The following is a 264,363-nucleotide window of genomic DNA, read 5'->3' as shown; positions in this document are numbered from 1 at the left end:
AGACCCCTGTCTCTGCAAATCCCCCTCCCCACGTCTCTACATAGCTCTGGCCCCTCTACGCACCAGTGTGTAGTGGTGCAAAGAGATCAAGGACGTGACATTTTCCGGAACATACAACCATTTTCAGCAAGGCGCAATATGAAAGAGAGTAAACAGACAACCTGTTCCGTCTCGCCTGTGTTTGCATCAATCTGCTTGTGCGTCATTTCCCAAGCAGACATTGAAAGGGAGTGACAAGTATATCTGGCTTAATATGATCTTTTCCAGGAGGCAGACAGAGTGAATATAAGTGAAGATGCTGTTTCATCTCTTCCTATTTATATTGTTATGCAGAGTTTCACTTCTCCCCTTCTTCCTCACTCCCCTCCTCCTGCATCATCTTTTCTCCCTCAAACCTTCTTCCTGGGGTATTGCTTCCCGTACACTGAAGGCCCAGCTGTGGCCACAGCTCCACCGCAGTCTCTCATCTCTCTTTCCCTCCCATTTTGCTTCAGTTATGAGAAATGACAGAAACAGCTCGGCCCCAATTCCAGCGAGAGGGAGAGAGATGGGGGGAGAGAGAGACAGATAGAAACACATAGAGGGGCCACTGGGATACAGAGGAAGCTGTGGTGACCTTTCCCTGCGGCTAAAGAACCAGTTGATGAGCTTTTCATAGGGAGTTAGGCCAATAAGGTCTGACAATCCACATCTATACTGTACACACCCACAAAACAAAGATGCCTGTGGCCAGCTGCATGATACTAATAGTCAAATAGATGAGCAACATATTGCACAGAGTCACATTCAGCTTGAGATAATGTACCTTTGGTGATATTCTAGTAACCCATGCTATAGTGGCAGAAATCTAAATAATCTTTATCCCATGATAGTATGACTTTAAATATGCTGATGATGCTGGTTCCTATATAGGACATTGACACAGCATGTCAGCAACTCCTGCCAACTAGCACAAGCCAAACAAACACTTTTTGCATGACAACTTTTTGCATGACAACATTTCTCCTCAGAGACTGTTTTCCTTTATTTGAACTGAAGGGAGGAACCAGATTTTTTGACACTTGTACAGGCGGACGGGCCCCACAGGCAGGCTAAAGGGCATAAAAACACAGGGAACAGTGTGTATGACGGACGTACAGCTATAGTAACAGCCCTGTCATCTAGCATTTACTGTTGGCTTGTTGTCCCCCTCTGAACTACAGGCTGGTCAAAACAGCGTTCGCTACGCTGTCATAAATAAAACACAAAGTGTCTGGGCCGCTGGAATGAGGAGAAAGGGAAGGGGATGAGGAAAGTAAGAATGCATGGAGGGGAGGAGAGGAGAGAAAATTAAAAGAAAAAGGCAAGCAAGTATAAATAATGGATGATATATTGGCATCCCCTGTAAGTCATCCCAGCAGTTAAGACATGCAGGTTTTATCCTGTCAGTCCGTTCTCAAGGCAGTTTTACTATTTGTGTTTGGGATTGTGTTCCTCTTATGTTTTATGTTTATTTAATGTCACAGCCTGAGTAGGCGTGAGCTACGTGTATATGCGTGTCTATGTCTGTGTGTGGGTTTCTGGGCTTGGCAAGTGTGCATTTGCCTCTGCACACACTGACATTTTAATCGCTGCAGGATCTCTGTTGTCCTTTACCCTCCCACCTCTCTCAGATCCCTGTATCTTTCTCTCTCCATCTTCCCACATTACCCTCCCATCTTAACCTCCACCCTCTCACACATCCAGCCTGTCGCCCCAAGCAGGATCCCACTTTAATGGTACAATCAACAATTATTAAAAGGTTACTTCTCTCCTGCTTTCCCAGCCCCACCCAACCTTACAAGGCCCAGAGGATGAGCTCTTTACCTATGTGTATAATTGCGCCCTAGTATGACCACAAAAACACAATTGTTCAATTCTTCCTGCTGTGCCACAGAGCATGATGGCTGATGTAAACAGACAGTTTTCGAGCTAAATATAGACTCTCATTATTGCAGCTTGGGCCCTGTGCGAGGCTCTCTGTAGCGCCATGCCCAATTACCCCTGATCAATTCAGAGAGCAAACTTCAACAACTCCAACACCGACTTTATTTAAAAACATATTCACAAGAGGCTAACAAGAAGAGATTCACAGACAGCATCAACCTCAGGTGTGCAGGCTTGCATGGCCTAATTTGCTATGAGCAGATAAGGATGGATGAAGAAAAGGATGTAGGTCACAAATGGTGAGGAAAACAACAGTATAGGTTGTATGAAACTTTACTTCACTGTGTAAGGTCTCCCTGACATTCAAATAATTTGCAACTCGGATGTACTAAAATGTAATGAGATGAAGGGCGTGGTCATTTTTCCAATCCAATTATGATTAACAAGTATGGAGACCGTGGAACTAAATGTGACATCACAGATAAAATAATACCAATTGCAGTGCCAATAATGGTGATTGGGATTATGTTAATGAGAAATCTGTGGGGCCATAATAACGTTTGAGCATGTGGTATTTCATCACTGTTGGCTATTAAAATGTTACAGCATCAATTAATGGATTCTACACGTCTGTGTAATTATATACATTATAATGTATAATCATTTACATTTCAAAAGAGGACGCTGGCCATTCGGAAAGGAATGAAGAAAGTGAACATAACTGTTGTTACTCATGAAAACAAACTTAAAGAGCATCTGTCTCCACTGTTGTCTCTGACATTTCTTTACTCCTTGACATTTTCTGTCTCTCTATCTGTACTTGAATCTCTCTCCTGCTGCTCATAATCAATGTTCCTTCTCTGTAGTTCTTTTCTTACGACCCCCGCTCTTTGTCTCCAGGCCTCTTGTCTGACATTACCGTGTTTTAACCTTGTGTGCCCCTCATCTGCTCTCCCCCAACCGGCGCCTGCTCAGATGTTGTGGGCGTAGTGTGTAATAGGATGGCACAGTAGGTGCGATTAAATTAGGCCAGTGTATGGGGATTATAACCCACTCAAAACCTGATCCCCTCCCACTCTGTGTAATCCAACCCTAATGAATATATCATGGCTTACACAGCAGATAAAGCACCTGCAAAGAACTACAGTCACAACACAACTGATATATCAAGAGTAGACAAAAACACACAGCCTTACTAACACCTGCCGTACTTTAGGATGCAGAGTCCGTTCAAATGTGTATGGATGCTTGTGTTTCATTACCCATCTATTTCAGTTATGGTTCATTCAATTGAAGTGTAGGTATGGGGCAGGGAAGAGCCAACTGAAACACAATCAATAAACTTGAATGTAAACACTCCAAATAAATGTGTGTCAAACCACACTGGGTTGACACATGTGGGAAAATCATGCCTGCCTCTAAGTCAGTGTAAAGCAGTCACCTTCAATTCAGCATACTTACTCTAATGAGCCTAACACTCATCTTATTTCTCATTTTCTAACTAGCCTATTTGTACTTCTATGTATTTTCTTTCTTCTTTTCTTGCAACACAACACACACAAGACATACAGGCATCACTATCTAATACTTCTAATACTAGTTGTGGCTGTAAAACAATCTTCTGACCAAGCACTGCAACTCTATTGACTATGAGAGTCAAAAAAAGAGTCAAAATACAGAAGTTCAGTTGTCGAAAACTGAGCTGAAGGATGAAAGTCATACCAAGGAGGTATCTTCAGAGGAAACACAGAAAAACACAGATGAAGAAGACATTTCAACACTAGGCCTATTGGAACAGTCCTGTCAGAAGTTTTGGCAGAACAGTATGATGCAACGTAAAGCAAAGCATCAGTGCTGACATAGGCCAAAGCAGTGCGATGCCTCCCAGTCTCATTAAAAATGCAACCGGCCTCTCAGCAACAAATCAATAAATTAGTAAACCAATGCTGTCATGTCCCCTTAATAAACAGCCTGTGCAATCAAAGCCAGAGAGGGACAATGAAACAAAGTATCACATTATTGTCATTGGTGTCAGAGATGTAGTGCTTCACAAATAACAATATTAGTTTAGAGTAGATTGAAACAAATGGATTTATGGATTGTCCAAAAACACCCGAAAGCATCATAATGACAGAGATAAGATGGCATCATTTTACCATTGACTAATTATGTAATTCTGCCATCGTTGGTTGTTTTTTCCAGAACTAAAAGTGGCAGCTCAATAGTTTGATTTTGGGATAAAACAATCCACCAAATATATATTTTCATTGGGAAGAGTTGCCTGCTGTAAGACTGAAGAGCTGAAAGTTCAGAACTTTCTAGTTAATTAAGCTAGTTAAGGAGTAGCTAGCTTTATCTCCTCACAAAGGGATAACATGTAATCTTTACTGTTAGTGTTATATTATAACTTGTATGTAGCGTTATAGTGCATAAAATACACTGTAATACACTCTGTGTAACTAATTATTTCGAGTTTATCACACTAGCACAATATCTTATGCAAGATAGCTACACATTTTATTTCCTTTGGTTAAATTTGTGTCTTATTAAGATTTGCTAAAATATTTAAAGCACTTCATGTTACACAGACAGAAAAAATGATCAAAACCCTTTTTGTCATAAGCAAAGTTTCTGTATTTTGAATTCAAATTACGATGAGCTACATACAAAAACACATGTTGCATATAGGATTTTTCTAGCCAAGGCTGATTTGCAACCCCTGTCCCTGGTAAGGCTTTTCTGCTTTAAAATGGTCATGACATATCATCATCACCAAAATAAGAGGCAAATTAAAAGCAATAACTTTCTATGAAGCAGAAAAGGTAGACATAACGTAATTTTGAAAGAATTTTTACCCAGAAGCCATTCAACGTACAGACTCTTGTCATTAGAAATAAAGAATAATGTAGTTAATTCATTCATGAGGGCATCTCACTGGCCATTGTTAGAAAAGTGACTCATACACACACACAAATGCACATAGAAACTTCATTGACAATCAGAATACTTCATAGAGACAGATACATGCAATTGGGGAAAACACTGAACAGAGGGTCAATTTAGTATAATTATAGTAACTGATGTGGACAATAGAGCTTCTTTCACAGAGCTGACATGGATCCAGCATTCGTGATGCTAAGGGGAATTCTTTGTTGCAGAGACAAAGACATAATTTTGTCAGAGAGACAGAAAAAAAACATGAGAGCATCAAGGTCAGGCATGGAGTTTCATATCTCCCCTTATTTGCATTCAGTCTTTGCTTCTGCTTTCCATGTTTTAAAATATGGGCACTAAAGAAATTTCATTTACAGAATTAGAAAACTTTTGTACAATAATACTGAATGAGATAGATTTTTTAAGTATGAAAGAATATGTCTTTTTAAGGATTTCCCTCATTTAAAGATATTTTTCTACAATATCTAGGGCCTTTCGATTTTGTTATTGGTTAGGCAGTAATTAATTTCTCTCCTGGTTTCAAGTAATATCCACTATGGGGTTCCACTTTTGTAATTTTAACTGCCAATATCATATGTGTTACCCAAGGGAATTCGACAATTTCTCCTCTTTCATACCATCACTCCTGAAAGCTGTAATAAGGTAATTCACTCTGCCAAATTAAATTTATTTCCATATATGACGCCTCTATTTGTGCCCTAGTCGCCATCACAGCTTCAATTGTATAATTGGGTTGGATTTATGAGTCTTTGTTTGAGAGGCTCTTTCCGGGAAGTCCAATAGGAGCCTCAGTCATTATTTTGATTAAGATCCCGGTGCGTGCTTCTCTGTCTACCACTGTATGAATACTGATATAACAAGTGAAACCAAAGTACTGCACAGCGGGAAGAGTAGGGAAAAGAAAGAGATACATGAACATGGGGCAGCAAATGAAGTATGGATCACTTAGGTTGGCAGGTTTGCTCCTAAGTCTAAAAAGAGAGAACAGGACTCTTCGGTGATGAATGGAACAACATTGTGCGGAGAAATTGCTGTGACAATCCTCTTCCGCTTTGTCTCATCTTCCAACAGCTTTTATCTCTCCATCTCCATACCACCTTGGCTGGCTTTTAAATCAATCCTTTCCATCTTTAGGTTTTCCTCCCTGCCTGCCTCAACTCACCTCTGCAAATATCATTCTACCCCTTTTGCTGGCCTCCTTCCCTCCTCCTCAATTTTCTATAATCATTTACCCGTGGCTGGCCTGTCAATCAATCTGACCCTTAGCTCCCTAAATCACCACAATGTATTCTACACCAAACTCTGACAGCGTGTCTACACGATCCCCCACTTGACACCCAGTGGGCTGACTCCCATCTGCACAGTCTAAATCAAACAGCCTCCAAGCTGCAGCTGGGGAGGGGGAGGGGGGGGGGGGGGGGCTGACTCTCCATTTTGACAGCATCCTGGAGGTGCACATGTAATTGCACGCACACACATGCACAGCATCGAAAAGACGTGCACACAGTGGAAGATAACTCAAGGGAGTTCACTCATAAGCCTTTGAATCTGCGCTTGTGAGTTTGTAACTTTACAACCATTATTCTCAAAGGGGGAAACAATCATTGTTGACAATTCAGTCGAAGCAATAGCGCTCACTCTTAACCCTTGTTTTACCTCATCTTTTCTTTCATGGCTGGATCCCCAGAAAGTGGCGGTTGCAGTCTTTGATCAGTAGCAGACGCTTAAGTAATCAGGCCAGCTAGGCAACATTAGAGAATCTTTAATTTGGTGCACTGCAACAGGAGCTCTGCAGTGTATTTGCAGAGTGTTTTTGTGCGTTGCAGAAGCTGTGGACAAAATTACAAATGTGTTTATGCTCACATATCCATGTTTGTTGAGCAGGATGACTGTGGCAAAGGTGCCCTGAGGCTATAGAAGGTGGCTGAGGAGCAAAAGGCTACTGCAGTGATGCTCTTCTCCTGGAGTGGCTCCTAACTGGCAGATTGAGAGCAGATCCGTCCTCTCCTCCTACACAACACCAGCTCTCCACTTTATCTGTAGAACTAAAAGGCATTTGGAAACAGGCCAGTATCTGCCTAACATTATCATCCCATAAAAATTAACGCAGTAAACACATCTGATGATACATTTCCTCTCACTTTCACTCATAATCTGATTCAATCATAATCAGAGTAATTATATGTGAATAATCTTCCCTTTAATCTTTCTGCCTTTCATTTTATGGTTCCTTCTTTTTTTCTAAGGCCCATCCTCCCTTATGACCTTGCCCTTTTCTATATCCTAGTTGATCCCTCCTTCTCTCTATGTCTATTCCCTTCAGTATCTATAGCAGTGAACATGCAACAAAGGACGCAAAGTGCTTTGCCTTTGAAAAGGAAGTCCACCTTCTTATACTTCTCCTTTATCTTTTTTTATGTTGCTTACACCATCCTCCCCTGTCTTCCTGTCCTTCTCTCTCCTCACATAAATCCCTCTTTCCATCCATCTCTCTGATGGAACAGCTCAATTAACCAGCCAGCATCAGAGGGGAGATTACATTCTGCACCATACTGTAGCGAGGGTAATCATACACTCGGAGTCTAGCCAGCTACTTCGACAACATCCCTGCTACACTAGCAGCTGCCAGCGCCGTCTAGAGATCCGGCTGCCACTGCCGTACAAACCTTACTGCATTAAGTAGTATGATAATATGACCAGCAGTGTGTCTCTGGAGCATTGCTACCACACAGCGCGCACACACACACACACTCATTCATGCATTCACGCCCTCTTCAGCAGCAGCTGTATCTTAATCTATTGTGTGAATGTGTGCAGTGCAGTATGTTTATGGATGTTGTACAGATGGTAACAAGTCATTGTCAAGCGCAGAGCCTTCCCTCCCCTCCAGTCCCTCGAATGGGTTCATCTGGGACAAGCTGCGGGCTACTGAGGCATGGAGGGAGGCAGAGCAGGTTCACTACACTACTAGCACACACATGCACTTGCACAGTATGAGCAGATGAAGATATAGACATACCCACACACGTAGATACCATTGTGAATTTCTTTATGTTTGTGCAAGATATGAGCACATGATGTGAAAGGACAAGGCATACATAAACATCCCACAGAAACGCTCACTGCCTTTAGCAGCTGCTTCTGGCAATTCAGTTTCAGTTCAGTTTTCTACATCATTACCACAACCGGTGGAACATTGTCTATTTCCTGCCATTGGGTAGAACAGATGTGTAACAGGCCGCAGAGGGTGACAGTAGGCATCTGGATGGCGTGCAGCCAGGTGAGTGCCTCCTTTTCACAGGCACACCTCCACAGTCTGCTGCGAGCGCTGCCCCACCCTTATTTTCACTTCCCCTGATATCTCCTTCTGTGTAAATATCCCTCTCACACTCTAGCTCCTGTTGATATCTGAATCTCAATATCTTTCTTTCTTTGCTTTCTTTTCAGCCACCTCCTTCTCTTTCTCTCCCCCACCCCCAAAGATCTGTAGTTTAAGGTTATTCAGCTCAGTCATTGCCCCGGCAAAACAGACCTACTGCAGCTGCAGGCGATAAGATTGGTAGCCTAGAAAATTGTTATAGTCTGCTACAGCTCCGCTGTGTTGTTCACCATAAAGCTGAGCTTCATCCTCCACATCAATGAAAAACTATAGCAGTACATTACAATCATGGGCTGTACTTAACATTAAGCTACTCAGCTATTAGCTGGGGGAGGGGAATGTGAGGCGAAAACGAATATTCATATTAAAGCAGGATGGCAGAGGGATATCTGAAGCAAAGCCGGAAATTTGCCTGAGAAATCACCCTCTGCTTGCAAAAAAAATGAATGATGAAATCATGTTAGCAAAGCAGCAGATTTAAAGAAAATTTGCATTATGTATTTTTCATTGTCAATACAATTTTGCTAACATATTTAAAGTGTAGTTCGGTACAATTTTTTTGCAATAAAAAGACATTGCATTTAGTTTTCAAAAATACCACAAATACCAACTTTAGACATATTAGATATCAAAACATTGTAAAATCTCAAAGAATTAAATCTTGACCAATAAACTACTCAGTGAGGCTGTACAATGGCACACAATACTGCTGTATATTCAATATTAATGTAAGAGGAGACCCTGTTGCATGCAATGCACTCAGTGTTCATTCAGCAAAAAAAAAAACAATAGATAATAAGCATTTTCTCTAAAAGCCATGTGCACCAACAGGTTATCCAAGACACTTTTGCCTTCAATACTCCAAATGTCTTTACACAACTAAAAGTAATACAGCACTATGGTGGAGTATAATCAACCACAGCCCCGACAACTGCTCAAATAAAGCAGTGTTTTGACAATTGTCTCATTCTTTTTTCTTTTTTTTTAACTAAGTGTTGAAATAGCTGTAATTTTATAGTTTTCCTAAATACTAACATGCATGATGAGATTAGAATAAATTTCCATAGAAAGGTCAATGAATAAAAAGCCATTAAAGTGATTCACATGAACCAGGCTGTCATCTTTTACTGCCAGTGAAAGATGAGGCAAAGGTGCGATTCCATAACAAGCCACCTCCACCTAGCAGCCTAATTAATCCTCTCATCCGCTCTCTTTCTGTTTAATGACACTCTGTTCGTCTCATCACAAAAAGCTTCTCTTACCTCCGAAGGGATGCTCCGTTCCCCTGTCAACTCCTTGCGTCCTTTTTTCCCCCACGTCTCTCTTCCTTATCTACTTGTGCCTTTTTCCTCCTCTTCTCTATGAAATTGATTGTGCCCCTCTCTTCTCTGCTGATGCTGCAGTGATAGAAAAACACACCCTCCTTTGGCCGCTCTCTCTCTCTCCCTCCCTGACTCTCATTGGCTGCCTGTTAGAGGTGACATCACCCATCTTCTCAGTCTGCCTTTCTCCCTCCCTCCTCCTCTCTTCCCTTCCTCCCTCGTTCTCTCTTCACCTCACTCTCTGTGGATTCTGACCATTCCTTTATTGTACCCCCCTCCCCCTCCTCCTCCTCCTCCTCCTTCCTGTCCTCTATCCATCTCTCTGTCCTCTCTGTCTCTTCTCCCTCCCTGTGTACAGTCCGGACTATAGGTCCAGCTGTTGTTATTACTGCTTTTACATTCATCCATGCAGTGCCGAGTATAATAATGCACGCTGAATATTAGCATAGAGCACATAGCCTATGGCCCTTCATCACTTCTTCTCCCCTCTCCTCTTGCACCAATCTAAGAGCTAATACACCACAGAGGTGAAATAATGGCCTTATGAGGGTTTTTGTTATTAATCTCTACGCTCCACCGGGCCACTTTCATAAACTCTTTTAATTTATTCTGCCAGTAAACCGTTGACCGAGCTTCAGTTCATTATAATCCAAGACATGACTGGGATGAACATTACGTAATGCATGGTGAATAAAAATGTGTCTGAGATGTGGCAAAGATGCACTGATATCAGGGTAATAAGGGTTGGGTAATTCAGGGGTTGTCTGACTGCTTTTACTGTTTGCTGACAAGATAACAAATGTATTAAATGTCATCAGGTGACTGTGATCCAGCACACATAATGATATCTAGAGATCTTTGATTTTACATTTACATTTTACATTTATTTATTTTTTTATCTCTTGGCAACCTGATCACTGTGAAGTTAGATTACGCCTTAAGTCCAGCAATACTAAACTGATTTATTTTTGTTTTTAAAGTGCTGCAGGAATTGGCACCACTTTAGATTTTAAACCTCCTCTGTTCCTATTACACCTCCAAATCCCCCTGAGATATTCTAAACAATTACTTCTCTCAATTACTTTCGTGGTTTGTCCACTGTTTCCTGCAGACTGGAACGGTTTACCCATCTCTGTTTTGATTTTCAAATAATGTCTCAAGATGACTCTTTTTCACTCATTTAAAAAATGGTTCTTCTATTAAATGTATTTGAGTAAAATATGTTTTTTAAAAAATCATCTAATGCAAAGAAAAGAGATGTTTTGAACCAAATTTAGTTACTACTTTCATCCTGCAGTCTATGTTTTCTTTTGATGTTTTCATTAGCCATGCTAGCAGCATGACTCTGTGAACATCAATGTCAGTCTGTTGGTTATTTGGTCTACATCAACTCTTAACAAGATGGATTGAGAGGAAATTTCATACAGACATTCGTGGTTGCCAGAGGATGAATCCTAATGGCTGGTGATCTTTTGATTTATCCTCTAGCGCCACCACGAGGTTGACATTTGTAGTCTTGAGTGAAATGTCTTGCCTACTATTGGACAGGTTGACATCAAATTTGATTTGTTACCCTCAAGATGAATGCTAATAATTTTGGTTAGCTTTTCATGTAGAACAATCATTTGGTCAAAAGTATGCCAACACACTGAACTAAAACAAGCAGCATGGTAAACATTTTACCATCTTTACATCAGCATGTTCAAATCTGAATCTATCATCTATTCTGACTTCTTGCATGTGTTTAATACTGACTTCTGCCCTTTGACAGGCAATTTAGAGTCCCTTAATATTAAATGCAACAGGCTGAAGAATGGATCAAATGTGTCATGTATGATTGTTATGTAATCTGACAATAAAGTCATATCGTATTTACATTGTCACTGTAACTTATTGACATTAACATTTAGAACAAAGCACCACTTTATATCTAAGTATAGCCTCACAGAGTCTGCTTTTGCAGCTGAAAAGTAAGCCTGTCTCATTAGGTAATAAAGGTAATTAAACACCAGAGACACAGTATTCTTCTGCCTTTAATAAATCACTAAAGTGTATGCATTCAGGCTCCCTGAGCTCTGCAGCAAGCGAAGGGCACAATGAACAGCTCACACAAACATTTTATGAATTCAGCCTCCGCTCAACACAACTATCAACACAAGCACCTTGTGTGCAGTCACACTTCCCTCTCTGCAGACATTTGTTTTCTGCAAGATTATCAATAACAATTCCATATACTGTATGGTGTCAGGCACATCTTGCACGGCGTCCAGTTCTTGCATTTAGTTCCAGTTTTCCAACAACCACTTTGAATCAGGGTCACCATGTATCATGAACTTCAGATAATCTTTTCTGTTTCTTCTTTCCTAACACACAAACAAGGTGCAAGAAATCTTGGCGAGACATTTTGCTTAACACAGAACAATTTGTTTACAGCATAAAAAAAAGTTATAGATAAGGTTGAGTGCATCATGTTCTTTTAAAGGCAAAATTGATCAGTTAAATATGCCTCTACAATAGATTAATGATCATCAGTACATGCAGTAATTTCTCCAACAGTAGGCTACACTGTCAGTTTTTCCTCCATAAGTTGCTACATAGCCACTAGCTAGAATAACGATTATTTGTTTTAATTTTAATCATCTAATAGTTTTTAGCTTCATTAAAGCACTTTGGAAAAAATATTTTGGCTGGTGCAAATATCATTCATCTGGTCAAAAGCAAATGTTGGCATGCTAACACGCTAAACTAAAATAATGAACATGGTAAAATACCACTGTCAAAATACCACATTGTCATGAGCATGTGGCAATGTTGACGTTAGTGCTTAGCATAAAGCACCAATGAACAGCCTCACAGAGTCACTAGATAGCAACTAGTTTGAATATTATTTGCTTTCATTTTAAGTATCTAATTCACTTTATTGTAAAGCACTTTTGACAAAATGTGTGTGTGCCTTATAGATAAATAGACACATAGCACTCGATCTGTTGCAGACAGATTGGTGCTCCTAAAAAAAGGAGGAGAAAGAAAAGCAAAGAAAGGCTAGGGTTAGAAACACATTGACACTCATTCCACATTTGTTCCTAAAACTAACACACTCAGTCCAGCTCAGGTAATTGGGGCAGCACCATCAAGTCCAGTCAGAAAACCCCTTTTCCCAGTGAGCTGCTGCAGTTTGTCTTTGTGTCTCTCCAACCTGAGGGTGCCAGCGTGCCCATCTGCCATTGCGTGCCCAAGGACCTGCCAGGCATGCAGACAAAAGCTGCTGTGAGAGTGGACACCATGGGAATAATGATTGATGATGCCAGTTTAAATAGGTGAAAACCTCTGCCATTATCCTCAGGAGAGGCTGGACGGCTGAAGAAAGGCTGAGAGTTCAGCGTCATAACTGTGGCTGGATGGACGCCATGAATGGAGACAAAAAACTGGGTGACACATCAGAGCAGAGCACCCCATGGACATGACCATGCTTAATTTATCTAGAATCACAGACAGCCTTTTCTTTTTACACAAGAAATAAAATCACTTCTGTTTTTGTAACATTTATGAGGCAGAAGAGTCACAAATAATATAAAGAGAAAGGTGGTGGTGGGTTTTAATTTTAGGAAGTAGAAGTGGATCTACAAATTGAAATGTAAGATACTACTAAACTACAAAATAGTAATAATAATACGTTTTCATGTTCCTTAGACACATGATTTGCCAGACTTATGTACATCTTTCTCCTTTTGATGTATGTTTTGAACCAGTTTAACACACAGTCAGAGAGACTGAGCCAATTTTCAAGACGATTGATTAGGATATCGTGGTCAATCGTATCAAAATCTGTGCTTTGGTCTAACAGGATAAGAATTGAGACTTTATTTACATCATGAACAACAATCAAATATGCAACACAAAGGAGATCTTTCTCATGAGAAAACTAGACCCTACTTTGTCAACAGGAAATTATTAAGATTTCTCTGTCTGGTTCATTTCATCTTCACAGCCAAGCTATTAAAACAAAAGCCAATGCTATTTAAAGGCAAGTGGAGGATGGAGGAAAATTAGCATCCAGCTTGTAGGAAGTCTCACTCAGGCCGATCAATAGAGATAGCGTCTTTCCTGTCTCCTTGTGATTAAAGGGACCCTAGCAGGAGAGCAAATCCACCTCAATCCCTGACCTCTGTACTTTAAACCTATCTGTGAGGAGACACCTACCTCAGCTGTCACACCCTCGTACTACTGGCAAAACTCTCACTTAAAGCCATTCATCTGTGAGAGACTTCTTACTTGCCCTTGCAAAAGCTCTCTGCTCATTTTCCGGTCACCCCGACTCGACTGTAAGTGAGTCAGCTGGCAGAGTGGCGGGAGAGATGGAATGATATATGAGGAGGAAGACGGGAGCAGGGGGAGGGGGGGCTATGAATGAACAACTTAAGGTCCGGACTTGCAGGAAAAACAGATGCAGTCAGCAAAAGGCATAGAGACAGTTCCATCAGCTTAAAAGCGAGGGGAGAGAGGCAATATAGTAAATGGCTGCAGTGTGGGTGTGGAGGCTGAGAAAAAGAGGAAAGAGAGATGGAGAACACAACACACACAAAGGGAGAATAGAGGATAATGTGTCACAGAGGATGGTGCTGTGGTCACACAGATATATACAGACAGGTGTCAAAAAAGCTAGAAAATGAATGTTGTCATGCCCTCAAAGGTTTATTGGATCTGCGGGGAAATAAAATAAAAGTCTTGTAAAATCAGGCTGTAGGTATAGAGGAAAGATGAAAAGATGAAAAGAGACAACAGAGACTGATGCAACATCTGCAGCATTGGTGGAATCTGGCTGCAACGGAGGATTTACAGTTAAGAGTGATGTAAAGACTGTAATGAAATGTTTCATCTTAAGATATGTTTATGATTCAAAAGAGAAAGTGTCTGCACTATGTGTACTGTGACAGTTTAGAGATTTAAGTTAAATCTTTGTAGAGAAAAGGAAGCTGAGAAGTCTGTGATCAGTATTGATCACTTGACCAACAATGATTGGCAAACACAAACTGTTACAATGCAACAACACCTGCTGCTCCACTTGACTTGTTATTCTGCAACAAGTCCTGCTCATACGGAGGAACTCAAAGATATCTCATTGATTGCACAGCTTTCTTCTGGAGGAGAATGGTGACTACTAAGACACAGAGAAGAGAACCAGAGTCAAACGTGAACACTCTTTTTTTTTCTTTTGGCTGTATTTAAACCAACAAAACAGACAAGAACAGAAAAACACAACATGAACACAGGAACAAACACAAGCATCTAATTGTCCCCCAAAAACATACACAATGCCAGAGCAAGAATAGATACACAACCAAACAAAACACACAAAGCACAAAAAAGCACAAAAATGCAGACCTAAATCAATAAACCAATTTAAGAAGAAAGGAAAAGGGAAAATAGAAAGACAGAAAACGTTTCCAGGTGCCACACACGCTATCAGTTTACTACACGGTACATCAGATAATCAGTTATCATTATTAATCAAATTGTTGTTCATAATTTGAACTCTCATTACTAACAGATCAAGAGAGTCGAGACTTTACTTCATAACACCAAACACTTTATCAAAGCAAACATTGGACTATCATCAATTTTTGACTTGTTCCAAGTCCAGCTTTATTCTTCAGTGTCAGGACGTTGTAAAACAACTTTAAGGTTAAGAGAGCAGCATTTATAAAAAAATATATATATATTTGTTATTTGTTCTTCTTTTATGATATTTTTGATATGCATCATGTTCTTATCGGGAGGAAATCAACAATCTTGCAGAATGGTGCACAGAGAACGACCTACTGCTCAACATCACGAAACCAAGCAGGTGATTGTTGATTTTAGAAAAAAGGAGGCAAAGACACACATCCCTGTCAACATCAGTGGAGCTGAGGTGGAGCAGGTGAACAGTTTTAGGCTCCTGGGAATTAGCATCAGAGAGAATCTGTCATAGACATCACACATCTCCACCCTGTAAAGAAAGCTCAGAAACAACTGTATTTTTTAAGAAGATGTATGAAGGCAAAATCCCATCTCAAGTTCTTGTTAACTCTTACAGAGAAGCAATAGACAGCATCCTGACTGGAAACACAAATTGGCATGAAATGTGCATTGCTCTAGACACAAAGGCTTTTCAGCAGATGATTAAAACCTACCAGAACATCATTGGTACCCATCTAACGAGCATCAGTGATATTGATGAGGAGAGGTGCCTGCACAGAGCACAAAGGATGCAAAGGATACAAATACCCACCCCAGCCACAGCCTGTTGATCCTGCTGCTGTCTGGCAGGAGATACAGAAATATCTGCTGTCGTACCACCAGACTACAGAGCAGCTTCTTTCCTCAGGCTGTGAGACTCCTCAATTCATCCCCTGCACAATATAAGACATTTTTTTCATTGTTATGACTTATTATTTATTAATCCATTTATATAATCTCTGTTTTTGTGATGAGCATAAAGAAATCAAATCAAAGAAAATGTCCAGACAGTGTGTGTCTAAGACAAAGGCTCTGTTTGGTTGCTCCAAAAATCCATATTCTTCTGGCAGCAAAATAGGCAGGTTAGCCATAGCTGCTTTAAAATGGGCGCTGGTCTGGACTAGTGCTGAAAAGTCACGGTTAGTGGTTTGTTTATTCGGTCATTTATGAAGAAAGAATGTAAAACATTTGCAGGTTCCTGCTTGAGAAATGTGAGGATTTCCTGTTTGTCTTTTGGGTTTTTTTTTGTTATTTTTTAAATCATAGACCTTTTCCACAGCAGAAGTTTTGACTTGTTACTGTAGCTACAGCACTGCTGTTACTAATAACATTAACAATGCTTTATTCAAGTGCCCTAGTAAGCCATGACTGTGTGACAGTGAGCCAGCATGCTGAACAGGCTAAATGGAATTAAGCCATCATTCATTTCATTATTCACATCTGTGATTTTATACTGTGACGTGTCAAAATAGGCCTATTGTAAGTTGAAAATATTTTGCTTTCAGCTGACACAGCAAGCTCACAATAAGCCTTTAGTCACAGGAGCCTTTTTTTTTTTTTACTGGGACACTTGTTATTGGTAACCCTTTGCTTTTCAGGATGTGACAAGTCAATATGTCTCCTGTGGGGAAAGGCCTATTGGCTCAGAAAACTTACAACTAACATTTTTCAATATTTATTGAATGATTAAACACAACAAAAAGTGAGAACGTGTCACGAGTTTTGAAGAGATGCTTGCAGCCACAGAGAGGGAAAGGGGAAGATAAAAAGATAGCAGTGGGCCAACAGTCAGGGGAAAACAATGAAAAAAGAGCATTGACAGAGAGAGAGAGAGAGAGAGAGAGGGAGGGGGAGAGAGAGAGAGAGAGAAAGAGAGAGAGAGAGAAAGAGAGAGAGAGAGAGAGAGAGAGAGAGAGAGAGAGAGAGAGAGAGAGAGAGAGAGAGAGAGAGAGAGAGAGAGAGAGAGAGAGAGAGAGAGAGAGAGAGAGAGAGATGACAGGCAACAGAGCCAGAGATAGAACAGGAGTGAGAAGTGGACAGTCAGAGGTAGATTTGACAGCGCCTGTCCACTGACTGCATGGTTCACAGCCTGTTGATGTGGTAGGCATTTGGAGATTCATTGATCCGGTTAAAGTCATTAGGCCAGAGGGTCAGCCAGCCGTCTCTGACCCGCCGTTAATCACTCACTAATTGAAGGGAAATTACTCTGATTTAGTTTCCTGCCATGCTTAGAGTGGCCCGGCCGCCAGACATGACCAGCACTTCACTCACCGGGACACATCTCATTAAGTGTGTTAACTGCATGCAAATAGCTATGAGTCAGCCTCGTACAAATCTGTAGTGGTACACCAAAGGTTAGAGCACCAACAAAGACAAGTTGCTGTTACCAGAAAATTAAAATGAGGGCCGTCAGTCACAGAGGAAATGGGAATTTGCAGTTCATGTACACTCAAATTTCAATCATTGATATTCAAATAAAGGTTTTGCATAGATTTGTTTCTATGCAAACAGTGCACCATGTTGTTAAAGCAAGGGAATGACTGTGACTAGTTTACTGCGTTTCCTCCAAAAATAGAAATTACCCTTTACTGTCCCTTATTTGTTATTACAAAGCACCATGTCTAGATTACATCATTCCATGATTTGCATTTTTTAATGCAGTGTCATGTGATAGCCATTAAAATGTCACAGAGAGGAGATGGAAATCTTTTGCACATTTGCTTTTTTTAAATTTACTTACAGATAAATAAGCTGTTTTTTCCTCTAATGCTACCATCAGTCACTCCCTCCTGATATATAACCTCTCTGAATGCTTCAACAGTATTACTTCCCTCAGCAGTTAAAGGCTTTACATGATTTATAATATGACAGGGCTGAATTTCATGCATTGGATTGTCTCCTCTAAAATGCCACAAGGTGCCCACCGCTGTGCCACTGAGGGGAGGTGAGGGAGAAACCTGAAGGGGAGGGGGTCGCTGCAGATGTAGTGTGGTAAATAGATAGCGACCACAGATACTTGGAAGCTCAGAGGTAATAAAGACTTTGACATTTACAGTAGACAGACTGTCACTTCAGGTTTGGGTCTGGACTCTGATCAAAGGCCAGCCAACATGCACCCACCTGCGCCCAACTTTTTTCCCCCCAGATGATTCTCCACCTCTCCCTGAAAGACAAAATGTACACAAATACATCAGTATATGAATGATAATATGAATGTGGAGCTCAAAAATTTGTCGCAATGATGGAAGGGATCAGCTCATCTGTTGTGAATGAGCAGGCAGTGATTTCTGCATCTGTCCTTCTCGTCCTCACAGGCATGGGGCAGAGACAGCAGCCTAATCAGAAGGTGATGACAAAACCCGACAGCATGTAACACCCTCCCTAACCCGTCTCGCTGCTGTCAAAACTGAGGGCTGCTCCTGTCCACCTTGATATGTCAAGCTTCCCCTTTGTCTATACATTTGTAACACATGCTTCACTACATCCACTGCACAGAAACCTCAGTGTAAAGCGAGGTGTGAAAAAGCACAGAATCACAAGTTTGAGCCTGATTAGCAAGTTTCCACTGGCATGCTTTTATATCTGGAACATCTATCATGAATAAACCACACTGAATTAATAGGGTAAAACCATGACAAGCTGTCAGCGTGATGCTTGAACACAGTAAATAGAAATACTGCTCACTGGTTTCTGTTGCAAATGAATCCAGTGTTTTCTGAAGTTTACACAGCCTCGCCCTTTTTCTTCCAGTGCTTTGGAGGATCAACAAACTCTCAATTGGGAAGAAGCACAAGTGGATGAGGAATTGTGCAAAGAAAGGGTTAAGCACTGTCATCAATTTTCTTCAGTATAAATATCTCTCTAGCTAATTAGAAACATTAAACCAATTACTTTAATGAACTGATTTTGTCCCTTTGCCCGTTTGGGCTCTGCGCAAAAACAACCTTTTATCATTTTACTCTGTGAGTGCTGTAATATTGTGATTTATTCCAGAGACACTGAAGACAGCTGCAGTAAAATGTATTAGGCTGAGAGCTTTCTGGCTCATACACAAAGCAGTCGATATTAATGAACTCCATTCCAGCGGCCTTCATTTCCTCCTCACCTCAGCTCCTCTATCACTATTGTCCGTGCACTTTGTTTACGATCACAAAAAGTTTAGTCGAAGGTTAGTCGACACACAAAGTGAATCCTTTGTGGCCCTTTTATGGAGTTCACTGTCCTTTAATGCCTCATGTTGTTATAGGCTGAAGTCAGAGAATATGGGACATCAGGTAAAACAGGATAAGGTTTTTCATCTCTGGCTCTAAATATTAGCAGCCAATCACCAGTTTTTATAGTTATTGCATTGTTGCTAAATATGTCCTTTACATGAAATAATCATTTTGATTGGTGTGTGATAACTAGGCTGGGCGGAGCAAAGCTGAAAAGAAATCACTGGTCGTACACATAGTACATGTGGCATGTTGACTTTCTCTTTTTGGTAATAAGAGAACTAAAACAATGGGAGTGTAACACCAAAAACCCTGAACACATTAGATAAAATAAGACAAAAATTAAGCTGAAATGGGACATTGTTCAGATATGAAACTGGTATGTTTCTAGGCTACCAGATGTCATAAAATCATGAGTCATAATGCTACTGTGTGCCATCCTGTCACAATACAGGTAACAAAACAATTGTATTTCATGTTTGTTTTTTTAAATAGTTAAATCCATTTATCAGTTCAGTGATTAATTCATTGAATCCGTCGTGTAACCTAACCATTCATTAAAAAAAGATTGAAAATTGTAGGCTAATTAGGCCTGTGGGGAATTTACAGGCCTAATTAGTCTACAATTTTCACATCACCCTATTTGAAAAGAACCATCAGTGATTGTCCCATTTTACTGGGACATGTTATTGGAGTGAGGTGGGGGTTCTTGATGTGTTTCAAGATCCAAAGTTTCAAAAGTATTTCCTTGGGAACATGTTTTCTTTATAGAAATATAGCAGAGATTCATAGCTAGTTCTAAAAGTAAAACTGGAGGGTTTTCTTGGTTATCTACCAAAAAGTGTTTTAAATTACATGAATGCACACAATGAAAGGGTCACCAGTGGCTCCAAACACAACAAATGGTTTCAGTTCTTGCAACAGTCACCCATAAATTGTTCCATCAGCATGAAATGGAAAATGTGACAGGGTGAGTTTGCTGGAAACCAAAATGCACTGCCACGGTGAACGTCTGACAGGAAACATCTTCTTCAATCACTGTAATGATCCCCACCCAGTGGAGGGGCTGGTGCAGTGCATCCAAACAGCTCCTTTGGCAGCGCCACTGGTATCTCCATTTCAAACAGTTGCAGGAAAGAAATTCAAAGTGTCTACGCCATTTCTTCAACGGGAAATCTAAAATCCCGAGTTTATCACAAAAATGTGAGCCCATTTGTGAGGAAATGTACGTATAGTGTAATCTTTTTTTCAGGAAAAGTCCCTGCATGGATTAATTATTTTTCTCCTTTAATTGCAAATCAAGGCCTACACACACCAACAGATGCTTACAGAATACGCAAATCAAGCGTGTTCAATAGAAAATTGCATGTTCTTCATACATGTGTGTGTGTGTGTGTTTAGTGTAGCGTCTGAAATCCGGCATGACAGCACTGTAATTTCATTTATCACGCCTCAGCACACCCTAAACCAGACATGGATGCTTTCCTTTAAAAAATAAATAAATCTGACTATCAATATGGTCTACTGTGAGGACAACGTGGATGCCAGTTCCTCATAATCTAGGTGATCCACCTTTTTTTCCAGATTTCAAATAAAACTTCATCTGATCACAATTATGAATTTCCATGTTTTTAATGAATATTTAGCCTTTGCCACTGCTGTGTCATCTTCAGCTCGTCAGCAATCAAACAGTGGCCAGTGAGGGACACTGAGACAAAATCAAGGGTACAGACAATCATCTGCGACTGGAGAGGACACTGGGTCAGTGTCAGCATGAGAAATGACAGCGCTGCTGCAATGAGCTCCTATAATGCTCCCAACTGGTCTAATCCAAATGTTTGTCAGGTCATGAAAAAAAGTGCTTTATGGATGGTGTCAGTCATTCATTACACACTGTCATCTGGGACAGTTTGATTCACTGGTGGGTTTAATGACAACTACGGGATTGATTCACTTGCAACAGAATCATTTGGGGTTTCAATTATTAAATCTAAATGTTGCCAATAGAAAATATTTTCTATTGAGATTTGTCTGATTAAGATGTTTTTTGGTGTGATTACACACAATAACTGACACATTTGATCTTGATGAAATGAGATCACTGCATGATTGAAACACTGTTAAAAGAGACAATGGACGCAATTTTATGCATTTATTCATGTATTATTCCACTCTGATTCAAAGGCTCAAGGCTGGGTCAGCGATTTAATAGCCAAAAATACTCTAGAATTTATGGTTAATGTCTTTTTTTTTTTTTTATCTCCTTCAGGTTTTCTCTTCATTTTTTGTACCATCCTTCCTTAAAAATGCCACAAATTTTTTTGAAAAGTGCATTTTTGTGAATATCTCCAAAACTTCTCAAGTTGTTCATATACCCCCCATAAAAATGTTCCCCATCAACAAGGCTTGTGAGGTCACAAATTTGCAACAAGAAACCACCAACATTTTTCCCCCAAAGGTTTTATAACCATCCTGTTCAAACAACATTCTCTTTTTTCTTTTTACACAGCCAGAGAACAAAAAAGATTAAACATAATAAACTCCCAAACCTTTTGTACAGAGAAATCAAACTAAATGAAGAAAACGTCTCTTATATTAGTCCATGTTTTATCCTCTGAATCTGCTCTTGCATTTGCCATTAAATTGGGAAGGGAGACACAATCGTGTCAACATGAGGCTCTCTGTGTGGTACGCAATATTAATCAGTCCATTTCACTTGCTGGTTTTATCTGTTTTATATGGAATAGAAACCAGTAAGTCTAGGCCATTCAACAAGTAATCCAGTAATGTCTATGATAGTGTGTATGTGTATGTGTGTATGTGTGTGTGTGTGTGTGTGTGTGTGCGCGTGCGTGCGTTCAAAGGTTATCTGTATGAGTGGGCAAATCTAAATCAAGTGTTTGTATGCATGTTTGTGTGTTTAAGCCAGTCCGAATCCCTCTGAGCATTCCTGAATGGCCAACAGCAGCATATGTCTCAGCTTCTCATAGCTCTCATAGGCTGGGAGGTCCAGCTGGTTAAAGCTGAGGGTAGAGAAGAAGAGAGCATTAGAATTTAAGTTTCATCTTCACAATTATGACCCTTTCAAGACATAATTATTCAAGCCTTGTAATCGTGCTGTGTATTTACCAGGTATGAGCAGATGGCAGGCGGTCAGTGGAGCGATCATCACGGTGGATCTGGAACTTCTGGATGCCGTTCATGCCCTCCAGAGCAGCGAAACCCTGAAGGGGAACCTTGGACGTGCCAGTGACAAACTGTAGGAACTTGGCCCGGTCGGCCTGGTCAAAGGACCGCAAGGCCCTCCAGAACCATTGGATCTAGTTAAAAAGAAAACAAAAGAATGTGTCACAAGAATAGTTAAGCTATAGATGAGTTTGTTTTGCTGTTTTTTGTTGTTGTGAGGGGCAGATATCGATAGTTAAATGGCTGGAAGCTGCAAGATATGGGAAATAATTTCAAATAGCAACCGAATAGAATTTTGGTTTTGACTTGCTTCAATTCATAAAGTGTGAAAGAGGCACTTCTTTTTCTGTGAGATGTAGTGTAAATATTACGGTCTGTGCTGCAGAAGTAGCAACTTGATAGATCACATGAAATTGTTTCACAAATAAATGTGGCTGCAGTTAAATGGAAAACAATCTGTACTAAAATTAAATCTGACGATGGAAGTCGATCTCAAAGGTGCTAATTTGACACCGTCTCTTCTGGGTTTGGTGTTGTCAGCTCTTAACATAACCATATGAGTCCTCTCACATGTGTAGAAGTGGGTAGACATTTTAATTATAATCTTGTACGCGTGTTTCCTGATCCATACCTGGATGGAGCTGGACTGGTATTTGTGATATTCAGTGTTGGCCTTTAGGTCGTCAATGTCAATAGTGGGCAGGCCAGAGATGAGCAGCTCCAGCTCCTGCTCAGTGAAGATGGAGATCAGCCTCTTGGGGATGATCTCGTAGAATCCCTCAAGGAAAGCTGCCAGCTGCTTGCGGATTGCACCTAGAAAACAAGTTATGAGTATTTACTCTGGAACCTTTATGTAGCTGTGATGATATTTTTTTATTTGGCCTGCAGCTGACGTTTTAATTTGATGATGTTTTTTTTGTATATATCAAGCAGCAGAAAATTCAAAGCTTTACTGAATAATGTATTTGAGCAGCAGCTGGAGGATGTTACTTGAGATAAATCAACCATCTTCCAGATACACATCTGGCTCTCTGCTGCATATTGATCAGTTCCAGTATTTTCGAGGGCTGCTACCTAGTCCTTTCTCAATGCACTGTATCATTTAGAAGCAGCTTTTCATTCATACAGCATGAACATTTAAAATGAAATGTACATCGGTCCATCTGCATTGACTGATTTTTTTTGTCAGTGAAACTGACTTGCTGTAGCCCTCCCCCCCGCTTATGGAAATGAAATGTTTGGTGGAATAACGACAATCTTACCTGTCATCTTCATCTGGCAAACCAGATGCACATACTCTTTTTTGTTTTCCTCTGTGACCAGGATATTGGCTCCATTTGGCTTGAGGTCTCTCACTTCACACACCCCAAACTCCTGGACCTGCACACACACACTTTCAGTGCTGCTTATCTTGTTATATTTCAGCCTAATGTTTTACTGTGTGTCACAGATGGCTTCCATTAGCGGTATATTAAGGCCATCACTCATTTCATGATAACAAAGAGCATGTGGTATTTGAGCCCTTTAGGCCCAAAAGAGTTAAGGAGACGATACTGCATGAAAATCAATTTTCAACTTGAAGCTAATTGAAACATTTAGAGAGCAGACACGAACCTCTGTGCTGAATGTCAGCTCGTAGCCCAGTGTGGACACGTCGTTCTCCAACAAGTACACCAAGCCCTGGAAGAATGGGTAGTCCTCGCTCTCCATGTCTGTGTACCTGGGAATACCACAGAAATGCATATTAATTATCCAAAAATTTTGACTTAGAAATATTTCTTTTTTTGTACAATTTAGCAATCAATGAGCATTGTATGAATAATGTATAGTTGGAACACTTCGTAGATATGTAGGCCACCAGTGGCTTCATTACCTGACACTCTTGCCCAGGATGTGCTTGTAGAAGCTGCGGGTGAAGTAGCACTCCAATAACCGGTTATCATAGACTGCCTTAGCCACCACACGACCCACAAACTTGAAGTAGCTGAGGTGGTTGGGGTTGCAGTGGGATGAGGGGTTGATGGTGTAAGTCACACGATCGCCGGGCGACGTGCGGAACAGCGCATACATTGGGTTGAACATCTCTCGGGAGATGATCATGTACCATTCCCTCAGCAGGCCACCAGCATCCTGGCCCTCTTCTCCTTCAAACACGATGTACCTGTAATGGAAAAGGAGCAGAGTATGACTCAGGCTGAGTGGTTCTGAATTGAGAGGACATGCAGTTGGATGGAGAGGAAATGGAGCCTTACAGCCTGTTCTTCATGTCCTCTGGGCTCTTGCGATGCAGCTCTCTGTAGGAGTCCTCAAACACGTGATCTCTCCTCACATGCACAGCCATGTCCTCCTTCCTCAGGCCTTCATCCAGACGCTCTAGCTCCTGGCGGAAATACCTGCAAAGATGGCCAAGAACCCCAGCCGGTCAGTGATTCGAAAAGCCAATAACTACACTGGACAAAATGTAAGAATCTCACTTACTTCCTCTTAACATCAAAGTCCAGGATGCGTATGTAGTCAACCAGCACTGCAAAAGGCCCATCAGCCAAGTGAGTGGTGGACTGGCGCAGGATCTGGTTAAGCACTGTGCGGTGAGTTTCTACAAGGAAAGAGGATGAGACCCGTTACGTACTAAACGACACACTGGGACAAAGCTTTATTATTCTCCTGACTTTTTATCTTTCACACTCACCGGCAAAGCGGAGGAACTTCTGGGTGTCTGGTGGCAAGTTTGAAGAGATGTGCATCGAGGATGGTTCCCTGGAGAAGAATGGGTCTAGGGATGAAGGTGTAGCAGGTGTAAGGGGTGCCGGGGACAGTGGTGGAGGCTCATCTTTGATGTGAGACAGTTGGCTCTCCCGGGTGTCCCTCACAGGAGGTTTGCTCTCTCGCTCTGTGGCATGGACCAGGAAGAACGCCTCCACAGCAGGCTGGAGAACTGGGGAAAGAAAGAGATCATCATTCCGGGAACCATGCTCCTTGAACAGACATAAATATTGTATGAACAAATAGCATAAAGAAATGCATTTGTTAAGATGGATTTCACCTACCCAGTACAGCATGCTGGTCATGGGACTCCTCCAGCTCTTTCAGGCACTCCCCGAGCATGTCCCATAATTCATCCAACAACAGCTGCTCGCTGAGCAGAGGGAGGTCTGGAAGTCTCTCCTCATTCTCTGACTGGCCGTTTCCTTCTTCATCTAGGAAACAAAATTCCAAAGTAATTAAACTGTAAGAGAAAAAGCTCCATATTCAGTTTTTCTATTTGCATTACATTTAGATCGCTTGAGTTATTGCTTCTACTCCCTGTTTTAGATGCCAGCTCAAACCCTGTTTATGATATAGCGCAATATTTGACTGATGACATCAAATCGATGGAGATGTATAGAGACTTGAGCCATACAAATGCAAAAATCTTCCCTCTAAAATTATGTAGGGGATCCAGTATCCAAACTAAGTTTGAGAACCACTGCTCTATAGATTAGTGTCACCATCATGATCAAAGTTACAAGTAGCAAGGTGTAGTCACAGAAGAGTGAAAGGATCATAGAGACTCACTGCTGCCTGTAGTATTCCTATGATGACCATCACAGACCAAGCTAACTCTGTAACTAAATATTTTAGGAGATACATGACTACAGACATAGTTTTTACTGCACCTGTTTGATGTAACGTGAGAGTGAAGCAAGTAATGTAAATTAACAAGGACTGACCACACCATGCTCGGCTGCTATAGGTACATAGTTTGAGGTAAAATGTATTAGTTTCATCAGTATATTAAAGTTTAGTTTGAAAGACAAGCATTATTTAAATGCTTAATGTCCACATTTAATTAAAGAATAAGCCTATAAACAAATATGTATTTAGCCTCATTGCAGTTATATTAAATTGAAATTATAATAATAATTAAAGCCGCAAGCGGCGATGGCGGGCCCTCGCTCACCCATGCCACCGCGGGGCCTGAGGCATGGCGGGGCTGTGGCGTGAAGCAGAAAGTGAGAAAAAACCTGGAAGGAGGCCAAAAATGCAATGTTTCGTTCATCCAGTAGGGGGCAGTCACAGGTAGTTACACATATGGTCTGGTGTGTTCAGGGCGGCCACTCATCAGTCATGTGAAGTTTGGAGTGAATTGGACAAAGCATGAAGGAGTTATGAGAGGTTGATGGTTCATCCACCAGGGGGCAGTAGAGTGTAACAAAACAAGCGGTTGCGTTCAGGGTGGGACAGTGATTACACATGTGAAGTTTTGTGGAAATCGCACAATGATGATGTAAAATATGGCACTTCCTATTTCCACTAGGGGGCGACACGAGTGAGACGTTGAGGTCGGCACCCTGGACCTGTGTACCAATTTTCATGATGATACGAGTTCAATAAAGCCATCAAAAAGCCAAACGTATTTTCATGGCGAGGAATTGATGGTCGCCGCGTCGCCACACGGACGCCATTACTCGTAGCTTCACAGTCTTCATAATGTAGCTTCACCAACTGGTTCTGAATGAAGTTGATGGGGCAAAGTATGTAATTTTAATGAATCTTAGTTAACTTCCTGTTACCACCGGGGGGCGCTATGAGTTACGTGGGAAGTTAATATATCGGGACGTTCAGGGCGGAGCCATCATCATGTCCAGCAAGTTTGAAGCTGATTGGATGAAGTATGTGGGCGTGAGAGTCACTCGTATGTACATGGCGAGCACGCCAAAGTTAGTTGAGCCCTGGCAGACACGCCCTTTGACCTACGGATGCGCAGAGCACAACTTAAGCTCAGCTAGGTCTGGAGATGTTGCGTACCTAATTTGAACTTGATCGGGCGAACGCTGTGGGAGGAGTTAATTTTAGGTGGGAAAAATCAAAACCAAAATGGCCGACTTCCTGTTGGGTTGAAGTCATGAGGTCAAGAGGCTTTTTTGCATATGTGGGTATAATACATATGTGTACCGAATTTTGTGAGCATAGGACAAAGTTAGCAAAATTCCCTATGGGCATTTTTGGACTTTGTAGGGGGCGCTATTCCGCCATTCTGCGTCGACCATGTGCGACCACCCAAAAATATCGAATTTCGGATGAGGCCGGACGTCCGTGCAAAAGTATAAGCATTTTCGCATTTGGGAAAGGGGCGAAATTGGGGCACGAAATGTCGGAAGAATAATAATAATAATAATAATAATAAACATTACAATTTCAATAGGGCTTTCGCCAGGCGACTTGCAGTCGCCGCTCGGGCCCTAATAAACATTACAATTTCAATAGGGCTTTCGCCAGGCGACTTGCAGTCGCCGCTCGGGCCCTAATAATAAACATTACAATTTCTATAGGGCTTTCGCCAGGCGACTTGCAGTCGCCGCTCGGTCCCTAATAATAATAATAATAATAATAATAAACATTACAATTTCAATAGGGCTCTCGTCAGGCGACTTGCAGTCGCTGCTCGGGCCCTAATTATAATTTCAAGAATAAGGCTAGGTTGATATGATAATCCTACAGTCCTAGGTTTATGGTTAACCCTAATTCTCCCATTGGGCCATCACACCTGTTAAAAATGAACAAATCACCTACTGACTGTAACATTAGCATTAGTGACGCTACTGCAGCTTAAAAGCAGTTCCAGTATGAATATGAATTCTGTCAACTGCCCTCTGTCTTTCCTGTTATAGTCATATAATCTCGCATTGTATCATGACAACTAGTTTACAACACGTTCCAGAGTGGGACGTGGGGAGTAGTAGCTCATTTGCATAGACACGAACAGCCCATCGATAACCTAGCAGAGTTTGTTAACTGGTTGAAAAGGAGGATATGTTATCTTTAAAATTTGAGAAAAGGAGGTTCAAGTGCATCATAAGTGTGAGTGACTCATACCCAGTGGTGCAGGATCCTGTTCTAGAGGAGATGGCTGGTCCACATCCATTGGCGAGTCATCTCTCTGCGCTGCCTGGGCTTCTGACATTGACTGCACTTCAGACTGCAGAAAACAAGCCAGGTAGGACCAGAGAGACAGAGGACGAACAACAGGGAACAGATAAGGGAAAAAGGATAGAAGAAATAATGATTAATGTGACATTTATGGCAGTTTTTTTATTCTAATACTTGACTAATATTGCCATGCATCATGACATTCCCATGATCAATTAAGAGAGGACAGGAACTGGGACTGAGTTCGGGAGGGGGGCCAAAAGCATGAAGCCATGTCAGCCAGCAAACAGATGACATCAGTGGAACAAGTCAAACAGTTTGGAGCAGGCAGCACATTCACACTTCACATTTCAACAGTAGAACACGTCAATGCAAAGACATTAATAGAGAATGCAGTGGGTCACTAATACATCTGTCTTTCGGTTGGAGCTGTCAATGTTCATCATGGCCACAGTGAGGACATTGTCACTATGCATAAACCAACACTTCAGGTAGCAGGCTGTAAGCTGCCTGCATACTTCATTATATTGTTGCTATACCAATGCAATCCTATATCAAAGGTTTTGTTTATTTCTCAAAATAAGACAGATGTGCATTTCTAGTAATGGGTTAGATTAATGGACTAAACGCACAAAATCAGTATAAGCAAAGCTAATTAAGACATGAAGCATGTCAGTAGCTAATGGCCATTTCATAGCATTTATCTAGAAGACCACCACAGTAACTCAGAAACAAATATACTGTGATGGGCGTAATATGTAATCAATAGGTTTCCCCACAGATGACTCCTACAGTGTGTATGTTCAATGTGTGAGTAGGAGTATGCCTGCTGTCAGTGCGGCCCATGCTAACCGTGGCAGCAGCAGCTGTGCCAGCAGGGGGAGCAGCACCAGTGGGGGCATGAGGGGCCACCACTGAGGATCCGGCAGTGGCTGTGACGGCGGCAGAGGCAGAAGAGGCGGTGGGTGGGGGGGCCTGTGTGAGCCGGCGTGCCCGCTGACCCTCTCTCACCATCTGGATGATGGCGTCAGCTTCAGCCTCTAGCTGACGCACCGCGGCCTGGATGCTGCTGGCTGAGCCCAAACTTGATGAGCCTGGCCGTTAAGAGATGGAGGGGAGTGGTTTTATCATTTGCTAGATCATCAGGATTTTATATGGACACTAGAATATTGTGTACATTTTCTTACCTAATCGCCCTGTCTGTTTGGCTTTTTTGTTGGCCCGTCGTGTGTCCTCACGAAGCTGGATAATGACCTGCAGCACTCGCAGGAAAAACTTCTGCGTTGACGTCTTGGAGGTTAGCGAGCTCATACAGGGAAGTTGTAGTTCACGTCCCCCGAGGGTGCGCTTCTGGGCAGCCACAATCACCACACTTTCCGACCCATCGAACCTGTGCCCCATCCAACAAATTCAAACAAGGTAAAGGACATTGTACTTGTAAAAAATGTACCTTCATGCAAATAAGGTACTATCATTACATACTGAAATGTTGCTTAGGAAAACAGAACTAGAGTTTATATTTGACAAAAAACAGTCTGCCACAGTTTCGATTGCATGTGTTTTAACAACCTAATATTATTGGGTAGCCCAGAGCCATCACTGGCTAACCTGCTAGTCATCTTGCCCTTCAGTCTGCCTGAGAGCGAGGAATCTTCAGGTGCATCAGGGGAATGTGAATCTGCTTGTGCCCGTCTCTGCTGCTCCAAGTTGTACTCTCTTAGTTCAGCCAGTAATGTACCTGAGAGAGAGAGAAAAGGTTTGGAAACGTGCGTAAGGAGAGAACTGTAGTTGCTTGAGTAAGAGCACAAGAATTGGCATATGTGAAGTTGCACAGCACTCACCGATCTGTTTGCAAAGAGTGTATCCGAGGTGTCTTGCTCCACTGAGCAGCAGTCTGAGCACAGTGTCCCTGGTTGCGCCGTCTCCTCTAGAGAGCTGCAGTAAAATATTTGCTGCATCCTCCAGACCCTCTTCTGAACATGAATGAGACGTCAACACCTAATAAAAGACAAGGAAAGGAGTTATAGGTGGAATAAGCAGAAAAAAAACTGTTCTTAAGCAGTAATTAATATTCTTGTATAAAGGCTCATAAGAACAAATGTAAAGTCTCAGAAGCCACATGAGTGCACATCTTTAAGTGTATGGCTTCCTCTTAATCTTTTAAACTTATTTCTCCTTGTGCTATATGAATAAAGCTTGCTTGCTTAACTAATACTGACAAGACTCATGATACGTAGCCAGCCAGAAAAAGATGTTTGATGTTGACAATCCAAATATCTCTTAACACTCAAGCCACCCATCCAACTCAGCCATTCAACAGTGACATTAACTTTGATGTGAGAGCATGCACACATGACATAGCCTGATGGACTGGTCAGTGTATCAAGGTTAAAAAAAATAGATCAAGGTAAAAACATGTGGTGGTGTGACAGATTACTTTAAAATGATATGAAGCAGTTGTGCCACACGTCTTTTGTTACTACTATAAAAGAGCATGGAATCAAATACAGATTTTCACTGAAAAATCCACAGATCAAAAAGGTTAACTGGTTTCAAGACAGATTTACCTGGTGTGTGTCACCACACAACACAACTGCTCACTGCAGTTTAAAGTAAACAAGGTCCTCTTGAGGTAACACAGCTAAGAAAATCCTTCCAGTAATGGAATTGGGGTTGTATACTTTAGAAGTTATGTTGCCGATCAGCCAGAGCTGATACGTACAAACTTAAAACATTGTTTAGTGTTTGAGCTGCAAATGGTATTTTTATCATCACATTTTCACCTGAAGTTACATTTTATACAACTCAAGTACTTAAATATTGAAAAATACAAAGTTTGTTTATAATAAAAAACAGAATATGTGCAAGCCCAGAGCCACAAAACAAATATGCCACTTGACTCAAATTTCAAAATTTAAACTTTTATCATAAACTTCTTTCCTTGGTTTTGTCAGTGGGATTGTATCAATTTATCCTCAGTGTAAGTTAGAGACAAATTTCATGAAGCAAAAAGATAAGCAAAGTTTGATGCAAAGCTACACTTCTCCATGAGCAGTAAACAAGTTTTACAAGTCACAAAGACAGCATGACTGACACCCTTTCGAACAATGTTTTCCGCATACCTCCACAGACAGCTGAAGCTGTTTCTCTGTGAGTCCAGTTGAAGCCATCTTGTTGTCACTCTCTGTACTGCTCGTAGTGCCCCTCTGTTTCCCTGTTTTGGCAAAACACCCAAATTCATTGTAAACTGCATCATGATTTTCACCGTAAAACTTAACACATCAAGCCCAGATGAAACATTTGTGTGTATATCCAGGTGCAAGATTTTCAGGCTTCTTCTTTCACAGCAAGATGCAATGTGTATGTTTTAGATGATGTCATTGTTTTCAAAACATCAAATCAAACACAAATGAAATGCATCATAATTCGCTGAAATACATGTGGTGAAGGTGAAATGTGTTATGGGATGCTCATTTCTGTTTGTTTTTATTGGTATCAGGTTTTAGGAGGTTGTTTTTAAACAATACCTTTGGTTTTAGAATGTTTTTTTTAGAAGGTGCCTTTAATCATAATGGGTTAAATTAACTGATGGCATTTTACTTGGAATAAATCAACAATACCTGTGGAGATTGTTCCAGTGGACGTGGGTATACAGATTGCTGTAGAGGATGTCTGGGAGACTGCTAGACTTGTCCCTGAGGATGTACCCTGGGCTCCGGCTACCACAGAGGCTCCCGGGCCTACGACAGTGGGCTGGATGGAGCCCCCTGATGCCATGCCCTGTGTTGTGACTGGGGCTGTGGCTCCTGAGCTGGTTGCTGTGCTAGGGTTGGCTGCCTGTGGAGTAGGGTGTCCCGCAGGCACCTCTGTGGCCTTGTTGTCAGGCAGGGCAATGGATATGAGGGAGAGCAGGCGCAGCAGCTTTTCAGTGAGCAAGGAGCTCCGTCTGATTACAGGGTGGGACAGCATGTTCATCAGCTGGCCAAGAGGGGAGGTTTCCAGGCTGAATTGGGCCCCCTCAGCCTCTGCACTGCCCCCCAGAGGCACCGTCTTCATAGAGGCCTTTCCCTTGCGGCTAACATTCATGTTGTCCAGCTTGACCAGCAGGTCCCAAAAATCGGTGGAGATTCCCAGAGACTGGGGAGTAACGACAGAGGAGCCTAAGGAGTTTTGGGTGTTGGAGGCATTGGAGCTGGCGTTGCTTTGAGACTGTGACCCTGACCTGGAGCCCCCACCTCCACCAGAGGAGCCTGAACAAAGACGAGAGTCCAGATCTGAAGATGATGCTGAAAGATCCTTACAGCGCTGCTGGGTGAAGTGGCTGGGGAATACCTGTTGGAAACAAAAAGGACTTCCATTATCATAACTTCATTGAAATTTTCTTTACAACATAGCATAGAACGTAAATGACACAGCAGATGTACTAGAAGACAGGTGGATTCTTACCTTGGCTAGCTGGATGAGTGTGTCCAACACATGTCGACAGACCACTGGAGCAGCTTGTGGGTGGATGTGGACAGTGGAACCTCCACCTCCAGCACATGTAACACCTGCAGTAGCCCCTGACATTCCTCCTACCAGTGTTCCAGATCCTGCAGAACCCCCAGCTGAATGCCGGTCAGCATGCTTTCTACCTGATGCTCGTTGGATCTGGAAAATGTTTGTCCGGCAGCCCAATGCTGCGTCCATAGAAACAGAGAGCCAGGAAAGCTGGCTGGAGCTGCGAGACTCCACCCTGTTCAGTAGCTCTAGGGAGGAAGATGAGGAAGAGGAAGAGGAAGAAGATGAAGAGGAGAGAGAGGAAGTGGCAGAGCCTTTTCCTCCACAGCTTCCCTGGATGCTCCTCTTGCCACGAGAGTCTTCTAGACGTGAGGTCTCCACACACACCTCACTCTCGCTGCTGCGTTGGAGGATGGATAATAGGCTGCGAATGACCCACCCACGAGTCTGAGAATGGTAGCAAAGGTTCCTGAGCACACGGTGCAGACGACTGGTGTTGAGCTTCGGTTCATCCACAAACAGCAACACCAGCAAGCAGGACAAGGCCTCGTGGTCCAGCAGCAATCGACCGCGCAGACGCAACAAGGAATCCACACTGGAACTGGATGGTCTGCGGAAGGAAAAGGATTACATATATTCAATCAGTAATTTGTCAAAAAGGTAATATGATTTGATGACGACATTTTCAATGACACAAAAATTAAACATCTCTAAATTCCAGCTCCTCTCACCTGTGATTTGTTCCTCCACCCATCTGAAATGTGCCTCCTCTCTGCACAGCCAGGCGGGTATACTGGACGCCACGATTGCTCCCTAACCGACTGGTGAAGGCTGGTGAGCGCAAGATGGCTGATAGGGCTGAAGATGAGCTATGACCAAACAGCCTCTCATGCATCAGTTGCCTCTGGCGTGCCTCTTGCTCTCTACGCAATGCTGCTGCTTCAGCAGCAATGTCTGGGGGCATCACAGCCAATACACTGTCTTCCATGTCCTCCAGGACACTACGGCGGAGCTCTGAGGGCAGTGTCTGAATGAAGGTGACTGGATCCAGAGGGGTGTCTCCTTGTGGGGGCTGTTGGGCTAGCTCCCTGCGTTGCTGTTCCGCCCGTTGCTGGGCAAGAACCTAAGATGACCAATGACATGTTTAGTTAAACAAACAGATTTTATTGATTTCCTAACTCGGAAATCACACACTTCCTTTTTTCCTTAGAGTAAGCATTCCATCTAGCAATCATCTTTAGTAGTTTCACTCCCTCACCTCCTCCTGGATGGCAGGTGGCAAGGCTGCCAGGAACTCAGGGCTGACCTCTGTAACCCCTGGTCCTCCCAGTACCGGTGCAGTAGAGGTAGGCAAGCTGGTGGCAGCAGGAGAACGGGAGGGTGGTCTGATTCCCAACTGATTTTGCAGCACCTCTCGACGGATGTCCTCAGGAAGCGCTGCCAGGAAAGAGGGATCCACACCCTCTGGCAGACTGATGCCTGCAAGGACAAAACCCCACAAAAATGTAATTATGTCATATCTTAAAAAACAAAACAGAAATTAAAAGCTTAGAAACAGGCAGTAATTAATTTGACCTGCAAGTGGGTCCTCCTCCTCATTGCTGGTTGATGGAAGGGGCTCTTCCTGGATGGCCTGAGACTGGCTGTCTGCACTGTCACTTCTGGGCATCGTTTCTCCAGGGGATGAGACCGAGTTGGAGCTATAACCATAACAAAAGGTCAGTAAGCAAAGATGTAGGGTGATATACTGAAACAAGAGGAATGTACTTAGACTCTTATGTGGGGATTTAACTGAAATATGCAATGTTGTTGTTTTGTCAAACCACTTCTATGAAAGGCCAGATGTACCATCTCCCCTGAAAGTGCCAAATGAGAGGGCTTACAAAAACACTGCATGTCAAAGAAAGCAGGTGCACAGACTATTAACTGAAATGCTGCAAAAAAGGGCTGGAAATGCTGGCCTATAATTTTAATAGTATCTGATTTGCATTGGACTGAAACAAAAGCTTAATGCACTGTTAAAAGTGGTTAGACATTTTCAATAACCTGTAACTCTTAAAAACAAAAATTTGCGTTATCTGCCTAGAGACATACAGGGTTCATAAAACTGCCTTTGAACATAGATCTGGTCAAAGATGAAGGTACTAACCCAGTCTCTGCATCAGTCTGCCTGTCAGTCAGCCCACTCTCCCCACTGCCAGACAGCTCCTGAGACAGGGTGGCAATCTGGACAGGGTTTTGAGCAGCTTCTTCTTGAGTGGCAGAGGCAGGGCTGCTGGTATCCATGGGTGACCCCTCAAGCTGTGACACACCCACTACTGCAGGCTCTGAGGTCTCCACGATGTCTGGACTTAGGGAGGCTGAGAAAAAACAGTGAGGTTAAGTATTAGAATTAGAAATTATTAAATCAATGAACTGTAGCAATGTTTCTTAAGGAACTGATTTGTATTTATCATGGTTCAGAAAATAGTGACAAAGCAAAATCGCAATTTTAATCACAGATGTGCATCCTTACTGTTGGCCAGTCTGTATAAAGACATTTTTCAAAGTTAGTCTACCTTCCCTGCCTTCATCCAACGCTCCTCCTCCATCCCCTCCTCCGACTCTCTCACCGATTGTGGGCGCCGGGGACATTTCCATCTGAGATGCCTCCGCTTCACTGTTTGGCCTGTCAGTTGTCGACAAGGGTGGAAGGCCTGCCCCTGCCAGAGCAGCCAGTGAGCTGGCATGCGACTCGGCCAGTAGCAAGTCAGCAATTGGTTGGTGGACCTGCTGACTGATCGCAGTCTCCAGGGAGACTAGGGCTTGTTCATGAGGGGCAGGGGTGGTGGGAGTGACCTCTCCAGATGGTGGAGCAGTGAGAAAGCCCTCTGAGACCCTGGGTGGGTCCAGACATGACACGGTGCCACCCTGAGCCTGCTCACCCTCTGCAACATCCAGACAGAAAATGTATGTGAAGACTAGGACAGTTTTTTCTCTCTCCATACAATCTTGACTGGAAAAAAATATTACTCATCTTAATTTTACAGTGACTCAACACAGATTACAAGGTTTAGAAACAGTAAATACTTATTCTGACAATACTACTACACAATTGGTGTTACGTATCAAGTTGTTTTCTTCCATGCTTGCTAACATCTACCATTGCTAACTTGTTTAAGATACCCTTACAATAGATATTATTAATTATAGAAAGCATTTTCCATATATACAACTGCAGCTAAAACTCTTGTTTCCAAACACTATTGTTTGAAAGGTGAATGACTGTTTTAGACAAGATAGCACGAAGCTAGCACACATAAACAGAACTGGAATATCAATATGCTGATTCGTTTTCTACATTTTTGATGTCGACGGCAAAGGCCTCTGCTGAGGAAGGCAGTAAGTTGTATAGTTATCTCCTGAACGGGGTGCACAATCCTGATCCCCAACAACAACACAACTTACTACCTCACCACAGCACAGCCAGCTGCAGAAAAGTACACTGAATACAAGAAACATATGAAATAACATTATGAACCACAGATGTGATGTCAATAAGTGGAATTCAGGGTTCAAGATGTACAGCAGATATTCACAGTTTGCAGCCGATGAAGATGCCAAGCTGCTTTGGCGTTGCCATAAGAAAGACAGTAGACTGTATAGTTATCTCCCAGATCTGGTGTGATCCTAAAACTATACAAACTACTACCTCATCCCACAGCACGCTCTGCTGACTGCTTGCGTCCAGGTACCCATCTCTGGGATGTGTCAATTCCCATCAAGAAATGTGAAACATTTACAGTATCAAAAACATAATCTTTACAAAATGTCAGTACCTGCAGTGTTTTCTGCACCGTTTACTGTCCCCAGTCCAGAACCCTATTGACGACAATAGTTGACAATCAGAAAATTGTGGATAAAAACGCCAAATGTTGAATGTACCTTTGTGGTAACAAACATGTCTTATTAACATACCTGCAGGGTCTGTTCCCTGGCCTGTTCTGCTCCAGAGGCCCTCCTCTCATTCTGTTTAGACTCCTCCTCCTCAGCCAACTGCCTTCTTCGCTTCTCCCTACGCTCTTCCAGCTCCTCATCTCGCAGACTCTCCAAATGCTGCAGGATAGGCACCTTCACCACTGAGAGCAGACATAAAACATCAGAATTCATCAATGGTCCTGTGGTGTATGTGTGTTGGAGGACTTTGGCCAGGTGGAGCTGAGGTGCCAACACTGTGAGTGGTATCACCTTGCCAGTGTTCTAGAAGTTATTTAAGCCCACCTGAACAAATGCCAGTATCCCAATACCTTAAACATTCATCAAGCTCATCTGACTTTTGTGTTATTCTTTTGGTTTTGTTTTACACCAACACATACGTCACTTCAGTCACTTCATTTACACTTGCAAATGTTGCTGATACTGACTTCCACACCTCATTGCTTTTACAATTATTGCTTAGCTTTATACATTTTGATTTATTGTTGTTAAGTTAAGTAACAGACTCCAAATAAGATGTAATCATGGTTAATATGTGTTTAGAGAACAGTGGAATGAACTGTTCTAACGACTTGGCCATCATATCCAGATTAATTGTGATCAAATTCTCAAAAGTATAAATATTTTCTTAAAGCCCCAGTGGCCATACCCAAAATATTGTCACATTACCGATATAGAGATACTCATGAAAATTGTTCATCCATTGAAGACATGCACCACACCCAACCAAGACTTTGGAAAAACTTACCTGCTACACAGTCGTGCATACTCTCAGCATCCAGCACTTTACACTCATCTGTCCATCTAGTTAAGGCAGTGGGAATACTAGAGAGAGTGCCTAGAGAGACAGAAAAAAAAAAAAACATGTTAGGAATTCAAGCCAATACTAAACCAATAAACATTCCATTAACAACGATACATGGTAATTCTCACCTGCTTGTCCCCCTGTGCTGCTCTGCTCATGGAAAAAGTCATCCAACAACTCATCATCAGAACGGGCAATGATGTGCACATCCTCATTTCCGACCAAAAGGCGAGCTCGACCACGGGATTGCAAAGGCAGAGAGCTGGACAGTTGTAAAATGTCTGCTGCTGCACTGGGACCCAACAATCTTAAGCGGTGAGTAGAGGAGAAACAGACATTTTAAAATCAGTATTGTTCCTCACATCCAAACCCATCTTGTGACACAGATGCTTTGTTAAATACACCAAGAGACATGCTTTCACCTCTGCAGGATGAGTGGAGGGTTGGGCTGGCGATTTCCAGGGTAGTGGACATGGATGGTGTGTCCACTGTTGGCAGTGAGCTGGCGCAGTGTTCGCTGGCTGCGACCCATGCCCTGCGCCAGGCGGCTGCTAGTGCCTGCCACACCTAGGGTGAGGGAACCGTGGTCAGCATGGCGCACCATCAGTGGGTGGGAACTGGGAATGTTGCCTGGGGAGGGAGGGATGTCAGCTGACGGAAGAACAACAGAAAACAGTAGGCAGACATTAGGGGACAGCTCTGGCACAACCCCAAGTCCTGTATGTTTATGACAAAACAAAGCTAATGAAAATGTATTTTCTACATCATCAGTTTTTGTTTGTGATTCCACTAATTTGAACTGTCCAAAGCTTTAATTAGTGATGTGAGCAGAGCCGCTTTGGAGAAGGGTTACCCTCTGATTGTCACATGCAGCTTGAAACAGTCTTTCACAAATCAGGCTAACTATGTTGTTTTTGCAAGGAACAAAGATCCTGATTTTTTTCTCAAATTTCTAATAGTGGGCTCACGAATTGACCCAACAAATACATTTGACCTTTGTTAATGTTTGTAACAAATGACCCTTAAAAACAGCATGCTTACCGTTGTTGGAGAACATGTTGTCAAACTCTATGATGAGGTCATCATCCCTGTCAAACCTTTCGAAGCGGATGTGAGGTGCAGCATTGATGTCAGGGAAATCTTCATCCAACTCCATCTCTGAACCTTCATCGTCATCATCCTCATCTCCTTCTTCATCATCCTTGAGAAAAAGTAGCAGCCACAATTTTAAAGACAAACAACACACTCAACACAGACTTGTTTACTGAACTTCACTGCATTAACCCATACCTGATCTTCCTCCTCCTCTTCTTCCTCCTCCTCCTCTTCATCCTGGCTATCTTCATCATCATTGCTACCACTAGAATCTTCCTCTTGCGTGTGTTCCTCATCCTCTGGTTCCAGAATATTCATGGAATCTGATGGAAGAGAGAAAACAAAATGTCCCTTTTAAAAGATCTAAAAAAATCAAAAGCAGTCAGTCAGGCCAGTGGCAACAACTTTGATGTTCTTTACCCTGATAAACACACAAAGCCCTGAGGTTTAGCTGTCTTACCTTCCCGGTTGGCCTGAAGAGTGGATGCCTGGCTAATATTGGAGGGAGCCTCATCCATCAACACATCCTCTTGTGATTCATCCTCACCGCTGCGCCCCACTGATGGTTAAAATGACAACAAATAAGACATTTGCACTGGGCTCTCTTCACTGTCCTCTGCCAAATTAATCCAGGATCTAGACACTGACATACCTATAATTGTGCTGTTGACAGTACCAGCGTCTCTTTCCAGAAGCTCATCAATCAGATCCACCAACTCATTCTCTACCTTCAAGCACAATAAAATATATATAGATTCAATTTTAGAATTTTATAGATATTAGTTAGAGGTGAGACATTGAGAAATACTATTTGAGTATTATGTGTAATACGCCATCAATCACCTGCATAGCCTGAGTGCTGAGAACCTCTGGCTGACCAGCAATGACCACTGTGTCTCCTTCCGTCTCGCCATCCATCAGGTCGCTGTCTGTTCCCTGCACCCTGTGGTTGCCCTCTACTGGCTCTGCCTCACCCGACTCTCCTGGAATAGATACTACACATCAGCAACAGACATATTTGGAATCATTCAATCGACAGTGTTGAAATATCTCATGTGACGCTTGTGGATACCTTGTTCCTGAGTGTTGCTGTTGCTGTCCCTGGCAGTGCCCACAGTGTCATGCTCAGCCTTGGTCTTGCTGGAGCCTCCTTTGCCCCCGAACAGACTGCTGGGCTGGTTAACAATTCGAGACAGAGTCTCCAGAGGCTTCAGGGCAGCATTCACTGTGTTGGCCATGTTGGGACTAAACCAATGATACAAAGAAGGAATATGGAGTCATTTTACCATTTTACTTATCCAAGAATAACACTGTAATACAGACCTTGGTCTACTACCATCTAAATTGCCAAATTAAATTATATTGTGTAATCATATACCTGGACAAATCCAAGCTGTGAGGCACACGCGCCAAGTCATTGACCAGTCCTTTCTTGAGAAAGAGCCTTATGATATTATTCATGCCATTGTGCTGGGTCTTGGCTGCTGCAGTGCTATAGAAACTAGACGTGGAGGGACATGATTCCATGATGGTGCTGATGATGCACATCACTGCCTGAAGTCTGTGAGATAGATATGGCAGGAAAGAGAGAGCAAATGAGAGTTTGTACACATATATAAATGACAGTGTTAATCAGTGGCTGTAGTATCAATCTCTATTCAATCAAGTTGGAATACTTATCTCTAATGCTGCTTACCTGGCATGTTTTTCTGCACCTTCCGTCATCGCGAGTGCTCGACTAAGGGCAGCCTTCACCTCATTGACTAGGGCCACCTGGGCATCAGTGCCTGTGCCGGCAGCTGCCAGGCTGGCCAGGAAGAGACGTGCCAAGGCTGGGGTGTCCTTGTCCTCTGAGTTCTGGGTGTGGGGCAGCAAGTGGTCGAGCACAAAGGCCAGGACACTGCAATCCTGTTACGATACAGGGTGGTAAAGTGGAACAATTATAGTAAGGCATGGTAATATAAAGGTGTGATAAGCTGATAAGATTTTGTTGAACTACTCGCCTCCTTAATGAGCTCAGACTGTCCAGCAGTGTAGCAGTAAGAGGCGATTAGTGTGGCGATGCCCACGTAAGAGCGCACCAGCTCAGCCAGCAGTCTCAGGATGGTGGAGGTAGGCATTAGAGGCTTGCTTCCCTTTACTTTAGCTGCTTTACCTTCCTCTGACGTGGTACTCTTCTCTCCCTCTTGCTCTTTCTTTTCCTCCCGCATGTCTTCTGGTGTAGAGGCTGAGGTAGTTCAGATCAACATACATTTTACACACACACACACACACACACACACACACACACACACACACACACACACACACACACACACACACACACACACACACACACACACACACACACACACACACTACTTAACCCTCACATACTGTTCATATTCTGACTCATAATTACTGTCTATATCAATTCAAATTCATAAATTCCCCATCAGTCATTAATAAATGTTTGATTAATCTTATGGAAAAAATGACATTCACAATCACTATTTTATGGTCCAGGTGAACATTTTATAGAATATGAGGAATACAATAACATATTTGATTTTTTTTTTTTAAATTAGCAGAGGTCAATTTTAGACATTTGCATGTATAAAATGTGTATCAGCTGCACAAAAAAACCAACCCAAAAACGGTGCATTTTATTTCCATTTTTGAATAGTGTGGGTCTCATTATGAAAAGTCTGGCTAACATAAGTGTATTGGATGTTTTTACAGCTCTCAAATGTAAAAAAAAAAAAAAGAAAAAAAAAAAAGGGTCAAATTTGACCCTGAACAGTATGTAAGGGTTAAAAGAATAAAATTATAGCATTCAAATAGTCAAAGCTACACAATTTAAGATTTTTGTGCTTTATATGGCACTGAAATAACCCTCTCAAATGAATAAGGTCATACATTACAATCAAACCAAGCACAATGTGTGTTCTGCAGCATGCTTTAAGTGGATATTTTCATCTTTATCCATTTAATTCAACTATTGGTAGACTAAATCCTTTAATTTGGGATAAATATTATAGACTCTACACATACAGACTTACCATGACATACACTACTACAGCAACACTGATGTGAGATGACAATACCTGATCTGTCTGATTAACATTCTCACCTTCTCCTTGCGGTGTGCCAGACTGGGAAGACTCGGCCACACCTCCATCAGCAGCAAACACTTGAGTCTGAGAGGAAGAGACACACCTCTATTATTAGCCGAGGAGATGAGACATTTCATACCATATCAGTATACAAGCTAAACAAGACTACTTGTCAACGATACTCACATTGATATGGAATGCAGACTGGGAGTCAAAGTCGCTACCCTGCCGGGTGAGTCGGTACTGTTGGTAAACATCGTCACCAACATCCTGAAGTATCTGGCACAGGTCTTGACCACCAGGAACAGTTGCCGCACGTTCTTCTGGACGCTCAGCTGCATCACACACATAAACACAAAAAAACTTCACTAAAATGTTCAATATTTAATTTAATCATACAATACAATCTTCAAAGAGATCATTTCAGGGTCTTATTAACATGTCTTACGTTCTTCAGGAGCATGGTAGGCAGCCAGAGCATTAAGCATGTCATAGATGACCTCCTTGATAGTATCAGGGATAGAGGGTAAGGGGGACAGTTTCAGAGGGGTCGTCTTCACCAGCTGCACAGCATTGGGTCCCTTAATTCGAAGGTTTTCAAACTCATCATCAGAGGCTATGGAGAAACAATTGCGTGAGGTTTGGGTTAAAAATTCAATCAAAATGCAAAAGTTACTACACTTACTTAAAAAAGCTTACACACTCACCTGTGCCAGCTCCACGGGGTGCAGGCAGGGCAATGCGGACACAATTGCTGGCAGTTTCAGCAAAGCACTCAGGGTTACGGCAGGCAGCAGGGCCCAGGACACGCAGGATATAGTTGATTTCCCTGGAGCCAAGGCTGCCAGACACCACTCCTGAGGTAGTACTACCTGCTCCGCTAGTCACAGCTGACCTCACCACCTGTGGCAACAGATTGTTAAGGAATTTGTTTATTGTATCCACAGTACACAGAAACATCAGTCAGAGAATATCCTATTTATAAAACAAATTTGTGATGAAACAGCTACTTGACAGTATTGTCACAGTTTTATCTTTTCTTCTATCAGTATGAGAACAGACTCTTGCCTTCTCCATGGTGTGCCGGAGTGTGGCTGGATCTTCTATGATGTGTCTGAACAACAGAGTAACAAGCGGGGTGAAGCCATTGAAGCCGGAGCTCTGCGTCAGGCCAAGAATCATCCGTGTGCTCTTCAGCTCAGCAAACATCATAGCATAGTGGTGATTGCGTGTTAGGCGCAAACAGAGACGTAGTGTGGCGTGGAGGGTGTCTGGGTCCACAGGCACACTAATCATACTGACACAGGCACGGATGAGAACAGTGGTCATGTCCTCAGTCAGGCCTTGTACAACAATATCGGAGCCCTGAGAGTGGTCGGACTCCAGGGAAGATGAGGGGGCAGAAGTTGTCTCCTTCAGCTGGCTGGAATCATCCTTAGGCGCACTCATCTCCACTGCTGCCCCAGAGTCTAGGTCAGTCTGCGTTTCCTCTGCTTTGCTCCTGTCTCCCTCTTCTCTCTCGGAGTCTGTAATGCTGCCAGTCTTGGCAGTCTTGGGCATGCGAGGCACTCTCTGGACCGTCAACATCACTGGCCTCCTGTTACCAGTCTCTTCATTTACCTGCCAAATTACAATGGTTTTAATCAGACAAATAACCTCTTTGAACTCAAACAACCAAAAAAGGTCCTAAAGATGTTTGGGTATACCTGCACCATGGTGTTAAACTGAACAGTGTATCTTCGGCGTCCAGCTGTGAAGCGGACACTGCTCTCCCCGGCCCTCCATGCTGTATCAATGGTACTGTTGTTTGATGCACTGTAACTACACCAACGGCCTGAGCGGTCATCAAACCATCGCCAGTTATTCCCATTGGGCTGAAGATACTAAAGGCAGATAGAGAGATAATTTACCAATTGTGCATCAGTGGTAACAAATGAGGTGCACAAAACATCACCAATAACCTTACAATTTAATACACACTTTTTATTCAACAACCCTAAGTATATTTTTACTATAACTGTTTGGATTTACCTTGTTCATTTGGGCTCTGCGCTTTGAAGAGACTGCCATCTTCTCATAGAAGTCAATGATCAACAGTACTGGTGTGATCCATCTGCAGAAAGAGGAAGTTGTTTTGTATAATATACATTCACACATACAGTATATTCATAATACAAACATAACATTAAGGCTCTCATGATGAAAAACTGATGTTAACATTTGCAGTTGTTCTAATCTGTCTTCTCTGTAGAAGAGTACCATATAGGGCTGTGCAGTCACTCACTTTGGTGTCTGGATGTCTTTCTGTTCTTTTGCTGCCTGCAGACAGGGCTGCACAACTTCAAGCAGCTTAATCAGCAAATCAAGAATCCCACTGTTCTCGACCACTCTGGCACAGACAAGCTTCAGCTCCTTCCAAGGCAGAAAAGAACAAATGATTATTTGAGATCTGTAGATAACCCCTGACAAAAAAAATGACTTCACCCTCTGTGAGTGAAAAAATCTAAGGCTAGAACTTTCAATGCGCGTGTTGTTACCTCAAAGAGCAACGTGAGAAGCAAAATTCGAGTTGCCAGCTTAGAGGCCTGGGGCAGTGTGGCCATCTGTCTGGTCCACTCAGACACTGTCTTTGTGTCACTGGTAGTCAGGGGCACAGCCGCCTTGATCAGCACGTCAGCTGCCTCCCACACCTACACACAACATGCACACAATCAGGCTGTTACAAGCATGTTGTAAGATTTGAAACAATGTTTTCACTCTTACACGTAATAACTTACAAAACACATAGCTTAAAAAGTCGCATCTGCATTCAAGATGAAATTCAATAATGAAACATCATATGATCATATATTACAAAGAAAGAAACATTCAACTGTATGCAAATCAGTTTAAAGGCCATCTGCTAACTCTCACTTTGATATTAAGGCTTTGAAATAAACATGAGAGAAAATACAGGATTGGCCTTACACGGTAATAAGGCCAATGCTGTAAAATCTGATCTCAGCCATACATGACGTTGAAAATCTAACATAAGAATAAACATGAACATCCTCCATGCCCCCATAAATCACTGGATCTTAAGTCTGAACACATATGTTGTTAACGTGTACTTATGCACTGACCTGGTGGACGACCTGGCCCAGGATGAGGTCTCTGTACTCTGGGCCACTCCTCTTGATGGCAGTCATCAGCAAGTCACAGAGACGGTAGACTGTGTCAGGCAGCTCATCTAGAAGATGGAAGCAGCCAGGAAGCATGGAGTCTGTGAAGGTATGCAACTCCTGGGGGTCCAGTGGCTCAGCCTCCATGAAGCGCTCCAAGCAGCGGGCCTCCTCCTCCTCTGCCCGCTCCCTGGCTCTTCTGTCGTCCTCCTCACGTCGACGTGCTGCTTCCTGAGACACACACACAGATAATCTTAACAGCTGTTCAGCTAAATGGCCAGTTACTCATTCATGATGTTTCATTTAGCAACAGATGGTTTGGACTATTTAACTGTTTCTCCATGTAATTTGAATAGTGAGGATGAAGCACCTCAGGAGAGTCAGAGCGCTGCTCCATGCTGACCTCTTGCCCAAGTGACATAGCAATGGCCCTCATCATCTGGTCCTCTTCAGACATAGTCAGGTCCTAGAAGGAGCAAGAGTAACAATGTCAGCTGCCTGGGTTTGACTTCTAAAGAAGTTCCAAAGAATTAAAGTTCATGTGTGTTTCTGTTTACCCGTACTGCTCCACCAAGAAGTGGCGGAGGGTGTGTAAGCAGGTACTCTGTGGCCTGCTCCATGGTGCTGGTATTCAGTAGTGCCTCCATGGCATGCTCTCTTGAGAAACCCATATCCATGAGCTAGAACAGCACACAACAGAGGAAATAGCATTAGTTACAAGAGTAGACATTATATTATACGATTGTACAACAAATGAAGAGCAAATTAAAAACAATGATAAGGGCTGAAAATGTCATGTCATTGTCATGGCAGGTAAGGGAAAGTCAAAGACAACTGAATGGACTGTGCACACAGCTTCTCTGATACAACCAAACAAACATTTTTCTTTTCCACAACACTTTCCTGATATTTTTCCTCAAAAGGTTTGAATCAATAATATTTCCTCAAAAATGTTCTCCCTTTTCATGTTAAATCTGTCTCTCTTCTCCAACTTCTTTCTATTCTTAACAACCTCTCCCTCTCCCTGATGGCTCTTATACCTGCTGGAGTTGCTGCTGGTGGACCTGTTCGTGCGTTCCTCTCGATCTTCCCTGTTATAAAACAAACGGTGGCCCAGGATTCAGTTCATGCAAAATATGTGGGACGACGTTTGGTAAACACAGCAGCTCTGTTAGTGCTGGGCGGTATACCGGTTCACACCGAATACCTGTGTATATTTTCGTTATGATATGAATTTTTAATGTACCGCCATACCGGTGTATTTCATTGCACAACGATCGGGACGCTGTGCCGCGCGACACTGTTTCAGACTGGACCCTTTTCAGTGTTGCGCTTCCTGCAGCTCAACAAACAGCAGAAGATGTGTGCCTGCCCAGCGGGTTAAGATGATGATAGTTCACGCAACACATCCTGGTTTTTAATAATTAGTCAGTAAACTCAGAATTGTCTGACGCAGGCTGGAAAATGTGCACTTGTATTTACAGTTAAAAACATTTCGCTGTGTTTCAGCTTCTGTCAAACTAACGGAGCTGCGGTGCTCTTCTTATTATCATTAACAAACAAAGTTGGGGCTGTAAATTAAAGGAGATTCCCGGGAGAAAAGACAAAACTGGAGGGCCGCGGGAGATGAGTCTAAAATACGGGAGAAACCCAGGAAAAACTGTGTTGGCAGCTATGATATTACTACTAGTGTGGAATTCTACAATATTCACTCATCATGACAGTAAAATAGTCCACTCTAAGTCAATCTACTGCAGTAGATTAGTAGTTCCTCTCTCAACCAGTAGAAGATGCTGTGAACACCTGATTATGCATGAAAAAAAAATACTGTCATATACCGTGAAACCGTTAGAATTTTGAAAAATACCGTAATATACATTTTTGGTCATACCGCCCAGCACTAAGCTCTGTTTTTGTTTGTTGCTTACATGGCCACCTAGATATGGAATTATGCTGTTAACCTATGCTGTCAAAAAAACACCCCTGCAGTAGTAGCACAGCAAGCTGAAAATACTGACACAGCTGCACGTACAAATTAAAGCCGATAAGCAGAAGAAGCAGCCAAACTTAAAACAATGCGAAACAATTGAAGAAAAAAATATTAACACATACACAATTTGTCCACAGTTGTCTCTGGGAAATTATTTCCAAAGATGACAGCCCAGCAATATGACAAAGTGTGTACACAGAGTAAAGTATCCACACAGTGATAAAAATAAATATCACCATGGTGTCAGACAGCTTTTCCCGCATACCTGTGTAAGCTGAGCCTGGTTAACCTGGGGCTCACGGCGGGGAGTAGAATTGGTTGAATCATCAGCTGATCCTCCTGCTGGCGCTGCAGTGGTTGTTCCAGTGGCTGTTGGTGCCTCTCCAGCTGTTGTGGATGCTCCAGGGGGCCCAGTTGGTGCCAAAGAACCAGTGGAAGCTGCTTCATCATCGGGGCGCACTGTCCCCTCTCTCTCTTTAGCCAAGCGCTCCTGGATAACAGGCTCCCCTCGCAGGATGTGGCAGAGGATTGCCAGCATGGATTCAGCCATCCTGCCTCCATACACCTTCAGCGGCTTTCTATTCCACAGACTGCGGATGCAGGTGAATGCAGCCTTGATAAAGAAGAGACAGTGTTTCAATAATAGGATACCAACATACATTCATGCCAAATCCTCCACCTCTAAACCCTCGGTAGGAAAATACTAAACTTAAAGGATTATACAAGAATGAGTTTCAGAGATAAAATATGATTTCCAATAGGATCATGTTAACTATGATCACAAGGAGAGTCCAAGTGAACTAACTACTGTGTCCTAGCAACTGTATTCTCTTGATTATCATTTAAATGCCATGCATAATGTGTAATCAACATGTTGGTTACACAAACTTATAAATTCTATCTGAAGGCAGCAATACAAACTCAATAGTTAGTGGATTCTGACCTTTTGGGTGACTATGAGGAACCGAAGGGCACTGAACTGGGGCATGGTGGGTGTGACCCCAGGCATTTTAGCTGGCAGGGAGTGAGGGGAGTCCAGCACAGTGCTTGGGTTCACCATCTTCTCCACCAGCATTAACCAGGCATCCAGGAACTCTCCTGTCCCATCTGGTAGATCAGTATGCTCTAAACCCTCAGACACAGGCACCTTACCACCCATTGACAAGGCCCAGTTGAATGTCCTGCACAAAAGATACACAACCAATGAAACTGCTGTTAAATACAGAAATTAGATTACATATATTAACAAGAATATGATAAAACACTGTTCCTTACAGGGCTCCGCATTTTGCGACCATTTTGTGTGTTTTTGCACCTAGTTTAAAATTTTTTTTTTTATTTCATGTTGGAAAAACAAGGAGGGAGTCCGCCAGGATGTGTGTGAGGGGAGAGCTCAGGAGTGATTAGTCAATTTCTCGAGTCACGTCATCTCCACTTGGCACTAGTAAAAAAAGTTGGAGCCCTGCCTTATCTTTATGCGTCACTGCATGGAGTGGCACTTACTCAAATAAGGCATCGTGTCCACCGGAGCAGAAGAACTTTTGCAGCATGAGGTGGTAGGGATACTTCCTCTCATCAAAGAGCATAGGAGATGTGAAGCCCACAGAGCAGATGAAGAAAGTCAGCCTGCAAGATGTGGGGGAAAAAATACAATCCATGAAACAAACTAGAAATACCACTTCACAACTGTATGCCTCCACAAACCAGTCAAGTTGCAATTTACATCAATCCATGTCCAGACTCAATATTTGTAGACTTGACAGACTTTTAGATTTGTAGCCATGACAGTAGACAATACTTCAGATATCGATGTTGCTGCAAAGAAGCTACAAATACTAAAACATGCATGCTTCACAAATATTTTCAACCCAGCAGCACAGAAGATCCAAAGGCTTGCTGCACACTTTTTGACATCAAATTTAATTCAATTCTTTTTAGGACCTTTTCCATTGTCGACAGAGAAAATGTAATACTCTTTCAACAGCAAAATGAATGCACATTAGAGCTGAGCTTTTGAAATCAATCAGCTGTAAAATCATATAAAGTAATCACGATAATGACAAATATAATGAACCGTGTTCCACTGTTATGCTTTACATTAAATTAAAAAAATAATAATTTAAAATTGTAATTACAATTTGCTTGGAGCTGTTAATTTTGACAACATTGTGTGAAACAATAAGGCTGTTGTTGTCATTCTTGCAGTCACAGAGTAGGCTATAGTTTATTCTCCACATCATGACACATTCACGTTACAGCCCATCTACCTGGCATCCATTTTAACAGTCCATTAAATCTGTAAACATGAGCTAAGTGATCACCAAATTAAAAGTCTGCTCCTCTCCTTCAAGTTGGCCTTTGCAGATCTGCACTAACATTATTATCCAAACTCTGGCAACTATCATAAATAATGTAGGACTTTGTGTCCTCTCTGAAACCCCCTGTCTGAACTGCCTGTAGCTTTGCATCATTTCTACTGTTTTGTGTACTTCTTTAATCCTGTTACCTTTGTGAGAGCAGGTGGCCTGCAGAGAACCAATCAAAACATTACAAGAAAAAGAAAGAGCTGGACTGAGTCACAAACGAAGTCCAAACCATATTTAAACAAATGAATCGTGTGGGGAGATATTTGTCATGCAACTAGGCAGGACCTCAAAATTTAAGACGCACCATAATTAAAAATAAAACATTTTATGACCTTAAACAAGCAGAGTGGAACATTTACATATAAATGAATGTCTGTTACATCCAAGCCTTTGCCAAATGAGTTCACAAAATGCTGATTAAGACTATAACCACCAGATAAATGTCTGTACCTCACAGTATACCAGAGTTTTAAAAATGGTGTGAGGTCTGACTTTCCTGCGCTGGCTGGATAAATGAATACTGCACATACTCTACAGGCAAATCGTGAGCACAAGAGACTTCTTTAAGACTTCCTGCAGAACATTATGATCTCAAAGTGAAGTTGACCTTTGACATTTTCTATGTTAAATGTCAGCAATTCATTTCACATGTGTCTTTGTCATAATTTGCCACAATTAGCTTTGTCATAATCGTATGCATTCTTGAGTTATGGCCAAAAATATGTTTTGTGGGGTCACAGTGACCTTGCCCTTTGACCACCAAATTCTCATCAGTTCATCCTTTAGTGAACTGATGAGAATGGGACAAACATATGTACGTATGACCTGAAAACATAATGCCTAGGGCCATGGCTGTCGCCAGTGCGGAGGCATAAAAACAACATTTGAAACTGCTCTTACCTAAATCGAGGGGTGGGTGTGTAAGGTGGGGGCTGCCAACTCAGGCCCTTGGTGAGGAGCTTGGTGAGGGCAGAGGCAGTGGCCCGGGCAGCAGGCGTAGGAGTAGTGCCTGTGCTTGTGGCATGGTGGGAGCGGCGTTGTCGTACAGGGGAGCCCACACACAGCTTCACAAGCAGGCCAAAGAGCTCAGCCAGAGCCCTGCCTAGTCGAGATGAAGCTAGAGATAGACAAGGAAGTGAGAGGTCACAAACTGACTAGGAAAGACATTTCAATTTCAAAAAATGCATTGTTACAATATTAACAGATAGAAAAACTTCATCTGTGTCATGGAAATTATCTTACCCGATAGTAGCGGTTTAATCTGTTTTATGCGGGTGGCCATAGCTGGGGTAAGTTTGGACTTGGTCTTAGGGTCTGTTGCAGTGGGTTCATCCGTCTCCATGGGAGCCAAGGTGTCCCCATCTAGACCCATGCCTTCCAACAATCCACCAGCAGATGAATCCACAGACACTGCCTCAGACTCTGCTAGATAAAAGGTACAGATAGTCTAAGTTGTTGGAGGGTGTTCCACAGACATGTCAGTTCTGTTTTCAGGGAAAGCAGATTTAACAATTATATTACCAGTTCTCCTGGAGCCAGAGGCTGTCGTTGTTGTAGTGCTGCCAGAAGGCTTCTCCTCTTTGGGCACCAGTTTCTGCATGTCAGCCTGGCCAAACTCACAGCCTGGAGGCAGACTGTCGGGCAAAGGCAAAGTGTTACAAGGTTACAGCTGACCACACTTAAAACAAATGGGGTACAGGAAAAGAGATTCACCTGTTCGGAGTGCAGAGGGACAGGAGAACGGTGCTCTCCCAAACCAGGGAGCAGTAGAGCTGACTGAGCTTGTTGAGAACACTCAAACCCAGCTGAGAGCCCCATTGGTTGACTGAGATAGCCCTGATCTCACTCTGCACAGAAAAAGAACAGACACAGTCAAAGCCGCTGTATCATTATAAGATACAAGTGAGTTTGAAGAATATCATCTACAACAGCATGTGCAATTCTTGATAATCATCAGCCCTCAACTGGTTATCTCATCTTATTTGCAAATGGAGCTCAACCGTCTACACATTAGAACCAAGGGATATGAATAATAGATTAAATCCTTGAGTCAAAACAAGTTGTGAAGGCAATTCTGTAGTGTTTGTAGTGTCTGTGCATTATTTATTGTTTACAACACTGGCATACAGTGGCTGTAATAAGCCCGTTTGAACACTAAACAACATTTCTTTTTAAATCTAAAAAAATCTCAATATCAAAAAAATATCTAAATGAAGAACATAACAAAACAAAATAATTGGCTGCACAGGTATTCACTCCCTTTACTTACACACTTAAATCATCGATGAAGTGAAATTATTTCATTTCAGATATCAACTGAATATAATCAAAAGATTTTATGTTTTTAAAATAGTGTAAGGGGACGTCAATTCTTTTTTTCAGCTCTATATTAAACAGTTTTTGTAACCATCACCAAGAACAAATAGGATCAAATACAAATATGGTTAAAAAAATAACATCCGTATTTACCTGTCCTACTCTGCAAGTATGGACAAACATGAGGATGTAGGCGTGCGCTGCAGTAAGTGCATGTAGCAGTGGTGTGGCACGGGCTGACAAGGTGGCGTCGGTTACATGGCCCGCATTAGCCAGCTCTCTGAGAAGGACAGATCCTCCAGGCACCTCAATTGGTCGATGTAGTGGCTCCAGAGACGTCAGTATACTGTCCAGTTGGCACAAGCCCTCCTGGAGTACCTTAGGCTCATGTGAGAGAGTCTAAGGGGGAGAATTGAGCAGAAAATAAGCTTACATCTAGATTCAGTAAGTGGGACAGTAAGTCTTTTGGCCAAATCTGGCAACTCAACATCATATTCATATGAATTAATGAATGCTGTTACTGATAAATAAATACATATACACAGGAAAATAAAATAAAAAGATTAAAAGTCATGTTTCTTTGTGCTTACCAATATAGACTTGCATACACCAGCCACAGCTTGGCAGGCAGCAGAAGTGGGAAAGTCTATGGGCAAGTTGGGCAGGCCCAGTATAGAAACCAGAGGTAGCAATCCCTTTTGGTTGACAAACTCCTGACAATGGTCGTCTGTGGTATTGTTGCTTAGTATGGATTCAACAAACTTCATCTGGAAAGCATGTGCATCACAAGTCAATGAGTGAACATAGATATGAGTCATACATTGCTTTATAACATGGAACATTTCAATATATATTCAATTCTGAAACAGCAAAGACTCAACAATTACCACGTTCAGAATATAATCCATTAGAGGAATAGGTATCCGCTCTTCAGTGCCCACCACCCTGCAAGAAATCACACATAATCAAAATGACAGCTACAACCTAAAAACTTTTAAAGTTAATCAAACGACTTGAAAAAAATCAAAGTCTGTAAAGAGTTGTTGCTCTATTCTATTGTGTTGTGTTATGAACTCAGCGTCATACAGTTCAAGTGGCACTGACTGTCTGTTGCTCTCTGGTTCCCCCTGCTGTTGGCTGAATGTGTGAAGGGCCTCCTCTTCCTCTTCATCCTCACTTGATGCTTCCTCGGCAGCATGGCTGGAGCGTGCTGGTGGCACAGCCACAGTGCCATCAGCTTTCTGGATAGAAGGTTTCTGGCAGATGTACTCAGGGGCTCGACCTAGGTTGCAGATCTCCTCCAGTAACTGCAACACAAAAATAGCTTTTAATATCCTGTCAAATTATTGATTACACAAATTATTGGTAACACATAAAAGAGAACTTGGAAATAAAAAAAGATACATACCTTAATAATGGCAGTAGTAGCATCAGTCTTCAAAGTTGGTTGGTGCCTCATGAGCTCGTCTACAGCACTGCCCAAGTTGGATGCAGTGTCACCTGAAGCCATACACAGAACATGTCATCCACTAAGGTAGGGTCTACATAGGAGGAGCTAAATGACACAGCACATACAGTCCAACTCACCCAATGGATCAGAGCTGCGTCGCCGTCGCATGGCAGGCAGGTAGTCAGGGGACAAAAGCACTTTGAAGAGGCGCTCAAAGGGCTGGCACTGAACAAAGGAGTGCAGTCCTCTTGCATTCAGGCACAGGGCACTGAACACATTGGGGAGAGATCCCAATACCTCACGAGTAGCAGGAACCTGGAAAAGACAGAGGTAAAAAAATGACAACACACCCAAAGCAAATGAAGAACTCAGCACAAAGGTAATCAAAAGACAAAAGATAATGAACAATTTAATATATGAAATTCGTACATATTCGGAGACCATGAGAGAAAATAAGACAACACTGAACACTGTTAGAGACACACACACGAAAAAAAACAACCAACAAAAAACTCAACACAAAAAGTGGATTGTTGGAAACTCACGTCTTTGATGAGAAGGGCATGCAGCATGACATCAGTGAGACCATTATCCTGCAGGGAGGAAAGCAGTGATGGCTCCTGGAACACAAACACCGTCACAACCTCTGTGGCTACAAACCCAAAAGAGAGAGACAAGAGCAGGGGGCGAGAAAAAAAAGGAAATCATAATCCAGAACAATGGTCACAAATTTCACATAACATTGATAAAGCAGACGGTGAAATGTAAACACATTCAATTCCTCTTTACAGTTGATCCACCAGTTGACTAAAATATAAACTTAGCATATCTTAAGTAGAGATCACTTCTCAGACAGGAGAGTGCTTTTCTGAAATGCATGAACTCACCTAAGAGGAACAGTGAAGGGCCATAATATTCTGCATTACTGATGATGTGCTTGAGTGAGGTAGGCAAGGAACCGTCCATTACTTGTAAGAAAAATAGGACACACATACACAGAGACAGTCAACACTTGCATTATGAAATGTATAGATCTTAAAAGGGAAACTTGGCTATATTCAGATGATTTCGACAACAACTCAACTTTTGCATGAGTTCAGGAAGAGATTTCTCTATCAGCGAAACTTTGGTTAGACACAATAAAAAATGACCGGATCAAGTGGAATGTAAAGAAAAACATTTCATTTCTCTGTATGATTCTTTCAATAATGTTGTCAGACACTTATTGCCCCAATGGATTAAATTGTTGCGCCCTTTCACTCAATACTGGACCAATTTCACACACAAAAAAGATGGAAAAATAGGGTCCAGGTTCAAAAATACTATTAAGCCAACATGAACATGTATGAAAAAGATAAAAGATCTTTGATCTCAGGTTCATCTATAGATTAAGTAAGAGGATGCCAATGACTCACCATGGCGGATACCATCAGAAAAGGCAGGATCCTGGATGGCTTTCTTCAAGAAATTCAGCATCGACTTTAACAGAGCTGCCCTCTGGGGGATACACTGCATACCTAGACAGACAAAGTGTAATATTGATGATATGATCATACAATATGAGTACGGTAGTGACAAAAGTGGTGTGTGTGTGTGTGTGTGTGTGTGTGTGTGTGTGTGTGTGTGTGTGTGTGTACCTGCACGAGGCGTGTTAGCAGTGCCGCTCTGCACTCGGTGGTCCACTTCTGGTCTGGAACCAGAGGATGTTGATGGTCCAGGGCTGCTTTCCATGGCAACTTCTGACACTGTTACGATTAGTGCATAATGTTTGCAAATCAACTCAGTAATGGACAATACCTTTGAAGTTAAACTATAATGTTGACTTATAGCTATTAATTTCTGATTGTGAGAACATTCCACAGGTCTGAGAAGTGACTTACTCTCCATGTCTGTATCCATGTCCTCAGATTCCACAGCTGCGCTAGGCCTCTGAATCTTTGGCTTGATGACAAAAGGGCACTCTTTCCTAGACAGGTCCACCTCATGCTACATGAAAAAGGTAATGTGGAGAAGAGTTAGGAGTCCAGAGGTTTCAGTGACTGTAGTTGATTGCCAGAAATAAAAAATACAGTAAGTGCATAACCAACCTCTAGCCTGCAGATGAAAATGGAAAGGCCGCTGTGGGACTGAAAGGCAGCCATATCAAGGTTGGTGATGAGGTCCACAACACGCACTGCTCGTGTCACAAAGGTGATCTGGTCCTGCTCATCACCCAGAAATTTTATTACCTACAAAGTAAAAAACAATAATGAAGGGAAGACTTAGATGTTTTGAAAAGAAAACTATGTTTGATAATGTATTGGTATCAGAATATACCTTCAGGAGGGCTTCCATCATCCCACAGGAGACAAGGGCTTCCCCTCCAGCATCATAGCTAGCCAAATGGTAGAGGAAGGAGAAGAGTGCAGTTGCAAACTGGTGTGGGTAGGGTTCCATTAGAGGATCTAGGAAATAGAAATCATAAGTCAAAAAACAAGTTTCTATTTTAATGGTCCTGTTTTCTTGTGTGTCACACACTACTGTATACTGTTAGGTTTTGGCTGCATTCTCACCAATCATTGCTTGTATACAGTTGCGCACCAACACAGGCAGGAAGCCATGGTATGAGGCAGTGCCCGTGCAGTCGATGATGTTGGAAAGCTTGGGTGTCCTCTCCAGATGGACAATCGAAGTTAAAGTGCGCAGAGATGCTGCCTTGATATCCTGAAGAGCAAAGGGAACAGAAAATGAAAAAAGGACAACGCAAGCAAATATATATATGTCATTTTACACATTCAACACAGACAGTCTGTGTAAAGACATAATGCTTAAACAAAATACTACTTTCTTACCACAAGCTGTTTGTCTGTAATCTGTAATACATCCACCAGCTCCTCTATCAAGCCATTATACAGAATACTGTTGGCTGACTCTTGGAGTGCATTTGAATACACTGCAAAGAAATAGAAAAAGTCAGCAATTAAAACTTGCAGCAAAACCCTTTGTCCCTTTATTTTAAGAAGACAGCTTCTACTCACCCAATATAGAGATAGCGTGAAGTCGGGCCTGCACTGCCTGCAGCCTCTTCTTGTGATTAGAGAAACCATGGGCCAGTCGAATGTGTGTGAAGAGCAGGGTCTGCTTGTCCTTAGGGATGTTGTACATGACTGTCAGCGACTCCATGATCTCAGATGGGCTTTCTGAAATCTGAGAGATACAGAGCATCCTGCGTAAGTTAAACAACTCCAGGTATTATTACTCCCTTGTTAATGACAACTCCAATAATGTGACCGTACCTTGTCAAGCTGCTCGATGTGAATATAGTGTAGTGTATTACTGCTTGTCTGCAGAGGAAATAAGCGTCAAGTATTAGAAATATTTGAGCCCTTAATACCATATAGCAAAAATATTTTTAATATATAACAAATGCACAAATAAATGTTGTGGTCTTTACCTTCCTCTCTACTTTGACCTCTGGGCCTGGTTCAGCGTAAAACTCGAAATGCAGGGTGGTGGCACTGGGAGGGTACTTCTGCTCATGTACCAATAGGGGGAAGCATAGTAAGGGGAAAAAAAAGTTTAAATAGTGCTTAGTTTCATTTGACAGTTTAATTTATAAACATAAAACTAACTGTACCATAGCTGTAGACAGTTTACAGTTATTGAACATAATCCAAGACAAATTCTTACCGTCATAAGCAGATCCCTGCAGCACTCAGCCAGACCAAAGCCATTCTCCTTTCCTCCCCAGCTCTACAGAAAGGAACAAAAAGACTAAACAATACAGCTCTTTCTCTTGAGGGACAGCTGGAATCATGGCAATAAAAACAATAGCATTCACCATACCTCAGCCAGGTGTTGCAAACGGGCCAGTAGAGGCGTCCTTTTGTCAGATCCCAGTCTTGTGATGTAGTTGGAGCGCTTACTGAACACATAGAGCAGGTTCAGCACAGACAGGACCACCTGCATGTCACATGACGCTAACAAGGTGGTTAAGTGCTGCAAAGAGGGTGGGAATGGAAGATAAAAAGAGGTTAAAGTTAGTGTGCGATTAGTTTACTTTTTTTTCCTCTGACAGGTGCATGATCCAGAAAACAGAGACTTGGTAATGGTCGAGACGATACTCGGTTCAAGCCTACCTCTATGGAGCTGTACAGGTGCCTGGAGAAGCTATACTCAATGAGCAGAGCTGTGAAGTTGAGCACTGCCAGAAGCAGGGCTTTGAGCTGTCCATTGTCGGGACGGTCACACACCAGGAGCCATGACATATTCTCCACTGTCTGGCCTGCATCACACAGAATGCCATCAAAGCGGTCTAGCAGATCCACCCAGTGGTACAGCTCACACTGTTAAAGACAGACAAAAACAAATTTCAGTGATCTAGTAAAGGTATATCATTCCAAACCGTTTTGTTTTCTTTAAAAATAGGGGTAATGCCTTCAGAGTATGAGAGGGATTTTGGGATGGATGACAGCAAGTATATAAGTATATAAACCAAATATATAACAGATTTCCCCACAGTAAACCTAACATAAATTGCCGTGACTTTTCACAATATAAATATTGATAGCTCAGGGCATCCCAATGGGCAAGCAATGTTACAGTTCATCAACATTGAGCTGGTTAAATAAAAACAACAAAGCAAACATTTTTCTCTCAATTTCAGCTCTCCATCCACAGTTTAGATGGATTATTCCTCACCCAAAACTTAAGCCTCTCCACAGTCTCCAGCATGGGTACATCTTAAAACACCAGTTTGGCCATTTTAGTGCGTACAGGGAAAACTGAGCATTTGGTAAAGGCTGGCATAAGGCTGCTCAGTCAGGGGCAGGGCTGTGTGGCAGTAAAATTAAGAACTTCATGTAACTTCTGTCTATTAATTGACATTGGGAGATGACAATAAATGGAAAGTTCGCAAATTAAACAACATAGCTATTATCATTAATCTGTATTTATGCTTGTTTGGTCAGAGGACATTACTTTAAAATAGTGATTTTATCAGCACCAGCTGCAGCAGCTTGAGAATGACAGCTGGTTAATATGTAGAATATGTGAGCCACTACTTCAGCACCATTTCATACTCATTCTGTTGTGTGACAACAGAGAGAGAAAGACATTCAATGAGAACTAAATTGTGAATTCTGCTATACTGAGCAGTAGGGGACTGAACGGAAGGGGGCAGACATTGAGCAAAATAATGACTAACGTGCTCTGTGTGACAATTAAGTTAAAAATTCTTGACCCCATGAAGTTTTTTTTCTTCTTTTCTTTAATAAACTATGCCGTAATGCAATTTGCAGTGATGGAATGTTGTAGTTCAAGTACACTTTCACTTGCAATTCCTTTCTAATTTCAAAATTGCACTTTTGAGACTTGAGACAGTTTTGTTTACAGCTCAAGTTTAAACTGTCCAATTTACAAGTTTGCACCTGTTGTTTAATGTGAAGAGAAAAAATAAAGTACATTTGTATTTTGTAACACAGTTGAGCCATTTTCATTATTTAAGAGCAGATTGAATTGAATCGAATCGTGATTAAATCGATTCAGAACCTTATGAATCGAATTAGGAAATTGGCCACGATACCCAGCCCTATCATTGACCTTCATTTATATTTCTATTCAGGCAGGGGTCAGTGAAAACAGTGTTTTAAAAATCTGACAGCTTAGTGTAGATGTAGTTGAGACGCACTGAGAGCCTGTCAAATTCCTGGGATACACCTCTTATTTCCATTATATTCCACACAAACCTTGACCAACAGGGACCCTTGTCAGTTCCTAAAGAACAGACCGAGGGAAGAGCCTCGCCCTCTGTCTTTTCTTAAGGGCTTACCTTGCCAATATTCCAGGTCTTGATGTGGTGCAGTTCAACCAGTAGTTGCTCATCACTGCATGCCTTGAGCTTCTCTATTAGTATCCTGCAGTCAGCAGGCTGTGGGTTCAGAAGAAGAGCAACAGGATTAAAGACAGTCAAGCAGAGCCACTGAATCACCTATGCATCTTTTCTACCAGCTGAGTATAACATGCTTTGGCAACTTGACATGCCAGGTCGTTAGAATTAGAATAGAATTGGCCATGCTGACCCGCAATATTTTCATCCTGCTTGGGACAAAGGCCAAACCATGACAGTCTCCACCCCCAACAAAGATGTGTTACAACACTAGCAATGGCATGTTTATTGAGTGGCTCAACATTTGCTGCGATACAGGTGACCAGACAGAAATATCTTTCAGTTTAAGTCCTTTAATAAGTAATCCTTCTGTGGATTGGAAATTCATTGAACTTTAAAGATCCTTTTCTTACTCTTTTAACAGATAGAAGTCCAACCGTTTTATCCTTAAACATAATCTCAGAGATGTTACTGCTATGCAAGCTCAAAATGCCCTGCAGCTCGTTAAAAACATACCACTACATAAACTTTTTTGAAGCAACATGGATGTCACCAAGGTTAGAAACAGACTTCCTACTTCTGTTTGTCATTGATCTCTTGGTCAGCACATTTTGCAAAGGAGAAATGGTAAATGTAAAGATGCACTGATTGATCACCAACCAATCAAAAATGGCTGGCTGTCAGCTGATTAGCCATGACCGGTGACCGGCCAAATCAGTCTCATATATGTGATTTTTTTGCCAGTCAAATTTTCATGCGTGTCGCACATAGCCTCACGAAGTTCACATCAAAAACACAACAGCACTAACAGTCACAGTCTCACACAAAAATTAAATGATATGAACTGCAGTAGAGACTCGCTGTTGACTGTTAACATTACAGCACGTCTGCTGCAGTTTCTTTTTACGTGTTTAAACATTAAGTTACCCATTTTATTTTCCTGCAACATTTCACACCAGTTTACATGCAGTTTACCTGATACCAGGTGATTTTACCTTTTACGGAAAGGTTTGACATTAATGTTTTAATGAAAATCATCTGAGGTGTGGCTGTTATTAATACTTGGGCAGTCTTTGTTTATATGATATTTAATTTAACCTCTTTCTCTATATCTTTATTTTATCAATATTTTACTTTGAGTTGACTTCTATGAACTTAAAAGTTCATCATGTATTATTAGAGAACTTGACACCGTGTTCATGTTTCATATGAACAGTGTTTTGTTATGAATTTTCCATTAAAGAAAAATTACAAAATGTTTGTGAATGCTATCAATAGTAGTACTAAAAAAAGAAAATGGGAATCGGCAGGTCAGATTTGAAAAAACCCCCAAATGGAATCGGCCAAGAAAATTGCAATCAGTGCATCTCTATATAACAGGCATATATATTGCCATTTGTGCAAACCTTAAGCCTCCAACACATCAAAGTAAGCAACAAGGTTTTTACCAAACATTCCCGTTGTGTAGAAAATCCCTTGGGCTTTGCCCTCATTTTAGTAACATTTTATCATGGTAAAGCTCAGCCCAGGTATCCCAGTTGTATGGAAATGTAGCACTAGTGAGGCAAGAAATGATCACAAAACAATTATTAAGCATACTCACAGCTTCCGTAGGGGTTTTCTTTAACTTGCTTCTGTCGACCTTCATTGTCGATAATCTCTATTTGTTGCTCCTATTGAGAAATTTACATACATAATCGGAAAACAACACCTGATATAGAATTTCAGTGCATTAGGATACAGAATTTGCAAGACTTATCATTTGTAAAGAAGTCAACTGTTGCATTTTAACTCTAATCTTAATGAGACATTCAGTTACACAATTAACTCAAACATAGCTTGAAATGTGAAATGTACTTACAGAAAATTACTTGGCAATACCCACTTAACAGCATGTTCCAGTCACGTTATCTGCAAAATAATGGTGAAAAAAAAAGAAAAAGGGAAAAAAAGAAGGTCAAACTAGCAACAGTGTCTCAAATGCTTTATAACAAACTCAAGTCTAGTACATTTTATTTGTGTGGATCATTATCCATAATTTGCCTTAAGGGGCTTTACAAACGTTACACCAATACAACATCCTCTGTCCTTGGACCCTCAAATTCGAAAAAACCTTGATTAGGGAAAAAAATTGAAGCCATAGTAACAGAGGAGGGGTTCCTCTTCCAGGACTAATATACATGAGTCTGAATTTCTAAAAACTGTACAATAAGTTATTACATGCATCAATCTCTGGAAAGGATGGTTTACTAACATCAAGAGAAAGCTGCAAATGAATTCAATTTATAACACTGCATCCTGATATATGTACATGGTGTACTATAAATCCACATACACAAATAGACCATCAGTTACCAATCTTGAATCTTGACAAAACACTCAAATATTAAGCAAACGCAGCGGATATTAGTATTTTTCCTGAAAATTCTATTGTAGATAACGAGCACCACATAATAACGACATTTGTTTAGGTTATTCAGCGATGTCTGCTCATCACAAAGCAGACCGAGGCAGAACATAGCTAATGGCTAGCTAGACAGATACGACAACGAGTTAACTAATTAAACACGGTTGTGCTCTGTTTCATGGCCTAAAAATGTGGTCAACGTATCTTGTAGTTGGAAATTAAGTGATATCTCGATAAAAATAAATCGCAACCTCACTATGCTTTACCATAATCAGCATAAGTACTTGACGCTGACAGGTTAAAGTTATAGCTACCTAGCTAGCATGCTAACGTCACCCATGCTAACAGCATAACGTTATTTACCTAATGTTAACAAGTGACTATAAACATGTTAGACTGCCGTTACTGGTCACAAACGAGACCGGTTTGCTTGATGACTGGCTAGGAACATATCTGAGAAAACAAGAAACACCGGGAAGCTCAATCGACCGAAAAATCGATCGGTATCGTTTGCTGCGGAGTTGATGTTAGCATCTGACAAGCTAACAGTGAGCTACCGGTAACGTTAGCAAGCGATCCTCCGTTGAAACACTTCAAAGCATTAAAATACCACCAGACCTCATAAAAGTCAGCCAAGTCAGAAGTAAGTCGTGTGTGTAGTCAACGGCAAACAACTTAAATATGGCTAACCTAAGAAATCAAACAGTCTTAGCCATTTGTGTCACAGCTGTCAATCCACATCTCACAGGTCCACCATGCTTGTCCTGACCTGACTCCTGACTAATTTAGGTCGGGGCTGCGCAGGCCGCAAAAGAAGCCCTACTACTGCCCCATCCCCGCTCCAAGCAAAAACAAAACTGCAAACACCACTCGGCGACTGTCGACAACAAAGCGGATGTGTGTCAAATACCTGGAAGCAGGTAGCGTTACTTTACCGAGGCTCTGATTCTTACCCGGATCCTCAGCTACACGGTCGTAGCACGCGTTAGCTAGCAGGCTAGCTGCCGTTAGTTGGGTAGCAGGCAGAAACGCATAATAACTCGCTGAATCATTGTCGGACGGGTCTAGCGTGACTCTGCGACTTGTGTTTTCAGTTTTCGTTCAGGCAAATTGACTACCGGTTACCAGGTCGGTAAATAAGTGTGTTCATCCGTCCGTTGTGTTATTTTTCAGTGTATCCGCGCGTGCATCCATAGCACTGAGGCACTAGCTACTGGCACAGTCATCATGACTCTGGGTAGTGTGCAAAAAGTGAATAACGTTAAGGCTGGAGTGAGTGGCCACTGTTTATCGATGCAGTGCAGATTCATAGAGGGACATTTTCCTCCGTGTATCGCATCACTTTAACATTTTATGCGGTCCTTAACATTTAACACAACACAAGTCTTCATCTGACAACATCCACAGCACTACAATAACTATGCATATTACACAAGCTTTCATTTTATTTTCACAAATTATCAGCATTAACATGGGGGAATGCATTTTAAAATATACATCACAAGTAATAAACCGGCAGCTGGCTATAAACACTGAACCAAAAAAACACAACGCATCAACACTTAAATTGTGATCCCAGCTACAGTATTTAATACAGACATTAAAACTGAAGCCCATATTACAAGAACACATTTACCAAATCTGGAGTACATAGTTATGACAAAACCATCTATTAATAATACCTAGTTATTAAAGCTCACTAGTAATAGCAATGATGAACTTTACTGTTGATTATTCTTCAGATAGTTCAGTAGATTGTTTTGTAATTTTTGGTTAGCCACACATTGTGTTACCGACCAATAATGCCAATCCCAAGACAGTAATCAAGTGAATCGCTCATTCTCCTACAGCCACCCTAATAAACCACCAAAAACACAAACACAATGTTCAATACGGAGCATTCCAGTTGTTTTGGGGTTTTTAAATTTTAAGAAGCGGTTTTAACGGTTAGACCCAATCACTCATATTGCCTCTAAACTCAAAATTTATAATAAATAAGTTGTGTGATTTTTTGTCTTGTAAGAACTAATGTTAGCATTAGTTACCATTGTACAACAAGTATACTGGCAGATGTGCAAATCTCAATTGCAGCACATAAATGTTTCATAGGCATTTTGACCCATAAATACTTTAGTTATAATGATTTGATTTCCTCTCATGTTAATTGTTCAACTATAAAATATAATTCTTCATTCTATATATTTTATTTGGTCATAACTCTTTAATAAATCTTTATTATTATTTTAGGGACAACTGCCAAAAACATGTAAAAGTGTAAAAAAAGAATTTCACTATGAGATCATATTTTGTTTCTAACAGATATCACATACAGCCTTGAAACATATCATACTGGTCAGGACCTGAGAGTTGGTGCCCTTTCCAATGTAATTAATGGTGCCAAGAGAAGCACAATCTATGCCGCTGAGCTCTACTGTGCTGAGATGAACAATTGTTGATAAATGCAAATTACCGTACATCATGCCAAAACCATCTGGATGGATAGATAAGTCTACAGGGAAGAGGAAAATAACTGTACATTGTTTAGGGTGAAATGCCCACTTAGGGAAGCAGTTCAGTCTTTCATTTTAACGTGGAGTACTTCAGCCAGTTTAGATTAGTGAACAAAATAATTTAGCTTATTTCACTGTCAAAAATATCTGACACCTTTTGAGTGAAATTTTCCCAGTTTTTGTTGTTATCCTCCTACTAACATCAACTTTAAGTACAGGTGAACTTATTTTGTACATATTTTAACTTATTTTTTGAATAATATGGGCTTGGAAGCAAATAATGATAGCAAATTACTGTATTCATGTGTTTCACCAGAACATTTTTAGTGAATGTAGCAAACGGTTGCAGTACCTACCAGAAACTGCTTTGGTTCAATAGTCCCACCATCCTTATCTGTGGCTTGCTTTGCAGTTTCCTCAAACTATCTGAAAACATTAAAAAAACAACACCCAATCAGATGTGACCAAATAAGAAAAGCAGCATGATACTTTGTAAGGCACTTAATAACTGAGAGTTTGACACTTAAAATACAACACATAGCTGGTAAAAAGTGCAGGTACACCCAACTATATTAGGAAATACTGTGATATACTGTGCTCATCAGTGGGATGAGCATTGGGAGAGCAGACGTCTATTAAAAAGTGCACCATTTTGATTCTTGTGGTCAGTCACATACTGTTTAAGGTTTCCCTTTATCTGATTTTTAAACCTGAAACAATAATGTACACTTTCAAATCTCATCACTATCTCTCTGGCTTTTGGGTCTGCATTATTTATTTTTTTGTCACACTGTTAGTATGTGTACTTGTCTCTGTGTTAGCTCCATGCTAACACTTATTAATGAATTACCCTTTAAACAATTGACTTGTTTGATATGTAGTTTGGACACATGGAGGTGTGCATCTTTGAGGTGTGGTCCATCCTTAATAGAGGTATAGGCTGGAAATGCAATCTTAGCGACCCCAATCAACATCGGGAAGTCCAATCAATTTTTCGGCCAATCAGCTAATATCCTCATGTCAGACTTGCTTTTGGCTATGCCCACACATGCCATTGTTCAGTCAATCAGATTGATTGTAAATGTCTGCATGTTTTATGAATACTTTAAAAATGTCATAAGTGCTTCATTTAATGCAACATGCATCCTTAACACATCATTCAATTGTCAAGCTTTATAACTAAAATCACAACATGTATATAATTAAATACAACTAACTGCAGTGCAAAAAGACAAATATTATTAGTGGTCCAATTTTGGAGTACATGTTCATATATTTTCAGCATAAATTAATAAATCTAGCCAGTATACAGCAGTCTTATCCACAAGTCCACTCATATTATTGTCATGTCATCACAATGCCCTTTGATTGAGAGGATGACAAGTACCACAGACAAACACATGCCCTAACACACTTCACTACCAAAAAGGGGATGCTAACAGGTACCACAGATTCACTTTACATTAAAATAGTTGGGGCTGTTTTTAACTGAAAAGCGTCACTACTTGTTGTCAGAGATCTGTGAATGTAATATGGATTAGTTAGTGGGCTTTAAGCTTATTTGACACATCTGCAATTACCATGAAAGAATATCGCAGCATTAACATTAACACTAGCTAACTTACTGGCGTTATCATCAAAAAGCACAGTAAAGGCCGTGAATAGGTGGTTCGGCCGTGCAAATGTTAAAAAAGTTAAAAGCTTGTTAGGTGACGTCAGCTACATCCACTAACGCTACCGGTGAAGGCTAACAGTGTTTCGGTTGAACTGGTGACAGTGTTAACTGGTGTCTTTCTCACATAACAAGATACGCTACGAGAGACAAATGAGTATGAGCACAATTTAACTTACGTAAATGGTTAGCGTAACTTGGATATTAAACACAGATGAGCATGTATTTAAAAGGATCAAAACTACAATTAAAGGCTTTTAAGAGGACACCTACGTGAAAGTCACCAGTTAACACGGTCACCGGTTAAACCGAAACAACGGCAGTTACTTTAACGGCTACAGCAGTTACTTTAACGGCTAATGCAGTTTGATTCACATTTTAACGTCCACTCTCATCGGCTATTTGTGGGGCAAATGAGTGACCACTGTCCCAAGATACTGGTTTGAGTTGTAGCTGGGCAGAGGTGCGCGCACACACACACACACAAATACACATACACATACACATACACGTACACATACACCAACTCATGACCACCGTGTGTGTATGTGTATGTTTGCGGGTTTCGCGCGAGCTAACTAGCTAGCAGTGAGCTCCCCGCACAATGCTCCATCAGCTACATTAAAAATGGCGGTTTACACTGCAGAAGAGCCCATACTTTACCCTTAAAAAGACACTAGTTGTGTGGTCTCGGAGCCCGGTTACTCATGTGAATCGCCAACGGCGGTTATTAAGGAAGACAAATGTATGCAGCAGTTAGGCAAAACCCATGTCGATACTCTGGAATAAATCTTTTTGCTTACCTCAGATGCGTGTTACATTACTTCTCCATCTTGCACTAGCGAGTGGTAGGGCAGCTCAGATCTCGCGAGAATACCTGCTGCTGCGTTTACCCGGGGCACTCCCTTGTAATTGTTAGAAATAACATAACAATGCTAGAAAAGGGCACACCGCCCAATTACTGGTATTTCCATACCTAACCTTGTGATAAAATGTGCACACGAAAGCACACGGCAGAATTCTCCAAGCTTTATGAAAAATATATTTTTAATTCAGTTTAATATGAAACTGTATTCAAACTCACTGACAAATCAGAAATAAAAGGTGGACATTTTAATAACAAAATGCATTTAAACCCCTATATGCTGTATGGAAATAATGTTTAGATGTGAAAACAACAATACAATAATTCGTACAAAAAAAACAAAAAAACACTGTAGTAACCACTTTTTTAAAAGTAACATCTAATGTGGCTTAGTAACGTCTAAATTGTAACGACTACAAAGTGTAAAATTGTATTTTCAATGGAAGAAATCATTAAATGTAAATGTGTTTATTACAACACAATTTCTTTGTTGTATCTCATTGACTTCCCAGTTCTCCAGTAGACTGAAGCATAGTGAACACAAAACCTTTCATTTGGCCCACAAAAAAACAAACAAAAAAAACATCATCCTTTTGGTGATTCGGTGGTCCTCAAATAAATTCAATGAAAAAAGAAATTTGCCCAAGGTATATTTTATCTCTTCCAGGTCGTATTTAAACATATCATGTTTTAAAACACACAGTACACACCAACACAAGAGTGAATATCAACAATAATTAATATATAACTAAATGGAGGAAATTAAACGAGGGCATTTTTCCCCAGCAGACTTCCAATATTACACTGACAAGACAACATGAAAAACAAAGCATGACAATTACTGCGTACAAATATAAAAAAAGAACTATTTCAGATATTTTCCAAATACAGCAATGTATCATGTACAAGTTATGTTAAGAAAGATTTCAAAGTTTTTGAACTATAAAAAGAACTTAAATTACAACATATATTTACATATCAATTTATATCCTGCAACTTCACAATGTTTTCACACAGTAAAATCTACACTTCTGCCAACATTTTGTCACTAGTACATTCTGTGGAAAGAAAGCTTGTGTCTACATCTGGCCCAGAATGCTGCCAAAAATTATATAGGGCACAAATTATTGCAACCTGCAGGAAACTTGTCTCTTCATCTCACAATGTTTTTCCATTCTTCCAATGTAGCTATATAAATTACAAATATTACAAATATTTACAATGAAAACCGAAATTATATTTAAAAAAAATAATATAACAAGCAATTAATACACTTTTTGTTTTACCCTTTTGATCTTGAGTGGTTGAAATTTAAAGTAGGGACCAAGAAGTATGAACTTCCAAAAAAACGTGGTGGTGAGAATATACTCAGTTAAAAACAGGCTAAAATATGACAAAATGCTGCCTTGTAAAATAAATATAACCAGAATAAATATAAGCGCACAATGTTACTCGTGGCATCAGTTTAGCACTTTTTGTGTGTAGAGCTACAGTATATTGGAGCAGATATACAAACACCAGTAACAAATTCCTCAAAAAGAATGAATACAGCATGGCATAGTGGGTGCTGACACTGAGCATAATCTGGATTTTTGCAAAACTGTTTACTATGTAAAGATTTATCTTTTGTAATCATCAAACCACACAAGAATGTTTTATGAGGTAAAAATTAGGTTTTAAAAAAAACAACTAAATACAACACTACTACTGCATGACTGTGCGTCTGTGTGCCTGTGTTTGGGATCACATTTTAACTGGTAAAAAATGTGTTGTTCTTTCCCTTTTAAAATTCACAATGGACAGAACAATATCTTTTCATAAATACAACCACCAAAAATAACCTAAACAAAAGAGCCATTAGACTTTGATGATTTTTTCTATGCTAGTGAATCTAGCTAGTTAAATCAATGTCCACCTCTCATTTCTTAATGCTTACCACCATATCCCATTGCCAATGTCATATAGTAGTATATCATTAAGAGTTTTAAGTGTTAGCACATTACAGTGATTTGTTCAAGTCATAGATGTGCTTCTGCAAATACCTGTAGGCTGATATGGGTGGAGTGGAGTGCCAAAACAGGCTGCAAATTAGCTTGGTGTAGGGCAAGATATAGTGAGATTCAATAATAAGTGAAAAAAGTAAACAACTTTATCTAGAGTATAAAATATAGATTACTATCTCTACATCCGTTAGACCTACTTTCACAAAAAGTAATTTTCTTCATTCCAATTTAAATCTTCAGCCACCTTCCAACATCTCTCACAAGAGAAGTTTGCCGTTGCGGTGAATTTTCAGAATTTTTCCAAGTCTCTGTTTTGCTGTTGCAAGTCCTTTCTTTGGACGTTTACCTAAATCAAAGTGACAGGGGAAAACATATTAGAAAATGTGCTGTCACAGCGATATTAAATTATGCTGTCATTGTTTTAAGTTTATGCTTACCTTGACCAACTCCTGTTGTACCTTGGCTGACTTGCCCTGCAGGAGATGCACCAGAGTGAGAGCTGCTGTTTTGCGGAGACAAGGAAGGTCGGCGTGAAGTGAGGAATACACCGGGGGCCATGGCTCCGCTGCCTCTAGGGCCTCCGGGGCCAAAAGGTCCTGGTCCCGCTGTGTATTCATGGTCCAGCAGACTGGCAGAGTAGTAATCCATCCTCCTGTCTGGGCTGAAGTCTGCTGTTGACTCTGGAGCAGGTGGTGGGGAGGGTGGGGCTGGCTCAGTCTGAACAGGGGGAGGAGTGGCTACAGGAGCAGGAGGACGCTGCTTTTTGGTGTACTTCCTTTTCACAGGTTTCTGCTGCTCCTTGATAACGACCAAAACAATAAACAATAGTCACTGTCTTTTATTGAGAGTAAAATATGCTACTTCTTCACGGTATTCACCAGACATATATTCCAAGACCAAATAATTCAATCTGTGCTTTGTGTCCCAACTCACTTGTTGTGCCAGTTTGGCAGCAGCTGCTGCAAGGCCAGTTTCCACAGATGCAACTCTAGCCCCTTCTCTGGCTGGTCGCTCCTGTTTTGGAAGGGTGGGCATCACCCTAGCTATAAATGAAAATAAATTATTAAGAGATCAGTCATCAGAAAACTAAAAAGCTAATTTGATATGTCTTGCTGTCATGATCAAGACAATTACCTTTCGGGCTCCAAGGTGTGTCATCCCAGTTTTTCTTCCGCTTCATCTTAGCCTTGTTAGCCTTGTCCTCCTCATCAGACTCCAAGGACGGGTAAACTTAAACAAAAATTTGATAACCATCATCAAACAGTGGGCTGAACAATAAAACGAAAAAAATTGTAGTCTGACTAGCATTGATTTGTACAGCAGCAGGTGGAAATCATTAAATGTATTGCTCACCATAGTCTGAATCTTTAAAACAGGTTCCCAGAGTTTCTTGTTCATCTGGACTGTCCTCATCGCTAAGGTGACGAGCTGGCCGCTTAATTGGCCGTTTTCCAGGCCGCTGGACTACAGGTTTCTTCTCAGGATTTCCAGTCTTTTTGACCCCTCCAGTCACCCATACAGCCCTGCCACCCTTCTCCTTGACAGCCCGAATTCCCTCTGTCAGGCCTCCAGAGATAGATAAGGGAGATGAGGAGGAGGAAGATGAGGACGAGGAAGGGGGGTTAGCCATGGAGAGCATACCCTGGATGGCATCACGAGTACTGGGAGAGGCTGGGGCTTCCTCACTGAGAACAGGACAGAGTTGAGCAATCACTCATCATTTTAAAAATAACCTCTTAATCATTGTGTAGAGCCTGAGCCATTGCAAATATTTAGACTGTGCAAGTTTCAAAGGGTACTGGATTCTCACAGCAACACAGTGATGTATTCTTTCCACTTTGGTTTTAAACAAATACATACATTTGAACAACATGGATTTAAAATACCATCACAGACTATTCTCAATTTTGAGTGTTGAATAAAATAATAAAAGAATCACTGGAGAATAAAGAAATCTAACCTGAGTGCTGCAGAATCCAAGCCTGCCACTTGCTTGCTGGCCTTCAATAAGTCCAGAATGCCCCCCGCACCACCCTTCACTCCATGAGCGGCCAGAGCTTCTTCATCTGTGGTGTAATCTTCCTGAAGCCACATGCACAAACATGATACTGTTACTATGTGCTGTAACAAAGTGTATAATGCATGACATGTAACAAATTGATGGGAAAAACATTTTGTGTTACATTTCACTTTGTTTATTATTTATTTATAAATGTCAGGACTACAATGAGAATCATATTATACTGTGTACCTGTTGCAATGAGTAAGCAGTTATCACAAAATAATATGAAGAACTATGTTAGATACGTTTGCTGATCCATAATACGACATTTAAACTGGAGATCTCATCAGTGCAACAAGCCTGTGCATTATGATAAGTCTGGCTTGATATAACTGTGAGGAAATAAAGTTTATAGAAATTTGTTTGACAAAGCAGCCACGGTTATCTGGTTGAACAGGGGAAAAGAAAGTGAATGTAAGCAAACGACGACGTCAGAAAAACAATGCTTGTGAGGAGCTGTGACCAGTTTGATACAAAACTTTGAAGTAGAACCTGTTTGGTTTTGTGTGGCAAACATAATAACGCTGAACGCAAAGTCAACATGTAGTTAATATAGTGAAATCTTGTCAGCTCCTGCAAAGGCATGTGTGAAGTAAGTTCCTTATAAGTCATATCAAGACTTATTGACTAATACTGCTTAAAGATGGCATTCAGTATTGGCTCGAGATAACTTCATTAGTATATCCATAATAATCTCACCTCAATGTCAAAGTCAACCTCTCCGGGTTCCCTGATGCGATTGGGGTCAGAGCAGGGTTTAGCTCTGGGCAGCTTCCTAGGAAGACCTGAAGGCAAATTTATTACACAATGCAAAGTGGTTTAGAAACCTACTATTAACCACAGCATATTACGTGCTACATTTAGTCAACAAGCATTCAATCAGCTTTACTGATGTCTCATAAACTTAGCTAACTAGGTAAATGAATTAAACAAACACAAGTCCATACAGTGCCTGCTACATTCATAATACTCTTGTTTGAGGTCAAAATCTCACCGCTTAGTTTCTTTTTCTTGCTAGATCCTGTAAGCTTGCGTCGCGGAGGAGGGGTCTCGTCAATTTGCAGCTCATCCTCGGACTCCAAGTCAGAGAGACTGGATCCCTCCATGGCTAGATGTTTGAACTTTCCAGCACTTCCTGCACCATTATTGTTGCCTTCCTTCTTACTGAAGACAGAGAAACAGCATGTAAAAACGCCAGCATTCGGCAGGACCATTACATCATAAAAGTAACAGGAAGTCAAAACTTACCCTTGGATTTTTCCGTTGGTCAGCACAAGTTTGAGTTTGCTTTTATTTAACTTCCCTTCAAACTCTTCCAATGGCAGCTCCAACTGGGAAAACAAAGGAGATAAGTGTTTCAAAAAATGGTGAAGTTGAAAAATCTAGACACAAAAACTGCTGGATAAGCATTCTTATTGTCACCGCTGTCTCTTTACCTTGTTCTTGTTTTTGGACTTGCCAGGTTGAAATTTCTTGAGTGTATGTTTGGTGTGGATCTCGAGGAGGTCAAGTTCTCCTGCTTCTGCCTTGAGTAGACCCTTCTGACTCTTCTTCTTGGTTCCTGGTGGCCCAAGACCCCCCAACACCTCCTTGGGTTTGGGACCTTTCTTTTTTCCAGGGGGACGTCCTGAATTTTGAGAGGTGGTCAGGGGAGCTTTAGAGAGTGGTGAACCAGGAAACTGAGGTCCAGGGCGGCCGATGTTTTGCTGAAAGATGTCCTATGAAGAGAGAGGGAATGTAGCCAGTCAACAATGACAAAAGCACATTCAAAAATAAAACATATTCTCAAGTGATGCAACAAACCTTCCATTCAACAGTAGAAACATGTGCAAACTTTGAGTGATCCTTTATTTACCTCAACAAGACGAATCTCCTTGGCCAGGTCCTTCACTAGCATTGGGGTATTGATGGTTTCTGGAATCTCAATTTCATGATCTGCTAAAGCCTGAGTGTGATGAGATAACAATATTATAATTTTGCAAAATTATATACTATATTCTGTTATAGTATTATAGTGTATAATGCATTTTTGTGTCTTGTTTATGGTAATAATGTATGTTTACTTTCAAGGTGAAAAATGTCTTTTTTCAATAATAATCTTAAAATTATTATTCCACCCCGTGTTCATTTGAACTTTTATTGTATTGCACAGAAACAAATTCCAGTATAGCAATGTCACAATTAGTAATGGAGGAAAATGGACAAAGTAATGAAAAAAAAGGTGAGGATACGAAATTGCAAAAGAATAAAGCATTCATATTCTGGTTACCTCTTTACGGGTCCAGCTGCGGAAGGCGTTGTTCAGGGCCTTTGCTCCATGAACCAGGTAAGTGGCAGGGTGCCTACGGTTTTCTCTCAAACCTGTGAGACAGAATTACATAAGGTACAAATACATAAATTTAACACAGACCACTGAAGTAGCTCACATAAAGACGTTATGAAATTGATATTATGTTATTTAAAATTCCTTACCTCTGAAGGTATCAAGAAGGTGCTTTCCAACATACCAGCACACAGTCTCAAAGTTGGGAAATCTGAACAAGTCTGCAGTGCTTAATCTCTTCTCTATTTCATACGCCCTAAAAAGGTCAACACAGAACATGAAAAGTCAGACATAAAATGATAATTAAAGTTGGAAAAGAGTATTTCAATAGTAGTTTTGACTTTAAGTTCCATGAGAGTATTTATGTTTGAGTTTCCACCATGTCTGAAGAGTCATGGAGACTAAACAAAATACAGAGCTAGTATAATGTGGGAGAGACTGTGGGTGAAAACACCAGTGGGACAAATGTATGTCTGTACTATAATAAGGATTTACCAAGTGTTTTTCTTTTAACTGGTTGTTTTTCTGCTTTTAGTAAGCATTTAGAAAGTAAAGTTATGTTTCAGTTTCATTTCTCTCCCTCATTGTCTTGCTTTTTTGGACTAGTGGAGATGTCATGTACCTACATATATTCAAACATTAAAAACATCAGAGAATACTTCATTGTAAAAGGTCTATAGGGAGTGCATGTATTTAATTTGGAAAGAAGCCTGAGTCAACTAACCGAAGCTGCATGTCAATGTTAAGACTATGCAAAAAGTTTCCTCCAAAGGCCAGGCAGTCCACAGGGGTCAGCACTGCATGAATCCAACCTGGAAGACATCCATGTCAAAAATGCAAACATAGCTAGATTACAACTATGTGTGCAACAATTGCTTGTTCAACTTGAACAACTACTTATATTACAGCTTACCGGTTGGTATGAACAAGGTGTTTCCTTGTTTGACAGAGCACCTGTAACACATATCAACCTGGTCTCCAAAGAACATCTCATTCTGGTTGGATGAGGAACTCCAACGCTCAAAAAGTGCCAGGTTGGCTGGGGTGGGGGAAACTAGGTAGAAGATTTTTTCGCCCTGATATGAGACATAAAAGAGAGAAGCTCTTTAAATGATAGCAGTTTATTTTTTTAAGATAAAAAGTGAGTCAAATTCAGAATTAGCATTTACACAAAAATACTTGTTTGTTCCGCTCACCCTCAGAACATGGTACCACACTGATGTGCCTCCGAAGTCAATATGGAAGTCTGTGTAGCTATCCTTAACTCCCATTAGGCAGTACTTTTGCACATTGGGCCGTTCAAACACAGATTCTTCAGGCCAGAGGTTTTCCACCCATGACAGTTTCCTCACAATCTTTGGAGTCTCCACCAAGTTTGAAAGCCTAAAACAAGTCCAACACTTCAAAACATCTGTAATAACACAACTTCCCCATATCATGTTTGTATTTACTAACACTAATTCATTAGATCAACTGAATTTGATAGAGAATAAACATGAAACTCAAGTAACAAGACACTGCATTGTAATGATTACGGCTGGGTGGGGAGATTTCAGTTACAATATCAATTTTGCTTTTATATGAAAGAGATTCTCAGAGAAATAATGCTGTAAAATGTACAAAGGACCATCTACCTGCTGCATTATTAAAATATTAATGTTTACATTAGGAATTGACCCCAAAGCTACATTAATGTATGTTTTATTTAACAATATAGTGCAACTCGACAGTGAATGAGTATTGAGTGATCAGATAAGTGCTTTCATTAGTGTAGTGTATAATAACTTTAGATTTTAAATTGAATAACCAGGCAGTAAGTGTAAATGTGGTGCCTATAAACTCACCTACTGTAATGTAAACATCACCAAAACCTCAGGAAACATACACTTTGCTATGCTGTTGTCTCACAAAGCATTTGTGCAACAGGCTTGGTGATGCCTTCAGTGGAGCTGCTTCCGCCAAGTTCAACAAGATCTTGCACAACAAAATCTCCTGCAAGATCTCAAGCACAGCGAGCTCTGCCCACAAGATCTCCTGCAATGAGATCCAGTGGATAGATCTTGTTGAACATGGTGGGAACTGCTCCACTGAAGGCACTGAAGGCAAGGGAAGAGCCATAAATTAATAAATCAATCCCAGATTTTATAAACCAATATTGGAAAATTTAAATGAAGATCAATTTGAATTTGACCTTTTTAACCCAGCCCTGATAAGTACGAACTGCTAAGTCAATGAGGTAAATATCTTTATGCACCTGGTCTCAGAGAACTCCAAGCTGATGACATTCAGTACTCTGTCTCTGTTGGGGCTGTTATAGTATTCAACAAAGTCTCCCAACCGCATCTTCAGATCACATTGGCGAGACACGTCAATCACATCAATCTCTTTGTCTGCACCTACAGGTAGAACAAAATGCACTTGTTTGAGAAACACGTACATTCATTAGTCATGCCCGACACAACAGAGAGAATAAATCTGCATTTCATAAATGCACATTAACCCAAAACTCTTAAAGAACAGTGAAGATCTATGCATCTAAATATATCCCAACAGGTGTATGAAATTTACCGATATAGTGCTCTACATCACTGACGCAGAATGATGATGGGGGAAGGGTCATGCCTAGACCATCCCGCCTCAACACCATGACAGGAACACTGAATGAATGCTCCTCAAGAAACTCCACTGTCAGATGGGCCCCAGACGGTTTTAGCAAGACTTCATCCGCACTGTCATAGAAACACAAACAGAGAGAAGTTTTGATTTTGATTACCCGAGGAAAATATTAAAAACTGAATTCTTTACAAATTTGTTACACCAAAGCATAAGCTCTCCAACCAGCCAAATAATGCAGTTGCCTGAAGATGGAAAGCAAAAATTAAAAAATCCTTAATCAGTAGACACCATACATGAAGTAAGCACAGTAACATAAATGCTAGATCGACACTTCCATTATATGATGCAATCAATTGCAATAACAATGCATAAACAGTGTTTCCCCTAGAAATTTTTGTAGCAGCGGTGCTGTGTGTCGGTAACCTAGCAACACTAAGGGGGTCCAGGGGTATGCTCCCCCGGAAGAACATTTTGAAAAATAAAGGGCTGCAACTAACAATTATTTTGATAATTGATTAATCAGTCGATTATTTTTTCGAATAATCAATGAATCAGATAAAAAAAAATGTTTTTTTAATTTCCACCCCTTCATTCAAAAACAAAACATTATTTCAAATTGACATTGCAAAAAAGTGCTCAAACAACATGTTGCTGCTTGGACGTCCCTGAGTTGTTAATTTAATATTAAATTATAAATAATAATTTAAACAAAATGTTCATGTCTGATAGCTTTAACAAAATAACTACACAAAAAGAGGTATTTTCTGTTGTTCAATCGACCTGAGCTGTTGGAACAATAAATAAAAGATAAATAATAATAATGGTTTATTTTTGTAGTAACCAGTTTCACGTTTTCCATCATTAGGCTACCATACAAACTATGTGCGCTAGCTTCCCCTGCTGCTCTCCTCATCTCCTACTGCTGACTGTGTGATCTCAGCAGGTAGAAGCTGATAGTTCACTAACTATAACCAGGGAGCACACTGCAACAAGATTAATGATCCACACAGTAACATTATATCATTGATATGACGCGCAAAAGCGATAGAAAACCGATCGTTTTTTGTACGCGTGCATACGTGCGCACACGCACCTCGTGCCGACCGGCAGGATGCAGCATACACTTTCTAGTTGTATGTAGTGTGAACTGCTCCTACACTTTAGAAGATTTCGGTGCGATTGGTCTAATAAGCAGCAACACAGATCTATCAGGACGCTGTGCTCTCACACGCGCTGCATTAATAGTCACGCACACCCACGCGATCGCAGTCACTCTATAGTGTGTGCTCTTGCTCGCTCGCTCCAGATTCTGATGATTTGCGGGCATCAAGGAGCCGCTATCAATATGCGGGAGACTGCCAAGAACGTCCGGGAGAGTTGGGTTGTCTGCTTTTATCCTCCCCCTACTTCAGTAGCTTATGAAGGGAGGGGGCAGGTTGTGTTATGAAGCCTAGCCTACACCAAAGCCAAAAGCAAAGTTATATGGTTAACTAGCTGTAGCAACTTCTAATGAAATCAAGCAAGTTATCAACATAGTTAACGTCACGTTACTTCAAGCACAGTCATTTTTGCAGTGGCGCTGAGAATTCAACAGCGGCGGTGCGCCGCTGCTGAATGAACATAGGGGAACACTGCATTAAAAAAGTTTATGTACATGTTCATACCTATTATGTATACTATACTTAGTTGTTGAGACAATATATTACATACATGTAATACCAGTACATAATTTCAAGGAAAATTCAGGTATACTTTAACTTGGCATATTTCCCATTTATGATTCCATTGAAACTCGGTTTGTGCTGATTTTGCCATCTCTGTTGCAGAAATTCATGAAAATAAGGATTCATGCAAAACAGCATTAATCAGGGCAAGCTGTGAAAGTCTCCCCCAGCTTTCCAATTAAACATCATTTTTAAATGAATAATTAACACCGGCTAACCTAAGCATGTTACATATTCATCGGTGCTCGCCCTTTAGTTTACATGTGTGACGCTTAGGAGAACTTGAAAAATTTAGACATGTCTAAGGATGAGAGTGATTCTAACTGTGCAAATACAGCATATGAATTTGCAATTTTGATCAACCCTGCTATCAGGGAGACTTTGTTTCACCTCTCAAAAATCAACTGTAATAAAAGACCACTCAACAAAGCAGTCACCAATCCATACAACAGAAAAAAGAATTTATGAAAAGGATCGCAATATGTTTGACCTAATAATACATTTTCCTACTCTAACTATAATCTGAAATTACAATTGTAGTTGAGATAAAAAGTCAGAATTATGTTGAATAATGAGACCCGAATACTAGTATTTGGGTTAATATGCAGAGTTATATTACCTGGAGTGTCACTTTATAAGCAGTAGTCAATGAAAACTGCACAATGCATATTTTGTCCTTGTATTTATTTTATGTATACTTACAATGCAACTACTTCTCCAGCGGGAACACATTCTAAATGCTCACAGCAATCCACAGCCTCAGTTGTGTACACAGTGTGCAAGTTTCCCTGAATATACATCCCTATGCAGTTAGAAATAATAGCTGCTCCATTTGGCTACTTCATGTGTTTATTTCCAATAGAACTGAAAGACAAGCATTTGAAATGATTCATGTATCAAATTATGTTGATTAGGAAAGTTGAGGGATGCTTGCAGAGTTTGCCCCAATGGACACTACTTTGTGTCTTCATTTCCCCAAATCTCTACAATGGAAGTGGCAAATGCCAAGTTAGCAGCACCTATTGAGTTCCAATGGTCACATGTATAGGAAATATGCCATGTTGAAATACAACAGAATTTTCCTTTAATGTTTTCCAGTTTTATATCTAAATTTTTGAATAATAAACCATTATCTCTTCCATAACAGGACAGCAGAGAAAAACTTACTTTGGAAAGGTGCGACTCCGTAGCTCCCTAACAAACTGTGGGCTTCCGGTCTTGACAGGCTGACTTGGATCTCTTCCTGCACTAGCACCTCCATCTGTCTGCTTATTGCCTCCACGGCGTTTGCGCACTGAGAATAAATGGTGTCAGAATACAAAGATCAAACGTTGCACAATTGTGTGCATGTAAACCAATAAAAACACTACAGTTTCAGAGAGGTATACTTGAAAAATGTCAACTTACTGACAGATGGCCCATGGGTGACCTGGCAGTTGGGGCAGTGATACAGGTCAATTTCAGCTGCTTTGTCCTCCTCGACTCCAACACAGCTACACAAAACACATTATTATATCAAACGAAGAATTCACTTAACAGATAGCTGAATCGACTGTGATGAGTCCAACACAAACAATAGCCACAAAGAGGAAAACTCAGATACAGTATAACCACATCATATTTCATATAGAATCAGACAGAATAGTAAGTATATGGCATGTTAACAACAATATGAGCAAGAGTGTTTATTGTGAAAAATAACCTACCTTCCATGGAACCAGTCTTGACAAATGTCACACTCGATCATGAAGCGTGTCACATCATATGGCAAGCGACACAAGCAGTACACTGGCACCGATGCCATACTGAGAGAAAGACTGTGTGTATGTGTGCGGGTGTGTGAACAGGCTATCAACAGTTACTGGTGTGAAGATGTCAAAATATAATTCAGATGGGACGGACAATTAAAAAAAACTGAAGGCTTTAATGATAATGTACTGAGGGCAATATGACTGTCCTGTATGAACTGTAAGTCTGTCGCTTTTTTGAGGGATCCCTGTCACAGATACACACATGCCCACCAGGATTCACCAGGAAACCTGTTGAGATAAATGAGGACGACAAAACGTGTTAATAGCTGACAATGAGACACAACAATAACGCAAACTAAGAAACCCTTCACACACTAAATGTTAAAAACTTAACTGCCTTCAAGGGACGTTTCAACAGTTACCCCAGCAACCTGAGATGATAGCTCAGAGTAACGGACAACTAATGCTTCGTTTCGGTAGGGTTTCTCATTATAATTCAAATACTATGTTAGAGAGTTAATAACTATCGTAGCGTAATGTCCATCCCGGGTTAAAAAATTGGATTTTACTTCTGTTAACCAGTTCATGTTAACAGTAGGTCGTAAGGTTAGCTCGTAATTTGTAAACATGCTGGATGTTGTTTTGCTATCAAAGCGCTAACGTTTTTAGCCAGAGAGCTAACGTTAGCCACCGATGTAGCTAACCTAAACATTTGTCAATATGTTAATTTTAAATATACAAAAACACACTGGCTGCAGTAAAAAAGAACATGTGACATAGCTGACGAATTTCAGTCAAAACAAAAAATGCGTTGTTTGAACGAGAAACCTCCCTAAAGTGATATTGAGCAACTCACCGAAATGTAGCTGCAGCAGGGCCGAGCATTCAAAAGCCGCTATAATCCCTACGCAAGCTCGGGGGCAGCTGTGGCCTTATTATGCAACGTAAATTATTAACAATTTGCTTCACCACATTTTTGTTTAACAACTCTGAATCGCCCAAAATGTAAAGGCAAGGCTCAGAATTCACCACTGGATCTAAAAATGAGTACCCGAAGCGACCTAAACGAGCACAATAACTACAAATGACGGCGTACTTAAATGCACCAACGCCATTTCAAAGGCAGCAGCGTCAGACTGTTGTTCGTCGCTGTCCGCCGCTCACTGAACAATAAAGTTGTAGAGAGTCAAATGTGGAGTTGCAGTCAAGCGAAAACGTTGCAGAAAGTTTATGCGACAACAAAGCTGCAGAAACAGGATAAATCATAGGATAAATCCCACAACTTGAAAGTAGTCTGTCAAATATGATGTATTTTTAAATATATACATATACGAATAAATGACAAATGCATTCATTAATAAACATGTAATTATATTGAAACATACCATGTAATCAAGAATCTTGGAATGTGTAAATATATTAATATAAGTACTTAATTTATGATAATATAATTACTTACTATTACTTACTATTATTATAATTCATTTTATTTTTTTCCTGTTCAACAACTTGTATGTTGAATTGGATTGACAATGTTACATTTAACTACTAAAAGTAAAATAAATTACACCACATGTCAGAGGAAATTAAATAAATGTTATTAATCCCTCTGAGAGAAAAGATATACAAAAGGGGAGGAAAAAAAATTAAATAATGTGAGCTGTAATATAATCATTCAGATTGCACATTTATTAATTTCACTGAATATTTTACGTTCAATTTCAGTCAGTTTTGGTCTTCCTGTGTTTTTGTATATTTAATTCCTTTTTACTGCATTGGCCTTACCATCATTTTAAAATAATTATAAATTGTTTCCATTGATTTAATTTCAATATATACTTATCATCTTAAGATACATTGTTTGGTATTAGTGATGGATAAAATTGAAATTCTCACCCATTTCTTTTGATAATCAAATTATTACAGTTTTATCATGATTTCATATAGTTGTGTGCTGATGCAGTGCAGACTTTAAAATGAGTCCTGCTTTTAACTGCATTGATAGACAATGATAACAAAAAACTTCAACAAAAAACAAAAGTAGACATGATGTTCATTGTGATGGATCCCTATCAAATATTTGCAAAGTGATTTTCACTCTGTGAAGTAGAGATCATGTGTTTTGTGGAAGGAAAGAAAATGTATCACAATGTAAAAAGTGTGCTATGTTACAGAACATGTTTGGCAGCAGTGTTTAAAGTACATAGAAGTACAGAAATGTGACAACCAAATGCCTCATGTGATCTCTTGTAAAAGTCTGTTATGGCAGGTAAAAAAAAAACACAATATCATAATATGATGTTTAACATCATTTATTTTGATTAGTTACAAAACATAAATAAAATCAACAGTTGAATTAGTTACAATTTACAGAGGCTAAATCACCAGCAACATACTTTATATTACTAGCTTTCTCTGTCCAAATGTCCTTTTATCATTGGTTCTCAGTCATGCCATGTTGGGACTCCCCAGATTTGAGTTGCATCAATTATAAGCTTATTGAAAATCTGACCTGTAGCCCAGCAGAAAGGCTTGTGTCATTCTGTTATGTAGTTTTCACGTTATCATGGTTAAAAACTGAAATAAGATGTCAAAAATGACCAAAAGCTGTCTGAATATAATCTAAAAAGACCCTGGCCTGTCAGGACTCAGAGAGGTATATAAAGGCAGGGGAGTCCCATGTAAACAGGGATGAAAACCAGTGTTTTATAGTTTCAAATAACCTCTGATTTATAATGATGAGAACACAATTTTACAATTTGTACAACCCCATCTCAAAATACAAAAATAATCTTTATCTTTTAGATAACATTTTGGTAACACTTCAAGGACAAAGCCAGCTCCATATCATGAAACATGATCATCAAGCTGCAGCTTTCGGTCAACATGTTAGTATCAGACATGACAGCACAGTATCTCACCTTCACTAATAATGAACTACATCTCTGTGAAAATGTGGGTTGTCTTGAAAAGCAACAAATACAGAAAACCATTGTTATATCCTAGATTATGCAATTGTAGTTTGTGAACAACCGTAACCTTTAGCACAAACTATTGCTCCTTAACACTTCATGTTTTAAAAGTCTTTGACTCACATATAGCAATCTTTAACAATCTGTACACTCTGATGTTTTCTGTGGCACACAACCTCTCTATCATTAATATAACAGAAACACTGCTTTGACTGCAGGCTACTTATTACGTCAAAAATGTTTCAAAAATGTATCAACGCCTGATCATTGATGGTCAAGTGTGTGTATGGCTAAATGCACTGTTAACCCAATAACATGTAATATATCTTCTGATATAGTACTGCATCTCTCTTCATCAAGTGAAGTGAATTTAGCAATAGAGGAATGGAGCAGTTTTGTCTTAAGTAAACCTTTTGCAGTGTGCAAAACCACGTGTATGGCCCACAGTTCATCTTATGACAGATGTATTCACATTCACATCATTCACAATTGAAACAAGAATTTGTACAACGGAGAAAAAAAAAAGAAAAAAAAAAGAAGACAAATAGCACAACAGTGTGGGACATCAAACCTATGACCAGTATATGGTCTAAGCTCTCACTTGTTTTGTTTCTTGAAGAAACAAGCCCATGACAGGCAGAGTAAACATTTTCAGCTGAGTACAGTGACATTTGAGAGGCCGCTTTGAATGAAAGAAACAGGGATGCAATTTATAATGCAATATACTGTGGGACTATCACAAAGCTTTGTCACACAGAAAAAATATACACTCACACACTCGAAAATGCAGTAATTTTAAAAGGCAATATGGGAATCACCCATATGGTCTCCCCAGTCTATAATAACTTGGCAGTTGTTTTTTTTTTCATTTTTCATCTTCCTCCTCAGCATGACACCATGATATACTGTGATATGCGGTGCTCAAACTGAAAGCAAAAATGTCTACTGTGAAAGCATGTCATACTGAAAGCCAATTTACTCATGACTGATGAATTATCTCAATAGGCTGCAAATAGTAAAGTGAGATTCATAAATATACAGCAAGTGCAAGCAGTTTGCACTCTGGCAAGTCAAGTTAGTCATAAGGTCATGCAGTCTTGGGCTGACTGTACTCAGTTATCCACTGAACATAGATGGCATGTTTCAATTCACCATCATGTAATCAATTTATCTGAATTTATATCATGTCACTTGTGGTAATTCAGACTGTTTCTAACATACAACTGCTGAACATAGAATAATACAAACTAAGCACATGCTTTACCGGTGCACTACACTGCAACAGTTTAGTTGCATTGTGGTTTTGATATTAGCCAGATAAAATAACCGTGCTCTACTGTGTAACATGCTGTTGTTTTAATTATATTTTCATTGCCCATTAAAACGCCTTGTGCTGTAGGCTCACGGTTGAAAAGATCATGAAAATTTAATCTATGCGTGTGGTTCTTGTCAATGTGCTGCTACAAAAATATTTTATGACTTACAGACAAATCAATACAATACATGCTGATCAATTTAGATGACCATTACTAATTGCACTTTTAAAATTGATAGTCCTTTCACTGTAAGCATTGACAAATCAAAACAAAAAATGTCAACATATTGTCAAATATTTTGTCCTTCTTGTCTCTGCTTAGGGAGAGTTCAGGTCCAACTGAGTTGGTTAGAAAACAAAAACATGAACGTTAATTTGTCAAAACATACGACATAAGGGATATGTACTAGGATAACCCACAAACACTCACCCACACTCATAAATGCGCACATGCATGCACGCACACACACACGCACACACACACACACACACACACACACACACACACGCACGCACGCACGCACGCACGCACGCACACGCACACACACACACACACACACACACACACACACACACACACACACACACACATTAAAGAATTTATACATCTTAACACCCAAACATACTATTCTTCATAAACCTTAGGTGCTGTGCTCCATATTACCCTCTGTCTGTACATACTAGAATCTATCATATCTCACATTCACTCCCCATCTCATCCAGAATGCACTGGAATCCATATACTCATAGCAGTCACAACTTTCTCTTACACACACATAACTAACACTCCAAATGGATCTGCTTTACATCTCGCTCCAACTGGTATTTCCAACTCTTGCATCTTCATATTGACATCACACTTTGCCATGGTTTCATTTCTGTCCCAGAGGAAGAGTAGAGGTGGGGGGAGTTGGGTGAATTTTGGCACTGGAAGGTAGAGCAGCAGTAGAGCAGGAGGAAGAGGAACAGGTGGAAGAGGATGAGGAGCAGGAGCAAAATGTCCCCCCAGTAGCAGCACTGCTATCTGCAGGTGCAGTGGTACCACTGCCAGGCAGCAGAGACGCGGCCGTGGACACTGGGGATGTGGGCATTTGGGAAGGCAGCAGCGGTTGGCTTTGAGGTGGTGAGTTGGGCAGCTGGGCAATGGGTTGTGTCTGTGGTACTGACTGGGACTGTACGGGAGTTTGCATCCGGGGCTGTGGTATTGGCTGGCGGAGTGGTGACTGTGGATAGGTCATCTGCTGGAGAGGGAGAGACTGATGGAGGTGTAAACTTTGCTGCATCTGTGGCACTTGAGCCATGTGTGTTTGCGGTGGTGGTCCCGGAGAGTGTAGGGTGGACAGGCTCCCTCCACCTGTGTAATGGGAAGGGGATGCCAGAGGCAAGCTGGTAGGGGGTGCCTGGGGGTTCAGTGGTGCCACGGGAAACCAACCTGGTGGAGCCACCTGTTTGGAATATAGTGATGACTACTGAGGGAAGACAACAAAAACAATCCTTTGGTACTGTTTGATCTTGAAACATTGAGTAACCAAAACATTCATTATATTAGAGCCATTTTAGCCTTAGACACTTTTTATTACTCTTCATCAAAATTAACTGAACACTGTCTGCTTCTCTTGATCAACTTTAATGAGTAAGAACAGGTAATTTGTCTTGTTACAGGAGAACCAAAATGTATTCACAGCGTTCATGTAATAGCTCATTGTGTGGTATTAAAAAGGGATGCATATTATGGTGTGAAGCCCTACCTCAGTCGGCTGGCTCCAGCCTCCCAACTCCTGCACCTGCTGAATCTGCTTAATTTGATTGAGTGAAGGCTTGGGTGGGGCAGGGCCCACCGTCTCCTTTGTCCAATTATCAACAAGTTTGTGCAGTTCATCTGTGAATGTGCTTTTTCTTAGAGGACTGTGATCTGTGGAAAAAATAGAGCATGCATCATACACTGATTGAAAATCATGTGTTGTCTTGAGTTATCACTGATATGACAAACTGTACCTCTTTTAGCAGGCAGTGAGGTGCGGTGCTCTGGGTTGCAGTGCACAGGGAGTCTACTCTGTTCACCACCTAAGAAACTACTGGACTGCTGAATCCCTAGATGAGACATACAAGAAATAGTTACACAGAGAGCAAACACCAGAAAAAAAGACACATTTGGAGCAAAATGTTTGTTTAAGAAAAGCCTTACCAGAGTGTGTAACTCCGTTGTTATCCATGTGAGAGTGAGGCCGGGCCCGGAGCTTAATTTTTGCTGGCCTCGGTCTGCGTGGAGAGAGAACAGGGGGTGCCGTGGGAAGAGGAGGGGTTCGTGACAGGGAAACAGGCAGACTCTGCTTTTGGTCTTTGAGGGAACGAAGCTGTCTGTACAGCTCCTGTAACTCTCTGTTCTGCTTGGCCTGAAGGGTTACCACCTCTTTGATGTGCCTGTTGAGGAGAATATATAATAGAGATTAGAAAGTGGTGAGAATTGTGAGTAAATGAAAATGGAAAAAAAATAAAAATAAGTAATTATCTAAAACTCTTCCGAGTAAAAAAAAGTTTTTAATTTTTCCCCTCCCTGACTTACTTCTCTCTGAGTTTGTGCAGTTCTTTTCTCAGGTCTTCATCCTCCAGCTCACTCTCATTATCATCATCATCACTGCTACCCAGGGGTGAGTGGCTGTGCCCATGACCTCGAGGCAGGTGGGCCATTGCTGGGGTCCTCTTGCTTTCTTCTTTGTCTCCCTCCTTCGCCCGAGATCTTCTCCTCTCCCTAACCAAATCAGGAGACACTGGGGAGCTGCCTGTCTGCCTATCCTCTTTCTTGGTCTCAGCCTGGGTTACAGAGAAGCGGCCAACTTTCCGGTGAGCGCTGCCATGGCCTGATGCTGCATCCTTTGGGGGCGAGGACTGGGGCACTGGAGTGACCTGATGGCAGAGGAAGTGGGAGCCATAAGCTGCCTGTAGCCTGTCTAGACTGCAATGAAGATTCAGACTAATGAGTGGCAAAATAAAATTGCTACTATAGCTCCACCTACTTGAAATCGTCCTTTGCGTGACTGAGGTGGATTTACGGGGGGCGCCTCCTTCTCGTCTCTAAGTGCTTGAACGCTGGAATGCCCATCTGATAAAGAGATACGGATGAAAAACAGAAAGGGGAAACAAGGACCCAGAGACAAGCACACAGAGACACATATATAAAGACCACATATATGACGAGTAAGACACACACAAAAGCACCAAACACAGAAAAGTAAACATGACAGAGACATATAGATGCACACGGACAGACGTGGGGCACAAACACAAATTCACAGAGTTAAAAATCACCCACCAATGTCACACAAGATCAACTTTGTGACTTACATGGCTTGCATGCAGGTCAATGTGTAAACATAGTGTTGAGATCTGTGGTAGACATTTTATTAAATTATAAATAATAAACTGAAGAATAAATGTAAGTTGTTTGGCAGTAAAATACATGCTTAACAGAAACATATTATGAGCGTGTGGGGAGGGGTGGTAAATGCTGGTTTAATTAAAAGCAAAATTAGAGTGAGACATTAAATAAATAAAACATATTGTGAGATGGCAGTTGAATGTTTACAACAGTGTACCCCCACCCACCCACACATCCACTCTCTCATTCTCACTGACTCACTATTGTCCCACTCATATACCAAACAGCCAAGCCCAATATCACATTTTAAATCTGTGGTCAGAATCCACAATGATATTGTACAGTGTGTTTGATATTTGGGAACACTAAATTAGCAAAGTGTGTACATGTTTATTCAGTACATAATTTCAGCCCAACATGAAAATATGCACCCTGATAAAGGTGCTACTTACAGATAATGCTATTAGACACGCGTGTAAAATATTATATACATGTATATGCATGTGCATTATAGTGAAGGATCTAAACTAGTGCTACTCATACAAACACAAACACATGCAAGATGGCGGGAATACTTAAACAGTGTGATGCAAATAGAAAAGTAATCTACATAAATGCAGTAGTGTAGCATCTACAGCATAATAGTAGAGTCTCATGGAGCAGTGCTATACTGTATGAGCTGACACAGAAAGTGTATATATATTCTGAATGACAACTCATTACATAACACCGGTTTAGCAACTTAGCATCTATCTTATCTGTGTTATGATGTGAGTTGCTTTGCTTCATGCTGTCTACTCTGAGCCAGCAGGTGGAGGTGAGGTGAGATGGTTGCTGCTGGCAGTGCCTGCGGACTTGGGGCGGGGAAAAGGTGTGTCATATGACGGGATATGTCCTGGGCACAGCTGGGCTTTACTCCAGAGCTCATCTGCACTGGGATGGGCATCAGTTTTCTGATGCCAACCTCTTCCTACACTGTGCCAATCTCCCACCCTCCTCTATTCTCGCCACTGGGTGAGTAACCCATGTAAAAAGAAAGATTGCCAAGAAAATGAAATTTAGTAAAAGGAATTCAGAAAAAAATTAAAATAAAAAACAATAATGTATGTAAGGATGTCAACACTAACATTACATGGAGGCTATACTGCAGTCACATAACAATGTACAAAAACAGGATTATTTAGCTGTAAACATTAACATCCATTATCATTAACATTTATTAATTCCTGATAGTTAAGAAAGTTATTTTACTATGTTAAAACTAGGACTAGATATTAGATTAAAGTCCATGCCCAACATCCCATTCTCTCTCTCTCTCGCTCTCGCTTTCTCTCTTACTCGCTCCCTAAAAGGACGCTACCTTGCTGGACTCTGGGCTTCTTGAACAAGCTGGCGGAGTGGCGCAGTTTGCACGCCCAGTTTTTGAATTTGCGAGTCCAGGATTTCTTGCTAACAGGATTTCTGATACTAGGACATGTCAGGTTTAGGCCAAAATATCCACCTCCTGCATTGTGCTGCTGCTGTCCATGCCGGAGGGGGATCGGGCGCTGATTGGGGGGCCATGATGCTTCTCCAGTGGTACTGGTGTCAGACTGTGGGGGTACAGCCTAGAACGGTTTGGACAATTAAGAGTGGCTATATTGAGTTGAGACGTTCAAACCAAAGAGACACTCAAACATTTAAACACAACAAATATCACAGACAGCTGAAAAAAGAACAGAGTGGAGTCACATTTACACAATTATGGAAATCCACTGAAAAAATTACTAGTAAAATCATGTGAATTGAGTACAGAGAAAGATTAAATTAATAGAGATTTTACTAAAATTACTAAAATTCCAATCTGTGGTAGCCACTCACAAGAATGGTTGGTTCTCCTGGTACAGGTGGGCGCTGAGGCCCAGCAGAGTCATCCTGATTGGGAAGCAGGAGAGAGGCAGGTGGAGTGGAGGAGGTGGAGGGCAGAGATGGGCCAGGCTGCTGCTCCACCGGGCCCAGCTCAGCAAAGTTGGATGCTTCCTCTCCTCCATCCCTCTCAGGGTCAGGAGATGTGGAGGAGGAACGAGAGGTGGTGGAGGAGGTAGTGGAGGATGAGGAGTGAGGGGAAGTATCTGAGGAGGAGACAGGTGGGGGAAAAGACAAGGGGTGGAGTGACTGTGGCTCAGATGACTCATCTCCTCCTGCTGATGTGGAGGCAGCTGATGCTGATGTAGGGGCAGAGGCAGCTCCTCCAGCCAGCGCTGCCCCACTGCTGTATTCCTGATACAACAAGTTCCTCAGCTTTTCATCCAGTGTCTTTATGCGGTTGTCTACAAATTCAATTTTGGGAGGGCCTTCACTGTCTGACTCGGCCACAGAGGAAGGCTGAGCAGGGGATGGTGTCATTGTGAGGGAGAGGGGAGGCAAGGAGGTTTCAGCAGTGCTCAGATGAAGAGGTGGCAGAGAAGAGTCAAAGGAAGGATGAAAAGGGGCAGAATAGCTACCTGTGTCCTCTGTGACACTTGTTTCCCCGGTGGACATCTCTGACTCTGACTGCTGTAAAGAGGACTGTTTCTGTAATGAAAACAGCTGCTGTTTCTGAGGTGTGTCCATGGCTTTAACCACCTCCTGTTGCTGCTCAGTGTTTTGCAGCGGTTTCTGTGGCTGTATATGTTGTTGTGCCAGCTCAGCAGGGATTTGGGTTTGTGGTGGAATCTGCTGTTGCGGTACAGGACTAACATTTAGTTGTGCCTGTTGCTGTTGTTGAAGAAACTGTTGACTAATTGATAGGGGAAGCATTTGGCTTTGATCTGGCTTTAAAGCCATAGTACCCATAAACAGCTGCTGCTGCTGCTGTTGCTGCTGTAGTTGATGTTGCACCATTTGCTGTTGCTGTAAATGTATTGTTTGCTGTAGGTTTAACTGTTGCTGCTGCTGATCTGTGAGGGGTACTATAACCTGCTGTTGTAGCTGGTGTAACTGAGGCTGCTGCAACAGTTGTGGGGTGTACTGTGGTGTTTGTTGTTGAACGAGGGGTTGTTGGGTCTGCTGTAGGGGCACTGGTGGCAGAAACTGCTGCAGAGGTACAGACTGTTGCAACAGCTCTGGTTGGAGTGGTATTTGTTTCTGCATTAGTTGTTGTTGTTGTTGTTGTTGTAGCTGCTGCAGAGACTGTTGCATTGCTCGCTCCTGCTGCAGCTGAAGTTGTTCCTGGTACACTTGCTGTTGTTGTGATGTGGCCTGCTGAATCTGCTGTGCCTGTTGTTCAAGCTGCATTGCCTGTAGTTGCTGTTGGGCTAGTGGAACCTGCTGCTGCACTGTTGACTGTACTTGTGGTTGTGGTTGTGGTTGTAGTTGTTGTGGGGCTGGTTTGGCCACCTGGTTGAGCGTCTGCTGCTGCTCCATGCTAAGTTGGCTTACTGCAGAGGAGGTCACTGTGGCAGCAGAAGGAGGGAGATGAAAAGAGGATACAGACTGGTCTACTGCAGACGCACATAGCCTTGGAGCAGTCACTGTATCCCCTATACTTTGACCTACAGTGGAGCTACCACTGGTTCCAGGAGAAGTGATGACATCGGGCAGAATGGTGTTGGGTGTGGGAGACACAAGAGAAGGAGCAGTGGGCAAAGTGGGAAGGTTGGTAACAACAGGTAATGCTATAGATGAGGGAACACTGGGAATTTGGTCAACAGAAGCTGGGGTGAGGACTGGCAGTTCAAGACAACCTGAAGCAGTGACAGGGACAGAGGCTTCAAGAGTGGAAGATGGCCCAGAGATGTTTTCAGAGGCAGTGGTATGAGGGGAAGGAGTAGCAGTGGTTGAAGGGGCTATCGTGGCAGCACCTGAGACAGTGGAGACCGGAGGGGAGGTAGCAGACAGGGTGGGGCAGGGGGGAGAGGCTTTTCCAGTCAAGGACTCCAGACACTGGGATCCTTCACTTTCTATAGCCACCGAAAGGAACACACTGTTAGTTTTTTGTTATGCTGGCAAATCAGTCATGTTAAGAAGCCACAGCAGCGTAATTGACATGGCGAGGCCTCACCTTTCTCTGTTTTTGGGGACTGGGGTATCCTTGTCTCTGTGATAGGTGGTGGTGTGACTGCTCCCTGGCTAGAAAGAGAGTCTCTGTGTCGGATGGTCTGATTGATGAAGAAGCGCCAGCGTCCCACTGGGGAAGAATGGGGCACCGAGTCCACTGAGAAATCATTAAGACATTTAGGAGTTATTACAAGTTTTTTCATTTTCTCTTTTTGCAGTGCCACCTTTTTTTCTGAATAACAAAATGTATCCATAGACTCACTTGTAGAGCTAGTGGGAGTGCTCACATGCAACTGGTCAGTGGATCCAGTCTAATTGGGAAATAAAAAACTCAAGTTCGAGCAAAATATGAAAATAAGAGAGGAAGACTGTAATACAAAGAAAATGATGAAATCAACACACCTGTGAATGTGTTTGAAGAATTTCCTGGGCTTTTTTAACTATGGCTCTAAGCTCCTCAACAAACATCTCTTTCTCCATATCAAGGACAAAGTCCTCCTCCACCTACAAACAAAAGGCAACAAAATCAATTAAGCAATTATTAAGACATGGAATGATTTGTATTTATTTAAATTATGCAGACTATGCTAATGTATGAACAGTCTGTCTACCATGTAATCTGTTATGTCTTCAGGTGCATCTCCTTCAATGTCAAATTTAAATGTCACCATCTTGTTGTTATGGGTCTCCAACTGGCATTCCACCATGTTGTCCCCACTTCCAGACACCTAGGGAGGACAGGATCAATATCATAGTATATTTGTCCTATTCTGAATCTATTAATATACACAAATGTATTAATATGTTCATTTGTTGCTGTTTTTTCACCTGGAGCATGCTCAGTTGAAACTGATGTGAAAGTTTTTCAGGTCTCTGACAAGAAGCTCTCCTCTGAGTCTTTAATTTCTCTAATTTCCCATTGGCCAAGAGCTGACAAGTTTCTTCTCCATTCGCTGGCACAGACCTGTGGGTGGTAGGGGAGCAGAGTGGTTACACATTGTCCTGTGAATGACAGGTCCCAGAACAAGACACTGAATACATAATGCAACTGCATAATAGCAAAGGTCTTTACTCTAAGAAAATGTAATTAAGCCACATTGTTTCACACATTTTTTGGCTTGTTAAGGTGCTTTTACATGAAGCGTGTAGAGTCCCCCAGTATCAGGACTCATATGACTGATGGACACACTGTAAGACATGCACCTATTATTTAACTATAAAGGAAGGAGTCTTTACATCTGTCTGTCCTTTGTTTTTCTCGACAACTGTTCATCCCATCGACTTAAAACTCGGTGGGTGTATTGCTGGGGACCCATGAAAGTGCAGTGTTGAATGTGCAGTTGTTTAGATGAGTGGATAACCAATAAACTATTGAGAATAATCACATTTTGACATAGCATTTACATTTTAACCGGCGCAGCTTTTTTAGCCTTTAGGGTACTGGTTTAGCGGCCCAGGAAACTCACAGACCAAATGCATGTGTTGTAATTAATCTTGCATGATGCTATTCAGCTAATGAAATCTGTGCATTCTGATAGGCATTGTGGTTCAAGATACACACACAGTATATGCACACACATAGGGGAGAGATGAGATGAAAGACTACAGTTGGAAAAGCGAGTCAGAGAAAAGTAATTTCACATGGCGTGCTCTAAAAAGAAAAAGCTTGACAGCGAAAACAGAGCTTTTAATCAAGAATAGACAGACTCTAGCATGTTCATTCTCACAGGCAGCTCAAAACCAGTATGTCTCATATGTTCTGAGACTGTGGCAAATATTAAAAGCGGCAATATGAAGTTCCACTATGAGACAAAGTACAAATCTTTTGAGCAAACATACCCACTCAAATCTGAACTGAAGTCACAGAAAATAAACGTTCTAAGAGCCTAATATAATCAATCCACTTTATTCTAAGATGATCATTTTTTAAAAGAGCTCTGTAATGCAGCCCTAAATTTTTAGCTATAACACATCAAACTATGTATAAAGTTTATGTTTTAATGTCATAGTTCTCAGCTTCAGGTAAAGTAGTAGGGTCCCCAAAGAAAATCTGGCCTCAGGCCCCCTGTTTTCTAGGGCCAGGCCTAATTAGTGCACACCCCCGGAGTCCGGACAGTGCAAAGTTACTGGTAAATGAAGCTAGGTTCGGACAGTAATGATATCAGACATACCCTGATGAAGAATGACGTTCTGTACTTGAAAGGTATGGACAATCCTGTAGAGTAACATGGATACAGACATGAAGACGTCCACAGGTACACAGAAAAAACACACAAAAAAAACGATCAGCAACATCAGATGCAAGTGACACTATAATGTAATTATGGGTAATATTACACTACATAACAAATGCACGGGTGGATATATTAATTTCTTAAAGAATTAAAATGCGTTAGTTTAAATCAAAAAGGATTTTTCACATAATTAGATAGCAGTATTTTCATTCATCCTGCCAATATATCAGCAAAGTGAAATTATTTATTAATTAATACAGCCAACATTCATTCTTCCTGTACCTGAGCAATGCCCAGCAGGGAAAGGTCGCAGTCTTGTAGTGAGGATTGGGGCAGTTTGGGGGCATTAGAATCAAGCGACTCTAGAGTGGTGACAGGCGAAGGGGAGGCGGGTATAAAGTCGGTCTGCCCTGGTAAGGTTACCTGGGCCGCTGGTGGAGATGTAGGCAGCTCTGGCGCAGGGGTGGCAGCAGGATGGTGGGATGGAAGGGATGGTAGTGAAGTCGGGGGGCATGAGGTGTGAGAGGGGCTGAGAGGTATTTGTTGTGCAGGAAAGACAGCAAGGGGCAAAATAGGCTGTTCAGCAATTGGTGTCTCAGTGTGTGTCTGTGTGTGAGAATGAGCCTGTGTCTGAAAATGTGTCTGTGTCTGTGTCTGGGAGTGTGTTTGGGCCTGAATGCTGGTTTGTGTGTGTGTGTGTGCTGGCAGCAACTGCTTGGTGTGGTGCTGCGGGGAAGGTGGTGCACCTGCCACCACATGACTACAGAGGGGCAGGATCCTGGCCTGGGACTGATGCTCAGCCACATTACTGGGGGCTATCTGTGTAGGAGGATGAGTTACCAGATGTGACACAGGATGATACTGTGGGGGCAGCTGACTCTCATTAAGAGGTATCAAGGGCTGCTTTAGAGGAAGTGGTTGCTGGATGGGAGTTGGCGTGGGTTGCGCTGGAATCTGGGCCAGTAGAGGCAATTGTTGCTGTGACGGTGGTGGAGCTAGTGATTGCTGCGCTTGAGAAAGCTTCTGTAGCTGTTGTTGGTATTGCTCAACAGACTGAGGCATAGCAGGTTGGGAGATGTTCTGAATTACTGTAGGGTCAGCAGTGGTTCCTAAGGGCTGCTGCTGAGCCTGAGCAGCAGGATGTAGTCCTGTTTGGCCTGGAATATTGGTTTGTCCAGCCTGCAGCACAGGTTGAGAATTGGGAACAAAGTTTGCAGGGTCCATTACGGAACTGAGGCTGGCTGTTTTAGTTCCAACACCTCCAACTGAGCCAGGAGACATAATCATCTGCTGATACTGCAGAACTGGTTGTTGTTGCTGCTGCTGCTGCTGCTGTTGTTGTTGTGTAAGATGAGCTACATCCTGTTGTAAAGATGGCATAGCTTGGTGGGTAGGCTGAGAGACATACTGAGAGGTTAAAAGGCCAGCGGCAGCCTGAGCCTGCACCTGACTAAGTGGTTGGCTTTGAGTTTGCTGCTGGAGCTGGGGCTGCAGGAGCCCTGGCATTTGAGAATTTTGATGAACAGGAGTTTCATGTTGGATCTGACTAGAATTTGATGCAATTGCAGCTGGAGGCTGGATAGTAGCTTGGCTTTGTTGACCCAACATCTGAATATCAACAGTTGAGCCCTGGCCAAGTGGTGGTTGGGACTGACTAATTGTCGGGTGCAGGGGCTGAGTCTGCATTATTGGCTGAGCAGTCACCTGGCTCTGTGTAGGAGTAGCAGGGCCAGGATAACTAGTCTGTAAAGGGATCTTCTGGGTCTGAATGGCTTGAGTCTGTCCTTGGATCATTGCCGCTGGAGGGGTGACTTGGGCCTCAATCACAGCATGAGCTACTTGGGCTGTGGACTGGGCTATAAATTGGACTGGCACCTGGCCTGGGTTCTGGGGATGAGCTTCACATTGTCCTTGCGGGGCAAGGACTTGAGCTGGGATAACACCAGATGTCTGAACAGGGATCTGTGCAGTCTGAATGGCCATAGGGACCTGGGACTGGGAGACTATTTGAGTTTGGTGCTGAATCACTTCAGTGCTGACTGGAGCTCCAACTGGGATTTGAGGCTCCATTACAGATGTGTGGTGCTGAGGCTGAGCAACATAGGCTTGCTGCTGTCGGATCAATGCTGCTCGCTGTTGTTGGTCCATCACTTGCTGTCCTGGGAGAGGGGTATACTGGGTGGTGTTTAGTTGAGGGATACACACATGCTGCAGATCAGTTGGTTTCTGCTGAATTTGTTGCTCACTGTTACTTTGTTGAATAGCGGCTGCCTCTTGTTTCTCAGCTTGCTGAAGTTGAATAATGGTTGCTTGTTGCTGCTGCTGATGCTCTTGAATCTGCTGTTGTATCAGAGCCTGCTGCTGTAATATCTCTGCTTGTTGTTGTTGTAACAGGACTTGTTGCTGTCGCTGTTGTTGTAACTGTTGTTGCAACAGAGCTTGCTGCTGCTGCTGCTCAATCTGCTGCTGAAGTTGGGCTTGTTGCTGCTCCTGTTGCTGTTGCTGTAGCTGAGCTTTCTGCTGTAGCTGATGCTGCTGCAAAATAACCTGTTGTTGCAAATGCTGCTGTAAGAGTGCTTGTTGCTGTTGTTGTTCCACTTGTTGGAGTAAGGCTTGCTGCTGCAGCTGATGGTCCTTTTGTTGTTGAGTTTGCTGTGGTTGCTGCTGCAATAAAATGTGTTGCTGTTGATGTCCACTTTGCTGTTGATTCAGTGGTTCTTTTTGTATTCCAGCTTGAGGTTGTTCAATTTGTGGATATAATTGGCTCTGTTGTTGTTGCTGTAAAGGGGGCTGTTGTTGTGGTTGTTGTTGTTGCTGCTGCTCCAGTTGTTGTTGTAAAAGTGCTTGTTGTGGTTGCCTTTGTTGCACAAGAGCTTGCTGTTGCTGCTGCTGATCTTGCTGCTGTTGCTGAATAAGAGCTTGTTGCTGTTGTTGATCCAACATTTGCTTGTGTATAAGGACTTGCTGCTGTTCCAGTTGTTGTTGTTGTAGTTGGGCCTGTTGCTGCTGCTGTTGAAGCAGTACTTTTTGTTGCTGCTGATCAAGCTGTTGCTGGATATACGTCTGATGTTGCTCGAGCAGTAAAGCCTGTTGTTGTTGCTGCTGCTGTTGTAACAAAGTTTGCTGTTGCTGAAGCTGCTGCTGTAGGTGCTGTGGTTGTATCATGGTCTGGTCACGAGGATCCCCTGTTGGTTGCTGATTATACATCTGAGGATGTTCCCCTGGCTGTGGTAATGACATAGCTCGCTGCTCCATACCAGTTTGTGTGGGTAACACCTGCTGCTGAGGAGTTTGCTGGACAGGTGGAACAGGCTGCTGTACGTAGATTTGCTGCTGAGGCTCATGTTGATGTTTCTGGACAACTGTAGCTGAGAGGCTCTGTTGATGCTGTTCCATTGGTGGCTGACTGGCACTAACTTGTTGTTCAAGCAGAGTGGTCTGGGCCTCCATTTGCTGCTGTGGCTGCTGCTGAAGGGTGGAGGTCTGTGGATCCATCCCTATCTGTTGTTGTTGAACAATAGTCTGCTGAGGGATCATGAGAGGTTGTGTTTGCTGGGGTGCTGCCTGGGGAATGATGTCAGTGAGCTGCATGGGAGTGGCAGGGGGTTGGGTCTGCTGAGCGAGGGACACAATGGTCCCTGCTAGTCCAGCAGGATCACTGACTGACATGGATGTAGTGAGAACATTAATGGGTGCTTGTGGAGAAACAGGAGGTATGTATGACTGTGAGGGGACTATTGATCCATGGGGAGTGGCAGTTTGAAATGCATCTGATGGGAATGTTTGTGACTGTTTGGTGATATGACAGAATGATGATTGGTGTTGAAGGAAAAGGAAAAAGAAAGTAGCAGAACAATTAGGTAAGAATAAGCTTTGGCAAGGAGGGTCAATTATCATCACATTTCATTTTATACAGCAGGGTTTCCCACAGTTTTTTATAGTGGAGGCAGGTTCTTTCACCTGAGTGCCTGCCTCAGCTTGAGTTAGGAAAATTTAAAACACTTTGATTAGCCAAAACATTGGCCTTCGGGTAAAAAAAAAAGAAGGCAAAGGTAGTTTTTAAACTGCAATGCCATATTTTGAAAGGAAGAGGTTATTTGAGTCTTATAGCTTACCGCCTCCTACAATTACTGGGGGAAACCCTACAGCATACAGTCAGCTGGACAACATCACAGCATTGTAAGAATGATGTGTGGTAAAGTAAATAGTTATTTGAGGGGAAAGAACCCAAAAATGTGACCACTGGGACCACAGCTTTACTTCCATAAACAATAATGTTAAATGTTATAGGCCCAGTGTAAACACAGCTTTCATTTTAATTCAAGTTAGTATCATCACCCTTTTCACCTGAAAATATTGTTGAGGTACACTTGGTGATACCTGTGGAACCATGTTAGTGGGCTGAAGAAATGTCTGACCAACAGGTGCCCCTCCACTTTGGCCTACGGACATGCTGGACATGCTAATGCTCTGACCAATAGGCACATTTGGAACACTTCCACTCTCACCAATGGGGGGCATTTGAGGATGTACACCAGTGCTCTGAAGTGCAAAAAGAGTTCATAGAAAATGCGATCATTATAGTGGTTTCAAACAATAATAAGTATTTCATTATTAATTTAGTATAATTTATGAAAGGTGAAAATAACATATATACATACAGATGCAGTGGGGGGGAGAGTAGCCTGCGAGTGACTGTATGATTCCCCTTGCTGAGAGTACGCCTGGCTCTGTCCACTTGCATAAGATTCACAGCTGACAGATCCCATGCTCTCACCTTCTGAGTGGTAGACATTTCAGAAGAATTCAAGTATAAACATTTAAAGTTAGTTTAAGTTAGTTTACATTTGTTCATTCTAACTTCCACTTTATCAATTATACGGTTAAGATTATTACTATTAACTCCCCATGTGCTGCTGGCATCAATATATGGTGAGGGTGAATACTCTACCTGGCAGACTGAGGGTTGTCCCACTGAGAATATGTTGCTGCCTGACATGCTGGTCCACTTCAGGCAGCTCCTCAGACTCCTGCCCTCCTCCTCCTCCTCCTCCTCCTCCTGTCTGTCCAGCTGCTCCTGGCCCCTGTGAGGACAGGCAGGATGGATGGGGAAAGGTGTAGGAGGTGAGAGTGGAGTCTCTTCTTTCTTCAAAACCCTGCTGCTGTTGGAGAAGCTGCTGCTGCTGTCGATGCTCACGTGACTTTTTGATCTGATTTACTCTGTCCCGGATGGATTTCCCCACTACCTTGGCATCACTCTCATGGAAGAAGCCTGATTTCACCTGTGATAAGAGAGAGAGAGAGAAAAAGAGAGAGAGAAATAATTAATTAATGGCTAGAGGTTGGCTAAGGGAAACTAGGTCATAGGAAAGTACCTTGAAATGGCTGATAAATGAGCTGAAGGATTTCCCTCACCTGATCTTCCTTTAAGCTTTAAAGCATCAAAGGCTTTTCCCAGTCTGCCCTATCCCATATCTGACATTTATGAACCCCTTTTCCACAAGTCAAGCATGAGTTCTCCCTGTGTCTCACCATCTCTAGGGCCACTTCCTCAGCACTATCATTCTCCAGGTCATAGCTGAACTCGATAGCCTCGTTATCTTTGTGTTTCCCCTTCAGCTTTTTGGGCTCTTCAACCCAAATCCGAAGAGCCAGACAGTCCTGGGTGCCCGTGTCTTCCTCTGCCAGCTCCACTCGGACCCCTGTGTCCTCCCCAAAGAATGCATGGTTCAGGAGATCTCGAATGGAGAGTCTTTCAAGGGAAAACAAGTACCAGGATATTTCATGATGGCCTGATCAGCAATTATGACACAGTGCAGTATGTCATGTTATGAAAATAAAACCTGCTTACCTCTGGCTCTTGCTCCCACGAATGCAGCCTTCAATGATCTCTTTAATCTCTGGCTCATTCACCTTATCAAAGCTGGCTGGTTTTATACCCTGCAGTAAAGGAAATGGGAAATGATGGATTGAATTTTTGGGATGTTGCATAAAATCATTGAGGCATTTTTTTTTACCATGGATCCTGACAGTTGGGATCACATTTAAGTGAACCAATTTTTATGAGAGTCATGCAGTCAAAGAGACTCACGCTTGTGACTTTGCGATAGATCTGAGCAGCATTTTGGCACTCAGAGTAGGGGTATTCTGAAGTAGCCATCTCCAGCATGCACATCCCAAAAGCGTAGACATCCACAGACTCATCATAATGCTCTTCATACATCTCAGGAGCCATAAACTCTGGGGTTCCTGTTTAGATCAGATGGTGTTTCCCAGTCAATAACAAGCAGAACAGCTAAATGCTTCTTCATCACTATCACCGTTTACAATCTATATTACTCTCACGTAAAAATGTCCACAGAGCACTAAAGCCATAAAGTCAATGGAAGAATTGACACTGATAACAATCTTCCTGGCAATTGTTCTTGCTTCCCGAGTTAACCTTAATTGAACTAAATGGTTCTCACAGTGCTTTGCTTAAGTTGGCTTAAAGAGAATGTTCTTTGTTTACATTAAGTGCTGCCACCATACATTTTAGAGTGACTCCGTCAATAATTATCTATACTCCAAAGCAGCTGTGACCCTCTGTAAAAATCGGAACAGCGCTGAATGCAGATATATATGTATTTATATTAAATGTGTATATATTATATTCTTTGTTCTCAAAAGTAGTTTTCTACTTATGTAACCTACCTATGACACTCTTGGCAAAGGAAGTCCTCATAAGAGTGGCCAGGCCCAGATCACCTATCTTGACAGATCCTGTGGGACCTGTTATGAAGATGTTATCACATTTGAGGTCCCGGTGGACAATTGGAGGAGTCCTGGTGTGAAGGAAGTGAAGGCCCTTCAAGATTTGCCTACACCAGCTCCTCAGGACCTTGGGCTTCATCACCTTAAAGCGCTTCAGGTAACTGTGCAGACAGAGCAAATGCAGGATTTTGTAGTCAAATGTAAACATAAAAAACAATACTGTGATAGCTAAATGCAGCTAAATGATCACAATGACAAAAAAACAAATACACTTTATCATGGGACATGAATCTCAAATCACTCTGAATATAATATTGTACATAATGAGTTTAGATTGATTACATCACATTTCCTTCCCATAAAAGATATGTGGAAACTGTGTGTTTTTGTGTAATTGTGATATCTGTTAATCTCCTACATTTATATATTATAACTTACTAAAATTAAAAGAAAATTTCCCACCAATACTCCATGTTATGTTTTTGTTGGGGGAGAAGATTGTGCAGCACCGCCAATATTTACTGAACAGTGGAGCCATGTGTTGATATTTGCTAACAGCCATTATTAACACTGCTACAGATGATATCACTACTTTACCTTTCATATACATGTAAATGATGATTTATACTGTTTATAAGGGTTGTTATTTTGATTTGCTATTTTAAGTGTCTCGTTATAAAAAATAACTTTCTGCAGTATAGACCTGCCTGTGGGTGACATTTCAGTGACATAACATGGCCAAATAATAACAGCAAGTTCAGATTTTTAAATATGTAGTCCCAGTGCACTTAATTGATACATTTATTTATTTGACTTAATATTTCCAACAAATAGATTCTGAATTAGGTTAGTATTATTTTTGTGATTACAGGGTTATATGCCAATCAAGGGATCATAACTAAAAAAAAGTACTACAACGACAACAAAATAAAATCAAATGACACCTTAATAGTCAGCCATGATTGATATAATATTAGAAAAATAATAGATATGAAGAAGCTAACGTTTTGAGTGTTCCGGAGGTCATTAGTTCAGTGACCAGTACAATGCACTTCTTGCCACGGAGCACCGACTCCCAGGAATCATAGAAGCGGACGATGTTGGGGTGCTGGAGCCCCTTCAGCATTTCTGCCTCCTCCTTGAAGCGTTGCTGCTCCGCTTTGGTCAGCTTGCGGTCCTGCAATGACAGGTACACACGACGTTATATGGCATGAATGTGAACATTTGTTTCCCCAAATGCTTTGAAAAAGCTTTTCCTATATACTGGCTAGCAAGTCCAAAAAAGAAAGAAAAAACTGCTACATACATTTCCAAAAACCATACAAGAATGTTGATAAATGCCACATAATTCTGTTTAAAACACCTTGAGTATACTAAGGACACTTTACACACGTGACTGTGCTATAACACCTACTGCCACTAGATGGTGCTAGCAAAACAGAGTTGTAGCAGTGCAGAGACAACACCCAAGCCTTAGCTTTATAAAACACATTTCTACTGCATCTGACACACATCCCCAGTATGGCGGACAGAATGAACGCAGCAGAAATCCATTTCATTCGCACGAGCAGCATCCCACAGGAACAGAGACTGACAGAGCTGCTCATTAATCACGGTGTTAAACATGGATGCACAGGTTTTTTTGTATAAGACTCATGCATGTTATGCATTGAAAGTTTTGCTGTTTAAAAAGAAAATCATTTATTTTATGTTTTGTATTTATGTGGTGTATCTTGTATTCTTCTTTTTTTAATTCTGTTTTCTTAAATCAATTGTACTCATCAATCTCATCTGCTGTATTTAAAAAAAATTACACATATGTTCAAGTTCCCTGAACGTCCATTCAAAAGGAAATAGTGTTCATGAATATGAAAGGTATTATGAGGCATATGAATATAATGTGATAATGATGTTAATGATATTACAGCATCAAACACACTGCTGACAAACAAACCATTTTAAAGTGAAGGAAATCCAGATTGGCTCCCGTAAATTAGTGTATTTTTAGACTTGTCACAAACAACTGTTGTTGTCTGCTATTTGCAAAGCATTTCAAGTCTGTGGTCTTTTGACCTTTGTTGACCTTGTGACCTGCTATCTGGGGGCATTATTCAACAGCACTAAAAGTTTGGATAAAAAACACGCTTTAGGGTTAATTGTTGTGGGTTTGTACTTATCGATGCAAAACTTTTAACCATTTATGTCAAAGCAACATATGAGAAATGAAAAAAAGTAGGAAAAACAGTATGTCTGACTTAATATGTGTGAGGGAACTGGATGGCAGCCATTGTCATGTCACAAACAGACCTCACTATAAATAGAAGTCATCATAACAGTGGCTTTCCACTGATCAATTCCATCAATGTCGAGCTTTTTGCTTTACACAACGCACCCCAAAGGGAGGCGGTGTACTGCAGATATTTGGATGCAAATAAACACATTTTCATGTAATGCAGTTGTCGCTGTCACTGCATCTATATCTATTATATGTTGTTTTTTTTATTTCTTGCCTGAGCTATTTTTGACTCCTCTGCTTCTCTTCTCTTCTCCCTGTGTCTGTGTTTCATCTTTTCAGAGATCTTTTGCCTTCTGTCTATACTGGTTCAATGTCCTTTTCTGGAAGTACTGGTGGAGGCAGGCTCTCCACCCCTCCCCTCCCAACAGGGAAGTAGCATCAACAAAAAGGCTGCTCCTCATTGAATTATTATGGCTAAGAATAAGTTGCTCAACCAAGGCCTGTCCTCATGTTTTCATTCCTTAAACACCAACTACGTCATGAGATGTTTCGGTGTGTGTTCCTGATTATGTGCAGGTTTGTCTGTCTATGTCTCAATTTCTAAATCTACAAGTATCCTTTTTTATGTGCTTTATTTGGTCAGCGAGTATTGGCTGTGTTTGGGTGCCTGTGTGTTACACTCCTCAGTCGAAGCATCATTCTGCCTCACTGTCTGGCACATTGGTAGAGAGTGTTTGGCTGTGTGTCCCTGTCTGCTGCCTCCTCAGCATCTATTGTGTCTCCCACTGAGTGTTGCATCATACAGCCTTTGGGTCAGCAAAGGTCACACAGAGTTCAGTTAGTAAAATTGTGTCTAGACAGATTCACGCAAATATACCCCTCATCCACAAAGCCACCGAGACACACACAAACACAACCATATTTACACAAACAGAAGCACAACAAACAAAAACAAAGGCATGTCTTTAAATAAGTCATTAAGTCACAGTCCTCTTGCATCACACTCAAAGATAATTACTGGTGTTAAGAGGCCTCACTTACACTTATGTACAGTATGTAATTAATGTGACTTGGAAAACGAAGGCGGTCTTCAGACATTGTATGCTACAGTACATTAGTCCAAATTGGGTACAATAGCAACACACAGAAATGGATCTGACAAACAAACTGGCACATTGGCACCACAGGAGACAAAACAGTGTCTCAACCATCAGATAAATGGAAATGGGAATGCAATAGAGAAGGAAATATAGACAGTGATGGAAAGAAAGGAACTTCAGACACAGCCCTATTGTGACTGGCCTGGTCTTTCTTCCTCTAAATCAGCCAGATTGTTCTTCATTTCTGCAGGATCATCAAGTAAATACAATAGATTTTAAACACATAGTAATATAGAAAGAAGAGTCATAATCATGCTTTAAAACATGAATACATGTGTCTGTAGTAATATGTGCTTCTGGGGTCAGTTATTCTGATAAATACCTTGGACTGTAAAAAAAGCAGCTATATGTGCTTTCACTGTGTTATTAAAATCACAAACAAGCAGTGAGACTTTGCACTGTAACATGTGCACATATTTGACCTAAGTCACTTTCTATACAGCCGCATTGTTTTTAGTATATGTATATCTTTAATCTTTGTGTACCCTTATGAAGTTTTCCTGAGGGAGATCACCAGAAAAGATTAAAAGCTTATGATGTTCAATTTTGTTGAGACTGCCTTTAGCTCTATGGCAGTTTTCACATACAGTCATACTCAACTTATATCGAACATTAGAAGTTTCACAGTTAGCTTTTTTTTTAAAGATTTTTTTTCCGGCATAGACACCTTTATTTAGCAGTAGACAGACAGGAAACACGGGAGAGAGAGGGGGGTGTGACATGCAGCAAAGGACCTCCGGCCGGGATTCGAACCAGGGGGCGGCTGCGTATATGGCATGTGCTCTAACCATTCAACCACCTGCTCGCCCACAGTTAGCTTTTATTGCAATATAATTAACTACATTTTTTGTGTTCCTGGTATTTGATCCACACTAACACATACCATTCAGTCATATAATGTCCTTGTTAAATGGCGCCTCAATGGCAGGGGCTTAATACTATAACTTGGTAAACAGAGCAAGACCTAAGACCTGGTTGTGTATCATGAGATTTTTTTGGATCAGACATCTGGTAGAGCAGAAGGTCAAGCAGCAGGTTAAGTAGCCTCATAAAACTCAGGGGTAAATGGACAGGATGTGGCTTACAAGGCACATTTGGTTGATGGCACGAAGCTGGGTGTCATGAATGTCAAAGCATGTGTGCCCTAAAACATCTATTTTGGCAAACACAGAGTATCAGATATCAAAAGACCAAACCACTTGCTTCTTGTCTGAGGGAGAAGTGTGTTTCAGCTACACTGAGATAAATAAGGGCACTATTAACAAAAAGGGGAGCAATTTTCCCCCTGTAGTTGGACATTTGAACATTTATGAGGTTGTATGTAGTCTGTGTGGCCGTGCAATGTGGGAATAAGCACGTCAGCATTTAGAAATCCTAGGTGGCGGGTGGCTGGGATTAGATTACTGTAAGCTACAACAGCTCAGAGTAACAAGATAGATAGCTGCAAAAGGGCTGGCCCACACGTCGGATTAGAACCCTGGGCTAGTGGGCCAAGTTCAATATAGAGGTAGCGGCAACTGGCAAGCTGGAAGGATTCACAGGTACAGAATATACACATACAAACATGAATTAAACTATTAAATTATTGTACAGATATGTGCTTCATATCGTATTATGTCTATGTACAATTTAATTAAATTAATGGACATTAATGCTACCTGGCAAATATGTTTTGTCTTTTTGTTATTGAACTGCATTGGATTATATTCACATATCATAATAATTTGATATTAAGTACTTGTGCTCCAGATTTATTGAATTCTGATTAGGCCATACAGTTAACGTCAGTCTTATGTGGTGATGTCTCAAACATTCAATGGCAAATGGATCTCCATTGACGGTTAGGTAATGAATATTGTGTTGAGAGGATATAGCCCGAGGGATACTAGCCAGCTGTCCTAATTGAACATGTGTCTGTTCAGTTTGGTTGGATCGATTCTATCTGGGTCTAGTCAGTACAGCCCTAGTCCATTTGAGTCTGCCTCTACTAATTTTAGCCACACATCAATACTTTGCACTAACTGGCCTAACCCAACTGGTCTTTCATAATCAGAAACAAGCAAGAAGAGAATCTCCAACTCCTCCAACTGTTTCTATTTGTTACACTACACTAAAAAGGAATTATGTCTAGAAAAAAAAAAAATTGCTGAGCTCTGAAACTTTTCATTTAAATATTGTTGTTCTTGAGTTGTGAACGACTCAGTTAACATGGGTTCAACTGTCAAATTGGGGGTACATACTGTTTCAAAGGGGGGTACATACTGTTTCAAAGGGGGTGCACACTGAATTCCCATGTTAATTTAACCCTACACCATGTCAAAGTCTAAGTTCTGTAATGACCCTAAAGCGGATGAGCTTTCTACTAAGAAACTTGGCACAGTATTGGTAGCACAAGACTTTCAAACAATACACGTTAAATCATCCAATATTTAAGGTGGTAATCGTCATCATGGCAACCCTCGGTACTACAGCCCTGAATGTGGCTCTAGTTTTGCTAGTCTGCTGAGCATGTCTGGGCTGAGCTAAGCTGAGCTGGACCAGTCTGGGATGACTGGGTTGAGCCAGTCTGGTTTCTGCCGCCCGAGTTATGCTGTCTGTGCAGGGTTTTTGTTCCAGCCTGACAGGCACCCACTGTAATTAACTCCCTGGATCACTCTGCATGCTCACTCACACAGACAAAAAGTGATGGAGGGAGGGTGGGTGAGAAAGCAAGAGAGAGGAAGGCTGATAGACACACACATACAGTTGCATATGTTGACACAGACAGACAGAAAGCAACAGCTTGCACACAGAAATGTAATACATGTACACAAAACATACAAACATCCGCTTTAGGGTGATGGCTGGCAAAATATACGACTGAAGCAATAGGACGGGAGATATATAGCTGTGCCCTTTTAGCATGGAAATCCCAGGGAAAGAGAGAGAAAAGAAGAGGGATGGTGTCCGCACTGTGAACTTTAATTACCCACTCTTTCAAGTTGCATTTGGACAGCTAATCCCCTGGCTTCCCTCTCTTTGTGGGCACAGGAGGAGAGGAGCTAGGTGCTCCCAGGCTGCAGTCTCACAGGATAACGAAGATAGCATCATATAGTATATTGGCTACTCATGTCCAGGCTGTTTATCATCTTTTCCCATCCTGTGCCTTCAAAGTGAAAGCCTTGCACAGACTGTTCAGGGCCTTATGTCATTATGATACATGGACTGAATATCTTGTGTGCCTGTTGTCCAATTACTGGGACCAGTGCCTTTTAATTTGAAATGAGTGTTGTTTGAATTTAAAGATTTCAAGAGTGTGAAGAACTGAATCAAACCAGTTGTTTGTCTTTAATCACAGAGGAGAAACATTTGACAAGACTATTGTGTTTTTTAATCATCCTTAATTAATATCCACACTGTATTGTGTCAATATTGTTACATCCACCAGGAGAACAAATTAATGCTGGTATCAAATGTATCATTACGATCACAGCAAGCCAATCATATCTATCATGTCATTATTATTCTGATCACTATTGTCCTCTCTAGTGCCACTTTGCATTGAAACTGCAAACAACTTTGGCGAGGTGGAGTAAATAGGGCGGATCATGTGACCTGAGTGACTAGAAACTTTGCACTGAATGTGGCACTGGATCCATCTATAGACGTGTGACCAGGCCTCTGTGTGCATGTGTGTACTGTTTGTGTGCGTGCATGTGTCTCCCTGCGTGTGGTAACTTAGCATTAGCTTCACGGCTGCTCTCCGGGAGGGATGCCATGGTAATCCTCTGTTTGGCTCGTCATTCTCCTCTGTCTCCCTCTCCCCTCTCCGTGTCTCTCTCTGTTCTTTCTCACACTCTGCCTTTTTACCTTTTGCTCATTAGTGCTCTGTGTGCCAGCCTCTCCGTCTGTTTTTCTCTCAGACTATCCTGTCTGCTTTCCTATCTGTTTATAACCTACAATACAATCAATTGTACAATTGTATACAATCTATTTAGATAGTAAAATATGCATAGTGTATTTTTAATAGTCTCAGCAACTTCTAATTGACGTAGGCAAGAATTTTCTTACACTTCATAGACAAATAGTCAGTAAATACTATTGTTTTTCCATTAGATTTAATTTGACCCAAAGCATATGCGGAGACAAAATTGGATATGACAGATTCAATATTGGTGCGCAAATGTGTTTAAGCCTTATCTCTTTTTTTTTTTTTTAAAGAAGCTTTACGAGCTCAGATGTGCTCACAGTGCTGTGTCATGACATTAACACAGTGCGGTGCCTTTACTGGCATCATGAAAAAAGCTGTCTACTGGCAAAACATTTTCATAGATAGGTTCACAAATTATAAAATGGTCTTAAAGTAAATGCCAGGTCGCCATATGAATGCTTTAAGATGTTTTTCTTACTGTGATGGGGTACAAGATCCACAGTCCTTGTTTTGTGCAAGATGTATTCAAAAATGTATTTGAAGATAATATTAGGTTTCAACTGTGCAAATTGGTCAAACCAAGAGTATATACTCTAAAGTTAGAGCCTTTTTAGTACAAATGTTTGTCTTTTTGTTACCACAGCAGTTCAACAAGGAAACAATGTCCAGAAAAATACAAAGGAGGAATTATTATACTAAAATGACTTAAACGTTGGTAGATATCCATTTGATTTGTCTAATATGGATGGCTGAAGCATCATATTAGCTTCAGACAAACATCTGAACACATTATTTTTGCACAAAACAAGGACTATGGATTTTGTCCCACATCACTGAATGCATATTAGGAAATATACTTTTAATGGTCAGTGAGCACAGGAGGATGATCATGTGGGGACCAAGACTATTGTTTCATGACAAACTTGAAAATGTGTACACCTATCCTTTAATGATAACACTATTATTGAAGGTGACACAGGTTACCTTTCCAAGTTGAGCAGATGTCTAAAAAAAGAGGCAGATCACAAACTTAAAAGGGACTGGAGCTGTGACAGTATGATATACCAAGCAGCAGCAGAACTCAACTGCTGATTTGCAGCTGATTCACTAGGTGTTGGACGAAAACCAGACAAGGTGATGGGGGCATGCCTGCTGCTTGTTCGTCCAACCGACAGAGCGTGATCTCAAGGATTAGTCAAGGCTCTTGTTTTGGAATTAGCTCCAAACCAAACACATGACTGTCTTTTCTCACAGAAAGCCAGCAGTCAAATCAGATGGCTTACCCTAACACTGCTCTCTATTGTGGGGCCAAGAGTCAGAGGGATGCATTTCTTCTCTCCTCCATAAGTCTGTCTCCCACCACTTGTTGAATTCACACATCTAACAATGTTCCCCAGTACTTCTCAGAATAATAAATAAGGTTAGCTGCATCACGTAAAGACTTGGACAATGTTCTGATTCTAAACATTTATCACATTTCAATATTTTCTTCCCACTACAATGTCAACTCATGACAAAGACTTTGCAACTACATTAACTACAGTGCTTGTATTTGCACTGTCGTCACAAAATGCATCCTATTCATAGCCTTCTTTTCACATGACTATTTCCATTTCAAATCTTATTAGAATACACAATAGACCAGATAAGAATGTGACATGTGACTTTGACCAAGTCTGAGGCTGCAGCATTGTAATGTTGATCTTATACTTAATAATAAGAACATTAACTTCAAAAACCTCTGATTCATGTTCACTGCTAGATTTGTGACAAAATAAACTTGTTTGAAAAGTAATTTCCATAAAGTAACAAAGCAGAGTGAGCATAAACCTTCTAAACCCTTCAGCTGTGAGGGGCTTCATGCCTGATTTAAAATACTACACCTACAATACGCTGTCATTAATGCAGCTCCTAAAATGAATACTTCCCTTATTTGTTATGAATGAATTCATATAATTCAGGTTTATGTGGAAAATGCTGTTTCCAATAGGACACCCTATCACAACAAGAATAAGCGCTGACAGCCCCTGATTCCATTATTCATTACAGGCCTAGAAAAGCCTGATCCTCCACTGCTGTCACTCAACTACAAGAGATGCTCCTCCTTTTCACCCCGGTCTCCATTGAACTGACATCTCACAGTATGAATAGTGAGCAGACGACGTGCTGAGATTTTCATCTAATGATTGTCATTTGAAAAGGGCAACATTGGGCTTGTAGCTCTCCTAAGCACACTAATTGGAATTATTATTTGTTGATATAAAGTATTTCAATTAAGGTCTCAGGGCTGTGGACACATGCTAGATTCTTTAAGTGCATTGTTTATTTTTGCTTTATTTATCCAGCATCGGATTATACCAGCTAATGCAGACTTCATCACTGTTGTAAACAAGAGAACAGTTCATCTTACCTGAAGTTCACACCAAGCCACCTCCACCCAGGTTTCTGTGTCCAGGCCTTTATACACAGTCTTAAAGGCTCCTCTGCCCAGTTCAATGTCAAACTTGAGGAACCTGCCTCCAGGAGAGGTGGCCACAGCCTTCATCTCCGCCTCCTCCTCCTGCTCACGGTCCCTCTCCTTCCCCCTCTGGGTGGGTGTGGAGGGAGGAGCATCCTTGCCAGGCTCCTGGCTGGAGCTGGGGCAGGATGGGTCATGGCCCAGGGCAGCACAAGATGAAGCAGCCCCTTGCTGCTGGGCACTGCTGGTGAAGACTGCGTCAAAGGAACGCAGCTCCAGGTGAGGTGCACTGTGTGGCGCCTCTGGGGGCACCTCCACATCATCATCTTCCTCACAAATCTCCACACTCTTCCTGAAGAAACGTTTCTCCCTCCTCAGACGCTTCTGGCCAGTGTCGACTGGAAAAGTGGGTGAGGAGAGGGAAATGGGTCTGGCTGGGGTCTCCGAACCCTCCTGGTTGGCTTCTCCTCCTCCTCCTCCTCCTCGCATTCCTCCATCCTCTGCCCCTGTTGCTCGCTTCTCTTGAGTCTTGGAGGAGGGGAAGTCTGAGGGGGTGCTGTGCGTCCTCTCCCTCTGTGTGTCGGCCCTGCCCTCCCGCTCCGTGTCCTCCTCCCTCTGTCCATCAGGTTTCTCCGAGGAGTCCTCAGTGCCTGTGGGCTCTCCTGGGTCAGTAGCCATGGGGAATGGCCTTTCCAACTCCTCCTAGACCTCCGCCTCCTCCTCCAAACCTTTGCTCCTCCGTCAGTCCCCGTCTCTCTCTCTTTCTGTGGTCACACACTAACTCTTTCTAGTCCACCAGACTTTTCTTCCTGCAGGTGACTGAAGGCTGTGTTTGGTCAAATTTGTGACCCTCTCCTACTTTCCTCCTTTCTCTGTGTGCGTTTCTTTGATACTTTACAGTAGCACAAGAGGGTGAGACCACGGCTGTTGGAGAACAGTGTCTGTCCTTACTTTCCTTCTCACCATCTCCTACGTTTTTCTTCAGAACCCACTTAGGTGCATCACTAATCAAAGTAAACCACACGTCTTCCAGCTCTTATAAACACACAAAAACCAGGAGTCTTTTCAAGTCTGTTGGGAAAGTTGCAGTTTTTTCCTTTCAAACTGCTGTATGAATATCTTCAAGTAAACCCTGCAAGACAAAAACAAATAAAAAAATTGCATTAATATTCAGACAGTCAGAGGAGAGAATTATATATTGCCATGTTAACATATTTAAAGAATGCGAGTGGGAGGCTTATTTGTGTTACAGCGGAATAGGAAAATCAGAAGGTCCGCTATACTATAGATCAAAGAAATAACCTCACAAATATATCATTACAGCACCTTTGCAAAGCAGTGGACTGTCAGTGTACCCTAGTCAGTAAAAGTAAGTCTAAATTGATTAGAAATGGATGGGAAATGCTAAATTATTCCTCTAAGACAAAGAGTTATAACTGACTTAGCAGCCTTTTCTTGTAAGGCCAATCATTGCTGGTTTTTGACACTGTATTTCCTTTCAAAACGTTAAGCGTTGATTGCCTTTAAACCTTCTGCTATTGCATTTAAGCTATTAGCGCACTTGGTAGCAAAATGTTGAAACTATTAAAGAAAGCCTAATGTTGAGCAGATTTCGAAGATCTCCATAATTGGTACTTCAAAAGGTAGTAATGTCCGTAAACTGTCTTTTTCCACAGCCGCTTGCCGAAGTGACCTTAAGCAATTAATTTGACAATGTGAATTCTGACTGAGTGGTGAACTCTGGCAGCCCAAATAGTCCCCGTATATGGCAAAAACATTCCAAAACCTATAGAGGAGCAACCATTTAATCAGCTCAATCTGCCAAACAAAAGCTTCATCTTTGTTATGGGCTAAAATTTGACATTTAAAACCATGAATATCTAGGAAGCCTTGTCAAGAATTATACACAGCTTCCTTAGTCATTAAGTGCACAGGTTTATCAGCATCTTATGACCAAGTTGTGTTCAACGGCTCCATTAGTCAACAGAAAGCTGCCGTTAGGAGTATGCGATCCCAACCATTAAATATAGATGATGCACTATAGGCCAGTTCAGTGTGAATAATTCATCATTGAGGGATTGTCGAACTGTGCTTGAGTGACTACCACACATCTGCAACCAAGGGCTCATAAATATACACAACTTAAATTATGAATATCATTACCAAGGGGAATATTAATCTATGTATATTTGGTTAACCATTCAGGCAGTGTGATAATGGGCACTTTTAAATTGGCCCTCAATATTATCTTCTTCCGCACTGAACACAGCTGGTTTCCTCTGACATGGCAATCTCCTTGCAATGCTGGAACTCATTCACTGTTTGGGTTTGTTCGTTCACGTGTGTGTGTGAGTGTGTGTGTGTGTACACTAATGGGCATCTTTCCGATGACATCTTTATCTTAACTTCTCCTCTATCACGCTCCATCTGTCCCTAGGTATTATATCTCCTGTGCCTTCTGACAGCTGATGATCTCTTGGTGGCTGCATCACAGCCATTTCATCACACACCAACCGGACTGAAGTTGCTTCGGAGCCAATATCATAGGGTTGAGCTAGCAATTACGGATGCATCAAAACCCAAAGTCACCATTTATGATTTAAACAACTGAACGTAGAGGAAGAGTGTGCTAATGCATACCAACAACAAAGGCTGCACTGAAGGAATGTGGTTGACCTGGGAGTGTAATGGTGCAGTAAATGGAAAGTAAAAAGTGCTGTTCAGGTCTGGGTATTAACCCACTTTGCATATTAGTTTACAACTCAACAGATATTACTTTACAACTGAACACGTGGGACTGCCGAGGCCCACTGCCATTAGGCATCCCGGTCTCAGGTTGCAGCGCTCTTTGGTATGAAGGACCACACATACTGTCTATCTTAGCCACTGAAATTAGTTCTTCGTTGCCAGACGGGCTCAGTCAGAGTCATAGCAGTGAGTTTAGACTTTTTTTCAATTTTAATGAGCAAAGCCCGCCCGTGACTACTGGGGGCTTGTCTAGTGGCTCACTGTAGCTGTAATCTCTTTTATAAGGCGGTCATTAACACTCACATCAAGCCTGTTGTCTCTCCAAGCTCAAAGCAAAGGATCTGACTACGCAATGCTAGTAGCTGTCAGTTACATTAAAAACACAATAGGCTGACATTAGACCAACTGCTAAGAGGCTCCCCATCATTAAGAATGAATTCCAGTTCAGCAACATTCCCGAGAGGCATACACATGTTCGGAGAGACAAACTGTAATTAGCTTTAAGTGCTTCCCAATACAACAGCAGTGCACACCTTATACAGAATACAACAAATATAATTATGAATGGACATAAAATTTAGATAAACTTTATTGCCACAGTGATATACATGTACAGCATATTGTACACAGTAATTTTCCAGAAATTTAATTGAGGAACCATTTATAGATAAAATAACTATATGGGAGTGTCTGTTTGGAGCTAATTATGGCTAATACTTTGTCGAAATTAAAGTTCTGTTATCCAATTATTGATACAATGCAGTATTGTCACCATTTCCATGATTGTCTGATACAAACTCAGATATTTAAATGATGACTACATCCGGACAAACTGGATAACAAAATCTGCATTGCAGTATATTATCACATTGTTTAACGCAACTGTAACAATAGGGCTGTAAGTAACACTTCTGACATTTTTTTTTATTAATTAATTAGTCTATATGTGTCAGTGAAAAATGGTCATTACAATATCCTTAATTAACTGGGGATTTTTTTCAAACTTTAAATTGGCTGTTTGTGTCAAACCAAAACCTGACAATATTCAATTAAAAATAAAAAAAAAATAGTACATCCTCACACTTGAGAGGCTGGAATCAGCAAATATGTGGGATTTTTGTTTGATGAATGATTTGACAATTAATTCAATAATTAGTTATAAAATTACTGTTTTAATTTTCTTTGAACTACTCATTTCAGCAGTACAGTCAACCTAAATGATAGAGACTATGTACTATGACACTAATGACTGTTTTAAGACTTCATGCACAATGGCTATAATTACAAGAAAATGATTTGAGTTAGGGGTGACCCAGAGTGAACATATTGTAGCATACAGTGAGTCTAAAAAGGTAAAGGCTAACAGGATGTGGGGAACATAAAGGGGGAAAAATAACAGGCGATAAAGAGAGGGAAGTTCCCCTTTAAACAGGAGCTTATTCGCCTATGTCCCCAGGGCAAGGAGTTCCCATGAAAGCCACATACCGGACAGAGTTATCACAGTACATCAAACACGTTCAACCCCATCACTGTCTCTCACACCAGCCCAGTCTCCCTTCTAGACACACACACACATAGACAAATACAGATATCAAACACACACCAGCAGGCTAGAACAAACTTTGTGTTTCACTTTCTTTCTCTCTCCGTCCCTCCCATGGTCATTTTATCGTTTATACACAGATAGACAAATACACACACAGGCACACACACACATACATCAAAAGCAAACCATCTCTCGCACCCAAACCGCATGTGCCCTTTCAATGAAAGAATGCTGAAAGGAATTTCCTGACACCAGCCAAATGACCAAGCAACTGCCCATGTGGGCAACTGTGGTAAACCAAAGTTGAAGATAACAAAACCGACGCTGCAGCTGAAATGATGACATCTCGCTTTGGCAGCAAAATGACTCCAGGATGTAACGCACAAGTCATGTTAACATGTCAGCAGGATTGTGCGACTCTTTCAGTACTGGAGTACATGAGAACTGAACATCTGACGTGTTGCACTCTGCCCGCCCTCCAGGCTTCTGTGGGGCTCCTAGACGGGGAGAACACCTGCAGCGGCCTAATCATTTCTGAAATGCGCAGCCAAAATCATTGTGACATCTTTGCTTCATGACTGCCAAAGATGTGATTTCTATTCTATTCTCAAAAGCTGCTGAAGAGCAGACTTGTTTTCACAGGAACTTTTCGTTGACTGTGCTCGAAGTTTGGGGACGAGGAAAAAGACGCAGACTGTGTACAGTAGCTTACACTCTCCTGCACAAAAGACAAACAAAAGTGCACACACAAACGTCTCACGTTTCTATAACTTTAAACAACAAATACATAGGGACTATCTGCCTCCTGCACTTTTCATCCCTTACTTCATGGGGATACACACATTAATCCCCTGGAACCAAACTGCCGCTGGAAAATTAGGCAGACAAAGGAAGAACCAGGGGGACTGTGTGTGTGTGCGGGGACATGCAGATGAAAAGAGTGAATAAAAAGTGGCGAGGGGGACAGGAAGGGATTGTAGTCGGTGGGAGCAAGCGGACAGCCGAGTTTCAAACAGGGAGAGGGAAGGAGAAATGGAGCAAGGGGGGCCGGCTAGTAGAAGGGGTGGGAAAAATGTGTGTGTGAAAGAGAACAAGAGAGAGATAAAGAGAGGGGGTGGCACAGACAAAAAGAGGGCTGGGGAGGGGTGGGGGGGATTTTGCCTGATAAAATATGTGCCAATGTTTGTGTGAATGAAAGCAGTGACTATAGCTAAATTTCTGCCTAAACAAAAGCAGCTACAGTTGTGCGTGGAGAGGAGAGGAGAGGAGAGGAGAGGAGAGGAGAGGAGAGGAAGAGGAGGAATGCTTTTAGTGGATGGAGAAGGTTGAAAACATGAGGTGATTACATTAGCATAGGAATAGTTTCCGTTGGTATGTCCAGTGTCGCTGTGAGACAGGGGGGGGGGGCAGGTTGACAAGGGACTGTTTTACTGTAAACCTGTTCATCTGCTCATGCTACACTCTGACTACAAGCCTTGTTCACTTTTTTCTGAAACTTGATGGACCAATTGATTAATCATGACAATAATCGGCTGATTGATTGATAATGAACCAGGGCTGTTTTCATTATGAGTTTTGTTACAGGAATGAGTGGAAAGGTTCAGCTGATTATCTTGGCCGCAGGCTGGAGGCTGGGAACTGAGCAAAATATGAAAAAAGATGTTAAAAAATTAGTAATAAAACACCCCTCAGTTTGTTATCCTATCACGTAGATCAAATCAAATTCAGATCAATGCCTGCTTGTAACAACACAAGAACATTAATTTATTCATACCCATTAATATGGGGAGATGGCGGCTGAGCGATGTGCGGATATGGGGCAGAGGCAGCAAATGGTCTGAGAGCTGCTGGACAAAATTCAAACAGGCCCAATGTCAAGCAGAAACTCTGAAGATCACAGGTCCATCTGACCTCTGCAGCTCAGTGGTTGACCAGACTGTCAGGTAGAAACAAAGACTGCGTTTGTTCAGTTTGTCTAACAGGCAGGACGTCTGTCACACAGTGACACCAGGGCACATTTCTGTAAGTGGCAGGTGTAAACCTTCAAAGAGCTGACTTTGTGCTGCTATCAGAGACTCAGACTGTGATTGTGTGAATTAAACTCACTGCTAAGGTCTTAATGAATAGATCTTAAAAATCACCCTGAAAGAAGAACCATTCATCTCAATCCAGCTAAGTAATTTAAGAGCAGTGAATATGCAGCGGAACAACAAAAGATAATGAAATTAAGACCCGACTACTCTTACAACTCAATGATTGCACAAGTCAGTGCAGCAAATTTTGATTCTCTGTTAATCTTCTGTCCAGGCAGAAATTGGACAAAAAATATAAAATGCTGGTCACTAGAATCAAACACACAATGATTGTTCTCTTCCCATTAGGGAAACTCAAGGCTGCAAAACACAACAAGGACTTTTGTCCAATCCAGGTCAAGCATGGGAGAGTGGAGTGTAGGTAGCACACACAGCGTACTGTTCACTGAGACAGAGAGAAAGAGACACACACACACACACACACACACATCTAACCCCCTTTTTTGTTCTCCTTTATTCCCCTCAGCAAGCAGAACTATCCCATACCCAAAGAATTCCTCTGATCCAGGTGAGAGAAAAAGGCTCCTTTAATCAGCCAATGATGAATCGGGATTACATGCTACTAAAGTGGCTTACTACTCCTGGAGCTCATATCAACAACTGAGCCCCTATTACTCCAGCAAAAGGTCTCTGAACCGTTATGGATGATGGAGGGCTCAGAGATCAGTGTGGATTTTAGTAGTTTAGCAGCTGTCAGCCTTTTTGGAGAAGAAGTATCCTCCCTGATGTTTATAGTACACTACTATGTCTCCCAGTGGGACAATCACATGCAATGTTAGGATAAAAATCTATAAAAAATCAATTTATGAGTTGAGAAGGGGGTTCTTGATGCTATGCATAGTGTATGGACATCATATTCAATCATAAAAAAGCCAATAATGAATGCACCTCTACTACTAACTGGAGACTGATTGGATGGTGGTTTACTTTATCAAATATACATACTGTGCAAATTAGTGTGACCAGTTCGTAGTGCAGTTCTGACCTGCTATGAAGCAAAATGCAATTAATGCATGTTATTTATAGGCTACAGTATATAACACAGCAATGCCTGGATGTGCAGACACCATGAAGTGCAGCTATTGGCTAGCTGGGAGCTCAGCTGACTTTAGAAACCCCGTGCAAGCTGTGAAAGACACAAAGTACAATCACCATACAGCACGAGAGCATAGTGTGCGAGACGACTGACACCGTCACAAATCAAAATCCCTAAATCTGCTGGCCTTTAGTGTCCTGAGCAAAGGCAAATAATTCAAATGATGGGCTAAACGGTGGGTGTCTGAGGGCCTACCATTGAGTCTGCCTGCAGGTCTGCACTTGACTTTGAGTGTTTTTACAGAGCATCATTTATTTCAGGGTATTAAGCAGCCATAGAAGAGGATAAATACCTAATAAGCAATGAGCAATGTAGTGATGTTTAAACAGACTCGACAAAATAATTAGTTTTCACAGGACGCCACCATAATATCAATATTTACAGCGTAATTGAGGGAAGAAATAATAAACATCACTTACCTAAATGTATCCTCGTATCTCGTCGGTCCAGCGATATCTTTACAAAAACAAAAACAAGCTGCTCAGCCCCAATAGCTAGCCAACTCACTGCTGTCTTTTTGTATTATTCCTACAGCTATTTACAAACGTTATTACACGAAATTTACACTGGGCTTTTCGCCTACAAAATTATTTTAAACCCACTGAAAAATTAAATGTACAAAAAAAATGCTTTTGAAAAATTCGCAGGTCCGTATTGTTGCTTTTTTCCCTCTCTTTATATTTTATGCGCTTGCTGTGGTGTTGAAGGCTTGGAAATCCCCAGCGGAGTCGTCGAGCTTCGGTCTGCGTGAGAGACAGCCAGCGAGCACTTGGTGTACGTGTTCCCGTTCAGACGATGCTTGCCGTCGGTTTACAGATTCCCCCCGCTCGCTGCTCGGTTTTTCGGCTCCGAGTTGTGCCACTGGCCATTCATGTGTGTCCGAATAATGTCGGCAACTTATGTACATAATTTACAACGCACGACTCCGGCGGCCTTCAGCGGGTTCTCGTGGGTACTGAGCGCGCTCTGCCTGCCCGTTGTCACTTGCCACAGGGCTCATCATCCTCCTGAGGATGAACGGACCCGACAGCGAGCTCCCTCCGCCGGTAGAGGGCAGCAGTGCGACTCGTTATGTGACTTTCATGCTGCATTCAAGTGCTCCTCGTAAGCTTTTGTTGCAGCAGCCGTCAGCCCTAACGACCACTCAACCGTTGTACTATTGACAGAAATTAGTTACATTTTTTATAGTCGGTGTGATTTTCCTGCAGATAAAAGGCAGAACATTACAATTGTATCCCTTCTTAAACTATAAGTGTGACAACATGTTAAAATGAAAATAAGCACCAATAATTACTAAATTGATATATTACTAATTATTCAGTAATATAACTTTTACCTTTATAATTGGCAAATGGTCGCTTTGTCTCTCCCCTTTAGACGTCATACAACCTACAATCCTTAAGAGGACTTAACTCATGTTAAACATAGAGCAAAGGATTATTCTAATTACACGTGAAGGCTTCACAACAGATTTCAATGAAATTGATCTGTGTTTGTCATCACATCCCGGTCCTTAATTCAGCGAGCAGCCTGATTCAACGCTGTCATTGAATTCACTATCAAAGCAGACATTTTCTACATTCAGACCATGTCGGTTGCTCCTGCCACAGCATATGTTTAATGAAGCAAATGCCTTGAGGAAAATGAACTGAATAACCCCAGTGAGACTTTGACTTCTGTCGCCCTCTGGTGAATTTCTTCAGGTACACCAGCTGACACAGGAACAATCAGGACCCATGGAAATAAATTAAAAACACTAGAAATATTTAGACATTTTTATTCATCAGTATTGTGGTCACAATATAAACACAGACTCTACTGCTCTGTAGAAAAAAAAACGTACTTAGGAGGTAACATAATACAGACAAAAGCTGCTGAAATTGACTTATAACCATACATGTAAAATAATTATTTTATTTCTACTGAAATATTTCCTACATATTTGGCTTGCAAGAAACATGGTGTATACATTCAATAATTAAAAGAACAACAAACACAACCACAGATTTATCTTCAAGGAAAGCAGTCAGTGGACAGACTCCTAAAGGCCATTAAAACCAAGAGTCTTTCTGCTAAGGTATTAAAATAGTTTTATTTAAAGGAAATGAACTAGGGCAAATTTGTCCAAAATATATTTGTAAACACTGGGCAAGCAATAACTGCTGTGCATCAAGTTCTAAGGAAAAAATGGCTGCTAAAACTATGCATAATAATATTAATATTAATAATAATAATATATATCACATGATGAAAATATATTAACGAATTTAAATATAAAATCTGCCCACACACCTGGTGCTTAGTAAGACATTTCAACTACTAGAGTACCTCAAATGTGTGTCTTATGTTGACATGGATTAGGTTTCCCAATGCCTTAGTATGACACCAGTTATGTAGGTGTCTTTTGCCTGCAGAACATCAAATGTCATGCAAGTCTGCTTATCGCTGTTGTATTGACATCTTAAAGGCAGGCTTGCAGAGAGGAAATATATCCATTTCCATCACTGGCTTTGGAAGACCTATTCCAGCTGTATTCATTCACTAGTCACTGTTACACTTTGGTCATCAAACATTTGGCCTCTGAAGTTTCCCTTTTCCTCACGCACACACACACACACACACACACACAGAGACATTTTCCTTGTTTCTATATTACTTCAGCTCAGAAGTGGCTCACCAAGCTTAATGCACAGATCCTCCACATCATTCCAGCAAATTTAAATATATCAAGTCCAAAACAATCTTTGCAGTCAACTCATGCCTCTGTCGTGAGAGGGAAAATAAGAGGTTATTTGTGGCCCAGATCTGGGATCATTTCAGTCATTCAAAAGTTCCTTGGCTTTATAACAGATATGTGAATCCACAGCTGCTTCTCCAGGTGTGGCTGTACTATGTGGGGAGTACTGGGCAGAATTAACTTTCCAGGGGTGGTCGCAGGGGGATACAGCCATCCATCTCCAGAGACTCGGGCCAACCTTCATACTTGTTGCTGCTTTTACTGTTCTTCATACGCTAATGGGGACAACCATAGGCAAACAGATCTGATTTCAGCAAGACTGGGATCAGGATATCATTCCATAGTGGCTGCTCAAATACAGAGTGCTGCATAAACACTGAACGCCTTTCTACTATTCTGTCGTGAGTTTTTTTTTTTCTTTACACAAAATAGATGGTTTAAATGTTTAATATCACAAATAAACTATGGCTAGTCACTGTGGATGAGTATAGCTAAGGGGGAAATTAGCAGGATTTATTTCCAAATGTACCAAAAGTCATTAAATATATCATTTTCAACAAGCCCTTGAACACACCACCAACTGTAGAAGTTTTCAGGTGCATTTTTGATTGTCAATTTGACAAATACAATAAAAGATGCACAAGTTTCAAAAGTAGTAAAACCTTGGCACCTATACGGTAGAGAAAAACATCAATCTCAAAAGCTTTGGTCTGGTTTGGAAAATGATCAGATGCTTCAAGAGGCTAAAAGTCAAACCAAACACTTTTTTTGGGGAGGTAGATGTCAGCTACTGGGCATAACTACTCTCTCCAAGGTATAACACATAGCAAATCTAATCTAATTTATGGATGGGAGGAATATTCATGCAATCAGCTACAGCATACTACAGTTATTTCTATTCCTGAACAAATATTGATTGAACCTTTTTGTGTTTTTCTTTACATAATGGCACAGGGAGGATATTTGCTACCATATCTATAAAGAGCAAACCCACACTGTAAAAAGCTCAGCAAGACATCAAAAGGAACTGATTTATTCTTCTCTCAGCATTTGTTCAGCATTGGTAACACTGAAGTTACATACCTGCTCAAAGGGACTCTTATTCTCAATACCCTTGGCTCCAACAAACACCCAGCTGTCTCGGAAGGCCAGCTCCTTCACTGCTGTACTCCCGAGCTCCTCAAACAGTCGCCGAGACTCGTCATTCAACCTGCCAGAGGAAATGAGGATCAGGTAGCAGGTTAATGTTTGTCAAGTAGGATGTCAGTTCTTCAAATAACAGGCTTAGAGGTTAATATATGAGCTTAAACTCTGTTAAATTTCCTGTTGAAATTAAATGCAGGCTATTACCATTGCTCAGTAGGCTAATATGTTTTTAAGCAAGTATTAAATAAAGTACTCTACTTATCTATGCATCTATCTATAAAGTCTCTGACGGCAACATGGAGGGATATGATCATACCAATTTTGTTGCACCCAACTCATCAAAAGTTCAATTACTATTGAAACAGTCACCAGATTTTTATTTAAATATATATATATTTTTTTTTTAAAGAATATAATAGTCTTTATTGTCATTATACAATGTTTAACGAAATTTACAAAGGCATCTCTGCAGTACAGTTGGTTAAAAAAGGAAAGAATAAAAGAATAAATAGTATATAAAAGAATGAAGAATAAATTAATAGCAGCAATTCAATGGAAAACAAATCAATGCAATGAAGGAGTCAAGGAGCAATGATACAGGTGCATAGCAGCAGAATAGCAGCATAAAAAATTGAAAGTGCAATTTGTAGCATAATAACGCATGAGTCTGAGTTACTGGGAGGGGTGGGGGGTTGTAAGGAGTGATTGAGGCCACAGATCAGGGAAATAAGCTGTTCTTCAGTCTATTTGTGTGTTATTTTATTGCTCTGAACCTTCTACCAGACGGCAGCGGCTCAAACAGTTTGTGTCCAGGGTGAGAGGAGTCTGTGGCGATGCTGCTGGCTTTCTTCCTCAGGCAGTTGATGTAGATGTCATCGAGGTGGGGGAGGTCTATCCCCACAATGTGATGGGCAGTCTTTACCACATGGTGCAGGTCTTTCCGTTCAGCAGCCGTGCAGCTGGTATACCACACAGTTATACAATTTGTGAGGATGCTCTCGATGGTGATCTTGCTTGCAGACACCAGAGATTGACATTGTCATGCCAATTTTGACTCCTCTACTCCCCTCATTCAATGACAGTTGGAACTTTTGTTATGCAGCATTAACCTTGAGAGACTATCCCAACTTTTTACTTTTTCTGGAATAATTTTGGATGATGTCAAATGCATAATGTTGAATTTGAAAGGCAACAGCAGATTAACTGTTAACCAGTGATGGGACATTGGCCCTACTGATGTTTCTCTATTATATAAGCTATTCTCTGCAGAAATACCACAATGATTTCAAAACATGAAATATATATATGACTTTTAGCTGACAGTTTATCTGTGAAAATTGCTTTGAGGTGCATCTAGTGGGGGAAAAAAAAAGAGGCGTTGGACTGGAACTGATTCTTACTTTGTGGCTGGATCATCAAAGGAGGCCACGAACACGAGTGTTCCCTCGTGGATCGGTCGCAGATACTTCAACAGCTCAGAAACATCTGAGAGAAAACAATGGATGAGCTATGAACTGTAGTTTATGAGCCATATGTACCAGATGTGAAATATATACTTGTCTGTTTTTTATTACCTCCAGCCCACATATCAAAGGTCTTTGTCTCTAAGAGCTCTCCTGTCACCCCTGGAGCAACAAAACATCAGTAACATGTAAAAAATCACACATTTAACAAGAGCTTAAACTATTGATACAACAGTGTGTTCACCATACCATTCACCAAAGCTATGTTAAGTCCTCTGCCAACATTGTTCTTCACACTGCTCACTAACCTGTTTGAGAGAAACACAAGAGGTTGAAGTGCTAACTGAAGCTCTTTAGGAAAACACTCCCTTGCACATATACATTAATCTACATACTTAAATATGCTGTCTAGCAATTGAGAAGCTTCCATAAATATAAAAAAAGGACCAAAACTAAAGACAAAATCAAATAAATAAGGGACAGACAGACTGAAAGAGTACTTGCATTCAGCTCCCCAGACAGATTTAGAAGCCCGGTTATGACAGCACAGAGGGGAAAAAAGAACATAGCGTGAAATAAACAAACCAAAAAAAAAAACTGGGGGAGACAAAGACATCGCTGAGCAGAAAGGAAATGGTAAGCACTGGGTCTCACATCTTGTCCTCCAGGCAGATTTTGGGCCCGATCACATTGGCAGCACCAGACACAAGGCGGAAAGCCAGATGTTTTGGGGGACACGGAGCTGAAAGTCCACATTTATACCTTCGAGGGCGGGGTTCAGCTAAAGCATATGATACATTAGTCAGTGAAAATAAAGGAAGACAATAAGGTCACAGCTTCACCAATATGATAGTTGATATGGTCATATGATGCTGTTCTGTATACTTACCAGGTGTTGGTTCCTCGCTTGTGCCTGCAAAAATAAACCATTATTGTATGATCTATCAGAAATATTTGCTATAAACTGGTCAGACAATAGTCCACTGCAACCAAAGTCAAAAACCCAAAGATTTTCAATATTCAATTATGTAAAAACACAGCAAATCCTGACATTTGAGTACATGGGAGAAAGAAAGCATTTGGAATTTTTGGCTTAATAAATGCTCAAAACTTTTTGTTTTTACCTCCTAATTACTCATTTGAAAGACTAATTGTACTTCTCTTACCACTGAAGAAATGCCGCACAGATGAACCACTTTCCCCACCAAAAAAAGTGTTTGCCAGCAGCCAGGTGAGCCCCACCAACAGCAGCACAGCCACAGCTCGCATGGGACCTGTCAAGAGAAACAGGATACACCAGCTCAGAGGAAACATACTTGAGATTGCAACCAGACCAGCAAATTCCGATTTAAATGTGATGATGTTTTTCAACCAACCTGTTAATCTCATGTTTCACTGTCTCATAGACCTAGACAGAAAAAAAGAGAGGGTGGCTAAATTAGGACGGTTTTAATTTCATCCAAGTTTGCACAGTGTAGTTTTACAGAGTGGCTTAGGTTTGGTGTCCTTTTTCTATTCATTATGACATAAGGGTTTAATGATGGAAGTGACACTGTACTGTCGATTCTTATAAAAGGAGAGTATGGATTAGAAAAATAAGGCTGCAACAAACTAATATTTTCATTATCGATTAATCTGATGATTATTTTTCTTGTCTAATTGCTTATTATAAGCGAACCAAAAACTACCTGCTACATGCAACATAACCACTGAATGTTAGAAATAAAGGTGAGCTCATTGAAAAACAGAAGTCAAGTATTTGGGGATAATTTTAGGTTTTCAGTTAAATTCTAAAAGTCATGCTGCTCTTTCAAGATGATAAGACACTGCCTGATATTTGATTGTGCCTTAATGTTCATAAATTCAATGACACTGTCCTTTAAATCTTGGACAAAAAGCAAAAAGTCTACCAGCATTGCCACATTCTCAGTAAATACACATTTTAAGTTTTAAAAACTTTATCGATCTTCATTATGTAAAGCTTGTGTTTGAACTTTTAAACAGACTTGCTTCTTAGCCTCTGCGCAAAAACACCAAGAGACTCCAGAGCTCCAGCAGATCCATCTGAGCAGCTTCAAGGGGAAACTGTAAAGTCTCATTTGCTCAGACAGCTTTTAGTATAAAAGGAGTTAAAATCTGGAACATGCTACCTTTCCACCTGAAATTTGCTGTACACTTTACCACTTTTGAGAGACTCACCAAATCTCGGTTAATTCAGCAACAAACCTGTACTCATGTCTAGTTTTATGTGTATGTTCTTGTATTGTACCATTTTGTACTTTTTATCTTCTTTTTACTCTGTGCTTTATTGCATTTATTATTTTGCTGTATTCAGTTTACCTCCTTTTTACTTCACTATTTTAACCTCCTATTTTCACAAAAGCCCTTCAGGGACAGGTGTTGCAAATTAGCATCTGCAATAAACACTGTGATACTTGCACGGGACAGCAGTTTCAGCCTGTCTATGTATATTGTATCTGTCATTATTAAATTGATCATAATAACAACAACAACAACAACAACAATAATAATAATAATTTTTTCAAAGTGCTTTACAATGCAGTAGGCAGTTCTACAGTACAAGATAACACCATAGAACAGACATAAAAATATAAACATCAAAACAAGAGATAGATAAAAGAAAAATAGATAAAAAGATAAAACTCAAATAAAATCAGGAAATGCCCTCCGATAAAAGTATGTATTAAGATAATAATAATAATAATAATAATAATAATAATAATAATAATAATAATAATAATAATAATAATTAGTTGCTTGAAAAAAAAAGTTCACATTTTCCTTGGCTACTGCTGATTTATCGATTACTAAAATAGTTGGCGATAAATTTAATAGTAATCAATGAATTGACTAAAACTATTTCCAAAAGGCCATGGTGACATCTTCAAATATCTTGTAATGTCTACAATAGTCAAAAAAACCAAAGATATCCAGTTTAGTATCATATAAGACTTAAGGAAACAGAAAACATTCACATTCAGGAGGCTGGAATGACTGAAAAAGATTGAACCATTTCTCAAAATTGCTGACGATTAATTTAATAGTTGTCAACTAATCGATTAATCACTGCAGCCCTAGGAGAAAAAAAATAGTGCAATAAAACGAAGGCAGATTAAATTCAGTGTTTATGTACAGTAACCTAATCAAAAATGTCTTAAAGTCTTGGAGGGGGAACAAAAAATATCATACCACTTGCAATTCAATTAATCACGGGGTAATTACATTTATTATTCATATTTGTATTGAGTTACTGAACTTTCTTCAGGACTGTCTTATCTTATTTGTCTTTCTGTGCCAGATGGCCCTGCAGGAATCACGTTTGAAGTGAATAAAAGAAAACTAAAAAAACATTGCAGACACTAGGCAAACGCAGAACTCCCTTGACAACACCACCCACCTCTTGAATATATTCAAATACCTCCCCCTACCTTCTGTGTCCAGGCTTCTAGAGAAATGTTGTCGTTTCTTGTCGCCTCTGCTGGGTCGTAATGAACAGCAAAGAAAAGCTGTTGCTCTTGCCAAGCCGGGACTTTTGTCTATTTCTTGCGCTGTTTCCTCATTGAGGCTCTCCTAGTGTAAAACAGCTGACATAGAGAACACAAACCAAAACCGATATGCTCAGTCGACCATTTACACCAGTTAACTTCACGCTTTCAATAGCCAAGTTGTGACAATTATCCTCCACATCTGTCTTCCGGATATAGTGCCAGCAGCCAGCCAGTGCGCACGGAGTCTGCGCAAGGCCGTCACGTGACCAAAACAAATTAGATTTTAATTACATATTTAATTCAATTTATTATTTCTGCCTTTAATTAACCGGGAAATCTGCTGTTTTACAAATGGGAAAAATATATAAATATATTTTTTCTTAAATTGAAAAAAAAAAATGCTGCGCGAGCACAACACCTCCTCCTCGTGCACACGCGACAACTGCACTCCAAACTCAAGATGGCGTCTCGCAGTGCTGTGCTCTCCATGTCCAAAATCATCAGTCCATTTTGGGGTGGACGCCTTGGAAATACGGTTAAAGTAAGACAAAGCAAAGACTTCTTCTGTTTAGTAGGTTGTGAATGTTTGTTGTGTGGCTTTGAATGAGACGCTGTTATTTTGTCTGGATACAAGGTCAAATGGTTGATCTCACACAGTCATATTAGCAAGCTAGCAGGCGTCTACCACATAATTTAATTTACTGTACAGCTGGTTGCACTTAAAAAATAAAACACATGCTCTAACACATTTATCTTAATTGTGTTTTTCAGGTATTCGGAACAACTGTGACAAGTCACAGAGAAAAGACCTCGCTAACTGTGAGTATGTCAGAATTGGTTAGATGTGATTTTGACAGGTTTATTGCACATTAATTGCTTTCCAGCTTAACACTGAATAAGGATGTGAATAAAGAAAGCACTGCTACTCATTTATCTATTTCTTTCCAAGCTGTTATGGCTTTGGGATAAACTTGGACACTTATTTTGTCGGCTTTTGAAACCTGGGAGTGCTCTGTATCTGTTTTTCCACTCTCTGGGGGAGGAGAAATTCTAATTAATCTGTATTTACTCCTGTCCTTCTTCTTTCCTTGCTGTCCATCTTCATCAAAAGAGAGAAAACATTGTAAGTATCTGACTGGCATGACCCACTACACTACAGTGCATCACCTCACATTCCTTATTCTAAGGCTGGGTGATACACAAAAATATGTAAAAGAAATTAGCACAATAACTACAGAATTGTTTATTGGCATGAAAATCGCACATCAAAACCACTTGGGATTGCAGGGGACTGTTATTATGTGACTTAGGAACAAACCAGTATGATGACAATAATATACAAAAGTGAAATATTTCTGAGCCCTACATTACACCACCAACTTGTCACTGTCTAACGTTACCCTCATTGCCTTAACATTATGTCACACACATGCTTTAGCTGGAGATTTTGCTTTTTTTTAGTCCATTAACAATCATTTGTGCAAATTGTCAATATTAACAAAAGCATTCCAGATGTATTTATGAATACTGCCTACATTGCAGGCAGTCTGTATTTTTTTATTTCATTTTTAAAGTGATAAGTAAACCCTATTGCAATTTCCTTCATATCATTTTTGTCAATTTGCATTGTTATTGGGTGGGAATATGGTGGCAAGCAGAAACAGTTTGGACATTTTTTTCCTGCCAGATATTTTTTTAATAAAAAAAAAAAAAAAAGAAAAATAACAAATTCACTATACCATTTTTTTTAACGTCCATTTGTATTTTTTATTTTACAGGGTTTAATATGTGAGATTGGGAATGCAATATACTCTGGCAGTGTAATCAAATAGGAATGTGAAAGCATCTTTAAAAGCAAAACAAAGTTTTCTGCTGGCATCTGCTGCATGTTGCAAACATGTTAGAGGCAAAAAAATAAATAAACAGAACATTTAAAAATGGTAGGTTGGAAAACCATCTAAAAACATAAGACATATGGTAACACCTTAGTAATGATGTATATGTGTATAAGTGATTTTTTTTAGTTCAGTTAGAATTGTGCAGTTAATAATGTAAAAAATAAATGTTACAGCCCCCTCCAGCAAAGTATGGAGGCAGACACACTGTGACCCTCATACCTGGAGATGGAATCGGTCCAGAGCTGCTCAATCACGTCAGAGAAGTTTTCAGGTTAGTAAGACTGATATGAAATCCTGTTTGAAAGTGTTAAAACGGTATAGATGGATAAATGAGTTAGTTACCTACCTACCTTACCTTGTGGTTTGTCACCATGCCGTAGGTACACCTGTGTGCCTGTGGACTTTGAGGTAGTACATGTCAACTCTGCATTGGAGACTGAGGATGATATCAGTAATGCCATCACTGCCATCCGCCGTAATGGAGTTGCCCTCAAAGGTAAGCAACCCTAGTTTTTCCCATGTCAACTTCAAAGTCACAAGCAGAGCGTGTAGTTTATAATGAGAACTTGATGCTATAGTTTAACTTTGCTTGCTTAACTTTCTTGATAGGTAACATCGAAACCAAACATACCATGCCACCATCTGTCAAATCCAGAAATAATCTCCTTCGGTAAGAGTTTTAGTGAAATATTCAGTTCCCTTGATAAAGGCTTTCTTTTGTCTGATGGGTCACATTTCTTTTATAATAAAGTACTTTGTTTCTGGTAATGCCATTCTCTCCCTCCCTTCATGTGTATATCAACAGCACAAGCTTAGACCTGTATGCCAATGTGATGCACTGCCAGTCCCTCCCTGGAGTTCAGACTCGCCACAAGAACATTGACATCATGATCATCAGGGAGAACACAGAGGGAGAGTACAGCAGTCTGGAGCACGAGGTCATACAGAACAGAAACATAATCAGTTTTACTGACGGCTGCAACACACACTTACATCTTTTAAAGACCTCTACTCTTCCTGTGCCTGTCCTGCCACCTTCTTCTCCTACTATCCAAACACTATTAAAATACCAACAAAAAGCATAATTCTGATATACTTGATCAGTATTGGTGCCCATACTTAACTTATTTAACAGATTGATATTGATCCAGATTAGATGTTGAAATATGGGCCCCTTCAACTATAGTGAAGAAGTGATTTGTAGTTACAGCCTTACAAACAGATAAAGGATCGGAGTCAGTCACAGTCACAAATTACTGGGAACAGTAACTACTGCTTTCTGGTTGACTCTGTCTTTGTTTACTTTCTTCCTTATTACCTTTGTTCTTTCAAAATGATTACATTTAGTAATATGCAGCATGTTTAGAGAGTACTTTGGAGAGAGATGTTTTTAGTTAAGAGTAGAAGATTAGGTCTGTGCACCTTAACTGCATTCAGTTTGATCTAGTTTGATCTCGTTTGCAGTAGTCAAACTTTCATTGTAATTTATTCCCCATTGCTCTTGTCCACTTTTAGAGTGTGTCAGGGGTTGTGGAGAGTCTCAAGATCATCACGAGGAACAATTCCCTCAGGATTGCTGAATATGCCTTCCGATTGGCCAGGGAGAAAGGACGGCGCAGGGTCACTGCTGTTCACAAAGCCAACATCATGTAAGTTACTCTGGACCAAATATATCCTGAGAGGGATCTGGCCTCCTGAGTCTTACATAATACTTTCTTAGTGCTTGATGTGTGAAATGTTCCACTCCAACAGGAAGCTTGGTGATGGCTTGTTCCTGCAGTGTTGCAGAGAAGTGGCCTCTGGTTACCCAGACATCACATTCGACAGCATGATTGTGGACAACACCACCATGCAGGTGAGAGTTGGTAACATCTGCTTGCATCCAAAGAATTTTTTTAAATGTTGCATGATCCACTTCTGCCACTCTCTTCATGTGGTATTTTAGCTGGTGTCCAAGCCTCAGCAATTCGATGTGATGGTGATGCCTAATCTGTATGGGAACGTGGTGAGCAATGTGTGCGCAGGCCTTGTGGGAGGGCCTGGCCTTGTGCCCGGGGCCAATTATGGTCATGCCTATGCTGTCTTTGAAACGGTGAGTGTTACACAATTTGTGGTTAGTACAACACTGAATGATGCCTGTATGATAAATTGGAGCTCAAGATTTTTGTCTTTTTCTTGGCCCATATTTCTGGATCCCTCAGGCCACAAGGAACACAGGGAAGAGTATTGCAGACAGGAACATTGCTAACCCCACGGCCATGCTGCTAGCTAGTTGCATGATGCTGGACCATCTGAAGTAAGTTCTCCCAGCTAAAATATTTCCAACACATTTCCTTCCTGTATGTGTGCTCCATCCAAGATGCAATGATGCAAGTAATGTTAATAATTTTTTTGCTTGTTGTATGTCTCCAGGCTTAACGATCATGCAAGTTTGATCCGAAATTCAGTCCTCACTACCATGAATGAAACCAGGGTGAGTTTTGCTTCACTGATAAGGCCCCATCTCTAACCTGAATCACTGCCATAAAGCTCAACAGTTGTCTGACATGGGCTCACAGGCCCTGGCAGCAGGTCTGACTTGTTTCCTAGTGGGCATCATAATACATTCACAACGCAGCATTATGTCCTTTCATTGTAACAAATGTCTTCTTCTACAAGTGCTACCCTGTGTGACGTTGGCATTAGTCATAGCCTTCAAGCTCATTTTAAAACCTGATCTGCGTCCAAGGCAGCAGACCGATTTGTAGAGATATGGTGTGACATTAATTTTATTTTGCCTCGTGGGAAACTGTTTGCAAAGCTATACAGAGAGACTCATTCATCAATGCAAAAAATTCAAGGCATTTGGTGCTTTTGAACTTAATTTGATTCATTATCTGATCGCATTAGTGAACATCCCTTTTTTTTGGTCTTTTTTCTCCCTTGCAGTTGCACACAGCTGATATCGGGGGTCAGGGCACCACATCAGAGGTGGTCCAGTCCATCATGAGGAACATCCAGAGTAAAGGGCAGTTCACAGCTGATCTCTAAACCACCTATGACAACACTGTACTCACACACAGACACACTCACTCATCAGGGGTGTAGGTGTGAGTTTGAACAGGTGTCTCTATCCAGAACAGGTGCATAGTATGAGAGAGGATGTCCATGCATGTCGGTTTCCATAGCGTCGGGTCTTATCACTGACATCAAAACAGTTCCTTTTTTCTTTTTTTCCTTCTTGTTAACACAGCTCATTGACCAATTCTCTGTATGTACAAACCTTTGTCAACAGCTGTGTGTTTCACATATAATAATGACCTTTTGATTAAATTCCATTGTCACTCTTGTTAAATGATAAATGCTACTGTGAGCATCAGTCTATTTCCTGAGTTCACTGGGTTTATTCAGTTGGAAATCTGTGTTCTGACTAATTGTTATGAAACATGAAATGGCAGCATATCAGTCACCACATTGTGACATTAATATTTTAGCTTTTCCAATATTTATTTTCCAATTTTGTTACAGCCTTTTCCACGAATCTGTGCAGTTTTTCATTTAATGCCTTTTTTTGTCACCCTAACTTAAATATCAAGTTGTGTACTGTACTGTCCTGTATGTCCATATCAGATCAACTGTACTATATGATCGGTGATTGAGCTATTTCATTTATATTGTACTATCAAAAGAGGTGTTCGTCAAATAGAGTAATGCTTGTGCCATAATAATCTTTTCACAGAAGTGTGGATCACATCACAAAGATGTACTGTTGTCTTAAATTCTAACCAGATAAGAGCTCTTGAAGTCGGAAATAAAAAGGTTTTATCATGCCCGTGGGTGGCATATATATTGTATAACATATATAGTATCAATAAAGAAATGGTCTACCATAAACTGATCTTTTTTGACACAAGTCTTTTATATGAAACATATCTGATCGAGATCAGCCAGTCTTTTTAAAAACGGGCTTTTTGTCGCTAAAATCAGTTATTGCTTATCTTGATTCGTTGCTTCTGCCTCCTGCTAGGGATAAAGATTATTTTGCTCCTATTAAGATTAAGCTCATGATCTTTCCGTTTGTTTTACAATTTCACGCTCCATCAGCATTTCATGCTCCATCAGCCTCTTGATGAAAAACACTGGATGACAAGTTGCTGCTTTAGATTTAATCACTAGGGGGCAACACCACTTCTTAGAGTTGCCACTGTTACTTTGAGCAAATTGTCTACAGCTGAATGCATGTGTGCCTCATTAAACACACCATCTGACAAGGGACAAAATTCAGGATATATGTTATCACTGCAGATCACTATATGCATGTTACTACTGCTCTGACGGGTTGAAAAGGCTGCAGGGAAATTAGGGACACAAAAACCTCTGGCAGACAGATTGTTCCACATAATTGGAACTTAATTCTTGTACTGTGATTTCTATGAGTAAGGCTCTTGGCCTCAGACCACTTATTTTTAAGACTAATGCGAAGATTTTTGGCTCTGCTCTTTGTTGAAAGTATCCCAATTTAGCATAAAACCAAGCCACTTTATTATAGCTTCACCTAGTAAAACAAACCACATTGTAGTTTCATTTTATTTACTCTGACCACGCTGTCATCTCATAGTGCCATTTTAAAGGAGTCCCCTGAGCCTGCAGATGCAGAGGGGAGGAGCTGATGTGTTATAACGCCACATCATTCAACAGTGACCTCCTGTTCCCATATATTGTATAAATAATCCCAGTCTGCCTGTGATTGGTCCTGCGGTCACAGATGCACATCCCATTGTAATTGCACTGACCAATTTATCTTGTGTCCAATTCTGTGGGAAAGTTTCAAACTGTTCCCCTCTGTTTTAACATTTACATTTGGAGTTCTTTGTGATGATTTCTTTTTTTAAGATTTTAACATTCCCAAGAATCAACAATTATACAATGTGCAGATAACTGCTTGTGTATCTCGAGCTCTGCCAATTGGCCGTTTTTAAAATCTCTCCCTCACTATCTATTCATGTCAGTTATTCACTCTACAGAGACATTGAGTTGGCTCGTTTGTGTCTTCACTCTATTTCATTTAGAATCAATCTTTCTTTGTTGTACTTTCTGTAAGAGGTTCCGCACAGTAGGTCAGCTTTTTCTCATCATCTCATTCCACCCGGGCTGTTTACCTCACACTGGCTCAAATCACTTTCATCACTGTACATGGCGTTACACCCTCTTTTGCTGGTCACCCCCTCACCTCTCTCTCTTTCTCTCCCTCCTGAGCCCTGTCCCCTCTGAGCCTCTGCTGGAGCCAGGCCATGAGGCAGAGGGTCACATTTTATGGAGAGAAGGGAGATGTTGCAACAGACCATCAGCCACTTAACCTTTATAAGCCACCATTAAGTCTTTGTATAAACCTGCGAACAGCACATCCAGCTGTGCAGTTTTTGCTCCAAGAGCTGCCTCTAAGGGGACCCAAACCCTGTAGATATTTTTCTTGTACATACCTCACTCTCTGGTGTTAATTAACCATGCAGATAGCTGAATGTGCTCATGTTGTCAGATATCTATCTCAGATATTTGTGCCGCTATCCCAATGCAATGGAAAAAATGGAAAGGAATTTGGTTTGTAGTGCATACAGCATTGAAAACTGATTTGGAAAATTCTACACCAACCATTTCTTTCCAGAAGCAGTGTCCCTTTTACGCTGGATAATTCGCAGACTGCACTGTTCACAGCATGTTCTGATTATCCAGAATAATAAGGACACTGACTGAAAAGAGATTTTGCGAATTTTGAAATGTTATTCTTCAACACTGAGCACCACAAACACATGTTTGTACTTATACTAATTCAAGACCTGAACAAATGAATCAAATCTATCTGCATGCCAAGCCACAAGAGAGGTAACTGTAACTATATGGGAGTATTTTTGTTTTTATAATTTGGGGAAAGTGATGCTTTACCCTCCACTTTACTCTAAGTCCATCCATGTTGTCCTGGTCTCTAAAATATGATGATCTCACTTGACTGACCCTGTTCATACAGGGAAATTCTGTGATACTATTTTTTGTAATTTCTCCTAATTATTCTGTCCTTAAAAGTACATAATTTTTTGTATCATATACAGTCATACAGGTGTGTTTTATCTGTCTAGCACTCAGTAAACGTGTGGCTGCTGGCTAGTTCACCAGTTTGGATGTCTTTTTATATTTTTCTCCTTGATCTACAACTTCTCCCTCCTTCTCCTTCATTCCCCTGTTTTCATGTCTCTGTTTAATGTTTACATCCGCCTCTCTAACATAAACGCAAATCTGAGAGGTTCTGTCTAACCATAGGATATGATGCTGATATTGAAACATGTGGGTTTATTTGCCATTAGTTTGCTCCAGATAATTTCCAGAGCCTTCCCTCTCTCATTCTTTCTTTCTCTGTCATTCTCTCAAACACGCACTAGTCCAGTGTAATCCAAGATCCACTTCATATGAACATGCTCCATCACCACAGTGCAGGTGAATGTAATCAGTCAAATTGCCTCTGATCAGGCTCTGCAGAGCACAGCTGCATCCAGTCAGCCAGCTTTGCTCTCTCTTAATGGGGCTTTTCCCCCCCTCACAGCTATGGCTTAGCTACATTTAAGATACGTCAGCGATCAGCTATTCTCCACTACTTAGGCCAGCCTGTGTGTGTTTGAGCCTCTCTGTGTATCCTGTTGGCTTTCTCTTCACGTGGGTTTCTAGGGGCTTCCTCAGCATCTAATCAGAAAAGAATTATGAACAGGTAGTTTGGAGAAGCTAGTGGTCATGTTTGCATGGCATAATTTGATGTAAAAAGGAGGTTAAGGAGGATGGCATGCAGAAAAATCAAGTTGGAAAGAATGTGGACGTGTCTGGAGGATAAGTGAGAGAATGGACTAAGTTAAAGTTGGGAGGATAGTGAGGTTTTGGTTGGGAGGGGGAGGAAGCGTGGCATAATATATCTTGAAGACCTGGGAGTTCACTGGGCTGTTTACTGAGCTGTTGAAACACTTCATCACCACCTTATCTTTCAAAAATGACAGGAGACAATAAAGCATTTCACTGCTGCACGTCTCTTTATCAAGGGCTGCACAGTTATTTTTCTTATCCAGGGTTGATTTTTAACACCAGAGGGATACCACCTTGTGAGATTTAATGCTTATAAATGCAGCTCTTCTAGCAGTGAAGTGATTATTCAATTATCCCTATCCGAAAAATTGTATTTTCTCCATTTTCAATTTGGAGTACTGATAGCTAGTCCACCTGCAGTACATGTACTACTTCACTTAAGCACACACCAAAGAGCATGTGCAGGCTGACATGGTACTTGAAACTGGGTCATGTAGTTAGACAATCTACCCTCCATAGATACGGGGGGTTCCCCACTCTGAGCTCATAGTTAAAACATAGTTACTTATTTGAAAAGAAACATGTACGCTTGTTTTACGTGTCTCTCACACATGTATGCAGCCAGTATGTAACTTACTGCAAGTCTTGTCAAAGAAAAAAAAAAAGTATACTTCTGTTGTGCTATCTGTCTTTCCTCAGCGAGGAAATCTAGGGCTCCAGGCAAAGTTGTGCTGTTTTGCGCACCGGTATGTGTATGATTATGTGCATTCCGATGTGTTATATGTACTTGCGCATCTACAAATGTATTTACTGCAGCCATGTTCTCAGTTCCAGGCAGTGAAACTGATTCCACCTGTGTTACACAAGCAAGACCTTTACAGAGCCTTACTTTGGTATTTTGCACTGTCAGAGGTCCAGTGTGGTTAAATGTTGCATGGGGAGGGGGTCTCATGCATGCGTGTGGGGTGCTTTACTGCATTGTATCTAAATAGGAACCTGTCTGTCTTGCTCACTTTTCCTCCACTACCACACACATGCTTTTTTCCCCTCCTCCCATCACTGAAAGCCTCTTGGCAAGGTTAGAGTGAGGAGAGCCTGTGAGCTATTTCTGTTTGGTTTTATGTTTATGATAAATTAGTGGGCTTGGGTTGCTAGCCGGGTCTTCTGAGAACATTGATATGTTGTCTCTCATCTGAGAGAATCTGTTAGGGTCATTGCAGTACTTTAGCCAGCTGTACACTGGAGAGAAAGGGAGGGAGGGAGGGAGGAGATGTAGAAGCAGTGATTGATTGGATATTGATGGGCTATTTGTTCCATCTAAAACCATTCTTCCATCCTTGCCAATATTCCTCCTGTTCTCTGTATTTCAGCCCGCCTTTCTCTCTATCTCTTACTTTCGATCTCTCTAATGCTTTTAAATGTTTTACCATCTGTGCCCTCCCTGTGAGTTCAGGGGCCACTGACACAGTTACATTACATCAAGGCAAGCATGTTGCACTCATGACAACCAGCATTACACTGCCCTGATGTCATTACAACTGTGCTTCCCTGAAATCTGAGTGTCTTGGCACTCTGACAACTCAGCAACCCCCCATTTTCCACCTCTGTGTTCCCTGCAGATCACCATGTAAAAAACTGTGTTCTCTCGGTTGCCAAAACAAAGCATATTTCCCAGTGACACTCACGTAATTTAATCTAATAAATCTCACGAGTCCAATCCCTATCCAGTGACTCAGCTTTGTGTGCACAGTGAGCTATCAACCTGGCTAGGACCGTCTCCCACCTGTTGTCATTGACATGCTATTAGGAAAGTAAATATCAGACACAGTATAGTATCATTACTACCTCTGCTAATATTTAACCCATCCTATAGAATGTTTTTTGGTCATATATATGAGGTATATATGGAATACATAAACACATATGGTTTATGTAAGTGTGTGAAAATCTTTATTGAAAATTCCATAAATAAACAGATATAAAAGAGATATGCAATCCTTTTACATCTCCCAAAATGAGAGGTGACATTACATTTTTATGTTTTGTATTGCCCTAAAGCAAATACATTTTGCCATTGTCACTGTACCACTTTACAGTAGCTGTTACAGTTAAAAGGGCATAATCTGTTTTCTTGAGTTTCTCCCTTTTCTCTGTCTCATATAATCTGACACTGTTTCCTGATTTCCATCTATTTTGACCCACTCCCCTGCCTTGAATGTCTGCAAGACCCCCTCGCTCTCCCCAGGTGAAGCATCTCTAAGGAGTTTTTTATGAAAACAGATTTCTGCAAATCCACCAGAAAACACAACTTTGATTATATTTTTCAATTCACTGTGACAGCTCCAAAGGATTCTAGTCGATGTTGCTCTTCATAAACGCTTTCTGAATTAAATTTGAAGAATGGGATCTGGGGGCTGCAGGAGTGAATTTGTGATGCATGTGATCCTTAGTCTCTGCAGACAGGAAGCACTGTGTAATTTTAACAAGAACTCACTCAGGGCAGGCTATCAGTAACATACATACTGTGACCCAGTGCAAAAGGCAGCTGAGATGAGGAATATATGAAAACACAGGCTTATGATGACCCAGCTTCCAGTTGCTCTTTTATCTCATCATCTTTGAATAGCACCAATCCACCCAGTCTTTGGCTAAATCCAGAAGGAATGAAGAAGTAAGCATTCTCCGTCTCAGACTGTTCTTCGCCGATCTACTGCAATTAAGTTTTCTCACTTGGGACGTGTTTCTTGGCTGGAAATTCAAGATGTAATATTAAAATTACTTTTCTTTCTAACCTTTATCCTGCTTTTGATGGTGTCTTAGGGAACAGCTGGGAGAATCATAAGAGATTGAAGACTGAATATTGGGACCATTCAGATATGTTTCCTTTATATTTCTTTTATAAACTGATAAACAGGGTTTTTTTAAATATATGATTTCCAACATTCATATCCTCAAGAAAAAACACCTGTGTTATTGACTGAGGATTCTGCACAATTTTTTTTCTATACTTCTTTCAGCAACCCTTCAAGTGCACATACCTGCCTGGCCCCTTGCCCCACTTCAAAGCCCCTCCACCAGCCTTATCCATGGCTTCATATCATCCTATTGCCCAATCTTAAAAAAACAGCACACAGAGCCCAGCTAAAGATAAGCAATGTGTTGGACATATGGCTTCATTTTTCAGATTTCGCAATGACCTCATGCTGTAGTGTTACCAAGCGGTTACCATGTATATATGATTTGCAGTTTCTTGAAGGTGCTGGTGTTAACAGTTTACTGTGTGCACAGTAAAGGCACTTATCTGATTTAGCCAAACTTTAGAATGGCAAAATCACACTGTGTCTGTGTGGTACTTACTTTGTGGTGTGTTCTGGCTCATTTCATCTAACTACACGCCAACAAATATTTATTCTACACTCTCCTTGTCTATCAATACCAATCATTAAATGATTACACTGAATTGTGGAAAGAATTCTAAAACAAGTTATGTGCTTATGTGTGATCACCCAAAGATGTTTTTAAGATTTCAGAAAGGGAGAGAGTTTACAGGAAAGGAAAAAAAACTGAGTGAATCCTTCCAGGAGGCAGGTGGAATTAAAGACGCTGGAGAGAAACTGAGTGTGGAGTGACATTGAATGGCACGGAGTCAGGACAATCATAAAGCTCATGCAGTGTCAGTATCCTTGCATGTTCATTGACACCTGCTGGACATTTTGTGTGTTGCAACCATGTGCTTTTGTTTGTTTTGGGTAATGACTCCGCCCTCACCTGTCATGCTTCCATGTGGTCATTGTCGGCCATTTTGTGCTCACCTGTACTCCGTTAACTCCTAATGATTAGGCCTACTTATTCTGTGCTCTGTCAGCCCCAGTTTGTCAGATTGTCCCAGTCTTTTGTTCTGAGCACATCTACCGTTGTTACCTGCTTTTTCTGTCTGCCAACCTGCTTGTTTGTACTCTGCCTGTGAACCTGGTTTTTGGATTTTGCCTGCCGATTTGGATTATCTGCCTGTTTGGACTGCTTATTTGGACCTGACCCTTGCCTGCCTCTAGACCACTCTTTGGACTGCCTTCTAGTTTGTCAGCTCTTCTCTTGTTTCAGTTTTGTGGCCAAGAGCCTGCATTTTTGTTGAGTTTTTTCACCGTTTGACGGGACATTCTTTGTTGGAGTTGTTTTTTGACTTTTTCTGTTCAATTAAAAACTCTTGAATTTGGAACTTTCTGCATTTGGGTCCGAACTTTCTACAAAACCTGACATTACAATCTGACCAGATAATGGACCCAGCAGAAATAAGTAAGGTTCTTGATCGGCATGGAGCAACGCTGGGGAGACACCAGGCACAAATTGAGTTTGTTTCCAGGACGTTGGAGGCAGCTACAGCAAGTGTGACTGACCTTGCTGCTAGGGTGCAACAGCTCCAGTTAGCCTCCTCAGTACCACCTCCTCCAGCTGCTCCAGCCCGAGAACCTCGCCTGCCTCCACCTGAGACTTACTCAGGAGATCCAGGATCCTGTCAGTCATTCCTAGCTCAGTGTGAGCTGATTTTTGGACTACAGCCATTGACTTTTCCTTCCGATCGTTCTAAGGTTGCCTACGTCATCACCCAGTTGTCTGGAAGAGCTCGTGAGTGGGGAACGGCCATCTGGAGCAACCAGGTGGCGATCCAGGATGACTTCACTCAATTCACTGGTGAAATGAAGAAGGTCTTCGATCGCTCTAAACAGGGAAGGGAGGCTGCTCGTGAGATCCTTAACCTCCGTCAAGGCCGCAGGTCAGTGTCCGACTTTGCAATAGAATTCCGGACTCTGGCGTCCTCTACTGGTTGGAACCTGGAAGCTCTGTATGATACGTTTTTCAATGGACTTTCTGAAGGGATTAAGGATGAACTCATTCCCCGCGATTTGCCTTCATCTTTTGATGGCTTGGTGGATGTGGCTATCCGTGTGGACACTCGGCTAGGTCAGCTTCATCGGTTGAAGACAACCAGTAGTTCTCAGCGGACTGAGCTTCGTCGAGGGTCCAGTTCTCCTCTTCAGGTCCTTGAGGGGGGATCAAGGTCGTCCACTCCGGCTCCTCCAGAGCCAATGAAGATAGACCGGACTAGTCTTTCACCAGCTGAGAGACAGCGAAGGCTGGAGTCTCGTGCCTGTCTGTACTGTGGTCAGCGTGGCCATTTTGTTTCAACCTGTCCTGTAAAAGACAATGCTCACCAGTGAGGCGGGGAGTACTGGTGAGCGCAATTCCCTCAAGGATCTCCCCATCCCTTCGCACTGTTCTGCAAGCAACTGTGATGTGGAGGAGCCATCATCACACCACCTCCGTCCTCATTGACTCTGGAGCTGAAGAGAGCTTCATTGACGTATCACTGGCCACCAGATGGGGAGTTCCAGTAACCACCCTGCAAGTGCCATTGACTGCCTCAGCGCTAAACGGGACCTGTTTCGCCAAGGTAACCCATATCTCATCCCCGGTGAGTTTGATGCTCTCTGGTAATCACACTGAGGAGATTGCTCTTTATGTTATTGATTCACCACAGATTCCCATAGTTCTTGGTCACCCTTGGTTAGTCAAACACAACCCGCACATTGATTGGGAGAAGAATTCTATTTTGGGCTGGAGCCCATTCTGTCATTCCCAGTGTCTGAGGTCTGCCCTTAACCGGTTCCCTGTTTTTCCTGAGCTACCTGAGGAGTTTCCAGACCTGTCAAGAGTTCCGGAGGAATACCTAGACCTGAGACCCGTCTTCAGCAAGTCCAGGGCAACTTCTCTACCACCTCATCGTCCATATGATTGCTCTATAGAGTTGCTTCCTGGAGCTTGTCCGCCTCGAGGTCGTCTGTACTCTCTGGCGCCCCCTGAGAGAATGGCCATGAACAAGTACATTGAGGACTCCCTAGCAGCAGGTATTATCCGTCCCTCGTCCTCTCCAGCAGGGGCAGGGTTTTTCTTTGTGGACAAGAAGGATAGATCATTAAGACCTTGCATTGATTACCGGGGCCTCAATGATATTACGGTTAAGAACAGATATCCTCTTCCCTTGATGTCCTCAGCCTTTGAACTGTTACAGGGTGCCACAGTGTTTTCTAAATTGGACCTTCGTAATGCCTATCATTTGGTGAGAATCAGGGAGGGAGATGAGTGGAAGACCGCATTTAATACACCCACAGGGCACTACGAATACCTTGTAATGCCGTTTGGACTGACCAACGCCCCAGCTGTGTTCCAGACTTTGGTCAATGATGTACTGCGGGATATGGTAAACAAATTTGTTTTTGTTTATTTGGACGATATTCTGATTTTTTCCAAGTCCCTTCGTGACCATGTCCATCATGTCCGATTAGTTCTTCAGCGGTTACTAGAGAACCAACTTTATGTAAAGGCTGAGAAATGTGAGTTCCATCAACGCTCCACATCGTTTTTGGGCTTTGTCGTCTCTGAAGGTGGTGTTGGGATGGACTCCTCTAAGATCAAGGCAGTCATTGATTGGCCTACCCCTCAGTCCCGCAAGGATCTGCAGAAGTTTCTGGGTTTTGCAAATTTTTACAGACGGTTCATTCGTAACTATAGTTCTCTTGCCTCTCCTCTAACTGCTCTGACATCCTCCTCTGTCAGGTTTTTCTGGTCGGAAGTGGCGGAGAAGGCGTTCCAACAACTGAAGAAGCGTTTCACCTCTTCTCCCATTCTGGTTATGCCAGATCCTTCGTGTCAGTTCATTGTTGAGGTGGATGCCTCTGAGGTAGGGGCTGGAGCTGTCCTGTCCCAGAGGTCCAAGGAGGACAGTAAGCTGCACCCATGTGCCTTTTTCTCCCACAAGTTAACGCCTGCTGAGAGAAACTACGATGTCGGGGACCGGGAACTTCTGGCGGTCAAACTCGCTCTGGAGGAGTGGCGTCATTGGCTAGAGGGCGCTGAGGTTCCTTTTCTTGTGTGGACGGACCATAGGAACCTGGAGTATTTGAAGTCTGCCAAACGACTCAACGCACGCCAGGCCAGGTGGTCTCTTTTTTTTAGTCGGTTCAATTTTACCTTGTCTTTCCGTCCTGGGTCCAAGAATGCTAAACCTGACTCTCTTTCTCGACAGTTCAGTGCTCCAGATGCTGCCCCTGCCCCTAACACCATTTTGCCTTCTCACTGTTTAGTGGGTGCAGTTTCTTGGCATATAGTCTCTGTGGTTCGCAGTGCCCAGCAACAGGAGGCTTGCCCAGCTGGTTGCCCCCCTAACCGCCTGTTTGTCCCCAGTTCTGTCCGTCCTCAGGTTTTGGAGTGGGGTCACTGCTCCCGACTGACCTGCCATGCCGGGGTTAGGAGGACTATGGCATTTCTCCGTCAACAGTTTTGGTGGCCCCGAATGGTTGCAGATGTCCAAGCCTTCATTGCTGCCTGTCAGATTTGCGCCCAAAACAAGAGCTCAAATCAGCCACCTGTCGGACTCCTCCAGCCGCTCCCGGTACCCAGACGACCATGGTCCCACATAGCCTTGGATTTTGTGACTGGCCTCCCGCCTTCTGATGGTAACTCTGCTGTCCTGACTATTGTTGATCGGTTCTCCAAGTGTGTGCACTTTGTCCCTCTGCCTAAACTCCCTTCTGCCAAGGAGACAGCTTCTCTCATGGTTAACCATGTCTTTAGGATCCATGGAATGCCTTTTGACATGGTGTCTGACCGAGGTCCTCAATTTGTGTCCTCGTTTTGGAAGGAGTTCTGTAGGCTTATTGGAGCCACCGCCAGCCTCTCTTCAGGATTCCATCCTCAGACCAACGGCCAGACAGAGCGGGCCAACCAGGACCTTGAAAGGGTTCTTAGGTGCCTGGCGTCCCAGAACCCCACATCCTGGAGTCGGCATTTGGCATGGGCTGAGTATGCCCACAATTCTCTCCCTGTTGCATCTACGGGTCTCTCCCCTTTTCAATGTTGCCTTGGCTACCAACCACCTCTCTTTTCTTCCCAGGAACTTGAGGCATCGGTTCCATCGGTCCAGGCGTTTGTCCGGCGGTGCAAGGCGACGTGGAGACGTGCTCGAGCCTCTCTGTTGCGTTCGGGTGCCCAGGTCAAGCGGTTGGCAGACCGCCGAAGGGTCAAGGCCCCCCACTACAGGAGCGGTCAGAGGGTTTGGCTCTCTACCAAGGACCTACCTCTCCGAGTGGACTCACGTAAGCTGGCTCCCCGCTTCATTGGGCCCTATGTCATCGAACGGGTCTTGGGCAGATCTGCAGTCCGGTTGCGCCTGCCCCTCTCACTTCGCCGAGTCCATCCCACCTTCCATGTGTCCCGGGTCAAACCTGTCTGTCACAGTCCTCTGTCTCCCCCGGCTGTGCCCCGCCCTCCCCCCCGGCTCGTTGATGGGGGTCCTGTCTACACTGTCGAGAAGCTGATGGATGTTCGCCGGCGTGGGCGTGGTCTCCAGTTTTTGGTTGACTGGAAAGGGTATGGGCCACATTGTGGATAAGACACTCATTAGAGACTTTCGCCAGCAACACCCACGCCATCCTGCCTTGACGCCGAGAGGCGTTCGTTGAGGGGGGGGTAGTGTCAGTATCCTTGCATGTTCATTGACACCTGCTGGACATTTTGTGTGTTGAAACCATGTGCTTTTGTTTGTTTTGGGTAATGACTCCGCCCTCACCTGTCATGCTTCCATGTGGTCATTGTCGGCCATTTTGTGCTCACCTGTACTCCGTTAACTCCTAATGATTAGGCCTACTTATTCTGTGCTCTGTCAGCCCCAGTTTGTCAGATTGTCCCAGTCTTTTGTTCTGAGCACATCTACCGTTGTTACCTGCTTTTCCTGTCTGCCAACCTGCTTGTTTGTACTCTGCCTGTGAACCTGGTTTTTGGATTTTGCCTGCCGATTTGAATTATCTGCCTGTTTGGACTGCTTATTTGGACCTGACCCTTGCCTGCCTCTAGACCACTCTTTGGACTGCCCTCTAGTTTGTCAGCTCTTCTCTTGTTTCAGTTTTGTGGCCAAGAGCCTGCATTTTTGTTGAGTTTTTTCACCGTTTGACGGGACATTCTTTGTTGGAGTTGTTTTTTAACTTTTTCTGTTCAATTAAAAACTCTTGAATTTGGAACTTTCTGCATTTGGGTCCGAACTTTCTACAAAACCTGACAATGCAGGGTGTGACGCATTTCGTTCTCTCTCAGCTCCTGCATCGCCGGCTCATTTTCCATGAAAATATAATACAGAAATCATCTTTAATCCCCTTTCTGTACCACAAACTGCATTCTAAATATAACTCTTTCATGTCTATTCACAACCTTGTTCACATCCATTCAATGCTATACAGTCCCATAAAAATTTAATTCACAGCATTGGTTTTACTTGGACATCACAATCTACTTCAGGAAATTCTTGAAACTTGAGAAAATGCTTTAAAATCAACAACAAATGACATGTATGTATTTATTACTATGGAATAGCTCAGGCTAATTGGCAACATGATGAGTAACATATGACTCTCTTAGCCAGGCTGGGCTGTTTATGTAACTCTCAACAGTATATGACCTATTGTGCTCAGGAGATCCGCTGTAGAGTGAGGAAGAACAGGGGCCACCCTGGGGTGGTTTACATTGTAGTTTGTGCCTTACTTTAGCCCCCTAATGCGGCAATCTATGTTTGGTTTTTTTTATATTATATTTTTGGTTTTTTTTGCCTTCATTCGAACGTAGCCGGCATAGAGGCCAACATATTCTGCAGTTACTTATAAAGGTATGATATGGCATTCAAAAAAAGTGACATTCACTTGAAGCAGGAAGGACTCACAGCAGGAAGGAAGTGGAGAAGAGAACAGCAATGCATTGTCACTGACTGAAACTTGTCATCCATCCCATTTGGCCAGTTGTGAGAGCGTCATTGCTGCCATGTCACAACCTTGTCATCATAAACACAGGAGTCCAGACTGAGCAGGAACAGATGGAGAAAGAAGCAGAGCTTGCACTGCCATGTTGGGTTGCCAGTTCACTCAATTTATGCAAGGTCTGTAACATGGGACATAAAGCAGTTTGTTCCAACAATCCCAAATTCCAAAATTGAAGTCACACTTCTGTCTTGAGAGAGAGAGAGAGAGAGAGAGAGAGAGAGAGAGAGAGAGAGAGAGAGAGAGAGAGAGAGAGAGAGAGAGAGAGAGAGAGAGAGAGAGAGAGAGAGAGAGAGAGAGAGAGAGAGAGAGAGAGAGAGAGAGAGAGAGAGAGAGAGAGAGAAAAACTGGTACACTTAGATCTTTTATGGCCTGAATGGTCGAACTTGCCAGGGCAGGCTGTTTTCTCTCCCTAGGAGCTGTAGGGTCGTGCTCCATGAGAATATGGGAACACTGCAATAAACACAGTCACACTACAGTACCCCACTTTGTCACCTGAGATTCGTCTTTGATGTGAATGTGTAGTCTTTGATGTGAACGCATCAGATCTGCTGACAGTTGATTACAATCTTACAATCTTACAACTGCTCACGGCACATTACCATGCTACTATGCGTGTCTGGATATGGTCTAACAAAGTTACTCCATTAGATTAGTATTCTTGGTCAGGCTGACACCCTGAGCCTGGTCAGGTGTTACGATTCATTTTACCCATGAGAAGACTTCTTTAAACACACAGACATGGGTATACAGGCATCCATGCACATGCACATGTTTGCATGTAGCACATACAGTACACACACACAGGAACACCAACCTGAGCATGGAGGGCTTCACTGTGAAGGACATTAACCTGACACCTCACACACACACTACGGTGACTGACACACTTAATGTTTCATTGACTGTAACAGGAGAGGAGCACCTTCTTCCTAAACCCCCTCATTTATGTATGTATGTGTATTTGTGTGTGTCCTTTTTAATAACCCTAATCACTTTTCCTGTAATTCCTGCCTCCTATTATCATGTCAGAGATTTTCTACTTCATGACCAAGCAATTTCCTCCCTAAGGCGAAAACAAAAAGTCGGCTCCCTTTCTCTCCGCCATCCTCTGATCTTGTATTTGGTTCTTTCCTCTCCCATCCTCCTTTGGAGCCTTCCATCCTTGAAACCCTCCTCTGTCCCCACACGCCCCACCCTCACTTCTTTGCTTGTTGAATAATGAGAACCAGTCTGCTCCTTAGCATCTTTAAACTTAGGAAAAACTCAGATCTGCAGTCAAGACACATAGCAGTGGTTTCCACATTATTTGAACCGTGCCTCAAAGCAGAGCAGGGAGTGTCTGAATGAGATAACACCCTCATATAAACACATATGTCTGGTTCAGTAGATTGCAGTGGATGATTGCACTGCAGTGGTCTGTATGGTTCAGTGCAGGAAAGTGCATTTTTCAATTTTTTCCCAATCTTGGAATTAAGAAGAGTTTAGTTATTTCCTGTAGTTACTTTTTATTTCCATCAGATTTGCCTAATCTTCCTATGAAATATACTTCCACTGGTGTATCTCAGTCCAAAGCAGCATCATGTCAAACTGGGATTTACACTGCCTGCCACATGAAGGTGGTTTGTAGGTATACATCGTGATAAATCACAATGGTGGAATAATCAGGAGCAAACCTTTTAGCACACATTACATCCAGCAACATATCATTGCATGACACTTAGTATGTAATGGACATAATGGTTAAATTATAGTGCGGGGAAGCCTGGTATTTCATAGTGGAAACCCACACAGTAACACAGACGCACAAACACACAGATACCATCAATCAGAGGAGGAACTTACATTGACATGTAAACATACCACAAATGGCTCTCTCTTTTCTCTCGTTTGCCACACAGAGAACTATTCACCCCTTTTCCCCACTCTGCCTCTTACTTCACTCCTCTCTCTTCCTGGCCCCGCGCTCTGCTCTCTGCAGCCCCCGACACTGCACTCATTCAACTCCCATCCAACTTTTTCCACCTCTGCAGATAAATAAACACCATCATTATAATCATCATTAGCACTATGACGTCAGAACTCTCACACACGCAGAGCAAGGTATGATAAGTAAAAATGTGGAAACATGCACATACATACATGCAAACATGTGCACACACACTCCCTCACCATATTTGAACTGTTCCTTTCCCACTGGACATAAACAAAAGCTTGTTTTGACAGAAAGCACAACACATTTAACAGGGCATGAGTTTGAGGTTGTATGTATATGTTCACATTTGGGCGACAATCCATCTTCTAACTTCAGTCCTCGTTACGTGAAACTTCTACAGATGATTATCAACATGCTTGTACAGAAGATTTGCTTTTCTCCTCAGGCTTCCTCTTTGTCTGATTCTTAGTATTTACTACATGAGATTAATACACCTCTATTGTCAATGGGTTTTTTTCCCCAACTGCAACTCTTCATTAATCTCTTCTAGTTTGTGTAACACTGTCTCACTCAGTCCGTCTTCAGGGGTTTACAGGGGGATGTTCCAGGATTCAGGCAGATCTGTCTAAACAAACAGCCGCAACACATCTGGTTATCTACATTCTAATACCATTTTTCTCTGCTCACATTACTGTTCCTGATTGTTAAAAATCTGTCTTGCATCAAGCTTCATGCAGGTACACATGGCATGATTAACCAGCTATAGCAGGCCCCACAACAAAAGTGAGCTAATGGGCTCTTATTAACCATCTATATCACCCGCTCTCTATGTGCATTATGTATATACCCTCTCTTTTGCCTCCAAGTATCCATCACGCACAGCCCACTACACGTGGCAGTTTAATTATATTTTGCCTAGAGCAGCAGAAACCAACTATTTACTCTTTGCTGGGATACCACCTGACCCCAGGTTTGCTGTGTGTTTGTGGTAATTTCATTAAAAGAAAAAATTCATACAGCAAAAAACATACATATCCAAAACATAGAACACAGATTTTCTTGAGCATGGGAAATGTATACGGACAGAGCAAATTAATTAAACAGGAAACATACTATAAATAAACACCATGAAATGCAAACAAGTTGTTACAAATAGAATTGAGGCGTGGCACAGAATAAAAATAACTCAAGGTTAACGTTGCTTACGGTCATAGTGGTCCTCAATTTTCATTGTGGTGAGTAATAACAATGCAGGAGCCCCATTAAGGCCCTCGTCATTTCAACTAATATTGTGCTATTAATCAAATAACCACTAACCAATTGACACACATTGAGCCAAAGGCTTTTGAGAAAATGAGCTAATTCAATTATATACATTCATACGGAGAAATTTTGACTTGTGGATTTACACATGCACCACTAGTGTATCCTTATTCCTCACACTGCAGTCCATGAATCCAGATGCAGTAATGGGTGTTGGCTGATACTGAGAGAGTGTAAGAAATATGGAGGGCTAAAATGTCTTAACACTGCCAGTTTATCCCAGAGACCCCTGAAGTGCACAGACTGCTATTCACCACATCTGCATCTCCATCTGCATACTCACTTCTCACACTCACGCTACTCTAAACAAACTTCCATCTGTATGGAAACATGCACTGCACTGCGCTGCTAACTCAAGTATACGCTCTCTGTACACACACATTCACATGACCACACCACCTCCCACAAGCACTTTGTGCTTACAGTCTGTTTTTTCTGGACCATCACAGGCACAATGCTCCTGAACAGTGCTCTTTGGTCCACTGTGACGTCACTGGTTCTCCCATGTCTTGCTGTCTCCTCACTTAATACTGACAGATAGCCCCCTCACCACCCCCAAATTCAATCCCCCCCCCCCCCCACCCACCCACTTATTTACCAAGCTCTCTTCCTTTCCGCTTAATCCCTCTAATTCTTTCTCCTCATGGTGTCTGTTTTTCTTTTTCCAGGATGCAGATATCCGCCATGCAGTGTCCACTGCTTTCCATCCATCTTTACACTTGAATTACAGCAGAACACTTGAATTTTCCTGTTCCCAACCACTTTGTTTGCCACAGAATAGATGCAGGATTGAAGAGGATAGATAGACAGATAGGGAAGAAAACACTTCTGGGAAGAGAATATTCAAAATTTATTGCAGCCTCCCTTGATTGATTGCTCAAATGGCACATACTTAAACATTTTTCAAAAGCATCTTCATGCTGAGCTAAAACCATGAAAGCATTGTTCCCCTCAATTGTTTAAATGACTTGTCTCTGGCTGATTTTCCTGTTCTTTTTTTCCTTTCCACTCTTTTGTGCGTCCTTGCTACCTGGTTCTTTTCTGATGTCAATATGTTTGCTTTGTTGTTTATCCTTCCCTTATCTGAGGCTTTTGTGTGTTTGCTGTGCACACAGAAAATCCATCATTGCCATCTAGCAGTAAGGGGGCTCTGACAAATTGAGCAGAGAAAAAGCAGACCAAGTGAGGTGCCACAAAGAGGATAAGAAACAGATAATAAAGAATAAAACAGACTTACATTTTTGACAGCTGCTGTTTCTGCATCCCTGCAAATACATACCCCAGACCTTTCTGCAGAGGAGGCTGGTTCTCAGGACCCCTGTATGGTACACGCTCACGTACTGTAAATATCAAAGCTGTACATAAAATTAGAAATGTCTAAATGCATGTTTTCCCAAGTCCTACTGGCTCCAATTTCAGTCTGATAGGATGTGTCTTTGACTGCTGATTGGCTCTGAATCAAGAAATTGGCCTCTCCTTGGTATCCTATAATCTTATGCTATCATGTTTTAGTATACATTTATGGAGGGAGGAGTGTCTGTGTGACAGCTTCTCTTCATAAACTAAAAAATAGATTGTTGCCTTCTTGAGTTTCAACTAGTAGGAGCATTTTAGGGTGCCCAGTGCACCTGCAAAAAGATGCATGTGTTGGTCTGCATTTCATAAACGGTTGGAATATTTTAAAAGGGAGCCATTTTGACAGCTTTCATCTTCATTTTTATAACTATTTGTCTCTTCTCCTCTCCCACAAATAGATGAACAGAAAACACAGAGTTTAGCTGGCTGATTTTTGATCACAATCATAGAGCGGTGCTTGGTGTAACTTCTTCTTTTTGATCAAGTGTGAGATAACCCTGTGTGATCCATCTGTGTCTATAATGGCCAGTGCATTCTTCACAAGCTTTCATCAACATCTAATTTGGCAGTGGGAATCATAGGTCTGCCACTCAGATTATCTATCTATGTCTCCCATAGCTATTAGAATGACAAAGCATGCAAAGATAATAGCTGTACTCCACCATGAAAAGTGGTCATGGCTATCTTACTGTGACCATACGCAGAGCTGTGATATAATGAATTAATTCACCACTCCATGCTTAATGCTTTGAAGTTTCATAAACAGATTATGTCATGGACAATCTGTCTTTACAAATGAGCATTAAGTAAACACGACACATTTGCATGTATGCGCTTTTTAGCAGCAGCGTTATTGTTTATAGAGAACATCACGTAGCTGAAAGAGCACAAACTGGATCCTCAGCAACAGCTCTGTGTCCTGCCAAAGTACCTCATCAATTCAAATGTCTCTACTTCACTGCATCTATCTCACAAAAATGAATTTAACATGCAAAAAAATTGATTAGCTCATTAAAACCAAAGCATTGATAGTTAAGTTTATTCCATTAGTGCACTGTTACTTTAAAAGGAATCAAAAACACACAAAAAATGTGTAAAGACATATTTTTGATTTTTTTTTTTTATTGTGTTTTTTTTCTTTTCCAGGTTTTCAGATATCTGTAAACCTGTAGTCCTGCTCTCTCCTCATTATAATTGAGCTAAATAAATTGTGTTTGTGATGATCACAGCATTGAAAAATGACATTAAAAAATTAACAGCAATGTGTCACAAACACTGCAGTTTTTAGTGGAACTGGATTTTTCATTTGTTTCAATGCTTTGAGCCCCACAAGCTAAATTCCATTGAATTATATTGTGATTGTCTAGAGGTGAAAAGAAGGATATGTTAAAACCTGCACAAATAAAAGAGAGATAATCTGTATAACTACTGTACCACGAGACAGAAAACATGTTTTTTTGTCATTTAGGTAAACCCTTTCAGTGAAGTGGTATTTATACTTGATTAAACAATTGACAACTGAGGGTATGAGAGCATTAACTACTTGCCCAAAATGGAGTTGGAATGTGTATTTTTAACAATCAGCAACAGGTTTGCAAGAGTGATTCATGCTTGTAGCATCTCATGGAAAAAAAAGCTTTAAGAATAATAACAGTAATAAGACCTTTGATAGAAATAAAACTGCCCTGTATTGGCAGAGTAATATCCCAGTGTCTTTTCATGGTTAATATGGATTCACGCTAGATGAATCCCAAATTCTTCGTCTGTCTCTGTTATTTATGGGTCGCTGAAAGTTAATGATTCCCTCAGATGTGCCTTAACTTTGCAGTGCCAGCTTTGTCAGACCAGGTGCTGTTCTGTACTCTGTGCACTTCTCTTCCTATAAAGCATGGCCTAATCCAGGACGTCCAACAGTAAGACAAATGGGTCTGTTGGACTTTTTGTCTTTCAGAGAAAACATCTTCTTAAGCTTCATCTCTCTCTGTGTTGACAACGATGGAAGCCATGTTTGTGGACTCTGGCTGAGTCTAGAGGAAGCCAAGCCACACTTTGGACTAGAAAGTGAACTTGATTGAGGGACTGTTTTTGGATTAATATCAGTATATTTCAGGACTGTCTCCACATCTGTCTTGTCCAGGCAGAGGAAGGCCCGTGATTGACCACACGTCTGACTCCTATAATCTCAATGCAACATTTTTTAAAAATGATTGTCAACACTTTTGTCTGAATTAGGAGGCCTCTCAGAAGAGTCATTGAAAGGTCTTTGCAGAAGAGACTCCCTCTCAGCGGAAAACAGCTGTCATTTTTATTTTTGGTACAATACTAAAAGCTGGAAATAAGTCCCGACATGTGGGACAATGTCCAACAAGAAATCTCAGAGGAAAAGATTGTCATAGATTGAGACATTTAAAGGTTACAACATTACTTTTAAGCTTATTGCAGCTCTGCGACTGAAACTGATGCACAAGAGATGTTTTACTTGATGATAGATAGTATTAGTGTTATGATTGATGTGTTCCCAAATAACATATTTTGTACAGTGTCTTTTGCTACAAGTTTGTGTTTTCATAATCAACAAACTCTTATCTCTTTGTCACCCAATCATGGTGATTTAATTATCCAGCTAAATCCTTTTCTATTGTTGCTACAATCTCCCTGCATCCCTTTTCTCTTGCTTATCAGTTGTCATGTGTAGCTATTAAACAAACAAAGTGGCTGGTGGATTAATTTTCCTGCTTTACCACTTTGTGACCAAATGTCCCCTAAGAGCAGAGGAGCCAGGATAATCACATTAGAGTGATTCTCAGGGAGCTTACAGCCCCACCTCCTCAGCGGCAGGACAGAGTGGTTCGACTGAGGGAGATATCTGATGTGAACTCCGTGGCACCGCTGGCGGAAAAGAGCCAGGTTTTCTGAAATCACGGGACAATCGTGTCTCGGCTGGCCAGGGATCAATGGCTTGGGGTTCGACAGACAGAAAGTGCCCCATGGGTGCAGCATACTGTCTGTGTGTGCAGGGCTACTGGGTGCTACTGGATATTATACTTGCAAAATGTCTGTGAACTACAGTCACCTTATTAACTATAGCTTTGAGGTAAAAAGTAAGAGGAAATTGCAATTTACTTGTCAAAACAAATTTTAGTACACACCCAAAATTTGCCTGTGTGTGTGTCTGTGTGCGTGTGTGCGTGAATTTATTAATTAATTCATTGTGTACACCTGTGAGTGTTTGTGTGCATGCAGAGAGTGTGTGTGTTTGTATGAGAGAGAGAGAGAGAGAGAGCTTTGACATTAAAACTAAAAGACAGCAGCATTTTTTTTCTTTGTTTTTTTTCATGCATTAACCTTCACTGCTCTTTGTACAGCTACACCAAAGGCGTGACCTAGGTCCGGCTGACTCAGCCGATCGGCAATCCTGGATGGGTGGAAGTAGCTACGCTCTTGTCCACCAGCAACAAAGAGATGGAAAAGAACAGAGCGCAAAACCGAGGAGAGTTTTGAATAAAAACACGAGCGGCATGTATCAATGACTTACACAACGCATAAATCATTACAATGAATGGGTGGTGCTTCCCTCTCTTTGGGTCACACACACACACACACACACACACACACACACACACACACACACACACACACACACACACACACGCACGCACGCACACACACACACACACACACACACACACACAGATGTAAACATTAACTTGAGAGCTGTTTGTTCATGTATATTTTTACGCACATGCACATATATGTACACCACATGCACCTGCAGATAAACAACTACCTTTCTCTCTGTGTGTGTTTCATACACTTTATAGGTATGTATAACACCCTCCCTCTACTGGCTGCACGCTCCACCCTCAGTCCTAGAGGACAGGCGGGTTGGCCTAGGAGGAGGGGATAGTTGGGGGGGTGGAAGGGTTGGGAGGGGGCGAGGTAGGAGCGCAGACGGATCTCAAATTCATTTCTGCTGGTGGTGCTGGAGGCACAGCACATTGCAAGAGGACCATAACGTGACGCACAAGGAGACACACATGGCAATCAAATGGATTGCTCTGACATACATTTGTGAACTACAACATAACAAGGACAATACAGTCAGCAGGCGCACAAACGACTTGCACAGACCTTTTCAGAACTTCGTTGTCACAGTGACCAAACAAAGCTACCTGGATTTGAGGTAGACACATTGACTTTTTTTTTTTTTTTACCTGATTCATTCAAGAGCCAGCTGACACTAAGGACTTGGATTGACATAAGTGAGGATGTGAATGTTTTGGATAACATTTTGTACAGAGTCTTGTCACACAGCTGCACCGCTGGAGTGGATCATAAGTGGGTAAGTGACTTTTATTTACTCTGTGATGGTGGTTTGATTGCAGTTGATAATACTTCTGATTATAATACTCATTGAACCACTGAAAACCAAGTGTACAGCAAAGTGGTCTGTACTGTAGGGATTCAACCTTGTTCACATTGTATTTGAATAGATTTGTTTGCTGTCCAATGTAGGTCATGTCTCCGTATACCTACAGCCTGCATTAGACATGAATATGTCACTCAATCTCTGCATTCAATATTTTATCATGTATTCTGCCTTTTTTTCATTTTATCATCAACATGTATGCTGTATAAATAAGTAACAATGATACAGTTTTATTTTTTGTCTTATTACATTTTTATGAATGAAGAAGAAATAAACAATTCATTTTCAATAACACCATGCAATTCACCTCTTTTAGAAAATACAAATAAAATATGATTGAAGCTAATTAACATATAGATTATATGTTAGGTATATTTGAAAAATATGCCCCACTCTTTGTTAAACAATTGCTCTTATTTAAAGAAACTTCTGTGACATTTATATTTATATATGATCCTTTTATACACATTTTCTGCATGTTGTCATCTGTTTATTTCAAATGACTGAATGTCATGTTCATTTGATTCACCAAACAATAGATATACTACAAATAAATCCTTTGATGAAGAAATTATATTTACAGCATGTATGTGCCAGGTCTGTCAGTCCTGATTTAAACATATGAAATGTAATTTAACATAGACACAGAGTACGTCGCACACAGATGAGTGTGCTTGATTGAAAAATATCTTTCACTCAGAGCCTTCACACACAACCTAATTGAACATTAAAAAAGTAATTAATTAAAACATATGTAGTCTTCTTAAGTTTTTTTGGTGGATTAAAAAAGCTTGAGGGAGCTGCCCGGCTGTTAATGTGATATGCTCTAACATGTAATGATAATGGACTGTACTGGTGACGGCTCTAATGCTTTGTCCCACAGCCACTGAGACGAGGAAAAAAAAAAGACACACACCTAGAGAAAAGGACACGCGTGAGAAAGCTTACCATGCACTGACAACAAGGTGAGAGGCGACAAAGGAGGGAGGCTTCTATGTTCACCTTCGGGTGCTCGTCTTTTATGTGTGTTTGTGTGTCTGTTTCTTTGTGCATGTGTATGTCCTGCCCATATTTTTAAAAGGCAAATCAAAGGTCTTCAGGTGATTTTCAAAAAATGAAATTTGTGGTCCCAGAGTAGCTGTGTGTTTTTGGTACACACAAATTCTCATCTTTAAATTTCATAGATTTATGGTCTGTATTTGCAGAACACAACAACCTATTATTTAATATATACATGTATCGAATGTTTTACCTTACAATGAAGCAGTGATCAGAACAAAAATGCATTTTCTAAGTTCTGCCTGCATATGTATTATTGCAAGAGTTTGTCTTGTCAGTTTCCACTGTTGTGATAGCAATTAAACAATTAAAGAAATCTCCTTAGCTGACTCAATTCTGTCTGCCAGTATCATTTATTTTGATTGTGAGCATTAACCTGTTTATATCAAATCAAAAGGCCTTGAAGGGATTTTTCCATCAATCTTACACTTTCTTTCTTTCTTTCTATATTGTTTTGTGTTTGGCACAGTCTACAATATGCACAAATTACTTCTATGATTGTAGCCTCCTTGAGGAAAAATCATCTTCATCATCATCGTCATCATCAATGTTATTTTCACGGTCAATTTAGTCTGGTCTCTAACAGGGAATCATTTCATTGTGTTTATTTCATCATGTGGTATGGATATGACCATATCAGCTACAAACCTCCAGGCCTGTTTTAGCTGATGTGGTAACAAGTGGCCCAGTTTCCACTCTTTGGGGGAATACTCTGAATTTTATATCAGTTGCATGACGTAGAAATGCCCTTTTTTTTGTTTTTGGGACGTGTTGGTTGACAGTGTGCTGGTTAATGATCCATAACAAGAAAAACAGTCAGTGGTCTTATAAACAGGCTTTATCAGTGTTGATAAGGGGTCTTGGACCTTCCTCAATACCAGACTAGTTCTGTCCACTGGTCATTGTATTATGGAATTAAATTCAATGCAATGTTTGTGGACACCAAACCCAGCATGAGTGGTACTAAAATGTGGGTGAATAATGACTGTATGAGTGTGTGTAGTGAGGTGTGGTCCCGTATGATTAACATTTAATGGATTGTTTAGGCAAAGATAGTGAAAGAACAAAGTGTTTACTTTTGTTTTTCTCATGTGGGCTGTGGGCTACAGTCTGCGGCAGAGTCTTTAACCTGAGTGACACCCGCTGAAAGAGGAAGAATAAATCACGGATACAGAGCAGCGAATCTGATTTTTAATGAGTACAGCAGGTGCCTCCAGAAAGTGGAATGCATAAATATATACAATGAGTATCCACCTGTAAATTAAACCCACTCATTCAGATGGTAAACTGGTGCTGTGTGAGAGTGCCAATGGGGAGCTAATTTCCTGATATGTGGAGTTTAAGAAGAAAGTGTGGTCACATCTGCTTTATCATGCAGATGCAATGCTGCACAACCACAGCCCAGTGTGTGGCACCACATGACTCATCCAGACCTTTATTGTGCTAGAATCTATTGATCGCTATGTAAATTAAGTCTCTTGTGTTACTAAGAAAAGCAGCACAGAATACCAAAGCTCAAGTATATCCCATGGTGTGATCTATGCTTGAGTCATATGTTTACCTTCACTCAGGCCCGATCATTTGAAATCTGCTTCTTGATGCCAAAGTCTTTTAATGAGCATGTTAATTAACAAGCATATCAGAAACCTGTGCAATTTCGATGCTACAGGTGATGGTGGATTGATTATAAGACAGAAGGTGAGAAAATACAGTGTTTGGGTGAATGGAAAGAATTGGGAGTAAAATAACAGGTGAGGAGAAAAAATATAAAAGAGGCATAAGAGCAGTTTAGAGGGGGAAATTGGTGATGGGTTGTTTGAGTGTACAGTGTATTTGACTGTGTTAATGAAGACAGAAAGGTCCTCATTAATCAAATTTGGTCAATCCAGGTCAAAGGGAACTAATCAAGGGACTGACTTCCAAACACAAGGAAGTGATGAGTCTTCCATTATGTTTGGATTATTGCTCCCAGTGCCAGAGCACCTGTTTATCTGCCACTGCTGCCACCACCATTTCAAGTTAGAGACTGATTAGCTTAAAAGCTGCCAGCCAGGCCCATCCACACTGTCATTTTCTTAAAATGCAAAAAGGGTGCTCTGAGCATGAATAGTGAGTGAAATTTGTTTCCCTCTCACGCAAAGATGACAAAATAGGAGTACAGGCGGGCAGTATTTTGACATAATAACACATAAAGACAGGAGGTTCAATGTCCACCTCATGTTTCCTATGTATATTTAAAATTTCAATTTCTTATTTGATCATGCGTAAAACCTTACGACAGCAGCATTTACACATGCAAAATGAATTAATTTACCATTTTTTACAAATACAAATATACTTTACTTAACTGTTTTGCAAACCTTGCTTTTGTGTCGGGGACATTTAAATGCATTTTCTCATAGTTTTTCCATATACTTTCACACATTATGAAACTTTATTAGCTCATTATAGAAACCTGATTGAGTTTTGAACTCCATCACAGTATAGATCAAGTCTGCATTGATTTTTGTTACATTACTGTGAGGCTCAAACGTCAGATCAATGTGAATCAAACTGCATTACCACACAATGATAATGCACTGTTGTCAGAAATGAATGCTGACAGGATTTTTGCTGTGATTGATCATGCAATGTAAGATTCAAAAGTCATGTAATTGATGTTCATATCATATTTAAAAACAATGGCAACTTGGGACTGTAAAAATATTTAAAAAAATAAAAATCTATAAAATTATCAGCAAAAATGCTATCTATCTGCATAAAAGTTAAGGCACTAAAAACTTTCAAACACACTGGTATGGTCATTTAAGTTTATTCTTTTTTGTTGCCTAGACAAACTACATTTTAGTTCAAAATTGTTTCACTTGCCTGAACCCAATTATAACCTCTGCAAAAGTTCGGAGTTAATTGTCACATTATTTGTTCTTGCGGTCAATCACATCTTGGATTACTAAACTTTTTCTCACCCCCAAAATGTGTCTCTTTGATACATTTGGTACTTGACATATTTTAGGATGGTTAAAGAGGGCTTTGACACAACAGATGTGGCCATAGCTGGCACATGATGTTTCTTGTCAAAGGGAATGACCAAAACATGTGTGAACAGCAAGAAAAGAGGACTCAGGTGTTGAGATATGTGAACAGTTGGTAGCTATAATGTTTTCTTGCGCACTTTAAGTACCTGTTTCTGTCATCCCTGAGGCACTGTGCTGCGTGGGGGAAAGCTGTATAGGATGGAGAGGACATGAAAATTGATGGTTGCACACCGGTTTGCCTCTGGAGAGGAAAGCAAGGGAGGGATCGACTCTCATTAATCTGAGTGAAAGCTTTAAAGTAAAGAGAGGAATGAATGCACTGCACTAACTGCTAAAGGCAGTGTCCGCAGTCCATCCAACATAGTGAGATGGAATAATTTGTGCTTTACATTAAGTCGATCAGACAGATGGGAATGCTGTGCTGTGCTTGTGTTATTAAAGAGAGAGCAAAGCAAAATACATTTTAAAGACAGGGTATCTAAAGGAATACATTAACTCTATCCAACACAATATTTACCTTCTCTAATTACCTTCATCTTACAGATTTGCTTTAGGACAGGAAATGTCAGTGCCAGAGGTTTTATGCTATTCGTGGGTCTCCTGTGGTTGAGCCACTGAGCAATTTGAAGACAATCTATCTTGATTTCTTGGATGTGCAATCCATGTAAATGAGACATGAGCATATTTGGAGAAAATGCAGGAGTTCAAGAAAACAGGGACCAGTTCCTGAATTTCTCAGAAAAACATTACCAGAAGGCCAGAATGATCTAATTGTGAATCTGTTCTGGATAAATGCCTCACACAATCATATTTTTCCCATATATGATCAACAGATAAGTGTTGATGTGATTAGAGACGGCTCTTACCCGTTATAAATCCTTTCATTTAATTTTATTGAATACAAATTGAGCTTATTATTTTGACATGATTCATACTATGAATACATTCAGTATAATAGCACCTACGAAGTTATCAAGCATCAAGCACAGAGGTATACTTGAAAAGGGATTTCATGTCAGAAATTAATCACATGGGCAAATATACATAATGAGATTACAGGGCGGTGTAAGGGACCGCAGCAGCACAAAGAATCCTCTTATGAATTATACTATAATTACAGAGAGGGGCACAAGGCTCCTCAGGATCCAACAAAGAGAAGCCAGGAGATTCCTTGATGAAAAAAAGGCCTTGTTGTATAAACTCTTAATTAAAAAAAACTTGAAAAAGAAAAACCATAATTAATATAGTAATATATTAAGAACGAATATTGCTTGCTTTGATTTAAAGGCATAAGGACAGACCTTTGACTGACTGCGTCTGTCCAATGCAGATTTGAGAAGAATGTTTTAGAGGCCTGACCTGGTTTCACCATTTACGGCAGTGCTGTGGTCACCCACTGTGACAGAGATTCACTCAAACCAAAGAGTTGTTGGCTGATTTAAGGGAAATTAATCCGCTCAGATTCTCCTCTTTTCACCTTCATGTTTGGGGGAAAGGTCCAGCTGGCCTGGCATTTCATGCATTCATCTGAATACATTCCTCTGGCAAAGCCAGCATGCAACACCTAACAATATGTTCTGCTGTGTTATCCCAGTCACCCAGCAGCAAGTGAGCTATTTGTAGCAAATTGGCCATTAGGTCTACATGGAGTAGTGAGAAACACCTTGTAATATCTTGTTAGTCACAGTCAGCTAGTGATAATACTATCACTAGAGTTTTCCTTCCAATTTTAGATAAATGGAACATTGCTAAGCGCCCACTCAGTGTGTATACCTTACCACTCCCTGCCCTGCACATTAGTCAAAATATATCAGTCTGTGATAACCACACAGCTCTCTTAAGTCCTACAGTATATTTGTCCAACTCCCCTTTCATTATCTTATCATTCCCCAACTTTATTCTTTTAAATTTCTGGGCTGTTTTTTAAAATTGTCCTACCCTTTTTCCATACTGCCTTCATCACTCTTCCTTCATCTTCCTCCGTTTCTCGTCCAGACTTTCTTCTACGTGCAGTTTATTTGACCAATATTGCCCCCAGCATCCCACAACTCTGTTTCTTAAATTGTCATCTCATTTCCATCAACAAATAAATTGCTCAAAAGAACGCAACATTGTTATTTTGAGCAATTTATTTATATGCAAAGAAAAATAAACAAAATTTATTGCGATCAAGAGACCGAGTGGGGAAGAAGAAGAAAAGAATGCTTGGACGCATGAGAGAAATATGGAGCAGGGGAACAAAAACACAGGGAAAAAGGAATGTATGGGGGTAAGCATGGGATGTGAGCGATTATGAGAGCGGAGGTGAAAGAATACGAGTGGTGGGATAGAGGGAAAGCTGTCAAATCAACCTTGAGAAAGTATGAAAAAGAAAACAAACCATGCTTCACTTGCGTCAAACAGAATGAGAGGAATTAAGAGATGGACAAACATACAGACTGAAGACTTATTAAAAAACTGGAGACACAAACATAATATTCACATGACTGCATGATTGGTACGGTATATAGCTTGCTTTCATATCTTTCAGTAAACATGTCATTAAATGGCTTAATTTAGAAGCTATTTATGGTGCACAGTGTGAAATTATAACGGATGCACTGAAATCAAGTGAGGTCTTGTGTTAAATCCTTGCATCAACAAGAATCTTTAATAAAAGGCCCAAGTGTTTGGGTTTGATTCTCAGTAGGGCGACAAAGATAAGAATTACTCAGCTGACCAATTTGTGGGTGATTTAATCAAGAGGACAGACATGATACTGATGTTATGATAATTCAGAACAAGAAAATTGTTTGTTCATAAGATCTTAGCTTGGTAGAATCTGGGCAAAGACAGTCTTATGACCATGATGACCATTTTGTATTGGGCATTATTTAGCACTCTCCACAAACAACAAGAGGTTTCATTATCTTTACATCATTAACACATTTTCTTGTTTCATAGGAATGGAAAGCATCAGTGTGGAAACAGACTGGGATGGGCTAGCCCTCTCCTCTCTGGTCGCCACAGGAGGGAGTAACTTCTCTTCCTCGTCTTTGTTTGTGTCTGAACTGAACTCCCTCAACACTTCTCAAAGCCGGGGATCCTTTTTTGGGAATGGTTCAACTACCACGCCTCACACCCTGCCCCAGCCCAGAATGAGGGACCTGGGCCTTGCCCGGGCAGAGATTGCAGTGCTCGGGTTGGTGCTGGCTCTCACCACTCTGGGGAATAGCTTTGTGCTGTGGGTGCTGCTGAGGAGGAGAAAGCACAATGCACCCATGCACGTGTTCATGGTCAACTTGTGTGTGGCAGACCTGGTGGTGGCTTTTTTTCAGGTGAGTTCATACTTGAAACCATTGTAGAAACATAAAGTATTAGAGTTGATGTTTTGTTACTGTCAATTATGAAATTTTAATGAAGATTTTCTCAGGGGTTCCACAAGGGTCAATTCTTGGACCTTTTCTTTTTAACTTGCCACATCTCTCTCTCTCTCTCTCTCTCTCTCTCTCTCTCTACCAAACCAGGACAGCTTTTTATCACTTACAAAACAAAAGTTAGATTATTTATATGGCCATTCATTAATCTCACCCAGTTAGATCACTGTGATGTTCTCTTTGTCAGATGTCCCAAAAAAACAAGGCTCCAGCTCATTCAGCACACACTATCCAGAATTGTACACAAAAACATGAACACATTATTCCAGTACTTACATGACTTAAGTGGCTCCCAGCGCATCACAGAGTCAGCTTCACTATGCTACTTAAAGTCTTTAAAACACTTAATGGTTTGACTCCCCAGTCTTACCTCTCAGGTCATCAGATGGTGCTTTTACCTGCTTTGGTCTTTTTTCACTGGAGCAAACTGCCTGATGAGAGTTGGTAATGTTGAGGGGAACAAATCAGGTGCTCCTCAAGGATAAGGCAAGTAGTCAAGTTAGGATAAAAAAAAAAAAAACAATGACTGTGTGCAGCTTACTTTTAATAGAAGTCCATGGTATTGATTGGCAGTCTAAAAATGTTGGCCCTTTATTAGGCCTGTATATTTATTAGTTATTCAGTTTTTATCCATGATTTATTAAAGGATTTTTAAAATAACACTTTTCTTATTTCTGAGGCTTGTTATTAGTTACAAAACCAACAATTTGTTAGTCTTTTAGTCCACAGCTCATTGTTCTATTCTGAAGACATAAATCTTTCAAAGTGGCTCACAAATATATAGTTTAATTTTTAAAGAAGGCTCAGTACCTTCCTGAAACTACTGGGCACTCTAGCAACTGTTATTCAAACAGGAGTGAAAGGGCAATTTGTTTGGGACTACATTCTGCTGCGGATTTATGCAAATCTTTGGCTCTAGTAAATTTATACAGCAACACGACAGTTTATGTGGGGATTGAGGTAAACTACGAACTACAGTGCTGATGTTTGGGCAACAAATATGTGGTTCGTTGATGCGTTTTTGGACAACAGTGTATTGTCTAAAAACTGTTAAACTAAAGTATATCAGGTTTGCAAACATGGACACTATTCGTTACTAGGATTTGTAGGAATGGGTCTTTTATGGGATTTGTTAAATATCACTTTTGTTTTTTCTTTTCTAGGTTTCTAAGGGGTAGAATGCTCTGCTTCTAAATGCTATATTAGCCACTTTCAAAAATAACAGCCTGTTGTTTTAATCTGTGTGTCCAGGTTCTTCCCCAGCTTATATGGGACATCACAGAGAGGTTTCAGGGGCCTGACTTTCTTTGCCGATCCGTCAAGTACTTGCAAATTGTGGGCATGTTTGCTTCCTCCTACATGATAGTTGCCATGACAGTAGACCGGCACCATGCCATCTGTTGCCCACTGCAGGCTTACCGTGGGGGTGCAATGTCCCGCTGGAACACTCCTGTCATGGTGGCCTGGGGCCTGGCCCTAGTCCTCAGCATACCGCAGGTAGGGAGGGGTGGACACACAGGCACACACGTACACACTTACAAACGCACACACACAAAAACGTATGTTGAAATAGAAAATTTGAGTTCAGTGGGTGTTCACACCCTGATTTCTACAGTAGAACTCAAGATGTTCTAATTTTAGCACCATGAGGTCACTGAAGTTCAGTTGACGCAGGAGAAAACTGGCTCATGTCTGTGGGTGTGCTGACCCCTGCTTTTATTCGGTTTGTCAGGTGTTCATCTTCTCTCGCTCACAAGTGGCTCCTGGAGAGTACGAGTGCTGGGGTCACTTTGCTGAGCCATGGGGGCTGAAGGCCTACGTCACCTGGATGACAGCGGCTGTCTTCCTCCTGCCCGCCCTCATTATTACCATCTGTCAGGTAATGCTGGTTGTACTGATCGATTTCACAATCTGCACAATCCACAAAACCCATTGACTAAGATGACGTGCTGTAGGCAACATTATCCAACAATGAAGCATGTGGCATGAATAAAATGCTGTTTTGTTTTGGCGGGTGCATTTGGCAGGCGTCATTTGATAATTCATATGGGACTGTGGTTGGTGTTATGTAGCATCCCATGGTGGATAGGCATTCTGGGCCGTCTCCCATCAGCCCTACTACTCTATTTAGGGAAAGATATTTCCAGGGTCTAGTTATTTCCCCTAATTAACACAGCACTAGGAAGACCACTGCTGAGACGGCTGCTCAGAAAATCTGCCCACACTAAGAACCTCCTGGCAGGAAGTGGAATGTACCAGATCTCAGCCAAAATCATTTTTCATTATCGGATTTCAGATTGAGAGGCCTCTTTAGACACTTTGTCAGAAGTATGAAGCAGAAGGAAATAATTCTGAAAGTTGCAAGTGACTGAATAAGTATCATTGTACTTTACTGTACCATATGGTGCTGTGGATTGGTGTGTGGTGTCCAATTAAATCATGCCCTCATAAATGTGTTTTGAAAGTGAAATGTGGCAGAAGAGCTTGTTGACGATAGCAAACTATAAACAATTGAGTTAAAATATATGTAAATATGGGTGACCTGTTGTTACTGGATTTCAAATTATTGTTTTAGTTGCTCAGGAGAGTATGAGGAATCATTTTACTGCAATAAAATTTTATGGTAGCAGCTCTGTAACAGGGTGAATAGCAGTATTTAATAATGATGCGTAAAAATGTCTGACACTGGTTTTATGGCTGACACACTCTCCATTTTGTTTCAATCTCCTGTGAATGTTAAAGCTGAAATGAAAACAAAACTAGTATCTGTATCTGGCATGTGCTAGTCCTAAAATGTAATCCTCAGGCCCAGAGGGATTTCAGTGATGGAATGTATTTTGCACGGTTTCCCTCATTAAACTGTGCAGATTCTTGAAAATATTGTTATGTTTCAGATAAGAATCTTTCGGGAGATCCACAATAACATCTACCTGAAGTCAGAGAGGATGGTGATGGCTGAGCTGAAGAAGAATCAAATCCTCTTCCGTTTCCACAGCTTTAAGAAGGAGGATGAACGGGCCCGGGAGAGGGGGAGACAGGAATCTGGAGGAGGGGGCAGGGATGGGAGAGGAGGACAGCTCCTGAAGGGTGTGAATAATAACCCTCACAATAATAGCCAGGTGGGGGATTGTTACGACTATGTACCATCCGCTATTCAGTATAACAGTTGCCGTGGTGAGCATGTGACAGCAACAACATCGCCAGCACAGCAGCAGCCACTGAACAGCTCAGATTGTCAGGAATCCTACACGTCCTACGAGCTGGCCTCAGGCTCACCTCGCTGCTCCCTGGATTATGCTCCTGCTCCTGTTCATCCTCCAACCACTCCACCCCCAAGCATCACTAAAGCCATGTCCAAAACAGTGAGAATGACCCTGGTCATCGTGCTGGTCTATACTATCTGCTGGTCACCGTTCTTTATTGTCCAGCTGTGGGCAGCCTGGGACCCCGACCCTCCAGACCAAGGTCAGTCACAAATATGCTTTATGGGTGCTGCTTATCCACGATGTCATTTCAAAGAGTTGCTCTGGTACAACATGCACCATTCTGCCCGACTGTACAATTTACCCTAAAAAAACATCAAAAAAGTGTTATAATCACAATCAAGTTGTTTTTCTCAGATTCTCTTTAGCACATTTTATCCACAAAATTACCCTTAACGTACATCTGTTTTGCACATCAGGCAGCCAAAAACAAAAACTTAACGATTGGATCTGGTTTATCACAACAACCTCTGATCAGTGCTATTGCAGTGAGTAAGACTGAATACAATCTCACTCATTATTCCATGCAACACCTAGATGCAGCTCAGATGTTGTAACTGTGAGTGAAAAGAACAATGTTCTTTTTGATGCACTGCCCCTGGATGACATCATTGGCCTCTGTGCATTTTGGCAAACAAACAGCATCTGTTAATGTCTTCACTAGCAGCCAGCGATGAAACAAGTAAAGCTACTGTAGCCTTAAGTTGTGGCTGATATAATGGACTGAATGGATGTCCTCTGATCTGAAGCTAAAGACATTCATCAGAGGCCAATAAATAACTTGTTTATATCCCCTGCTGATTTTGCACCACTGCCAGATGTTGACATTTCATCAACAATGATCCGTGCCAGCAGCTTGCACACATAATTAAATCACAAGCAGCAGACACACAGTGTATGGTATGTAAGCTTCCAAGCACACACACATACACACAAAGTGTAGTCACATGCAGATACAAGTGTGCATACCCATGAATGAATACTTTCTGGCAAATCCCCTTTACAAACACAGCTGATTATTATCAGCTTTGTATTCTAAAATCTATTAGTTCTTATCTGTTGTCATAAATTGGCAGCAGTGAAATAAGCATGTTTAACTTATTACATAAAAGACTTATATTAACAGTAAATCAGAAAAAGGAAGTATGTAGAGTTTTGTCCATCTGTGATATTTACAGTCCTTTCTATTCCTGAAGGAAATGAAATATAAGACAATAGTCGTGGGTAGTTTATATTCAAACTGATTATATATAGATACATATGTATGTTCTGTTCATAAAAGAGCAAAGAACAATGTGATATATTTGATCATTTGTCCCCAGTATGGAAAAATGTTACCCTCCAGCTCACAAACTGTACTTGTGAAAATGAAAGTTTTTATGTTTGTTTCTGCATCTGTGTGTATGTGCATTTGTCCTCTGCAGGAGTGGCCTTCACTATCCTGATGCTGCTGGCCAGTCTGAACTCATGCACCAACCCATGGATATACACAGCTTTCTCCAGCAGCGTGTCCAGAGAGCTGCAGAACTTGCTGCACTGTGGGTCACGACCTGGCCGCCGGGGCTCCCTGCCTGACGACTCCACTACCACACACACCTCCACCACCAAGGACAGCCTTTACTGACAAAGGCAGATGAGACGGAAGCAGACGTACAGAGAGACATGTTTGAAAAAGTCATGCGTGTGTGCACACGGGAGTGTTGCAAGAACTTGCTGTAGGGCACAACCCTGCCACCACCACCACCACCTCCAGCGTCGCTGCCTGAGAACAGAGACTGCTGACCTCCACTAGATGTTTCCATCAACAAAGGACAGATGTACCATCAACAGGGCCTCTTTCTGCATTCAGCTGTCCACTTCACCCCAGCAGTGAGGAAGCGTGTCATTGAAGATGTCAACACCATATTATGGGTGCACTATGGATTACACAATGGCAATCAGTAACAACATCTGTAACGCAACATGGCCTTGATGCAAAGAGGTTTTCACCTCAGTTGCTCTTGAGTTGGACCTTGTGCATTGATTCATAGAAGAGAAACTCTTGCCATACTCAGACAGAGCAGAGCAGGAGGAATGCAAGGGGTGGATCACTGCATTAATGGTTTTGCGGCACGCCTAATGTACAAAGCAGCAGACAGTGTAGAGAAAACAAAAGAGCAGTCTGAGGGAAAAGAGAGAGACACACACACACACACATGCATGCAGACTGCTGCTGGAGTGAAAGCAGACAGGGGCTGACATGGATGTTAAGGCTGCAGGAGCAGTCCTGAGAAGGCTGTAGTTGAAAATCTAATAATGTGAACAAGGTTTGTTAAATCAAAGAAAGTGGATCAGAGTCGGATGCTTGAGGGTGAATTCATAATCACTCAGGAGGAATCGGAGTCAAGTCACCGCCACCATGAGCCGTGGAACACCGTGGATTAACACAGACAGAAACACTCACAAACAACCAGAAGTGTGAGGGGGTGGGTTAGGCCTAGAAGAATACAAATGAACAATCCAGGTTTCCGCAACCAACAGGGACACACTTATGTGATTGTATTTCATACAAACACACCATATGAAGTGCAGAAAATGAGCTTCCTGTCATGCTCTTCTGGAAGAACACAAACATTATGCTGACGTCACAGGAAGAAAATAAGGAATAAGAAACATTCAGCAGCATTCCATGAACAGTGACGAAAAAAATAAATAAAGTATATTTATTGAAAATGTAAGGCACATTAGATATTATTACATCTTGTGTTAGATAAATGTTGAATGTAAATCATACAATTATTATGGTCCGGTACATGTATGTTAACAGAAAATAAGGAGATTTCTAAACCAAAGATTTTTTAAAGCTCGGCTGTAGAATCAGTTCAGGTCCTCTAACAGTTAAGATCCTCCAAAGCTTCACCAGATGAGACATTATGTCTATTAAGACATTTAAGAAACTGCTGCTTGTCAGTTTAAGAAAAGCCTCTTATCAACAGTGAAAATACTCCCAGTCAAAACCAAGTGCCTGTAATGTCAGAGGACCTTTTCAAAGGGGCCTCCCTCACCGGATTAATCCTCGAATGATGTCAGCCATGTTATTCTTAGGCAGAGCTACCAGCAGAGCAGGGATCATTGGTTATATTATATCACACCATGAGCCATGAATTCTTTTATCTACTTATTTATTGTTGTACAAATGAAAATATACACATAAATATACATTTCAGTTTCTGTTACTGATTGATAATTGTGTACAGTTTTTATATCACATTTTTTCAGTGTAAAAAAATTAGCCCCTCAACTGCATGATATACTTAAATGGTAATGTTGTTTTTTTTGTTGTTGTTGTTTTTTAAAGTATGATTATATAAGCTACTGGACATATGCCAATGTGATAGGTTTCTGTGTGTATAAAATGAGATTAACCTTTACTGTATATGGTCAAGATGGTTCAGATGAGAATATCTGTGTGTTTTTTTAAAGCTGTTCAGTCACCTTGGGCCAGTTCAGTATATCCTTTTTTTCCATGTTATGTGAGTCAGCGGGACAATACTGGGATGCTTTCAAGGTGTCTTGGGAGTACACGTCTGGGTCGAAGGAGAAGCCTCACCTTTTCCGCTTTGCGGCCATAGTGTTTTGGCTTTCGTCACGTCGCTGTGTATTTGTTCCCCAGACACATGCCTCCACTTTGATTCTTTGCCAAATGAAATGCTAAAGCTGCAGCGTCCCGTGTCTCACTTTGTTATATCAGGAAATAGATGAACTTCTCCCAAACCCTCAGGGTGTTCATTTATTTTTTTCTTCCTGACAGGATGTGGAGAGGTCAGAGGATGATTCTTCGCTGTTGAAAGAGCCAAACTTCAGATCCATCCAGCCTTTCAGACTGATGAGAGATGCCAAACACACTTTACTGTGCATCACACTGTCTGTACAGCCATTAGCGGGCATTACAGAAACTAAATAATGAATGTACTCCAATAGATGGAGAATCTTTTACAACCACCTACAAGTATCCAATTATAATTAGACCCATCATTGCAGAGAATCTCCCTGTGATTCTGCTTTGTTTCAGAGGGCCTGACCTCATCTGTTATCACCCCAACCACCATCATCCCCCTTGTCAGAGCATATGATAGATGGTCTATAGGGTAGGTCACTGCTTTTTTGTAATCATGCACTGTGTGTCAGTGTGTGTCTGTGTATGCTGTACATCCTAATGCTCCAGGTTTTCAAGCTGAATTGAGGTTGATGTCTAAACTCAAGGTCACTTCTTCATTACAGAGCTTCCTGGCAAGCCTGTGGATGTGATGGGGGTTGGGGGGAGTATAAGGGAAATAAATGATCCAGCTTTGTGGCTGTCACAAGGGCAGGAAAAAAGGTGAACTTCTCTCTTGAAATCATTTAGGGTCAGACAAGGAGTGCATACAGTGGCTCTGAAGAATGACGGAGCACCCCCAGCCTTGACCAAAGTCATTATAAATCAGACCTGGAGCCAGGAGCTTTACTATACTGTGCAATGTGTCTGCATTGCTTAACTTTAGACCCCTCTGCAGACCTGATGACTGCTGGCGCTGCTAGTAAGCTCCTTCCAAGACACTGGGAGGCATATCTGGCCCCGACAAACTTACACAACTAGCCCCAGTTTGCGTGTTAGCCAAGAGCACTGGAGCATCATACTTTATAATCAGAGGAAGCAAAAGAAAAACAAGCCGAGCAATCTGTCTTGACTTCTCAAAACATGCAATTTCTTTCACTCATCTCCCTTCAGCTTACTTTTTTTTCTTTCTGTTTTTAACTTTCTGTCTGTTAAAGCAGCTGAGAATTCATTTTGAGTTTGTTGCACTCAAAAACATTTTCTCACATAGAAAAGCATCTGCACCTGGTGTCTTTATTTACAACAATTTTATAGTTTGACTACAACTATTTTCAAGGGGATTTTTGCCTAATATAGACACACTATACCTGTAATGGTGGCAATTATGATTCTTGAGAAATTCAGTCACTTAATTCTTGAGAGAAGACAAAGTGCTCACTGTTTTTAAAGGGGTTATTTCCAGAGCCAGGGGGATCAAGGCTTTTATCGCTTGCACCCACCTTGTTTTCATTACTTAAAGCATGCTTGTGTCTACGCTTCAACGAGAACCTGTGGGGTTTCTTTTCTTCATAGTAAAAACTGGCATGTGGACAGTGTGCGATAAAAGCCATTTTACGGGAGTTCGTTCAACATGCTTTCATTGGATTTATAGGCAACGAAACAATTTGTTGTGGTGTGTCCGCTCCTGTTTAACCTGCAGTATTTCATGGCTCATGGACCAGTTTTGAGCGCTGCACGGAAATGAAAAAAATGCTCTAATACAGTGGTTAACTTTTCAGTGTGAAATGTGGAGGGGATGTCTAATATGATGAAGGTAAATAGTAACAAAAAAAGGGTATTTTTCTCTCTTGGAAAAATGGATGCACAAACAGGACAGGAAGAGGGAGATAACAGAGAGGAAAGCACAAAAGCTTGGAATTGACTTTGAGTTTATTCACTCCACTCCAGACACAGTCCAACTGTTGTGGTTGAAGTGGCTATACATATAATATGCCTGTACGCTGTACACGGACCTGCACATCCGTGAACTAAGCCGAACAATAATTGTTATTGTAGTGTAAGGAAGGGGAAGTGGACATGAAAAGAGACAGTCTGTTTTCTGATTATTGTGTTAGTCTACAGTTTGTTGACCTTGTTCAGCTTTACAAAAAAAGTGCGAAGAACGAAAAGTAAAAACAGTGCTTGTGGCAGAGACAGAAAGTGTGACTTCATGTGAGAATCATTTGTGTGACGCCAGTTTCCACATTGCTGAATCTCACTAAGCTCATTGGTGTCTGCCCCAAGAGTTGGTGCTTAACACACCTCTGTCAAAGCAGATTTGCTCTGCCTCGCAACACACACACATATACAGATTTTTCTACAGTAGCTCCTATTTCTTAGTAAAATTGTTATGTCTTATGTGATAATAAAGAAATGATTAATTAATTACAGACTTATGCATACAGCACATCTACAAAGTTACAAGGTGCTTTGCATTGGTAAATCAAGATTGTGTTGTGTAATTATATAAAAAATAAATGTGATTCAGATTTGTTTGTTTAATGTGACCTTGAATTAGTATCTGAAATAACAATAATAGTAATTATTATTATTTCAAAAACCCACGGATAAACATTTCACCACTGAAAGGATAACTTCCTGCGATTGCAATCATTGTGAAACCAAAACAAAATATTTTATTCCACTTCTGCAATTATCTGCATTGCTGTGTGGTCTGGAGTTACACACTCTGAACTCTACCACACAACAAAGAGAGAGAAGTCTTGTGTCATCATTGACTCAGCGGGCCTCTTTGAGGGTTTGTTTGTTCATTCCATTAATACCCCTCGATCAAGCTGTCCCTCACTTCCCAGAGTTTAATAGTTGACTTCATTCGAGATTGTCTGGATTCACTCTGACTACTGTCTTTTCTGAACTACCGTCTTTTCTGAACTACCAACACTGTGATGTCTCTATTTGCCAAGGAGAGGACGAAAGCTGAGATGTGCTTACACCACGAGAGTGTCTTGTGTTTGTGCTGACAAAGCTGCTGAAAAACGATCATATGAGATGGTTCTTGTGTACACTTTACATTGTGTTGTGTTTATGTTCGTGAATCATGTTTCTCACAAAGTTTACACTAGTCTCATGGGAGTCAGTGAGAAGTTGCAGGTGTGCTTTTGTAGACTAAAAGTCAGACCTCTCTGTTCTGTACAGTATGTGCAAAGAGTGTTTTAGGCCAGCTACAGAAATAGACACGCTAAATTTAAACCTCTGTAACAAATCAGATGTAGAAAAGCAGAAGATTGTTCTAAGTGCCGACGTGAGTGGCAAACTGGAGTGAGGTAAATGTAAAACATAACAGAGGCTCAAAGACCATTATGCCATGTGTTGCATTATGTTAGCAACAGCTGATACTGAACCAGTAAGAATCACGTGTAATCTTTGCACGAGGAAATAACTGGCCTCACTCTGTGGCCAACTGGGGATTTAAAGGCAACACAGAGCTGCCACAGTGTGTTCAGCTGGTGGCACTGCAACACAGCAAGCCAGGAAGACCAGGAAGGCTCCCATGTCTGTTTACCAATTTAACACCTTCAATGTATTTTGTATTTTATATTGGTGTTCACTGAAAGAAAACATGACAGGACATTAGCTGCTGGTGTGCAGCAGGGTATAGAGCACAAACCTCTCCATGAATATGTAATTTCAGAGGGACAGTTATGCCTCTCCTCTGTGGACAAAAACGGCCCCAATATCCAATGGGAGTTCAGCTACAACCTCAGCGTTGAACATGTTTATAACAGTAACAGCAGAGTTTTGTTGACTACTATAAATCATATTAAATATAGTCAGACGATCAATTATTTTATAGTAGGAGTCACTTTTCATCAGTATTATATATGGATCTTTCTCTATGGAAATATTTAGGAACTGTTAATCAATTCAAAATTACTTTATTTATCCCCGAGGGGAAATTCAATTAGTCTGTTAGCTTTTCTGTAAATTGTTGAAGAATTAGACAGCCTGATGGCTGTAAGAGCGAAGGATCTTTTAAATCTCTCCGTCCTGCAACGGAGAGAGAGGAGCCGACCACTGCTGTTTTTTTTGGTCCATAAAGGTGTTGTGTAGCGGATGATCCAGGTATTTCAAGATGGCATCGAACATCTTGACAGTGCATCTCTCCACCACTTCCTCCAGTGTGTCCAACCTGGCTCCAATCACAGAACCAGCTCTTTTGACTAGTTTGTAGCAACTACGTCTTAGAAATATCTGCATAACCAATCTAAATCTGCTTGGGACCAGTTATTGTTTGATCTAGATGAGGTCAAAAGAAATCATCTAGACTTTGCCAATTTACCACTGGCAACCAAATAAATAAATAAAAAAGATAAAAGAAAAAGGCTTAATTGTTGACCTATTGCTATGGAACAGAAAAGCATGAATCTTCCAGAATGTATTGTGGGGAAAAAGAAGAATATGTAGAAAAGCCAGTCTGTCACTGGATTATGACATGAAGCAACATATTACACTGGAAGAGAAACAAGCCATTTATTCATTTTAATGGAAGAGACAATATCCACTAAGCCTGTTCAGGCCAGCCAGTGCAGTCACATAATTGTCAATTTATATGCACAGAAGGCTTGACCTCTCTGTGTTGGTGTTCAGCACAGCTGTACAAGTCCCACTCTGACCAGTGTATCCACCTGGAAGGACAAGGGATAATCTAGTCTGGATGTAGAAACATATTTTAGGGCAGGACCAAATACAGAGAATATTCTATTGTTTGTTTTTTTTATTTATGTGGTCGTGGTTAATTGATCTGGTTTTACAAAAAAAAAAACAAAAAAAAAAATTACACATTTCCAGACGTACTGAGAAGACAAACTTGTGACAAAATGAATCTGTTCATTGATAAGACTGACCGCATACAGACACAGTCTGAATACAAAAATACAAAGACTGCTTCTCTTGCTCCTCATCCAAAAGCAGATCACGTGGCAAGGTTTTGTTGGTTTGCAACAACACTGGATGATGGATCGCTGGTCGAGCTATTCAGTCTTTAACGATCCAGTGGTTAAAAAAATGGATTTTGGATCAGTTTATGCTTGGATGGTGCTCTTTGCACTGAAAGCCATGTAGTAGACCAGAATACCAAGGAGGGCAGCCACCACCTCAGTAGACACCCATGGGCCGTTCCACGCACCCTGGAGAGAGATTAAAAAAAAAAGAAAAAAAAAGATTACAAGTTTACAGAGAGTAGCAAAGCTGATTGCTCAGATTGAACCTCATATCACAAAGTACACAACAACTTATCAGATACATTCTTAAAGTGGGATGTTACTCTTAACAGGTCAATCAAACCTGAAGAAGACATTGTATATATATATATAATAAATATATATTTATTTATGTTTATTTATTTTTTCCCCCCTCTGAACAAAATCTACATTTTTCAGTCCAATAATTTTGTACAGTTAAGTTAAAACCTACATCACTGTCTTCCCAGGCTAGAATGGACTACTGAGCATCTTCATAAAAATATGTTTTTCATGAATGAAGGGCTTTGAGGTAAGACTTAGAAAATGACTCTTTTCCCTATAGAGCAGCATGGTTGCTGCAATAGTGTCCTGGGAGTTATTAGATCTCATTTACTGAAATTAATAATTATTACAAAATGCTTGTTTTAAATGAATGTCTACTGCTTCACCATGGTATAATAATTGTGATTGCACTCTTGTGTGCGGTCTGAGGGTCTGTAAGAGGCTCACCCTGTGGTCAATGTTAACGGAGAAGAGAGGCTGGATGGCATTTACATCTTCATTATTTCTCTGGGCCTGGAACATAGAAGAAGCACATATATAATTCAAATTAAGCAGCTTTGCCTTAACAAGATAGCTACATTGAAAAACAGCTGCATCACAAAGGCATTAAATGATGAGCTTATCAACTGAACATTACACACTCACCTTGCGCAGAGAACTGTAGGACTCCTCATCGAAGAATTTGACCTGGTATGTTCCAGAGCTGGCCTGTTTGTGAGGAAGACTCCAGGACACCTAGTGGAAGAAGTCAAATATTGACAAATTGCTAAAAATGTATTTCAGGAGTATCTGAACTCTAAGCCTATTTGGACAGTCTCTCCTCAGACATATTAATGGTGTTGCACTCAGTAGCACATAGTATTCAAATTAACATTTTTAAAGTGTTTTTTTAATTTTTTTTTTTTTTTTAAATGAACAAGAGCTTGAGCGATGTTCAGATTCTTCCAACTTTCACACCTTGTCAATCGCTGGCTTCAACTAATGGTTATTTTAATTGCTGAATCATTTTTATTATCGATTAGTTGGCTGGTCCTTAAAATGTCAGAAAATGATGGAAAATGCTGATCACTGTTTCCCAGTGCCCAATGTGACATCCTCAAATATCTTGTTTTGTACACTTTTTTTAAAATGTCAAAAGTCTATTTTCAAAATAGCTGACAACTGATTGATTAATTGTTGCAGATCTAAGCATTCATTTCAGAAAGCTACGATAAATTGTGGAATGCATTTCTCCCTGTGAAATGTTCTCTGTGCTCATTGAAAAATCTGATTTATGATTGGGATTTGGGACATCACACAGTTGGGAGCCAATCTTGGTTCAATGTTCAACTTGGAAGGGGTGATGTGGAAACTTGAAGCTTGCAGAGCACATACACTGAGAACTGAAGTAGTAGTGGGAGTAAAGTACGATACATCTTGTGTCTGACAGCTAAACCCACTTATATCTTGAAACAGGTCTGCAGGGGGATCTTTAAACTAACCAACCACTTACAGAAGTTGTGTGACGGTTATATTAATTTTAAGTAGTTGAATTGAAGCCAAGCTCTTAACCACAAACGTTCAGGGTGGTCCAGAACAAGGATCTACGTGTGTAGTTAGCAACTGAAATTTGTAATTGGACAACGCTCTACTGCTTATCTCATACTGGTTCTTCTCCCTTTGAGATCAAGTACTACCCATGAAACACAAGCACAGTGAGATACAGCGAGCATATATAAACTTGAGATCATTTCCATACCTGGTACTTGCCCACGTCCTGTCCTCTAGTCACAGGGAACTGTCTCCCATTGACATCAGCGTACAGAGTCACACTCTGGAGAAGACAAAACATGACCATCAGTGAGCTCTAAAACACTCCCATACACAGTCTGAGTGAAGTGTTGCAGGAGGACACTCACCTGTGCTCCGTTGGCACAGGCCAGGCTGAGCTCAACGATGAAGACAGACTCGGAGGAGATGACGGCATCTGAGGTTGTGTAGGCCGACGGAGTGATCACTGGGTCTGTGCAGCTCTCTCCTGAGGGCAGAGCTGAAGTTAGCTAAACATCTAGGACAACAAGGCACCCTTTACGCATCTCTCTACTACTAATAACCCCCGTAACCTCGTTCATTTAGGACACGTGTGGAAATGATGTGACATGAGCCGGTGAATGAAGTGCTAGTTAGAGCTGCTTAGCACTCCAAGCTATAACTAACAAACCCCCGACAACCAGAGCTCCTCCGCCGGCTCGGTTCCCCGCTGACTTACCTGAGCAGGCAACCACTAGTAGGGCGAGGAAGGCGGCTATCCGGATCATCATGGTTTCTCAGGTGTTTCTAGTTGTTTATTGTCTCCAGCTGCTGCAGCTCTCGGCTCCTTTCTCAGTGAGCACAGGGAAGAAGTCCACCTCAGCGCACAGTCGGGACACTACTGCGGCTGCGCAGCAATGACGTGGACTGTACTGCCGCAGCGCATTCTGGGAAAGAACTCTGGGCGACACGTCATCTTACCTTTATTTATTTTTCTCTGGCATATGATTGATATCCCAGTGATTTTATAGAAATTACAATTAATAATTGAAGCCTATGGGAGAAATGATAGACCTCAATAGTAAAGTTGAAACTAAACTTCTCTGACACAGTTTGGCCCACAGACTCTGTCCAAACTGTAAAAGTGTAGCCTGCTATGCAGGATTTGTTGGTTGTTGTTTGCAAACACAAAGTTGGCCCCATCTTAGCCCAATTTCCGCGTTCCCAATGGGAAATTTCGACTGGAACACCCCCTTAAATCCTCACCAGCTCCAATCTCAAAATCCAAGGCGGTGGCCCAATGCATCAACAGTGTGAAAGTTGTAGTAATGTCCTGTTTATTAGCCTAATTTGTGTCTCATTAAATTAGTCGTACACATAGCACTGTCCAACAAAATACAGCAAAATGCATTTTTATCAGCTAGTTTTGCTATCAATGGCTCACCAGGCTTGAGAGGGTTAGGGTTAGGGTTAGGGTTAGCAATTGGAACATTTATTTCCTATGCTGTGCACACACACTTGCAGGGAAATGACACCTATTTTTTTTTTTAAAAATTTTAAGCAGGCTTTTGAGATCTATACCTTAATAGATAGGGAGAGCACAGTCTGACTTTCATTGATAGCACTGCAATCCTGTTTCTCAAATTTACAAATTCTCTCTCCCTTCACACAGTGTTTTACTCTTTCAAAGGCATTAACAATTATTATCAGGCACTGAAGCATCTCTTCTTTAATTTCAGTTTCTGAATCGTGAGATTTGTTGTTTATCTTTGTCTTTTATGATAGGAAATTGCATACTTGGGTTTGGACTGCTGGTCTGACAAACAAGCAATCGGCAAATTAATCTAAACTAGAAAACAATTGCTAGTTGAAGCCCTAATCTCACGTGAGTAGGGCTGAGAAATGAAAACTAAAATGTCAATCAACAATTATTTTTTAAAAAACCAGACACTTCTTAAAATTCTAGTTTACAACAACACCCATAAATCTGATTGACAACTGTAGATTTTATTTATGGAAAATAACCATATAATTCCATTAGCAGCACAATTAATTTCAGAGTCTCAAAAAAGCGCAAAAAACTACAAATAACAGAGAGAGAGAAAAAAAATAAAAAATCATAATCATAATCATAATCATAATGTTGTTGATTAAAAATAAACAATTGTTGTCATTGTTACACTCTTTCAATTGATCTCTACTAATTGAAATTAAGCTTTGTCATAAGATCAATAAGGAAGATCTCTATAATCACACTCTGTCTTTAAATACCAAGGGTAAACATTACTATTTCTCTCCATTTTGTTTCTCATTCACTTCCACTTTCCAACACTGTCAAAATCCCTTCATTCTCACTTCTGACATCACCACAACTGATCAATGATCTTTTTAGGTGCGTTCCTCTAGCCAATTAAACTAGTGCTGATCTTCCAATATCATTGCAATTCTGGTCTCCATTATTTGTAATTAATTTTATTTACAAATGTTTAAGTTTATTCAAAAATGTAATTTTTCAAAGAAATTACTAACATTTTCCTTCATGATTACTCTTATTTTTTGAACTCTCTAAAGTATCACGAAACATCAAGCACCATATCACTGATGACTACATGATTCCTCTCTAAATATGGTTTTAGTTTGAGTTTGAAATGATCCCAGTCATGACCCTTTTTGAGTTCTGTGTTTGAGAAGTTCCACATGTTGACTGCACAAACAGAAAAAGCCATCTGAGTACAGATTTATGAAAGAGCCCCTTACAATTCCTAGTATGGCTTTCAGTTATCTGACAGTTATGGGTTTCATGGCTCACTGTCAGTTACCTAACAGTCATACTTTGCAGATTCAGATATAATATTAAAAATATGATCATCTCATAAAATATGTCGCATTAAACTGCCCAGCCCAATAATCTCAGTCTCAACCAGCTTTTAAAGTATTAAAGTGCTTTTTACACATTTATGCAACAGCACAGATGTAACTAATGCTGACAGACTGAAGAGTTAGATAAACTTACTGGAATACAGAGCTGTCCCTGTGGAGCCATCATTGTATTTTTCTCCAATAACAAGTCAAAATGTGTAATGTGTGGAAAAAGGTATTTTGCCAAAATTTCTTGAAATGACATTCTTTTTAACAACCCCATTTCATATTTTTAGTTTGTGTAATACAATCCGTTTTTGATTCTGTTATAACAATATTTTTTTTAAAAGCCTACCTATAATGAAGACCTAAATAAATTTAAGGTAAGTTCCTCACCCATGTTTTGCAAAAACAAAAAGAAAGCTTTCAGAATAGACAAAATATTTATTTGGCATGTTGCCTAGATATACAGTTTAAAACAAGTATTTAATATATACAAATCCCTTGCAGCAACAGTATTCACAGTATTCTTATCAACTTTGTGCATCCATCTCAGTTTGGTAAACAGACATTTGAAGAAGCGTGGATATGTGCTCCTATGTAGATGTGCAGTGCTGACTTAAAGTCACTGAGAAAAATTGGCCTTAACTGGAAATAGTTGAATATATCAACTACTACACAGATGAAGATATTCATAAGTCATAACCACATCCAAATATACACAAGTAAAGCAGTGCATTTCAAGTAGGTTTCCACATGATACTGCACATCTGCAGTCACAATGGGGTTCTGCTGTACAAAACACGAATGAAAGAGCCTCTGAGTATCGAGCCACACTGAAGAGATGCCCAAACCAATCACAGGGGCCACAGAGTAGTGACTATGGGTCAGTAATCTTATTTTCTAGAAATAGATGTGTTGAAAGCCGCTGTCAGGGCACATCACCCTACACCTCAGTGTTCATTTGTATCATCTATTGATGCCTGTCCCCTCAGTCCATTGGATTTGCCACTTTGAACATTCATACTCTCCCCCTGCGTCCATCCTGCTTTCCTTTCCTTTGGAGAGCTTGGGCAGAGGGAGAGGAGGCGGTGGAGGAGGGCTCTTGCTGTGTTTGCTGCGTGACGAGCTCCTTGAAGACTGAGTCCATCTGGCGATAGACCTCCTGTAAGATGAAATAAACAATGTTGATGGGAGAGAAAAAGACAAAACCGTCTTTGTTCTCTGCATTGCCTTCAGCTCAAGAACTTCTGATTTTGTTATAATAATCACTTTTATAATGGTTTATCATTGATATCTAATGCTTTCCTTTGTAGATCAGTTATAAGCCATCAGTTAAAACACTTTTTTGGCTTATGTCATCCTTCTTTTGAGCTTTCAGGTAATTAGACAGATCAGTCCATTGTCCCACCTTGTCCCCCAGTGCTACAGAGCATCTAGACCAAATCTATTTATTAGCAACGTACTAAAATTTACAGCTACACTCTTGATGTGTTGTGGTAAAAAAAAAAAATGTTATTAATAAATTAAATATTGTAGGTGATTGACTATTTTCTGCTGATGGCTCCTTAGAACATGGTAAACCCATGACCCTTTATTAATAGACCATTAGTAAATCATTTAATTACCTATTAGTTACAACTTACTGCACATGTTGCCACTACTCTAAAATCAAATGAGAAAGAAGACAGACCTTGTCTACTTTTGCAGTTTCCTCAGAGGATAAGTGATCCTGACACCTGTATGCAGAAAAGACAAACACATTTTATATTTATTTCTTCACGTAAACATGACAACTCAGATGTAAACGTGCGACATTCAGTGGTACTCACTCTCTGCGCACATAGCCAGGAGAGTGGCCCCGTCGTGGCTTGCTCTGTGGCCCCAAAGGAATCTGGAGCATTAACTTTCCCGCTGAAGTGATGCTGCCCCCTATTGGTCCCCCTGTCAACTTGTTATGGTCAATGGAACTGCTGCTGTTGGCTCTTGGACGCTCTGCCTTTTTCTGTGGAAGTGCTGCAGACGAGCTGGTGCATTGGTCAGCTGAGGATCCCATTTCCACTTCTGTTTGCGCATCACATTGAAATTGTTTATTTTTCAGAGACACCATCACAGAAAAAAACTAATACAAGCATTTAAACTCACCATCTTTACTATGAGAGCACTCAGCATCCCCATCTCCTTCATCGATGATAGGCTCGCTGTGATGAAAACATAGTTACATAATCAGTCTATTATACACTTTGTGAATGTTGTGTGCATGCATGTGAACATCTTTTCTCTTACCAATCATCCTGTTCCAGTGTCATGCACATCTCGTACACAGGGCCTTGTACTTCACTCTGGCTGGGGAAGATGCTTTCATGCTGAAGGATAATGTCCTTCACCAGGGCATTGATCTGAGGCTGCAGGGTGACAACATCATCATCTTGGGCCCCTCTTACCAGACTTGGGCCAAAACACACTGCCAAGTTGTAAGGCTGCATCATGTTCTCATCACTGTACTGAGACACACTAGAGACAGGGAGCAGAAAGAGAAAAGAAAATAGAATGAAGCAATACAAAAGTACAAAAAAGATGACGTTGAGAGGCATATAGAGGGAACTTCTCCAAAATATTTAATATTACACTATTGAAACTGTAGTTGTTTTGTATGTTTATGTTATTTAATACAATAGTAGTATAAATAAAATGTGAAAAATACATCACACTTCTGGCAGATCAAATGTGTATAAGACATTAATAGAACAAAACATTTTTAATGTTTGGCCCCATTAACTCCTTTCCAGAGAGACACATTTTGATTTGACTGATACAGACAATTCTTTTTGCCTATAGATATACTGAACAGTGACGGCTGCATGAGCTACAATACTCACTGATGAAGGAATGCAAAGAGGTATCTCATGACAATGATGACTGGCTCTGGGAAAGAAGAGATGACCATTTTGAGCTGAGCAGCTCTCTCTGACTCGTTCTTTATTTCTGAGAAAAGGTGATGAAAGACATGGGCTTGCGTTGTTCATTATTGGCCACACTCACATTTCAACACATACACCAACACACTCACGGGCAGATTCAAGGAGTTGGCTGGTGCTGTCGATGGGGAAGAGTGGACTCTCCAGACCTCTAAAATAGAGTTTCAGCACTCCGGCAACAGAGTCCAGGTCATATCTCTGCTCACCCAGGGGGTCTTCTCCTGCAATGAAGCCCACAGCACACTGCCCCACATTATTCATGCTCCACAGTATGGGGAGCTACTTTAATGTTACATACCTGACATGTCAATACAAAAAAATAAAAAAAAACACACAGGTCTACCTTGCTCAAATGCATCCCTCAAATTGTTGACCACCATCTGAGACCCTGGCACCCTAAATATCCCCTCATGGTGGAGACCTGATGGACAGACAGATTATTGCAAGTTATCAATATGTAAAATAAGTCAAAACATTTAGATTCAATTCAAATATATATTTAAAGCCACTATGAGTTGAATTGTTCACATTAAAGCATCTATTTATTCTGCAGCACTTATAGAGTCCACACAGAGATTTTAAGTCACATGTTTACCTTAAATATGTCTTACATAGACCTCTCAGTCTTCAGCCTTGAATACTTACCATTAAGGTTGATAAAGCGAATGCAACTTTCCACAACAATTGGAATCTGTTGTCCTGAAGCCTGAAAGAAATACATTTAATGATGAATTTTCAAAAGCAAAGAGTCAAAAAACAAAAAAACTACTGATTATGCAGATCAACAGAAAAGTCTGAAAGAGGAAATGGTGAGATCATGATGGTAGTTACCTGTATGAAAGACAGCATGTCTCCATTGAAAAGTTTGTGATTGTGTATCAAATTGGAACTTGAGTGATTTTTCCTGACACGCATAGACTTTCCATTAAGCCTGCAGAGCAAGATACCACACCATGAACACACAGTTTACTCTGTTACACAGTTTACTTTGTTACAATTGTGTAACTTCTACAGAGTTTCCACAGTAAACATTATGTCTTGTAATGATTATATATACTATAAGACCTCATTAAATATTCATCCCTACCTTGGCTGATGTTCAGCTGACGCTTCAGCTAGGAAGATGGGGAAAAAAAAGGGGGGGGGGGGGGGGGATTAGAACAATCTTACCAGAAAACCAGTGAGAAGAAATGAGAAATGCATTAAAATGATTAAAAAGTTAATACTTTACTTACAGTTAAAAAAAGGAACAACAATTTATTGGTAATGGCAATGCATTAGTTCCTATATAACACTTCAATTCAGCATTTTGCCTTTCGCTGTTGTGAGAAATACAGAAGTGATACCTTTTTCAACAGCCACTTTAAGCAGGTCATGCTTGGCTTGCAGTTTAGCCACCAGAGAGCTGCCAACAAGGTACTCTTTTACTCTCTGTAAAATAACACAAGTTGTTACCATGCTGTTGACATCATTGTCTGTGGTTCTTATCATCACCATCATCAGTGTCAACCAAACCCTCATTGTCAAACCAAAAAAAACACATCTTAACCACCAACTGCATATTATCAAACACCTTCCAAAACTGTGCCATTCCTGGTCTATTACTTTAAAAACAGACTCACAGTGAAGTAGAGGTTTTCTATTTCCAGCAGGTTGGCCCTGCGACGGGCCACAGTGGCCTTGACTGCCAGGTTCTCAGTGCTGCCCTCTTGAGATGAACTGCTGCCGCTGCTGGGTTCCAGATCATCGTCACTAATACCCTCCAGCAGGTTGGACTGGGCTGCTGACATACTCTTAGTGGCCTGTGTGGCAGAGACAACAACTGGTACTGACATGCAGCTGAATTGGCTGGGTGATCAGGTCAGAATATGGATGACTCAGATGTTCAGTCTGACTCTGTACTAACTGGCATTTTGATGATGATGTGTAAAATACCAGTGTCAGAAAATATTTCAAGTTTCAAGCTTTCAATCTGATTATTGAGCTGAGTTTGAGTTGAGGTTTAGTGTTTTTGTCTATGTGCGTTTTAATGATTAGGACGATTTCTAGCAGCAGTTACTGACCAATAAGTGTAAATTACTTCTAATAGATTCTGTAAGTGCTGTGTGAATGTGCTACGGTGCTTCTTTCCATATTTCCTTCAACTCAAGATACACAGGTCCATCCTTTGGAATCACACAACATAACATGAGTAGATACAGTAGAGCCATAAAGAAAGTGATAAGGAGGGTTTAAATGGGTTGTGTGAACTTGCTTTACCTCCTCGGTTTCCTGGATGATTGCCTTTAGCCTGGTTTGTATCTGTTTGAATCTGGTTTCCAGGTCACATATCATCTCACAATCTGCACTAACTTCAGAAACCTAAGAGACACAAGAGGTGATGCCCAACAGCTAAGAAATGCACACACTTACTAAAAGGTGTTTACACAAAAACACACACATGCACACACCTGGTCTCCATCATGAGGCTGATAAGGGAAGCGAAGGGGCATACAGAAGGTGTTGTAGTGGTCCTGCAGCAGGGTGTCTCTGTCCCGGCTCTGGTCCAGTTCTGACACAGACCCTTCGAGCTGCTGCAGTCCTGTGCTCAGGTTCTGCTGGGCCCGCCACCGACTGGACAGGTAGGCCTGCATCACCCGGCCCAGAGAGACGTGGTACCCTTCATCTGCACACTGAGGGTGACATAGAAATCTCAATATCACCCGTTTCATGTGGCTACTTTCAGATAATCATGTCTTCCTTAAACACAAACTTTTAGGTGATATGGCTGGCATTACAGGTCTGACATTACACTAAGATTCAGCATCTAAAACTATACTTAGTGTTTGATTATGTTCAAAGGAAAAGACAGCGCACACACACACACACACAGGGGTGTGAACTGATACACTTACATCAATAAGAGTTGAGATGTCCTGGAGGTAGTACTTATTCATGGAAGCATTTGCCGCAGCCAGGTTTAGGAGATATTCATTTCGGGCCTTGCTGCACTTCAGGTATATATCTTGGACTTTAACTTGTCTCTGTAACACAGAAACAATCACCAATAAGAGGTGAAACAGACATACATAGACATTTATGAACATAAGTCTACATAAAAGGGTATTTATTTACTTTTTCTATCAACCTCTCCAGTTTTTTGGCACTCTGCTTCTGTTTTTCTTCCTGTTTCTCTGCCTCCTTTAGCTTCACTTCTGCACACACATAGTCTGAGTGGTACTGGTAGTATGTCCGCCATCCCTGCACAGACACATACAGCAATACTTTTTCTTTGTTTCTTTAAAAAAAACTTAATAATGTTTTGGGCAATTGGGTTCTCACTTACAGTCTGTAGCTCAGTGGTAACCTTGAGGAGTCCATCTTGTAGCTGAGTACAGATGTCTTTACTCTAGAGTGGAGACAAAACAACAGTGCGAGTGAGTGAGAACACAGTGAGCCACTTTTTTTTAATGGGTAGAAAGGGAAGAACTGGAAAGACAAGTGGTAGCTTCGTTTGGATCAGGTGAGCTACAGTGTGCAAGCACAGACTTGTCAATCCTTCCAAATGCATAATGACAGGCTAGGTTTGTGGCTTATGGGTCAGTGCTTGCATCAGTACCTTCTTGGCAAGACGTTGTGTGTACTCCAGGCAGTTTGTGAGGGGTTGGATGAGGAAGTTGCTGCAGCTCTCACTCAGTCCATTGTGGTCCTTACTTTCTTGACGAGTCTGGGAAAGCAGAGCCAGCCAGACCTGGGACACGGTGTGACTACTGGGTTCTTTTCTGAGAATATGTAGTGAAGAAAAGGAAGAGAAACAGGGACAAATATTTGGCAAGATTCGAGGAAAGCGCAAATGAACTGTGTGTTAATATTATAAGCCCTATCAAAAGGCACTATCACTTTTACCTTTTGATTCTGGAAGTAAACCTTTCTGCAAGTTTTTCCAGTGAGCGGGAGTATTCGCTTTCAATCTCGCCCCTTCGCCGGAGGTAGTCTGTTAGATCCTGCAGCTGCTGGCTCTTCTGCTCAAGTTGCAAGTCCAACACTTTCAGCTGATCTACAAGTTGGCAACGCACTTCTGAAAAAGAATGAAAGAGTTGGGGGTGGGGGAGATAAGGAGTTACAGACGATGCAACGAGAAACAAACACGTACAAGAGAATATGACTCATTGTGAAAGTGTTGCTGTAGGTGAGAAACTGATTTTTTTTTCACAATAAAAAAGAACACGTGAAGATGGTGTGTGGTCAAGAGGTGGGGTCGATGTTAGAAGGTTACACATAATGTTCTTTCCTTTCACATAATTATTTTTACCTTTGATTTGTGTGTCGTAGTCCACTGTACCAACCTTTCTGAGTTTTACATGGGAAGTCATTGTTGCTCCAACTGGGTGGAATTCTGTATAAACAAAGTGATTATTTTATCATCCAACCATGTAGTGTGAAATACCAGCCGCTCTGTTCCTTTTACCTCTCTTTCAAAAATCATATTTTATACTGGTATTCTGATCTTATTTGCTAACAAAGTCTGACAAAAAAAGGCCTATGATCCACTGTTGCCCTCAAGCATGCATTTCTACCAACAATGACACTCTTCATGCTGAAACACCGCCTGCACAGACCAAGCAAACTTCCTCCTGCTACAGAAAGAGCCAAGACAGCGCGTTCATCTTACTGTAACACATCTCTTGAAACGGGTGCCCCTCTGCTGTGCTCTGCTGAACGACAGACAACTGGAAAACCAGTTGGCATGTGCTGTCTGCTGCACCAGTAAAGCTGCAGAATTGCATATGGAGCGAAAATAGCTCTAGCAACATCTCAGCTGCCCTAAAAATAGGGACGAACCGTGAGGCATAACAACCCTGTGGGGATGTATGCTCAAGACTAAAGGTGGTTTTACTAATGCTATTTAAGTTGCACTTCAATCGGTTCAGTACGATTAAAGTATATTCTGTGTACTCAAAAATAAAACAGCGACCACAGCTGCTTTCGACATCAACTTTTACAGTTGATTTCCCGCAACTTGGACCACTGAAAATCTTCATAGAAAATGTAATCTAGTTTGACATTAAGAACTGAGGCAAGTTGATCTGACTGAGACTAAGCTTAAGACAGGATAAATGTCAAAATTAAAAAGGATAGATTTACAGTTTGTCAAGTCTGTCCTAAAACAACAGTCAGGCTGAGTCAGATGCTCAAATTAACACTGCAACGTGTTTTTCTAACTATAATCATTCCTCCTGTTCATACTGTCCATGAAGAGATCCCTCCATAATGCACTCTGAATGAGGGACAAAATCTACAGTCCTGCTTCTGTGTAAAAGTATATTTAAAAGTTTATTTGAAGCTAATGTGAGGCTGGCAGCTGTTCAGGCAGTCAGGTTGCTGAACAGCTGAGGCAACCATATGCACTTTGTTGTTATCGTGTACGGTATATTGTGTTTACATGTATACATATGAATGTACCGTGTACATAGCCTATATTGGTCTGTAGTGTTTTTTGCTGTTTTGGGGTGGTGTGTCCTTTGTGTTACAGCAGAGAGAGCCAAAGCACAAATAACCCATTATGTTTTTATTACACGTGACAATAAAGATTAACTTGTGTCCTCCATTTGAATAAGTCAAATCAAATCAGTATCTTTGAAAGTTTCTGTCTTTCTAGTGCCAGATTCTCTCTTTCTGTTACAATCCTTCGGCTGCAGCTGAACAGGAAGGAACAGGAACACAGTTGAGACACAGAAGGAAATTCTTACTAAAACGACTAACTGTGGAAGATATCCACTTTATTTGACTTAGTCAGACGACCAAAGCCTCATACTATTTTCAGATAAACTTTCAAATACTTCTTTGCTCAGTCTCTGGCTTGTTTTTCTTATCCAATCTCTTACACTGTAAACACACTTGGAGCTAATGGTCAATGGTCAAACGAGGAATGATTACAGCGAGCAAACCTTGTTTCAGTTTTCATTCAGACACCTGATTTTCAAGACGGACTTGAAAATCTGTGAATCTATCCTTTAAGAGTCTTCACGGAAAACTTTATCTAAGAGACTTTGATTGATTTCTTGTTGAATAATAGGAAATAATACCAATACACATGATCTTGGCCTATTCCCAGCATACTAAAGATGAAATGGTGCCAAAGAGAGTATGACTGGAGTACCTCAATGCATGACATTGTCATTTAAAACACCCAATCATGACAGGTCTTTGACAAGTTGAGAATCAACTGCTAAGTCACTGATGTCTGCAGGATATCATTTAGAGTGTATCAGAAAGGGGAAGAGTACGTTTTTTTCTTGCCGGCTTATAACCTTATGTACACACTCTCTCTCTCTCTGCCTTAACTTCTCCTTTCTTCAGAAGCCAAACACCTCTCATCAGCACTCTTTAACTTAAAAGTGCAGTCATCACTTTTTCCAACTGAAACATTTACCAACTGACCTGCTAAAATGAGTCCGCTGTGTTACAGCAAACCCAAAACTCCCTTTAAAAAGGGGAGAGACTCATTTTTCCAGTCTATGTCACCCTTTTCCATGAGCCCTTCCATTCTTTCTCTGTGTGATCAGCAGTGAATCATCACCTCCTGTCGTCACAATCTGCTGCAATGTTTTATTAAAGCTAATCTTTAACCCCATTGCAACTAGGTTTACAGTTGCTATTAAAGGAATGCTGCGCGTTTCACTCTAAGTTTTCACAAGTACCAACACATAGATGCTGCCTCAACTACTCAACGGATTGGCCGGAGGGCTATGTCTGCAGCCAATAACAACATAATTGTAATAATCAAGTGGAACTATCCTTCATAACACCCTTAACATGCAAACAAAAACATATTTATTAGACCTAACCTGGCAAAGTTTCCTATTTGGGTGAGACATATCTGTAAACAAAAATCAATAAAAGTTTAATGCATGCAGTAAAAAGAAAAAGAAAAAAAGAGCCCTACCTGATGAAGAGCAGTCCTGACTTGTTTCTTCTCCGAGCTGAGGCGACTAAATAATGCCAGTTAATAGCACAGAAAGCTCTCAACTGTTTCACCTCCCCCTCACATTGGACACGGATGGGTGTGGGTGGAGCAGAAATCATCTCTCTGACTCTCTCTCTCACACACACACATACACACGCTCACACATACAATTTGAGGCATCTGTGTGTGATTGTGCAAGTGTGACAACTGAAAACCTCTCTGAGTCAAGTCTTTCCTTTCTCTTTCATGCTTCCTACTGAGCTCCACAGCAGATTTTCAGTTCAATCAAACACCAGCTGTTTTCACTGATTAGACCTTCCTTACTGGTTATTCATAGGCTACTGAGTGAAATCAGCTGCTACAGTGTTCAGTTGCAGAATCAACAACAACAACAACAACAACAACAATAAAAAACAAACTAGAATAATCAGGGTCCTGTTGGCACAAGACAAGGCAATCTACTTACATGCTCTATGATGAGTACTTTATGGCTACTAATCATGGAAACTCCTCATGTCACGTTCAACTGTTAAAAACCTACTTGATTAAAGAAAATAATCACCACTAGCTTTCACACATAAGTTGAAAAAAATAGCCTGAGCCTGCTCGCTCAAGACTTGTTTTGAACGTAGGCAGTGTTGTTGGCCTCTGTCACATAAAGGTGATGAGTGTTAGATGGCATGGAGGTGTGAAACTGAGCTACTGCAAATTTGTGACAAACATTTTTCTGTAAAGGTCAGTGTGCAAAAGTTGCTCTTATCTATCATGTACTTCTCTCTCACTGCTGTTTCCTTCCTCTAATAGACAATGTGATGATGTTGCATACTCAACCTAAAATTAACTAAGATAACCCCTCTTAATCAGTTTAACAAAGGACATCTTCATTAAAGGGCTGTGATGTACTATTAATGTTTTCATTTTGAAGCTATGTCAAAACCATGAAACATCCCCTGACGTTATTTAATGTAATGTCCTTTTTAACTTTTGAGGTCAGATATTTGTCAACTTTATGTTGCGTAACATGTTTGTGACATAACCCAAAATGTTGCATTATCATTAAGATCATATAGGTTTTTTTGTTTTATAACAAAATGTGGCAATCATGGTGAAAATGGTCATGGTCAGTGTGCAATGTGTTTCAGAGAGCTCTCACAGACAGTGTACATTTTTATGCTTCCACTGGGAGTCGCCAAAGTTAGACCTTTTCAAAAAAAAACTTCACATGCAAAATACTTTTCTTTTTTTTTACACAGCCAATGGGAAAATGTGTTATGGCTCCTGTGTAACCTCTTTACTTGCTGTGTAGATGGTCTTCCTGTACAAAGTCAAACAATGAGTTTAGATATTTCTCCCAATAACGACTGTTATCAGACTGTAACATATGTTTATAACTATGAAGCAAATGATTGACTTCAACCTTTTACTCACTTTTTATAAACCAAACAACTGATTAATTAGTCGTGAAAAAATTTGACAAATTAACTGACAATGAAAATAATTGTTAGTTGCAGCCCTACAACAGCTTCTGTGGTCGCTTACTGAAATAAGTGCAATACCAAGAAGTTTTATTTGAAAGATTTATTTGCAGCAAATCTGTTAAATAGTTAAGAGACCGGATTGTGACAAATTGAAAGCACAGGTTGTTTTCAATACTGTAACTCTCCCAATTTTGGGCCACTTTTGCTAATGCCGAAAGCAGTCCAATAAAAACTTTAGATAACACCCTGATTCATGTCATTATCCAAGACTCTTTGCTCATCATCACTGCAGTGAAAAGCGAGACTTGAGAAAAAAAACGTGATGGAGAGATATCATGGGAATGGCTTTGATGCAAAGATAGTCACAGTTTGTAAAGCCAGAGATATTGTCAAATACAGATAAAAAGAGGAAGTGGGGAGTGAATTTAAAAATGTCTAGAACTGCAGGGTCATTGTGAATCAGAGGAAGAATCTTTAACGTCTGTGCTTTCGGTTGCTTCGCTGACTTCACTCAGCTCTTTGCTCTCTCCTCCGCTGTCTCTCTCACTCTCTCTCTCCTGGTCGCCAGACCCTGACGGGCTCTGGCCAGACGGTGCTTCTTGACCCGAAACACGCACGCCAGGCTTTCTTAGCTGTAGGACACAAAGACAGAAATATGACATATAGAATCTGCTCATTTGAGTTCAGTAGTGCTAGCTGTGCCCACAAGGAGCTGGTGAAAAGCATGTCAAAGGAGGGCCATTATGAGTTGCCATGGTGAATAAAGATGGAAACTACCTCATCAGCCATGTGGGCCAGGTCTCTCTTCATGGCGTATGCATCCTCCCCATCTGCATAGTACTTAGGCTCTACCTCACTTATCCTGTGGAAGAACAACAAAACACATCAGTTACAGTCAGTGCAAATACCACTGCCAGGGCAGAAGCTGGAGGCTTTCCAACCTAAAATTCATAGAAATTACAATTGTACAGTTAATTGGACAAATGAAATATGGCAAGAACAAATAATTGAATCATTTGTTTTTAGTATCTGGTGCTGTTGAGAGAACTTGTATTATCTGCAATAAACTAATATGGGGAAACATTCTTTAGTTAATATTCAACTCATATTATTGGTCTAAATCACTTCATGATGTCAGTGTTTCTGAAAATCCCAGGAATGGCCGTGCTACCTGTACAACAATATCCATAGTAGTAAATACATTTCAAATAAAAATACAGAATTAAAGGTGGCACATAAAAAACTTACTGGAATTTGAGTGTGTTTGAGTACAGGTGCAGGGCTGCCCGGTTGCTGCAGTAGGGAGAAAAAGTATACACATATAGTCAGAATATGACCACATTTTGTAAAACATGCAAGAATGTATCTGAACCAAACAAAGACACCAAGTGCACGGCGAGTCGACTGCGCACTGTACCTTTTGCGAACATGAAGCGAGACATATTTAGCATTGAAGTTTTCTATCATGGCCCGGCTGGCCTGATCCATCAGCTTCTGAGCCAGACCCAGACGTCTGTGGGAGCGTTTCACTGCCTAGAAGGCACAGAGTAGGGTTTTTGTGTTGCTCGATACAAGCCAACAACAATACTGTTTATGTGATAACAGTACTAGAAGGGATGTATGAAACGTCTCTTGCCCAGACTCACCAGGGATGTGATGTGTCCATGGGGTACATCATCTGGATCCTCCTCCCTAAAAAGGAAATCAAAGTAAGTCTTTGGAACCCATAATAATTTGCTCAAGTGATGTCAGTTTGAGAAATATAATCCCAGGTACTCACATCTTTGCCAGCACATATCCCACTATTTTGCCATTTTCGTCTTCTGCAATGTATGAGAGCTGAAACGAAAAACATCAGATGATGTGTGTCAAACAGACAACCTTAAACACTGTAAAATGAATGGGTAGGAGGTGTGGTTTTAGCAGAAACGGCAGAAATGAAAAAGACCACAGTGACTGACCTGAGGCCAGGACAGTCCGTGATAGAAATAGTATTTCATCTGGTAGTTTTCTGGAAGACAGAGCAGGTTACAGTGCTGCATGTTCATGAGGTCCTCCGGCTGCAGTGAAAAAAAAGAAACAAATGACAAATGAATGGCACGATGCTAAAGTCACAATCGGCGATATGTAGCTAACGTGTAGGCTGCAGTAACTAGCTTAGCAAACAGTTAGTAGCCACAGCATGGCAGACGAGAGTATTTCAATTAACTTACCCTGGCGTTTCGTATATTCATCTTGTTAACTTTATCGGTACCGGGATTGTGGAAACTGTAATCAACTATACTACAAGGATCAATCAGTTCATAATAATTAGGCTGTAAGGTTTGAACAGCTCGTCTCGCTAGCTAGCTAAGTCGACTTGTTAGCAGGGAAGGGAGGGGAGGAAGGAGCGTGCCACAATAACGAAGCGTATTTCCGGTGTCAGTGTGCATCGGGCCTTTAAGGTAATGGTGGCTAAGCCTTTCAAGTGGCATACAAACGTTCCATGAATCACTTTTATTTTGAAGAATGAGAAGAATCCGGATACTACGCTGTAGATTATCGCTAATTTATTTACTTTTGCTACATACAGTTCAAGCCAGGCTGGGTCTAGGCCAGTGGTCCTCAAAGTGGAGTCTCGGGACCCCCCTAGGGGTAAATGAGGATGCTCTAGGGGATCCCCAGTAAAAAGGACAATCATTTATTTTCACTATAATTCATCCACAAAGACTTAGGCCTGATTTGTGCCAGTTCAGGGGTCCATGACTATCTAGGAAATTTCTAGACCCTAAGGGGCCCCAAAAGCCCCAGACCCACTCCATGTCTACTATTTGGAAGAGACTGGAAAGAAATAAAAACTATTTTCTTTTATCCAAAGGAGAAGAAGAATAAGTAGTAGTAGTAGTAGTAGTAGTAGAAGAAGAAGAAGAAGAAGAAGAAGAAGAAGAAGAAGAAGAAGAAGAAGAAGAAGAAGTTACTTTATAAACATAAGCTACTGCAAACAACCATGGATATATTACACACAGTGAATAGAATATAAAATGAATGCTGAAAAACTGTAAAATGAATGGTAGTTATACACATTGTAAACAACCATGAATGAAACTGCACACCACCTTGCAACATAATCTAGTTGTAAATCCTTAATTATATAATTATTTTAGTTTAAGTCTCCCTCCACTTTTTCTCTTTGTTCCTTCAGTTAGATGTTTGAGCTTTACTGTGCAATTTGACACCAGAAGACTTTCACACTCATCTGCTAAAGTGGAAAGTTTCTCTGAACTCACTGAAAATCCAGTTTTAAGAGGTGGGGGCTACAAGCAGGTTTTGCGACATCACAACTAGTTTGGAAGCCAATCCTGGTCCAGTATTCAATTTACACAAGTTTTATGTGTAAGCACAAACACTGAACATTAACTTTACAGTGAAGTAGGAGACATTTGCATATTTAAAGAATATGGATTTTTTTAATGTGGGAAAGGAGTAGAGGTTTTAGTGTGGTAATAATACTTTTTTGTTTAAAATCATATCAGACATACATTATTGTTCCAAAGAGAGTATTTTATAGTCTTAATACACATCTATGGGGAATCTTTAAGCTATCTTGCTTCATATTTCTTAATACAGTTGTTCACACGCAGAAAACTCTGGGCATGGCAGCAGTCCATTATTGCAGCACAGGAGCAGAACATACAGTAAGCATATAGCTATTGGTGGGGACTTGGAGTAGACATGATATACACAATGTACAGAGGGTGAGATTGAAGTCAATAGAAGCAAATTCAGTTTAATCCAGTAATGATGTGTCACAAGCAGAAGTACTGCAGCTCCTATGAAAACCTGCACTGATGTTATAATGCAGAACTAGAGTTGTTTTAAGTCTTTAGGGTAAGTCCAATTTAAATGACATTCCTTCTGTTCATACTGACTATTAGAAGATCTCTTCAATACACTTACAATGTAAATGATGGGGGACAAAACCACAGTCCTCCTGTGTAAAAATGTTTTTAGAAATGTATCTGAAGCTATGAACCTTCAGCCATTCAAATGAGTAGAATCAAATGGAAATCTTTCAACATCTTTCGAAATAAGTAACATTCTGTTACTTATTTCCACCAAAGCTCAATAGGGAAACACTGTTCAAAGAGGGAATATGATGCTTAAAAGACGTGAAAATGTGGCAGATATCCACTTAATATGACTAATTCACTTTACTAAAGCCTCACTTAAGCTTTAGATCAACTTTTTAATTCATTTTTGCACAAAAGACTGTATGATTACAGCAAACCTCTTTCAGTGTTCACATGGACACCTGGCTGTTGTTTTAAGACAGACTATCTAATCTAATGAAATCTAACTTTAAGAGATTTTATCAAGTCAAAGTTAGAGACTTGAATGTTTTTAAGAGTCATATCTCAAAGAAAGTCAAGTGTCACAAAAGTCCAGTCCAAGTCAAGTGTTAAGTCAACTGAAATGTACTTGAGCCCAGAAACTTCTATTCCCTCATTACAGCACAAGCATCACATATTAAACACATTAAAAACTCTCTCAATTTGCTATAATTTGACAACCCCTTATTCAGTACCTTGCAACTTCAAATTAGAAGATAACATATAGGCTTCCAGGAAATTTGGTAAATTAGGGTGGGATGGGATTATTGGTTCTTTGTCGCCTTTTCACCCTGTTTTAAAAAAATAACTTTGAATAAGAATTTATGTCTTAATATATTCCATAAAAAACAAGAACATAGAACATCTCCCTCTCACCCATTGAAAACGTAGTTTATCAATATGCAAATATTGTTCATCTAAAAAGCATAACTGCTGAACACAAGATGTCTCCTACTTCACTGAGAAGTCCATTCAGTTTCCACATCACACTCTTGTAAATTACATACTGGACCAGGACTGGTTAGTCACAAATCACGCTAGTAAGTAGTACACACCTCAAATTTTGTTTTCAGGTAACACAAAGAAACTTCATACTTTCAGCAGAGGGGTGTGTCAAACTTTGCAACCCATGCATCCAAGTGAAGTTACAATAAGTTAACACATTTTTGAGTGGAGTTGGACTATAATATCACTGGTGCTATGCTTTTCACCTGAATGTGGAGTGTACACCTGTATTTCACATCCTGTGGCTTTAAATGTGTTGAAATGCATCCGCTTTTCACAAGTTTGTTTGGTATTTTAAAGGACTCACTTTACCGGTTATATCACCCCATGGTAATTATTATTAGTTTACTCTGACATGATCCAATCCAATTCCTTCAACAACCCCATCAGGACTTGAGTTAAACAACTACATTCCCTGAATACTCACAGTAATTGGCCAATGTTTTAGTTAGCCTGCTTCAGGTAAACCAATGGCATCCAATCAGCAAGTCAACATGCAAATCAAGCAGGTGTCAGTAGGGAGGGACTGTGGAGGAAACGGATTGTTTTTTTGGACAATAACACTCGTGTGCCAGGCGCTGTCTTCAGCATTTCACAAACGTCCTAAATAGGCCTACGTCTTTTGATAATGTGTTCACCCAGAGGAAGATTAGCTATCAGATAGGGAGTCTGTTGACTGATGGCGATGTCAGATTGTCAGCCTGCTGCTATTTCTTAGAGATGAGAGTTTTATGTAAAAAATGTGACTCTTGAAGTTTTGGCAGTGTTTTTGGAGAAACGGGAAAGAGCGACAACGACGTGGTTTTCCAGATGGAGACCGACTTGAGACTGGAGTCCAGTTTGTGGGTCGGGAATAAAAGGTACCGGGCGCTGCTGACTGGCTGGCATTTCCAATGGACCGAGGTAGATAAGAAGAATCGAGATAAGAAAACAAGTAGGTGGCATTTACACTCCAACATATCAGTGGAGTTATAATATCGCTCAAAAAGGAATATTACACGTAGTTTTATTATGCAGATCACGTATTTGCATGTTTGAATAACAATCAAATAACACAATTATAATGTATGCACACACAAGGAAATATTTTATTGCAGTCACCTTGTTTAAAGCCAGAACCTGTTTCCTATTTGCTCTGAACCAGCATAATGAAAAACAAGAATTAGAAGTAACCTAGGAAACACCATGAACAACAACAACATACATGCAGTTGTGGACTATTACAATGAAATGAGGGAGTGCTTTAATAACAACTACCTGCAGAGAACATGAAGAACAAGTTGAACAGCACGGACATGAAACACAACCTGCTGAGACTGTACTGAAAACACATGGAGCCCTCTCACACACCTCCTGGGGCAAAGTTATTTCATAGGGGTTGTCCTTAATCTGCTGTTGTCACATCAACACCACAATCACCACGGTGCCATACTACATCTCTCTCTCTTTCTGTCGCCATCACACACTTATCCACAGAAAGGGAAGTGAAGAATGAAAAGCAAAAACAGTCAGTTTTTAGGACGTCTGTGTATGTGTGTGTGTCTTTGGGATAATGATCGCCTGTGTCCCTTTTTAAAAAAAATGTAATGACAGTACATTTTATACTGTAATTGTCTTTGACATGTGTTGAAATGCACCAGCAGCATAAAAGTTGACCCAAAGAGAACACAAATAGTTCAGAACAAGACATGTTGACTCATCATACAAGATCTGCAACTGGCAATTATTTTAATTATTGATTAATCTGGTTAATATTTTCTCTGTTAAAATGTCTATAAAATATCAGAAAATGGTGAAAAAAGCCTGTGAGAACAGGTCAAGGTGATGTCTTCAAATGTCAGTGAATTATAGTGTGTTAAGCAGACAAAAGCAAGTTTTTCAAGTTTTCCATGTGTGACACCTCAAATCCTTACGACTGAAACAGCAGAAATCTTTTTTTTTTCCTTTTTTTTGGCATTTTCCTAAAATAACTGACAGTAGTCGTCTATTGATTTTCTGTTGATTGACAAATTGATTGGTCTACTAATCATTGCGGCTCTATATCATACAGAAGTTTAACTTATATCAAGGATGATGTCCCAACTCCGTATCCTGTAAGAGAGCCCTACCACTGGAACAGTTAAATGGGACACACTCATTTTTAATTTACATCTGTGCTGTGAGTTCTGTAATCAGTAAACATGTCTGATGTGAGGACAGTCCATGGTCTTTCCAGTGGTTAAAATATTCTGTTCAGTTTACGCTCTGTGTGTGTGTGTGATTAAAGTATCAGTGCCTGTGTCAGAGGTGGTCGGAGTGGACGAGGGACAGGTGGAGATCTTGCCCCAGAAGTCGACTGAGGACACAGACAAAGACTTCACAGGTAGGTTCACCACAGAAGCTCTAGGGTATCACAAACTGAAGGCCGTAAGCAACGCTAAAATAAATAAGAACTGCTTATCTTTTGCTGTTGAGGTTATAATGAGATATGAATAATTTACATACAAGTGCACAGCACACTGGCCTTACATTTAATCAAATGTGTGCCTGTTATCTCCACATTGTAACAGTTAACACGTGGTTTCCATCATCATCCCTCACCAGTTTTTTATGTGAAGCGTAGCAGCAGTGGGGGCTTGCATGGCTTGCTATGGAGATTGGGCCGGATCCAGTTCAGCTGCCCCAGTCGGGTCCTCAGAGACCAGTGGACGCAACACCTAAGAACTGCTCTAAAAACTCACAGTAAGTATTGACAATAAGACAAAGCAGTCAGGTGATATCACAATACATTTTAATAAGTTTTGCTGACTTTCAACAAACTGTCCTGTTTCTATTGTATCTTTCAGGTCCTGTGCGCCCCCACAGATTGTTGGTGTTTATCAACCCTTTTGGAGGGAAGAAGAAAGGAAGACAGATCTACCATTCTTTGGTCGCACCTCTGTTTGAGCTGGCCGGCATCAGTTCTCATGTGATAGGTAAGAAACAACAAAACTATGCAATACTGTATTAAAATTACTAGTCACTAATTCAGATGCTTAAAGCTCTTCTAAGTGAAGCATTATGTCCAGTAGTGGAAAGTAACTAGTGCATTTACTCCAGTACTGTACTCAAGTACACATTTCATGCACTTGTACTTTACTTGAGTATTTCCATTTTATGCTACTCTGCTCCACTACATTTCACAGGGAATAATTGTACTTTTTACTACATTTATTTACCCCTTATAGTTGTTAGTTTCTTTTCAGCTGAAGATTTTACATAAAATTGTAATTTTAAATATTAACTGTTGCTTAAATTGTCTGTCCATTTCTTCCTTAAATACTTGTTATGCACTTTAGGCTGCAGTAGTGCATGGAAAGTCCTATATAAAGCATTGCTATTATCAGTATAAAAACATATGATACACTTATGTAATATGATGCAGTACCATTACTATTAACCTACCAAAATATCTAAAATTGGCTCCACATTGATGAACATCATTAATATGCTATTGCACTTGTATGCACTTGTATTTATTAGTGAGAAAACAAACAGTACAATATATTATAATAATAAACACTTTAAAAGAAGCCTACACACTTCAACAACATTTTGCTGATAATAATTGCATACTTTTACTTCAGTAACATTTTGAATTCAGTACTTCTACTTGTAATGGAGTATTTTTAGACTACGGTATTTCTGCTTTTATTTAAGTGAAGGATCTGAATACTTCATGTAACCACTTAACCACTGGTTAAGTCAGACAGATGCCTTAGTCAAGATTCAAGATTCAAGAACTTTTTTTAGCCATTTGTGCTTGCACACATAGGAATTTTTGTGCGGTTGTTCAGAGTCAAGACAAAAATTTAAAAAGACAAGAAGGACACATTCATAAAACACATACACATACTAAAAAAGTGCATAAAAACCCTGTGTAAGGGAAAAATTAGGAAGACAATATAAATAAATATAATAAATTAAATATGATATAATGTGAGGTAGTTCATATTGTTTTGGCCAAGAGTCTTACTGTGGCAGGGAAGAAGCTGTTATTTAATGAAAAAGAAAAGATTAATGATATTGATTTGAATCATAACTTTTTTGTTTAGTAACTGAGCGGGCAAATCATGCCAGAGACCACCTCTTGAAGAAAGACCTGACAGGCTTTGATGGGTAAGAGAGATCAGCACCCGTGTAAACACTGTGGTGTGAGAGCATTGTAACTCCTAAACTTGCAGAGAGATGCTTTCATAACAGAAGCCCTTGTGTTATGTTTACAACAGTGTGGTGTGTGTGGGCGGGGATGGCATGTTCAGCGAAATACTTCATGGTTTGATTGGGCGGACACAACAAGAGGCCGGCCTTTGTGAGAATGATCCCTCTGTGACTTTGCAGCCTTGTCCGCTTCATATTGGCATCATCCCTGCAGGTAATGACACTATAAGCAAGTATTCATGAGCTGATGGAGTCTGATTTACAGCTGTGACATACACATCCGGTTATATTGTGTCTGCAGGTTCTACAGACTGTGTGTGTTATGCCACAGTGGGAGTGATTGACCCTGTTACTTCAGCTTTGCACATTATCATCGGTGAGGAAGGATCTTCATAAAAATAATCCTTTAATCAACATTTGCTCTTTTTTGGAAATCAACCACCTAAAATACCTGAACAATTTTGTTACCCTCTCATTTCCCAAAATACCTTGCAGGAGATTCTCAGCCTTTGGATGTGTGCTCAGTACATCACACCGCTGCTCTTGTGCGATACTCTGTGTCTCTGTTGGGTTATGGCTTCTATGGAGACGTACTGGCTGAAAGTGAAAAACACCGCTGGATGGGACCTCTCAGATATGACTATGCAGGTTTGCACTGATGATTCATTTAGAGAAAAAAAATGACTTATGATTATTTACAACACATTCTGTGAGATTCTCTATGTTTATATTTAGCTTGAAGATAAAAAATTTACCTGGAAACTGTCACTGATAAGACTGTGACTAAGAACAAGAACTTTGTGAAACATGCTTTGTTTTAAAGCTTTTTATATATATGTTATACCTCTAATGTTGTTAATTTTAGCATTTCTAAATGTCTAATTGCTCTCCTTTGTCAAGGCACAATGGTGTATCTGAGCAACAGAAGCTATGCAGGCATAGTTCAGTATCTACCAGCAGACCCGCTGCTCTCCAGCCCCAGAGACAAAACACGCTGCCTCTCAGGGTAAAACACCAACTACTATACACTACATAAAGAAGGGAGTATACACAGTACAATTAAAAGCACAAAAAAATAACAATAAAAGAAAATCAACCTGTGCACACTATTGATCACACTCCTAAATTTTGTGACGTGGTGATATTTTAACACCAATAAATGTAGGCTACTAATGATCTGGAAGTGCAATCTATTGTGCAGACTTCTCTATTTTCATAAGGACTTTGTCAAGCACTTAGTATTCATTGTTAACACATGACTTCTTCTGTGCATTTCCTGTATCACAGAGAATAACTGTTCATTACTTTACTTTTTCTATGACTGTCACTAAGCTACGTGAGGTAAACCAGAACTCCCCTAAACAACACAACCACAGTGATGTTTTATGTCATGTCTTTTCCCAAGTCCCAGTTTTTTAAAGCCCCTGAGGCTTTTAGATTTGCCAAAGTGACTCAGCCCTGATAATAAGAGTACAATGTGGGAAGAAGCCCATAGTTTTGTAACATATGAGCTTCTAGAAATGATGAATACTTAAAACAACAGTGAGGTGCCCAAAGGAACATTGAAACCAGTTTTTCCTGCAATGAACTTGCTGACCATCCGAAAATTCCTTTGTTATGTGCTTACAGTGTAAGTAATGGGGGTGAAAATCCACCACCAACCCTCTTTTTGTGCAAAAATGTATGTAAGTTTATCACAAGCTAATTTTAAACTGCAATTGAGTCAAATCAAGTAAATATCTTTTAACGTTACAATCTTTTTAGTGAAGTTAATTTATTTATAGAGCACAATTAAAAATGACACATGTTAACCAAAGTGCTTGTTAAAGCCAAAGTCCCTGTTTTTGTTACCTTTCTTCCACCACAGCTCAACAGGGAAACAGTGTCCTAAACAAAAAAACAAAGCGGGAAAAGACAAGTAAATGTGAAAAGAAAAGTAAATGTGGCAGATATCCACTTGACAGGACTAATTCAGACTGCTGAAGCACCATATAAGTTTTAGATAAACTTTTAAATGCATTTTTGCACAAAATGACTGCGTGGACACACTGTGGATTTTCGGCCCCCATTACTTACATTGAAAGCACATGTAAGTGATCTTCTAAAAGCCAGTATTAACAGGGGGAATTACAGGACTACAGCGAGGAAAACCTCTTTCAGTGTTCATATGGACATCTGACTGTTGTTTTAAGACAGACTTGAAAAACTGTGAACCTATCCTTTAACCTTGTGAATCTTAAACGATTTTAATGAGAAAGAGAGAAAGTGTCCCTGGGAGAAGCATCATTATTATTAAAGTACCCATGTAATGGTTCAAATTCACTGCTTGTGACACCGTAACTGCTACCACCCGCAGTAAGGACTCAGGTGTTGGGTGCACCTTAAGGAGGGTAGGAACCATAGACTCTATATAAGAAACCATGGCATGAGGAACTTGATCTAGATGAAAGATGAGCCTTGGTCTCCCGTTAGAGCGTACAATGCCTCATGGAGCTTGTTATTTCACAGACTTCCAAGCAGAGTGAAAACGCTTTGTGTTGCTTGTGTGTGTGTGTGTGTGTGTGTGTGTGTGTGTGTGTGTGTGTGTGTGTGTGTATGTGCGTGTTTTCAGGTGCAGTGTGTGCTCCAAAAGCACAGGAAGACTTTTCCCCCACCCTTCAGATTCAGGCTCCTTGTACAGCTCCCACTTCAGCCAGTTCAGTAATGACTCTGAAGAAGGTAATCACATATACACACATGGAAGTCCTGGGTTTGTGTTTTGCATATTTTATCTAATTTACTACAAATCATGTAAACTTTACTGCAGCGGTTTTGGTTTATGATCCCTTAAAATTAAGTTTAGTTGCTGGCCCTTGCCTTTTTGATTCAGTTGTACAATCTATAGTGGGAGAAATTATCCATTGCTTTACAAAAAAGTCAAAAAACATAAAACAAAACAACTTTAATAACAGAAAAATAATCTTCTGCTTCCCAGGATTCCCTGCTTTACAGTAGTGCTCAGCATTTTCTAGCAGATTACATCTGCCTTACAGGCAGATATTTATTTCAGTGTGTTAACAACTTGCAGAGGTGTCAAAATCACTTGTAGTAGGCAATGGATCATATGTCATATCATAAAATAATGTAGTTGAAAGCACAAAGTGATGTAACATTTTTGCTAAAAAATTAGTCAATCAGAAGTCAAACAACACACTCAGAAATCCAAAAATATACAGTTTATAGTTTGTTTCGAGCAATGCAGTGTGTATGGTGGTCAAAAACACGCAGGCATTTTGTTGTTTTTTTAGTGTAGCATCTTCTCTCTGTCTCTTCAGGTGAATGGGTGAGTGTGGAAGGCAGGTTCAGGTGTGTGTCCCTCACTTGTATGTCAAGCTCATGTCCCAAGAGTCCTCTTGGCCTCTCTCCCTCTGCTCACCTGGCTGATGGAACAGGGGATCTCATCCTGGTATGGGACACTCACCCGCTGGGCTTCCTCAAGTTCCTCTACAGGCACACGAGCACACAAGACCAGGTATGTGCACATTCACATAATAAAGCAAGGCTAGACTAGCATGTTTAGAAGCTGCTTAACCCAAACTCTCTGACACTTTTCTTAGTTTGACCTGCCATTTGTGGAGGTCCACCGTGTGAAGGCTGTCCGTTTTTCTCTCCCTGCTGGCAAAGAGGAGGAAGCGTTTGAAGAGACTGGTGGGTTAGATGAAGAAGAGAGAACACATGTTGAGACTATTAGCAGGAATGGATCTCAACAGCAGCTGACAGAGAGAAGCATGGGGCAGGAAATAGCAAACGAGCAGAAATCAGCGACCCCCTTCCTGTGTGGTCTGTGCTGCAGCAAGGCTCCTGCTGCATCAGTGTGGAATTGCGATGGAGAGATTCTGCCATTCACCAATATAATTTCCAGGTAAGAGGGGACAACCATGCATGCTGTGTTTTTGGTCACCTTATATTGTATTTTCCTCTTGTGCTTATAAAATTAACTGCAACTCAACTCAGTCATATACTTACTAATACAAAAAAAAGAAGCAGGGATGATTATTTCCTATAGCAGCACTGTTTTGATAGTATTCCCTCCTCTCAGGATTCATGGCCAGTTGGTGCGTTTGTATGCCAGGGGCATCGAAGATGGAGCCACCATGCACAGCTGCAGTGAGGAAAACTGTGAAAGGGCATGAATATCACACATACAGTATATAGTATGTAGTATAGTAGCATCACCTCAGTCTTGGATTATGAGAGAAAAGAGACAATGGAAAGGACTGTTTTGCAAGGCTAATTTTTGAACTGTAGGATTAGCCAGCCAGCCTCACAGTCTGTCATTGCCAAAAACTTCCTAATATTTCAAGTACTTTTACAGGTTTTAGAAATACTATTTATTCTTGGACATGTGTGTTTGTTGACTGCTTCTTAAAAGAAAAAAAAGAAAATACTTTTTACACTTAGCTCTGTGCAGGTTTTTCTACAGAAACAACTTATCCCACCTGATACTGTAAACGGCCTGTAAACTTTATTTATGTTCACTTGAGCTTCCATAGAATATAATCATGACCCTGACTCCTTTTATGCTTATTGTTCACAACAATAATTCAGCAAATGCAATTTGTCTTTGAATCTAAATTAAGAACAGCAACAATTTCCTTTTCTTATACTGGTGGCTTATGAGATAATGAAACCTTTTGAACATCTTTACTACAGCTTCCCATACCACACAAAGTATGACATTATTATTGCATACGGTAAAAATCAAACAACACATGAAAAAACAAATACAATAATCCCAGAGGGGAAGTTGTTGTTTAAACCGGTTTGTTTTTGCTTTACTTCCCACGGCCCTCTGAATACTGGCAATGGTCTGTTTAGTGTATATGAATTTGTGTGCATGGGTGTGTGTTCGTAGATAGGAGTTCCCCTGCTAGGCCACAATCCTGGTAGAAAAAGACATAGGTGACAGGAAACAACATCAGTCGGGTGTGGTTAGTTGATTGATATCTACCAAATTTTAAAGCAAACTGTAGTCAAAACTCGCTCATGCATTGTGAGAGATCAACTGTTACAAAATGCAATATTCATGTGGTGTTTAGCAATTTTGATTTGTAAATGGTTTAAAACACCTACCTGGAGGTCGCTCTTAACAGAAGTAGGACATTTAAACGTCCCCTGTGACTGACTGTTGACAATACCAGACCAACAGGCCCTGCTTGTATAAATATTATTTGGTGTAGTAGTTTTGTGTGCCTCTCGTTTAGTGTCATCATGGTTTAATGATGACAGTAAACACTGGCCTGCTGATTGTAGAGAATAAGCGTATTTTCTTAACAAGTGACCCTAAATGAAAATATTTATCCTATACTCCATCCACATAATGATGGTAAACTGGCTGCATTTATATAGTGCCCTTCTAATCTCCTGACCATTCAAACCGCTTTAAACTGCATGTCAACATTCCCCCATTCACACATACAGCCATACAAGGTGCCAACCTGCTCATCATTTGTACTCATTCACACATCACAAATGCCTTTATGAGCAATTTGGGGTTCAGTATTTTGCACCAGGACACTTCGACATGCAGACTGGAGGAGCCGGGAATTGACCCACTGATCTTCTGATTAGTGAACGACTCTACCTCCTTAGCCAACGAGAAACAATCATATTATTAGAGATTTTCTTTTTCTGGTGTTAGGTGTGGGTAATGCTGTTTAAAAAAAAAAGAAAATGTGAAGAAATTTCTAATTTACAGGTGAACACTCATTTTAGATTACTAAAGTTATTTGAATTTTCACATTCATTGTTGTATGATTAGTAATAAAAGCAGTGGTATTTTGTTTTAACATGCAGACAAAAATCAAACAACGATACAGCAGTGAATGATTGCAGTAAACTTTATTGTTTGTAAACTTGCTTAGTGTGTGTGAGCGAGTGTATGTAACTGAAGGCATCATGTTGTGTGGGGCTGCACCCACTTGTATGTTCCCTCATAGTGGAATCCCACCCTCTTCACGAGATCATCTGCCTCGTTTGGTCCGCGGCTGTGGATGCAACAAAGAAAAGATGAGAGAAGAATGATCAATGTAAAGGAAAATGTGCAAGTGTAATGTGCATGTATTTATTTCTGTTTTATAAAAAAACAATTTTACCTTCCATATATGTAAGGGATGGGTTGTCTCTTCTCTCCCTCTATTTGGTGGAGGAGGGGGGTAAAAATTCTCCAGGCCTCCCGCAACTCATCACTGGGGCAGAAAAAGGGGCAATTTAGGTAAAAATACCACATTAAAACTGAATACTAAAATAATAACCTATGAGAGAAAATGGCACTAACCTGCGGACAAAGTGCATTTGATTTCCACAGAATACGTCCAATATCAGTCTCTCATAAGCATCTGGTAGCTTCACATTCTGGTAGGACGAGACAGCAGACATTAGCAACTGTGAATGCTTATTTATATTTGCAATAATGTATCTTAATGTGAAAGACAGGCAAACAACAATGAACTGTCCATTTTAATGCAGTTCAGTCCAAAATAACAATCTCAACAGTCTACATGAAAAAAGTGAAGCTTCACTTAGGTTGAACTTTAAGATGTCCCTGTTATTTTGGCCACCCTCTGTTAAATAAGAATTACTGTGCTCGAAAAAGGTCCACCATAGCATTATTGAATCTTTTACTTGAAACCAAAACCAAAATCTGTAACGTAATTCTGATGTTTGTTGCTTACACATTTCCACTTGTTAGGTCTTCATTTGGATTGGATAGAATTGATATTTTGATATAAAATATGTGATGTGAAATATGATCAGTAGACTATTATGTGACCAAATTTAGAGTTTTAACAACCTTTCTTAAACCTATTTGATCTACACTTATATTGATTTGAGAAAATTCTTAAATCAATGTACAAGATATCATAATATTCAAGACTGACAGTTGGACCTGATTGATGGACTATGGATAAAAGTAAAGTGAGTCTGTACCTTGTATCTGCTCCTGTAAGTGAGGTCTAGCTCAGTCTCCTCTGGGCTGAAGTAAACCCCTGGCCTCTTGGTCATCATCTTCAGGTAAATTGCTTCGTCCGGCTGCACCCGCACCACCAGTTCATTCCTCTGACAGCTTTCACCAAAGATATCTCCTGGCACATCTGTGAACTGCAGACGCACTTCTGCCTTACGTTCGTTCAGAGCTTTACCACAGCGCAGAATGAAAGGTACTCCTGGTGGAAGGTTGGAAAAACACAAGGGAGAAAAGGTCACAAAATATCAACCAAACGGTATTTAAGTGATAAAACAAGGAAGGAAAAAATTTTTTTTTGCCTAACCATCCCATCTTTCATTCTGGACGTAGACCACCGCTGTGGCAAAGGTTGGTGTGCAGGACCCTTTTGGTACAGTGGGGTCATTGAGGTAACCCAGCTTAGACTGGCCCACCCCCTCAGGGTCACCCACATACTGGCCGAGCACCACATCTGACATAGTAACAGGAGTTATACACTTCAACACCTTCACCTGAAGTACATAAAAAAATACAGAACAACAGCATTGTAGTGACATGAATACAACAAATATGCACAAACGTCATGCTTTTCCCTATCATCCCATTATTCATGTCACCTTCTCATCCCTCACGTCATCTGGACTGGTGGAGGCAGGTTTCTCCATGGCAACCAAACAGAGCATCTGCAAGAGATGGTTCTGCATGACATCTCTACGTTAAAAGAAAGGACCAGAATCAGGACAAGAAAAGGTGCTAGTGTAACAACAACATCCAGTGTTTTTTACTTTTATCTGAATGTACTGTCTCTCACCGAATAATACCAAAGTCATCAAAGTATCCTCCACGCCCCTGAGTGCCGAAAGGCTCCTTGAAGGTGAGGACCACACAGGCCACACTGTTCCTGTTCCATATGGGCCCAAAAATGCGATTTCCAAATCTGGAAATAAAAGAATAAAACACAATCATCAATGACAACTTTCTGCTTTAAACTAGTGGTAAAGATATGAATCCATTGTAATTTTGTCATCCTGTTTTCCATGCTGTATTTCTGTAATTTGTCTTCTATTCTATTGCCTTGTCTGTCATGGGAAAGCGATCACTCCTCTGTTGCTCCTCCTGAGGTTTCTTCCTTTTCCCCCCTCATGTTGAGGGTTTAAGGAGTTGACTTAAAGTGCATGAAAATGTTTATGGAGTTTTCTACCTGAGCACCATGAGGTTCTGGACCATCTCTTTGCCCAGATAGTGGTCTATGCGGTAGATCTGGTCCTCTGTGAACAGCGAGGACAGCTGGGCTGACAGCTTCTGTGAGCTCTGGAGGTCACGACCAAAGGGCTTCTCAACAATGACCCTGTTCCAACCTCTGCAGCAAACATAGCTGATTAGAACATTGTGATCAATAACAAGTAAACTGTTGTTTTAATAGACTTGTGAGTATAGCAGACACTGACTTGAGGCTCATGCAGTGGGCTCTGATGTTTGTGCTGACATGGTGGTAGACAGTGGGAGGCAGAGCCAGGTAAAAGAGTCGGTTGGCATCCGCACCGCCAGGCAGAGACGACAGATGGGTGTTGAGTTGGGCGAACGAGCTGCCGTCATCGTACCTGCCACTCAGGTAGGAGTTTTTACTGAAGAAGGCTGATAGACACTCACTCTCTTCATCAGTAACCTGAGAGGAAATGACAAATTCCAGCATACCACAGTCCAACATATGATATTATACATTACATTATATTCAACTAAACTGCCTCAAAACAAACACTTTAAATGCGCTACCTTGATATGAGGCAGGCATGCTGTCTTGATATCTTCCACTGTCAGGTTGGACCGAGAAAAACCCACAAAGTAGGTGTTGTCTGGGAGCAGGCCATCTCTGAATAACCACCTAGAGAAGGAAGTCAGTCAAAAGCAGTGATGCAGAACATTGTCCAAGGGTCAAATACCTCATAATAAAACTGACTAAACAACTTTTGGCAACTCTTTCTTTTATGGGTGAATGAGCAATGAGTCTTTACTCACCATAAAGTTGGATAGATCTTCTTTTTAGCAAGATCTCCCTGTGCAAATAAAAAAATATAAAAGCAGATATGATCACTGTGTCTGTAAAGAATCAATCGAGAGTCCAAAGAGTAGGTAAACTTTAAAAATGAATGGTCAAAGTGTGTGGCGTGAGTGGATCTGTTAAGTAATGTGAAATAAAGACCAACCAGGGAGCCTTTCAAAGAACTTTGAACACACCCTCTTTGCACCTTTCACGGACAAGTTAAATATATTGCTGCTATTAACAAAAAGAGGAAACATAAATAAGGATGACAGATAAAAACTACATTTGCAAACTTGTGCTGGGCTCAAGGTTAAAAGAAGACTGCCCAAATGTTTGTTTTTTTGCCACAAAATTATCCCTTTCTTTTAATTGCATGACAAAGGAAAAAGTAGATGCAGCACATTTCAGTCAACATGCACTCATTCCCCAGCTTTCTTTCACTGATTACCACACTGAAATATTCTCCTATGAGGCTTTTTGTCAACTCAGTTGGGCCCCTGTCAAGTCAAACCCTTTTCTCAAACTGTCTTTTGGAATTAGATAGTAGAGGTCTAGATGAATTAACTGACCTTAAGAAAACAAGACATTACCGTAACAAATCAACTGAAGGAGATATTTTTAACAGGGAATTTCTAAAGATCTTTGTTCAGCTGTTTTGAAGGGTTATTGAATGGAAAGTGTATGAGTTATGATTTTGGATTAATAGACAGTAGTCATTATTCTAGTCATAGTGTAATAAGTTCAAACAGAGTACTCACTGAGGCTCCCAGGATGATGAATATGTGTGTGTTGGAATGACTAGGCTGCTGCTCTCCATAGAGCTCCTTCCTGAGCTGTCCAAACACCTCAGAGCGAGTCAAAGGTTCAGCACTCATATTCTGGGCCATCTGCTCTCAGTCTGTCCCTGCTGTGACCACTTTCATTCCCTGTGGCTACATGACACACACATGCACACACACACAGTATGGCAAAATCCCAATTGTCATTGTTGCCTTGCAGAAAAACTCAGCAAGTTAATACTGCCACCTATTGTTGCAAAGGAATAATGTCATCCTTTGTAATGTATATGACCTCTGCACACCAGCCACTACAATCCAGCAGGTTGAGTTTATGGGACAACTCCACACATGAGTCAGATCTGTAAATTCCATCAGATCCGCTTTGCCTGTCAATCTCCTTTAACTTAAACTCACATTTCAGGTCTATTAAGACAAGGCTGAAACAATACGCAGGGTGTTTCTTGCCTCTAAACCACTCCTTAGATAAATGTTGCACAAACATTTCCTCGTACCTCTGACAAGAAAGTTTAGTGGCTTTGCTGTAGAGGGATCTTATCGGTACATAACCTCTGGCGTGGCTATTATCACAGGGCTGTAAAGAGTAACACTTGTGTCTGTGCAGTCAACCTAATGCCTTGTTGGTTGATTTTATTATCTGTAGCTCCTGTAACCACAGCAAAGAGTCTCAGTTAATCATTGTTTCAGGATATGGTGAATCAGTGAATAAATACCAACCAAAACGTAACAAAGCTTCTGGCACTAATATAAAATTAGTACTGACATCCTGTGGTACAATTAACAAGGGCAGATCAAAGTTGTTGGTTGCGACTAGAATATAAGTCCCTAATTCACTGGGAATCCTCCAGAAATGCATTACTGGTGATAAATAATTGAATGATACTAAAGATTGTTTATAACACAACAAAATAGAATTTTTATTTAAAAAAAAAAAAAAAACCCAGACATTTCTTACTCCTTTGTAAGACTTAATAATTTCACATTTCACATTTCAACATTGATTGTCAGACTAAAATGCAACTAAATAGTGATTTTACAGTTCTGAGTGTAAATAAATGCACTCAATTAAGATCAATGCAGCCCACAGCCGTTGTCCCACAATCAAGCTGCCACTCCTGAATGCGAAGTCCGCCCTTGGTCCGAAGATCCCCAACCACCTTTAAATGTCTCTCCTGAGCTTTCATCATAAATAAATTTAAAACAATTTAAGGCCAACTCAAGTGTCTTCAACAGTTGTGACTGTCTTCACTTTGTCCTCCATCTTTAACTGTTCAGTATGGTCAAATGCCCCAAGCTCCACAGCAGGTCCTGCTGGATCAATGTTGAGTTGGCTCTTAGAAGCCAAGTCTGAGGAAGGGGACACAAGGTGCCACAGATCACCTGATGAGGACACTGGGAGGTCAGCTGAAGGCCCAGTGCTGGTTGAGGTCAGCAGCATTACACGGTTCCATCTGAATTTGTCCCCCTCGTAGCTGTAAACATTTCCCACTACTGGGATTCTTTATAAGATTTTCCTGCAAAGTAACATCAGAGAAAAGGGTGAAACAATACAGAAGCCAAAAATAAATATCAATATATAACGCTTGCTTATTCAGCATTAAATGCCCCTCACCTCTGTAAAGACCCACTCCTGATGTGGCGACAAACTGGTTCCCTTCCCCTTTAGCTGGCATGGCTCGATCTTCACTGGCTCTGGCTGAGGTGTGGCTTGAAGACACAGCTGCTTTCCAATGTTATGACGCAGCTCCTTATGAGACGTATACTCAAAGTACTAGAGGAGAAAATTGTCCAATTAGATACCAAACTGTCCCAGACAGAAATTATTTTCACCTCTAATCTTAATCAAGAGTGAGTCAGAGTCATTGTACCTGGTTGCCTCCCATGTTGTGACACTGATACATAATCACAGGTTTGCCTCCATGGTTGGTCTCACCAACATCCAGGCATGTTTGAGATCCTGAGTTTCTTAACTGGTGCAAACACAGTCACACAGCAACAGTAAGATACAACCACAGTTTCACAAAACACGTGCAATATCCATATAAAGATGAAGAGAAATGGGACTCACTGCTCCAAATTTTACTGGGGTCAAGTCTGGAATGAAGACCTCTGGGTAGACTGTGTCCAGGTACCAGGTAAAGTTTTTGCACTTCAGCCTCTCTCTCAGATTAAGACGATCAGAAATGTCCCCATAGTTGTGCTATAAAAGAGAACAGGGTGTACTCAGACTGTTAGAACCATCAAACCAGCCACTTAAAATATCATTATCATATTGAGAACTTGTTGCGGCAGAGGGTGTAAACTCTAGTTAAAAATGTGTGGGAGGATGTGTGATGAGTGGCATTGTATTGATGTGCATTTAAGGTGACACTGACCTCTTTAGCCATAGTTGCAGCGTTCTTGTTGCGGCGATAGAAGATATGCTTGTAATCATCCATCCAGACCTCAGCTAGGCGCACCTGGTTGCGGGTGATGACCTCTGTGCCTTTGGGGAAGGTGTGTGGGCTCTTGGTGCGGAAGACATGGCCAACCACAGAACATGGTATGATCTCCAGCTGACCCCCACACTGCCACACCTGTAAATAACATTGGACACAAGAAGCAATTCAGACTGAGTTGATAACTACAGGGAGGCTTATTAACTAACATGTGGAACTGAGGGAGAAAAGAGACTTACCCTGAATGACATCTCCACGTTTTCACCGCCCCAAATCTCCATCTTGTCATCATACGTTCCAATGTGTTCAAAGTACTTCATTGAGATTGAGAATAGACCTCCGGCAAATGTGGGTGTTCTGAAATTTTCATAGGCAGACACAAAAGCTTTAGGCACTTAAATGATTCAGTGTGTTTTAAGTGAAACCAACGTGGTCCTTCTTACTTTACTGGGTAGGTTTCATCCTTCCGCAGCTTCTTTGCATCCTCAGGGATTTGCTCCCAGCCGAAAGTCAGACTCCAGTCAAAGTTACCTCGGTTGTAAGCGCGGCTGGTGGCCACAGGCTTGTTGAACCTAAAGTTGTTGAGGTCAATGGTAGTGATCTCTGGACTCACCACAGCAGTGGGCTCTTCAACAATGCGGGCCAACAGGGGCTCTAGCCAACCATGGAAACACTCACCTGAGAGGGGGGCAGAAGGACAGAGATAACTTGATATATTTTCAAATCTGTTGTATAAAATGGATTCTCTACCAGTATAAACAGAGGGGAATCGCACTGTGAATTATTTAAATGGAGGCAGCGCTGGACAATTATCCATGTACCAATCACAATCACAATTTTTGCTTAAAATTGATCAATTAACCACTCAAAACTATGTTAATGATTTATAATAACATGGCTTTAAATGGTCTTAAAGCATGGATAAATAATGGATGGCTGGGCCATACTGAAGTAGTGCAAATATATCTTTATTAAGGAAACATTAATCCCTAACACTGGCAGTGCTGTGGGTCAGATTAACTGGTGTATCGTTGTTGCTATTGTCATTTTGTGTGTGTGCGTTTCCTCACAGTGTGCGTCGAGAAAGGTGAGTACTTCGCCCTGAGCAATACTAGCACCCAGTAGCCTGGCTGTGATGAGGCCCTTCCTCTCCAGCTGCCTCACTACGCGGACAATCTTCAGCTCACGTACATATTCCTCCAGTTGGCTCTTCAGGTGATCTGCAGGGAAAAACAACAGATTCTCTTATCTTGACTTCAAGTAAATCAAACATTTGCTGCAGTGATGTACTCCGGTTACACCTTGACAATCGCTGTGTAGTTACAGGTGCAACAGAGCACACATATACCCATATCCAATAATACTTTTTTTTTTTTTTTTAAACAAGGGGTGTAGTGGACAAAGATCAATAAACTTTCAACCAGGATGTGGTCAGTAAAACAAGTCTTTTCAGCCTAGTATTTATTAAAGCACAACGTTTCCCAAGAGAAGAAAAAGTCAAGACATTTGTCATAACTGTGAGATAGCAATCAAGTAGAAACGCTGCTCGTACAACTGGGTCGCATTTCCTTTCTAAAAGCATTTGTGACCACAACACATGCCATGCAGCTCTCATAAGTTTTAGTACCAGTACATCCACCAACCACACATTCTCAGTGTTAAGACAAAGCTGCTGCACTGGTAGCAAAAAGGGGAAGTCTGGGTACAGTATGAAGCCTGCTAATAGAGCTGAGGCTAACAACTCATTAACTTATGCAAAATATATAACTGGTAAAGAGGATATTTCAAGCTTTCAAGTGTTATTTTGATACCGGATTTGGCCTGTATGGCTAGTCAGGCTTGTGTCAACTGCTATGTGGTTTGTATTTTAATTAGAACAGCCTTCAAAGAAACTGCTACATTATTATTAAGATATGAGAGGATGAAAATGTTCTTCTGTCTAGTGTAATTTGGCTTTTTTTTAAAAAGGCATTCTACAATCACTCAAGTTTCACAGACTTTTGGTGCAAGATCTTACAAGATATACCACCCAAAATATTAGCTGTTTGCACTACAGGTGTTGCTTGAAACGCTGTAATAATCTTTGCTCGCATTTTGAGTAAAGGCTAAAAAGCATGCTTATTTTACCCGTGTACAAGTCAACAATTTCCTGTATAATAACAAACATTTATGGACAACTAGATAATGTTGCTACTCTATGACTACACATGATACTTCCCAAATGTTACTGTTATTTTCTTAACATGTTGGAGTGTAAAGTGGAGTGTCAACAATAGGCTTCTCTTATCAGAACTGTTGTACCACTTTTGCCAGCTCTGAAGGGTTAGATGTTCTTCATCACTCTATTGTCAAGTTGGTGCTCACTGCTGCAACTGGCATTTCAATGAAAGCCAGCCTTGTGCATATACCAATGGTAAAATACAATGGGTCATTATAATTTATGACACTGTTGACTCTTTGCACACAAACCCCTTCTGCTTCATTTGTAAAGTCCCACTCGCCTGCGACTGTGCAGGCATGTACGGTAAGCTGTGAAAACTTCAACGCTAACACAACTCTGTTATCAATACTCTCACCTAACAGTAACTGGAATGCTGCTTTATGAATTAATAAATTCATTATAACTTACGCTCCTAAAAAATCATGCTGGTGCTCTGCAGCTGTCCAGACATATTAAAGAAATAAAATGAAATAAAAGTGTCCCATTTTCTTTCATGTGTTTTAATGTCTCATCACTGTAAAACATTTCCTCCTAACTAACTGCCTGATTAAGAAATAACATTGGACTCAGAGCCTCTTTTAACAAAGTCTTTTCTCCTGCAAGTGAGTCCACAACTATGTTTTGTCATTAGTGTTTCTGTGTTTCTGTTTTTCTCACCTGCAACACTGGCGTCATCTACTAGGATGATCTCTTTCAGCAATATAGCAGGAGACGTGTGCAGGACACTGTAGACCGTTCTCAGGAGGGTGGACCAAGCCTCATTATGGAAGACTATAATAACGCTGGTTGTGGGTAGAGGGGGACAGCGACGAAACTTTCTGTCTACACACCTGGGAGACATGAGTCACGTCAAAAATAAAACGAGAGACAGTGAGAGAAATTGCATAAGAGTGAGAGGCATATCTGATGAAGTTAAAGTCTCGTAGAGCCACGTATAACAGACCACTGTTTATAGATATTCAAAGTCTACTCACTCGCACTTTAAATAACAAATTGTGCAAACAGTCATAAACAATACGCCCATTTTAAACTCTGCAAAAAGACATAGCTCAAGGCCTATGAGAGCTGTGACATGTTCAGATGTCAAGTTTGACATTTTTTTATGATACAGTGGCTGCACTTAAAGCAACACAGTTAATGTTTCAGTCTCTATTATCAAGTATACTTCTATGCTACACTCACCTTTTGTGGTTATATTCAGATTAGCTTTTTTGTGTGTTTCCAGGATAAAGGTGAGCTCAGTATGAAAATTCATGTAAATAATATGACACTCTGAACATGACCCAGACTAAAATGCCAGGATATTATGTGGCCCTGCTGTGTACATGTTGGTAAAACAGTGATTAGTCCAAGATTATTATAAAGGACACATTCTTACTCTGTAGGCCTCGTGTCATCCCCAAGACCACGGCTGAGCGAGATGTGGTCGCTGGCATACTGGTTGAAACAATGCCTGGTCATGCCCTCCTCCTGCTCCTTCACCTCCTCCGGAGTCATGTGGTCTTGTTGAAAGGCCTTCCCATCAGCCCCAGGGCCTGTGGGGTCCTGCGGCGGTCTCTCCAGATGAGGCTTGAGCTCAGCCTGACTATAGAATCCATCGGGGCATTTCATGTCCTGGGTGGGCTGTGCCTGCACTGGTGGTGGCTGTGGAGCTCCAATTTGAAAGCCGATATTGTGGACCGCATCTCTAACCATGATTATCACCTTGTCCCTCTTGTCCACCAGCTCCTGAAACCAGGGGTCCCCCGCAGGTGAAGAGCCAACATCCCTCTGGAGAACCACCAGAACCACCATGAAGAGAGTCCCCCCAAGAATGGCTAGTTTCAGGGGGCTCATGCGCCGGCGTATGAACAAACGCATGTTTCAAAATCCGTGTCTCAAAGCTGTTAAACAGGAAAAAAAAGAATGAATTCCTAAGAGGCTGGTTGCAAAAACATTTAAACAAGAAACACTACATTCAAAAGCCGCTCCTCTGACACCCTCACCTGCCCTTGCTTGCTAAACAATCAGTGAGTTATTCCTGCAGCCAAAGAAAAAGAGACAAGCTCGAGAAAAAAAACAAAACTGGTTTGTGCGTCTCTACAAGTGTCATAGTGGCAGGTGATCCAGCCAACCTCGCTCCTCCCTCCCTCCCTCCCTCCCCGTCTCTTCAGGAAACAGTCCCACAGGGCAGGAGCAGAGAACATGGAGGAGGAGGAGGAGGAGAGTGTGAACAAACACACCACACCTGAATTCACCTGCTCCGGCCATAGTCCTCCAGGACCCACGTGGCAGCAGGTGGGTGCGACTGTGACAGCACTGGCACAACCTGAAACTCCCACATCGGTTAATGAGTGACGCACAGCACGTTGCTTAAGATACATGCCCCAAACACACCTCACTAGTGATGATCAACTGTCATCTGCTACAGGAAGTTTGCTACAGGGAGCATGACAGAACCAGAACTTCACAAAGCCAGTGCACAATAAGTGGCTGTTTCTTGCCCTATGAAACAGGATATCATAGCAATGTAGGACATCTGCGTGTCCTTAGGTGATCACTGTTCAGAAAGAAACTCACTCTTACTTGGTCATAACTAATTTACTCTATTCTCAAGCCAGCCTCCTTCATAATTGATTTCAGGGGACACTGTTTTGGTGTCCCAGACAGGGAAACAACCAAGGTCCACTTTGCTGCTGACTCTTCTAATAATAAATTATTCTATCCAGTGTTGCTGGAGTTTTGACCTCTCCAGCTGACTCTCCTAACCAGTTAGCCCAGTTTGTTGTCACCACAGTTGCTCTTCAAAAGAGGAGGAAGGAAAATATTCAACGGAAGTGACCTTCAACACAATAATATGCAAGGCTTAAAATTTGGATTGACTGCATTACAGTATATGCAATCAGGCCAAGTGGCTACTAGATATTTCAGGAAGAAATAAGGATTCTTGCCGTGAACATTATTTTACAAAACACTTTCATACTTCCCAAAGCTTAAAATAACTTTATTTACAGCACAAGTAGACAAACTGCGGTTAAGGGCTACTGAGAAGTGACAAAACTCTTGCTACTGAAAGCTGTTCAGTATCAAAATGCAGGAAGAGTTGCAAATTCGCTTTCATTCAGTCTGTGCAGGCTAATTCAAAACTCTGAAGAGACATTCAATTATTCTCTCTCTCTGCTTCTCTAGAAATCACATATTTGACAGATGAATTAGGCTGACAGTCAGTGTCACCCTATGACACCCAGACGCTGCTTAAAAAGATGGATAGTAATGAGTTTCTCATTCTCCAACATGCCGTCTCTTACCTTAAACTGACGAACACTTGCTGCTTATCTGTTCCGGTGTATCTATTTCTCAGTCCGTCTGTGCGGAAAGCTGGCAGGCGAGCAGGTTGTGGACTTTCTCGTTTGTCAAACAAAATACCGATCGGTGTTTTGAGCGCACCAGGACACGGCAGCTCAGTCTTGACCTCCCGGCTTTCCCTTTGAAACCAACAGGTGCCATTTGTTGAAATGATTAGCTGGAGTGAGTCCCCTGCTGGCAGCGCACGCCCTGAACATTTCCGCTCAGTGGTGATGAAAGCGTGATCAGAGTGTGAGACGAGTTCCTCATATCTGTACTTATCTGTAGCCTACTAATCTGCACTTTTTTTTGTTTTGTGCTTTTTTATTGTTCACATATAACAGATGCCCCCCACCGCCAAAAAAGCAAAGAAGAAGGAAAAAAGTACATGTATATTACTGCAGAGATATAACGCAGCTACTACTAAACATGTAACCTGTGTAAATGTATACGACACAAAAATCACAGTGCACAAAAGAAAACAGAGTAACATGATAAAGTGTTACAGACACATTTACAAGTCCCTGTATCATGAGCCTATTATAGCAACATTAGTGCTTTTTCATCGGGGATTAGGAGGAATTTATGTCGCTTAATTAATGCTCAGCATTGAGTGCTGTAAGTGAACATTGCCATTACCTCAACAGAAATTCATTATTCATGTGCAAGCAATTAAATACTCTCTCCTGTATCGCCCTCCTGAAACTGTAGCCTGGTTTATTCAGAGAAGGAGAAGCAGGTGTTTCTCAGGTTACTGTCACAGGGGAGAAATCTTGATTGCAGGCTGATGATTGACATGAGGTCTAAATTAAAGCCAAACAAACACAACAACACTAAGCAGGTTAAGCTGTGTTGTTGGAATAAACTGCTGAGGAGGTCATTTGTTGAAGATGATGAATGAATTTGCCTTTGATTTTCCACTGTTGGGATAGAAGTGTTTGACTTTTCTGAAACAGCAATAATCATAAATGTGTTTCCAGCTACCTCCAAAAAATGGAGGTAAGTGGTGCCCCAGTTCTCTTTTGTAAAATTAACTTCACAGTCATCTCTACCCTGGTGTAACAACAGAAATAACAAACCGTGAACACAATCAATGCAAAATACAGCCATTTATTAATTTCTTATCCAAGGGGAAATGAATCAAATCAATCATTGCACTATTTCTTCAACCTAGACACTTTTTAAAAGGAAAATGCAAAAATGCTTGGTTTACATTTCATCGAAAGGACAGAAAAGAGGGACATGCGAAAGTGAGGATCTCTTTTGTAGCCTATTGAGGTGGGATTGTATTTTAGGCTCATACAGAAACAAATTAAACACCTGGTGTACTAAATGTAAAATACACCCTCACTTTTCAGCAAATAAGAAGGCCAATCAATTTGACTTCTAGTATAATGATTCAGGGGTTTTCTTCAGTAGTAAATACTCAGTATTACATACATTCATGGTATTATTGTTTTCAATGACTAATTTGGCAGGAGGGGGGGGGGGGGGGGGGGGCACCAAGTGCCAAATACAACCAGATAGTGTCAAATACTCTTGTATAAAGTTTTGAATATTGATCCATGACGTACTCGGACCGTGGAACCACATAATGTCAAGGCAATACTTGTGAGCAAACTGCATACAGTTAATCCTGAAGCTGTCAGGAAACCAGTTTACGCAGACCACACAACGTAACACAATCCGAAATATATGTTTCACAGGCTTTTGCTTATTTAGGTCGGAATGAAATCAGTCAAAATCACAGTCCAGTAAAAGGCGCATTATTCTCTTCAAATGATCATTTGACACAGGAAATCAGGAATGGACACACAACTCTGAAGAATAATATAAAACATGCCTTGCAGCAACCAGTTTGGCATGAAAGCATTGTCATACAGTATCATAAAAACCTCACAGTGAAAAGTTACAGTATGCCCCTTTATAGATAAAGATCAGCATTCAGTTATGTATGCTCACATAGCCCCCCCCCCCCACACACACACACACACACACACACACACACACACACACACACACACACACACACACACACACACATAAGGTTCTCACGCACACTTATAGAAAAGGTTTCATAACAATTTAACAATCTTGCTTCAGTATTGTGATACTAATGCAACTGTTCTTCCTTCATTTCGTACTTCCTGTTTTGGTTCAAACCAAAAATACATTGCAGGGAGTGAGTAATCAATCATACATTTCAGTGAATCGCAGACACCCTCATATCCAGACTGTGGCTAATCACAGGCTGGAAGAAACAAAGAAGGCCCTGATAAGAAACTCAGAAGTCCAAGCCAAGGTTGTTTGTGTTTTTCTATCTGCATACGTGTGCGTGTGAGTGTCCTCCATCATGAATAAGTCCACAAGAAAAAGAAAAGTGTTTGTCGCTATCAATGACAGTGACATAACCGTGGCCTTTGCTGTCAAAAGACAAATAAATTACTTAAGATTACTGTACGTTTTATACAGAATCATTACTGTGTGTTTCATATCAAACATTTGTTCTTTGGTCATTTTCATCCTTCATGTTGTCCTTGCATATTTTCTTTATTAGTAACATAGTTGTGTTTTTTGTTTACATATATTTTCTTTTTTTGTACAAGTTCATCACAAAAATCCATCCGCAGGAAAATAAATAATGACTCCAGATGAAATACTTGTACTATTGCTCATAAAACACAAGCATAGCCACTTCTGTCCTAAGGCAACTGGGCTTCATGATCTCTCGAGCAGCTTGGGAAAAAGCCTTCAAACATGAACAACGTCCTACATGTGTGCATCTGAGTGCGTGACAACATACAGACAGGCCGAACTCGCCTCTGTCGGACGCCCTCTGTCCCCAGTGTGTTTGCACCGTGCTTAAGCTGACCGCTCCGTCTCTCCGCAGTCTCTGTCTTGTTGGTGCAGTGGGAGTCACGCTGCGGTCGGTTGGCCGGTCTGTTGTTAACTGCCCGGGGGACCGCTGGTGAGAAAGTAAGTGGTCATCTCCCCCTTCCCCTTCACCTTGACAACACCTCGATGGTCCAGCTGATATCCGTTGTTGACCAGCACGTGGTACAAGTCCGTGGTCACCTAAGAGAGGACACAGACATTTGACACCCAAAATGTGAGACATTCAACCCTTCCTAGGAGAAACTGTGTCAGTCCCAGCCTCTCAGTGAATAATCTCCCTAAAGGACAATGATGAAGGCATAAGATAAAGAACGGAATATTAGACACAGCTGAGAGTTTTAAAAAGAAGTGGATTTCATTTCATTTGCTGCTGTTGAGTACAGTTTACACATACCAACCAGTGCCTAAGCAACTAACTGATAAGCGATTTAACTGTCAAAACAGTTGGTTATTGCATCTGAATAAACTGCATTAGTGAATTGTGATGGACACTTTATACTATTTTCTTTTTAAACATTTAATAGGCTTAATGATTCATAAGTAATTTAAATTGAACAATTAGTCGATTAATCAACTGATCAATTGGAAGAATTAATCTGCAATCTGCAATTATTATTTGTTACAGTTGTTTAATTAAGCAAAAATGAAAATGAAAAAAATAAATGCAATATCTTTGAGTTTTTTTTGGACAAAACAAAACATTCAGCATCAGTTCTCAGACATTTCAAAGACCAAATGATCGAAACAGCAGACTAAACAGACAACAGACACATTCTTTAGTTCAAGCTCTTATAATATCTAAAAAGAGCATTTTGACCTGCAGGAACATATATTGTACAAAAGATGGCAGCATTGTTCTAACTCTAATCTTTTCTGCAGCCTCACTGGCAGCCTGTGGCCCCACACTGGCAGCCTGTGGCCCCAGTGGCAGCATGTGGCACCACAGTGGCACATAACTTAAGTGAAGTCTTGCTGTTTTCTCCACTCCATCAACTAACAACTCCCTGAGCATTGCCTACTAGCTTGGATACCTGATACCAGAATATCAACTTTAGATTACTGTAACCACTAAATATGTGTAAACGAAATGTAGTAGAATAGAATTAAGAATCATGAAAACTAATTTGGCTGTACCCTAGTTGACAGTGAGTCTTTCAGCTGCCAACAGAGTGCCACAGGCTGCCACTGAGTTGCCACAGGCTGCCACTGAGGTGCCACTACCTGCCAGTGCCACTAAGAGGATCCTGGCTTCTCTTTGTACAATAGATTTTGGGGTAGAAAATCTCACTACAGCACTAAACTAAGCTGGTGTTTATCACATATTCCACATTTCAAAATAAGTGTTAACTGTTAACGACATATCTATGAATGAGGTGGTGAAAACTCTGGCAGCCTTGCACTTGACTGATGCTACTTATCGTAGGAACATGACTGAGATTTCCCTCTTGAAGATGATAATAATGTGGTAGTTGAATGGCCTCTGCAGGGGATTCAATTTAGCTTTCTGCCTTTCTGGAGGGAGATTAGAGCACCATTTTGGCTCGTAAACAGCATGTCCGGTACTGAAAGGGATTCTTGCTCAAGGGGGTCTTCTGCAGAACAGATGTATGGACCTGAAATTCTCCAGCTCAGTGAATCTCCCTTCTCAATGTGCCACATTGCAGCCAAATAGCTAAATTAAACGGGGTGCACTCACTGTATCTGTAGCATTGTTATCAGCTCTGATACTTCTGATACTTTCATGCTGAGCATAAGCAAATGACTTGTTTCTCTTTCAGATACCAGAAACAATACTTTCAATTGCATGTGGAGTGATTAACAATCGTTCAGTCAGAGGAAAGTAATCTGCTGTGTGAGCAGTTTTTCACAAAGAAGACATTCATAAAAATGCTGAACTTGTGCAATATTTCATATTGATGATTACTAATAACAGCTTAGTGACTAATTTCATAAGTACGGTGGACAATTCCCAGCTTTCACAGATGCTGTTGAAGGAGTGCTTGTTGAGGTATTTCATTTGGTATTTTGTAGAGCTGAAATGATCAGACAATTTTAACTATTTTCTGACATTTTATAGTCAAAATAATAAATTGATTGATGAAGAAAGTAATTGACTGATGATTCATGATGTGACATGATATGCTATAGTATTTGGTACTCAGGTCTTTTTTCAGAAATAATGATAGAATGCAACTCTAACAACAATTAAAACAGCAAAACACTGATCAAAGTTACAAACTGCTGTGGATGTCTGTGTGCAATACTGTACCTGGATGCAGTCTGATACTCCTGTGCTGTCCATCCGGCTGGCCACATTGACTGTGTTCCCCCAGATGTCATACTGGGGTTTCCTGGCTCCAATCACTCCTGCTACCACCGGACCCATGTTCAGTCCTGAGAACAAATCACCAGGCTGTGTTATTTTGTATTAGTTGCGCCATTTTAACTCAATTATAATGCTAAAAGAAAGTAGATCACTGTAGTTCTCCTTCAAGGAAACAAATGACAATCAAAAGCAATATTATTAGATTATTACCTATCTTCATCTGGAAGTTGTTGAAGGAGTGCTCGTTAATGTATTTCATCTGTTCCCTAAGCCTCATGGCGTAGTCTGCCAGAGCCAGAATGTGTGAGCGGCCCTCTTTGTCATAGGTAGAGTCATTGAGGCCTGAGGCAGCCATGTAGGTGGAACCAATGGTCTTGATTTTCTCCAGCTGACGGAACCTCTCCTCACTGATGATCTACAGAAGAGTAATCAACAGTGTGTAAGAAGATGAAAGGAAACAAGCAAAAGCAACACTTTAGCTCTAGGTCAACAGCTTGCTAAGTGGCAGAACAACACAAACATCCAGGAAAAGGTGACAGTAAGCTGCATAAAATAAATATCTAACTGAGCCATGTTTGACAGTATATCTAATAAACGTTTCCTACACTGATGTGTTTCGTGCTTTAATTTTCATTTATCTTTTCCCCCAGTTTTTACTCTCTTCTCACCTCGTCAAAATCTGCGATGATCTCGTTGAGCAGCCTAAGACATTCCACTCCCTCATTGTTAGCCTCCAGCTCCACATAAAACTCGGAAAAGTTGCTGATGGAGGCAAACATGACAGCGACACACTCACACGACTGGTAGTACAGCTCGTCATTCCGTCTCTCTCGTGCAAGAAAGTGGGCAGCTACGTCTTTCGGTAGGATGTTGTGGAGCAGGCGGCGGTTATATGCCTGTAGCTCCTCCATCTCCTCCTTTTCCTCTGTGGCCTGTGGAAGGTCGGGGAGATGTGTGGTTGCTTAGTCTCACGGTCAGGTGACAGAATTCCTGAAGTACTCACATCTAGTTGAAGCTGGTGAGTTACATAGTAGTAATAGCCTCAACTTATTTCTATTTTACACATAAAACACTTCTAATTACCTGCAGCTTCCAGAGGAAGTCAAGGCGTGCGGTGGACTCCACCTGCTGGCCGTGCAAGTAGAGAGCCAAGACAAACACGGTCAGAATCACAGGGGTCATAACCTTTAGGGATACCTTGGTCACGCTCTCCAGGCTGAGAAAAAAAAGAGGAGTTGACAAGAGTTATCAATGAATGTCCTGCATGTGAATAAAAAATGTATGAAACCCAACAGATCCCAAGACATACAGAACAAATGAAATCTACTTACCACTGTTCTGCAGTTTCATTGAAACCAAGTCTGGAAAGCAGACAAGAAAAAGATGTGTCTATGCTAAGTACCATATGAGTCACTGAACTACATTAGGCAGTACAAAACATAAAATAATGCAACTTACTGTTTTAGGGAATCATTGACAGGTGATAATGGCCTGTGGAAAAAATTAGAACATATTCAAAAAATAGGACATACCATAAGAAACTAGGTCTTTTACAATCTAAACCAAATCATGAAAAAGTAGACCATGTCCAGTCAGAACCACAGTATTATGACAAGGGGCTGAACTATCCAGGTTGAAAATTTGGAAAGAGTGAGTGTATGCATTTGTGTGTGTGTGTTCCTGGCAGGGGACTCACAGGGTGTTGGCAATGACCAGCAGGTCTGCGTTGTCAAACAGGGCCACCTGAGGCCATTCCACCAGCAGGAGGAAAGTGAGCTGGATGAGCAGCATCAGAGCCAGCTTCCCTATGCTGCTGATGTGGAGGAACACAGAGCAGGCCAGCAGGGTCAGCAGCACGCTGTAGCTGAAATACTGCAGCAGAGAGAAGACAGCAAAGGAGGAGGAGGAAGGTTTAGGAAGTGGACATTCAGACATACTGTCTGTACAAACAGAAAAAGCACAAATTGAGCATTTGCGTGAACACACACAGATAACACAAGCTGACACACATGCTAAAATGTTATGGGACTGACCTCAGGGAAATGGCAGGGCATGGCCTGGCTAGAACACAGAGTCAAGCCGTCCTCTGCTGTCTTGGTCAAGCTGTGCAGCAGGCAGAGAGTCACTGATGTGTTCAGCTCGTTGGCCACGCAATCCTGCAGTTTCTCTCTGCTGCAGGTAAACTGGCAGGAAAGGAGAAAGCAGTCAATAAACAGTCAGCCAATAAAGGTTTAATAGCAATGAGGAGACAAACCCAAATGTTATGCTGAAACAAAAAGCTGCAATTATAACATAATATACAATATATCTTGCATGTTTAATGTATGCAAAAACCAAAGCTTAGTTTATCATAAATAGCATTCAGACATGAAAGTTATATAAATCTTCTCATCAAACTCAAGTGAGTGTATTTCCCAAAACATCAAACTATTTCTTTAATCCACACATACACAACTTTATGTAATGTTGGTAAACATGGGAAACTATGATGGCTAAAAATAGAATGAACCCCATCTGCTACAGTGACAGATTATGATTAATTACAGCTCAACCCCTAATTATAGCATTCCCCTTAGGCAAATTGGTCTTCAGTGCCAAGTGCCAAGATGTAGCATAACTTCTTCAAATGTCTTGAAAATCTCATGATGTAACTGATGGATTAATGGAAGAAAAGACAAATTAATAGGGCAGACACATAGCCCCTTGCCTAATTTCATTGTGTGGAACAACCTGAAACATCACGTTGCGAGTCACAACTGTTACATGATACAACAGTGACAAAACGAAGAGCCCTACCATATTAGCAAAGGAAGAGATGAAGAGGAGGAGGATGGTCAAGACTCCCACCAGTGTGCTATTTGCACGAGACTGGACTATTTTCTTGGTTACAGTCTGCAAGGCAGCTGGGAAGAGCTTATATACAGACAGCAAGAAGAAGATCAGATAAGAGAGAGTTAATACCATTAGTGATGCTGGCTGAATACATGTGATAATGACTCTAATCTAAAGATGTCTGCAGGAGAAATCATATGAGTTATGAGGACCCTTGTTCCTTACTTTGATGCAGGAGTAAATGGCACAGATGAAGAGGATGTTGGCAAGGATGATGAAGACGCTGATGTATAGACCAAGCATAAGTGTTGTTCTGCGGAAGAGAAGAAAACAGCCTAATTAGGATGTATAACTGTCATTAACTCCTCATAAACTAATCAAGACCACATTTCCTGCCCACAATTCAGTATAACTGGGAAACTGGGAAAGGCAAGTTATTGAGAGGAGACTTACTTACTTTGGGAAAATGATCATCTGAATGAAACAGATGCAAAAGAAAACAAGGAGTGTGCAGGCCACATATCCCCCAAAACGATCATCCACCTTTTTGGAGTACTGAAAATAGAAAATCAATGAGAAATAAGTTGCTTTGTAGCTCAATTAGCGAGAAAATAATCTGTTTATTTTACAAGGAGTAATGGTGAATTTCAAACTAATTCTAATCAAAAACTGACCTTTTTCTCAAGATCTGGAGTCTGAAAAGTGAGTAAGAACTTCTTGACATGGTCTTTCCTCAGCTGGTCGATGCTGCGTGCATCTATAGCCCGTCCAAGAAACTCATCCACCTCATCCTCAGGGTTCAGGGCCTCCTGAGCGCAGCGGCTATGAGGTAGATGGAACAATAGGTCACTGTGTGTTTGTGTCTGTGCATGTGTGTGTGTGTGAGTGAGTTGGCCTATGCTGTGACAGGCACGATGACTCAGAGCTAATATGTTATTAGTGCTGGGTTGGATCTGACTGTATAAAACCAACAGTGGGCTCCAAAGCAAGACCACAACAGTGACAGTCTGCCGGTCAACGGCTAATAACAAAAGCCAACCCTAATAACAGAAATAGGGGCCAAAACACTCACTTGTCTTTGCTTGATGCTTCATCGATGCCCTGGGGGAAAAAAAAGCAGTGAGAATTAGAGTGAAAAAAGAGCAAAAAACAGAGACAGTGCAGGAAAGAAAAAGAAGGAAAGTGGGAGAGATTAACATGTAGCCTAAGTACAACTAAAAAATAGACAGAGACTCAGACATCTGCACAGTTAATCCCTGTGAGCCAGACTGATGTTTTAATTAATGCTTGGAGGCTTCAAATTACACCCTCTTTGCCCCTAGGGCTCAAACCCTCTGAGATGCAGAGGACAAAATGAGGAGAGGGGAAGAATGTAGGAAAGAAAAGGAAATGAGACTTGTAGGATAAAGAGCAGGAGGAAGAGAGAGAGAGAGAGAGAGAGAGAGAGAGAGAGGAGAGAGAGAGAGAGAGAGAGAGAGAGAGAGAGAGAGAGAGAGAGAGAGAGAGAGAGAGAGAGAGAGAGAGAGAGAGAGAGAGAGAGAGAGAGAGAGAGAGAGAGAGAGAGAGAGAGCGAGAGAGAGAGAAAGAGGAATATCTCTAGTTGCAGCCTTATCAGATTAACTCCAGTCATAAATGATGTGCTGGGAATCCCTGGGAGCCCTATTGTAACTCCTGTTTGTTTGAATTGAAAAGGTCAATTCTTCTTCTTATTTGTCTTGTACCATATTTATAATCATTTTGTCACATTCAGAGACACAAATTCACATTTTTTATTAATTTACTGTACAGAGCATTTCCTTCATTCAGTGTAAACAAGACTGAGTCTACAGCGCTGATAGCAGCTCTGTCAGGCTGTGCTTAAGCACAATAGCAATGTCAGCATGCTAACATACTAATGCTGAAAATGCTAACTGGTAAATGTTTAAGAGGTCAAGTTTACCACAGTCACAATGTTAGTTTGGCATGCTAACGTTTGCGAATTAGCACTAAACACAAAGTGCAGCTGAGGCTGATTGGAGGGTTTTGCGGGTATTGGGTCATAAACCAAAGTGTCAGACAAACTGAAGTCTGACAAAATTGGTGTACTGACCAATCGACTGAGCGACCGACCATCAGACGACACTGCTATCCAGCCACATTGCTAGCATGACAACCAGAGCAGAAAATAATGTTGACCTTTTCATCTGTTTTCAGGGATTCTACAAAAAGAAAGGGGGTTTGATTTAAGTATGTCAGGTGTATAGTAAGTTTGTCTTTACGAAATGCTTCTAACCCTTGCTTCTCACCATATAAGAAAAATATCTAATAATAACAACCAATTTGAGGACATAGTTAGGAAGGATATTTATGATTTGACTTCAGAGAGTGGAGAGGATGACACAGGAAACTGGATATAGACAAGAAGAACAGGTGCTGTGCGCCTGACTGAGTGCTCCCTGAGTGTATCTCACCATCTGCCTGAAGACTTTGGACTCCTTAGTTCTGGAGAAGGATCTGTCAGGCACCCAGCGTGGCATCAATCCCTCGGCAGAATTTGCACGTGCTCGCTGCATCTTGGCCATCATGGCTTTCTCCTCTTTCTGTGAGTGAAGAGATCCCACCCGGTGAAGGTGTTAGAGTGGATGCTTCAACAAATAAGGACTTCTATGTCAGGTGACAAGCCATTATAATGTTAGTGTGAAATATAGCACTAGTGTGAAGTTCGGAGCCGGTACTCAAGGTGTGTGTGTGTGTGTGTGTGTGTGTGTGTGTGTGTGTATGGGTGTGTGTGGGTGTGACCATGTACTGACCCTCTTCTGGCTGCAGCCCAGCACTAAGAATGTTTCAATGTTTTTCTCTTTCAGGTAAGCGTTCCTCTCTCCTCCAAATCCTGGTTCCACCTCATAGTCTCCGTTCAGATACTGCAGCGTGGCTTTAGTGATGTGGATACGCCTACATGCACACACACACATATACAGAGTGTCAGAAATTAAATGGCCTATTGGTGGATGCGTCAGTACAGTAGCAGGTGGGGTGGGAGGGACTTACCCAGCCTTCCCCCCGGCTTCCATTTGGTTGGCAAGCGTCACGTCGTTGGACCAGACATCGAATTGCCACTTGCGCAGGCCCAGCACCCCACAGTGAACGCGCCCACTGTGGATGCCCACCCGCATGTTCACATTAACACCCGTCACCTCTCTCACCAGCCTGCAGATGCACACACACACACACACATATGTACACGCTATTGTCAAAATCTAGTGTCACCTTCAGCCTCACAGTGTATTGTCCATACCGCATGTGGCATAAACAAGGCAAGAAATCTGAAAACTTAACCTTCACTGGAAAATGACTGTATGACAGCAAGGGTGTGTGTATGTGTGTGTGTGTGTGTGTGTGTGTGTGTGTGTGTGTGTGTGTGTGTGTGTGTGTGTGTGTGTGAGTGTGTGTGTGTGTGTGTGTGTGTGTGTGTGTGTGTTTGGTGCATTGGTGTGTTTGACTCACGAGATAGCTTCAATCATATCTACTCCCATCTCCACACAGCAGTGGGCGTGGTCAGCCCGGGGCTCAGGCAGCCCTGACACACAGTAGTAACAGTCCCCTAGGATTTTAATACGCAGGCAGTGGTTCTCCTGTACAGCAAGGACACGCACACACGCACGCACACACACACACACACACACACACACACACACACACACACATTTAAAATATCAGGCCCTGAATTACAGCTAATACACCAGCATGCTCATGTCAAATATAGAGCTTTTTATGCAAAATTGAGATGACTCATCAGTCTCAGCACAGTCTAATTGATGTGGTACACAATGCTTAAGTAACCACCCCCACACACACACACCCACCACCTCAAGTACATCATGATAGCTGTGTCACACCGTTAAGACTACAGACCGTATGGTTGAAGTATATAAGCGTCAGTAGTTTTGCTGTGAAAGTGGTGACGGCAAGTGTCAGTTCTCACCGAGGCCAGTTTGTCAAAGCGAGCAAACAGTTCATTCAGCGTCATGACCAGCTCCTGGGCCGTACACTGAGATGCCAGGCTGGTGAAGCCCTCAATGTCTGCAAACAGTATACTGCAGGAGAAGTGGTGGTGGTGATAGTGGGAGGGAGGGATGGATGGAGGGAGGGGAGAGAGATGGTAACCAAAATAGACAAACAGGAAAAGAAAGACAAAGGAGACAGAGAATGAGATCAATCAATAAAGTAGAGAGGTAGTTAGCATGGTCTAGCGCCTCCCTCCCTCCTCACTGTCCAGCTGCCATGTGAGCAGGGGAGAGAGCGAGGCAGACATTTGTTTAGCTCTGGCTCTCATCATCTAGGCCAATGTAGGTCACCTCCTCCAGCCCTTCCCTGTGAGAATCACCACTCCCCGTCCCCTTGTCTGCATGCCTTTCATAGCTAACTTTTGATAGTAATGAAAGTAATGAAAGGCGAGGATAAACAACACCACAGATGCTGAGTTCCAGTTGAAGGCGACAGATGGCGCTGTTGGTCCCGTGAGGTCATCCACTGGCCCTTAATTACAGCAGTCCACAGTTTGTCTACATCTCCCGCCCTCACCACGGCTGTGAGCTATGATGCATTAGTTTGTAAATGGTCAGTTCAGCTGATTTACAAACAAAAGAAAATCTAATGGTGTCTAGTCACAAAGTAGTAGTAGTTTTAGGGAGTTTTAGGAGTTGTTTAGCACAGGTTTTGAGATTTTCTGCCACTACTGTAAATAGTTTTCAGTAGAAGTATTCCTAATTTAGAAATAATCCCTATGACTGACACATTGTTTCTGGAGCTTTAGAGTTTTTAAATGGTCATTTTTCAAAGACGTGAGCAATACAAATGGATTTCTATTCACCTTTGTTGTTCTGGGTGGCTGCAAAAACCAGAGACAAAATATGGGCAAATACAACAAAAACAATCTGCATGATCAAATACAACTAGAAGTGAGTGAGAACATAAGCTCTTCTGTAGTTTGGGTGAACTGACCCTTTAAAGGCCCAATTAGAATTTTTTCAACATGTAAAATAATTGACATGTTTACTTATGGATAAAAAATAAGCAGTTTGAACTTCTTTTGATTGACAATAGTTAGAAATATACACCTGTTTAATAAACATTAGTGACCTAAATAAACCCTCGACAGCATCAGAAAACTTGGATTTGTTTTATCTAGTGCTTTTAGAAAATGACCTGTGCATCAACTTGGGAGAGACAGCAGGTTTTTGTCTTGTGTTACATTTGGATAATGGATTGTCCCTGTAAGTTTACACCTTGGTAGAGAAGCGACGTTGCAACAGATTGTTCCACTAAGTGCATCACCTGAATCTATTTGGGTCACCTCTGACAGGGGATCTCTGCTGCAACCTCATTTCATTGTCCCCTACCACCATTTCCACGACAACCTGAACTGCACCGGCTGGGCTCAACAGTAGGCTAATGGATGGAGAGCTGCAATCACCTGTTAGTACTGAGTTATTCCCACTCGGGAGGTGAAATCCAGTGGTGAGGGCTGAGACAGGGGGCCAGCAAACTTAAGGTTTGCCTCCCATCATTTGCTACAGAAAGCACAGCAGTGTGCCTAAGTCAATATCGTTACTGCAGCCGGTGCTGTCAGTGTCAATAAACAACAACATGCATAATACATGCTGTCAGGGAAATAGCTGTTGGAGTGACTCTATAACTGACATATCAGTCAGTGGAGTGAGGTCAAACCCGCTAGTGCTAACTGTGATAGCAAAGTAGACAAGCTCTCCGACATCTTCTTGAGTGTGTGCCAGTGCCCCTGTGTAAAAGCATGTATGTATATTTATCTACCTAACATTGTCGTGTTTTTGGATGTAGATCTTGTGGAACATCATATCTTCCTTCTTGGCATTGATATCAGCCTTCATCTCCATGGCAACGTGCCTTGGCAGCACTGACAGCAGTAGGCGTTCCTGGGAGAGAGAGAGAGAGAGAGAGAAAGGGAGAGAGAGAGAGAGAGAGAGAGAGAGAGAGAGAGAGAGAGAGAGAGAGAGAGAGAGAGACCCTTGATCAGAACTCACACACATAGGATTAATATATATATATATATATATATATATATATATATATATATATGATATAATTATATACTTTATTTAGATTATATATATTTTAATTGTGAAATTTATAAAGTGAATTTATTTCTGAAATTTATTTTTCTTCATTACAAAGAAAGAAAGAAAGAAAGAGAGAGTACCTTAGTTTCTTTATTAAGAATAGATTTTAATTCTGCTGTTCGAGTTTCATACACTGTTCAAAATATACATAAATGTATTGATGTCTGCATACAGTAATGCTCAACATTCATCATATCTACAATGCTTTAGCAATACTGTATTCTATTATGGTCATGCCAATAAAGCTATTTGAAATTGAATTTGAATTTGAGGGAGAGAGACAGAACAGACAGAGAAAGAAATTAAAGACAGACAGAGAGAGAGCCCATTCATTTTCATCAGTTTCCACTGTTAGAATGCTCAATGAGTCACACTGCCTCGTTGGCATCTGCGTGGGAACGTGTTAGTCAAATAGAGAGCGGAGATACTCCAGAACATATTGCTGACCTCGAAAACCGAGACAAACAAATTGGACTAGAAAATGGAGACACACATTTGTTGCTTTTTTGCATTGCTCTTTTGCATTTGTGTATGTGTTTTTTCCCCCTACAGAATTGCGGGCATGGCTGCTTCCCTGTTTCATTTGCTTGAATATGCACATGTGTGTGTCTGTGCACGTGTATGTGTGTCTTTGTATGTGTGTGCGTGTGCATGTGTGTACCTGCTGCTGGTTTTCCCTCTGCAGGTGCAGTCTGGCCTGGATGTATCCTCTTGTCTCCTGGAAGGCTTGTCTCTGGGAGACCTCAGCGGGATAGTGAGTACAGATCCCAATCATGTTAGTGCAAAGGAAGATCAGCACGTTGGCACTGATCTGAAAACACACAAACATGACAGAGAAGATGATAAGTAAAACATAAATAAAAATATATGAGAATCCCAACAAGAGTGCACGTGCCACATCACAAGAATACAGTGAACTCTGCCTGGCCTGGGTGAGGTCAATAAACCAAATGGATAACACTCTATGTCATAGGATTTACTGCATGGAGAAAAATTCCTCAAACGTCTGAGGAGCCATTAGATGTGATCTGGTTAGAGATGATGAGCGCGGCCTCGTGGTCGCTCTGCAAGGGGACATTCTCCTCACGTCGCGCTTGGAATGGCAGATTGGAAGGCCAGGGGGTTTAATGTGATGCATGACTGGGGACACGTGAAGACTGTGTGACTCCAGTTTTCTCTCTACTTGAGTTGAAAGTTTTGACTTGTCTTTATAGCATGTATGGAAGCCATTAAAATGAAGAAAGATGGCAGATTCATCCAGATTGTGAGAAAAATACTTTTATGAGATACAAAAAAAAAGATGTTATGATCCCAAAAAACAGCTTTTCTTGTTTTGTGTGACAGATGCAGCCAATAATGTAACTTAGTAATTCTTGTACCCATTGCAGTGAGGTATGTTGGTTGAACAATGAGGCACTGAGAATACTGAGGCACAAACCATATACCAGCATTATCTGTGGCTTGAGTAAATGAAGTTTTAGATACAGTGTACAGTTAGCTTTGTGGGGTCGTCAACCTTAAAAGCATTCCTCTGCCCTGGTGCAGCTGCTTTCTGTGTGCGCCTGTGTTTTTTCGGTTACGTGTGGTAAGCCAGTGTGTAAGTCTGTTAGTGATTTCTCTTCTCACTAGTCCACAGCCAAGACTGAACATCAGAAATGGAGCCTTGAGCTCTGGACTTCCCCTGCACTCTGAAACACACACATCCACGCACAAACACACACACGTCTTCTCCATGCTCACAAACACACTCCAGCCTGGGAAAGTCACTTGACCCATGACCAGAGCACAGAGTGTTTCCTCTGAAAATGATATCATCAGTAATGAGAAAAAGACATGCATGCACAACATACAGATAAACACTGAATTTCAATCAGTTTTAGTTACAACATCATGACTAAACTGGATCACTTGAAAGATCTCATCACCAATACCAGCATTTCTGTGTCACGGCCGGTATGTTGCAAAACCAGTGTGTTTGTGTGTGTGTTTGTTTTTGTGTTTGTGTCTATGCCACAGACAGTCGAAGAGAGATACATAACTGGAGATAGAAGATGATTATCTATTTACATGCATACACTGCATATTTCCAAGTGTGTTTGTCCTTTGAAATGTGAATACACATCTAATTAAGGGGAACATTGACCAGCTAAACTATCCACACATGGGTGACAAAAAAGGAATGCAAGCTGTTGATCAAAACTCCCAAAGACAGAAGAAAAAAACCCCACACACACAGCTTTTAACTTGTAGTGTGATGGCAGGTTTTTTTTCTACCACAGTCCTGAGATGAGGTTTACACTGTATACACAAGAACCCACCATTTGTTGTCAAAACAAGACAAAGAAAATCTGACAACCTGTGCTTGAAACAGAACACCACTACAACCAGACAGCGGCAGGCAAATTGCACTCTGTTTGTTCTGAGACAGAGTCGCTGGTAACTTCCTATTCCACCTGAAAATAAATGGCCAAACTCGATGAGGAGCGCCATGGTAAGCAAAAATAAACACACAGATGACTTGCAGATGCAGAAGCAAACGTGCCTCTGATGTATCAGGGTGAATACCAATCACTGACGCAGCTGATACAGACAGAGAGCAACAACATTAGTCAGGTTCGCTCAAACAGGTTTTCAGGAAAGAACAAGAAGCATTTTTTCCTGAATTCCTTGATGCCGGATGACGAGGAATGCTTGATGCCAACTGTCAGACAACTTTCAAAGATTCAGATCAAAGCTGTGGAGACGCGTGAAACACCACATCATCAGAGGATCAGGTGTAACAACCTACAAAGAACACCCAGTTTAGTTCTTTTAATGACTGGCTGAGCAATTTTATCTAAGTGCAATGTTGAATTTGTGCTGCACCGTTGCTCAATTAGCAATTAGCCTGTGTGTTCACAAATCGCTGGCTTCCTGATCATAATGTTATAGACCACCGATGGAGATGTGACACTCCAGTCACGAAAGGCTCTAATATAACCTGATCACATTAATTCCAAACAGACGGCCCTGAACAGAGTGAGGCAGATAACTGAGTTAGTGGCCCGTCTGAGATACAGGGACACCTGCAGTTCCCAGGACTGCGCTTCTCAGCAATACACTCAACTTACATTCGGCCAATTCAGCTTCCCATGTGAACTCACTCAGATTTCGATCCAAGCAAAGACATGTCTATCAAATTGATTTTGATAGTTTGGCAACAAGAATAGACTACGCTTAAAAGCAGCATAGGAGGTCCCACATTTTGGGATTTTGTGTATTTTTGTTGAATGGGAAAAGTACAGCATCTATTGTAACCTCTAAAAAGCCCCAAAATATCACTACATTCAGATTCAGCGTTACTTGAACTGAGCAACAATTGATTGACTACATCTTGAATGATAGCTCAATATAACAACTCTTAATAAGTGAAACTAGAGTGTAGGGAAACATGATGAACACAGCTTGTGTTAATGCCAATTTATATGCTTAGTCACCACACAGCCTAGAGATTAGAGGCAGAAGCATCCACAGCTGCCTTTGAATAAATCTTGTGAGTGAAGCTGTGGATGTGTGTGACTCCTTTTGGACGGGCAGCTCTTTGATCCTGAAGCTTGTTGTGTCTGTTGCTGCACTTATATCAGCCAGGCCTGCAAATCTAGCACAGACCCATGGCCACTCTGACACTCCCCCTTCACTAAACAAAAGAGAGCAGAATAAGCTTCTCTTCGTTAGCCAATGCCACTCACTTTCTAACGACTGAGTTAGACTACAAGTATCTTCCATTGATGCCTCCTGACCATTCTTCCTGCAGAGTTTTGGCTCTCAAAGGCGAGTCTGCCTCCACATTTACTTAAGCGGGGACCTCTTGGCGGTGAAGTTAAAAGGAGTCCAAACATTGGCTTATAAGGTGCAGTACCCGGCAAGGTGCTTTATAAAGTAAGGCAGGCGGATAACATTTTAAAGAACCAATGAAGGAAGGGGATGGAAAAGATTTTTGTTAGGCAAACACACTGCAAATCCATTCTGTCTTTAATAATATCCCACTGGACAATTTCCTCATGCACAAGCACTCTGGAATGTACATGTGCACGGATGCAGTTTTCACAGCAAGGTCGTCAACCATTTATTCACAGACTAAACTTTTGCACCAACTGATTGGTTGTATTCATCAAAAAAGTTGTGATGTTTTCATGACATTTACTGTATTAACTGTGTTTAGTTTATTCTTAAGCATGTTCAACAAAGGCACTTGTTAAAGCCTCACCTGTGAGCAGAGCTGAAGTTTCAAATATTATAACTAATATTAACTCCTGTGATAATACAGTGAGAGCAGGTAAACAAAGAGCTGATAACCACAGATACGACAGGCTGTCACTTACTGAATACAGCCATTGTCCAGGTAATCAATGTTTGGATTTACTCAGAAGTATTTGAAAAGGGCAGAAATGAAAGATAAGTTCAGCTATCCCACCAACCCTGAGCTCCACTAAAGCCAGAGTTTAAAAGGCCAGAGTGCTACATCCCATAAGTCAACTCACAGACTCTGGGGACGCTGCTGTTGACAAGGGGGCTACTCTCCAGTGAATGACCTTTGATAGGCATCTGGAGCTTTTAAAATGTCTTACAGAAATGAACGTCAAAGTCCAGTCACAGACTGCTGATCATAGCCTGAAACGATAACATGCGGTTCCAGAGTGGTAAAAATAGATAATACTATGAGACTTTGTTGCAGTAGTTCAGATCTACTTGGGTTTACTATAATGTGTAATTACTGACACAAGAAAGAAGCCATTCCTTATAAAGATAAATGTTGCAGAGGGGTGGGGGTGTCTGTCTTGCCATCTTGGGTCCCTGCCATCTGGAAACCGAGCTCTGTTTTCGTCATGGCTTGGGCCAAACCAAAATTGGTCTCAGGCGACCAATGAGGCCACGAAGTAATCTTTGTGAAACGGTGAAGTAAATTCCACAGAGCTAAATAGAGCTGGACCCAGGCTGCACATCTGTCAGAAAAACAGATCCCGAATTAATACTTGTGCATAAACATTGTCCCAACATCCTGGAATCACCAAGTAAAATAAACTGTAACCACCAACTGAAACTGCCCACTCAATTTTTCTAATTTGACCAACACATTTTTTCCCAAATCTAAAGATTATGATCTTCATTTATCTTTCAACTTCAATATCTCAGCCTTCAATTTATTCCTGGCTGGCTTAAGTTTAGTAGTTCCAAAAAGATGTCGTGACAATATGATCATGATATAAACAGAAGCATGTAAGCAACAAAGGACTTACTGGCCTGAGAAAAACAACTTCTGGTAAAACTGGACACAGTTTAAGTCATAAGTCTATGTTGTGGTAGTCATTGGAGAGCCTTGAATGAGAAATTCAAAGGAAAAATAGGAGGATTTAACCATCTTATTAGTTTATTGTGGCTCACTTGGATGAATTGCATCATATAGTATCCAGGGTTTAGATCTGTTCTAAGACATTTATCATTGTCCCTCTTCCCTCTCCCAACATTTCCTGTCTGTGCGAATCAGAGAAACAGCCACAGAATAATCTTACATAAAATTAGTGTGCAGCTGCTTCAGTTTAAGTCCATTCAGTTTTTATTTTAGACCAGGAAATAATAATTATGATGACGATGAATTGTATGGTATAGAAAATGACCCAAAAGCCCAAAGTCACATCCTTAAATAACTTGTGTTGTAAACAGTTCAAATATATTCAATATACTTTCATAAGACACACACAAAAAAACCCAGCAAATCCACATCTTTAAGAGATGTCAGAGAATAGTTTGCATTTTTGATCATGATACAAGATTAGTTTCAGATTAACTACCAGTAAATTTACAATTAATTAATTAATTAATTGATAAATTAATAATTGATTAATTGATTCATTTTTCTGCTTTATTTTATTTATCAATGTTCCCGTTTTTATTTAATTTATATTTACGTTCAGTTTGTGGTCCTCTATATTTCATTTGAATTATTACTTTACAGGTAAAATTACTTTATTACTGGTAAAATATATAATAAAAGCAGTATTTCCTGCACATTTGTATTACATGAGCTTAATATACAATAATGTAATGATGAGTACACCATATCGGTCTGTCAGTGGTCATGACTACTCAGTGGTTCGGGGTCAGTGTTTGGCTGGACAGACAGAGGGGGGAGGAGTGGGCAGGGCTGGAAACAACTCTCTTCCCAGCTGTGTCCTCACTAACCCTCCACTTCCTGCCCACTCACACCCTCACAGGCACAGCTGCAATTACAGCACGGCGGCTATAAGAACACTAGATCTGGTTAATTAGCCTTACCAACCAACCAACCAACCAGCCCCATTCACTCCTCTGCTGGCCCCTCTTACAGATTGAAGCTGTGCAAGGGGTCCAGGCCTTGAGCTGCGTGACTGTGAGCTAAACTTCCAGGAATTCCTAATTCTGCTGCTATTGCCTCCATCTCCTTTTAAGCACAATGTGAACCAAAGGCCACCATTTCACTTTGACTGTAACCAATGAACTTAAAGGGATATTTCCAAAATTGGACAGTGCTCCTCACTGTCTAATGTAACTAAATTCAAATCCTGTAACTGCAGACAAAAATTTGTTTGCACTATGAAAGATTTGTTTTTACTTCTAGCCAGAATGTCTTTTAATAGTGAGTAGCAGAATTAAGTGAGGCAGCATTAAACTACATCCAGTGAGGCCAGATGCCAGAGCTCCTATAAAAACATACAAGAGTTTAGTTTCACGGTTCAGTTATATAAGCATTCAATACTAAGTACCTCTGCTCACAGTTTCAACCACTGTCCTTTCCTGTTCTATCTTCTCCACCATACACAATATTGACTTTTACTACAAAGCATACAGATCAATATCGGGACAAGAACAACAGGTTATAGTTTAAACAGCAGAAACACGAGAACAGTATGGTAACTGCATCAGCTAATGTTCTGGCTCAGTCTTACATTATTTGCTCAGTCGAGGATGAGCTGATACTGAACTCATGCATATAACACATCCGCCTCCTGGGCCAACTTCAGGAAACGTCACATGTGACATGTTTGTGAAGCCTCAGATATCAGCAGTCCTTCACAGGACTATATATATATATATATATATCTGTGTGTGTGTGTGTGTGTGTGTGTGTGTGTGTGTGTGTGTGTGTGTGTGTGTGTACAAACACAAAACAGTCTTGGAAATGTGACATATTGAATGACAAATGTACAATACAGTCTAGAAGCTATGGCTCCTCTTTACAACATGATATATCTTCCAACCCCCCCCCCAAAAAAAAAAAAAACAGTGTTGCCTTTCTGCCACCTTAAAAGGAAAAGATTTTATTTTTAATGTGAAGGGAGGAGGCATAATAGATTAACCCACAAAATGATGTGCTTTTTGAGCTTTACACAATGCGCAGTGTAGATTAACCCTGAGTGTGTGAAATTACATCATGGGACCAGGGCCTTGTTATTGTGATGACATCATTCATTGAAAATGTGAAAATGACATGCAGTGAGACACTAAGGTTATGTGCTTTAAACATTACAGCTAACCATATAAACTGTCTACACTGGCTAGAGAAAATCATTAGGAGGATCTGCTCTTTCCATTTAGTCAGCTCAAGTGAATGTTGAACAGGCGGAGCAGGTTGAAGACTGTCTTTGACAATAAAGACGTGGGTTCAGTGGTGTGGGCATTTCAACAACAGAAAGGTGTTCCCTGTTTGTTTCGTTTTGCTGAAGCAGTGTTTTCTCACACTGGCCTGACATATGTGGGTGCTGTATTAACACTGTAATTGTAACTGGGATAGCAGGATAACAAGACAGTTGGCTAGTGTGATGGTGACCTTTGACAGAAAGCCATTCACCTTCCTGTCACCAGCACTAAGGACTGGATGTACTACGCTCAACAGGATCCACAGTCAAACTGCCCTTAAAAGCCTGGGGGCGTGCATGCCACACAGATCAACATTTAACACCGCTAATGGATTCCTAATATATATCTGTTGGCTGTCTGCCATGGCAGTTCAGCCTTAAATCCCTGTATTTACTTTTGTAGAGAGCAAAGTTGTTAGTAAACCATGAGCTGTTATTAGAAGCCGGCGCTTCCTCATCCCCGATTCACACACGCTATTATTAGCTCAGCTATTATTTCCCTTATCGTTGGCTGTATTTTAAGAGCAATATTTCGCTTATCAGTAATCCTAATTGCTCCCACCCATGGTGGTGGAAGCTATCCGGGTTTGTATCACTGCCTCTGGTTGTAATACAATAAGTGGATGAGTCACAAGCTCTCTCCCTCTCTGAAAGGAGGTGGGGTTGGAAGTAAAGGGGGGTTCTATTATTTAAGCCAGTACATTGTTCGGCCCCAACAGTACCTGACGGCAGGTTCTCACCATTTGATAGCAGGCAAACGAGCTGCTCTGATCCACGCAGACAGACGAAAATCACACACTCCACTTTGCCCTTATTTGTGAGTGTACCTAATGTGTGTACTGGACATCAGATTCACTCAATAAAAGAGTATCAAACTTCAGTACTTACTGTACTGACTGAAAAGGCGTATCAAGTATTATAATTTGGCATCAAATGCCTGGCCAAGTTCTAAGTCTGGTTATTTATTATTTTATCACATATACATTGATCAAAGTTAAGAAACTAATTTGTAATTGTAATTAATATAATATAGCTTATTTTAGGCTGTATTTCATTAAGGCAACATTCTTTATTACTGCTGATGCTACAGAGATGCAATAAAAGTTTTGTTTTTATTCCTCAAAAAAAGCATTAAAAAGTTGTATTGATACCGAAACTCAGTTACAGTACTGTGTAAAGTATAAAAAACATAATACCAGCCCTAAAGCAATATTAAGCAATGCAAACTCTGATTCAGTTAACAAAACACAATCTTTCAGTATCACATAGAGCAAAGGGTATATACTAGGCAAACATTATAAATAATTGCGTAAAGGTTGAGGTAGTCTTCGTGGTTGCTGTCAGGTTTTTGTTAAGTTACACCTATGTTCTGCCCTAAATGCATTATGCACGCCTCTGTCATGCCTGTGACATTTCATTGATTGGTATCTTTTTCACCAGTGTTACGCTGAGGGATCAGTATGTTTCCACTACTCCTGCATTCGTTGACCCCATAACAATCTGCCAAAGGAACAGGTTTTTCCTCTAATGCCGGAACAGCACACAATAACAAAAACACAGACTATATGTACTTTTGAGACTGTGCTCTCTTCCTGACCTGCCAGTCAATAGCTCCTCTTTAGATTTAGGATTTGGTTATCCAAATTTATCCTGCTGCACACAAAAAAACACTTCTGTTTAGTTCCTTGTTAATCCATGTATGACATCTTGCTTGCCGGCTGCTTATACATTCGTAGAACTAAACAATGGTACGGTAAGTCACATAATCCCCCTTAAGACATATAGGCGTATGGGAGCACAGCTGTTCATACTCAAGTTATAGAAATACATACTGTGTATCAAAGCAAAATGTCTCTGCACGGCACCGAATGTCCATCATCTAAAAGTTACTTCTTGTCTCATTTAACTACAAGAGAGAGTGACAAAACAAAATCACAAGGGACAGGTGGTCTCTCACAGGCAAGCACTCTGAGCGCCAAATGAAGCTGTTTTGGACCATGTGATGCGTGTTTGTTTCAGTGTGTGTGTGCGTGTGAGCACTGGCTCATACGTGTTTGACTTCCAGCCACAGTCTGAGTGCGTGGCGCCATGAGGTGAAATCATGACAATGTCGCCCAATCCAAGGGGGCGTTTTCCACTGAGGACTGTTTCATCTTTAAAATATTGGGTACATTTCTAAAATCAGACTTAATTGTGTACTCCATCTCCCAGTCAACATAATAAGAATACACTAGGTGGTAAAAGATTGTCCATTAGGATTACTGTGTGCTCAAACCAAAGGCAACAAACAATACCACAAGAAGTGACTGGCTAAATGCTCTGTGCCACTGGCCCTGTGTGGTGCATTCATGTACTAGAGTGAAGATCTGACATTGGAACATTCAGTGTTTCTAACAAGCAGAAATCTCAGAAAAACATTCACATTATCAAAGAATAACAGGATATTGGCAGTTTCTTCCAATCAAAATGCTGCTGGTCATCAGCCAGCTGTCATGACTTGGAAGTAAAACTGCTTCAACAACATCAGCTGTCAGAGCGGTCTGTGGCAGTCTTTTTAAAACAGATGCAGTTAAAAATATGAAGCGTGCAAAATCCCAGTGAGCAAAACTGAAGATGAGGGAACAATGAACTGACCCTTCTGTGGCCAGAGCAACCTAACACAACATAATATCCATGCTCATTTTACAAATACTTTACTCACCCAGCACTTTTGTTAATAACATATTTTTAATGTTAGCCAATTAAGAAGTTAGTGGTGATTATTATCAGCATAACAGATTTTAATGTTAATGTATGTGTTAAAGTATTGTGCAGACCACTGCTCTAAATAAGTATTTTTTGTTTTAAGGTTAGAGTGAAAGCCACTTATGCTGACGGGTGAAGAATGAATATTAAAATGATCATTAACAAAACAACTGTTTATTCATTGAATGATTCTTTTAGTTTTGACCAACAACTTTTATGTCATTTTAAATATATATTTTTTACTTATAGGCAATATTGTTTATTATATAATGTCATCATTATAAGACATTAAAATTTAACATAACAAAGGAAAAGATGACACATGGATTTATCATATATATTTCATAGCCTTTGAATAATCAAGTTATATTTTCTATATTTTTTGGGGACAAATTATAAGACTGGATCTGATATTTTCCATAATGCAACTGGACAGTGTCTTTCATTTGACCCTCCCTGCATAGTAAATGTCATCCTCTTTCACACCCCATGTCACAAAATCAATTCAAAATAACATGATATCCAATTTTTGTTTTAAACTTCTGAAAGCTCCCTCTGGAGCCAAAGGAGACATAACACATAATTTTTCACAAGCTCAGCTATACGTGTACCCTGTATTGTGACTGAATGTGCAATACTTTATCTTTATGTTATACTTCTACTGTCATAGAACAAACTTCAATATTCATACGGTTACTTATTAACCAACCTTTTAACTGTTACACTTCTACTGGTTACATTCACAAGGCAGCTTTGGATATATCATTTTGAAAGACTTCTGTGAAGGACAGCACTTCTCCACCGTCTCTTGATCAACATACTTTCAATGACAAACTCCCAAGCAAATGCATTTTAAGCCTCATCAGATAACAATGAAAAATGCAAAACCGTGAACCATCTCATTCTGTCTTTGTGAAAGTCTTTCACATTGTCATCACTGAAATCTAGACAGCAGAAACCATATGTAAGCTTGAATGCGGTCCCACTGAACCCTGAGCTTGTAGCACATTGAAGACACTTCAAGTGAACAGCAGTGATGTAACTTGGCTCTTCCTGAAAGCAGTTACACCTTCATTTCTGTGTGGCTGTCTGAGGAGGCCCTTCAGAGCATAGAGATGTATGGAAACAATTCCCATGAGTTGCGTGAGCTCAATCTCAGCTGTGAAATAAAAGGCCACTCCATCTGAGAGGGATATTGTGAAAATGGAATTATGACTCAGAGAAAAAGAGTGAAAAAAAAGTGGAGGGAGAAAAAAAGAGAGGGAAGAGACTGGCAGTCCTTTTACAGTCGGGTGCGTCAGCCTCACATTATTTCACACTCTCCAGTCATGGTCACCCCCTTGTCACCGCCATAACCTCCACACCCCCCTCCCTCCTCGCCCCTCCTGCTTCATCGTGGAGGTCCTTCACAAAGACCCTTTTTGTTCTCGCCGTCATCAGTCTCACATCTTCTCAGCTCTGATCCTGCATGAACATCTCTATAGGGAAAATACAAATAAGGGAAAAACAAGGCTGGGACACAGAGAAAACTGGAGGATGATGAGGTCCCAGAAGAAGAAACCATCTTTCCCAGATAAGGGAGTCTGGCCATGTGACGACAGGAGTCAAAAAGTTTGTGTGAGCTTATGTGCGTGATATAGAGGGCGTGCCAGACTGAATGGAGTCTTTCTGTGTTCAGAAAACTGCAAGAAGCTTGAAGCCAGACTGAGAGACACCTGCTGAAACTGACCGACTGTGACAAACTGTGTTGTTTTCTTGAAGAATAAAGAAAATCACCCCGGATTTTCTCTCTGTTTAAAGATAGTTATGTACAGATGTGTTTGACAAGTTTCATAACTCAGAATAAACAATCCCAAGCAAAGCTGGTTGCATTTCTTCCATCTCTATTAAAACCCCATGAGCCCAAGAGGGAGAACACAGCCCTCTAGCAGAACAGTGCGAGGCCCATGTCCCATCATTGATTGCTCAGGGAACTGGAACGTACCGAGTTGGGGGGGTCCAGGCCCTTAGGCAGGGCAGCGGTCCATCAGAAGACCAATGCAACCAACCAGGGCTAAAGTATATAGAGGCAACAGACCAATGTGCCTGTAGTCACTCTGTCTAGTCTGGGGCATGGACACATAACACATAAGCTCACTGGACCAGTAGAGTTATGTCAATATCGCCTTATTCAGAGTGGCTCCACATTCATCTGTTTGCTTATTAGCGATGGTTCGTAGAGAAAACCAATAACATGTCTAAACATAGGCTACAGTTCAGTCCATATGTGTGTCTGGAGTTATTGATATGACCATATATTTTTATATTATTACCAAGTTCATGACCTGATTATTTTATTCTTGTGAAGGTAAAAAGGACTGACCATAAGTAGTTGGAAAACAACATTTTAAAGGTTTGGTGCTGAAACAGATTAGTCGATACAAGATCAACGGATAATTAGTTTTATAAATAGCTGAGATTATTAACCATTTATTTCCCACGTCTCTCTTGGTGCTGCTGGGATCACCCTCCATTCTTCCACCTGTCTCTTAAACTTATAACCTAAAAACCAACATTTTGGAGACAATAATATACAAAAATTAATATTATTGTTATTATTATCATTGTCATTATTACTATTATTAACCTTCCCTGACACTTGATCTTCATTCATTATCATTATTGTTGTTATTACACTTAACATTAATTGTTGTTTAATGTAATCTTGTAACTGCCAGAGATTATCTTTGTTTGGCTTTTATAGATTTTTTTTATGTCGTGTGATTTTATGTGTCTTTTGTGCAAGTTCCTAAATCAAAAGGTGCAAAATAAAGTTTTATATTCAAAAATTACTCATCAAGGAAAAATGCCAAACATCTGCTGTTTCCAGCCAGGGTTTTCTCTTTTTCAGTGTTTAGTATCATTATAAATTTAACAGCTTGGTGTTTTGGAATGTTTGTCGGGGAAAAATAGCAATTTGAAAATCTCAGGCTCTGGGAAATTGTGATGTGCCTTGTCACTATTTTCTGACATGTTCGACAAATCTAATTTACCACAAAAGTAATCAACAGATTAATTGTTTTTGAAAGTTGTTCATTACTTCTGTTGTGTAAGTAGATATTGTATCTTTAAGTACAAATTAATACAAGCTGAGTGTACATGTCATTAACATAAACACATTGTACATTATGAGAAAATTAATAATGAGGTGACAGCATGTACAAAAAGGAATAATTAGACAAAAGCAATGAAGAAAAATATATTTACAATGTGTTGGGAGCTGAAACCATTATAAATTTCTAATTATGTTTATATAGTTTTTCCACGTCCCCTAAAACGAAGAAGAAATCATCTTGTTTTCCATCAAATTCATTGCACAATCCGAGTATCCCACCCCACCCTGTTTCATTTTACTACAATAGCCTCCTTGTTTTAGGGAATTGCAGCCTGAATGGCACCATGCTACATTATCATGATATTCCTCCACAATGCAGCTAAACGGGCTCATTCAACCCAGATGACCTTCCACAAACCCCAACAGAGTTGCCAATAGCTGCCCTACAGCACAAAACATAGGCTCATTAAAAATCTCATTTGAAAAGCTGCTGAGATCTACGGCACCATCTACTTTTAGTACAGCACCTTTGACATGGAAAAGGGGTTGAGGAGTCTGTACAATGTTTGTCCTATATTGATGAGAGGAGAAAGTAGGGCGTTTCTGCTTGTGAATACAGTAACAACATTGTGCTCAGTTGTAGGGTGATAATAGTTGGTTCTGACAAGCATGAGTTTGAGAAATGTGTCAGCTGGGGTCCAAAAAGACAAATCAAGAATTGAACTTTAAAACAAGAAGAAACCGTTTAGTTTCCTGGTGTGAAAGTGATGACTGTCCTTACAACTACTAAAAAAGTATTAAAGGTGTTAGTAAAAGGTGTATTCCACCTAATTATTGTTCTACATTTAAAACGTTTTGCTATACTGTTTATACTGAGGGATCCATTCCTTTCAATGTGATCAAGTACCTTGACTGGTCAGGTATGTAATGTACGAAAATAGTCATCTCTGTGTATTTATTATGTTATGTATGTACACTTTCTTACCCAAATGTCCAGAAATGTATAGATATTTGTTGATATTGCCATATAAAACTACATATACTGTGACAGAAGAATATCCACATTGCCAAACCCTAAGACAAGTAAGCGTAAATATCACTCAGCCCTGATTCATTATTCCTGCTGTTACTCACCTGTTTGAAAATGAACTTGTCTTCTAGGTTGAGTTGCCATGCGGTGACTACGTGTATGGTGGACAGCACAGCTCCACTGAGCACAGCAGCTCTCATTCTGACCGGTAGCAGCGTGTAGATAATGTAGATGAAGAAGACCGTCCACCAGATTCCCTCCGAAGCACTGCGGGGATACACCATCAGCACCCCAAAAACCTGCACTACAATCAGCACTCCGATCACTAGATAGCTCACAATCCACATGTAGTCCTGGTGGAAGCCATTGCGGTTGCACACCACCATCATGGCCAAGAAAAGAGCCATGGCCACAGAGAGTACGGAGACGTAGGCCACATCAGGTGTTGCGTGGATACAGTGGAAGGCCAGCATAACCCCACACACCACCACCAGCACCCCCATCAACATGGTCAGAGAGCTCTGGTTGAGTCTGAAGAAGTAGCGCTGGTACAGGCGCTCAAGCTTGGCTGACTGAAATTTCTTAGATTGGAAAACCCACATAACCCGCATCCAGCAGTCCGCTGCCGTCATCGTCTTGCAGCTGTCCTCAGCTAATTCCCCTAATTCTTCCTCTTTCCTGCCCTTCAGTTCACCATCTTCAAAGCCCAGGTCCACAGCCTTTAGACCCAGATCCCCTCCACCACCCATCCTCTTCCCGTAGTGGTCCTCCTGCCAGCCACAGCGCAAGCCAAAGCTACCCCCACTGGTGCCTGCTCCACACTGGTAATGCTGAGGGGCCGCATTAGGGGGCTCAAGGTCCTCAGGGTCCCTTAGACAGCTCATGTAGCGTGGGTTGCAAAGTGACGAGCTGTCTTTCCTCTTTTTGCCATTGCGTTCTCCCCATGCTGTCTTTCGCTCGTCCACTCTGCCTACAAAGAGGCCTCTGGCCCACGACATCCTAAACAAACAGAACATGAAACAGTGCTGAAGCTCAAGCATTTCATCTGAACATGCTAAATGTCAATTTAAGACATGATGGTGTAAGATTTGAGGATACTCTCACCTGTGTGGCCTTTACTGCATGTAGCAACACTGCGCTCTTTGGCCAGGCCACTAATTTATCCCAGCGATTACACACCATGAGCTCAGACTGGCCAGAGGTATCACAGGTGTGTCTGTTTCTGAACTGCCCTCCTTTGTAGAAACAGTCAGTGTGTCAGCCCTATACACCACCTTGTGCCTCTGAAGACCACCTGTTTTCCTGGATAAACACACAAACAATACACATGATGTTGTTGAGATAACATTGCCAGAAGAACTATTGCCTGAGGACAAAGATCATTATGGATACATTATGAAAGAAAACACACATTTGTCGTACTGCATCTGTTAATGGGGCTACAGTCTGCATTAATGCATTGTGTGTGCCTGTCTTTATGTGTATGTACTCTGGCATAGAGTTTGACAATCAATAGTAGAGACAGGGAATAATATCTAGTAAATGGCTTGTCCGTTCCACTCTCCCTCATCACCTTCCCCCAGCAGCCCGAGACAGCATTTCCATGGAGATGATTCGCTGTATTGTTTGCAAAACACAGGATTGTGACAACAAAATCATGCAGAAGGTGCTGCTGGTAATTTTTTTTCACCAAGCCAAGTTGAAGAGAGTCCTGTTTCAACAAAGCTCTGCTGATTGCTGGATTTTTAAACATTTATCACAAGGGCTGCTGGAGGAGAATGACACCTCTTCTTGGTGGATAGCACTTTGCTACACTCCATCACTGCAATCTGCCCCAAACATCTTGAGAGGGCAGGGATGGGTGTGCTCTATTTGACAACAAAGGCCTACTGAGTGGGCACCATCCAAGATCAAGAGCTCTCCAGTCCAGATTAAATTGTCCATGCTTCCCCATTAGCTTTGATGACTCACTATGGCTGGCTTCTGGCAGCACATGTCAAGGACACTGCTAACCTCTAAACTTAATAAGCAAATCTCTGCTAGACTGACTGAGACAAACAGTGGAAAGGGCACACATGAACAGCACACATGGCCAAGTTTATAAGCGAGAGCAGCTTGCAATATGAGTTGCTCAAGCACATACATCTTATATTTTTATTGAATTAAAAGATAAAGCATGGGTTGTGTCAAAAATACATATTTTTATTGAATATAACATTCCTCAATAGCTATATTTCAATTAAATTATCTCTGATAATTGACTAGTAATAGCCAAACCCAATTATTACACATTAGTAGTGTAATCAGCATATCTCATAATGAGAGCATCGATTGAGCAAATGACCCAGTGTGGGATAATGCAAGTACGCGGCCAGTTCACCTTCTGTTACAAGCTTCCAAGCTTCCAGCAGGAATAACCTCAGTCCTCGACTCACCTTTGATACATTTTACGACAGGTCATGCAGTGGCACGCGGCTCTTATGTAATATACAATCTCTACATGCGTGCAACTGCCTCGGAATATGAATGTCTGCACAACATATGGGGCAATTTGAGTCAGCCGTCCTGCTTGCATCACAAATGAAGAGAACGGTGATGCTTTCCGTAACATTCTAGCAATGGAATAAAAAGCAATGCTTATTTTGTTATGTTTCCTATGACACTGTGCAGAAGCCACCCTTGTCATCAATGCTAACATAGGCCTGATGTTAAATAAAATAAAATAAACAAACAAACAAACAAACATGTTTAGCAATCACACGTGTAGGCCCAGGCTGTTTGGTTGCGGGCGGTCTGCCGAAGCGCATTACATAACAGGACGCTCCAAGCAGCCTACAGGCGAAGTCGACAGCTCCCCGTGTTCAAATGTAGCGTCTTTAACCACACTACACATGGAAAGACTGTGCGACTGGATGGCCTGAAGTCAGCCGGGAGTCTGCAGGCTGCAGAAGAAAGTGCAGCTTGACACACATCACCGCCTTTACCAACTTAACAGGAGTAAAACATTCCGTCGGGCAACTTGCTGTGGCTCCAGCCTTGGCAGCGGATCCCCCTGATAACGCAGAGATGTGCAGCCCATCTTATAGAACTAATGTACAGAGATATCAGGGTCTACATGGCCCTGTCTCCCTCAATATAAACGTCATTATGTTTAGACTCCAAACAGGTCAGTTGAAGAGCAGAAATTGGTGGCAATAATGTGGGCCAACATGCAAACTGTAACACAGCTCTCAATCGTGGCTTCACGTCAAATGTCACGTTTAAACAAAGTGGAAATGAATGTGAGGACTAAGAGTGTGTACAGTACTGCAGCACAGTTCAGGCTCCTCAACGGCGCCGCAATCACCACAGTGAAATCACTGGAGTACAAGTCAGCTGTTGGCATTTTTTCCCCGGCTGCTGTATCCTCTTACTGCATTTTGGTTTAGTCGACCTGCAACAAATTAACACTGTGCAGCAGAGCAGTTGCCCAACACAGCCGCGGGAAAAGAAAAGAAAGAAAGCTTAACAGAGTCAATGTACTCACCATCGGATATCCTCGTTACAGGAGTAACTGTGACACCGCAGTGGAGCTCCAGTTTTTAGTCTTCAGTCCTCACGCAGCCGATGCGGGTCTGTCCGCCTGGAAGGTTAACAGGGAAGCGAAGAGACACTGCGAAATCAGCCGGACAGCCTTCGCTCTTCCCCAGCCGGAGCCACAGTACATTCCCACCGCCTCGATTTCCCCGGATCCCCCCCCCCCCCCCCCCCCCCCTCATTCTCTCTGTGTGTGTGTGTGTGTGTGTGTTTCTCTCTCTCTCTCTCTCTCTCACACGCACACGCACACGCACACACACACACACGAGCTTCATTCCCATTCGTGAACACAGGAGTCCCCATAGATTTGCGTGCGTCTCTGCGTGCGTATGATTTACACCTCATTTACCCCGCATAACATAATTAGGCAATTTATAAAGTCACAGCGTCACCCAAAATATAACACAGCCTTTCCCCCCTTTTTGTTTAAGTGTCAGAAACTCACGCATTGCTGTTACCCACCACACTCATACAGCGTTATAGCACCACCTAGTGGATTTATAATAACTGCAAATGTCCTTCCAAGCAGTCAAACTGAAACAACTCTACGTTGTTTTTATGAAGTGTTACAATTGTTAGACATGAAACAAAAAACAGTAGCCTAACACAAGAAAACACGTTTAATGTTTAATGTCCAACCAGCCAGGAAGGAGCCAATCACGTGATTTAAGTATGAGCTGTAAACCGGTAAGGTGTGTTGACATAGAGGAATCTGTTGACTTTTCATCCTTTAGAACACACACCCTTGAAGATCCCACCTGGTACATTAGGTAACAGAGAAGTGTTACATTATACATAACAATAGGCCTATACATATAAAGTAGAACTGTGAAATAGATCATTTAATAATAAACCTACAAGCACAATTTTTATAGCCAAATAAAATAATTATAACATTAATATAGCAAAAAAGAAATATATCTATGATTAATATGCTTTTTTCTAATGGATTGATATGACATTATTGGTATACTTCCTGTCTACCTTTAAATGCGTTCTGCTGTTTCAAAGAGCCATCAGACCAGATAATCAAGACAGAGGATCTTCAGTGTCCCCAGAGTCTGCTCTGAACTTGACAAACCTACATTTTCATACTTTGCACCCTGGGAATATTGAGAATAATTTACTAGACAAACTTTATTTTGAAACATTGTCCTCACACCAGTGATTTGTGCGCCACACTCAAAACATGTCTTATGAGGACTTAACAGTAGTCAAGCTCTCCCCTTCAAACCTCTCAGGTTCTACGTTATTGTATTATATGCTATATGTGAATGTTGTAAATCATTTTTACGTGTTAGCTACTCTGTGCTGTCATTTTTGTTAGTTATGAAAATTGATAATTTATCTCAAGAGACTCTTAGTTAAATCAATTAAAATATATATTTTTTAAAAACCTGTCTTTGTGACAAAATGAGTACTGTCACATTAAAAAATCTGGGAGAAATAATATATGTAGGTATTTTTGCCCATACACAAACTGTTATTGTCAGTTTGTCCAGCAGTCAGCGCCACTGATCATCAACTTTTTCTTGTCCTTTCTCTCTGTAGAGAGCAAATCATTACAGCAAATCATTTCTCTACAGAGAAACTAAGAAGTCTGATGAAAAACAACATAGAAAGAATGTGTGTGTGGGTGTAGTTTTATAAGCTGCACACCACAGAGGGTCCTCACTGCTTAATTTATTTGCCAAATTTTATTACTGCAGGTGCAATCTGTTGATTGCTACCTACAGCAACAGTTGCAGATTTTCTTGCTATTATTTTGTCTGCACATTTGCAGACTTTAACTACTACTTCAAAGACAGAGCAGCATGGAATAAATCTAACCACAAAAGGCGATTCAGTCCACTTTATGTTCCCCCTCTGTGTGTGTGTGTGTGTGTGTAGCAGATATTACTCATGTTGTCAGGACATTAATGTGTTTACAGACATTGTGGGGACTCACCTCCAGCTGATAGTCAGGGCAGATACGTTTCTACTAAGTTTAAAAAAAAACACTCTTCATGTCTGTTGAAGTTCATGTTTCAGTGTAGAAAACAGAAGAAAATAATTAAAAAGTAGTTTGAGTAAGTTAGTATCTCATATAAAAGGGAAACACTTTCTTCCTTGGAGTCAACTTTTAGCTAGTTTGCCTCCTAGCTGAGGCACAGTTTTGTGTGCACAGTTTATTCAAAACACTGCAACAAGACTTAATAAACACTTATAAACCATTTAAATGTGTGTACTGTTCTCTCTATGTGTTTTGCTTCCAAAGTGTTGACATAGATAAACAGCCAGCCAAACTCCTTTTCAAGAGCCAGCAAGTGAGCGTGCTTCCTCCTTTATTAACTTCGTACACAGCAGGTAAGTCAGGATGACAGCATTGAATTGCAGTGAAACTAGAAAAGAAAGATACAAAAAATGCCTTGATGGACTGCTATGAAATAACAGGTAAGTATTTACTGCTCAATGTTAACATTGTAACATGTGTATGCCGCCCATTGATTGGATGCGAGACTCCTGTTCTTTTCACTGATGTTTATTCACACCGTAGAACTAAAAATACATTCAGACAAATAAAAAACAATATCAGTTATTACACAAATAGCATTAATTAGCACTGTAGCTAATACCTATAAAGAACAAATGTCATACTGACCACTTTAGCCTGCTTTCAATCAACGGCAGAGTCATACCCAGAGGCAATCTTCACGGTCAAAAAATATGTCTCTTCAAATAAACATGTTCAAAAATTTGCAGCAAAGACCACAAACTTGGAATGAAAATAGAAAGGATAAACAAACTAGCAAGGAAACACCACTCCTCCGTGTGCTCTCCAGTCTCTGTGTTAAAGCTTCTGGGTTTTTATCATTTCAAAATAAAAGCATGAATTTCAAAATAAAGTCAAAAACGGCTGCAATTACACTCCCACCATCACACAATGTGTGATTCACAATGAAAATTGACATCGTTAACAGAACCTTATATGACACTGATGTAAATAGACAAATATACCTTCAATGAAACAAAACACAAAAAATCTCATTGAAGAGCTAACATCCTTATTCAGCCTCAAGCAATAGTACCGTTTTGTGTATGGACCTTTCTAAGTAAACTGGCTTAGATGTGCGAGTGCCTTTACTGTCTATTGTTGTGTCACTAAGTAACAGTTTGAGTTTTCTGACCCGTCCGTCAGCTCCTTGGAAGACTTCGACTACCTTCGCCAGCTTCCACTGATTTCTTGGTGTGCCATCATCTTGCAACAGGACAATGTCATTCACTTTAGCATTTCTCCTGTCCTTGTTCCATTTACTTCTTTGTTGCAGATTGAGCAAATACTCCTTCCTCCACCTGGTCCAGAATTCATTGGACAAGAACTGAACTCTCTTCCATCTTTTCTGAAGATAGAGATCTTCCCTTACAAACTCTCCAGGTGGTGGTGCGATGATTGACGATTTCATTGTCAATATGTGGTTTGGAGTTAAGGGTTCTGGTCCTAATGGATCATTGAGATGTTCTGTGGTCAACGGTCGACTATTTACTATAGCCATTACTTCGTACAGGAAAGTTCTTAACGAAGAGCTGTCTAATCTTCCAGCAGACTGATCTAGGATGGATGTGAGGACACTTCTCACAGTCCGTATCTGCCTCTCCCAGACGCCGCCCATGTGACTAGAAGCAGGTGGGTTCATGACAAAGTTGCATCCTAGCTCTTTCACACGTTCCTGCTCTACTCCTTTCATTAACTCTTGGAATTCATTGCGTGCTCCCACAAAGTTTGTGCCTTGGTCACTTTGTAGTTGACTTACATTGCCCCTTATGGCAATAAAGCAGCGCAATGCATTGAGGAAGGCATCAGTGGAAAGGTCATCCAATACCTCAATGTGGATAGCTCGTGAACACATGCAGGTGAATAGGAGCCCATATCTCTTCAATTCTTTCCTTCCATCTTTAACATAAAATGGTCCGAAGCAGTCCATACCACTATATGTAAATGGAGGGGTAGCTTCCATCCTCTCTGGTGGAAGGTCGGCCATTTTTTGTTCTTGATTACACTTTCTGAATTTCCTGCATTTAATGCACTGGAAGATGAGTGATGACACTTCACTACTACACCCCAGGATCCAAATCCCACTGGAGCGTAATTCATTGATGGTCATTCCACGACCCTGATGCTTAACCTTCTCATGGTAGTGTTTTATCAGCAATCGAGACACATGATGTCCTTTTGGGAGGATAGCTGGATGTTTAACATGGGGATGGAGTGTTGCTTGTGTAAATCTCCCTCCCACCCTCAGGATATCTTGGCTATCCATGAATGGGTTCAACTTGTGCAGCTCAGTTGACTTACTCTTTTGTACCTCTTTCCTTTGTATCAGAGACTTGATTTCGTTGCTGAACGCTTCTTCTTGTACTACATGGATTATGAATTGTTCAGCATCCTTTCTTTCTTCAAGTGTCGTAGCTTCATTGGATCTTGTTTTAAGACCTTTCACCTCCTTTGCAAGACGCTTAAGTCTTGCTATGGCCCTTACGGCTCTCTTCCAATCTGAGAACTTCTGAAGCCGGTCTGATAGAGATCTCTCCTCCTCTACCTTTGCTGTAAGAACCTGTGCTCTTTTAATTTCTGGGTCGTCCTCCTTAAAAGCCACATAATCCTTGTGATATTGGTCATCTTTCTTAAGACGTTTCTCCAGACTTCTGAGTCGATGTTCTGCACACACTTTATTGTTTGGCAGACTTGGCCTCTTTCCCTTAAAAGGGAATGGCATTTCGTAATGCCCATTTGACTTTCGCTTGATGCCTTCTTTAAGCTTTGACAAGAACTCAATATCTTCTTGCGATATCAGAACTCCTTCACTGAATTTCTCAGTAAAATCTGACTCAAAGACCTTGAGTATGTCTGCCGAAGTGATCATTTCCTTTACTTGAGTTCTACAAACAAACTGGACCTCAGACTTGAGCTCAGAAGAGGGCTTGGTAGCTGGTAGAACTTTCTTTATGATGATACGGTGGCTCACACCAATTTCATCCTCATGATCATAATCACTGTCAGTGCTGCTGTAGCCGATAATGCTCCAACCCAACACAGACCTTTGTGCGTATGGCTGGTTTTCATTGCTCATGATGATATCTCTTGGAAGTAAGGCTTGGGGACAGTTATAGCCGATTAACAATCCTACTTCACAGTCGAGCTCAGGAGATATTTCATCTGCCAAATGTTCTAAGTGAGGCCAATACTTTGCAGTTGTGCTTGTGGGTATATGGGATCTGTTTGCTGGTATGTAATCTCTGGTATAGGTTGTTGGGAGTTTGATTTTAGTGTCAGAGCTGATGCCTCTTACCTGTAGTCCTTGCACCCTTTGGCTATTAACCACCTTTGTTTTTGATGTTATCGTGGACACTTTAAGTTTTACTGGCTCTTTCTTGGCGCACAATGTTTCAGCTGCATCCTGCAGGATGAAGGTTGTGTCGCTCTGACTATCAAGTAGAGCATACACTAGAACTTCATTGTCTGGTTCCGTTGTCGTGGAGACATAGACTGGAACAATAGACGAGGTATGAGTGCTGCTCTTCTCTTGAACAACTTGGTTAGAGGTAGCCTGCTGTGTTTCTATAGATTCAGACTGTTGGTTCTTGTTTCCTTTGTTTTCATTTGACCTTTCTTGTTTGTTTCTTACTTCATGTTGTTGGTCTTTCTTCCCACGATCTTGATGTAGGCATGTGGGGTGGTGTTTTCCACATAAGTCACACACACTCCTGGATGTACAAGCCTTGGAGTTATGGCCACTCTCAAGACAACCAAAACATAACTTCTCCAGTTGTACAAACTTAACCCTTTCTTCAACTGTTTTTTCCATAATCTTGTAACACCTGTGGAGTGTATGGCCTTTTCTTCTTACAAAAAATGCATGTAATGCTTGTCTTCTCACTTGTAGTAGTGGTGAAAGTCTTAGCACTAAAGTTTTGATTTTGTTGATACTTAGACTGTTTTCGTTCTGTTTGCTTTGATCTTTCTTGGTCTGTTGGCTTCACTGCATTTAATGATGTGATGGGGTTGCATGCAATTCGAGCCTCCATGTTGAGAAATCTCACGAAGTATCTGAAGTCAGGGAACATTTTGTGTTCATCTTGATAAATTGTGGCTTTTCTGTTCCAACGTGAGCTCAACCAATCCGGTAGCTTGACAGTAATCTTTTGGTTTTCCACACAGTCGTTGAGAGTTTGTAGACCTTGAACATATGGCATAGCTGATTCCACACTGCTCAGAAAATCGACAAACTCACGAAGATCTTCGCTTTCTTTGGGGCCAATTTTATGCCATGTGTGTATTTTGTCACGATATGACTTGGCAACTATGAATGGATTACCAAATCTGTCTTCAAGTATGTCCCAGGCAGCACGATAAGCTGTTTCTGTTCCTACGAGGAAATGGCCTTCAATAGCTTTCTTGGCTGTGCCACCAACATACTTGCGTAGAAAGAAAAGCTTTTCTTGAGTTGGCAAATTCTTGCGATCAATCAGAGTACAGAAGGAAAGCTTCCAATCATTATACTTGAGAGGATCTCCTTTGAAGACCTCAGGTTCTGGGATTGGAACTCGATTAGCTGTGATTGCTTCAGCAAGAGTTCTCACAAGGTCATTGGAAGCTTCATGAGAGGTCGAAAAGGTGACTGCTTGAGTGGCAGGAACTTGGTTGGTTGGAGCTAGTTGCTTGAGCGGAAGTGCAGTTGAGGTGATGACTTGCCTGGGCTTGGCTTGTTGCGCAGGAAGAGCTTGGGAGACTGATGCTTGATGAGAGGGAAAAAATGGGTCAATTAAAGGGTTAAGAGCAAGTGGTGAGTGGAGAGATTCTGAATAAACTTGGAGTCTTGCTTGTGCTGCAACATGTCCTTTAAGTTCTTCTAGCCGTTCTACTTCTCTTCTTTTCCCTTCCAGCTTCATTTTTCTATCAGCACTTTCTGCTATGAACTGAGCTTGTTTTTTAGCGCTCTCTGCTTCAATTTCCTTTTCCATAGCTTCTCTCTCAGCCTTTAAGATTTCATCTTCCACCTCAAGTCTTTGAATTTCTTCTTTTTGTTGATGTTGTGCATTTGTTATCTTTATCACCTCTTTTATAACCACAACTTCAGCTGCCGCTTGTTTTGCATTCAGAGACAGGATGGAGGAGTGTCTGGAAGCTTTGGAAGAAACCTTTGACTTAGCAGTTTGAGCTGAGGAGACACTGGACACTGTGCTGTCAAACACTGACTTAGCATCAGGCCAAGATATGTCTTCTGAATCATCACCACTTTGGTAATGTTGAGCCTTTATATTTGCAATCCTAGTGAATGCCTGGCATGTGTCATTCATTCTTCGAATGTCAGATTCAGGACTTGAAATGGCTCTTATTTCAAGGTAAGTATTATCAATGTCAGCTTGGATGGTGTTGATTGCATTTACAATCTCATCAATCAGATCATCAGGATCATTATTCTTAATGGACCGTTTCAAGCCATTGATGTGATACTTCCATCTTCTGTACATCTTAACAAAACTCACATTTAGATTGTTCGATTTGTCATCTAACAGAGCTTTTCCTTTTTCAGTGAGCTTTCGTGCACGTCCACTTTTCCTAACTCCAGGAGGCAGTTGTATGTCATCTGCACCAACCTGAGATTGTGTGTCCTGCACTGTGTCTTCAACTTGCTCACCAATGTCAGCTTGCTGTGATATGGTAGTCTGCTCTACATCACTATCTTCTTGAAGGTCTCCATGGGTAACTTCTTCAGTTGGCAGAAACGTATTTCCTTTTGTTTGTGACATATTAAAGTACAGGGTGTTAAATGGGAAATGAATAGAATGTATTCTGTTCTCTAATGTGTGTAAATATGAAATGCAATGTTATGTTGAAAATTAAATGAAATGCAAATATAACTCTCTTTGATTACCTTAGCTTAGACTTTGCACAAGGCACACCAAATACTACAGCATCATAATAACACACTTCAATAACCGAGTAATAAAATGGCAATAAACAATAGAAATAATCTTGGCACAGTCTAAATATGAAAAACTCACTTGTATGAAAATACTTTGATATTAACTTAAAACATCTTAGACTCAACTGGGAGAATGATGAATTTACTTATCTACTTAGTTTCTTTGATTGTTACTAGATAATCAATTGCAGGGAAAAATGTCCACTGCTGCTTTAAGGAAAAACACAAATGCAATGTCTGCGTGATAGAAACTTAATGGCAGCCAACAAATACTTGTGCTACTTTCAAGACACCCTCTTTGACGTGCTTGCTTGTGTAGCCTTGTCCGCTTGCCCCTTGGATTCACACGAACAGTTCATTATGTGGCATTTCCCTTTACCGCATGTGGCCTGCAGCTAGTCTGTCTTCGTCTGTTCGGAGTCTTCACCGATGCAGTAGTGTTCTACTATGCCGCCCATTGATTGGATGCGAGACTCCTGTTCTTTTCACTGATGTTTATTCACACCGTAGAACTAAAAATACATTCAGACAAATAAAAAACAATATCAGTTATTACACAAATAGCATTAATTAGCACTGTAGCTAATACCTATAAAGAACAAATGTCATACTGACCACTTTAGCCTGCTTTCAATCAACGGCAGAGTCATACCCAGAGGCAATCTTCACGGTCAAAAAATATGTCTCTTCAAATAAACATGTTCAAAAATTTGCAGCAAAGACCACAAACTTGGAATGAAAATAAAAAGGATAAACAAACTAGCAAGGAAACACCACTGCTACATGTGCTCTCCAGTCTCTGTGTTAAAGCTTCTGGGTTTTTATCATTTCAAAATAAAAGCATGAATTTCAAAATAAAGTCAAAAAACGGCTGCAATTACAATGTGTATATGCCTAAAAAAGAGCAAGGTTGAACATTGGAAATTGTATGTTTAGGCCTTCTTGGTGTGTGTTCAGTAGATAGAGCCTTATCATTTATGTAACACAGCGATTTAATGGGACAGTCGCATCACTGACGTCAACATTAGTGATCACACACTGCCCAGGCCCACTTCTTCAAGCGGACCTGGGCACGGGTAAAGAACATTCACACTCTTCAGGTGTAAAATGTTCTTGGGCACGGTACGGATCGCCTAGTGTGAGTACGCCCTAAAACACTGAGCCTGGCTACATGTCACAAGCAGAAAGTATCATCTTCACCAGATGATTATCACGGTGGACATGTCTTATTTTTGTAATACTTTAAGTGGAAAATGCTTTGTTCCAGACAGAGTTGGTTTGGTAGGTAAAAAATTCTGCTCTGCCTGCATGTTGTGTCCATGCCCGATGGTCAAAAATAAACATGTAACAGGTGCAACAGATCGAATGAGGGTGTAGCTCCCTCACTTTTTTTGTCTGTTTTTGTTGGATCAATCAACGCCCTAGAGTAAATCAGGTTTTATCCTTAGCTCCAATTAAAAAGTCAATGTCATTAAAATCTACTTAACTGCTCATTAATTCAAGCTATCAATAACTATCTATCTAGATGTATTGCTCAGTTTCATGGGGGAAGCACAGGAGAGTCAAAATGGTAATGAAAACATTAAGTCCTTTTGTGCCTCCACCTGTATTAAAATCCTGTTTGTGTCGCCAGTTTGATGTGGAAGAAATGAAACTCTCTGGTCAAGTCTCCATCATCTTACAAGAAAGCATTCATTTTGGGCTTGGAAGCAGAGTGTACACTCCAATGACATATAGAATGCTTATCATTCATAATCCCCATACTTTGTACAGAGACACAAACAACCAACCCATTGAATAACAAGATAATGATTCACCTTAATCACCCACCCTGGAGACAGCCTGACCATATACACTGATCCCCGGCAAGGACATATCTTATTTTTACGGCTGGAGCCACTGAAGTATAAAAGTATGACCCAGCAGATACAATGCTTCTCAGAACACTACTCAGCATTTCAGCAAATTTCCATCGCTGTCAATATTTTTTCCCTGAGACATCAAAAAAGCACCACTCTTAACTGTTTTAATACACATATCCTTTTTTGTACAGCCCCATGTACACCATTTCAACACGAAGAAAAATCAACCTGATCTCACAGAAATACGTGAAATGACCACTTTGACAGTTGCTAGCTATGACTGGAGCAGAGTTTACAAAAACCTCCACACTTTTGACATTTTTTACTTAATCTCAAGTTCATGTTTTTGCCTTGAAACATTCTTTTATTGTTTCAGCCTCTTTCCATTGTAATTTGTTAATCAGTTCCACAGGCCACATTTAGATTATTAGTTTTGTACTGTCAAAGATTGCAGTGAACATGGCAGCAGAACTGAATAAAGAACACACAGAGAAAATTGTCATTGTTCACTGACAAACAGTCTCTTCTGTTCTTACTTAAGCTCAAGCATGCGTATCATATTTCATTTTACAGACAATGGGTACTGCAGTTTACATGGCCCCAGAAATTATTCCAAAGCAAGGCTATGGGAAACATAGGCAGTTTCCCATTTACAGTCAAAGATGGGGGCAGAAACTACATAGCCACAATGTCATGATAGCTTACATACGGACAATTTTCAGTATTTAGAAAAAACAGTAACTTGCAGTAAACCAGTCTCGTTGAATGCAACATTAATTCTTTCATTTTCAAAACTTTTTTGACCACACCACCTTTCCTAGGCATCTGTCAGCTCTGACTAGCTATATTCTTAATTCCTGGCAGTGATAACACTAACACAGACTACATAAAGTTAGCTCTACTGTTAGTCATAAATGAACTAAATGTGTCCCAAAACATTAACCAGCCGCACAGTTTAAAATAACATAAACTCCTCCTCACACAAGTAACGTTAGCATGAAAACAATAAAGTAACATTAGCACAGTAACGTTTCACAGGATGTTTTGCGCTCATTCTGATTTGTAATGTTAGCATTCTGACAATCCTGCCATTTTCTTATATTATACTAGTCAATGGATTGTGGTGTCTAAGACATTACAGGATTTTATCAGCAACTGAATTAGCACAGCATGCTGACACTGCATGTTGAACTGATCACCAAAGCATGGAGCAAGTTAAACATATTAAAAATGTCAAAAGTCAACATTTTCACAATTATGTTTTAATGATATTCCATTTTTCAGACACAGAAACATTTCACACTCTATTTAAATTATGTATACAGTAAGTTGCAATATCATCAGTTCATGTAAGTGGCTCAGTGTATCAGTTTTACTTTCTGCTTAATTAATTGTTTTGTATAAACAAAACCAAAAGCACCGGGAAAATGAGTTGTGAGCTGTATGGTTGTGTATGAGAGATATGATCAATATAAATGTATCATTAATGTCTAATAAGTTCAGGCAACATGAAAGCACTGTTTATTCTATGAGGGACTTAAGAGAGGTAAGTTTGTTTTCTACTGGGAGTTGGTGTTTTACACTATTAGACATTTCTCTTCTTCCTTCCACTGGTGCCGGAACTGTCCCACTTTCTGCTGTTACAGTAATAAAGTGGTAACATCTAAGCCAGGTATCACGGTCATAGCGATAATGTCTAAGCCTATTCAAACATGCTGGATCCAATCACAATAAACCATTGTGTAATTCAAATGAAATCAAATTGATCAGACAGCAGTGTTGTGACTGAAAGTAACTTGGAGAAGCAAAATGTTTCACAGCACACTTTTGCCTTTGGCCAAATGTATCTAAAAAAATCTAGACTGTTTTATTTATTTTTTGACTGAATGTGTCCCCCACAGTGAGTATCTTTTCACAAATAATTTAACACGCCAGGTTTTTAGAAAACTGGTTATTATGTTATTTTTATGGATAAATGTTTGATGTATTCATTGTACTAATAAAATAAATAGCAGGTGCTTTTCTTTTGAACCTGTACTATATTAAAGTGGTCTGTCATTAATCAGTAGCGTGTTCATCTGTGGTATTTAAATACATTAATAACTGGGTGCTTTCGTTGCCAGTTCAGTGTTATTGCCGCAGTTTAATCAGCTGTAAGCATGTGTCATAATGATTTCCAGTCTAGTGGACATGTTTTTTGCGTGGGCTTGGATGGGAGGGGAACTATACTGTTCAGGATAGAAACTGCTTGTGGTTGTGACAGCACTGCATAGTATCTCCACTGTATCTGTGCATGGTATGGGAGCTGCTCACAGACAGCACAGAAGCACTAATCATGGCAGCACAAGAACAGGGACTTACCACAAGATCAATAGAGTTGGGGGTCTACCACACCAGACAGGACCCCAGGTGCAGGCTGTGCGAAGATGCTCCTGAAACAGTTCAGCACATAATAGCATACATGGAATGCCATATCAAAGTGGCTGGCATAGTGTACAGGAACAGAATGGTCAGAATGGAAGACACCTCCTAAGGTGGTTGACGATGACCAAGCTAAGATCCTGTGGGATTTTTAGATCCAGACTGACAAACTGGTGATGGCTAACCAACTGGGCATTGTGTTGATGCAAACAACAGAAAAAGGCAGTGGTGATAGATAGACAAGATAGACAGTCAGACAGTCAGTGACAGCAACATCAGGAAGAAGGAACATGACAAACTGGAAAAATATCAAGGGCTGAAAGAGAAGCTAGAGAAGATGTGGGGAGTAAAGGCAACAGTGGTGCCAGTAGTAATTGCAGCACTGGAAGCTGTGACCCACAAACTGGGAGAGTGGCTCCAGCAGATTCCAGGTACAACATCTGAGATCTCTGTCCAGAAACGCACATTCCTAGGAACAACTAAGAACCCTCAAACTCCCAGGCCTCTGGTAGATGACCCAAGCCTTTGGACACCACTACCCCCATGGGGGCATGAGAGGGGGATTTTTTATACTGGCAAAAATATATAAATTTTATAATATAAAAAACTGTGAGCTTTGTTAAAGAAATATGTCTGACTTGACAAGGTCCAAAGGTGTTCTGCACCTGAAAGTGGACAGTTCTTGGCAGATCCTCCCCTATTACTGTCCTGAACTTATCATCCACATAAAACATACAAAACACATTACATGACAACCATCATAGACAATAACAGAGTGGCTTACTTTTTCCTCTGTGGCAGGCACTATGATTCTGATCCTACTGCACACCTCAGAGCAGGCAGATTTCAGACCAAGTGCCACAACAGGCGATTTGTAAACAGTGAATGAAGGGGAAAGTTGATACTGCCCCTTGTAGTCTGCAAAGAACAAGAATCAAGCTTGTTGCCAGCTGCTCAGGGCCCTCTATGGTCAGTCCTCTGACAGTCGTACAGGAAGAGATGAGTATTTATAACGTCTGCCTCTGACCTCAGAAGCTGTTGAGTTTAAGAGCATAATGACAGACGCCAGACAGTGGTTAACACAGTAGTACATGTCCAGTTCAGTTCAGTTCAGTTCAGTTGCTTTTATTGTCCCCTAAGGGAAACTTGACTTGCAGACAGGTTAAAAAATAGACAACTATCAAAAACATAATCACATGTAAAAACAAGACAGACACATCACAGGCAACAATTCCCTCCTGAGTTTCACCAGTTAAATCAAGCTTAAAGATAAGATATTCCTTTATTAGTCCCACAATGGGTAAATTTGCATTATTACAGCAGCAAAATGGATAGTAAAATAGAAGAGCACAAATAAAAAATAATGAAAAACAATAAATTACTACTAATTTCAGTTAACTGAAATTAGTAGTATACATGAAATACTGATATTGCACAGTAGTGAACAAAAAGTGCAGTTTGTGAAATTGTCAAGGTTGTGTGTATGGGAGGGGAGCACTGGGAGCAGTGCTGATTGTACAGTCTGACAGCTGCAGGGAAGATGGACCTGCGATATCGCTCCTTCGAACACTTTGGATGAAGGAGTCTATCGCTGAAGGAGCTCTCCAGTGCAGTCAAAGTGTCTTTCATGGGGTAGGAGCTGTTGTTCATCAGAGAAGAAAGCTTAACCATCATTCTCCTCTTTCCCACCACTTCCACAAGGTCGAGGTGGAATCCCAGGACAGAGCTGGCCTATCCATCCTCTTCCTGTCCACAGCTGAGATGCTGCTGCCCCAACAGACCACCCCATAGAAGATGGCTGATACTTCAGTGTCATAAAAGGTCCTCAGGAGTGCCCCTTGCACTCCAAAAGATCTCAGTCTCCTGAGCAGGTAGAGTCCGCTCTGACCCTTCTTGTCATTTGTCTTCTGAAGGCTTTCTCGCAATGAAAGCCTTCATTGCACGCTTGTCCTCTTATTTTCTTAGGATACATCTTAAAACATAATGTGAAAAGTAAATTACACAACACACAATACGCAATCTATTATCTTATACTATCTTCTATCCGGTGCACTGCACAATTATGTAAAATGCTACTTTTTTCGGCAGGATCGTAGCATGATTCAACACAGTATATTACAGTAGTCTTATATATGCATTGGTTTCTTGTTTGTATAGGATTGTATAAGATCTACTGTTTTTGTACGTTTATTCAGTATTCAGTATTCAGCCTTTCTGAAAAATGTGCCTCAATACTTCATGATAAAGGTGGCACGCCTTTGCATCTGTATAAAAACTGTAGCCCTGCAGCGCCCTCTGGTGGATAGGAGGCAGAAATGAATATGACTGGTAACTGAAATAGCAGTGACACTTTACACAGTATGTGGTGGCACACGTGTAGATTCTTGCTAGGCCTTGTTTACCTGTGAAAGGCGCACTTTTTCTCTGTATTAACCCAACTGTTTCATTAACATTGTGTATTTGTGCAAAAAAAAATTAAATCTATTGTCTTCTTGTATGTAACCTATAGTGTGTGTGTGTGTGTGTGTGTGTGTGTGTGTGTGTGTGTGTGTGTGTGTGTGTACAGTGACTTTCTCCTGTCTTTTTGACATTGACAGTAAGCTACCTGAGTCGATTGGCCCTGTGTATGTAGGGCGTTTACAGGAAGTGAGGGGGGCCAAAGTGCTGGATCAGTGAAAACCGAGGCGACCCGCATCTCATCCCTGCCAATACGCCTACCTGGACAACTTCAGCCATGCTCATCCTCAAGACGTGCCCTTCCCTAAAACAGCATCCCAATCAAACAAAGTCATAGGAATTTGAGGCAAAATGAAATAGGGATTTCTGACATTCAGTGGGCTATGCATGGATTCATATGTCATACACATTATAGGGCCATCACATTTCATTTATTTCTTAGGCATTTAAGGGGGCGAAAATGTTTTAAATAGGCTAACTGGGTGGGAAATATATGGATAGAAAGAAAATCTGACACAAACTCAAGAGGGCTTATGCCAAACTTACGGATGATCATCACATTCAAATACAAAAGCAGAAACATGATAAGAGGCTGCAAAAATCCTCGGGGGACTGGATTATGTGAAAAGTGCAGGTCTTGCATAATTTATTGAGACAACTGTAATCTATCCATCCGTGTGTCCGTGCGTGGCTTTGTGTACAGTCATTGATCATGCCGTAAATCCACAAACTGCAGATTTCACAGCGCAGATGTCGCCGGAGCTTCACGTCCAAATGAAGCGGTGAGCAGGAGCAGCCGCGCCGTTCCCTCCTGGGTTGTGAAAATGTTTGGACGAGGCACGGTGCTCCGCCTGTAGTTGATGCTTTGCTTTACTGTACAAACTGTAGCTGTTTTTCCACCCAAGTTGAGGGCTGAGGTGACCGAGATCCCTGTTAGCTGCGAATGTCCCTGACCAATTCAAGCGTCTTTCTGCTCAACGAGGTTGGTTCATGTTCAGTTTTTCTCCTCTTTCGCATCTCTTCGGGGGTGGTCGAGGTAATTGACGGATGAATGAGGTTTGGACTGATGCTGTGCGGTAATATCGTAGGGGCTTTTAAATCAAGCTGCATGTATCGTGTTGCCTATTATTATTATGTTGCCCTCGAACATAAACAAGCGGGGAAGGTGGAGGCAGGTCCTTGGTGGGAAACCGATAATTAAATTAGACATGCTGACCTCACTGGAAATCTTTCACTTCGAAGTAGAGGAGCATTGGCAGTGTCTGTCTGTCTGCCAGTAGAAATTAGAGACAGATGGGCCGCAGAGGGCTTTTTAATGTTCCTGATAAACATTTGGGGGTGAGAGTGATGTGTTTTTTTCTTATAATGTCTTGACTGTTTTGTTGTGATTGTTTTTGGGTCCGTCATGAGCACAATGAGGCACAACTACTACAGTAAGTTGTATGTTAATTAAATCTTGAATCATTTTTACCAAAATGAAATTATTCAGCTGGAGCAACAGATGAAAAATCATCTATCCCTGTCGGTCTGTTAATGCTTTCCCCTTATCATCAGAGACGTGGTTATTGCTGCAGGATAAGCTACAGTAATTGCACTTGGGCTATAGCAATCATTTTGTCACTTATTACACATGCAGCCAGAGTGTGATAAAAATGTTTTTACTCATAAAATAGTACTAAAACAGTAATAAAACGTTCTCCTGTACTCATGCTTTAATATACTTATATCCTGCTAGTGTCCGCTTGTAATTTGTCATAATGGCAGGTATCAGTTATACCAGACATCAA

General features: G+C 41.0%; 12 protein-coding genes and 1 long non-coding RNA gene across 21 annotated transcripts; 3 read left to right on the top strand and 10 right to left on the bottom strand.

Annotated features, from left to right (window-relative positions):
* Window positions 1–21,714: 21,714 nt before the first annotated feature.
* Window positions 21,715–66,422, bottom strand: huwe1 (HECT, UBA and WWE domain containing E3 ubiquitin protein ligase 1). Of its 8 annotated transcripts, none has more exons than XM_062428026.1 (82): window positions 66,382–66,422; window positions 64,263–64,332; window positions 60,851–60,900; window positions 60,593–60,662; window positions 58,933–59,031; window positions 57,242–57,448; window positions 56,949–57,101; window positions 56,793–56,855; window positions 56,557–56,634; window positions 56,399–56,446; window positions 56,141–56,309; window positions 55,955–56,055; window positions 55,676–55,826; window positions 55,440–55,567; window positions 55,211–55,351; window positions 55,004–55,109; window positions 54,761–54,868; window positions 54,539–54,640; window positions 54,011–54,091; window positions 53,669–53,775; window positions 53,261–53,438; window positions 53,082–53,173; window positions 52,760–52,980; window positions 52,561–52,618; window positions 52,264–52,440; window positions 51,827–52,072; window positions 51,071–51,204; window positions 50,879–50,991; window positions 50,600–50,782; window positions 50,258–50,474; window positions 48,495–48,617; window positions 47,935–48,172; window positions 47,257–47,604; window positions 45,559–45,681; window positions 45,372–45,467; window positions 44,963–45,232; window positions 44,378–44,530; window positions 44,125–44,252; window positions 43,872–43,953; window positions 43,547–43,723; window positions 42,909–43,460; window positions 42,548–42,743; window positions 42,289–42,456; window positions 42,027–42,175; window positions 41,858–41,924; window positions 40,749–40,972; window positions 40,442–40,653; window positions 40,124–40,306; window positions 39,818–39,990; window positions 39,589–39,728; window positions 39,398–39,473; window positions 39,206–39,304; window positions 38,941–39,068; window positions 38,692–38,851; window positions 38,073–38,301; window positions 37,779–37,957; window positions 37,594–37,683; window positions 36,828–36,988; window positions 36,689–36,731; window positions 35,429–35,797; window positions 35,020–35,230; window positions 34,446–34,570; window positions 34,129–34,349; window positions 33,602–33,993; window positions 32,817–33,480; window positions 31,991–32,702; window positions 31,493–31,584; window positions 30,212–30,368; window positions 29,940–30,108; window positions 29,558–29,760; window positions 29,223–29,464; window positions 28,317–28,419; window positions 25,508–25,657; window positions 25,150–25,395; window positions 24,939–25,056; window positions 24,713–24,853; window positions 24,334–24,621; window positions 24,075–24,180; window positions 23,723–23,840; window positions 23,092–23,273; window positions 22,404–22,594; window positions 21,715–22,297 (listed from the first exon to the last, which is right to left on the bottom strand). In XM_062428026.1, exons 4-82 carry the CDS (start codon window positions 60,635–60,637, stop codon window positions 22,195–22,197), a joined length of 13,776 nt encoding a protein of 4,591 aa, XP_062284010.1. In that variant the 5' UTR covers window positions 60,638–60,662; window positions 60,851–60,900; window positions 64,263–64,332; window positions 66,382–66,422; the 3' UTR covers window positions 21,715–22,194. The 8 variants fall into 8 exon arrangements, with proteins under 8 accessions (XP_062284010.1, XP_062284018.1, XP_062284016.1 ...); XM_062428034.1 differs by having other exon boundaries at window positions 29,979–30,108; XM_062428032.1 differs by having other exon boundaries at window positions 29,558–29,773; window positions 29,980–30,108.
* Window positions 66,423–66,696: 274 nt separating this feature from the next.
* On the bottom strand, window positions 66,697–80,027 carry phf8 (PHD finger protein 8). 2 transcript variants are annotated; one of them, XM_062427292.1, is made up of 22 exons: window positions 79,779–80,027; window positions 78,878–79,210; window positions 78,579–78,664; window positions 78,339–78,465; window positions 75,400–75,560; window positions 75,086–75,227; window positions 74,028–74,214; window positions 73,745–73,907; window positions 73,556–73,643; window positions 72,981–73,087; window positions 72,778–72,869; window positions 72,364–72,453; window positions 71,945–72,226; window positions 71,757–71,839; window positions 71,503–71,672; window positions 71,208–71,293; window positions 70,407–70,528; window positions 69,800–70,131; window positions 69,581–69,676; window positions 69,380–69,489; window positions 68,884–69,244; window positions 66,697–68,792 (listed from the first exon to the last, which is right to left on the bottom strand). In XM_062427292.1, exons 2-22 carry the CDS (start codon window positions 78,973–78,975, stop codon window positions 68,704–68,706), a joined length of 3,072 nt encoding a protein of 1,023 aa, XP_062283276.1. In that variant the 5' UTR covers window positions 78,976–79,210; window positions 79,779–80,027; the 3' UTR covers window positions 66,697–68,703. The 2 variants fall into 2 exon arrangements, with proteins under 2 accessions (XP_062283276.1, XP_062283277.1); XM_062427293.1 differs by lacking the exons at window positions 66,697–68,792; window positions 68,884–69,244 and having other exon boundaries at window positions 69,380–69,485.
* An 11,528-nt stretch (window positions 80,028–91,555) lies between these two features.
* On the bottom strand, window positions 91,556–97,277 carry LOC133987264 (uncharacterized). The gene is made up of 3 exons (XR_009925565.1): window positions 97,184–97,277; window positions 92,774–92,817; window positions 91,556–91,566 (listed from the first exon to the last, which is right to left on the bottom strand). It is a non-coding gene; the product is annotated as an uncharacterized LOC133987264 (long non-coding RNA).
* Window positions 97,278–118,596: 21,319 nt separating this feature from the next.
* Window positions 118,597–125,895, bottom strand: fam3a (FAM3 metabolism regulating signaling molecule A). Its single transcript, XM_062426567.1, has 10 exons — window positions 125,632–125,895; window positions 123,559–123,590; window positions 123,349–123,456; window positions 123,072–123,095; window positions 122,837–122,963; window positions 122,432–122,490; window positions 122,294–122,344; window positions 122,120–122,204; window positions 120,657–120,783; window positions 118,597–119,848 (listed from the first exon to the last, which is right to left on the bottom strand). Exons 2-10 carry the CDS (start codon window positions 123,569–123,571, stop codon window positions 119,750–119,752), a joined length of 693 nt encoding a protein of 230 aa, XP_062282551.1. The 5' UTR covers window positions 123,572–123,590; window positions 125,632–125,895; the 3' UTR covers window positions 118,597–119,749.
* Window positions 125,896–126,133: 238 nt separating this feature from the next.
* LOC133987261 (isocitrate dehydrogenase [NAD] subunit gamma, mitochondrial-like) lies at window positions 126,134–131,466 on the top strand. The gene is made up of 12 exons (XM_062426566.1): window positions 126,134–126,232; window positions 126,463–126,510; window positions 127,763–127,860; window positions 127,970–128,085; window positions 128,199–128,259; window positions 128,395–128,527; window positions 129,105–129,238; window positions 129,342–129,444; window positions 129,535–129,681; window positions 129,791–129,885; window positions 130,002–130,062; window positions 130,518–131,466. The coding sequence occupies exons 1-12, from the start codon at window positions 126,152–126,154 to the stop codon at window positions 130,617–130,619; spliced, it is 1,179 nt and encodes a 392-aa protein (XP_062282550.1). The 5' UTR covers window positions 126,134–126,151; the 3' UTR covers window positions 130,620–131,466.
* Window positions 131,467–160,348: 28,882 nt separating this feature from the next.
* On the top strand, window positions 160,349–165,754 carry LOC133987461 (vasopressin V2 receptor-like). The gene is made up of 5 exons (XM_062426840.1): window positions 160,349–160,720; window positions 162,071–162,316; window positions 162,552–162,698; window positions 163,714–164,284; window positions 165,507–165,754. Exons 1-5 carry the CDS (start codon window positions 160,349–160,351, stop codon window positions 165,704–165,706), a joined length of 1,536 nt encoding a protein of 511 aa, XP_062282824.1. The 3' UTR covers window positions 165,707–165,754.
* A 6,418-nt stretch (window positions 165,755–172,172) lies between these two features.
* ssr4 (signal sequence receptor, delta) lies at window positions 172,173–175,373 on the bottom strand. Its single transcript, XM_062427775.1, has 6 exons — window positions 175,208–175,373; window positions 174,858–174,976; window positions 174,698–174,772; window positions 173,605–173,694; window positions 173,407–173,472; window positions 172,173–172,842 (listed from the first exon to the last, which is right to left on the bottom strand). Exons 1-6 carry the CDS (start codon window positions 175,257–175,259, stop codon window positions 172,738–172,740), a joined length of 507 nt encoding a protein of 168 aa, XP_062283759.1. The 5' UTR covers window positions 175,260–175,373; the 3' UTR covers window positions 172,173–172,737.
* Window positions 175,374–177,751: 2,378 nt separating this feature from the next.
* On the bottom strand, window positions 177,752–187,309 carry LOC133987634 (SLIT-ROBO Rho GTPase-activating protein 3-like). Its single transcript, XM_062427079.1, has 22 exons — window positions 187,231–187,309; window positions 184,597–184,680; window positions 184,191–184,362; window positions 183,904–184,066; window positions 183,631–183,693; window positions 183,420–183,545; window positions 183,200–183,328; window positions 182,756–182,977; window positions 182,565–182,666; window positions 181,928–182,107; window positions 181,652–181,736; window positions 181,393–181,420; window positions 181,137–181,236; window positions 180,951–181,011; window positions 180,649–180,726; window positions 180,398–180,526; window positions 180,207–180,312; window positions 179,614–179,841; window positions 179,473–179,528; window positions 179,160–179,391; window positions 179,021–179,066; window positions 177,752–178,492 (listed from the first exon to the last, which is right to left on the bottom strand). Exons 2-22 carry the CDS (start codon window positions 184,655–184,657, stop codon window positions 178,349–178,351), a joined length of 2,511 nt encoding a protein of 836 aa, XP_062283063.1. The 5' UTR covers window positions 184,658–184,680; window positions 187,231–187,309; the 3' UTR covers window positions 177,752–178,348.
* A 1,505-nt stretch (window positions 187,310–188,814) lies between these two features.
* naa10 (N-alpha-acetyltransferase 10, NatA catalytic subuni) lies at window positions 188,815–191,115 on the bottom strand. The gene is made up of 8 exons (XM_062426895.1): window positions 190,943–191,115; window positions 190,691–190,789; window positions 190,510–190,568; window positions 190,376–190,421; window positions 190,147–190,262; window positions 189,978–190,022; window positions 189,507–189,591; window positions 188,815–189,361 (listed from the first exon to the last, which is right to left on the bottom strand). The coding sequence occupies exons 1-8, from the start codon at window positions 190,961–190,963 to the stop codon at window positions 189,179–189,181; spliced, it is 654 nt and encodes a 217-aa protein (XP_062282879.1). The 5' UTR covers window positions 190,964–191,115; the 3' UTR covers window positions 188,815–189,178.
* A 3,292-nt stretch (window positions 191,116–194,407) lies between these two features.
* zgc:158263 (ceramide kinase family protein) lies at window positions 194,408–201,985 on the top strand. Its single transcript, XM_062427766.1, has 13 exons — window positions 194,408–194,537; window positions 195,870–195,965; window positions 196,187–196,324; window positions 196,429–196,557; window positions 197,677–197,740; window positions 197,851–197,996; window positions 198,084–198,158; window positions 198,278–198,430; window positions 198,683–198,788; window positions 200,394–200,500; window positions 201,097–201,293; window positions 201,379–201,683; window positions 201,861–201,985. Exons 1-13 carry the CDS (start codon window positions 194,414–194,416, stop codon window positions 201,952–201,954), a joined length of 1,734 nt encoding a protein of 577 aa, XP_062283750.1. The 5' UTR covers window positions 194,408–194,413; the 3' UTR covers window positions 201,955–201,985.
* Window positions 201,986–203,654: 1,669 nt separating this feature from the next.
* LOC133987876 (glucose-6-phosphate 1-dehydrogenase-like) lies at window positions 203,655–207,747 on the bottom strand. Its single transcript, XM_062427353.1, has 12 exons — window positions 207,567–207,747; window positions 206,784–206,821; window positions 206,541–206,649; window positions 206,216–206,433; window positions 205,969–206,127; window positions 205,579–205,704; window positions 205,385–205,478; window positions 205,093–205,279; window positions 204,752–204,987; window positions 204,099–204,175; window positions 203,917–204,009; window positions 203,655–203,808 (listed from the first exon to the last, which is right to left on the bottom strand). Exons 1-12 carry the CDS (start codon window positions 207,693–207,695, stop codon window positions 203,718–203,720), a joined length of 1,557 nt encoding a protein of 518 aa, XP_062283337.1. The 5' UTR covers window positions 207,696–207,747; the 3' UTR covers window positions 203,655–203,717.
* Window positions 207,748–208,552: 805 nt separating this feature from the next.
* On the bottom strand, window positions 208,553–215,673 carry galnt6 (UDP-N-acetyl-alpha-D-galactosamine:polypeptide N-acetylgalactosaminyltransferase 6 (GalNAc-T6)). The gene is made up of 11 exons (XM_062426526.1): window positions 215,552–215,673; window positions 213,643–214,147; window positions 212,922–213,094; window positions 211,114–211,263; window positions 210,487–210,721; window positions 210,283–210,400; window positions 209,981–210,181; window positions 209,674–209,805; window positions 209,474–209,575; window positions 209,218–209,376; window positions 208,553–209,119 (listed from the first exon to the last, which is right to left on the bottom strand). Exons 2-11 carry the CDS (start codon window positions 214,122–214,124, stop codon window positions 209,006–209,008), a joined length of 1,866 nt encoding a protein of 621 aa, XP_062282510.1. The 5' UTR covers window positions 214,125–214,147; window positions 215,552–215,673; the 3' UTR covers window positions 208,553–209,005.
* A 1,011-nt stretch (window positions 215,674–216,684) lies between these two features.
* LOC133987229 (adenylate cyclase type 6-like) lies at window positions 216,685–248,016 on the bottom strand. The gene is made up of 24 exons (XM_062426524.1): window positions 247,823–248,016; window positions 245,401–245,598; window positions 244,401–245,295; window positions 230,437–230,586; window positions 229,450–229,571; window positions 227,603–227,714; window positions 227,125–227,252; window positions 226,669–226,827; window positions 226,431–226,572; window positions 226,092–226,220; window positions 224,714–224,742; window positions 224,316–224,463; window positions 224,099–224,196; window positions 223,867–223,954; window positions 223,606–223,722; window positions 222,843–222,992; window positions 222,506–222,681; window positions 222,268–222,300; window positions 222,141–222,170; window positions 221,893–222,025; window positions 221,478–221,741; window positions 221,020–221,224; window positions 220,753–220,877; window positions 216,685–218,663 (listed from the first exon to the last, which is right to left on the bottom strand). The coding sequence occupies exons 3-24, from the start codon at window positions 245,292–245,294 to the stop codon at window positions 218,535–218,537; spliced, it is 3,561 nt and encodes a 1,186-aa protein (XP_062282508.1). The 5' UTR covers window position 245,295; window positions 245,401–245,598; window positions 247,823–248,016; the 3' UTR covers window positions 216,685–218,534.
* Between the last annotated feature and the right edge of the window lie 16,347 nt (window positions 248,017–264,363).

This window comes from Scomber scombrus, chromosome 10 (assembly GCF_963691925.1).
Source record: "Scomber scombrus chromosome 10, fScoSco1.1, whole genome shotgun sequence".
Taxonomy (NCBI): domain Eukaryota; kingdom Metazoa; phylum Chordata; class Actinopteri; order Scombriformes; family Scombridae; genus Scomber; species Scomber scombrus.
This window is presented reverse-complemented; position numbering and strand designations above follow the sequence as displayed.

Coding starts and splice junctions, on each gene's coding strand:
- huwe1 (XM_062428026.1), bottom strand. CDS start 60,637: ATGAAGGTCGACAGAAGCAAGTTAAAGAAAACCCCTACGGAAGCT. Junction 39,069..39,205: donor TCTTCAGGCCAACCGGGAAG/GTAAGACAGCTA, acceptor CTCTTCCATCAG/ATTCCATGAATATTCTGGAA. Junction 38,302..38,691: donor CAACATGTTCTCCAACAACG/GTAAGCATGCTG, acceptor TTCTTCCGTCAG/CTGACATCCCTCCCTCCCCA.
- phf8 (XM_062427292.1), bottom strand. CDS start 78,975: ATGGCATCGGTGCCAGTGTACTGCTTGTGTCGCTTGCCATATGATGTG. Junction 73,088..73,555: donor AACATTGACATGCAGCTTCG/GTTAGTTGACTC, acceptor TGACCTTTTTAG/GGCGTATGAAATAGAGAAGA. Junction 72,454..72,777: donor GCAGCTGGACCCGTAAAGAG/GTAACCAGAATA, acceptor CATCACACTCAG/GCTTTAGCAGATCATGAAAT.
- fam3a (XM_062426567.1), bottom strand. Junction 122,491..122,836: donor ATCTGCCTGGAGGACAAGAT/GTGAGACCCAGT, acceptor TCTCTCAAACAG/GTTAGTGAGCAGTGTGAAGA. Junction 122,205..122,293: donor CTTTGATATGTGGGCTGGAG/GTAATAAAAAAC, acceptor GTTTTCTCTCAG/ATGTTTCTGAGCTGTTGAAG.
- LOC133987261 (XM_062426566.1), top strand. CDS start 126,152: ATGGCGTCTCGCAGTGCTGTGCTCTCCATGTCCAAAATCATCAGTCCA. Junction 128,086..128,198: donor TAATGGAGTTGCCCTCAAAG/GTAAGCAACCCT, acceptor CTTTCTTGATAG/GTAACATCGAAACCAAACAT. Junction 128,260..128,394: donor TCCAGAAATAATCTCCTTCG/GTAAGAGTTTTA, acceptor GTATATCAACAG/CACAAGCTTAGACCTGTATG.
- LOC133987461 (XM_062426840.1), top strand. CDS start 160,349: ATGGAAAGCATCAGTGTGGAAACAGACTGGGATGGGCTAGCCCTCTCC. Junction 160,721..162,070: donor TGGTGGTGGCTTTTTTTCAG/GTGAGTTCATAC, acceptor CTGTGTGTCCAG/GTTCTTCCCCAGCTTATATG. Junction 162,699..163,713: donor TCATTATTACCATCTGTCAG/GTAATGCTGGTT, acceptor GTTATGTTTCAG/ATAAGAATCTTTCGGGAGAT.
- ssr4 (XM_062427775.1), bottom strand. CDS start 175,259: ATGATGATCCGGATAGCCGCCTTCCTCGCCCTACTAGTGGTTGCCTGC. Junction 173,473..173,604: donor CCTACAGTTCTCTGCGCAAG/GTGAGTGTGTAA, acceptor TCTATGTTCCAG/GCCCAGAGAAATAATGAAGA. Junction 172,843..173,406: donor CCGTTAACATTGACCACAGG/GTGAGCCTCTTA, acceptor ATCTCTCTCCAG/GGTGCGTGGAACGGCCCATG.
- LOC133987634 (XM_062427079.1), bottom strand. CDS start 184,657: ATGACTTCCCATGTAAAACTCAGAAAGGTTGGTACAGTGGACTACGAC. Junction 184,067..184,190: donor TTTACTTCCAGAATCAAAAG/GTAAAAGTGATA, acceptor ACATATTCTCAG/AAAAGAACCCAGTAGTCACA. Junction 178,493..179,020: donor AAACTGCAAAAGTAGACAAG/GTCTGTCTTCTT, acceptor TTCATCTTACAG/GAGGTCTATCGCCAGATGGA.
- naa10 (XM_062426895.1), bottom strand. CDS start 190,963: ATGAATATACGAAACGCCAGG. Junction 190,422..190,509: donor GGATATGTGCTGGCAAAGAT/GTGAGTACCTGG, acceptor TTTCCTTTTTAG/GGAGGAGGATCCAGATGATG. Junction 190,023..190,146: donor TCGCTTCATGTTCGCAAAAG/GTACAGTGCGCA, acceptor TCCCTACTGCAG/CAACCGGGCAGCCCTGCACC.
- zgc:158263 (XM_062427766.1), top strand. CDS start 194,414: ATGGAGACCGACTTGAGACTGGAGTCCAGTTTGTGGGTCGGGAATAAA. Junction 194,538..195,869: donor GAATCGAGATAAGAAAACAA/GTAGGTGGCATT, acceptor GTGTGATTAAAG/TATCAGTGCCTGTGTCAGAG. Junction 198,789..200,393: donor AAAACACGCTGCCTCTCAGG/GTAAAACACCAA, acceptor GCGTGTTTTCAG/GTGCAGTGTGTGCTCCAAAA.
- LOC133987876 (XM_062427353.1), bottom strand. CDS start 207,695: ATGGCCCAGAATATGAGTGCTGAACCTTTGACTCGCTCTGAGGTGTTT. Junction 206,434..206,540: donor CATGCCTGCCTCATATCAAG/GTAGCGCATTTA, acceptor ATTTCCTCTCAG/GTTACTGATGAAGAGAGTGA. Junction 205,705..205,968: donor CAGAACCTCATGGTGCTCAG/GTAGAAAACTCC, acceptor TTTTATTTCCAG/ATTTGGAAATCGCATTTTTG.
- galnt6 (XM_062426526.1), bottom strand. CDS start 214,124: ATGCGTTTGTTCATACGCCGGCGCATGAGCCCCCTGAAACTAGCCATT. Junction 209,576..209,673: donor CCCCAGTAAAATTTGGAGCA/GTGAGTCCCATT, acceptor TGTTTGCACCAG/TTAAGAAACTCAGGATCTCA. Junction 209,120..209,217: donor AGGAGTGGGTCTTTACAGAG/GTGAGGGGCATT, acceptor GTTACTTTGCAG/GAAAATCTTATAAAGAATCC.
- LOC133987229 (XM_062426524.1), bottom strand. CDS start 245,294: ATGTCGTGGGCCAGAGGCCTCTTTGTAGGCAGAGTGGACGAGCGAAAG. Junction 224,743..226,091: donor CCAAAGTCTTCAGGCAGATG/GTGAGATACACT, acceptor TTTTTCCCCCAG/GGCATCGATGAAGCATCAAG. Junction 224,464..224,713: donor GAAGCATCAAGCAAAGACAA/GTGAGTGTTTTG, acceptor TCTACCTCATAG/CCGCTGCGCTCAGGAGGCCC.